Here is a 281396-nt window from a genome sequence, read left to right as displayed (position 1 = left end):
CCCAAGCAAAATTGTCCGAGAAGATTCTCTTTCTTCAAAGGAGTCCAACATTTTCTGACTCCGGAGTTCACGCACTTCATCCTGGAACCGCAAAATCGTCAAACCCTTCAACATTCCCTGCAGGGATAATTCTTTCCTAATGTAGCAAAGCTTCCAAACTGGAGGCTTCCTGGGGTTCGTGTTTGAAGCTGGAGATAAGTCGTTTAGCACAGGACATGCATGAAACCTCCTCTGCTCCACAGTAAATTAAGACATTTGAAAAAGTCTCTCAGAATGTTTAGCACAAGTCTACTGAGAGCGAAGAGACAGTGCTCTCAGATTATTGGCCTATGGGAAGAAGGGAACCTGAAATTAATTCCCCTGTAAAACGGGTAATGGGGAAAACACCTGTAAGGAACAGATCAGTGAAACTTCCCAGAAGCATCTGGAACTGAAACCCAAAGAAGGATGTCTGAGATTAAAGAATTTCTTTCTAATTTAAAACTTCCTGTGTCCTGCAATCAGGACAGAGAAGCACTCGCTAAAGATTTATCTCATCTAGAGTCTAAGAAAAATATACCAGCTTGGTATGAACAAAACTCGAGGTGCGCGAGATTATTCTGTTAAATTTTCTGCCTATTAAGGCTTAACTGAATAGGCTCCTTTCATTTAAAAAGGCACCTCTTTAGTCTGCAGAAGAGAAGAGTGAGGCAGGATTTGATAGCAGCCTTCAACTACCTGAAAGGGGGTTCCAAAGAGGATGGATCTAGACTGTTCTCAGAGGTACAGATGACCGAACAAGGAGTAATGGTCTCAAGTTGCAGTGGGGGAGGTCCAGGTTGGATATTAGGAAACACTATTTCACTAGGAGGGTGGTGAAGCACTGGAATGGGTTCCCTAGGGAGGTGGTGGAACCTCCTTCCTTAGAGGTTTTTAAGGTCAGGCTTGACAAAGCCCTGGCTGGGATGATTTAGTTGGGGATTGGTCCTGCTTTGAGCAGGGGGTTGGACTAGATACCTCCTGAGGTCCCTTCCAACCCTGCTATTCTATGATTCTATGATAACAGAACAGGGAATCATCAAGTGATCCATCCCCTGTCCCCCTTTCCCAGCTTCTGGCAAACAGAGGCTATGGACACCATCCCTTGCCCATCCTGGCTAATAGCCATTGGTGGACCATCCTCCATGAACTTGGTTGGGGTTGGTCCTGCTTTGAGCAGGGGGTTGGACTAGATACCTCCTGAGGTCTCTTCCAACCCTAATATTCTATGATTCTATGATTCTATGGGGTAACTGGGCTAGATGTCCTGATAGGGGATGTCCACCAAGGCTACGGAATTTGGGAAAGGGCCCTTGCTGCTGGCACCACTCCTCATCTTTAGCGCTTGTGGGGTGGAGGCTGAGGTGAAATAATAGCTGCTCTTTTGTGCATTGCTGTCCCGGAAGCGACTGCTCCATAAGAAGAGAGTTGCAGAAATTAAAGATTGAAAAAACCCTAATAAGTCATTTAGGCCCCAGATTGCTCCACATGGAACGTTTTCTAAGGCTTTGCCCAGTTCCATTTAAAGTGTCCCTAGCAAAGAAATGTCCTACCTGTCCTGTGTGTGTGTGTGTGCGTGCGCGCGCAATTCTACACTGTCAGGATGTTTTCAAATATATACACTCAGTTTTCCATTTAACACCTTCATACCATCACTCCTAGTCTCACCCCTTTGCGTAATCCTGGTTAACTCCTCACCACCGAGGATGTTTAAAAAGTTTGTAGGCAATTATCATGCCCCCCCACTCTTTTAATCTCTCCTCTTAAATAAATCCCTCTAGCTTCTTAACCATGTTTGTGCTTCTCCGAACTCTCTCCAAGTTGCAGTGCAGGGACCGAAGATTGACTGGTGTCAAGTTGTCACTGCTGCCCAGTCCCTCTTATGGAGACAGGAAGCTACAGCCCAGCAGGGTGAGGCAGCTCAACCAGCAAAGGGAGCAGCTGTAGGGACCTGACCGTAATCTCTGCGTATCCCCCATGCCTAGCACCTTCCTTATAGTAGTGAATCATTTTTGGTGCTCCCAAAGTTCACTCTGTCCTAAGGGATAATGCTGCTAATTACCACAGGGATATAAATGTGAGATTTTTTGGAGTAAAACTCATTGAAGCAAGAAATTCAGAATGAAAGTTCAAACTGTGGTAATGACTCTCAGTTACTGACTGCACCATCTCTTGGTCTCACATCAGAATCCTCCTTTCCCTTCCTCACGGCCATGGAACCATGCTCAAGGACCCTTGCTTTGTTCTCTTGTCTTTCTGCGTGGCATTATCATTTGCATTGCTTGACTGTGCAGGTCCCTCCCCATCTCTCATGAATGCTGAATTCCAGCCCTGTCAGGTGGAGAGATGAATTACACAAAACAAATGAAACTGGATTGATTGTCAAACTAAAGCAGTCTGCAAATTCACTATAAGTGCAGCCATGCCTCTGTGCCAGGTCCACCCACAGAAAACACCCTTCTGGTAGGAGAAATTGTCCCACCACATAAATCCAGAGTCCCTGCTACAGCATTTCCCCTTGTGGAGAAACCCAAAAGAAGGTGACACGCTGTCAGAGCCAACAGAAGCGAGTAGCCATGAAGCAAAGAGATTGTCATGTGGCAAAGAGAAATGTTGACAGAAACTTTCAAAGATGACTATGGATTTAGAGATTAAATTAATGGTGTTTCTAAATCCCCTAGTCACCCTGCAGTTTCCCAGCTCGCGGCTTCTAAAAACTATTAGGTTTTTAGAAAAAATGGCTACCAGGAAATAATAATAATAAAAGAAATGGAGATATATCTATCTCATTAGAACTGGAAGGGACCCTGAAAGGTCATTGAGTCCAGCCCCCTGCCTTCACTAGCAGGACCAAGTACTGATTTTGTCCCAGATCCCTAAGTGGCCCCCTCAAGGATTAAACTTACAACCCTGGGTTTAGCAGGCCAATGCGCAAACCCCTAAGCTATCCTTCCCCGCTCTCTTTAAAATGGAACAGAAACACTGTGAGATTTATGTAGTGAGGGAACCTTAAAATACTTCAGGAATCTGATCAGTTCAGAGTGTTGTGAGGATCGAGAGAGCTTCTGTTAGATAAATGCTTAACAGTATTGTTAATGAGCCCCAGCCAGGAACCTGTGGCCAGCACCATATCCAGCAACAGTCAGATACCATTTCCGATCCAAAACTGGATTCTTTGGCAGGGAACTGTTGAACATTTGCTGGGAGTTTCAGATGAACGTCGGTATCCACTGGAGGAGTGACCTGCTCACCCGCCTCAATCCTCAGGCTTTCTGCATCCAGCCATTCCAAGGATGGAGTGTGGGAGATGTGTTTGACATAATATACTTCTAGAATATCAGGGTTGAAAGGGACCTCAGGAGGTCATCTAGTCCAACCCCCTGCTCAAAGCAGGACCAATCCCCAGATTTTTACCCCAGTTCCCTAAATGGCCCCCTCAAGGATTGAACTCACAACCCTGGGTTTAGCAGGCCAATGCTCAAACCACTGAGCTATCCCTCCCCCAGGCATTTGACTTGGTATTACACAACATTTTGATAAAAAAAGATATTAAATTAACATAGTACACATTAAAAGAATTAAAAACTGGCTGATAGGTCTCAAAATGTAACTGTAAATGGGGAATCATCATCAAGGGGGTCTGTTTCCAATGGGGTCCTGCAAGGATTGGTTCTTGGCCCTACATTATTTAATTTGACCTGAAAGAAAACAAAATAATCACTGATAAAGTTTGCAGATGATCCAAAAGTTGGGGGAGTGGTAAATAATGAAGAGGTCAGGTCACTGATTCAGGGTGATTTAGATCATTTGGTAAACTGTATGCAAACAATGTTTCCACTGAACAGCAGCTCAGAACCTCCTGTTTCCACCCAGGGTTATTTTTCAAAGCCTTATAACTTCTTGTTCTGTTTTTCTCTGAAGGTGACATGCCCCTGAGGAGGCTGGGAGCAAAGAGGCCAAGGCTCTTTGGAGCCTTTAGGAGTTATTTTCAAATGTGGGAAGGATCTCATAGAATTGGGGATGAGACAACTCCCCAGGCCTGGGAGTTAATGCATTTAGGGAAGAGCAGGCCCTGCTCAATTTTGCAGGACTGAGCTGGTGTGAAAAGGGCTGGCAGATTTTTCTGAGGCAATAGATTGGAAAGTCTTCTTGTTTGTATATAAAACAAGGAGCATGAATATCATACAGGCCTTTTAGTGTCTCCTCACCACATGAAGAATTGTCCTTTCCATGTAATTTTCAGATTGTTTCCTTAGTATTTTGATTTTTTTTTTAAATTGTACTCCGTTTATTTGAACAGAATGGAGCTGCATCTCAGGACCTTTATCCAGAAGCCTGAAATGTGGAGCAGTCCCTGAAACTGGTAGCTATTCCCTGAGCTGTTTCATTGAGCAGGTCCAAGGCTGGTTGTCTGAAGGGAGCACTGTGAGGCTTTTGAAATGCCATCCATTTCAGCAGGATAATGACTGAGTTCCTGTTTCTATACTATTCATTCAGCTTTGGAAAGCAGATTTTCAAGTCTCTGGGAGAGACAATGTGCACGAGGGAATATCTTTTATTGGACCAACTTCTGTTGATGAAAGAGAGAAGCATTCGAGCTACACAGAGCTCTTCCCCATGTCTTTGAGAGCACTTCCTACAGCAGCTAGTGCATGGCATTTTGGAGCAAGCGAAGCCTTGGGAAAATGAAAGCGGACACTCAGCTGATACTTTGGGAGTTTGCACCTGAGAAGAATGGCTTTTCTGCAATGTGGAAAAAGGGAGAAAATCTGACCCAAAGTCAACACATTTTTCACAGCTCCATCAAATGGGGCTTTATAGTGGTTCTGCACAGCGCTGCGGATAGGGTTAATTTAATGTGGCAGAATATCGAGTACTCACCTGGTTCAAACACAATTAGGACTTTACAGCACGGCACAAAAAGAGTTAAATGGTGATTGAAAATATTTAAATTGAATCTGGGGCATTTTTTAATCCACATCTGGTGTCAAGACAGCTGGGCCTCCAGGCTCCATTGTCCGGTGCCATTCAAGTCAATAGGAATTCTGTAAAAAGTGAATTTCCATGTTTGCAGCAAATCTTTTTTAGCAAGAAGAAATGACTTTAGCATACGGTGCAAAAAGGGCTAACCGTGAAGTAAACTCCAGCGGGGACATCCTGTGGTAGGAAACGGAACTGCGAGGAATGGTTTCCAATAGGTACGGCCGCCAGGAACAATGCCTGTGTTGTCCCAGCAGAGGAGTGGAAGCCAGTGGTGAGTCGGAGTTGCATTACAATTTGCTCACTGCTGCAACCCCTTTCCCTATCAAAGGCAGGGTTTTGTAATGATCACTGTTGCCCTTTAGACCTCACAGCTTCTCAGAGACACTTTGCTCATTCTAGAAGCCCCTCATACCTTCCCCCACCAGTGGTCCTCTCTCTCCAAGTCAACTCACCTTCCCTAACCCTAAGCACAGCTTATTTCTTGGCCCAGAGGCTGTTGCATAGATACTGGAAAAGTCCAGAGTGATACAGCTATTTGAGAGTTTACAGTTTAACCCACTGAAAAGCGTATAAATTAGGGGATGTTCTAGAGGTTTGATATTAATCTCGAAGCAGACGAGGATTCCCTCAGGCAATAGGAAATTCTCTAGCTAAAACTTTACTCTAGTGACAGACACAGAAAAGTCCTAGGCAGGGTTTCCATAATTCCTTTCTCCAAATAAAACCCCTCGCTCCAGTTCACCTCTATTCTGCAGGAATAATACTAGTTCGCTCTTCTGTGGAATTTTTTGTATCTGAGGAGCTCACAGCGCTGTACAAACACTGAATGAATTAAAACTCCAAACACGGTAAAACAGTATTTACAGGTAGGGAAACTGAGACACAGAGAGACTAAGTAGCTCATTCAAGGTCATGCAGTGAGTCATAGATGGGGGGGGGGGGAAAAACAGGAATCCTGATGCCTGGTAGCATGCGCTAATCACCAATCACACACCTTTCTCCAATAGACCAAAAAGCATTTATTTCAGTGTTAAGGAACAAAACCACCCTAAGCAGTTATAAAAATTTAAGAATAATTTATAAGTGGATAATTCAGGGTCTTCACGGAGTGTCTGCAGTTTACCATGATATCCCCAGAGGGAGGGTGGATTGTCACAGCCTTGCATTGCCCTTGCATGGTATGTGATCAGTCAAGCCTCTCGGATGGCTGACATGCTGCATAACCTGGCATTTTTTTAAATTTGTCAAGTTTATTATGGTAGCGCGTAGTGGTCAACCAACAACGGGGACCCATTGCATAGGCCCTGCACAAACAGAGAATGAAAGACAGTTCTCTGCCCTGAAGGGTTTACAGTCAAAATAGATAAGCCAAACAAAAGATCAGGGAAAGAGACTGAACACACAGGCAGAGTGAGTCGTGCTCGAGAAGATGGGGGAAGTAAGTCACAGATTCAGCAAATCTCTTAAGCCTGGAGTTAAATTCCATTGAAGTGAATGAGACTAGGGAAACCAAGTGGGGCCATTGTAGGGAAGGTCCCCTGCAGAACAGTAGATAAAAGGAACTGTCTGAGGGAGAGAAACAGAGAGCACAGCCTGCACGGAAGAGCGGGCCGGGCCATAGAGAAGAGATGGCGTGGGGTAAGGGAGCTTTAAAGAGGAAATACCAAGGCCAAAGATGGGCTCTTTGGATCTATCTATCATTTTAATAGTTATCTCAGCATCCTTGAGGAATATAAGGAGAGAGAAAAGTGTAAAGCTGGGACTAATAGAGGCAATGTACATGGAAGGGGAAAATGATCTCTTAGCAATGAAAGTTAAATAGCTGTGTGGTTAAAGAGCAATGTAAAAAGACATTAGATATTGGGCAAAATGTCAGGAAACATTAACTCGCCTTTCGCTGTAATCCCATGTGGCAAATTAGTCCAATTTCAAAGCCTGATATTTGCAGCAAATTAATGGGGAATATTAGGTTTTGAAGGGAAGAGAATGTGAGTGTAGGTAGTAAGATAAATGTACAAAGACAATGACAGCTATTTTGTAATATTGGTATCATATCATCAAGATGCATCTCATCACCACCTCATGCCTCCCCAAACGCCCAAGAACAGAATTTTCTAATCAGTTCATAGATATGTTTCCAGCAGAGATGAATGAGGGATGTGTAACTTCAGTGACATTAAGCTGCTGAGAAGATCCCAGGGTACAGGACTTTAAAAGTCTGATGTGGCGCAATGACTGTCTATGGTTTAAAGGGTCATTTAATGCTTTTAGTCTCAGAGAGTTTTGTCAAACGAACACATTACAGCTTAAAGCAAATCTTTCTATTCCCCATTATCCGTTGTTGACTGTATTTTCCATATATAAAATTCAGCAGGATTTATTTATTCTTGTGTTTAGAATCATTTAGTTTGTTCCAGTTTGGGATTAAAAGGATATTTGTTACTGGGAGCAGATGAGGATTTGTCCTTGTTCAAGAGATACCCTATGAAATAATTCTTATGCTGCAGCCACAGAGCTCAGAAATAGATTAAGCCACACTTCTGCCTTATCACTAACTATTCAGGCTAGAGATTTGCCCCTGCTTTGTCGCACACTGCAGCACTCTTGATCCCTTTCTCATCCCATGGTGAGCAGCAGGGATCCCTGGAGCTGGGAATATCCACACTGCTAGTGCTTCCTGAGCACATTGCACAATCAGAAGCAAGAAGAAACTGAAGGGGCAGAACATAGATAATTGATCAAAGGAAATATTTTTGTAAGCAGTAAATAAAATAATTAATCTGTGGAATTCACTGCCTCATAGGTAAATATTGTGGCTGCATTTTTAAAAAAGATCTGGATTCATAGATTCTAGGACTGGAAGGGACCTCGAGAGGTCATCGAGTCCAGTCCCCTGCCCGCATGGCAGGACCAAATACCATCTAGACCATCCCTGATAGACATTTATCTAACCTAATTTAATGAAAATTAACACTGGAATACCATCCAGCTGCACTCAGATGTACACCTCTCATTCCTACCTGGTCAGTTCCTTCTGTTAATATTGTATTCTGCAATGCTGTATACTGAGTGTTTTAAGGAAAATATCTGCTTCGTAACAGACTATTTGAAAGAACTGGTTTGATAGTCTGTGGGAATTTTGTGCTGCCCCACTCATCATTTTTGTTACACTGTCTTATTTCATACAAATGATTTGTTTGTAAAAAAAAAAAAAAAGACAATGTTAATGTAGCACCTGGCATTACTGGAAGTGGCATCGTTCAGCAAATTCTCATGGCTATGGACTTACTGGGAACTGGACACTGTAACAAGAACCATTGGTGTTGGTGGGTTCAGACACCTGTCACCTTACTGTGGCACTGGGCTTTGGAACCCTGATCTAGTTCAGATGATTGAAGCTGGGCAGTAAATTTCCTCTCCTCCCAATGCCACAGAGTGTTACATCTTTCTTAGATACACTGAGAGGGTTTGCCTTATTGGTCAGCTGGCCTAAATTGCTTTTTTTAATTGTTATGGAATAAGAATCTTAAATCCCCTTTCCTCTTTGTCCTCCTCTAGAGTTGGGCATGGTGTTTATTAATGAATGATATTTGTTACACATTAGCCCCTTTCTGGGTAGTGAATCATTTACAAACCAAGCCTGCCTTTCTCCTGATGTATTTGTAATTCATTTGCAGTTTCTGTACAGTTTGAACAAATAGTTTTCAGATTAGGGGGTTGTTTGCTTTGCTGTTTTACTATTTGTGTGAAGTTATTGCTCACCTAAGTCACAGGGTATAGTCTGCTGCCTGATTTGATGGTGAAATATTTAAATTGCAGAACAACAAATAATGAATTATGCTCCTCCCTAGACACATTTTTAAAAAAGAAATATGCTCCATTTTGTGAAACTTTGAGGCTTCTCAGACATTCCCCCCATTTTCCCTGGATGTCTGAATCTGTAAATAATAAATAGGTCTCCTGAAATCACAGTCAGCAAAACTCAGCACTTTTATTTATGAAAACAAGCACAAATCGGTTCATTTGCTATTTGACCAGTTTTACACGGGCCTTTGTTAAACAGAGTGAGGAGTCCTGTTTTAGGAGTGAAATAGAAAAGGGTGCTTTTTTAAAGTGAATAGGTAGCAGATCCCTTTGAATTCCTCAGTTTCTGCAATTAAAACATTAGTTCTTGAAAACACTTTCTTTCCCTTGGTTAACCAGAAGATGCAGCACTATTAGCACAGAGAGAGCTGGAGCCCCTTTGAAATGTCACAGCACAGATTCTGGGGCAGCATTGAGGGAAACACAAAATGTCATATTCTGAGACACTTGTAATAGAATTTCACTTTTCCCAATCTTCATTTCATTTTCTAAACTACAACTGAACAGTGTAGCTGGGAGATCAGACTCACTCTTGACAATAACTTTGAAGAGGGGGAAGAGGTAATGATCCCCCCTTATTCTCTGCTCGTGTTCTCAGTATAACAATCCAAAGTAGAATATTTAAATAGCTTCTCTTGCTCGCTGCTTCTCTCACATTCTCCCTTCATCCCCAACTTCACTGCCATCCATCCAATTTATTCTTCTATCTTCTACTTTTATCCCTCTTCTCCTGCTTGGATTTCCACTCTTTAAATTTCTTCAGTTCCCCACTACATTTTCAAAGCATTGTGTGTGGTTTTAGCCACACAACTCCCATTAAAGTCAGTGGGAGTCATTAAAGTCCACAGGCTCTGTATTAAAGTCAGTGGGAGCTGTGCATTTAAATCCCTCTGCAGAGCCATGGAGCTTTTTCCTTCGCCATGGTCTTTATTCAGTAGCAACAAGGAGTCTGGTGGCACCTTAAAGACTAACAGATTTATTTGGGCATAAGCTTTCGTGGGTAAAAACCTCACTTCTTCAGATGCATAGAGTGAAAGTTACAGATGCAGGCATTAAATACTGACACATGGAGAGCAGGGAGTATTCAGTAGGTTCATTTGAGACTTTACTGAGGTTTAGTGTCTGACTCGCTCTGCAGCTGGGAGCTGACATCACTATCTTAAGAACTCTAATTTAATGATAATATTTCTCTTAGAACTAAGTCAATATTTCCGGTATTAATTAGGTTTGATGGCTTTATAGTAGTGGGAAAACAGTTTCAGGTACAGGAAACACCAAAATGTGTTCAGAGCAACTGATATCATAATTTATCTTAAGGACAGATAGGATCAGCAGCGGAAAAGAGGGGGACTGTAAATATAGTTTGTTTTAACTTCGGGGAAATATTAAAAGGAAAATAATTCTGTATGGGGGACAAAAGAAACATTAGTTGGAAGCTTCACAATCACATTACACAGTGAAAGTGCTCCAAGATTTTAACTCTCTGAGAGAGACATGGGCATCATATTGCTGTTTTTATTACTATTAGATTTTCAGCATAAAGAATTGGGAGTTTTGGGTAATGGTGGGATAGACACTACTGGTAAAATTAATCCTTGCTATAATTTTACTGGACTCAATGGAATCACACCAGACATGAGTTAGGTCCCATCTGTAAGAATGAGTGCTTCATTATTACACTAATTAAATTTTATTAATTGTTATATGGAGTAAATTACCAAATATTTGCAAAGTCACCTCCATTTGGTCATTCTCTGGTACTTCTGGAGAAGAACCAGAGAATGTCATTAAAAAGAGGAACAAAGAGGCAGTATAGACCAGACAGCCTAACTTCAATCCATGGAAAGATACTCGAACAAATTATTAAATAATCAATTTGTAAGCACCTGGAGAATGAATAGCCAACATGGGTTTGTCAAGAACAAATCAGGTCAAACAACTTAAATTTCCTTCTTTGACAGGGTTACTGGCCTGGTGGATGGGGGGAAGCACCAGATGTGATGTATGTTGATTTTAGTAAGGCTTTTGAAACAGTCCCACATGACATTCTCATAAGCAAACTAGGGACCTGTGCTCTAGATGAAATTATTATAAAATCAAATGCACAACCACAAAATGGGGGATAGCTGGCTAGGTGATAGTACTGCTAAAAGGGATCTGGGGGTTATAATGGATCACAAACTGAATATGAGTTAAGAATGTGATGCAGCTGCAAAAAAGATACTAATATCATTCGGGGGGGGGAGGGGAGGATTAACAGGAGCGTCATATGTAAGGCACAGGAGGTAATTCTCCCACTCTACTCGGCACTGGTGAGGCCTCTGCTGGAGTTCTATGTCCAATTTTGGCCCCACACTTTAAGAAAGATGTGGACAAATTGGAGAGAGTACAGAAGAGAGTAACAGAATGATAAAATGGTTAGAAAACCAGACCTACGAGGAAAGGTTAAAAAACTGGGCATGTTTAGTCTTGAGAAAAGAAGACTGGGGGGTGGGGCTGCTAACACCCTTCAGATATGTTCAGGGCTCTTATAAGGAGGACAGTTCTCCATGTCCAATGAAGGTAGGCATAATCTGCAGGAAGGGTGATTTAGGTGAGATATTAAGAAAATCTTTGTAACTCTAATGATAGTTAAGCTCTGGAACAGGCTTCCAAGGAAAGTGGTGGAATCCCCATCACTGGAGATTGTTAAGAACAGGTTGGATGAACACACCTGTCAGGGATAGTTTAGGTTTATTTGGCCCTGTCATGGTGCAGAGGGCTGGACTTGATGTCTTGAAGTCCCTTTTAGCCCTCTGTTTCTATGATTCTGTGTTACAAATATTTTTGTGTTGTGGCAAGAATTACCCCAGCTCCTCCTAACAAAAACCATTTAATAAGGGATGGAATATGGTGATGACAGAAAAGCTCATGGCTCTGGCAGATGGATAAGTGAATTATGCTATTTGGGCTGTGAAGAGGGAGCTTATAGCAGAGAAGCTGGCATCCATGCATTCTTTTTTCCATAATAAAAGTCATTAAGCCAAATTCCCTACACTTACAAATTGACAAAACTCCCGTAAAGTCAGTGGAGCTGCACTAATTTACACCAGGAGAAGATCTGATCCATTACCTGCAAGGCTGGATATGGGTCATTTGGTTAAATTGTGTTTACTGCAGTGTAATTATTCTTAGACTTGTGCAATATGCTAGCTGGATCTGCATGCCCTCTGTGCCCTTTCCTTGGCTCTGCTTAGAACCACCTGGAGTTGGACCTGTGCTTTCTTTGCCTTTAAAGCTTGCCATTTTCTTCTGTAGTTAAGAGACTAATAGGAACACAAGAGAGAAAGTACGTACCCCTGGCTTCAGATCCAGCGATTGCAGGAAGCAAAGTGTGTTCAGCAGCATCAGTGACTGGAAGCTAAGGGAGCAAAGATCTCCGCTTACAAGTCTAGACACCATTTCTCACATTTTAACTTCGTCTCTAGTCTTTCAATTTCCTTTTGGATTTAAGGCCTACTACCTTGTAAAGATTAGGAATCCCCTTCCCCTGGAAGGCCATAATAGCAAGCCAAGTCTTGGTTTCACCTTTATTCTTAGATGCAGGAGACCATTTGACAAACACATTTTATTGCAGCATATTGCAATCTACATTTCCATTGCTCATGCCACTAGAGACTGGCATTAAGAACTGAACATCACTGGATATGGGTCCTGGTCACGAGGCGCCTGAGTCTGTGTAGAAACAGGCACATTTTTAGGATCAGCAGCTGAGGAGTTAAGCATTTATGGTGGGCAAATTTATTAAAAAATACAAAATTAGCTCAGCTTTTGGCAGATTTTAGCACTCATCTGCTGTTTGCATCAGACCACACTAAAGAAACAGGAACCACAGCATCCCCAAGGAGAAGCTAGGAACAGAATGTTCAACCTCTTCAAGCCACTTTTTGTAGATATAGATTAACAAATCCACCTCTATTTACACACATACAATGCACACATATTTTGGGAAGGGGGGCGGTCATGCATTGCATGTGCATTTTGTGTGTATGTTCATGCAAAGAGAATGTAGCATCTTGGGGAAAACAAAAAAAAAATCGGTTTAGAGAAAAGTCTGCCAACTGATGATCTCCTTGCCCTGTTTCATCCCCTCTTTTTTTAGTGCTATAAATAGTTGCATTTAATCAGGATCTGTATTTAAGAGCTCATCTGCTGCCATTATCCAACATAATCCTATCTGCAGGAACTGGCTGAACTAAATGTAAATAAACATACATCCAGTAGGGATTTCCAGAGGAACTAAAATTCAGCCTTTGCTGAGGGCTAAGAGAAGGAATATACACCACTGAAGTCCCTTAGACTGTGCTGCCCGTCTGTATAATGGTGAATTTCACTCAAAATAATTCGTATATATTATTTCTCCAGAGTCACAAATGTGCCCCCAGGATCTTACATTTGAAGTAGAGATAAGAGGCACAAGGACTGTGGATAGCCACTGGAGCAGTGTTGCCAGTTCATCTTATCATGAGTCTCACAATATTTGGTGTTTTTCTTAAAGCCCAACCTCCTGGAGTCATAGTAAATGATAATCTTGGCTTTCATTAAAAAAGTGTCTAGCCTTCATGGTTTGGAAAAAGTGACCCCCTAAAAGCTCAACAACCAGAAGGCAAATTAAAAGAACTAAAAATGAATTATTTTAAAAATCTCATGATTTTTGTACTGTTGGGGTTGGCACTAGTGCTGGGGTTAGCAGTACGCCACTGAACCCAAGCTCTGAGGCCAGCCCATATTCTGTATGCGTCATTGCTGTAAGAAACTGCTGAGAACACAAAGCGCATTTAATCCAAGAGCCACAGAGCCAGAGCAATAAGGATATGGTTCCGTTCTATTACACCCAGTTCTCTGCCTTGAACTATTGCTGTAAAGGAATTATGGTTTGTTAATAGAGAAGTTACTCCCTCTACTGGCAGCATGTAGGAGTATCAGCGCTGTCCACACTGGTGGGCTCCATTCGACTAAAAATCAGAGAAACAATTTTATCGGTAAAGTTGTAAAATGTCTCCCAACAAAACCAAACTAGCACTTGTGGCATAAGGGCTTTAATGCTGCTGTTGCTAAAGGATTTTATTCAAATAAAAAGGAGTAAAAACTCTGTTAGTTCTGTGTTTTAAAATTGAAGGTCTTTGTTGTAATTTATAAACAGCTGAGGCTCACATTCACAGCAGATGGAGCCAATTCAGGGATATTTGAGCTCATGACATACAACTTTTGTGATGTAGCGTATAGGAATTTGGCTGAGACCTCCTGACCGATCTCTCTCTATCTGACACTCACGTTCATACTCTTTCTCACACATTTCACACACAAGGGTTCACTGAATGGACTCAACGGGGCACCTGGGGAATTCTCCCAGCCTCTTGGATTGAATTGCAAGGCCCTTGTTAGCAACAATAGCAGCAATGCAGCAAGTCAAAGGCTCGGAGGTGAGTTAAAGACTTGGTGCTGCCAGAGAAGAAGAATGACTTTTGCCTGTCAGTGCCCCTCAGGCACAGCTCTCCTAGATAATATTTAGTCCTGCCTTGAGTGCAGAGTTCTGGACTAGAAGACCTCTAGAGGTCCCTTCCAGTTCTATGATTCTATGAATCTGTTGGCTGTGAACATTATTCCATTACTGTAAGAGCAGATGTTATTATGCACTGGTATCATGCTTGGATTGTTTTTTCATGGGGCATAAGGCCACATTGTCACTAGTATTATTAGCTATTATTGTGCCCTCAGTGAGGCTAGGTTCACTTCTAAACGAGCGAATTCTGGAGGAAACTTCCCAATTAGAAATTGTTCTTTTTTTTTTTAAAGGGGTTAGGAGTTGGATGAAAGTAGGGGAGATATTGTTATGGGCCCTCTTTTCCCCATCCCATTGGTACATGGTGAGTTTATACTACAAAAGGACAGAAGCTTGAGCAAGGTGGATTGAAAGAAATATGGAAACTTGAACTTTAAAGTCTTAGGTGTGAAATGGATCTTAATCTGAGGAAAAAAAATCCTCGGGCACAAGGAGACAAGGCCAGGTGAAATGAAGAAGGAATCTTTACACCATAAAACTAAATCTGATTAATGAGACATACGGGTCACTTACATTAAAGCTGTAACTGGCGATAAATCATTTTTGAAATGAAGATCTGAAATATTCGTGTATTTCTGGCAAAATAGGCAGATGGAATGAAATGTATAATACTAACCCATGAAGATTATTTATACAGCCACCTCTCATATAAATCTGCTTCACCTTGGCCCTCAACCCCACTGAAAATTATAACTATTATCAAGGGCCTCATTAGAACACAGCAGAAAGTGGCCGGAGGATGAGTGGATTTGAAAGACTCTTTGCTCTTGTACGTGCTATAGGAGCCTTGCTATAGCAAGGGTTATGGATTCAGTATTTAACAGAGCAGATTCTAGGGGTAGGGTGTGCCCAGGAAATGCCAACAGTCTTGCTGGTAGTCCCCCACCCAAGCATTCCCTTTGCGGGGTTAAATGCCGCTGTGCTTTTTAACTCAAAACAAAGTTTGTCGTTAGAGCCAGGCCAGAATTTGAGTTATGGTGGCATCTTGCTAAGTGGCAAATTGGATTTTTTTCAACTTTTTATTGGAAAAACAACAAACAGAAACTGACAAATTTTTAACTGACATTTTTCAGTTGCTGAAAAAAATTTGCTTTTTGATGAAAACTTGAAAATTCTGGTGGAAAATTTTGTTGAAAACATTTTTATTGAAATTTTCTATAGAAACAAAAGCCATTATGCAAGCAGCTCTAATAACTAGTACAGAAACTTCATACTGATGGTAAGGTATGAACCAAACAGTACAGGGGCATGGTCAGATCAGCGAGCAAGGAAGGTAATTTTGTCAGGGTGTCTCTGGATGGACTAGAAGGGGAGGAATAACGGATTTCAGAGAAGCCAAACTGGTCGCAAACAAAGAGAGTTTGATGTTCTCAGTATACCATCATGGAGGTTTATTCACAACACAAACATAGGGAATAGCAGGAGAGGCTGTGGGTTGGGATTAAGGGGCATCAGCAGAGCTGAATGTGGGACCCCAAGGACTAAATAGCAGTACCTAGCACAATGGGGCCCTGATCTTGGTTCAGCTACCTAAACTTTCCCCTGCTAGTTCAACCAGATACAGGATTCTTCTTCACTTTCCCTTCTAAATGATTGTGAGGTGTTACTATGCAGTATGCATTATATAACAGCTGCTATGTTCTACCACAGAGGTGGCTGCATTTCAGCAGTTAGACACGTAATTCCTACATATACATGCCCTGCTCCTAATGGTTTTGTGCAGGGATACCCTAGTGTCTGTATGGAGCCCCCAGTTCAGCACTGGGGCCAAAATTTGTAAATCAGTTGGTAAAGTGCTTTGTGTCCTTCTGGATGCTGTAGCAGGGCTGGAAGTGGGGATTGAGCAGCATTGGCAGAGCCATATTTGGGACGCATGTGTGGCATCATGCTGAGTCTTTCTAGTGCTGCTAGTCTCCTAACATGTGAACGGTTCAGAATTGTGCAAGGAAAATCCTGTGGTGTTAGATTTTCCTAACGTTGGGCCAGTGATGTCTGTATTTTTGTTAAGGGTTAAAAAGCTCACATGGATCAATAAAAGCCATTAATAAATGTTGGTACCTAGAGGATTACAGATAAATCCATCCTATTCAATAAGTTCAGTGCCATAAAACAGCTTTTCTCTTTTAATTCTAGAGTTAGTTTGATAGAAAATGTGAAGAAATTAAAAAAAGGTGACTTACTAATTGCCTGTAAAATAAAAAGCAGATGGATTCTTTATTGCAGTTGAAGGAAGTTGGTAATATTAAGGTAAAATGTCAAATAACAATTGATTTTTCTCACACATAAAGGGGCGATTTATAGCTTCCGAGTTACTACAGGAGAAATTATCTGAAGTTCTAAAAAGTGTAAGGCTAAATAAAGATGAAATCATAGGAATTTTTCTTCTGCAACTACAGGATGTGACTTACATACCATCAGGAACAGTCTGTGCTCTACACTAGGACCCTCTGGATATGTCCACAAGCATTTTGCAGTGAGAGGGAATGAGTGTCCCAGCCCGGGTCAACAGACTTGGGGTAGTGGGCTCATGCTAGTGCTCTAAAAATAGCTGTATAGACAGCGGTTAGAAGTTGTGGTTCAGGCTTGGACTCTGAAGCCTACGGCACGAGGGTGGGTTTACATAGTAGGATACATAAAACCAGCAATTAAACAGTAAAAACAGTATAAAAGAGAAGTTACATATTCATTTGTGTATTAATTCCCCACCATCTCCGGAAGTTTTGATACTTTACCAGCCAAATTCCAGTATCATAAGGTTAGCACTCAAATAGATCCTAGGGTTGCCAGGCATCTGGTTTTCTAGGTACATGGGCAGCCAGGGAGGCTCCGCGCGCTCCCTGCACCCTGAGTGCCAGCTAAGTAGCTCCCACTGGCCAGGAACCGCGACCAATGGGAGCTGCGGGGGCGGCGCTGGGTGCGAGGGCAGCACATACAGCCTCCCTGGCCTCCCATGTTCCTAGGGGCTGCAGGGACCTGGCAGCCGCCTCCTGGGAGTTGCGGTAAGCGCTGCCGGGACCCTGTACCCACTCCCGCACCCCAACCCCTGCCGCAGCCCAGAGTTCCCTCCCACACTCCAACCCCTGCCTCAGCCCGGAGTCCCCTTCTGCACCCAAACTCTCTCCCAGAGCCCGCACCCTGCAACCCCCTTCACACCCCAACCCCCTGCCCCAGCCCTGAGCCCCCTCCTGCACCCCAAACCCCTTATCCCTAGCCTCACCCCAGAGCCCTCACCACCAGCTGGAGCCCTCATCCACCTCCTGCACTCCAACCCCCTGCCTGAGCCCGGTGAAAGTGAGTGAGTGTGGGGGAGAGCAAGCAATGGAGGGAGGTGGGATGGAGCGAGCGGTGGCCAGGGTATCAGAGAAGGGGCGGGGCAGAAGTGGGGTCTTGGGGAAAGGGTGGGGAAGAGGTGTTTGATTTTTTGCAATAGAAAATTGGCAACCCTAATAGAGCCCTATGTAAGCTCAAAAGCTTGTCTCTTTCACGAACAGAAGTTGGTCCAATAAAAGATATTATCTCACCCACCTTGTCTCACTTAGATACTGTGGTAGAGGTCTTAGAGGCAGCCCTTGGAAGGGTGATGCTAGCCTGTCTTGTCCTGTGGCCACTTTCAGGAACAAATCTGACTAACAAGAAAGAGATTCAAATACATCATCATTCTAACGCACTTGATAGCATTTTGTATACACAAACCTTATCCTGAGCAAAATACTGTATTTGGCATCTACAATTTCACTTAACAAAACTGACAGTAATATTTACTACACAAAATAGATAGTAAATAGCAAGGAGTGTACAAAAAAAAGGATGTTGTCCTGGAAATGATACATTTGAAACATTAATGATAAATGCACACAAAAAGAGAAACGGAGCTTCCCTGTTCATACACTGGCAGGGAGCGAGCTCCTGGGGGTGGGGTGGGGATTGCACTCTGATTTGCATTTGATTAAAAAGCTCTGTTGTATATTGTCAGAGTCAGATTTATGATTCCATTTTTCTACATTTTCAGGGTTTGTCTGAGCAGAATTTTCAGTTAGGCCACAAGGTTCAGCTGACCTTTTCTGTGCCCGTCAAGTGAATCATGTTTTTCTAGTTAAAATTACAGTAAAGTTAAACTCCTGGCTCTTTTCTAAATAAGTGAGCAACGGGTATATGTCTAATGTACTGAGGATGGAATACTATGCTCTCAGTAGTTTTATGAGTAGGTATCTAGTAAATTCAGTGGAGATGTCCCAGGGGCTGGGAGTTCTGTATGGTTCTGACTGGCTAATCTAGTGAGGTGGAGGCAAGAGATAAAAGCTCACAGGAACACGGAGACCTGGGTGAAGGGTCAGAATGTGGAGGGAACAAATCGGCAATCAAAGAAAGTATAACCCTTCTGCCAGGCAGAGCCAGCAGCAACCAGGGTCAGGTTCAATATCTAGTGGTTCCTTTCCATCTATACAACACAGACCCAGCCCGAGCCCACACCCAGTACCCTGGAAAAATTACACATCACCCCAGGCGCCTCTAAGAGGCATTACTTCCCTGCTCGCAAGCGCAGAGTCCGAGTGTAGAAAAGAAACTTTTAATAAAAGGAGGGAAGTAACTTGGTGTTAATTTGGGAAAACACCGCAAACAGAATTTATAAACATAAATCATGAGCAAAAGACCCACCCCCAAGTAAGTTGGGCAGTGTCCTTTTCCCCTCAGGTTCTTAAGTTAGCAACCCAAAAGTCCCTTTAACATGCCCGTCCCTCCTCTGCACCCCACTCCCAGTTGCTTTCCTTGGTCAGTGCAGACCCAGAGTTCAGAAGTGCATCTGCAGAGTTCACCTCCCACCCTGGGTGGAGGTAAGGAGGCACCTTACTCACTCCGCGGCCCCTCTCTGCCAGCTGGCCGCTCGCTGCGCCTCTCCGCCAGCCGCCCCACTAGCCGCTCACTCGCTGCGCCTCTCCACCAGCCGCCCCACTAGCCGCTCACTCGCTGCGCCTCTCCGCCAGCCGCCCCACTAGCCGCTCACTCGCTGCGCCTCTCCGCCAGCCGCCCCACTAGCCGCTCACTCGCTGCGCCTCTCCGCCAGCCGCCCCACTAGCCGCTCACTCGCTGCGCCTCTCCGCCAGCCGCCCCACTAGCCGCTCACTCGCTGCGCCTCTCCGCCAGCCGCCCCACTAGCCGCTCACTCGCTGCGCCTCTCCGCCAGCCGCCCCACTAGCCGCTCACTCGCTGCGCCTCTCCGCCAGCCGCCCCACTAGCCGCTCACTCGCTGCGCCTCTCCGCCAGCCGCCGCACTAGCCGCTCACTCGCTGCGCCTCTCCGCCAGCCGCCCCACTAGCCGCTCACTCGCTGCGCCTCTCCGCCAGCCGCCCCACTAGCCGCTCACTCGCTGCGCCTCTCCGCCAGCCGCCCCACTAGCCGCTCGCTGCGCCTCTCCACCAGCCGCCCCGCTGGGCACTCGCTGCGCCTCTCTGCCAGCCGCCCCACTAGCCGCTCACTCACTGCGCCTCTCTACCAGCCGCCCCACTAGCCGCTCACTCGCTGCGCCTCTCTGCCAGCCGCCCCACTAGCCGCTCACTCGCTGCGCCTCTCTGCCAGCCGCCCCACTAGCCGCTCACTCGCTGCGCCTCTCTGCCAGCCGCCCCACTAGCCGCTCACTCGCTGCGCCTCTCTGCCAGCCGCCCCACTAGCCGCTCACTCGCTGCGCCTCTCTGCCAGCCGCCCCACTAGCCGCTCACTCGCTGCGCCTCTCTGCCAGCCGCCCCACTAGCCGCTCACTCGCTGCGCCTCTCTGCCAGCCGCCCCACTAGCCGCTCACTCGCTGCGCCTCTCTGCCAGCCGCCCCACTAGCCGCTCACTCGCTGCGCCACCTGGCCACCCAGCCACCTCACCAACTGCTCATTTGCCAGCCGACTGTCAGTCACCTTCTGCTGCCACCTGCCTCTCTGCTGTGACCTCTGCACATCAGTCTCTTAGGGTACATCCCTAAGACGTAATCGATCTATCGGGGATCAATATATCGATCCCCGAACATGCTCCCGTCAACTCTGGGACTCCACCAGGGCGAGCGGCAGTAGTGGAGTCGACGGGGGAGCCGCGGCTGTCGATCCTGCACCATGAGGACCCCGTAGCTGAAGTTGCATATCTTACATCGACACACCCCCCCCCCCCCCCAGTGTAGACCAGCCCTTAGTGATTTTCAGCTCTTTGCAGGCTGGGCAGAAACACTGCCCCATCTCGAGTGATTTCAGCTCTCAATGACTGTCAGCTCTGGGCAGAACACAGTCCCACCCACAGCTGATTTTTAGCTCTCATTGAGCATTTAAAATAACAAAGAGGCTCCTAATGAAGCCCATTTACCTCTTTCTTTAAACAGTGTGAAGGAACAAGTTAAACCAATCCAGGGAGGACCCTTGGTGAGGGTATGCAGCCTCCTAGCTGGGACACCTATCCCCACCCCTCTACTTTCACAGGGCTGAGTGACCAGAGAGGTTGAAGTGTTCTCCTACTGGTTTTTGAATGTTATGATTCCTGATGTTAGATTTGTGTCCATTTATTCTTCTGTGTAGAGACTGTCCAGTTTGGCCAATGTACATGGCAGACGGGCATTGCTGGCGCATGATGGTATATATCACATTGGTAGATGTGCAGGTGAACGAGCCCCTGATGGTGTGACTGATGTGATTAGGTCCTATGATGGTGTCACTTGAATAGATATGTGGACAGAGTTGGCATCGGGCTTTGTTTGTTGCAAGGATAGGTTCCTGGGTTAGTGTTTTTGTTGTGTGGTATATGGTTGCTAGTGAGTATTTGCTTCAGGTTGGGGGGCTGGTCAGATATTTTGCTCAGATTTCCAAAGGAGATTTATTTAGAGCTGGGGACTTTGCATAAAGCTAGAAGAAATCAGGCTGTATAAAAGTGTGAAGTTCAGTTCAAAGAGCTACAAGAATGATTAAAGAATTGGAAAAGATGTCTTATAGTGAAAGACCCAAGGAGCTCAGTCCAGTTAGCTTAACGAAAACAAGGCTGAGGGGTGACTTGATCAGTCTATAACTAGAAACAGAGATTTGTTAATAGAGGGCTCTTCAAGCTAACTGACAAAGGTGTAAAAAGATCCAGTGGCTGGAAGCTGAAGCTAGGCACATATAGCCTAGAAAGAAGTACAATTTTTTAACAGCGAGGGTAATGAATCATTGGAACACTTTATTAAGGTTTATGGTGGATTCACCACCACTGGACATTTTTACATCAAGATTGGATACTTTTCTAAAAGATCTGTCCTAGTTCAAAAGGAAATAATTTAGGCAAGTCCGATGTCCTGTGTTACACAGGAGGTCAGACTAAATGTTCACAATGGTTCCTTCTGGCCTTATAATCTATTGATCTCAATGGTCAGAAGAGACCAAATTATAACTCGCATTCATTTGACATTTGATGAACAGAGAACAATTTTTCCAAATCCCATCTCTGTTATATCACAGAATGTTGAAGACTTGATGTTTAGTTAGGATTTCATGTGGAGTAGCATGGTAGGCATAGTGGCTGCATGCTCAACACCAAGACTGCCTTAATTTTTTTAGTATTTCTTTGCCATTAGTTCTCCATGTTCATGGCAACAAGTGACAGAACAATCTTGTTATTTCAAGCCCCCCCTTATCCAAAGTCTGGTTCTGTCACTCTGTCAGTGTGCACCACTTACCGCAATGGCATTCATCCCACACTCCATCTATTCAAAGGTTTGATCCTGGCTATGTGTATCTCAGATGGATGCTTACCTCTGTGTGCATGTTTTTCAAAGTTTTTTGTCAATAAAATTTTTTTTGTCTGAGATATTGTCTGCGACTAGTGTTCATTCCCTGCCCTCATGACCATGGAGAGAACAGAAGTTCTGCATTGCCCCCAGCATGCTCATAACACTTGTAGCTCTGCATTCAGACAATGACTATAATCAAATCTCAGCTGGTCACCTGCTGGGGTCAGGAAGGAATTTTTTTACTCAGTGCACAATTGGCCGGATGTATTCTGGGTTTCTTTCACATTCCTCTGATGTATCAGTCATTGATGAGAACTGGAGGTAGGACACTAGACAGGGATATATCTCACCTAAGCAATCCCCTGTCATTGCATGGGGCTTAGGCATTGGTGACACCTCAGTCTCTCCTGTTCTCTGCCTGTAACACACAACAGTTTAGCTTCATCACGGGTAGTGTGGTGAAATTTAATGGTCTGTGATGCACAGGAGTTCAGACTAGATGATCTAATGGTCCTTCTGGCCTTAAATTCTATGAAACCTATGGAAAAGGGACAGAAGGTGGCTGCAATTTGAGAGGTGAATAGTTGAAAATGGCAGAATTTTGTGTGACCTGAAAGTTATCTTTGAAATGAAAGGGCCTGTGACTATTGGGCTATCCGTCTAAAGGAGATTCCATGAGGAAGCGGTACTTCCCTGCTGTGATACTAAAGGAGAGCACTTCACTCACCACCCTATGCTAGAAATAAAAATGAACTTTTCTTGTCTTTGTGTATTGCAAGTACTTAAGGCAGAAAAGCCCCTCCACTAGTATGTAGCTTGGAATAGAATAGAAAGATGCTAGACATTATTTATTGTCTCAAATTACATAGAATTATCCTAAATGCTTATTGCTAAAGAAATAAAGTCGTTAAAGTACAGAAATGTTTTAAACCAGTTTCTTTATGTTTGGTGTTATGAGGATATGGAGCATGGGAGACTGGGCTTTGTGACAAACTATTTTTTGAAAATTTCCTTTTCCTCACAATATCTTCCTCCAGGTGTGAACAAAGATCCACCCCCTACAGTTCACTGGAAAATAATTGTAAATAAGATAATAATGTGTTGCTGCTCTTGCAATTAATGGTTTCAGAGTAGTCTGTATCCGCAAAATCTTGCAATGAATGTTACCTTTAGGCACTCCTACTCATCACCACTAGATGGCAATATACAGCAACAATTCCTGGTTAGAAGACTTGAACAGTGACATTAGCAGCAGGGATTTATATACATAAAGGGCCAGATTTTAAAAAGCGGGCCTTCCGTTTTTTGCACTTGCATATAATTGTGGGTACAATCATTTTCAAAGAGCTTTAAACTTCTTGTGTTGTGTTTCACACTAAAAGCAATTTTTGGGGTCCCCTAGCCTGGTGCCCAGGATTTTTGTGCATGTCTCCCTCAAAGAGCACCAGCCGAACCTTCCTGATCTGTCTCGGGTAATACTTCCATAAACCAGAAGTGAGCTCCCCTTGGCCAAACTGTGCTAAGCAGAGTTCAGCTGACAATTGTGCTTTGCACCTTACCTGGGGAACCCGACCAGTCTGCAGGCCTAAGACACACCTTGGGTGAGCTGGCACCTCAGCTGTTAATATAGTGCCAACTCTTCTCTCTTATCTGTTGGGGACTGGAGCTGAGCAGAGAGCCCCAGTGCAGACTCTCAAAGGAAGAAGAGTCAACCCCCAATAATGACAATCTGAAGCTCCCCTCAGTGAAAGGGGCTGACCTCAGGAGCTGCCCTGAGGAAAGACCAAGGCATGAGTTTGAAATGGATAGTAATAAATTCCTCGTGGTCTAATCACTGTTAAGGGTAAAGCACTGGCCTTTACTAAGCCAGCAAGGGAAAATATGAAACTCTATCAAGACTCCCTGCACTGGATCTAATCCCCAAGTTCTGAGGGGAACTATGAACCCAAACAGCCACAGCAACGTGGTGTCCATCAGCCTGAAAATTGTCCTGAGCTGCTTGAAAGAGGAGGGAGAAAAAATCATTTCAAATAGATAATACTTGGGCTACTCCAGCAAGCTGTGACCTTCTTGGTAACAAGATGGCTCAGTTTTAACCCTCTTAGGGCCGAGAAGGATGAGGGTCACCCAGGAGCAGGCAAAGGGCGCAAAGATTTCCTCAAGACAATCTCTCTTCCTGTCACATTTACCTGAAAGACAGCGTGGGCCCCTCCACAGGACCAGTTACAGGGCCCTCTGCAGGCCCGTCAGCCATTGCTTCTAGAACACCAGACTGTCCACAGATCTGCGAAGTGCAGAGCTCCTCCCCTCCCCTCAAGGCTGCAGCCTCATTTGTTTTTGATTTCATGTTTACAGCTTATACATTCCAAGCTCCTTTCAGCAAATTACAAGTGTGTTCGCCAGCTTGTTGTCTGGGCCCAAGGGAAGAAGCTATTTATTCTCATTGCTGGACCATTGCCATCATGGGACCAGCATGTCTGAAGGGCAGAAGCCTTCACAAGAAGCTGACAGGGACAGTCACTCCTGTGGTTCATGGCTCGAGGACAGCAAGGCACCACGGTTCCTGCTGTGACTCAGGAGTCATTTGAAAATAGCGGAGATGCAAAGGTTAAGGTAGAAAAATGGAGCCATCTCATTCTCACGCCCAATCTCACTTGCCATTTTTGTTTCCATAAAAAAATAAAGGATTGTAATGGATCCCTGCATGTCAGGGTACTGGGCAACTGGTTACCAAAGAGTCTTGTGGCTTTTAAGGTCAGGGCAACAGCATATGTTAACTGGTTTTACCTCAATCTAAACTCTCACGCACAGGGACTAGTGGGCCCTTCCCTCAGTGTTTGGAACCAGCTTCCATGCCGTGCGAGGACTGTTGGTGGCTGGGAGAGGCACATTCAGTGCTGCTGCTCAGGGAAGCCAAGCTAAGGCCTAGTCAGGAGCAATGACTGGGCATGTGCAGGTTTTGAGAGGCCGGGAATAGATAGAAGAACCAGTACTAGGCCAATGTAGGGCCTCCCTGCAATAGTGGTCTTTGGGACAGAACAAAGAGGGACCTATGAGTAAGAGAGAATGGGACAATCAGCCATCAGTGCAAGGAGCCAGGAACCAAGCATTAGCTGTGACAGAGCGAGGAGAGGCCCAGCTGGTAGCACAGGGATCGGGTTCAAAATAATTCAGCAATTCCCAAACTTCTGAAGGTGTGAGCCTCACGTCAGGAAAGTGAAACTAGTCACTGCCCCTCCTAAAAAGGCCTTGTTATCCTAATGTATACACCTTCACGCTCCTTGGCTAGTCCTACGCACACCGCACCCTGTGTGGGGGAAGTTCTGATTTAGGCTTTGGGGCCGGGGAAGGCTGCTGGAGGGATGGAGAGGTGGGTGAAGAAAGTTAAAAGAGCCAAGGTCCTAGTTTCTTATTGCTTGGGTAACATGGCAGCCGTTGCATCACGCTTTTGCAAGCAGATTTCATTGGCTGCTCCCAGGAAAGCGCTGTGCGGGGCAGGTTTACAATGAGACGTCAGGCTTAGCCAGAGGCTAGAAATCATTCAGGCGGTGGTAACTCAGTTTGTGTTTGTGGGAAGACTTGTGTCCTCTCCTGCCCACCTTCCCTGCACTGTCCCCTGGAGTTTGCAGAGTTTTGTTCTGTGATCAAATCCCCGGTGGACTTCCCCCTCCTGATTTAATCAGTTATGACTGTGCCAATGCTCACCACCTGGACAGTGGTGAGGGGAACTCCCGCCAGCCTCATCACAGTCTCCAGGCGACTGTGTCCCCCCACTCCCGGAAATGCAGGTGCTAGGGGAATACATGTAGTTTGCCCACCCGGCCTGGCAGAAAGTTAATGATGCAGACTCACCTTCCCCATGTTTCATCTGCATCTGAGAGAGAAATAACTTTACCTAATTTGAGGGAAGTTGGTGCATCAGAAGGAAGCAAATGCTTTCTGTTTGTGAGTGAAAAATGGGTGTTTTTCCATTCCAAAATGGCCTCATTTGAAGAGCTGAGGAGGGGCCTTGTCAAGAGGCCTCGTTGCTTGCTCCACCCTCTAGGACGATATGCTTGGAATTTGGAGGAGCTATATACAGAGCAATCAGAGTTAGGGTTTTTCCCACAGTGTCACTGACATTTGTTTTCAGCCAAAGTACGAAAATCACAGGGGCTGCAGAACTTTCCCCCTGGTGCACAGGCCCTGTCAGTGGTAGTGAAGCCTGCCAGCCTCTATGAGCCTTAACCTGTCTTTTGTGGAGACCGTTACCTCTTGGCTGAGACTGCCAACAAGAGGGCTAATCGCAGTATTTATAGTGTTGTGATGTTAACAGCTTCCCACAAGGAACCAGATTGAGACCAACCTACTCATTTCCCACAGGTTGCTCAACAGCCATTAGACAATAATCAGATCAGCTGCTACCAGCAGCAGCACTGAACCAGGTATCAATCCCATGAACCATCCACTTCACTGACACCGAGCTTAGCGGCTCCCAGTGTTTAAACTTAATTTTCTGTGCAGCATGAACCTGCTGTGCAGCATGATGGGGGTCATGGGATGACAGCCACAACTAGAAATCCCAGCAACAAAAGGTTACACAACCCAGGCTGGTGCACTCATGCACTAATGCAATGTGACGGATTCATGGGCAGGTCCCTTTCCCTCCATCCAGGAGGTTGAACCAGCAGCACTAACAATTAAAATCTGCAGGAAGGAAATCTGGGATGATAACAAGACGTGCATGCAGCCTGTACTAGTGGAGAATGAAAATGCATCTGGAAGAAGGAGCCGAAGAGGGAACTTTTTGGAAATCTTACAGTGGAAATGGCTTGGTTTTATTTCCTTTAGAATTTTCCACAAACTGCATCAGATGTTGACGGAGTGCTCTCACTTTAATACCAAATGTAATGGTCCCTCTTATAAGATGTGTCTTTGTTGGCAGCTTTACACTTCTTGGGAAATCTCAGTTTGTTCTAATGCCAACTGCGCTAGCTTGGCCTTAAAGAGATGCGAAGTTAATGGCAGGGCCGTGCCTTTTGCCAGCAGGAGTTCTTGTAAACCAATAACAGGCAAAAGACAGTCAATCTGCTTCAAAAAGATGAGGTGATCTTCATCCATGTGGAACTGGGGGGCTTATTTGTTCTTTGCCAGTTGTTGGCAGCAGTCCTTTTCAGTCTCTATGACATGATCAGATATCAAGGAGATGGACATTAACATAAACAAATGAAATACCTTCTAAGGGGCAAGGGGAAAAAATCTCACTTTGCAGCCTTTTCAGGGCAACAAGGGATTCGCAGGAAGTCCATTCTCCGACATACCGTCTTCTGAAAATGGGTCTCTGCCATTTACTCTGCTGCTGTGTGAAGACAACATGGGCCCTTTAGCCATGTCTGTACTGGGCCTCGGCTAGTGTTAGGCAGCCATGTTAAAACCCAGTTTCTAATGCTGTTAGGCTAGCCAGTGTAGATGGAGATAAATTATCTTAAAACTGTTCAAAAACCATGCTCTATACCAAATCCCTAGATAAAAGCGATGCTTTCCTGAGAGTCCTGCTAGGCAACATCATGATACCTGTTCACAATCAACACTTTCAATTCCATTACCAAATCTGATCTCATATTCAAACAGTTTCCAAGCCTCCAAAAAGGCTTGCGTGCCCAGGTGATCCATGGCTTTTACATTCAGATTATGGGACATTCATCAGCCTGGTTTGTTTGATGCTTCAGAAATATGTTTTGGAATTTGACCATCGACTGAGCAGCTTTTTCCTGAAGGACCAAGAGCAGAATCTGACCCCATGTCTCTTTTTTTTTTAAAGTGTCCTGAAGGCAGTGATGCAGCCAGTGGGCACATGCCCACAGAACTCTGCTTATGGTTTGTTTGTGCAGGAGGTAGTGTCTGAAGTGGCCTCAGCATGACAAACGTCTCCAAAACAGGGGAATTTCTCAGCATTGGTTCATGAAGAAGTGGTGGCTGATTTGTCTTGTACACACACCTCACTCTGGGCCCCTGCAGTGTGTGTCAGAGCAGTTCCAGAAAAAGGCTTTTCAAGGGGCACATCATCCATGAGCTTAAATGAACTTTGACCTCTGTATTTCAGGGGATAATTTTTATAATAGTCACAAACGAGTTGGGAGGGAGATATGGTCTCAGAAGTGATGAGCAGGAGATGGGAAGTGGGGCTTTTCATCTGGTGAAGACATAAGAAACCTGAGTGCGCACACACAAAGCCAGTGGTCAGAAGCTGATTTGATAAGACTCTAACTCAGATCAGACCCCGGGGTACATTTTCAGTGAGGTACATGACATTCTGTGAATGCTAGCAAGGCATTGGCTAAAACCACCACACATTGTGCACCTCGTTGCCGTTAGAGGAGCGTAGCAAGGCGCGCTCATCCCTTTGAGGGCTTCTCCTTCCCAAAGGACACACCCAGGATGGGATGGGGCTGACCTGCTATATACACATATGTTAGCAGAGGCACTAAGAAAACAGTTTGTGGGAGAATTAATGAAGGCATTTCCAGGTAAAGGTCAAGGAGAAGAGCAGATAGAGTGACTCCAGAAAGGACCATTCCCAGCACTACCAGCCAGTAGTGACATCTGTACCCAGATTGCTTTTTCAGGAAATCTTCTCTTGCCCAGGTGCTTCTCTTCCAGCGAATGAATAGCTACAGTTGTCACTGCCTGCCTGTTGCCCTTGCCCTAGAATTCCCTCCAGTAGACTGCAACTCCTACAGTCTTCAGCACAATGGAAATGGGACCAGTGGACATAGTGTACTTAGATTTCCAGAAAGCCTTTGACAAGGTCCCTCACCAAAGGCTCTTACGTAAGTTAAGTTCATGGGATAAGAGGGAAGATCCCTTTATGGATTGAGAACTGGTTAAAAGACAGGGAACAAAGGGTAGGAATAAATAGTAAATTTTCAGAATAGAGAGGGGTAACTAGTGGTGTTCCCCAAAGGTCAGTCCTAGGACCGATCCTATTCAACTTATTCAGAAATGATCTGGAGAAAGGGGTAAATAGTGAGGTGGCAAAATTTGCAGATGATACGAAACTGCTCAAGACAGTTAAGACCAAAGCAGACTGTGAAGAACTTCAAAAAGATCTCACAAAACTAAGTGATTGGGCAACAAAATGGCAAATGAAATTTAATGTGGATAAATGTAAAGTAATGCACATTGGAAAAAATAACCCCAACTATACATACAATATGATGGGGGCTAATTTAGCTACAACTAATCAGGAAAGAGACCTTGGAGTCATCGTGGATAGTTCTCTGAAGACGTCCACACAGTGTGCAGTGGCAGTCAAAAAAGCAAACATTAAAAAATGGATAGAGAATAAGATGGAGAATATCTTATTGCCCTTATATAAATCCATGGTACGCCCACATCTTGAATACTGCGTACAGATGTGGTCTCCTCATCTCAAAAAAGATATACTGGCATTAGAAAAGGTTCAGAGAAGGGCAACTAAAATGATTAGGGGTTTTGAACAGGTCCCATATGAGGAGAGATTAAAGAGGCTAGGACTTTTCAGCTTGGAAAAGAGGAGACTAAGGGGGGATATGATAGAGGTATATAAAATCATGTGTGGTGTGGAGAAAGTGAATAAGGAAAAGTTATTTACTTGTTCCTGTAATATAAGAACTAGGGGCCACCATATGAAATTAATGGGCAGCAGGTTTAAAACAAATGAAAGGAAGTTCTTCACACAGCACACAGTCAACCTGTGGAACTCCTTGCCTGAGAAGGTTGTGAAGGCTAGGACTATAACAGGGTTTAAAAGAGAACTGGATAAATTCATGGAGGTTAAGTCCATTAATGACTATTAGCTAGGCTGGGTAAGGAATGGTGTCCCTAGCCTCTGTTTGTCAGAGGTTGGAGATGGATGGCAGGAGAGAGATCACTTGATCATTACCTGTTAGGTTCACTCCCTCTGGGACACCTGGCATTGGTCACTGTCAGTAGACAGGATACTGGTCTGGATGGACCTTTGGTCTGACCCAGTTTGGCCATTCCTATGTTCTTATGACCAGGCACGCTCAGTCAACAGGCTTTCTCTTACTCTGAAGCAGTTTTCTCCTTTTGGAATGGCCTCTGTGGTTGCCATGAGAGTGGCCAGCTGGGTAGTAAGACAAAGGTGAGGAGCCTGTAGGTTTAAGGGAGACCCCTTGTGATGTTTGATTGAATCAGTGATTTTTTTCTGGGTAAGAAAGTATGGGAGCAGACCCCCTTTCTTCCCCTCACTGGGTTCCCAGGGCCCTGAGCCCTTCTGTAAATAAGGGAAGCATTTGCCCTGGAACTATGGATACAGACACTCACGTAAAAAGGGAGATTCCTTGGTTTTATTTGTTAGATCTCGAATGGTGGAACAAAATAACTTAAAATGGGCCTAACTGGAGCTGCCAATCTGCCCACTCCAAATCATTCATTATATTGAGAATATTCGCAGCTTGGAGTAAATATCATCACTGGCCACTGTGCCCTCCCTCTAGCCCACGGTGACACCTGACATTCCCTGTTCTTGCCACCTGCTTTAAGAAGCTCATGATGCAGAGGACAGTCTTAAACAGCTGCCTGAGGAGTGTGCTCGTAAGTTACAGTAGGCTCCAGAGCCGATCAAGAACACACTTACTGAGCTGTGGTGGGAAGGGTGACTGTCCATGGTCAGGGGAAGGGAGTCTTATAGTTAAATGTCACTCTCCTTATTCACCCTAAGAGCAAATGGAGCTTCCAGTTTGACGCCACAAGATAAAACTTTATCTGTAGCCTTTTAATTACTTAAATACTGGTGGTTATTTCCATGCCTTGCATTGCTTCCTCGCTCACTCTGTTCTTCAGGAAACGGCGGAAATTTAAAGGTAATGGGGAATTTGCTGTAATTAGCAGTACTGTCTCCCAGTCATACATTGCACCTGAAAGGAAAAGCAAGTTCTACTAATTAAAAACAAAACTTTTAAATTAATCTGTTGTAATCTTGATAATGCAGTATACATCTCAAATTAACTGAACAAATATGTCATCCAAAAGTGACCCCTCTAGTGCCTATTTCTAATGTACAATTCCCATACCAAATGATTGGAGTTTCTGGGCAAAAAGCAGGAAGAAAAGTTGGAAGAAAATGTTTATATAGCTTTCTTCAGTGCTTGCTAGAATATAGTTTTATCCTTGCAAATGGACTGTCTAGAATTTAGGCCAGCAAACAGTGAGGAAGGAGGATTGTGGGAAATGGTTGAATATCATGTCTCTGATTAAATACATACAGTGTATACAACTGCACTCATGGTATTAGCATCACCAGCACAGCACCTCTGTTGTACTTCATGTCAATCACAAATCATGGCTTCATAGCCCTGAATGGATGCACAAACAATGAAACCTGCAATCTTTGGTTTGGGAGGGAGTGTGGTTTGGTCATGAATGAGTAGAGCAGGGGACTGGATGTCAGGAGTCTATTTCCAGCTCTGCTGTGGACTAGCTGTGTGGCCTTGGAAAATTCATTTAAGGCCAGATTTTCAAATGCTCAGTATCCACAATTGGGGCCAGATTTTCAAAAGAACTCAGCACCCAATGTGCTGAGCTTTTTTGAAAATTCTGGACTAGGAGTTACTGAGTCTCATCTGAGACTGTTTTTTCCACAGGCTAATAGGAGAAGAATGCCTGGGGCCTGGCATGGAATGGAATAGCATAGACAAACTTTCACATTTAAAATAGTTTCCATCTTAAAATAATGTTAACCAGACCCAATTAGCAATTATCCTTTATTTATTATGAGCAAACAGAATTCTAATTAGCCTGATTCGTGCCTCAAACACCTCCTCAGATTGGCTTGGAAATTAAGATATCAGTTGTACTAGTAATTATGGTTTACCATCAAATTACCTCCCCCCAAAAAACTGTTAAATTGACCATGGCTGGGTTTATATTTGTCTCAAAACCATGTCCAATGAGGACTGTGCAAGTAAATACAAACAACCAGGAAACAACTCAGAATCCTGTGCCAAGACAGCAATTAGGGTTTGAGAGCTAAGAAGTTTTAGCTGGAGCTGAAGGGACCAGCTCACTGTGCAGGTGAAGTTTAATGTGCATTGAGTCAACACCTTGAAGTCGATGGGCATAATTCACTGTTCTGTGGCACAGCTGGTGCAAATGGACCATGAAGGCAGGGGATATGTCCCCCTTGGAGATGATTCCGATATAAGGGTTTCCCTGGCCAAGGCATGACTGATACAGCAACCCTATTCCATCCCCTGCAGGAAACACTGTCCGGGCGTGAGGGACTAGGGGGTGTGCATGGAACACTGCAATGGCGCCTTGGGGCATAGGCTATTGGGCACTGTTCCAGGGGACAAAGTGGGCCCAGCTGGACCAGGGAAGCAGAGAGGAGGTTAAGGATAACAAATAGATGTCATTCCTAAATCAGTCCCTCCAATGGCTCTACCTCGTCCATTGTATGACATATAAACTTCTGTCCTCGCTTTCAACTCCCTGCCACTACAGCCCCAATCTCAGTCAGTCTAGTGACTATCCAAAGCTAATATTGATGCCTCCTGTTTATTAGTTACTAACTTCCACCCCTTTTTGCTTTCTTTCCTTTCAGAACTGTGTAAGTGCAACCAGTTCTTGGTCTAACAACACAGACTGAGCACCATGGTACAATTAAACAGTGATCTATTCTTCAAAATATTCTCCGAATTGCAGCACACTGATCCCTTCAGGCACCTGCACAGGAGGAATAAATTGTTAAGATAAGACCAACACAATCCAGAATTCATAGTTCCTTCACTGAAGCATAATTACCTTTTCCCATAACTCGATTCTGTCTCAGTTTAGGTGGGCCTTTCCCAACAGAACTGCCTAGCCAAGATAGCCATTCCCTTTGTGTTAGGGATACAAATACTACAAAGGAGGGAGAATGTAACTTCCTTGAGACGCTATGTACAAACAAGCATGCGTAATGCCCTATGAAAATGTATGCTATAAAAACCCTTTAAAGGCTGTCCTGATGAGCGTGCAAAGACAAGAAATACAAAAATAAAACTCCCCCCCCACCCTTAGCTCTGCCCCTTGTGTGTATGAATCATTACAATATAGACTTTAAGGCTGTAGTTACATAAATTATTTGCATAATATATATGAGGTAATATAACTGCTCAGACATACAGATCAACTTTCTTAGGTGTAATCCAGGGGCTGTTACAGTTAATTACAAAGTTAATTTAATTGCTGTGTATATGGGAAAGCTAGCCAATTTCAGTATTTTACTTAATGTTCAGCTGCTGTTCCAGTACAGTTTACTTCATGTACAATTAGTATAGAATTATGTCATTCTGTACGGTATTGTAGTGCACACATACACACAGGGAGCACACAATTCTACATTTGCTTGACTTTTGAATCAGCAGCCCGGCCTCATCCAGTGCACAAAGTCACTAAATATTTTATTATGTAGCTGATTTAGCCATCCATGCATGCACAGTGCAGATGAATTTCCTTTGGGAGAGCATAGTTAAAGAGCAATGTGTTTTGTTGCTGTCTTTTGCAGGGAGGCTGTGATAAAATGTAACATTATTTGTGGTGCAGTTAGTAAGCAATTGCTGTGAGGTGATGACTTATCAGGATATACAGTTAGATATTGTTTGCAAAGTAAAGCAACCCAAAAAAGTAAAAGAAAACACTGCAGAGACATTCTCCCCTGGCTGGCTGTCACCAGAACATGCTTCCTTCCTGCTGAGGATTAGAAATTCACTAGCGAGCACATCTAATATTGCACACAAATGTTTAGCTCTCACAGTGGGATAAGCAGGTTCTGTGTGTGTCAAATAGACACCACACAATTGTGTCTTTAGATCCAGCATGCAGACTGATTCAGACGTCACAATCCTACAGTTTCAGAGGTTTGAAAAACAAACAAAATACTGGAAAAATAAAATTCTTCTCTGCCTTTTCTGACTCTGAATTAAAATCAGTCTGTAACAGGCTGCTGGCCTAAGAGGCACTGAAGCAGCCCCTGTTAGCTCAGAACCTACTAGCGTAGCTCCTATAAAGGGGGACTGATTAGAGCTGGTAGGGTGTGGCTCATTAAAGGTGCCTAAGAGCAATCACCTGTGAGCCTGCTGAGAGGAAGGCCTATAAAGCTGTCAGGAAGGAAGGGAAAGGGAAAGGGGGAGGGAACAGGAGAAGTAAGGAACTTCTCCTTGCTAGCAACAGGTACTAGCTGTCCCCTGGCTGGCTACCTAACTGCAATTGAGTTGTACTTAGAGTTGTATATAGATGGTGGTGGAAATGAACACAGGGAAATAAAAGGAGACTGGGTTGCAAACTAAGAGGTCTCCAGCTAATTTGAGGTCTCATCTACACAGCCCCAGCAAGAGAAGGGCCAGCGGTCACTAGGCTGATCCGTTTCCTTTCTTTGTGCTAGCTGTGGAGCCTGCGGCATAGCTCAGGAGGGGAAGGGGGGGTGCAAAGGAAGCCTCTGTATCCCCCTGAGGCTGAGACAGTCATGTGCCTGTCTGGTTCCTTGGCATAATTTAGATCTACATTTTGGAAAATTAACATTTTTTTTAAAAGGAAAAAAATGGCATTTTGTTGTATGTGTGCTTGAATGTTAAAGAATTATCTGGGTGAATTTCTAGAGTGGAATCTTCCTAACCCTGATAGTTCTCAACACTCCAAATCCCCCTATACACAGATACACTGTTGGTCTCTCTACCTCTTTCCCAGCAAAGATTTAATAGTAAGGACAGTGCTATAGGGAAGAATCATAATACGAGATTCAATACCATTAAAGGATTGCTTGCAGAACATGTACTAGTACATTCTGAAGAGGTATCATCAATAATTAAAATTAAACTATAATTGTTAATAAGTATGACCACCATAAAACAGGAAGAGATTAAAGACAATAATAAATCTGCTTTCAGAATACATAATCCAAAATGTAATAGCCCAAAGGAAATTGTCAGTATAATAGCTTGTCCCACTGTCTGTAAAATGCATTGTGGTATCTCTTCCATGTCAGTAAGAAGAATCTAGGACACAGACAGCACAGAATAGAACATTTGTATTATAATAATTCAAACTACCTGTTTAAGTCTGACACATGAAAAAATAGCTCTCCAGCCCCCACATTGTGGCCTGGCACAGGCCAGCAGCCAAAGCAGCATTCAGTTGATGAGATTAAGTTGTTAGGCCCTCACTTATCACCTGCAGACTGAGGCTTTGTATATTATGAGATCATTTCCTGGTGTGTGTACAACATGCTATTTCAGCTTGGCTCCATTCAAACAGGACAATTTACCGAGACCAAAAGGGGCCACAGTTACAATCATATCATAGAAAAATACCCGACTAGCCAGGTCACCCATCTGACCCTTTGTATTGGCTCTTTCAAAGGAACCAGTCAGAGAAGGTTGTAGCAGATATACGGGGTGGCTTTTTTGTTCAATTTCTATCCCATGCCCATGGTCTGCAAGCTACGCTTTAATGGTATTGATGGGCTCAGTATAAGAACCTGCAAGGTCACAGGATCAGCATTTTCTTGTTCGCACTTACCCATGCGTTGGAGCCTGCTCAGCCTCGCTCTGCTCTTTATGTGGCCACACGACACAGTTTGGCTGTGGAAAAAAGTTACTGCTTTGCTAGAGAGCACAACTAGTGCTCAGATCACTCACTGAGCCCATCACAAAATCACCCCTCCCTCCTCCAAGGGCAACACCCCCACTGAAATACTGGAAGAAGGAGCAAAGCTTGGCCATTGGATATGGCCCCATTGTTTCTCCATGGCCTTCTCAAACACATTTCCCAAGGAGAGGGAGGCTTGGTTCCTTAAAGATAACCAGACCCCTACTTGAAGGAGAACCCTGACAGTCTTCACTGGGAACTGATCCAGTCCTTTCTGTTCCCTCCAGGAAGGATACAGAAACTTCTCCAGAAACTTAATGAAGGACACCAGCCAAAACTGAAGCAGAGAAGCCCTGTTATTTGTCTCCTGCAGACACTTCTCTGCTATCATAGGCATAGACAACACTTTAACAACAAATTAACACGAAAATTCCTCACTCAAAAAAACTTGGCTGTTCGAGGGCGGAGACAGCCTGCATTACCCAAAGTGGCCGCCGCTGTGAGGGTATTCACGCAGATTATGACAGAAGTGACAGAAAGTTTCACTTAGACCCAATCCAAACCCCATCAAGATCAGTAAAAGTTTCTCCACTGAGCATAATAGACTTTGGATCAGGTCTTTGTACAATGTGTGCTGAGACCACTGCCCTATCATGCCCCCTAGTCTGTCTATTGCCACCTGTTAGCTCTAGTCTTTTACTTGGATTGTAAACTCTTTGGGGCAGGAACTGTCTTTTTGAATGTATTTATACAATGCCTAGCACAATAGGGCCATGACCTCTGACTGGGGTTCCTAGGTAATACTGAAATATAACTAATAACAACAATAATTAAATTAATTAATAATGAAGAGCTTAAGCACTTCTGGCAAAGTCAATCTGATTTGGAAAGAGACTTCTGTCACTGTTGCTCTAGCCTATCCCCTCTCATGTCATTAGGTATTGGCCTTTTCTATAAAATATTCCTGCAAACCAGAGTTCAGAAGTTATGAGGGGAGTTTTACTTCTCAGTCGTTAAAAAGTGAAAGTCATATAGGTATCCCAATTCCTTGGGGATTTTCTGATGGAAAAGTCAAAAGGGGATCTCCGGTTCAAACAAAGATGAAAAACATCATGTACCATGAGCCACTGACATATACAGATAGAAGATATGAACTAAGGGATTGACCTAAATCCATTAAAATCAATGGAAAGGCTCCCATCTACTTGACTTCAATGACCATTGGATTGGTCCTTTGTTGTTCAAGCAGCATTTTCCTGATATCTCAAGGATCTGTTCCTATACATTTCTAAGCCCCAGAAACCCTCTTCCTTGATGGCTCATCAATACATTTAAAATTTGACAGTAAATGGGCTTATGAAGTTGGTGAATATTATTACAGGGAGGCTTCATTTTAAATAACTATGCACCATGCTTTTATGGGGTTTTTTATTTCACATTATACAAATAGCCCTGAGAAAGAGATAAGATCAGAGACTTTGAATTGCAGGAAGAGCAAAGCTGGCTGATCGACAACAGCGAACCTGTAAGATTGATTGAGACAACTTTAATTTATTTGTACAGCATGCATTTGGAAGGGTCCCCACCTCCTGTTTTGCTAATGATAGATGATGAGATGTAGACAGTTATTAATTAAATTGCCTGCAGTAGCAATGTACCCAGCAATAAGGCCTAAGGAAGCAAAATGTGTAGCATTCCTTCTACCCCGTTATGGGAATGGGGCCCCTACTCTGTTCTCTGGCACAGTGGGGATTAGACTAAAAGCATCAATATTCCTGCACAAGCTGGCTACCTAGTAACTGTCTGAACACAGGGCCCTAAAAATTGAAACCCTCCCTCATGGGATGTGCAGTAATTAAACTTCAGCATTCTTTCTGCAGGAAATGTTTCTCTTGTGTTGTTCCCACAGATTGTGCTACAACAACAGTTTTAACCCCATGAACTAGTAGCCGATTATGAAGGGATTTTCACAGTCAGCTTTAACTGTGGATCAAAAGCAAAAATGTCTCTGCATTGCCAGATATTTATAATTTAGGATGCAAAATATCAAGTGTACACAGGCTTGAGAAACTCTGGGCAAGCAAAGCAGAAATCAGAACCAAACTGGGCCTGTAGTGCACTTTCCATTTCTTTCACTTGTCTCACCAATAACCCCTCTGCTTTTCCTACTTGTAAATCTCCTCACCCCACAAATGATGTGCAGTTATCTTAATCCACTTTCTCTTGTATTTTTCATGTCTTTATTTTCTTGCCTGGCGCCACCATCATTCCTTGATTATTCAAAATCCACCACTTCCCATAATCTACACATGGATGGCCCACCACCTGCCCATACCATCTTCAAAATCTAAACACATTTTTAAAAAGAGAGCGCACTTGCATGGTGTGAAAAGATACAGCCTCCTGTTCTTACTTTATGTAAATCTCCCTCATGCCTTGCTTGTTGTCATCTCCCCCTATGATTTCTCACATAGATTGTAATGATTTTGTCTCCCCTTGCTGTACAAGGCACTATGCACGCTGATGGTGCCCCACATATTTGTTAACAATAAACTGCTGTTCTCCTTACAATTATATAATATTGTAATCACAAGCTGCTGTTCCAAGCTGAGCACTGTGGCCACTTGGAATTTCATGGGAACTTCTGGGAGGTGACTCAGGTCTTTCTGCTCCTGGTCACTTGAGAATGGAGAGTCTCCATTAGCTGTTTACAGGATGGGCGAACACACAGGTACACAATTCTGATTCCATCCAAGAGATAACAGTGATGACACAGACATGCCAGCCAGTAAATTACGAAGTATTGACCCCAGGATAACTAACATCTAAAGTCATTTTTCCCAGGTGGTTGGAGAGCATGTGGCAACAGGAGCAGGACCTTTGGCATTCAGGCCTGTGACCATCCCCTCTGGAGAGCAGGGAGTGGCATGGCTCTTGAAACTTGGATACAGGATTGGTATCCATCACTACCAAGAGCAGTTGCCTGGCAAGAGATGACCTGATTGGACTCATGCCCATCTCTACTGAAGGGCAGGGCAGAGAGGGTCACAGCTTCTGGGCTTAGGGTCTGTGTTTATCTTTGAGAAACGAGACTGGAGGGGCAGAGTTCTTTGCATTTGGTCCTGGTAGGTCTCTCCATTGCCAGAGCAGGTGACTTCTAGCACTTGAATCTACACCCATCCCAGCCAGAGAGCTAGTGGCTGGAGATGAGGTCAGGGATGCCCAGCTCCTGACACTCACAGCTTCATCTATCCCTGCTAGAGAGGGACTCTTAAATACCATGGGGTGCATTAGTAATACAGAAACAGGTGACACTCCTTTCAGATGGTCAAAAAAAATTAGCAAAACATTTTTTCAATTAAAAATAGGGGCACACTGTTAGCATTTTCAAGCAGGATGCATGCCTCACCATACGCTTCTCCAGGTGTAGCAAATGCTGTGAATTCTTGTCATGCCAAGGAAATATTTTCCCCTAACTGATTTGTTTTGGGGGGACCACACATGCACAGAGCTGCCCTTGGCCTGGCTTTTGTGGCCACAAAGAAATATTCCAAACTAGAGGCATGTACATTTTAAATTGTTACATAACTAATTTTAGGCTTTCTGCAAACTATATGTTGAACCCAATTTTAGCTTATGAGAACTTTTTTTTATATAAACTGAAGTTATAGGTAGAAAATGCTGGCTGGTTCATTAGCTTTGTGGAGCATACAATTTGCAGTCTCCTGGGATATTATTTAAACTTATTTTTACATTCAAAGCTCTGTCACCAGCCATTTACTGGGTTTGTTTTTAAGGCATGGGTGGGATTCAGAAAGCCATTGAACCTGTTACCACGGGGAGTGAGGGTGGGTGGTGGGGGAGTCTCCTTCAAAGCATGTGATTAGAGGCTTTAATATTGTAAGCCTTCGGGGACTAAGAATGTCCCTGATGATAAAGCACCCTAACAGCCAAGCTGCCTTTTCGGAAGATTTGGTAAAGGAGCCTCTTTCTGGATTTATCCAGATCAACTCCCATGGAGTCTAAAACAAACCCAGGTCACAAGCATTATTCAGCATTGTGCAGCTCCTGCCCAGGTGTTTGGCACTGGCAGCAGCCCCCTAGCCAGTGCTAAACCTGGTGTGGTTCTCAGACAGACTCCTTTGAGAGAGGGTTGATATCCCCTTACAATGACAGATCCCCATCTCTGCCTGTCACCCTGAGTGGAAACACACATTTCCCAGCCTGCATTCTGGGAAACACCCTTCTTTCTGGGTGTCCAAAATAAACTAAACTAAAAACTTAATAGTACATGCCCACACACACAGGTGCACACACACAAAGTGTGTCATGTGTGTTTGATGACTTTCACCTTTGGAGAGGGGTACCTCACTGAGAGCAGTGTTAATGGTCATTAACTTACTCTGAATGTGCACTGCCAGAATGAAGAGGAGAATTTGGGCTGTAAAGCTTAGGAAACATTCTAACCAATGACCTGGCACTTGGAAACGGGATTGTATTGGGTGCCAGCAGAGGTAGTGTGAGGCAGTTCCTAGAAGTTAGTTTGTACGTCCTATTCCCTAGGCACTTCCTCCTGCAGCACTTGGGCTTGGTGGTGTGTTTTCCTGCATGATGCAGGCCACACGGAGTGTTTGCTCTTCTTCCTCCCCTAGTAAGGCAGGCTCTGCCAGCAGAAAATATTTTCCAAATTAACATTGGCAGCTGCATAGACTCTTCTTTTCCATAAACATATAGCAGCTATGAAATAAACCACATAGTTCGCTGCGGTCTGAGGCAGCAGCCAGGAAACACAGGAGGAGCCACTTGTGGGGAAGCCTCAAAGCAGTTACCAAGAAGTTTCAAAGAGCCACGATGGAGTTAGCACCTCGAAGCACGCATTTCCAGTAGGAATAACGCACTGATTGTGAATGGAGGTTTGGAATCACTGTCACTGTACAGGGCGGGCTGTAAAATAAAACAAGATCTGCTATAAATAGTACACAAAAATGTGGCACTAATGTCAGGACAGCTAAGGCGCAGAGCAAGAAGAGAGTGGCAGCTAAGAAATAAAGGGTGATTGTCTTCCCAGGCAGTCATAATCTTTCCAAACCCACCATGCCTTTTGTCTCAGTGGACTATGGGATGCATTAGAAATACAGAAGCAGATGACTCATCCTTTCAGATGATCGAAAATGTTATCAAAATCATTTTTTCAATGAACATTTTTTGGATTTTTGGATGAAAAACTAGAAGCTGAAATTCATGGGAAATTTAAAAACACCCCAAAACAAACACAAAATAATTTGATGTTTGCCAATCATTTTTTTGCTGGATTGTCCAGCCAGCTCTACTCTCCCACCAGTCACAGTCTCCTGGTTTGTAACTCACGCTACAATTAAAAGTGATAAAGCCTGAGGGCTGCAGTCAGCACTTGAATAGCCTCAGTAAGGACCTTAGGTGCCTTTCGTATTCTGAGACTATTTAACCTGCTTTATTATTATTTTATTGTGGTGGTGCCTAAACACCCTTAACCGGGTCGGGGGCCCATTGTGCAGGCACTATACTAACATATAGCGAATGACAGGCCCTGCCTCCGAAAGTTTACAGTCTAAAAGGTTGTAGCTCTAACCTGCCCTTACCTGTCTTTATTTATTTTCTCCAAAACTTCCTCCTGGCTTTTAACTTCCTCTTTCGCTGGGATTTTCCTTCAAGGTAGAAAGAAGAACTTTGCAAAGAGGAAAGGGAATGAGGAACAGCCATATGTTACCTCCCCACCACCACAAAAAGAGGGGACTCCCAGCAGGTGGGGAATCTGGGGAGAGAACTTAATGTAAAAACTGTGTTGGTTTTAGAACCTTAATTCTTGCTTCTGTTTGTTTATTTCTTTATTGTAATTTTAACTGTGCAACTTCAATGTTTCCTTCACCGAGGGGTTTTGCCTTTAATGTGAGGTATTTACTGAGAAGTTAAAGCTCTGCAAAGCTACAGTTCTCTACAGACGAATGCTGTGGAATCCATGATTAATAATCCGCAATATGTCACAAATGGCTTCAGGTCTATCAGATGTATTTTTCTTCTCAGAGTTAAAATGAACATGTTGGCAGAAAGCAACATTTTGGTGGCCTGAATTACAAGAAGAGATTGCAAAAAAGTGAGGAACAAACGATTCTAAATTTGTATATACATATGCCCTAGTCTGCAGGTAACTCCTGTTGCTGTAGTTGTTTATTCATTAAAGCGCATTTATTCAGGAAAATGGAGTGAGACCTAAATTCTTGTTCACACAAGCTCCCTGAAAGCAGTAGCAGAATATATGCATCTCAACCAAAACATTACCAAGTGACATGACCTAATGCTTGGAAATAGCCAAGTGAACCGAGCCAGTGAGTTCAAACAGATTTCTGCAATAAGAAAACACAGCTCTATTTTATGGTTGTTGATACACAGCCTAACTTCCCCACATCCTCCCTGATTCTGACTGCAGGCACGAGAAGGTGCTATAAATTCCTTCCTGTGGGTTACAAGCGGAGAATGTGTCAGACAGCGGTCTGCAATTTTTTTCTCTAGCAGAAAATGTAAAGTGCTATATAAGTGTTAAGTGTTATACAATTATTAGTAAATAGGAAGATCAAACAGTTCCTGCCTTGTGCCTACACATTAACATACACATTGAGAAATGCTATTAATGGCACAGTCCCCTGAAAGGGGTACAGTAGTCTGGAAAGGTTGAGCGCCACTGATGCAGAGAGTGGCCAAAAGGATGGCTGCATCTTCTCTTTTACTATATCCTGGGTCAAATGTTCATCTGGTATGACTCCACTGAAGTCAAAGGAGCTTCATTGATTTAAACCAGCTGACGAGCTCAAGAGCTGACGTCTTCTCAGGTGACCCATGTACAGGTTTCTACAGAGAGAACGAAATACATTCAGGTTTAATGCTTAACCGCGGCTCCTACTTGTCTGTCAACGTTTTTTAAGACAAGAAATGTCACTGAGAACTCTCCCTTCTGGGCTCTTGGGAGAGACTGACAGTGTTCTTGGAAAAGTGATGGAATGAAAGTGACTCTGATGTTTCAGGATGGGGGAAAGAATTAGTAATTCCGTGTCCACTGAAATAGATATGCAGATCTTTCCAAAGAGAACCCGCACAGCCCGGCCCACCTGACTCTAATGAAGACTTTCCTGTGTCCTTGAAATAATGGACATTGTAGACTTAATCCAGGTATTTTACTTTGGGGACCGGGCCATTATTAGCATTTCTCAATGCCCTGTACAAGCTATACACATGCAAGAATCACTCCACTAAAAAGCAGTCACCTGCAGAGGGAAGGGCAGCAGCTAGTAAGACAATCAGAAACAGGAGGAAGGCAGGACATTTTAGGCAAGGGAAACCCCAGCCTTGTGAAAAGTGCCACGTCATCTTTAATGTCCGCAGAAAACAGATAGGACCTTGGATTTTAAATTCTCACCATAAAGATCCACACACTGCACAGAATTCCATCTACCTGACTTGGAAGGCTAGACAGCTGAGTGGAGAGGGCTGTGATGGAAGGACAGAAGAGCTTAGGAAAGCTGAGTTTAAAATGTGATTCCACATCACAATTCTCGTGTAGGTGGGGAAGGGATCATACTGCTGAGAATCACTGTGAGAGAATAAAAAGGGTTAAATCCGGTTGCAATAGGAAACTGTTCTTTCTGACAACACCAACATAGTAATGGCTCAGGAAGTTCCTCATTTCCTAAGTATGCTGCAGGATTTGGGAATTTTCCTTGGGAACCTGTGATAATTACATGGGTTTGATTCCCATGGGACACTCCAGAAGCTTCTAGTTGAACATATGTGTTTGGTATTTATGCTTCTAACCAGGGCTGCTTGTAGCAGCCTTATAGCCAATGCTCATAGTTTATGCTGAAGTGGCAAGAGCTGCAGAGGTGAAGAATCACTTGTGTTTATCACTATGGGCCACTGTCTTTTAATATTTCATCTGATTGGCTACTCCCTCCTGCAGTGTCTCCTCCTTTAGAATGAGACGCTGAAGCTGCAGAAATGGAGTACTAGACAATGCTTCTGCAAAATAAGTTGCTAGGGTTCCGACGTCAAGCTCTGGGATAGTTTTATCCATAAATCTCATGCCCTCTCTGCACTCCAGCCTCCTCTCAGTGTCTTGGGAACTCTTTTGGAGCCACATGTGGGTCAGAATCAGCTCCTCTGACTCCAGCTTGGCTACAGTTTTCTCCTGGACGTAATTTTCATTTACAGTACTTACATTTGGTTCCAGAGAATCTGTTTCCTGGACCAGTTCCTCATGAGACCCATGTGTGAGGTCTCTCCGAAGAGGCTGCTTCAAATATGTTTTAGTATAATCCTTAATGTTGCCCCAACGACCACCCACAAACATCCCATCCAAAGTCATGGGCCTCTTACATTAACTTTATTAGTCAAATATTGTCTCTACAGTTCTTAGGCTTTTATGCATCTTCCAAATCTGGTAACATTTTACATATAGTAAATCTTAGACATTTTCATTGTTGTTTGCAGCTACAAACAAATCGATACAGTGATTAAGATAATTTCTCTATATAGTGTGAACTAAAATAGTGTATTTCTGTAAATACATATATGGAGCACAAATCTCAAATGACTCCTGCCTGTTTCAGTGAGGATTTTCATACAAGGTACCATACCTGAATAACTTCTGCCAGTAAACTTTACCCCGTGAAATCTGTTTTCATCAACCTGTACTGTTTACTCTACAAAGCTCTGTGCTTCTGGCACACACACTAGAAGTGCAAATCTAAAGAGGGGTGAAGGATGAGGAAATGAGAATGGAATGAGCAAAGAAATCACAGTTCACGTTTGGAAAACTTAGAGCAGATGATGGGTGACAGCTTCAACACTGAATAAGAAACTGACCCTTTCCTACTATAATATCTTGACAGGCGGAATCTCCACAGAAAGTTCAGCTCTTCTTAAGTATTTTCTCCAATGTAATAAGTACACAGATATTTTAAGACCAAACATGCTGTTTCTTCCACCTGTTTTCTCTGAACGAACATACTTATTACAAGTGGCATTTGTTTTTGATTTGTAGCAGGTTAACATGGAAATTAGGTCAGACCTTCTGCTACGCTTACAACATCTCTTGCATTTATTATTTCAGATACTTAGAGCAGCTGGTTATGGTTAGTGACCTTATTAATGACTTTATGTTAGGAGCTAAAAATCTAGGGCATCTCTTGTCCCAGAGCAGAAGAGGCTGTAAAGGAAGCATGAACTTTAGTGACATCAACAAGAGCAGACACTGCTGGGGTTGCTCATCCATTGGTTCTTGCCCATATGCAGTGATGAGCCTCTAAGCTTTGTTTCCACAATGAGTGTCTAAAGACATGGGGACACCACACAGAAAGCATTCTATTCACAAGCAATTCTCCTGCAGGGTTCTGACATGTCAAAGAAGCTGCCGATGAGCTAAGGAACAAGGACTCTGTAATCCCTGTTGCTTAAATAATCACAGACAGAGAAATGCAGAAAATATATTTCAATAGAGGCATGGTTCCTTCTGAACTGGTTTAATTTTTTTGCACCGGTTATGCCAGGTGCATATTTGCCTCTGCCTTTTTTTTAGGGTGATTGCACTAGTATGCGGCCAATGCTGGGAAGCAGCACATGTGCAGTGGATGAGCCTTGTTAGGAGGTGCAGAGAAAGGAGGTGGCTCTAGGGGAGTTGATGAAGATGAGTGAGCGAACAGCACTCCTCCCCATTCAGCTTTGCTGGAATACTTCACTGCTAATTAATCTTCACGGCTCTTTCAAAGTAATGGATGCAACAAAATGCTGCCTGTTCTGCAGCATCTTTCAAAGTATTCTGTGATTCAGTGGAAATATAAATCTTGGGTTGACCCTTTGTATTATTAAAGGGAAGTTATTCCTCCTGTTCATATATAAAATCCATATATGTGGTTGGCCAAACACATGGACATGGATTTTTGGAGGTTGCTTTTGTTGACTACCATGCACCTGGTGCTCCTGCCTTGTGCTGTGCAAGGAGAACACACATGGGCACAAGTCCAGAAGATAGACCTGCCTTAGGTGTGAGTGCAGAACTGTATCCAGAAAAGCAAGTGTACGTGCCCTTTTACTAGTGCGGGATGGTCAGCTGGGAGGAAAGTGGGTCCTTTTCTGATCTTCAAAGCTTGGGTTCAGGAACTGGGTGAGATTTGTCACAGTTCTTCTTCCCCTTAGATTAGGGCAGAAAATAACAGGTGGCTGAAACAAAGGGGTGTGAGGTGGAGGATGAGATAGCAGTAAAACAAGCATGGTTTCAAACTGGTTCTACACCATGCCTGGTGAGGTGAGTGGTGAAGGGCTAAGCATGCAGGTGACACTTCTGGGTGATGGGGGCACCTGGCACAGGTGAGCAAAAGGTAGCATGTACCAGGATACCTTGAAAACAATCAGATATGAAAGATGGAGAGAATAAAAGTGATAAACAGAGGCCAACAACTGAAGTCCTCAAATGGGGGAAAGGACTGTCACTGAATGAGCTCACCCTGTGAGAGCCATGGCACCAGGGAGCCAGGTTACCATTTTCACGAGAGTTTGTGTAACTCTGTCTTTCTGGTGCTTCAACTGAAAAGGCAAGATTGAAAATCTGCCTTTACACTAGTCTTAGACAAATATTGCTATGCAAAAAATAAGGATAATGCTGCTCCTAGTTCTGCTAAATCTGGAACAAAACAGCCGGCCAGAGTGCAATAGCATAAACCTGCTTTATTATTGATAACCCTGTTGGCTCCTGGAGCTGGATGCCACGTTAGGGACATTCACACAACAAACATTGAGCCTAGAAAATGTAGCTTTTAAAAACATTCTGGCCTGCATTAAGCTCCCGGGAGGACCCTTGAAGCCTGTGAGTTAAAGATGAACTAACTCACAGCACCAGTTTAACCCATAGGCAGCCTGAGACTGTCTGCAGAGACCTAGCTACATTAGAAGCCTCTGTACTGACTCTGATCTGTCCCCAAACAACTGACTTCCTGAGAGGAAAGTGCTGTCTGCTCGGCCAGTTATATATCTTGAGCCTAATCCCTGTTCTGTGTTGCACATGGGAAAGGGGCACCAGGAGGCTCATGCAGCAACAAGGTTAGTCCACCCTTGCTGTGTCGAAGGCTCTGTGAGCACCAGCCACAGGGCGCAGCTAACATGTCCCTGGTATTCCAGCATCCTTGGGAGCGTTTTGTTGTCTTGGGGTGTAGCTAGAAGCTGGGGTACTGCAGCCAGCAGCATGGCCCACAGGGATATACTCTGTTCCTTTTGAAAGCGCAGTTAGACATGCTACAGAGGCGCTTCTCCCCTGTGCTAGTAGGGTTTCTCTAGGACTCACCATCTGGCCAGCTCACTGCTTCCGCCCCACCTTTTCAGAGTCACACAGAGCCAGGACAGGATTCGGAATAGGTCAGACCATCAGCAAGAAGGAGAAGAGAGAACATGTACTTTGCATAAATGTCGCTCTCATTTATTGGGACCTATTCCAATGGGTGAAGCTAATTTTGGAGAAGCCCCCAAAAGCTGATTGCCTGAGTTTCCCTTCTTACATTTGTTTTTCTCCATCCCACACTGCTCCTTCTCATGGCATCCTAGTTTTCCAGGGCAGAAGAAGCCATTATCATAATTTAGTCTGACCTCCTCCATGTCCTAGAATTTCACTGAGCAGTTCCCACATCAAGCTCATAACACATTACTCATCCTCCTCCATCTCCCCCCCAAAAAAACTGATGGGGGAGGCAAGTTATAGGGCTGTCACTATTGGGGACACTTGTATGGATGTAGCTACACCAGTGCCAACTCCTAGGGTAAGTGCATCTACAAGCCCGAGTCCCATGTAATACATCAGTGTAGCTAAATCAGTACAGGTGTCCCTTGTACAGACTGGTCCATAGTTTCCCTGTTCCATTTAGTATTTGAACTATGATGTGTGCATGAACTCGCCCTCTTGTAGTGGCGAAACTAACAAAATCAGTATTGCTCCTAGATACCTAGAGAATTATTTCTGAAAAGCTTCAGACTTTGAGCACCTCCCTGTCTCTGAAGAATAATTTTAGAACAAAACTGTCACTTTTAGAACCAACTTTTCCTGCTAATTTGACTAGGAAAAAAAAAGTCCCTGCAAATAGCAAACCCCTCCAAATGGGAGAGTAATTATCTTAAATTGAGCTTTATTTCTGGTTTAAAAAAATACCCACCCAACCTGTAGAGCATGTGATGCAGGCTGGAAGCATTAGAGTTAAATACTGGCCTGTTTTACAGTGAAAGGGAAGGAAATAGACCAGAGGAAGGAAGGAAGGAAGAAGAGATTAGAGCATGTGACAGATGTAAATAGTCTCAGAGGAGCCACTGTGTCCCAGGGCCTCTCCCCAGGGGAGTTTTCACACCAAAGAATCTGGTAGCATGAATGAAGAACGACATCATTTATTTATTCAGCCAGCATCGAGCTGTTTTCTTAAGACATCGAAATAACCTCACACCACAAGCATTAAATTGTTGGCAACATGATAAAGATGTTTGTTTAATTTAGAGGCCTGATAACCCGCTAAGTAAATAAACTTTTATTCCCTGGTTTGCGAGTAGGCCTGAAAGTGCATGGAAGAGTTTGAATAAAAGGGTTTTGCGAGGGTTAGCCCTACAAGCTGGGCCTGACAGACGTGGGAGTCTTTGAGAGAGGAGGTATATGACTTCTAGGTTTGGCGCTCAGTTGACTATCTGGGAAGCAAATAGCTGGGGCCACTTCACTCTGAGATGATTATCCATAGCCCGGGCTCAGGGCTCCATTGTTCTAGATGTGGTAACAAACCCAACAAAGCCTCAGAGAGAGTTCCTGGCCCAAAGAATCTGCAACCTAAGAATAAGATGAGAGACAACTGGTGGCTGCACCAAACAGACAAGGGGGAGCACGTGGAAACAGTGAGCTGCTACTGGTCAGCATGACCTACAGCAGAGACAGCAAACAGGCTGCCTACGCATTGTCGAGATTTTTGTTGACAGTTTTGGCACCCTGGCAGAGCAGCGTTCCAACTGGAATCTGATGCCTTCACTGAATAGCTAATCGAGAGTGACCGTCATTCACATTACAAAAGTGACCCTCTCGTTGTCAGTAGAGCAGAAGACCGTTGTACCCATGGAGACGTGTTAGCACATTCTAGCACCAGGGAAAAGGAAGGGCAGGGATGGATTAGAGAGCTAGACACAAATGCCTGAAGCAAGCAAATTTTGCCCACTATCTGAACAAGAGCCATATGAGATGTATTTCTCATGCCAAGCCTGCAGATTTCTTCTTTCTTTCCATCTGCAACTCCCTGACCATGCCCAGCCCCAGCCCAGTCATGGCCAATACTTTCAAAAGGGGCTGGAGCGTTGAGTGCCTCTGTTCTTGGGAGCTCTGTTTGGGAGAGCTTAAAGGGGCCTGATTTTCGTGACCGGCTGAGCACCCACAATTGTAGCTGAGCGCGATGGGAATTGCCAGGAGTCTCTACAGTAACCCAGCCTGAAGATGACAAAGGCATCAAGCCACAATCTTCTTCTGTCCAGCTACAGGTGGGAAAAGACACTAGCGCTACAACAACTGGAGTAGCAAAGGAGCCATTAGGGCTCTGAGTCCATGAAACGGGTAGGACTGCCCTTCCCCATCCCCACCCTATACCCCCCATTCCTTACAGGGAGACACAGTCTAGTGGTCTGAGCACAGGACTGGGAGTCAGAAACAATTTAGCTTTAATCCTGTCTCAGTGCCGTCCCCTCTCCCCTGTGACCTTGGGCAAAGTCACCTGACCTCTTAGTGCCTTGGTTATCCCAGCTATAAAATAGGGACCTTAATCATATCCCACCTCCCTGAGGGACTGTGAAAAATAAGTAAAATGTTTTGGTGATTAAAAGAGCTACAAATCCTGGACATTATTATTCTGCTAGATGAATCCTTCTGACCCGCCAGTCTGCTTTAATGGTAATGCAGCACCACAGGAGTGCCTGCCACTTTACAGACAAATTACCAACACTGTCTTTTCCTATAGGGTTTACAATGTAATTTACCCATGACATAGAGAGAGACAACATGAGACAGTGGAAAAGGCAAGTTTAACACTCTGACATTCCTATAGTGGTAATAATTCATATTGTTATTTTAATATGTAGCATGTTTTCTGCATATGCGTTTTATCTTCACCCTGATTTTATTTTTTTAGTTTTGTTTTTTTCCTCATTTTAAATGTAATTTTATTATCGTTAATTGGCAATGGAGTGGAGTCATAGTGCACAAGATCAGGGCAGGTCATTCCAGGCATAGAGGGGCCGCATTACTTCCTTCCCATGGGGGCTCAATTCCAGACCATTCACTCCTGTTCCTTGCTGAACCCAAACCAAAGCTTGGCTCCAAGAATGCAGAGAAACAGCAGACTCTAGGATCAGTGAAAAGGAGACAGAGCAGAGTGTCAGACCAAGCCATGGCACACACTCCCCCAGCAGCTGCACAAAAGGGGGGACAAGACTGAATCGTGCGGCTTGCTGCATTTGCGAGCTCTTGGCCAGGAATTATGTTGCTCAACATTGCCATCTGGAATTGCTGAGAGACGAGCAGGGCCACCACTCGGTTGTGTCTGTGCACTGTGTACCTGGATAACATCGGAAGGCTGTATATGCTGTGACGACAGCAACATGGGCCAACCTTATTTTAAACTGTGGTTTAGTTTTAAAGTAGGATGCATTACTTGCCTATTAAGGAGAGCCTCCGTTTTTTCAAATTTCAGGTTACAGCTGTGCAATATACTTTATTTAAATTCAAACGACATATAAATATATTCTATGTTAATTTAAGCCTACTGAGCATGTTTACCATAGAAAAGCTGTTCTAGATTCCTCTATACTGTACTACTTTGAGTGCAACAAGCTAATTATAAGTTGACATCATATTGCTAAAAACAAAATGCATGTTTGTTTCTTCTGCACTTCATGAGTTTTGCAACCTGGTTTGCAGAAGTTATGAACGTTGAGCCCACTAGGCTGGATAGAAACTATGTACTAAAGAGGACAATTTTAAAAAGGTGAATCATGCAAGACTCCTGGTCCTGCCAGCAGAATGTTTGTGCTGTGTGAATGTTCTTCTTTCACTGTACAATATAGTTACTGGAAAAATCTCACTTTTATCAGCGCAAGAAATAAACCAGCAATAGTAATAAATGAATGTCAGGCAGAAAAGAGGAATCCAGGACTTTCCAGTGCTGGTGTGTGGGAGAATTCCCTTTGCTTCCTCGCTGCTGTGGATCAGTATTTTCACACAAGGGAAAAAAAAATGGGGAAAGTACAAAGTCTCAGGACTAACTTCCCTGAAGGGTAACTGCTGCCTGAGTTGGGATTTTCAGTGGCAATGATGTTTCTGTGAATTAGAACATTTAAGTCTTTTTCTCAAGACCCTTCCCTGTGGTAGTTCTCTCCTGCACACACACCCTCCTGATGAGCTTGCCCTCGTAAGGAGATATCATTTAATATTTGTATTACAGCAGCACCCAGAAGCCCCAATCAGGATCAGGGCCCATTGTACTCGGTGCTATGTAAACATATCTGAAAAAACAGTCCTTGCCCCAAGGAGTTTATAGTTGTGAAGCAATAGGTAATGCAAGAAAGGGGAGAAAATGGGGATGAGGGTACAATCAAATGTCATGTGGCTATTCAGGTTTCTCGTGCAAAGCAGTGCTTCAGCAATTTAAATAAAAGAAAGAAAATAGATCTTTTTTACTGTTGTGTTTGACCTTTCACGCCTGTATTCAGAGTTTAGCAATGCTCTTGCTTTTGGCAATAAGAGGAGGTCATTAGATAGTGACATGAGACGAGAACTGAAATGTACTCCTGCTCTACAACAAGCAATTCTTCCAACCCAAGACAAACCCCAAATCCATGAGTGGGGGGAGGGGGGAAAGGGGGCTCTTTTTACTTAGTGTGCCCCTTTGCACTGCTGGGCTTATCCTGATCTGGGCAAACCCTGGCATAGTGGGGGACTCTGTTAGGATAGGAAGCCTCCATAAATCCTCCTTCCTGTTCCAGAGGAGTAGGACAGATATATTTCTTCATTCTGCTGCTTAAGCAAGAGATTAGGATATAATTCTTATAAGAGCAATGGCAGGAGAGGGGTCCCCTGCAAGCAGCTCACCAGGTGAGGTTGGGGAGGGGGGAGGGTTTGTCACAGGAATCTGCATCAGAAGCATCTCTGTCAAGGTCTCCTCCAGTTTCATCTTTTCCCAGCTGTTCACAAAAACGGTGCCAGGTCCTACCCCCTGTCCTTGTAACATGACAGATGCCAGTTCCAAAAATGCACACAGGACTCGACAAATAAATGGGCCCGGACACACAATTACAATACACTGGACAACAGCTCAGCTGCAGAAAGCCCTGGAGGCATCCGAGCTGAAGAGCTCCATGTGGAAAGTTTTATGAAAGGAGAAGAAAGTTTGGAACACAGACAGTGAAGAGGCTAGCCCAGGCACTAGATTTTATTTTGTTTCAGCTTTTATTTGGTCCCGTACTTTTAAGATGCATCTTCTGGGTTTGAATTAGAGATGATGTTTCAGAAGAAATATCATGCAGCCCCTGGGAGGCAAGTCTCTTTGCAACAGACTGGCAGGGCAAACATGTTTTTTTTAAATGTCCACTACTTTTGGATGCCTCAGTGTTTGGGTGCCCAGCTTGAGACACCGTGGGTCTGATCTTCATAAGTGCTTAACACCTGCAAGCTCCCATTGATTTCAGTAGCAATTGTGGGTGCTCATCCCTTCATAAAATTAGGCCCGAAGGGTCTCACGATGGACACACAACAAATGAGGGACCTAAAATCAAAGATCACTTTAGAAAAATTTGGCTCAAGTATCCAGCAAAATCTGTGTCCAGTTTCCACACCGAGGCTTTGAATTAGCAATAAGGAGCAGTATTCACGGGTTACTGTGAAGGGCTGCCTTACCGGCTGGCTGCTCTAGTCCTGCCCAGCACTATCTACTACATTGAAATTCACAGTGAATGGACATGCAAATCGGATGTACTCTAGGACTTCAGTTACATGGATGCAAGCAGCAACTCCCATATTCTTTAAGGGCGGCTGACGTGCAGAAGTGAGGGCAGACGCGAGTACACCGTATCCAGAAATACTGGAAAGCCAATTGCTGCTTGGTTATTTAAGCAAAGGGATTTCCCCATTTTCACAATGAGAGAGTTTGGAACAACTTGAAAGCTCATGGCCTAACTGTTTTTTTGGTGGCTCTATCAGCTGGTGAATGTTTGAGCCAGGAGGCACCATCCAGTTGGAGGGCGGTTGAATTCTGCAGAGCCTTTCCTTCCCTGAGGAGGAAGAGAATTAAAGTAGATTGAAACACCACTGAACTACTTCACTGCCCAGGTTGTGCTTCTCCACGAGATGTATGGTGTACTGGAGACAGCAGCTCAAGGCCTGCATTTCTGTAGTGACCTAGGTCATAATGTGTGAAACTAGATTCAAGACCTTGATGCTCTAGGGCAGAGAAGTGTGGTTCACTGGCTGGAGCCAGACCCTGTTCTGTGCTGTGAATTGTTAGAGGGAGCTGACTGAGGACTACAATGATAGAGAACTGTGCTGCACTAAATGGAGCACACATAGGCTTTGACACTCTTGGGAACTGAAGAATTTGCTTCTTAGATTGCAGGGTATGTTGAACTGATTGTTCGTAATTGACTTCACTGCAGCTATGAGAACCAGATCCCAGTAGCTTTGCATCAGGCTTTCTTTGCACTGTGACTTAAAAATTAACACAAGTCTTTCCTGTAATTACTCATTGTCACTACTTTATTAACAATATATTTAAAATCTGAAATAACAGACTAACATTTTGCAAGCAGTATTACTTCTCATTCTCTACAAGAAAAAACTTTGCATAAATAATTTACATGAGAAAATAAATATGTAACTTACTCTTTGAAACAATAGCTTTCACATTTAGATTCTGGTTCCACTTAAAATAGTTGCAAAATCTACCAAAGTTTTAAACTCACATCTTAGAAGATTTTTACGTCAACTCTACACAGAAAATAAGAACAGCAAGGAATTATTTTCCATCCAAATTTTGTATTATGTGATACTACGGTTTGCAGTCCTAAAGCATATGTACAGCATTTGAATATTAACTTTCCAATAATACCCTTTAATGTAAAAACACAAACACATGTATGAATGGTGTGAAGCTATTTAAAAGGAAAGACATTGTCAAACTGAACTGCACATAGCCAAGACTTCTCCGAAGGAGTTCACTGGTTTTCAAATTAGCATAGGCTCACGCTAATATGGAACCAGCACCTTACCCTCAGAACCTGCCATGCCCAGTCCAGCAAAACAGAGCATATGGTCAGATGATCCAAACTTTGCAGAACAGAGAACATAAAAAGCTGACATCTCAGCTCTGATGCTAACGTTAATTTGCTTTTGGAGGAGTAAGGCAAATACTCAGTATCCTTCCTATTGGCCCTCACTGTAAATTACTCAGCTGTGTTAGAAGTAGTTTGAAAAACTCTAGGAAAAATATGTTTGGCCCTCCGTATATCTGTTTAAAAGATGAACATCATAGAATTATGGGGTTTGGGAGGGGCCTCCATGTGGCCATCTGCCTCATTCTCCAGCAACTGAGCAGGATTGGTTTCAATATCCCAAAGTCATTTCTGATGGTGTCAAATCTCAACCTTAAATCTGTTGAGTCTTGTACTATAAGAGTAAAGATATGGAATGGCTCAGATTCACATTTATACTTGCACTTTGGGATCACAAATTTCATGTTTGACTCCTGTTTCTCCTCATTTAAGGAAATTACTTGGGCATGCAGAAATCTGGCAGGACTTTATTCTCTTTCACTAAAACATTTGAATTTCCTTAGTCTGCTATTGCTACTTCCTAAAACTCAGTTCAAGCTTGCTGACTTTTCTCCTGTTGTTTCCCTGCTCTAGTTCTTGTCCTGCCTGAAGTGGTTTTGAGAGGGCTTTGAAGGCTCTGTTTGGACAAAGTAAGGATAATGACCTCTTGCAAAGTGTTATATATGGAACAGTCACCATAATACCTTTGCTTCCTCTGCCTTCCTCAGTGTGCACACCACAAAACCCCATGCAAATTCCCAGGCTAACTCTCCTTTCAGATTGAATTTAGGTGCTGCTCCCACCAGCTCAATTTCTCTCTTTCATCAGACCACAGCTGTTAGAATCTGATAGGTTTTGACTATGCGAGCCCTTGTCCTAGCATTGCAGGAGGAATGGGATTCCACTGCATTCAGAACCTTACTCTGTGGCCTGTCTGTCTCTGCCATTTGATGAAATGCAAAATATCCAGAGCTGTTGGGCGGTACCCCTCAGAAGGGACCTTCTAATAGGCATTTTCTAGTTCAGGCTGGTTGGATTTGCTGCCCCTTGCTCTGGAGAGACGAGGCTTCTTGTTTTTCTGAGGCCTGATGGTTTCCTTCCCGAAGTCCTTCAGCTCAGACTGGTTGTGGTAGCGAGTGTAGCGCTTGCATTTACATGCGGTGACAGCTCGGATTTTGTAAGTCCGAGTCTCTTCTTGGGGGCAGGCCAACTGGATGCGCTGAGTGCGAGCGTGCGCGGGAATGCAGCGGTAATCCAGGGCATTCTGGCGCCACCACTTTCCTCTGCCAATAGAGTTAGGGAGGAGGTGGGAGGGGAAACACTGGCCTGAGCAGACCAGCTCCTTTATGGGCTTGAAGCTGCGGCAGGGCCCATCAATGACATACCGTGTGTAGCGCAGCTCCCTGCAGCTGAAATCTGAGGCATCTGCAAAGAAAAAACAAACTAGTTACAGGCATCTCCATCCCTTCATGTTCATCGTGCCTCTAGCCTCATGCTGCAGCTGAAATCCAGCTCCAGGACCTTTAAACCAGCACATTTTTATCCAAAATTGTACTCATAAAGCCCCCAAGGAGATGATTAGAGTCAATTGAGCACCACCTGGAAATGTCAGGTAAAGTTCTCTCCTACCCAGGAAGCTGCACACCAGGCAGGAGAGAGGCTGGTATTGGCATAAAGAAGCATCTGTTTCTCTCTCATTCAGAAATTGAACAATAAGAGCTGGCTCTGCACCAAACCCTGCATCCAAACACCCCAGTACTACAGGGGATATTGCAGCTCAGTGTTGTATAAACAAGAGATTAAAACCTGCAGGGCCATGTAGGAAAAAGGCATATCAGGTGCTGCATGGGAAATCACGTGAGTTAAAAAGGAAGCAAAGAGGATGTGCAGGAAGTGAGGCAGGAATCAGAACAGCCCTAAGCATTGACCTCTCTGGGCAGAAATAAAGATGTTTAAGGGTTAAATTTTGCTCATTTCCACCTGCGCGGTTCTGGAGTAACACCACTGGAGTCACTGGGGGTGAGCTGCAGGAGGGCAATAGAGGACCAACAGCCCCAGATTCTGCCCCTTCAAGCCACCTGTGGGCTAAAAACCTTCTCTCATTTATATTAGTTTAACTCCATTGATCTCAGTTGCTCACTTTGGATTTACACTGGAGTAAGCAAGAGCAAAACCTGGTCCAAAGTTTTGGTGAAAATCGAAATAAAAATTCTTATAGCCAAATTCTGCCTGCACTTCTGCCACTCCACCCTCACTTAGCCGGCCTGCACAGGTGTGAACAAGTGCAGACTTTGTCCCCTCTATTTTCTGTAAAGGGCCATGGATCCTTGCAAAGGTTTCGGACCAGCATCAGACATGTTACAGGTCTCCTTGTTCTGGTCTCCAGAGTCCCTTGTAGTGTCACATGACTAATAACAAGAACAATAAGGAAACTAGCAGATGGGAACTGTGACTAAGGATGGAGTTCCCACCTCTTGGAAAACCCATTAATTCACCACTCATTTGGCATTCCTGACCTCCCACTCTCTGTTCTAATCCCACATCATCCATGTCATTTCCTTCAGTCAGACAGAGGCATCTTCTGCCAAATTAGAAACCTTACCAGGCTTTTGCTTGTGCTTTAATAGATTGCCAGAGGCAAGGGACAAAGTAGAAAATATGAGATTTTCGCTCTAAGGATTTAGAAAAGCTCCTTTCATAGGCAAAGAACTTTCCAGTTAAATAATTGATGCTGCAGATGCATTTATCATCAGAACAGGAAAGAGCACTGTCTCCATGAGCAGGGCCGGCACCAGCTTAACAAGCAGGTGCTTGGGGCGGCCAAGGGGGAGGGGCGGCACCTGCGGCAATTCGGGGGCGGCAGGTCCCTCACTCCCTCTAGGAGCGAAGGACCTACCACTGAACTGCCGCTGCCGATTGCGGCTTTTTTTTTTTTTTTTTTTTTGTTTTTTTTTTTGTTTGGGGCGGCAGAAATGCTGGAGCCGGCCCTGTCCATGAGGGTTTCTTTCTGTCTTTGTTCAACCAATGTGCTTAGCTACACATGTTTGGAATGTATGCAGATTGATTGTGAAGACTGTTTAGCAAATAAGGTATTGAACTTCATCTATCTGAACACATTTTATTCCTCTCGTCTAAGCAAAAGAAATGCATGGAGCACAAACGAGAATTTAATTGTGACAAAAACCTACAAAGGTGGAAAACCAAAGAGAAGGCAGTTGTCATCCATTCTCCTTGCTGTGAAAAAGGCACATCTCTGCTAAGGCCACCAAAGGAGACTAGTAGCTTTAATTCTGAATTTCTTAGTGGTGTAATGTTTTTTAGACTCATGTTTCTCTCAGTGAATTTTTAAGGATTTCCCCCTATGCTACAGAACGAGCATTTTTTTTTAACCCAGCAGAGATCTGCTTTCTGGATATACTGTATGTCTATTCATTCAGTCTTAGGCCCCAACCCTGTAAACACTTTGCACAAGCTTAACTTTACACACAGGAGTAGTCGGGAGGGGGCTATAGTCATGCAAATATAGATTTTGCAGCTTCATATTTTAGCAATTCTAAAGACTGCATTTACCAGATTAAACATTTTTTGGTCTAGTATTGTGATTAACATGCTGATACTGAGACCCTGTATGATTTAGTGAGACAGGTTAATCAGATCTTTTATACTCGCACACTTCCTGAGCATTTAAGAAATTGAGTTTTGACTCGGGTAGTCTTAATGTTTTGGACTCTGGCCTTTTATGCCAGCTCAGCAGTGGGGCACATACATACTGCTATATTAGACACCTTGGCACATGCCTCAGACATGTCGCTGCATCTGTCGACACACATCCGTCCATGTTACATGCACGCTGATCCCACATGATGCCACATCAGTGCTAGTCTCAGGTAGCCTCATTTCTGGTAGGGACACCATCTATTGCACTGTGGCTCTGATACCTACCCGCACCCTACTCCACTAAAGACACTAATGCAGCTATACAAGTGCATGGCATTCCTCGAGAGAACCCCAAGTCTCTTTGAGGGGTCATGAAATAAAAATCCCCCCTCAGAGTCTTAAGTGTTCCCATAGGTGGCAGGGAGGCAGACTGCACAATTCTAAGGCAGTGAGAGACACTCCCAAAAGTCAAACTTTCTTCCCAACAGCAAGACAAATTCCTCCCTTGAAGATATGGGATCTGCTACGTGGTCTGCTGCTAAGGAGGGCAGCCAATGCTGGACCTGGGCAGGGCCATTCCATGGGACTGTGGCAGGGAGGGGCTGGGAGGAGGGAATTGTGCCCTGTCATGATGCTGGGATGTTATAAAACCTCTGAATTTGACCCCATTCAGAAAAAGAAAAGGGGTGCTTGTGTTTTTAAAAATATTTTTCTGGCCCCATGTTTGTGATAAGTTTGGGGGTCTCAGTCCAGTTCCCAAACCAGCACATACCACCATCCTAGAGAACCCTCAGAGACAGCATGATTTAGTTCTCTTCCTGATAGCCTCAGCACAGAGGCCAGGGACTGAATGGACCCTGACTGGAGACTTAATTCCCTTCTCACCTTTAATCTCCCCTTAATCACACAGTGGGTGTGGGAATTCTGCCCTCCATCTGCTCTGGGACTAAACACATTTCAGTCTGTAGGGATCAATCTGGCACCTTTTGCCAGCATGGAATTCACTTTTAAACTCTTTTTTTCTTGGCAATGCTGGTGGCAACTCCCCTGACCATTCTCTTCCCCTTCCCCAGCCCAAGCACTTGCATTTCTGAGCCATTGGTGCTGTCGGATCTTTAGCCAAATGCCCTGGTACCATGCTGAGTTTCTTTCGGGATGCCTCCTGATGTTGTTGGTTCTATTTAAAGTATCAGTCCAAGTTGCAGCTCTGCAGAACAGAGAGCCCCCAGAAGAATAAATGCTCCTCCCACTGATCACATTCAGTTGTGGATTCCCTCTGTGAAAGCTTTAAACTGCTAATAACAGGCTTATGTTGCCTACTGGAGTCTGCCCATGAGACACTAAGAGCAGCACCTTTCTCTATCACAGCTCAGCGCAATCAAACATCTGAGCTAACAACCATAATTGGGGTGTTCCTCTAAGAATATTTAACAATGCTCTCATTATCACCTCTTTCCCCAGCCCTTGCCCTGTTCTGTTCTCAAAGGAAGACGGGTTCCCCCGGATACCTGCTCGCCGTGTTTACAGCATGAGGACAGCAGTAAATCATGTCAGTCACTAATATTACTGGCCAGTCCTGCTATGGTAAAAATATCTTTTGCCCAGGCCAGTTCAGTGTCGCACACTGCCACATTGCAGCTGCTCTCATTATAGCTCCTTAGCTATTTAGATGGATTTATTTCTGATCATTTTTCAGTGCTAAACTCCACCTGCAGTGGTAAAAAAGCCACTAGAACTTCTGTAACAGAACAGACATTGAGATACTACTATGCAGTGGGCCACATAAGTACCAATAGATAATTAAGTAGATGTGAAACTGTTAGATCTAGATAACATCTTATTTCCCTGATGGATAATAACCACTATTACTTGTCTCTGTTTAAGAAACGACATGGCAAACACTGGGAAGGGCAAACAGGAGATTGAATTTGTTATCACTACAGCATTAGCTCTACAGCACTTTATCCAGTGTTAGTTCATCACTCTATGCTCATGCATGGCAACAGAAAACCCCACAGGAAGTTGTTAGGTTGTTAGGTTCTGAGGCTGTAATATAACATTTCTTTTTCTTACCGTTCGGATCCAGAGACGGCTGTGGCTGTCTTCCCCCGTGTTTTGCCTGGTTCATTGTGTTGTTGTTGTTGCTGTTAGTCTGCTCCACTGGTGTTTCTGTATTTTCAGGTAGCTCAGGGATGATTTCTGTGGCATCATTTTTAAACACTTGCCACCCTTCTACTGAGCGTACAGCAATTTGGATCAGGACACAGATAGAGCACACAGCCCAAGAGATCTGCATAGTGGCAGCCCAGAGATTCACCTTTCAGCACTCTCACAGTCTCAAATCCCAGGCAAAGGCAAATTATTCTCCTTTTTTAAATCCCTCTTAGAACCAAGCAGCCAATGACTTCACAAAGTGGGAAGGGCCAGACAACTCATTCATCCCAGATCTGTCTTTGTGACATGGGGAGGCGGGGTGGTTTCTCCAAAACATTCTACAACTTTTATCCACACACTTGAAAACTTGTCCCTTGCTTCATTCTTCTGCCAGGCACCAGTGTCGACTGATAGCCATATCTGCAGGGAGACTCATCAGTCTGCAGCTCATCCCAGGCCGAACAAATATTTTCACAATTAAAAAATGCTTCTCCTTCCATATTTGTTTCTTTGGCTCCTGGTTTTCCCACCATTTTAAGACGAGGATTCCTAATAACTTCTCCTAGAATAGTCTGTCTGTGCTTTTTCTATTTTTTAAGCTATACAATAAACAAACAGCAGGGAAGGAGCCAGAATCTACACACTGTACAGCTTGATGGGATGTTTCTCTCTTGTTGCATTTGCCTTTGGGTTGATTACACATTTTTAGACACACTGCCCTTTGTTACTGGCACTTATCACCATGAGAGGGTTGCTGACTTTTAGATACAAGAGTGTGGGTAAACTGTTGTTTAAAAGCCATGGTTGCTCTGCGTATAAGAGATGACGAATGATCTTCTGGTTAAGGCACAGGACTGAGACGCAGGACAACTGTGTTCAAACCCCAGGTCTGGTACAGATTTCTTGTGTGATGTTACGTGTGTCACATCATCTCTATGCCTCAGTTCTCCATCTGCAAGCTGCGGACAATCATACTTCCCTATCGTATGGGGTGTTGTAAGAAGACATATGTTAATGTCTGAGAGGTGCTTAGCTACGGTAATGGGGCACCATGAGCATTTAGAAAGAGCTGTTTGCTTCAAGAGGGCAGCTGTGTGTGGAAGCCTGGTTGTGTTGCATACTGCACTGTTTGTTGCAGAATTTGTTCCTGGACCAACTCAGCCTTATGAAACTATTTCATTTATAACAGATGCAAAGGGTATAACTGAACTCCACTCTTTAAATTGTTGTTCAGAGTGTCAACAGCAACCTTCATTATCCAACTGCATTGCTTTTTGTCCTACCTACTCAACAGCCAAAACAGGTGGGTCTGTCTGTCTCTCCCTACCTACTTAGGACGCATCACTTAAGACATGAATTCCATTCTGACAGTCCTACTAGCCTAACAAGGAAAACAGGTGTTGCTGAAGTTAATACATCAAATATTTGGGACAAATTCATCCCTGGTGTAACCTCACTGAAAGGAATGGAGTCATGACAGAATGAATTGGAAAGGACACACACACTCACACATATGTATGTGTATAGTTCAGGTTTCACCGTGGTAATAAGGTGGATGGGTTTTAAACAATGTGCCCCTGGTACATGATGGTCCATTTCTGATTCAGTGGCACCTGCCATATATTGTGGAAATATCTCTTTAATCTTTTTCTCACCCAAAGTTATGCAGTTTTACAAGTCTCACTCAGAGAATCTTCCCTTCCCAACTATCCCATTGAGAATCTAAGAGCAGTAGTTTCTGATGTTGCATGTAATCACTCTTCCTTAATATCTCCTTCCCCCTTCCACCACCTCTCTGTTTCCCTTCTATTTATGTGGAAGGATGCCACATAGTTTTCCTTGTTTCCTTCATGCATGAAACTTTTTGTGCAGAGTTTATCAGAAAACCATTCATTGATAAGAAGTGTCGCCAACCAATTCTATTTGGATGGTTACATAAACATTCCTGCACTATTGTTTCCTTTCCCTCTATAAACACACAATCTGCTCTGATTCACTTTCATTAATAACTTTCTCTAATATTCAAAGCAATGACTGCTAAACCCTGAGTTTCACATCCACTCCAAGCACTGAGCCATTTCAAAGGCAGGTGTTTTTCCAGAAATCATTTTTCTTCAGGACAATGCAGTTTGTAGACGTGCAGGTGCAGATGGATTCTGCACAACAGACAAGTTGGCTACAACTTACTTTAGACATCATAATACCTCCCATTTGTATAGCCCATTGAGTTCTGAAGGATCCCAAAGCACTGCAGACACACTGTGTGATGAGTTACTTCATCTACCATCACTAGACTGGAATGTTGCAAAAGAATCAGGTAAATGCATGGATAGGTGCATCAGTGGCTATTAGCCAAGTTGACCCAGGACACAACCCCATGTTCCAGGAGTCCCTAAACCACTGACTGCCAGAAACTGTGAGTGGAGGACAGGAGATGGATCACTCGATAAATTACTCTGTTCTGTTCATTCCCTCTGAAGCATCTGGCACCAGCCATTGTCTGAAGACCGGATACAGGGCTAGATGGATCATTGGTCTGACCCAGTCTAGCCATTCTCATGTTTGAGTGCACTGCCCAGCCATGTTACACACTAGATTAGACATAACTCTGGGGCCATGGCAAGATACATTCTACATAACAGCCTACTCTTGCCAAAAGAACCATGTGATTTTTTGAATGAGCCGTGCGAGAGCAAAATTTTGGCTTCATATTTCATCTGAAAACTGCCACCTTCAGCAGCAAAGTGCCCTATAGCCCCAGGCTGGGACACTAATTCAGTATCTACTTAGAGGAAAGAGTGCCACTTAGTTAATTCCCAGCCATACTTTCAGCAGTCCCCAGGACGTCTCTGACCCGAGTACTAACCCAGTCCACCTATACTTGGCTTAGGCGCTCTGATTGGATCCCAGTCGTGGCAGCATGCACAGAAGATGGATGGACTGGGCAGGAAGTGTGCAGAACCCCAAAGAGAGTTAATACTGATAATCACGGAGGAGTTTCCACACACTCACCACTCTATTTAACTGTCTCCAGAATTGCACATTTCTATAGAATGAGGTTGCCTGCCTGATAGCATGTAGCATGGCAAAGTGTCTGCACAGAGAATATTTCACAGGATGGTACTATCATTGTCAATGTCAGATCTTTAGTACAAACATCACGTTTAAGGAACCTACTCTTAGGGATGCACAAAGCACAAAACTTTCTTTTCTCATATATGTGTAACTGAAGGAAGAAATATGTTTAAAAGTGTTGTGCTAATGTTTATCTGCTTTGCTCGTTGGGGTCCTGGGAGGAATAAAGCAAAAATTGGGACATCCAAAATCAGAGACCACACTTGAAAACTTTGGCTTAAACAACTTGCCCAAGGGCTCAGCATCTCTGGATGAGGCAGGAAAAGAGCCTAAATCCCAGTCTTGAGTCTAGTGCCTTAACTACAAGCAAACCTGCCTCTTTTGGCAGCCCCTTACCTCAGTCCATTCACATCATCTGGCTTCTGCAATGAGTGAAACAGGTGTGCTCTGGGATCCAGCCTCATCCACTGTTCATCCTGCACACCAAATGAAGCAGGGTGGGTCTCTGAAAAGGATAGGTTGTGACTCTGCCTGTCAGTAGACTGTATCATAATGCATACATACTAAAGGGCAGTATTAAGTATACAAGAGAACCATCTTCAGCACTACAACTCTCTACTCTGTGAGCTGAAAGAGCAGCCCTGCTAACTCAGCCATAGGGGATATGTGTGATGGTACAAACAAACTGGCATTCCATTCCCTGGGTTTCCGGGTGCTGCTGTCTAGACCTACCACCACATTCTCTGTTATCCCGAGGTCCCTGATGCTGTTGTCTAGAGGCCCAGTGCTGCATTATGCAGGCACACACATGTAAAAATAGCTTCTGAAAGCAAGCCTGTCATGTGAAACATCTGGTGCTCAGTGGAACCGTTGGAGCGGGAGAAATACCTGGGCGAGGGCAGGCATTCTGGCTATGTGTGCGTTTGAGCTCTGCAGTGAATTATGGCTCACAATTTACAAGCTGTCCAGGCTTTCAATTCCACAGAAGATCAAGGGGCAGAATTTCCCGGCTTCTTGAGCCGTTCTTTGCACCTCTGTGGATGCAGCTAAACCAACCTGCTGGGGCAGCTTTTATTTCTGGTTCAGAAAGCTTCTGCCGAACTGCAATGTATTGCCTTTTGAATGCATCAGGCTGCACCCAATGACTTGCACTTGTATTTTCAAAACATCCCAGCAGAAGGGAGGGGCTGTAGGTAGGAGATTAGAGTGATCAGCTGTCCCGATTTTATAGGGACAGTCCCAATATTTGTGGCTTTGTCTTATTTAGGCATCTATTACCCCTCATTCCCGTCCCGATTTTTCACACTTGCTGTCTGGTCATCCTAGAGGAGAGACTCCCTAGCTTCCTACTAGGACATCTCTGCCCCTTCTCTTTAATTAATCTCTCAGTTCAGACACTGGGCCTTTCACTCCTGCAACCAGAAGAGAGTCATGCTACATAGCACCCATTAGAAAAACTCCAACTTTCCGCTGTAGGAGCCCCTGGGGATGCTGCATGACGGGGACAGTCTGGAGGCGATCAGGGCAGGCATCACTGTGAGTGTGATGGTAACTTTGAGGTGGGGAGTGTCCCACCTCATAGTACATTCAGCACAACAAAGGAACCTCAAACTATGTCAATAGCTACATGTCCTGGAACCAAGACTAGCTTTAAAAAGAGGCTTTTAAGTGTGTTCATTGGAAGCGTCACTGGGCAAGCGTGCCAAAGTAGATTGTCTTTATAGCAGGGTAAAATATAACAGATTCATACAACAGCATCATCTGGTGACAAGGGATGGAATTATGGCGCCACCTGGTGAAGAATGATAGGGTTATAGCACCATCTGGTGGGCGTTGCAGGGCTAGCTCCCACAGAGTAATGGGATTACAAACAAATCCTTACTCACCCGTTTGTTCCCTTTCACAATAAGCCCATAGGTACAGGATGTTCCTCAGGTATTTGAATTGTTAGAAAGAATAAGCACTTGAGTCAATTGCTGCTCATTCAAGAATTATAGCTAAATAAAATCTAACAATTTACAGGCAATACAGAGCTGCTGCATTTAAAACTAAAATTAGAACAGATATATTGGTGTAACCACTGTGCTCTTGACAAGGATTGTTTCATTTTGCCAGTGTTGTACCCACTAAAACTGTGGCATATTCTCTGGAAGAGGTGCATTAAATCTTTGCCGATGTAATGTTTGGTATTGCAAACCCATAGGGCTTTAGCCATGTATGCTATATTTGTTTTAGAGTAGTGTACATAGGAGGATGCTTGGGTAAATTGATGCTATAGAAATAAAATTTTATGATTACTAATCATCTTTGTTAATGGGGTCCATTATTCCTTCAGTTTGTGCAGTCTTTCTTAGCTGCTCATTATTCTTTAAGATAGGGGTACTTGCTATATAGCCAATTCTCCATCTGACAATCGTCTGCTGTGTCTGATTTTGCCATGTACATTTCAAAAATAATTTCATGTTTTGGAAGGGAATAGCTGTTGCCAAATCCTTTGAAACCTCACTATCGTGATTCTTGAACGTGTCACTATGCAACCTTTATTCCTCTGTCAAAAGAGAGCCATCCTAGCTAATTAAAATAATTCTCTGTGCAACCAACTTAAATTGCAATGAGACAATGTGGATGAGGTACTGTCTTTTATTGGCTCAACTTTAAAGAGACACACTTTTGAGCTTATACAGAGCTCTTCTTCAGGTGTGGCACAGCTAACTATATGGTGGAACAGACTGAATTGCAATGGGCAATCCTAAATGGAATGAGTTTAGATACATGAGTAAGTCAAGTCAAGAGCCTACTTCCACAATAAGGGCCAAACTTTGCCCTCATTTACATCCATGTAACTCCAGTGATTGAAAGAAAAACAGAGCTATAGATGGTGGCACAACATGGGAACAACCTAAAGGTGTAAGACAGTAGAGACAGTGAATGTTATGTCCATAAATCAGGAATAATCTCACTGAGAGGAAATAGACAAACTCATTGTGATTGGCTAAAAGATTATGTAATGCCATCAAACATCAATCACTTTCAATTAAATTCTTCAATGAAACATCAAAAACCCAATCCATAGTTACTTAAGTCATTGATTTCTCTCATAGTAAAGTGAATTCTCCATATCCCTGTACAGATAATTGACATTTAATGCACCCTGGGTTTTGGGGCCGTATTGATCTGAAAAAAGAAATCCAGTAAATGTTTCTTTTCTAAGAATGGGGAAAAGGAGAAGCAGATTAGAATTCTTGTTGCCTGGATTTGTGTCTTGTGCTAATATTGCAGTGCACTCAAAACTCTTTTTCTTGGTGTGGATATGCCAAATAAGATAAATCTTGGTCTAAGGCTAAGGCATCTCCACTACAATAGACAGCCACCTCATAACACTAACTGGGGTCTGCTGTTTGAAAAAAACATTACCTTACTCCCTCTCAATTCACCCCAAGGCAAGGCAGTGGCGCGTGCCCACACACACAAACAAATCAGACACACAAGAAAAGGTTGCGCTCTGTGTTTAGAGAAATATCCATAAATGTTGGTGGTAGGAAGAATATGCATCAGTGCTAAGCGATCTACAATAGTCTGCTGTGCCTGTCAGTTCTCCCACAATGTGCCGCCAATGTCCCATGCTAGATGAAAGTCAGACCTGCTAAAGTGTTTGCAATCATGTCACCTACTAGTGGCTTCTAGCTCACAGAGGGTAGACTCAATACACCGCACAAGCAACAGCATTTCAAAGATTATTGCTTGTCAATGTTCATTTCCATAAAAGATTCAGAGTGAAATTCACCCATGTGCACAGGTCCAATGCACCACTTAAGCCCTGAGATAGCACCCATTCATGCAGTGTTCTGGAAACACTAAGAATCAAAACAGCAGGGGATTTGCCCTTGTGGTTAGGAATGGGAAAAACTTGATGACATAAAATGTGTCTGCTTCTGGGAAATGGTTTCATTAATGGGGGATGGCTTGAAGCACTCAGGGCTAAAAGAGGTCACAGAGTAACATCCATGGGAGTTCTGTGCTCATCACTTTTGCCATTGTTCTTCCAAACAGAATAAATATGCATTATTAATTATCCCACATCTATCTGCATACAGCTGTGATAGCCAGGAGAGAGAGACTGTTTGTTCAGCCATTATGGATACAACTTTGAGAGATCATTTCTGAATTGCAAGCAGTGAGGAGACAGGATTTGTGGGAGGAGTAAGAAATGAGCAAGCCAAGGCCCTAAACAAGATGTCATGACACAGGTGAGATTCAACAGTGAGGGAAGGGGTTATAGCAACTCCATGAAAGGGCTCCCTGTGCCACAAAAATGTTCCATCCTTGGTTCTCTCTTCTCGCTTTCTCACACACACACAAAAAAGAAAAAAAAACACTTTTGGGGGGGGGGTAAGATTTGTAGATTTTATTTACTTGGGGGATTTCTATAGTAACACCAAGGGAAACCACTGCTTACATTGAGCGCTTTCTACACCGGCTGTGAGGTGCCCACAGGTGTATTCTCAGTGTAGATTTAAACCACGACAGCAATGAGACAATGCTTAGTCTTGCAGAATAAAATATCTCAAATGGTTAACCCAAATGCACAACCCAGCCCCATCCAGCTGCTTGAAGTTCTGCAGTTTAATCTGCTTGGTGGGCAAAGTCTCATTTTTCAGGTTCTCTCTTCCCTTTCCTCCAGTAGAAGCAAAGCCTAAATCCGGTGCTGCAGAAGATATCAATACTGTCCATTAACACTCTTGGTGTTGCTATTCACAGTCTTAATAAACTATGTGCAAAAACTCAGCTGCCAGCACACGTACCCACTTAAAGAGGCATGGCCTACTCTTCTGAGATTAAGGGTGCTCAGTATTTTTATGAAGTCAGTGGCAGCTGGAGGTGCTCAGTGCCTCTGAAAATCAGCTCACTGCAATTCAGCTCTCAAAAATCCATATCAGCTCAGCTGTATTTTTTCTCCTTTGATTTTTGTTAAGTGGTAGTTACAGCACATAATGTAACAAGAACTACTTGGAAAGCATTATTTGTGGCCAGCATCTCAGATGGAAGAAAAGGACTGGCTCATCACAGAAAAGGGGGCAGATAGAGGGAGTCCCCTTTTCATGAAATTATAAACATCTTAGCAGTGCCTAAACACTGACTTTGTGTTTAATAAAGTAGAATATTGTTCAGTGTTTTGAAAATGTAAGCGACAATTGATGTGGATTTGGGTAATTAACTTTGAAACATTTAATTGCAATTGACAGGTGCTGACATCTTATAGCAACTGGCATAATTTGAGACACTAGCAGGACACACTACGCTCAGTCCCAAAGGCTGTGGCTTTTCAGCAAGGTGGGAGGCTTGTAATGAAATTTTTAAAAGTCTTATATTTGAACAGTTGATTCCTGGAGAGAACATTTCTGCCCAGACTGCAACAAGGGGACGTTGAGGGAGCTTTAACAGATAACTGCAAATCAGGGCTGCTCCAGCATCTCCAAAATGATCTATTTTTTTATTTAAAAAAAAAATTTCATTTTGTGTTTAGGACAAATCCTTCCCTTTTCTGCCCTTCTGCATTTGTACAGAATGTGCCCATAAGCAGCAGGTAACTTGTGGGGACCGAACCCAGACTGTGTGTACACAGAACCCAGGTAACTGTGCAAAGTGTTTGAGTGTTCTCTTAATGGCCATAGAAGCCATATTCTATTGAGAATCTCTCTTCAGGTGTGAGGAAGCTCCTCTTATTTGCTGTAATTATGGCCATCTGTGACATTCCCTTTGAGAACTGCTGCAATTCCATGCAGATTACACCTTAACGTTCATCATGCCAACTGCACCATACATACTTTATTGCACATTGCTAAAACATATTTGGGTTTTTTTTGCAAAACACCACAACACACTGTACAAAACAAACAATTTAACTCTGGTAATTTATTTTGTCACATCACAAAACATGAGCATTGTATATTTGATTTTTCTAATTGGAGTGATCTCCACCTAATGGAATAAAACTCCTCTTACTGAACACCAGGAGCTCCAACCTTCCAACCAAGATAAAGGAAAAGAACCTGCTCAGTAAATAACTTTGTGCCCTGTACATTTTCCTCTCTAGTATCCTGTACAGAAAGCTGTTTAGCTGTAACCCTTTTTTCCAACTCCAGTAGTACAGGAGCCTTAAAGTGTACATCAAAGGAGATAAGAATGGCTCGTTGACAAACCTGTAAAATTGCTAATCCCAGTGGATGGAAACAGAGAGCTGAGATTTTTAACAGAAAGCCAGTGCAGGTTGTGTTTGTATAGATCAGTGCCATATACGTAGATCTATAGGTATAGATCTGGATTTCTTTTTAAAGTGTGTGGGTTGTACTAAGCTTCAAAGTTACATTTTAGACTTTCAATTCCAAATTCCCATAGAAAACACTGTAGGGGGAAGCTGCCCATTTATGTTTAGGTTTGGGATATCTCAGAACAGGAGGTTACCAATTTCCAATAATAAACACAGAACAGACCTGGATGGTAACTTCCATATTTTCAGTTTTACACATTGGCAGAGCCCATGACATGGATGCAATAACAAAATTATTTGAGCACAGTCAAACTAGTAAAACTAATTTTAATAAAACTGGAGAAAGTAAAATTCCTGCTGTTTGTACTCACTCCTGCATCAGGGATTTTAACTGGCCCTGACAAGGGAGAGTTCATTGTAAATATTTAAATAACTATAAAGCATTGCCACTCTCACATCTATTGCAATGATTCCTTCTTGTCAGAAGAAACATACATGTGACAGAAGATTTTCAAGTCAAAGATTACATAATACTCAGCATTTATATAGTGCTTTTAATCTTCAAAGCACTTTCTAACCATTAATTAATCCTCAACATCCCTGTGAGGTAGGTAAGTATTGTTTCCATTTTATAGGAGAAAGGTGACCAGCCCAGTGTCATACAATGAGTCAAAATGGAACTGGAACACAGTAGTTACTGGCTACTAGTTCTGCATTCAGATCCTACCTCTCAAACTCTGAACTAGTTTTGCAAAATGTTTGCCATTTACAGGAAACCACTTGTTCACCGTATGCAGTTGCAATGGCACCCATTCATGAACGAATTTCTGGCTGTACTATGTGTTGCTGTAGTGTGACATGCAGAACTGTTGCAGTTCTGTTGTAAACAACTGTGTCTTAGTTGCATGGACAAAAGATGATGACAACAAAAAAGTACAAAAAGGTTTGTGAATATTAAAGCAAAGTCCCAAACATCATACTCTTCTCTAAATTATAAACCCTGCCCCTGTAGTAGTGAAATGGCTGGGACATTTTTGGTTCAGTCTGAAGCATGAGAACAGTGTCTGCAAACAACAATGATATTTTAGAGGACTCATTACCTACTGGAGTTGCTTTTTTAGTAAACAATCAAACAAACCCAAAACATTCCTGCAAAGCAAAAAGCAATTGCTTTTTTTCTTGTTGTATTGGGTCTGGCATGGTAGATTTACTTGCTCTGTGACAGGTTTGTATCCTAAAGAGAAATATATCTTCTCCAAAGCTCTAACTGGATCTACTCTGACAAAAAGCAAAGTGCTGTTATTTAGAGATAAAACTTTTATCAGCAAATCCAGAAGAGGCATTCTTGGTTACAGCTAAAACAGTTTAATCACTGGTACTGCACCAGGTTCCTACTTACCTATTCTTCTGTGCTTAAAAATATTTCTCAATGGTCACGCCAGTAATAATAAAATAATATATGGAGATATACCTGTCTCATAGAACTGGAAGGGACCTTGAAATGTCATTGAGTCCAGCCCCCTGCCTTCACTAGCAGGACCAAGTCCTGATTTTGCCCCAGATCCCTAAATGGCCCCCTCAAGGATTGAGCTCACAACTCTGGGTTTAGCAGGCCAATGCTCAAACCACTGAGCTATCCCTCCCCCCACAGCAGCAGTGGGCAGCTCCACTCCAGTTTCAGTAAAAATGCACATTATTTTTTGGTACTTTGTCAATTTCATCTTATGATGGACGAAATCTCTCTTTTTTTTTTTTTCCTTTCAATAAGATCTGGCACCTACAGTCAAAGAGATGCACTGAGAAGCATAACATGATTATGGAATTAAATTTAGAACTAAGAGCTCTTCTCAGACAGCTGCAATCTGCAGAATACTGTGCAACATTAAAGGACTTAAACTGAAAGAACAGATGAAAGACTGGAGGAGCACGTGACATCACAAGTTATACTCTAACTATACTTTTCAAGAGTATGAGCAGAACAAAGAGAATGGATAGGAAACAAGGAATCAGTTTCATGTATGACTCAAACTACTCAGTAACTCACTATAGGATATAATGTTTCAGAGCTTGCTTTTGGGTTAATTCATTTCCCACAGGCATCTGCTATTCATCCTCAATAGACACCAGATCTGCCAAGTTTGAACACTGAAGACCTGGTTCTGATCTCACTGACACTGGGGTAAATCAGATGTTATGCCACTGAAGTTAGTGATGTTACATCATTGCAAATGAACTCTGAAAAGGTCCTATAAACAGATGAAAAATATCTCCATATTTTTCTTATCTTTCTTGATTTCCAGTTCATTTTAGTCATATGCCAATAGCGAGCAGCAATTTCTCCACCTGCTTTTAGGTGGTTCAATAACACAATACAGAGCTGTGCAAATCCTATCATCACCACAAAGCAGATGGACTCTACTATTCCAACAAAAAACACTGAGATCCTTCCTGGATGTTTCTGATCACAGTCCCACTAACTAAACAGATCAATCTAGGAGCATCTGTGGAATAAAAAAATCTAATGCCTAATAATAATTTATTTTTAGATCACTCATTGGGTTGGAGCCCTACCTTCTAAATGCCAAATTAAAGCCAAAGAGTGTGTGTGTGTGTGTGTACATATTTTCTATATTATTTGGATTCATATTTGCAATACACTGATGTAGGTAAAGAGATAAAAGCTCTATTCCATCAATAGAAGTAGAAAAACAGCTTTATCTGTAAACAAGATTGTATTATGCAAAATGGAGAATGAGTAATGAAGAAAAGATAAGGCAGGTGCTCCTTTTCACCATCTTTCATAATACCAGAAAAATGGGCAACCAAGGAAATTAAAGGCAATAGATTTAAAAATCTGATCAACAGGAAAGACTTTTACACAAACATAATTAACCTGTGACACTCACTACCACAATATATGAAAGTCAGGTTTTTTTAAAAAGCAACAGAGGGTCCTGTGGCACCTTTGAGACTAACAGAAGTACTGGGAGCATAAGCTTTCGTGGGTAAGAACCTCACTTCTTCAGATGCAAGTGAGGTTCTTACCCACGAAAGCTTATGCTCCCAGTACTTCTGTTAGTCTCAAAGGTGCCACAGGACCCTCTGTTGCTTTTTACAGATTCAGACTAACACGGCTACCCCTCTGAGGTTTTTTTAAAAATCAGACATTTATACTGATAGTGAAAAGTATCCCCAAATGCGTTAGATATGATAAAATTCTATAAAGGATGTAAACCCTCCTGCTTCAGGACAAATGCCAATCACTAAATGCACAGGATTCAGTAGACAGGGTAAGTATGTACTGAATTCCATGTGCTGATTCTTCCATAATTATCCATTGAGGCCATTTTTCTGTGGAAGCATCTGGTTCTAGCTGCTGACAGAGACAGGGTACGGGGCTAGCTGGACTATTTGTTTGGCTATCCCTATCCTATGCAAAGAAACTGAAGCAAGCCCTGTTTTTGACTAAAGAAGTCACATATGGAGTCATAGGACGAGTGACCCAACCCACAACTTTCTTGAAACCAAACTAAGTGTAAGAAATATTAAAATAAAAATAGATCAGGAAATGAGACACAGTTAAAAAAAAATCGAATACACAAAAAGAACAACCTAGTGCTGGGCACTGTGTGCATCAATAATACAAGAGCTTTTTTTGTTAAAATGTTATCCTTTAAATACATAAAATCACACAGAAAAACTGAACAAGTATATGCAGGGTTCTGACAGCATTACCAACAACTCTGGGGGTGCACCGGGGAGGCCCTGAGCACATGTACAGCACTTTGCTAGCCTTTAAAGTTATGTTTGCACACTCAGCCAACATACAAACTGTAAACGAAGCAGCTCCCACTCCAGATACTGCAGTGACTCAATGGGGCAGCGTCTAAGAGAGGCCAAAGATATCAACCACTTGGAAGTAAATGTTTGCCATGCCCATGTGATGGACAACAGGGTCTCATTTCTGTTTAAACATAAACAGTGCAATCCTATTTCAAGCCAGAATGTGCTGTCCCTCACAATGGGCATCTTACAATAAGCAATCAGTGTGTGTGCTTCTTGAAGGGAAAAGATTTCAGTGAGGAGAAAGATTTCAGGTTCAAGCTTTCCAGGGTCAATATAAATAATAGTGAGGTTAAAGAAAAAAGAACCTGAAATTCACTAAAATCCCTCATGAGCAGCCAGTTCACAAGGTGTGTGTCTTCTGTTCAGGTTCTTATACCACACCAAGTATCAACATACCTAAGCACTCCCATTCTCTGCTCCTCACTTTCGATTCTTTCCTTTGATACTGGCTCTCTATATTTTACTTTTCTCTCTGAATTTTAAGATGAAAAAATACAGCATTTTTGTTTCTACTTAATAATAAACACAAACAACAGATACACAAACTCTATTTACAAGGGTACTTGTATTAATATCAGACTCTGGATGGCTTTACTGCCACACTCAAGCCCTGTATGTATATTGTATTGTATATATCCATACCACACACAAAGCTATACACACTAATAGGGGTGAGTGCATCTGTGTATTTGCATATATACTTCTCTATCTTTGCAAGCTCCTACACTCAGACTTTAGGCACCTGTGAGTGTGTGAGATACACTTTTAAAAATACAGTACTTCAATTAAAAGCAAGTGAAGGGAGGCGCGTTTCTGCTCTTGGGCACCCATGCGGCTGAGCTGCACTGATGGGATTCAAGAACATGAAGCTTAAATAAATGACATCCAAAGTCAATGCAAAGCACGTATGTCATGGGACCTCCAGTGGGCTCTGAAACAAACACGTGATGACAGCTGATACGGTGTTGGAATTATCCCTCTAAAGAGCTTCCTTTAGTGCAACAACTCCTAGGAGTGATGGAGCTTTGTGCTGTTTTAAAGGACAGACCCAGACATGTGGGAAGATACTTTCACTAGACAAGAAGGGACTCTGCCTCCGTCACACCGCATGACCTAGCCTAGCAGTTTAAATTTGGGTATCTAAAGCACCTAACGTGCACCCTTTGACAGTCCGGAGAGCCCCTCTGAGAAAATGCAGCTCCTCTGTTTAGGGCTTCAGTTTGCCCTCCTTCACTAATCTCTCATTGAGTTGGCAGAGCTGCTTCAGGAAGCCATCATTGGGCCCAATCTCCCGCTTCTGCCGGACAGCGCTCACTGCGGACTTGACATTCATGTTCTGGCGAAGCATCAGATAAGCAATGACCAGTGTCGGGGAGCGGCTGTAGCCTTCGCGGCAGTGCACAAACACCCGGCCTGTACAGGGAGAACATACAGAAAACAACAGATTATAACAGACTATCGTGGGAAGCACTACAGAAACACCTTTGATGGAAGAATGAATGAACAGAGTAACATTGGTCCTTCAGCAGCCCAATGACTGAATTTTGAATGGTCTCAGCTAGAAGACAGGTACTGTGTCTCTGTTAGCAGCCACGCCATCATCCAGCAGACTGCAAAACAATGACACATAATAAATACCTGTACAAATTAAAGCAGAAAATATCATATTTGTTTCCAAAGAGAGAAGAATTGGACTCCTTCCATTTGGTAAGCTCCTGCAATCTTTCGGCCTAGAATAAGGTTAGCAGCCTGCAGGACTCCCTAACTTCATCTTCTGCAGAAGGACCAATGTGGTAGAGAAATTAAAAACACAGAATTAAAAGTATGCAAGACTGCAGATGCATGGGATAAACAGAGACTCGGTTGTTGTTTGGATACAACACATTTCACAAAGCAAGATACACATCCTTTATGCTGTAATCCTAGCACTTCCTATGTCTCTACCTCAGTTACACCTTCCTCTGCTACTGCCGGTCTCTGCTTCTGAAGTCACATTAGCATGTAAGCGCTCTCATTTTAGAGAAGCTGCCCATTCAGCAAACAGGATACAAATGAAAGTGCTGACTACACAGCACCACTAGCCAGCAGAACCCAGTTACAAAACATACCTGCACCAAGAGCAAACAGAATGCGGCCAGCTGACTGATACAGGATTCTGAATGCTATTACTCCAGCTATTTGTGGTGAATGTGCTGTAAATAAATAACCAATAAGAAATGAAATAAAATATCACCTCCATTCTCCCTGTTTGAAATCTGGCCCAAGTTGGTTTGCTCTCAGGTTGCTACTCACTGGCCCATGTTTCCAAAGACAGAACCTCTTCCTAGACACAGGGAAGACGGGAGATGCTGACCCTAACAAACCCATTGCTGAAGCAAGAGGACAGAGGAGTCACACATTTCTCTCATGAAAGCCAGTTTACTGTGAACTGCGGCAGAGAAAAGGCTCTTAGCATATTTGCCTTGGGCTATTGAGATCCTTGAGAGACTTTTTTAGGAACAAGAACAGGAGTACTTGTGGCACCTTAGAGACTAACAAATTTATTAGAGCATAAGCTTTCGTGGACTACAGCCCACTTCATCGGATGTCCACGAAAGCTTATGCTCTAATAAATTTGTTAGTCTCTAAGGTGCCACAAGTACTCCTGTTCTTTTTGCGGATACAGACTAACACGGCTGCTACTCTGAAACCTGTCATTTTTTAGGAACATCAGCATTGCAACCTTTGTGTTAGTTTAAAGGCTGATCTCCTAACCACTCTCAATTTATTTATTAATGGAACTTGGTGCCACTTCTCTTTCCACCTTTGCTCATCATTGCAGTATTCGAGAAAAGTTATCACTATCACTACAGGAACGAAGGAGAGGCTGGTGACCTGTCTGAAAAAGGAAGGGGAGTGAAGCCAATGAACTCCCTGCACTACCATACATTACAAATAATTTTAACAATGGATTCATTTAATAACTGGAATGGACCTTTAGCCTAGCTAAAAGTCTATTACTTTTTGCATAATAACTAGACAGGTAGGCATAACAGCAGCACCTGAGACTTAAGGAGCCCTATCAGAATTAACAAGGGCACTGAAAATTCAGAGTAATTTTGTCACTATTATCCACATTTCTGTGAGCACCATCCAAATTGAGCAGGTGTAGCAGGACTTCCGTGCCTCTGCTACAGTTCACCCCAACTGTCTGGACCTCCTAAACTCTCCTTCCCAGTGCAGGCCTGTTTCCCTGGCTCACAAAGCTACTAGGAAGAGGTAAGTTCTTGCTTTTGGAATTCATCAGATTGACCAAACTGTAGGTTGTCAATCCCCTAAACCCCTCTCCCAAAAAAATAAAAATATGCCAAAGGCAGATCCCCCTGGACTTCCTAGAAAGAGTTCTCTCCCCCTCTGCAAAAGACTCTTCAGCTGTTCAGATGTGGGCTGAGAAAATCATTGGGAGCGTGTGAAGAAATATGAAGTAAGTAGAAATAATGACCTGACGAGAAGCACAAGCTGACCTACTGTCCTCTGGACGTCTAAGATTTCAGTACAGAGGAGACCCATGTTACAAGCTTTGCTTTGCAGCATTGCAGCAAGTTTTCCTGGGACTCTGGGGAGCAGCAAGGTATCTAAGATTATACCAGAACTTCCATTTGAAAATGTTTAAGATAATTTGGTGCAGCAGAAATTCCAGGGGGCACATACCATAACCAGATAATCCATCTGAAGTGAGAGTTCTCAGAGCTAAAAATCTCATGACTCAGACGTTGTTTCTTTTAACCAAGCTGCAGTTAGTTTATTCAAACCAGAGACAGCTTTTATCAACTGTTCTGATCTTCTGACCAGTGACAGTGTTTGGAACCAGCATGGGAGTGTCACCCTCTCTCTCTCTCTAACAGAGAAATGTTTAATCAGAGGAGCTGCTACACCAATTCCCAGTTACCATTTCTTCTTGTTCGAATACACTGGCACTACTATAATACCTTCTGCAGACTCTTTTGGATTACTCATCACTCAACTTGCTTTATACCTTCAAAGCACTGAACAAACATTAATTAATGCCCTTACAATTTCACTCATATTAAGAACTGTCACATTCAACTCTAGAGTAGATTAACCCTGCCCTCTGTACAAGCACTGGGCCTTGGTAAAGTCTATAAACTTCTCCTGATGAGGAAATTGTACAGATGGCCCAAATTCAAGTCTGTCTAGAGGCCGTCTCAATTGGTGTAATTTATACCTTCTTCTGTACCACTCCCTTATGTGTATATTACAGAATCTTAGACTGTGTAATTTACACCCAATCCTACATGCCATCTCCAAATTTAGCCCACTAAGAATAAAAGAGTAAGTTGATACATCTCACTTCACATCTGGCCCCATGATGAGTAAAGCAATGAGCAGGGCGTTCTAAGAGCATGTACAGTCAAGACAGCTACCCTCCCTCCTTCTTCTCCTTAGTTACGAACTCGCTTTCCTTGCACAGTTCACCTAGGAGCCAACTGGGTCATTGTTGGCTTTTTATTACTGTTAAAATGAGGGCTCTGAATAAAAAAAAACAACAACCCAAACCTTGAATTCCCCAAGATTTCTGCCTGTCGTGTAACCTCTTCAGACTCCCTTGCTATGGTTTCCACCTCAGTTACATGTGAAGGAGACCCCAGGGGAGAAAGAAGCAGCACTGAGTCAGTTGTGTTAAAATATCTGAAAATGTCAGTGATTCCCCTGACATGCATAAAACCTGCTTCCTTTGAGCTGGAGTTTTTGGTCCTTATCTGCTGTCCTACTTTCTGAGCATTCATGCTACATCTAAAGATGACCAAGTAAACAGAGGAACAATTAATCAAATCCTAAAAGGTTTGCCTGTTTTTGGTGAATGGGGTGCAGATAGCAAATGCTGTTCAATGTAGAAAACTGTTAATTAATCTGTGAGAAAGGACCCGATTGGGAAAATACTGGTATGACTCCTCATTTCCAGCTGCGGGAAACAGAACAGAATTTGCAGGGGGGAAAGAGATTAAATGAAAAGCACTAAACACAGCAGAACTAGCTTTTTTCAAAAAACAACAACTTTTATTGCACAAAAGTCAGCAAAATAAATGGAATACCTTCCTAATATCACTATTCAATGTAGGCAACTGCTGTAGCTGCCACATGGACGTTGTGTGACCATGAATGGGAGAGGAGATGCTTTATATGATGTGAATGGGAGAGGAGCTGCCCCCAAAACACTCTTTCAAGAGGTTGACAATATATTGAAGGTGTTTCTAAACCTCTGTTTCAAAGGAACAATCACACAGTGCATGGTCAAAGAAAGATTTGTGAAAACATAGTGGTACCCCATCAGTCCAGGACAGATGAGTGAACACATGGCATAACAAGTTCCTGAGGCTAAAGGGGCGGGGCTGATATATTGGGCTGGGGATGTTATCTTATTCCTAGAATTCCTTGCTTCTGGGAAGGACAAAGGGGTAAAAAAAAAAAAAAAAAAAAAAAAAACCACCAAGGATATTCCCTCTGAGCCTTGTGCAAATAGAGCTGTTGACAGAGGAAACAGCTCCTCAGAATGGATTGATGGATGAAACCTATGGATCATAATTTAACTGATTTTAGTTGCATTTGTTTCAGGAGTGTGAAAACTTATGCCCACGGTCAGGATATCGGATAAAGAAAAGGCCATGCTCAAATGCATGGGGGCTTATGATGCAATAATAAAATGCCCTTTTTAAAAAAGGGAGAATTTCTTCACAGTCATATAAAATATAATATACCCACTACCCCTGCTACCAGAAAGAAGAAAAGAAATAGGTAAGTGAGCTCCTAACATAAGAACAGCCATACTGGGTCAGACCAAAGGTCCATCCAGCCCAGTATCCTGTCTACCAACAGTGACCAATGTCAGGTGCTCCAGAGGGAGTGAATCTAATAGGTAATGATCAAGTGATCTCTCTCCTGCCATCCATCTCCCCCTCTGACAAATAGACAAACCCTAACCCTAACCACTGAGAAAGTGGGGTTTAGATACTCACAAACAATAGGGGCCAGGTATTTAAAGATATTTAGATGCCTAGTGGGATTTTCAAAAATACATCGGTGCCCTATGCCAGGGGTAATCAATTATTTTTTGTCAAGATCCAAATTTCTTGGTCAAGGTATACTCAATGTCCAGACTCCAGAGAAAATAATATAAAAATAACAACAGTAATGATAACAAGTAAATAAAAAGATTTTGTGGTCCTTTCCAAAGCATCTTGTGGTCCGGATTTGGCCCGCAGTCCACCTATTGACTACCTCTGCCCTATGCTAAGAAATTATCCACTCTTGCATGTGTTATTTGCATTTAATCTGCATCTCTAATATTAGCTTGTGTTGCAAGCTGAGTGTTGCATTTTACAATGCCCTTCCTGACTCTGATTTACGATTTTTACCGTCTTGAATTAGTGTTTGGGTCCTGCGTTACTTTCCAGATTTTCCATTCTGATCCACTACTATGTTCAGGAAATATTAAAGCCTCTCTTCCTAGCATAGCATTTCCAATATGATTTTTCCTTGCTAAGACTTTCATTGCTAAGATGCACCAGCTGTTTTACTCTCCCCAAATCACACACTGCTGTGGCAGTTTTCCATTGTTTCATACATTGAGGGGCTCTGTTCACAGACAGCAAATTCTACATCGTATATTCAAGTGCCCTAAACTCCTCAGCAAGAAGTCTAAGTCCTGATCTGAATGCTTTGGTTTCTGTTCCACTGAAAAACTGAGGAAAGAAAAAAGGAGTATTTCAAACAATGAAACAAATGGCCAGTAAATTCACATACTGGCTAGAAAACAGGGCAGAGAGACTCTTGGAGATGCCTTACCATCCTTCTGGGACAGCGCACTGTCAATAAAGTCAGCTGCCTCCTCAAAATAGCGACTGAGGTTAAATTCTTGGGTGTCATTAGCTTTAATGCCATGGTAGGTGATGCCTGTGCCTTCGTAGAACTCTGCATTGGTGTTCACATGCATGAAGGATTTTCCCTCTGCCGCATTCAGGACGTGGGTTATGCCCAGGCGCTGCAACCTCATGGTATTCTTGGCTATGAACCTGGAAAGTAAGAAGTATCAAGAAAACAAGTGGGGCTTAGCAAATCCCATAAACAGAGGCCAAACTCTCAGTATTTTCAAGTGCCCTCTGAATCTCTAACAAAGCCCCCTGCTGCCCACAGAATTACAGAAATGTAGGACTGAATGGATCATCTAGTTCAGTCCCCTGCACTGAGGCAGAACTCAGCATTATCAAGACCATCCCCAACAGGTGTTTGTGGAATCTCCATCATTGAAAATTTTTAAGAACAGGTTAGACAACCTCCCTTGGTAATTTGTCCAGTGCTTAACTACTCAAGTTAGAAAGTTTTTCCTAATGTCCAATCTAAATCTCCTTTGCTGCAATTTAAGATTACTTTGTGTCCTGTCCTCAGCGAAAGAGAATTAATTTATCACCCTCCTCTTTATAACATGTTGATTGCTATCACCTTTTTATCTTCTAGGTGCTTACAAACTGATTGTTTATTTGCTCCATTATCTTTCCAGATACCGAAGTTAAGCTGACTGGTCTATAATTCCCTGGGTTGTCCTGATTCCCCATTTTTATAGATAGGGACTATATTTGCCCCTTCCCATCCTCCACAAGTTCTCGAGGATATCGCTACTCCTGTCCCTGTTATTTCATTAGTTGTCCCCTAGAATCACTTGGCTTCCAGGTCCTGTGGATCCTCCCCTTAGGCTGGGGGGAGGTCCTTTAGCAGTTCCCCCTGCCCACTTCCTGGATCCCAACAGGGTAGTTACTCAACAGTCTGCACTCACCAGTGAGTCTCCTACAGATTTTTATCTCAAAAGTTGATCATATTTTTAGCCTGTTCACACAGGCTGTAGTCACATATGTACTGCGAGCTACCACGGTCACCACCTGTGACTGAGCCCTGCCTTCCTTGGCAGTGGGTGAGTGGAGAATATCTGGGACCCCCGAGACTGTCAATACCTCCTGTGACAAGAGGAATCCACCACTCCCTCTAAAATATGCAAGTCTGAGCAGTACTAAGAAACCATCATGGATGTTATGAAGGAGGCCTTGCAAGTCACTGCTCCTTGTTTAGCCTTTTTCTACACAAGGTAATCGAGAAACAGCTAAAAACAGCCAACAGCACCAGCATCCTGGACCCCCCGGCCAGGCTTCAGGCCAGGACACAGTACAGAAATCGAACATGTTGCTCTAGTGCAAAGATGGGGAACCTACGGCCCACCGGCTGGATCCAGCCTGTTGCTTAATTTCATGCGGCCTGGGGCAAGTCTCAGGGCCCTCCCCTCATACCCTCTGCGGGGCTGGAGTCACGAGCGCTGGCTCGCCCCACTGCGGGGGGAAGCCTCGGGCAGGTAAGTTGAACGTTTTATATTTTTCTCTCTAAAAAAACCCCTAAATTAAGTTGCTTTTTACTTGCATGTGGTCCACGATTGATTTTTTTATGTGGGTCAATGGCCCGTGATAGAAAAAAGGTTCCCCACCCCTGCTCTAGTGGATGGCCCACAGGCAAGGGAATTCCATTCACACTCATCCTCTCTGTGGCATCTGATACTGTTGATGGCCAAATACCCTCGACCTACCTCCAAGAACATGCAGGGGTGAATGAAAACACCTTGAAATGGCTTAGGTCCTTCCTCTCAGACTGAACAAACTCAGGGGGTTGTTCTGGGTAATTGTTCCTCCACCTCCAAAGGCCTCACCTACAGAATCACAAGTTCAATCCTTGCTCCGTATTATTCAATATCCATGAAGCTACTGAGAGCTGGTGTGACAGTATTACACAGCCATCTCCCTGCTCTGTCTCAGCTGAAATCAGCATCTGGCAAAAGATGAACCCAAGGAAAAGGGAGGCTATAATTTTAGGAAAATGGAAACATTTTGAAGTATTTGCCTCATTGTTCATACATTGTAAAAGTTGACCCACAGCTTATAGGTCCCTTCAGATTCCTCAGTTCTATCAGATACCAAAAAACCCATGGTGGCCAAAAAGAAAACCCAACAACCCCCAAAACAAAACAAAAAACATTTCCATCTGCAACTGGCCAGAAGACTGCACTCCTCCTATTGGGTACAGACCTGGGCATGATGATAAATGTGTTCATGCCCTCCAGGCTTGATTATCACAATGCATTAAATGTAGGAATGAAGACACATGACCTAAAAAACCTCCAGTTGGTACAAATGGCAAAAGCCGATCTGCATACCAACACAGGCAACCCTGAATCTATCACGACAGTGCTCTGCTCTCTGCATTAGAATTTGTATTAGGGATAGGCAAAGTAGTTCAAAGGAAATAGAAACCACCAGCATCCTCCATCCCAAATCTTCACCTCCTTTTGGAAACAAAATCAAACCAAACTTTCAGGGGTCTGAACCTTTCAGAGAACTCCCCTACTCACCTGCCCCATTTGTGTACTGGAACCAGAAGAGCTGAACTATGGTGAAAAATCAGCTTTCACCATGTTTCCAGCTGGGTCTGGAAGCACAAATGTTATGGGAAAGCTGCTTCTCTCAAGAGCTCCAGCCCCATTTAGCAGGCTCAAGAGATTTTAATAGTCGCTGAGCTTTAGATAAGCATATGTGCTGTATATTTTTGGATGGGTTTCTAAGTTTTGGGAAGGTGCCCACAGCTTTTGGATGGACGCCTTTTTATTAGAAATCTAAATAGATAAATAAAATCTGAATTAGTAAATTGTACCCAAACTGAACCCACAATCTGGACTTTGAGGTTCTGCAGAAATTAGCTCACAGTTACCACATAATAAAATGTTAGATAATGAACATACAAACCTTCTCCATTTCCCCTGTGACTGTTCCCCTTTTTCAGTATGAGTGCACACTGCAGACAAATCCTCATGTGTGAGCAAATTTTCTACATGTTCTGCCATGCGTACCCAATAATCATGGCAATGGGCCAAATCATTTAAGGACTTTCATCTATTAGCCAAACAAAAGTTGCCTAATTTTCTGTCTGGCAGGATAACAGCTGTGCCAGGGGATGAGTCTCAGTGCCAGGGGAATTCTACTTGGAACAGAATAGTAAATGCTATAAAAACAAGGCCAAAAGGAAAAACGTTCATTCTGTAGTGTATGCCTTGTCCTTTCTTTTCATATCTGACATTTGTACTGATGGAAGTCCTTTGGGTTTGAAGGAATAGAATTGAAGAGAGCTTTAAGGACAGTAGGAACTTCTGTGTCTGGGAACCACAGACTAGGTCATCAATAACACTAGAGACTGGTCTCTATTCCTTACACAGTAAATGAATTGCATAGAGTTATACCTAAGGTTCTGATCAGTACACTTAGTGGAAGCACAGAGCAAAGCTTGGCCTCTGCTTATTGTAAGAACAAATAATTCCATTTTCAAACACTCCCAGAAAATCCCACTTCTTACATTTCAGTTTCATTGCATCACCCTCAAACATTGGCTCCTGAGAAACAGGGCAAGGAGGTGGTCTCTGGGAAAGGAAAGCAGGATTAGCATCTTTTCCCCTAAGAAGCTCATGGAATCTTATCTGCTCTGAATATAGAACTCTCCCCATTCTGGCCCTGTAATATTAGCTGGTACCTGAGTGTGTCTTTCTTCCTACCATAGATCACTTTTACCTTCCACAAAATTCCAGTCCTAAAGGCACATATGGCACCAGTTAATGGTAAATAGTCCTAAGTAAGACTGTAATGCAACATCACTCATGCAGCCGGCCAACCCAACAAATAAAGATTTATAGTCTAAGCCTGGCTACAAGACAGAATTCACTAATAATTTCTCCATTCTGCCTACCAGTATCCCCACTGACAGCACAACTCAATTCTTATTGGGATATTCATACATGTCAATTTTCTTCTCAACGCCTCTACCGACAGCTTAATCATGTGAGCAAAAGATTAACTGCCCTATAATTAGTGGGCAGCCATTAGCAACTCATTTATCTTAGCCTGCCTATTGCCCTGGGATGACAGGCCCAAATACATACACTTCCTACATACGATAAATGCAGGATAAACTGAAGTGTACTTCCAGTTCCTCATGAAGGAACAAGTACTTTCTAAAATTCCCCCACTCAGATGGGCACCATGAACCAGACTCAGACTTCCTTAGCAAGATCTTGTTACCAAATACATATTCTGGAGATGTGGCTTGAGGTGCTTATAGGTTTCCAAAACACAGTTTGAAATACAACAGAGTTTCTCTACCAGCAGTGCAGAAGTGATGCTGTTACATATGCAAAATTTGCTTGCTTTTTGACAGAACAGCAATTTTCACAGGACACAGATTTCTGCAGTAAAAAAGGAAAGAAAAAAAAAAAAAAAAAAAAAGATAAATGGTCCATGTCAGCACAGGGCCAGATGTGGGGGAAATGCAAACACACAAACCAATAGGCTGAAGAGCGTTCTGTGCATTTACTTTTTTATGCCATAACATCGCAGTGTCTGCTCTCAGCCTGACTCTGAGTGTATTACTCTTTAAAATGCTTTGGACACATTTGAGAATTGTGTATTAAGATTATCAACTGCAGCTCACTGCAAGTAAAAAAAAAAACCCTAACATCTAGAGCCCTGCAAAGCTGCGGATATCTGCTTTATATCCATTCGTGGACCATGTTTGTAGATCTCAGATGGATGCAGATACAAATTTTGTATCTGCGCAGGGCTCTAATCACATCCACATTAATATCTTGTAGCCCTAAGATACAGGAAGTCTGGTTCTCAGACATTAATACATGCATTGGGAAAGCCTTAAACATGCCCTGTTCTTTTGAATTGCTATTCAGATAGGAATTTATGATTCATTGGTACTAGATAGTCAGAAACAATTATTTTCTGTGAAGTACTTCCTGGAGATGCAATTCAAAACAGTGTTAACATGAGGAAAATGTTGACATTTGTTCAGTGGATTGAGGATGAGCTAGAAAAATTCCATAATCACAGAAACTGGTTTAGATTTCATGCTGTATTTTGAATTATTCTGCTGCATTATTATCTGAAAAATATATAACTGTACTGGTCAGTAACCTGTGAATAGTGTTTACCCTTTGCTTTGAGCCTCTGTTTTGAGGAACTGGTCTTGTCTGAACGGTTAGGACTGTCTGGACGTGCTTTTTAGTTATTATCCTCTGCTGTTTTATCTTTGCGTTTTCATCGTTTCCTTCATCTATTACATTCGAGGTCTGTTCAGACCTAATTTTAAAGCCCGACCTGAACTCAACTAGACGCACAGCCCACCCAAACACAACCCAAGCCTGAGACCCTGCTCAATACTTCCCCCGAACCTGTATTAGCACTGCCACTTGGAGCTCGGTCTGGTGGGGTGCTTTCCGCTCGCATGCCTGCAATCTGTCTTCGGCAACCTCATGCCCATGAGATCAGTGCAGCCGCAGATGTGTGACCCCTCCAACTGGCCGCTGTCGCCTCACTGGACTGTGTGTGCTGCAGAGGGAATGGCACTGCAACTTGTCAGCCCACTCACACCACAGTGCAGCAAAGAGGTGGTGGGTTGTTTTCAGACCCAACCAGACCTGAACGCAACATTTGCTGGGTTCAGATCAAGTTGCAAGACTCCATATTATATGGAAAATTTAGTGCTTTGGCACTAAGTCACTCAACAGAGGGATTGTTCATATTGCACTATCTACGTTCCAATTTAATCTCCCCTTTCTGAATTTCTGAGCTAAGTGAGATCCCTGAATATTCTAACACCACTCCCATTTTTAGCTCTGGATGATTCATTCACAAGAAAAAACAGCCATACCAGGATGTGAAATAGTCCAGTAGCTTTCAATCAAAAGTTTATTCTGAATCCAGCTCAGACATTCTCATTCATCTATTTGAATCCAGTTGCCCACATGCCAGTCACTGGGCTTGTGATTTCCCTGTGTCTGAAACCCTGCAGGGATGTGTCTGCTCTAAGAAAAAATATTTTTGTAAGTGCTTCCACTGGGCAGTGATAAATCAGGCACTCTATCCCAAAAAGGAAGTGATCCATCCAGATCAGAGTTGATGTTTCAGTGTCAAAGCAAATAATCAAGTCACTTCATTCTTTTTGGCAGGACATTTGCCATACTGCTGTCCAGCACTATCTTGCTGCAATGTTTGCAAAGTACCTTTGACAACAACTCAGGAGGAAATCAGAGACAAGGATTACATGAGGGCCAAAAACAAGATGTGAACCATTCAAGCTATCTCAATTCATACAGATTATCAGTGTACCACCACTTAGCTAGATTTTTTTTTTACATTTGTTACTTAGTAAGAATGAAGACTCAAATGGTTCTATTGTAATGTAAGATATGACTCAAAATTTCTTCATACAGACTTGCTACACCACCTGAATTGTAAGAATTAGAACAATTGTATAACAGCACATTTTTGCAAGACATAGTTTGTATGAGCTATTATGGTTGACTTAATAAGTTAAATAGACACTAGACCAGAAAGTTACTTTGGGATAAGATTTTATCAAATTAATTGGAGATCTGACCTTTCAGTTCCACAACCAAAATAAATAACTGTTTTCATTTGTCAACACATTCACACCGTTCTGACATTCTGTACTGCCACATAAGAGCAATACAAAACGTACACAAAAATCACGCTATACCATAGTCCTCCACAGTTACTTTGCTGAATGATTTAATGGATTTTGAACAGAGACTTTAATGATAAGGCAGACATTATAAAAAGAGAATGTCTGTACAAATGCAATGTCATTAGCTTGTACTAACTCCCAGAATCCCCATTTCTACCGTGAAGATTCACGTGTTTGGATAAGGGCTTGTGCCATCCTCAACCGAGCATTACCTTTTGTTTGAACCTGCAGTGAAGTCATAATCCTAGCTTTGTGAAATCACAACATGTTGCTATGGAAATTATGAAATCCCCATTTAAAGGGAAGTATCTTCAGTCCCCGCTCCCCCCATTTCTGATCTGCATTATCCACAGGTCCAGGTGTACATACAGCACAGATTTAAAAATGCAAACAAAATTTTTACATTTTAAAACGCTTCCCAGAGAGACAAGGTGTGTGAGGTAGTATCTTTTACTGGACCGACTTCTGTTGGTAAGAGAGACAAGCTTTTGAGCTACACAGAGCTCTTCATCTGTCTGGGAAAGGGCTCTGGGTGTCACAGCTAAATACAAGATCAAACAGCATATATTCTAACCACTTATGCTAAACTACAGGACCATTCAAGGTGAAGTGGTCCGTTAGCACCCTGTAGTCAAAGGACAAAAAGAAGGGGGGCTAGTGGGTTGCAGATTGTTGAAATAAGCCATATTTCATTTAATAAAGACACTGCATTTATTGCTTATTTCAACAATCTGTAACCCACTAACCCCCCTCCTTTTTGTTCTATGACTACAGGGGTGTTAATGGGTCACTTCCCCTAGAATGTGTGCTAAGGGACTATCCAATCTGTTTGATCTTGTATTTAGCTGTGACGCTCGGAGGGCTTGTCTTCATGTACAGTTCTGATACAACTGCACCACTGTAAAAATCACTCACTTAGTCACTCTGTAAAACCACCACCACAAGCTGCGGTAGCTATGTCGGCCCGTTGACATAGGGCTGTCTACGCGGTGTGTCGCTCAAGGCATGGATTTCACCCCCATGAGCGACGTCGTTATACCAATATGGGTCTGTAGCACAGACCTGGCCTGAGAACCTTTCCCAGACTTGAAGAAGAGCTCTGCGTAGCTCAAAAGCTTGTCTCTCTCACTAACAGACATTGGTCCACGATATTACCTCACCCACCTTGTCTCTGTAATATCCTGGGACTGACACATCTACAACAACTAGGCTCTTACCAGCCTCCCAAAACAAGATCCTCCTCTCCCACACACACTCACCCACCAAAGGGAAGATGTATATTCTTTTGCAACATACAAAACACAGGAAATTAGGGTGTCAAGTGGAATTATACCAAACTGTTCTGCTATCAGTCCCTGCTGCTGTTGTGGGACACTGTTCATATACCTTCTACACAGCTGACCTGCTTTTCAATGTTACTTATCAGGAGCATGTGCCAAACAGACAACTCCAAATCGGTACCAAATTTCCTGTTCTGTCCAGGTGCTAGAGCAAAGTGGACTAATTACATGTCATGTCAGAACCTTGGTAGGGCTGTGGTTTATTTCTTGCATATACTAACAGAGATTTTCTTGCTGCCTTGCCTGCTGAAGGCTCTATGCCCATACAATAGAGGGAGATGAAACCAGATGGGCTTGGGAATAGATACATGAGAGGGATTCACACATCGAGGGGAGGCAGGTTTGTATAATTTTTGCTTGTGCCCAGAATGGGTCCAAGTCCTGCCCCGCCCCACCTGCCTAAGGCTCTGGGAGGGAGTTTGGGTGCAGGAGGGGATGTGGGAGGGGGTGCGGGAGGCAGGCTCTCTGAGGGAGTTGGGGTGTGGGCTCTGGGTTGGGCCAGGGGGTTGAGGTGCAGGAGAGGATGAGGGGTGCGGCGCTTATCTTGGGCGGTTCCCAAAAGCGACCTACACACCCCTCTGGCAGCAGCTCCTAGGCGGGGGGGGGAGGGGCTCGGTGCACCGCTGCCCACAGGCACCGCCCCTGCAGCTCCCATTGGCCGCAGTTCCCGGCCAATGGGAGCTGCGGAGTCGGCGCTCAGGGTGGGAGCAGTGCACAGACATACACATCCTTCCCTCCCCCCGCCCCCGGGGCCACAGGGGTATGTCAGCTGCTTCCTGGAGCGGTGTGGAGCGAGGGCAGGCAGGAAGCCGCCTTAGCCCCACTGCGCTGCCTATGGTGGCAGCCGGGGGCCCCTGGACCCTTTTAAATTGCCTGGGGGTGGCAGGCGGGGCCAGGAGATACTCCAGGGGAGGTGCGTGGGGGCAGCAGGCAGGGCCAGGGGAGAAACCCGGACCCAAACATTGGTGGAGCCGGGCCTCCAGGTCCTGAATATTCCTGGAGCATGGGCACCAGGACCCATATAACTCGCCACCCCTGCACACATCAGCAGGCAGTGTGAGGAGTGAGGTCAGGCAGACAGGGTAAAGGCAGAGAGAACTACAGAAGCAGGGAAGGAAGCTAATGTTGGGACAGGGTGGAAGAGGGACAAGGAGCTGGAGAAGGCATAGAAAGGAGGGAAAGACTTCAAGGAGAGGCCAGGACAAGTTCACATCCTTATCAGGATGACAATCAATACAAGTACTGTCAAAATAAAAATCCAATACATCAGTTTAGGATAGAGATTCACAGCAATACAGAGGTCTGGGGACAGAGTGGGACATCAAGAAACCAGTCAACAGGAAAACGACACAGATTTTAGAACCAGAAGAAACCTTTACAATCATCTAGCCCGACCTCCTCTAATATAGCCACAGAATTTCACCCAATGATTCCTGCATCTAGCCCAATGACTTGTGTTTGAACTAGAGCCCATAATTTAGAAAGCCATTCATTCTTGATTTACAGACTCCAAGGGATGGAAAGTCTACCATATCTCATGGTAATCTGTGCCAATGATTGATTGCCTTCATTGTTAAAAATGTGAATCTTATTTCCAGTTTGAACTTTGGTGGATTCAGTTTCCAACCACTGGATTTTGTTATACTTTTGTCTGCTAGAATAAAGAGTCCATTATTACCTGTGGGTGCTGGCCCAGGCCCCACCACACCACCCCGGACGTTCTTTCACGCCCCCTAGGAGGGCACACCCCACAGTTTGGAGACCACTGATCTATACCAAATGAAATTAGTGGGCAGCAGGTTTAAAACAAATAAAAGGAAGTTCTTCTTCACAGTGCCCAGTCAACCTGTGGAACTCCTTGGCTGAAGAGGTTGTGAAGGCTAGGACTATAACAGAGTTTAAAAGAGAACTAGATAAATTCATCGCGGTTAAGTCCATTAATGGCTATTAGCCAGGATGGATGAGGAATGGTATCCCTAGCCTCTGTTTGTCAGAGGGTGGAGATTGATGGCAGCAGAGAGATCACTTGATCATTACCTGTTAGGTTCACTCCCTCTGGGGCACCTGGCATTGGCCACTGTCGGTAGACAGGATACTGGGCTAGATGGACCTTTGGTTTGACCCAGTATGGCCGTTCTTACATTCTTATGACTATCTCTGACAGGTGTTTGTCTAACCTGCTCTTTTGTAGTAAATCCAAAGCTGACTCCAAAGAATAACAAAGGGATCTCACAAAACTGGGCAACAAAATGGCAGATGAAATTCAATACTGATAAATGCAAAGTAATGCACATTGGAAAAATATAATCCCAACTATACACACATCTTGGAGTCAGTGCGGCTATTTCCCTGAAAACAGCTGCTCGATGTGCAGCAGCAGTAAAAAAGCTAACAGAATGTTGGGAACCAATAGGAAAGGTAAGAAGATAAGATAATAAGACAGCAAATATCATAGTATCACAATATAAATCTATGGTATGCCAACAGCTTGAGTACTGCCCCATCTCAAAAAAGATATATTAATATTGGAAAAAGAACAGAGACAGGCAACAAAACTTAGAGGTATGGAACAGCTTCCATATTAGAAGAGATTAAAAAGACTGGGACTGTTCATCTTAGAAAAGAGACAACTAAGATGCGATATGTTAAAGGTGTATAAAATTATGAATGGTGTGAAGAAAAAGTGTTATTTACCCCCTTCACCTAACAAAAGAACCAGGGGGCACCCTATGAAATTAATAGGCAGCAGTTTTTAAAACTAACATACAGAGGTATTTCACATAGCGCACAGTCAACCCATGGAACACACTTCAAACTGTTGTGAAGGCCAAAAGTGTAACTAGGTTAAAAAAAGACTTTGATAAATTCGTGGAGGATATGTCCAGCAATGGTTATTAGCTAGGATGGACAGGGACACAATCCCATGTTCTTGGTGTTCCTAAGCCTCTGATTGCTAGAAACTAGGACTTGACAACAGTGGATGGGGCACTTGAAATTGCCCTGTTCTGTTCATTCCCCCTGGAGCATCTGCCACCGGCCACTGTCGGAATATAGGATAGTGGGCTAGATGGACCATTGGTCTGATCCAGTATGGCTGTTCTTATGGACCAAGGCAGAGCTTATTTTGTGTTTAGGATAAAGGTAGAGGTCCTAATTTTATTTTTATTTGTATTATGTTAGCACCCACAGGTCCACATTTTGCTACCAAGAGACAGTCCACTCCCCCAAAATCTTAAGTCTAAACAGACAAGACAAAGTTTGAGATGGGAAACCGAGACACAGAGCAATGTAGTGACTTGCCCAAGGTCTCTCAGTAGGTCAGAAGCAGAGCAGAGAGTAGAACCCACAGTCTGGGTGGAGTGAATGTAAATACCTTACAACTGAGAACAGGAACAACCCCAGGCATTTTGCCAGATGGGTGGAGAATGTTGTTGGCAACCTAACCCACCCCCAAACAACTGAGAGAATTACCATCTCCTGGGTAAATAACACATGTTCTTGAATATTTGCTCCCATTTCTGTGGGGTGTCTATTGTGGAGTATGGGAGTGTAGAACTTGGACTGCAACCCCCAGGACAGCTGTCCAGGGGGGAAAGGCTAGTGCTGACAGTCACATTCAGGTCTGAGCCTGGTGAGCAAAATTTCTCATCCATTTTTAGCCCACTCTTGAATTAGCTTTGACAGCTTTTATTTTAACATCCCTCAGTTCTAGGACTTCAGTGGGCTACCAAAACCCTTTAGCAAATACCACAGGGCCCTGCAGCTCTAAACTCACACACACACACGACCCTAACTTCAACCTAAGCACTCCTAGGGTCCTTTACCATGAATGTCCAAGGGCCACATAATCCTAACCCCCAGACCTTTTCTACCCACGACCTCCTAGGCCCCTGGCCCCAGCCAAGTTCTCACACCAATATTCGGACAGTGGATTGGGAACCGGACTCCCTGGGTCCCCAGCAACCCAGCTTCCCCCATACCCTCGGCTCACGCAGCCCCCACCTCCGCCCCCGCTCTCAAATCAGGCCGGGGTGAGCCGTTCACAGCTGTGCTGGCTCGGGAGGTCACTGCCCGGGCCTCAGCCCCCCACCCCCCGGCCTCCCCCGCACTCACGCGTTCCCCACGTGGATGCGGGGGGCCACCTCGTTGCTGTGCGCGCTGGGGAGGCTGTAGCAGCCGCTCCCGTTAGCCAGCAGGTCGTTCAGCTCCTCCACTGAGATCTGATAGTCGGACATGGCCACTCCCTGCAGCCCCCACTCTTACTCCGCAGCTCTCGGCAGGGCCTTGCTTCTCCCCCCCCCCCCACGAGCGCGGGGCTGAGCCTGATAGGAGGGGCGGGGATCAGCTGGTTCTGCCAGCAGCCGGGCACACACGGGTCACGGTGAGCAGGAAAGCTGCACGCCCCGCCGGGCAGGGGGGTTTCCTTGTCCCGCTGCCCCCCCCCACCCCATCCTGACCCCTCCTCCCGGAGAATCGCGCCTCCAGTCTGTCCCTCCCCTCAGCCCCCGGACAGGACCCCGCCGCCCCGGGAACAGGCAGCAGGTGTCGAGTTCGCCTCCCGCTGCGGGCCCCGCGCCGGCCCCATGGAACGTTGTGTATCAAACGCTGTATCGCGCTGCCGGCGTGCTGATACACCGGCCGGGCCGGGCCGACTGGGCGTGTGTGGCTGTCTCCGGCCCTTTCACAACAGGCCCAGGGAGGAGGCGGTGGGACGGGACTCTAGGGCGGAGCTGGGGCACCGGGCGCCTCTCCCTGCCCGTGCGGAGGCAGCTGCGCGGGGCCCGGCCATGGCCACGGCCACGCTGAAGCTGCTGGTGGTTGGGGACAGCGCGGTGGGGAAGTCCAGGTGCGGGAAGCGCTCCGGGAGCGGAGGGGCCGGTTTCTGGGGCGGGCCGGGGGGTTGGTGTCCTGGGAGGCTGCAGGGCGTGAGCGGCCCGCTCACCCTGTCTCTCCTTTCCCCGCAGTCTCTTGCTGAGATTCACCGATGACACGTTTGAGCCGCACTTGAACCCCACGATAGGTGAGTGCTGCGAGCTTCCCCGGCCCGGCCTCCGCTCCCGGGGATCTCTTAGCACTCGGGGATCCGTGCGCGGGCTCCAGGCCGCCCCGGGGTGAGCCCCCCAACCCTGCAGCGTTACAGATGGATAATAGGAGACTGAAATAGGGCAGACTTGTAAGGAGCCGGGACCCCCGGTGATACCGGCTGTAGGGATTTGGGAGTGGGAGGAGCGCGGCAGAGGCCTCCTAAAGGGCTCGAGAGGCTTTCATAACTGGCTGTTATGAACACACACCGCCTGTGTTTGTGTTCATGCCTCTTCACAGCTGCACGGGGCTGCACACAGCACCTCACACGGAGAAGTGACTGTACCCCCGCCTGTCGGGAGGTAGCAAATGTTGGCGAACTTCATAGCAACTCAACTAAACGCAGAGAGTAGCAAAGCCTCTTGCTGTGTTTGTCCTGACATTGCTTCCCTCTCTTTTGCATACCAGGTGTTGATTTTAAAGTGAAGAAAATGGTGGTTGACGGCAAACCAGTGCAACTTGCAATATGGGTAAGTTTTGCCCAGGACAGATGAAGACAAAACGCCTGCCCTTTTACATTACTAAAGTTTGCTGTACTTTAGAACAGCGTTTAGTAGTGAATGGGTATGCAGCAGGTCTTTGCATACACAGTATCTCGAGTATTTAAGTGCCATGGTTCTGTTAGTGTAAAATTGTGTGAAGTGGGCAAGGTGCCTAAATAAGGCAAAGTCTCAAATATCAGGACTGTCACTATAAAATCCGGACATCTAGTGAAGCTAAGCTGCCCAGTTCTCCTGGATTCCTCTGCTGTGCATTAATGGACTTGACAAGACACAGCCACCCATGAAAGAGGATTGTTGAGCCCCAGGTATTCTCCAGGTAGACAGCCCTTGAACAGCCAAGACCTAATGGGGATGAAATGCCCAAAACAGCTACTGTATGGATTTGGCTGTATTATTTCTATGCGCTGTTTTGCATTGAACTCCCGGCGCACCATGCTGAAAACAAACTCTAGACTTGCCATGCACTGCCCCATTCCTTCAATTAATGGGAAAGGGGAATTCAGTGTTGTAATCCCTATTTAAGGCTAAAGACTTATTTTCAGAGGGTCTGAGCCTTCACCCACAACTGTTGGCTTCAGTGGAGGAATTCAGAACCTCTGAAAATTAGGACACCAGACTGCAACTGCATGGGAAGTATAATTATAATATTTCTAAAGCTTCCTCTCCACACCCACAACCACGGGGCTTGGTGCTCAGTGCATTAGCATGATCATGATCTAAAATACCCCAAAATAAAAATCTATTTAAAATGCCCCACTTAAAATTAAAAGAAAAACTTGAAACTTTCTCTCTCTCCCAAAAATATATTTCTACATGATGCCTGTTATTCTCCTCTCTGTTTGCTTTCCGCCCCCTCCTCTCTCAGATCCTCAACTTTTCTTATTTAAGTGAGGTGAGGGAGACTGAAATTAAACTCGGAAGGAGCAGGTTCCATATACGTGAGGGCACAATTGTCTGTCAGCCTCAGATCTAAAAGGTGGATTGTGTGAGGGTAGATGCTCATATGCATGAGGCCTCATATACATTATCTTGGACCAATACTATTAAGGCTTTAAAATAAAAACAAAACAAAAAATGCTGCCAATTTGCATCATTTACATTGATTGTCTATATAGCAGGAGTAATACAATCATGGTTGCTCAAACCAGGGAGGAAGTATGCTTCTTACATTCTGAACAAGTTGCAAGCAAAGAAGCAGCTCTTCCAAGAGGGAATTCAAATAACCAAGCTTCAGTCACAAGGGTGTGTCTTGCTGTTCTGAGATCAAAATCAAGGGCAGAGCCTGTGCAAATTGTGCTGCTGAAAAAGATACCTTTGCAGCAGTATGTTAACAGCATCAGGAGAAATCACTCATTACTGACGTGCAGCTGTATTATAACAAAAAATAAAATCCATAAACAAGCTGCCAACCCCCAGAAAGATGTGCAGAGTCCATCTTTGTTTAAGGTTTATGCCAGCTTACTGTGTTCTGTGCATAGGTACTCTGATGACTGGTGCTCTGTGAAAATAAAAATCATAGATAAGGTTGAAAATAATAAATTTGTTTTTTCCAGCTGTTCTGGATTTAGTATTTGGAAAGCAAATAAGATTTCAAAAGCTTGGTGGGGAAATTGGTCTCTAGAATAGCAAACAGACTTGGAACATAGCACTTGCCCTGCATTCTGTGTACTTTACATTTCATAAAGGCTCAGCAGGGAATGTTCTGAAATTCCCTGTGGCTGGATGTAATCTGCCCTAGCATGCCAGATGTTAAAGCAGAACTGCTTATTTCTGAGAATATCACTTGTGTAGTGGCTTTAAAATCCTTCCTCTTCTTTTCGATTAGTCAGGTATCCAGGAGAAATTTTGAAAATGTTTATTTTACTAAGATTGTATCAGACATTGCAGGATTTTCATTATTATTAAAACTGGGTATAACATTTAGGAACCATTTCTTTTTTGTTCTTTCATATTGCCAGTTGCACTGGTACTAAGGAGTGCTCTGCTGTTGTATCCTTGTGTACTTGGAGGCTTAAGGATATAATAACAAACTGCTTAATAAAAACTCCACAGGTCAGCCCTTGTAAGGGAATACCATGCCAAACCTATGATTGAATATTTGCTGAACAAAGTAGAGAAATTACATGATGGTGTAGATGTCCACCATGTCTAGGTTTTGTAATCCTTACATATATTTAAATAAAAGGGCAATTTCTGAAGTAGACTCATAGACCTTCAGGCCAGAAGGCACCACTGTGATTATCTAGTCTGACCTCATTGCAGGCCACAGAACCTATCCACCCACTCCTATAATAGACCCATAATCTCTGGCTGAGTTACTGAAGTCCTCAAATAATGATTTAAAGACTTCACGTTACAGAGAAATCCACCATTTACCCTAGTTCAAACCAGCAAGGTCCCGGCTCTCATGCTGCAGAGGAAGGCAAAACTCCCGCAGAGTCTCTGCCAATCTGGCCCTGGGGAAAAATTCCTTCCTGACCCCAAATATGGTGATCAGTTAGACCCTGAGCATGTGGACAAAATCCACTAGCCAGATATCTGAGAGAGAATTCTCTGTAGTAACTAAGAGTGCTTCCCAAGTAGTGTCCTATCACGGGCTGTTGGAGACATTTGCTATTTACAGGCGCAGATTGACTATATGCCACTGTAGGCAGTCTCATCACACCATCCCCTCCCTAAACTTAACAAGCTCAGTCTTGAAGCCAATTAGGTTTTTTGCCCCCATTACTCCCCTTGGAAGGCTGTTCCAGAACTTCACTTTCACTCCTCTGATGGTTAGAAACCTTCGCCTAATTTCAAGCCTTAAACTTATTGATGGCCAGTTTATAGCCATTTGCTCTTGTGTCAACATTGGTGCTTAATTTAAATAAAAGAAATCATAGTGGGTAAAATTTCATATTCCTTTGCCCCTTTATAGTCCTTGCTGTGGGGGGTTGGACTTCATAATGCACTCTGGAGATGTTTGAAGTCTTTCTGGAGGGAAATATAGGGCAGGGATCGGCAACCTTTGGCCCGCGGCCCGCCAGGGTAAGCACCCTGGCGGGCCGAGGGATGTGCTGGCCGCTGCTTCCCACAGCCCCTGTTGGCCTGGAGCGGTGAACTGCGGCCAGTGGGAGATGTGATTGGCCAAACGTGCGGACTCGGCAGGTAAACAAACCGGCCCGGCCCGCCATGGCGCTTACCCTGGCGGACCGTGTGCCAAAGGTTGCCAATCCCTGATATAGGGTATTGCACTAATAATTTAATTGACCTGTGAATAACTTTTAATCTAATTTCTCATCTGCTTGGGATCCTGCTAGCCTCAAAATGATTTACACGTACTGGGCCCTCTTCTTCTACTGCAGGATAAGCCAACGGGAGAATCAAACCCACTGTCTGCTCTTCCTGCCTGCAGTGTCTTGCACTGGATGAATATTTATTCCCATTTCCTCACCTCTTCCACTTCCAACCCTGCTCATTGTGTATATATATATATAGTATTGTTTTGTTTGCAGTATTATTCCCTTATTTATTTTTAAATGGCCTTCCAGATCTGAGTCTCATTGGCTTTCTTCACCTCTTTACTCCTGTTCAGAGGCTGACATCCTCTTTAATTTTAACCTTCAATTATAACCTCTCCTTTTTCACGGTTTTTCTTTTCATCGCATCACTTTTCCTAATATTTGTTGCTTGTTTCCCTGACTCTGCATCTTCTATGCTTTATGTATCCTAATGTCAAGATTCCTGGTCGAAGCATTGTTAACTTTTTCTGTTTATGCCACATACTGCAAATTACCCTTTAATTCTAAATCTTTTTGGTTTTTCCTCTGTAGGATACAGCGGGACAGGAACGGTTTAGAACACTGACCCCCAGTTATTACCGAGGCGCTCAAGGTGTTATTTTAGGTAGGAGGACTATGATTAGCACAACTGTGAAATCATTATCACTAACTAAATGTTAATACCTCTTTACCAAAAGAATACCAAAAGAAGTGGTATTCACCAAAAAGGCAAGAGAAGCAATTAACACAGGCCTGCTCCACTAGGCTGAATTTTGGCTCCTAATCTTTATCAGCAGGAAATGAGTCTTCTGAATATTTTAAATTAAAAAGCTGTAGACTTTATATTACAGACAGCTCAACCATTGAGCAGATGCATTCTCAACTTTATAGTAATTTCTGTTTGGAGCGTTTCTGGTTACAAAGCAAATTATTTTTCAAGTCTGCTCTTCCTGAGACATTTTTATTTCCCTCTTCAGAAACAATATCAAATCTGCCTGGTGAAAAGCACAGATAACTTATGGCAGTTCCCATTCTTTGTGATCGCATCAGTTGAAAAAATCTGATTCCTATTGTCAAGGGATTATGAAAGCCAAATAACCTGCTATACAGAATATACATTCCTTCTGTGGTACAGTCTGCCACTCTGTTCAACTAATTAGCAATAAGTAAGCACAGTTGTGGAGTTACCAATAACCAAAAGTCTCTTTTTAAAAGGGTACTGAAAATTCCAAATTTCTGTTGCTAACCCACACTCCGCTGCCCCCTTAAATACGTAACTTTCTATTTTAAAATGTCCTGCAGTTCTACTCTCAGCTCTTGAATTCAAAGCCAGTAACAGCATAAAGCCCCAGCTGTTAGGTTGGGTTCCCCAACCTTAAATATTACTGGAACAGGTGTTTGTTTCCTATCATCATTATACTTATTCTGAGTCATCAGGGATTAGAATTGACATTCCTACTCAGTGGGATCACATCTACTACTCCTAAAATTATTTGAAAGTAACCTCAAATGAATAAATACATAAGAAATGAGTGCAGCACTAATGCATTAAAAATAGCCTAGGAATCTGCAGTTGACAGTGTCCCTTTCTTTTGTTGTTAGTGTATGATGTCACGAGAAAAGACACTTTCACAAACCTAATGACCTGGCTGAACGAGCTGGAGGCATATGCTACGCGGAGCAACATTGTAAAAATGTTAGTTGGCAATAAAATTGACAAGGTCAGTTTAGAGCTGTGTCATCTTATGCTCATACACTTGGTTCTCATTCATGGTCAGTAGGTGTTTCCTGTGCACCAGGAGGCTCACAGCCTTGCATGCAGCATACCTGGTTTGTGCCGCTTTGACTGAAAAACCTGAATGAGGCAGGCTGGAGACCTCCTTTCCTTGCTGCTTCCTCTTAGAGGCAGAAGGTTGTTTGGGAATTTTGTGCAAACTGTCCCAGAGAGGTGACATGATCTAAATCAGGTGAGATGTTGTAAACAAGATTAAGAATTGAAAGAGCAAATAATATTTAATGAAAAGAAACTACGCTGGAACTCTTTCTGAGCATCTCCAGTGAAGTGCCATCTGAGTTAGAAGATTCCACCCTCTCTCCCCAGCTGTCCCTTTCTCCTGACCCTTTGGCCAAGCAGTGTGTCTTAGACTCAGCCTCTGGGTCTCCTGGTAGGTATTACCTCTGGGTTTCAGATCTGCTGTCATTCTCCCTCCTTGTCTGACTCACAGCACTATTAAACTGTTCAGGTTTCTTCAATGGGCCTCATTTCCCATCTTAACTACTGCAGCCTCCTCCTCGCTGGCCTCCCTAATACATACTTCGTCCCCTCCAATCTGTTCAGAAGGCAGTGACTCGAATCATATTTCTTGCTCGTCGCTCTGACAGCATCACTCTCTCTGAATGCCTCCACTGGCTCACTCTATATCAGTGGTCCCCAACGGGGTGCTGGCGCCCGCCGGGGCATCTTATGTGCACCCGTGTACTGGCCGGCGGACGAGCATCTGCCAAAATGCCACCGACAAGCAGCGTCATCCAGAGGCCTATTGACGTTGCCGCTTCTCGGCGGCATTTCAGGGGATGCTCGTCCGCCGGCCATGATCCATGTTGGCTCGTCGTCTGGCACCCGCCAGACGAAAAAGGTTGGGGACCACTGCTCTGTATCATCACCCTGAGTTCAAGCTTCTTGTGCTTGTCTTCAAGGCCCTTTACAGCTCTGCTCCTTCCTCCTTGTCCATTCTTGTCATGTTATCTCCTGCAGACGCTGCCAGCCTCGTCCACCCATTTGTCAGCCTCACACACTAACATCTCCACTCTTTCTCGTACACTGATCTTTTTGAACAACTCCTCCTTTAGTTTCATACAATCCAGTCAGTGATTTAACCGCTCTGCGGGTGAAAACTTAGTGTCTGAATCTGTAAGTGTTTCCTCAGTGAGTCAAATATTTCTTTAGTCGCTTTTTCAACTACCCAAAGCTTTTGTGAATCTCACCCTGTTCTTCAGAATTAATCAGAGGTAACAGACAAAGGTCACTTGACTCAAAATTCTGTATCTGCCCAGTTATTACCTTCCTGTTTTTTACCATTTTTTAGAACCCTTAATTTTTTCTCTGGCTATTTTGAAATGCTGTACTGGATCCAGGGATCTTTCTATGGTTCTACTGCTCTCAGTATCAGTACAACTGTGATTTTTTTTTTAAACCAGTGTTACAGTGGTTGTGAAGCCTAATGGAACCATTCAATCATTTATGATCACCATATAGACTTATGGATTTGCAGCAACAATTCGATATGTCTGGAGGAGTTTTAGAAAATGTGCCCACAATGACACTTTTCCTTGGAGTTCCCAAGACCTGGCAAGTATAGCGTATTTTACTTTTATTCTTTTCTTTTCTCTGCAGCCAGATCGTGAGATAAACAAAAGGGAGGGACTCCAGTTCGCTAGGAAACACTCAATGCTCTTTATAGGTATGCAGTTCTTTTCCAATAAAGATATAAAAATAGGATAGTTATTTTTTTACAGCTGAGCATGAATGAACAGAATGCAGCTCTCCTCCAGGCCATTATTCTTTGTTACTCTTGGGCTCCTGCAGCTACAGATGGCTGAAGGCAGTGAGTACTTTTCAGATCCACCTATAGTTAAATTAACATGACTCCTTTATTGCCTTTGGTGCCCTATATGTGCACAAAGAGCCTTATTTTCTGGGGGCTACATTTAAATCTGACTTAAAAGTAGATGTGTTGTATTGTGTTCCCAAACCTCCAAGCCTTACTCTGCTCAGATTGGAATCTTTATTTGGGGCTGATACCCAGAATTTTGACCAGTTCCTATTTTCCAACTTTGAGTTTTTTGAAGAGTTATGGAGGTGAATTTATAGCCAACTGTAGAATGCAGTCTGTCTTGGGGAGATGATATCATGGTGAAGATGAGTGAAGGTGCAATGAAATGAGAACCTACAAGTGGTGAAGCCTCTTGAAATGTAGGGTTGGAAGGACTTAAAGGGGTCATCTAGTCCATTGTCCCACAGTAAGGCAGAATTAAGTATGAAGCAGAACAAATAAATAAAGGGAGAACTTTCCTTTGTTTGCTGATGAAATTCTAGAGCCATCCTTTTTCTAAACATATATGTGCAGGATTGGTCACAACCTGAGGAGAAGTTTCAATTTAAAAATGCAAAAAGGAAGGGGAAACAATGGAGTTTCCTTCAGAGGAAATTAGACTCTTCAGGCTGCTGTGGGATGATTTGTCAGTAAACTCGAGATCTGAGGAGGAAAAAAGTTCAGCTGCAAATAACAAAATAGCATCCCCTCCCCTCCAAAGATAATTGTTTTATAAAGCGGAAAATTCTGTGCAAAAAAGGAAATTATTGGTTTTACCCTCTCTCTAGAGACCAGTGCTAAAACACGGGATGGAGTACAATGTGCCTTTGAGGAAGTGGTTATAAAGATCCTACAGACTCCAGGACTTTGGATAAAGACAAACAAAAGTTTGGAGTCCAGTTGGAGACTGCAACACACACCGAGGAAGACTTTTGTGGTGGATACTGTACACTTACTTAAATTCACAGGTGCCTATTCCATCCGACCAGCTGGACTTTCAGGCATGTTGCTAAGAGCTTACAAAGAGACAATCCAACTTCCATTCTGGACACATGTGATTCATGCTATGGGACCAACCCAGATGGGTTCATTTCAGCACACCTGCCTGGTTTTAAAATAATAGATTTGATGGTTACTATGTTGGCAAAAATGGAATGGATATTTATTTGTATGAAGCATGGTACCTCTTGCTCTGACATTCTTTGCTCAAAAAATAAGATTGGAGTGTCAGATAGCAGCAGAATGTTATTCGTCATAGGCTAATAATAGAGCCAAGCTGTCCAACCCTCAGGCTTTATTGAAAAGCTTTTAATCTCTACAGTAAGCGTGCAAGGTCCTCAGGCAGCCAAGTTCCCTTGAAGTGTTGAAAAGACACTTCCCATGCCACAATCTGGGATAATCACTGATTCTACCTCCCTGTTTCAGGTGCTTTTATGTGCTGGAACTCCCTCTGAGACCTTTTCCATTCGACTTATCCAGAACATTTCATCCAGTTCTCTCGGATCCAAAAACTCAGTTCAACTCCAGCTCATCACTCGGTTACTTCATTAGGCATGGAACAGCTCTGTGCCCACACTTGCCAGGCCTAGACGCAGGTGGGTTAGATACAGGGTGACACACATTTTTCCAGCTACTACCATCTATACTTTTTAAATATAATTGGTTTGGACATCATATGGATCATGTAAGGACCAGTTGCTTTGCAGATTGCGTAGGGCCCAATCACTTCTGTCTTCACCTTAGGTACATTTCAAGCTTATCAGTTCAAAGTGTCCCCACTTACCTCAGCTAGTTCAAAAACACTGTCTCCAGGAGACTAGGGTGACCAGATTACATGAACAAAATATTGGGACACATGGGGGGGGGGCAGGTCCGGAGTGCCGCCGAAGCAAAAAAAACAAACACACCCGAGCTTGAGTGCCGCCAAAGCACAAAAAAAAAAAAAAAAAACCCGAGCCAGAATATCGGGACAAATGGCGTCCTGACCATACATTTGTCGGGACGCGGGCCAAACGACTAAATATCAGGACGGTCCCGATTTTATCGGGACGTCTGGTCACCCTACAGAAGACAGCCTGTCATACCCTTGTTTTACGGTTTAACCTTGCACTCAACGTGAGCTATATGCAAGTTGATTCATGACCAGCGAGCTCTAGGCCTACGTTATGTAGTATATGTTGCTGCTGAATGTTCCCAAGTCAGATGTAATCCAGCTGCCTATCCAAAATACTCTGGGTGAGGACAGTCGTCATCTCAGGGTCACACTCGTGGGAGGTAGGCTTTTTCCACTGACTTTTCTGTTGCAAACCCAGGCATTTACATGCAGCTCTGTGTAGATTTACTCCTCACTGTTTCTTACGTAATTTCTACCAACAGCTAGGATCAGTGACTATTAGAACTGTATTGTTTTAGGCTCTAATTCCACAAGCTACTTCTGTAATGCAGATCCCCATTGCAATTAACAGGGCTGTGTGTGGGCACAGTGGTCTGCCCGGATGGAGCATCTTGCAGGATCAGGAATGTAATCAGTGTTCCTTCAAACTGTGAATGTGATCAATAAAAAATCTGGTTTAAAGCTACGTGACAGCAAGTGAGGCTCTAGAGGATTTTCCACTGAAAACCAGATCCTTCTCCATTTTCTTACAATTTCCATAGTGGAGTTCTGGTAATTAGTTGCCACTTATCTTTATTATTTCCCACTACACTGAATCACTTCTCTTGACATTAGAGTTTGAGTTTATGGATGCAGCTGTGGCTCTTCTAAAAACTTTGAAATTACTGGGCCAGATTCTGACCCTAGGTATGTTGCCTTCTGTAGAATTACTGCCAGGTTTCAGCAGCAACTGAGACAAGAACCTGGCTGGTTGTTTTAACACGGCCAATCTCAGCCAGCAGAAGAGACACTATGACAGCAATAAGAACAGGAGTACTTGTGGCACCTTAGAGACTAACAAATTTATTAGAGCATAAGCTTTCGTGGACTACAGCCCACTTCTTCGGATGCATATAGAATGGAACATATATTGAGGAGATATATATACACACATACAGAGAGCATGAACAGGTGGGAGTTGTCTTACCAACTCTGAGAGGCCAATTAAGTAAGAGAAAAAAAACTTTTGAAGTGATAATCAAGCTAGCCCAGTACAGACAGGTTGATAAGAGGTGTGAGAATACTTACAAGGGGAGATAGATTCAATGTTTGTAATGGCTCAGTCATTCCCAGTCCTTATTCAATCCTTTGTTGATTGTGTCTAGTTTGCATATCAATTCCAGCTCAGCAGTCTCTCCTTGGAGTCTGTTTTTGAAGTTTTTCTGTTGTAATATAGCCACCCGCAGGTCTGTCATAGAATGACCAGACAGGTTAAAGTGTTCTCCCACTGGTTTTTGAGTATTATGATTCCTGATGTCAGATTTGTGTCCATTAATTCTTTTGCGTAGAGACTGTCATTGTATGACAGCAATAAATAAGTTGGATGCAGCAGGTTTTGCAAGACGGTCCTCATGATTAGGGCTGCTTTAAAGAGGACCTGGTGCACTGTGGGAACTGTCTCCTTTTATGGTTCTCTTTAGCTAAGCTACAAATGAAAATCCAAAGGTTTCATGCTAGTTATGGTGTTTAAATTAGTCTCAAAAGTCTCTTAGCCTGCTCTACCCAGCATGTGAGTGGAAGAGGGTGACCACTAACGTGACCCTCAGGAAAGTTCAGACTAAACAACTAAAGCAGTGAAGTCAGCATGCCTGAATTAAAGCACATTCAATCCCTGTGTGGATGCTCTCATTCAGAAGTAAAGTGGCCTTAGTTCACTGTAGCTTATTTCTACTTGTCCCATGCAGACAAGCCCTGACATTCATCTCTTGAATAACATAAAGGTCCAAAGCTTCTGTTGAATGAATAAGAGAGAGAACACAAGGGAATTTAAGGGTGACAGTAGGTGGCGGGGGGTTGGCTGGGATGAAGAGGAAATCTGAATTCATGGAATCAGAAATAGAAGAGACTGAGAAGGGCATCCTAGAGTTGCAACTATAATACTTATCTCTAAGATTGGCTTACCTTTCAGCCCTTAATAACTACAGGCAGTGTTCCCTATGTGCATAGCTGTTTCTAAACTACTAGCACAAGTTCCAGGACTGCAGTATATGCACGGGTGAGAGAGCGAGTGTGTATGCACACAGCACGTGTACAGTCATTGCTTCATGCAGCAGTGACCGCTGTGCAGCTGCTTCCATTCTGTGACTGTAATGGTGCCATGCCTAGATACTATGCTAATTGGTGCTATGTAAATACCATAGATACAATAATTGGAGTCTACCACCCTCTCAGTAGGAGTTTGCTACTCATCAGCTATTGGACTAAATGTAACAAACTGCCTCTCCTACCTTACATACAAGTAATATGCCCCAGCCTCCTTGTCTGTAATACTGAATGTCATTTCACAGTATTTGTATCTTCTCTCTACATCTGTCAGCACGGGCTCTAAGCTCTGTAGTAGCTATATGGCTGTAAACTATTTAATGATTCCTAAAATATGCTGTTGCTTTAAAATAATGCCTGTTTAATAGTTCCCTCCTGTTAGTCTACTTTTGCACTTTAATTAATTAATTGCCCTGGCAAGACCCTGCTACTCCACCCCCCACATATGGGTAAGTGGTATCAGTAACTAAGTAGTGTGTAGGTCTCTAGCTATGCATTCTCATTAGCGCTAATGAGAATTAGACCACGCACGTGCAGACATTGAGAATGTACCCCGCCATGAAAAATGCACACCTTTATGTGCGTGGAATAGTACCGTAATAGAAAATAGTTTAATTGGTCTTTTTAATACAGTATTTTTAGAGCTTCAAAGGGACACTCATATCAAACATAACCCCATCTTAGGTTCGATAAAATTAAACTTTCAAAAAAAAGAAACATCATAGAAATGTCTCCATGAATGTTATGCATTTCAGTGGAAACAGCTTACTTTAAAAAAAAAATTCTGTGTTTGCTGTTCAATTATTTTATGTTTGAACTAGTGCAAGAAATCCTAAAAGTGAAATTTCTAGAAGCCAACTGTAAAGAAAAACAAAACTCTTCAAGATGAGAGGTGCAAACAGTGACCAAACAGCATAAACAGGAAAAATCAGATAATTAAAACTGGAAGAATTTTAAAATTAAAACTAAGGTGTATGTAACATATGAAGAAAATAATAATAAAAATCCTCTACTCTGTCTCACTATTAAAGGACACTGTCAAGTTAGAAATAATTATTGAATTTTAACTTTTATTGTATAATAAAGCATTTGATGATAATACCGATCAAGTCCATAAAAATAATTAGCAAGTTTTCCTTCTTAGCTAGTATGATCGTGTGTTACGTGCATTAGTGTAATACAACAGATGTCATATAAAACTATTTATTTATAAATATAAACATTCTGACACTTGCCAGATTTGTCCTAACTTATTTTGAAGTCGTTATGGGCCTGATTCTGAACTGTCTTGTTCCTTGTAGAGTCATTTACATTTGTGTAAAATGAGTGTGTAAAACTGCCACTGGTGTAAGTGAGTGGAGAGTTCCGATTTGCCTGCGTGTAAATGATGGTGTAAGGTGCAAAGCAGTTGGAGAATCAGCCCTGGCATGTTTTCCTGTACTGAAATCTGAGTCTGAAAAACATGCTACAAAGTCAGCGGACACCTGATGAGCTCAATCAAGCACAGACCAATGAGAAAATGTTTAACTCCTAAAGCAGCTTTTAAATATTCTTAGCAACTGCTGTAGAGCCACAGCCACTTAGATAACCAGCCTGAAGAATAACATCTCACTTCACCTTACTGGTTGCAATGTATAAAATGTGACTATTGGAAACATGGTGATTCAGGTCAATTCATCACAAAGTAGAAGAGAATGCTGGTTTGCTGGTGGGTATGCCCCAGCACAAATTCACACGCACAGTGTGTCACATCTCACAAAAGGGACAACTGTTTCAGCCCTCAGCAGTTGGTTTGCAGAACGTAAATGTTACATAATTCAGTGCTGTTCATATCTACCTTATATCACCACAAACAGGAGTCCAGACAGAGGCAGTGAAACTGAGATTGGGAGCTCTGTCTGTGAGCTAGTGAAGCAAGGAGGCTGAGTGGGTAAGCTTAGATGGGTATTTTTGGGGAGTCTGGAGGAAGAAGTGAGATATCACAAGAGAGGGGGGTGCATCTGAAAATTGGCTGGAACATGGAAATATGGTATTATGATGCAGGAGGCAGGAGAGCCCTCTTAATGTGGGATGGGTGAGTGAACAGAAGCTGAGAAGTAGGGTGTGGGTGCTACCTCAAGGGATGGTGTTGAGAAGTGAGAGGAGCTACAGACAATGCACTGTTCTAGCTGAAGTGCTTATAGCACAGTGTAATTCCTGATTCTCAAGGGGTTGGTGTTGGTCTTATCGCCCATCTTAAGAAGCAGGGGAGCTCATCTCCAACAGGCCCTGGTATCATTCCAATATATCATAAGAACGGCCGTACTGAGTCAGACCAAAGGTCCATCTAGCCCAGTATCCTGTCTACCGACAGTGGCCAATGCCAGGTGCCCCAGAGGGAGTGGACCAACAGGCAATGATCAAGTGATCTCTCTCCTGTCATCCATCTCCATCCTCTGACAAACAGAGGCTAGGGACACCATTCCTTACCCATCCTGGCTAATAGCCATTAATGGACTTAACCACCATGAATTTATCTAGTTCTCTTTTAAATGCTATTATAGTCCTAGCCTTCACAACCTCCTCAGGTAAGGAGTTCCACAAGTTGACTGCGCTGCGTGAAAAAGAACTTCCTTGTATTTGTTTTAAACCTGCTGCCTGTTAATTTCATTTGGTGACCCCTAGTTCTTGTATTATGGGAATAAGTAAATAACTTTTCCTTATCCACTTTCTCCACATCACTCATGATTTTATATACCTCTATCATATCCCCCCTTAGACTCCTTTTTTCCAAACTGAAGAGTCCTAGCCTCTTTAATCTCTCCTCATATGGGATCCGTTTCAAACCCCTAATCATTTTAGTTGCCCTTTTTTGAACCTTTTCTAATGCCAGTATATCTTTTTTTAGATGAGGAGACCACATCTGTACGCAGTATTCAGTTCTGAGGACAGACATTACTCCTGTGCAGTGCCCTGATTCCATTTTTCCTCCATAAGGAAGATGGCTTTATGGGTAAAGCATAGAGCTGAGAAGAGATCTGTGTGCGCTGCTGCTGCCCTGCTATGGGCAAGTCTCTTATCTGGTCAGTGCCACAGTTCTTATCTGTCAGGTTGGAATGGCATTTGCTTCCCTCATAAGCGTGCAGCGAAGCCTGATTCACTAATGTCAGAAAGTGATTTGTCCTTTTCTGTCACCTCCTAGCCACAGATCTTCCCAAATGGGGCTTCCATTGTTTTAATTCCACAAGGCTCCCTTGTCTCGTGTCTGGGGGAAAACCTGTTTCTCCCTGTATTTGGTCACAGACTTTAAAGCATAATATCAGTGAGTACCATTAAGGCCTCAGCTGGTGTTAATACAGATATTTCACAATGATATTAATCACCAATGTGGCACTAGCTTTCATAAAAGACCTTACCCCCAATTTTATAATACAGTAATATTGTATACAATCAGTTGACTCAATTACTTATCATTTGAGGTTCAGACCCATGGAAGAGCCTATCTCCCTCACTCACTAAGTTGATGGCTTTGTTTGCCTTAACATACATGTACCTTTGTTGTCTCTGCCTGGTTGGTCAGACAAACAAATACACTTCTGTTGTTTAGGGCACAATGAGCTTATGCATTGCTTGCCAAACACATTTTAATAACATAATTCTAGCACATATCCATAACTCTTTGTACACCTCCCGTACATACAACATGCAATAATTTTAAGTATCAGTGTGGTATTAGTTTTCCAATTATAGCTTACATGAGACCTTTTACATCCAGATTATGATTATTGTTAGCTGTAGTATGTCAGGCCTGATGGGAGCTGCTAACAGAGCACTGAACCACAAATGGGCATCTGTGTCACACCAAGCACTAAAGGGAGCATTTCCCATGCAGTGTTTCTCTTTTCTCCTCCTTTTTCATCTCTGTTGTTGGGCTATTTAAATTTTGAAAGAAAGGTTTAATGATTTAGATTTAACTTTTATTTCAAACTTAAATTGTCAGGTCATCAGTGTATTATATTGTTGCCTAATTATCAAAAGGAAAATCTACTGAATTAGTGCTCTTGAGGCAAGCGACAGAAGGGGGGCCTGCGAGACTCTCACTTATTCAGAGGAGTGAGCCTCTGCAATGGGCTACTGTTTTATCAATGCCCTGCAGATGCTGTACCCTAGGGCCACCTACACTTTTGAGAAATAGCCCAGTGTCTTATGTTTCTGAGATATTTATATCCCTTAAACATGTTTGTTCTACCAACCTCCTGCTGAGCTGCCATGGGGCAGAGACAGGTACAGCATTACTGTCTGTGCAAAAGAATTATAAACTTTCTGCTTGTAACGCCCATGTTCAGTTTGGGGCTGTGTGAGCAAGCTATTTTTAAGAAATATTTATCTGCCATGAGAAGCTGCTTGCTGATTGGTTAATTTCACCAAAATTATTTGTTATGCTTACAGTGCTTTCTCCTATAGCAAATGCTGGCCTCTGATGTCATAAGTGGAGTATCTATGGCAACTTTCAGTGGTACAACTCATTTTACACTAGGGCTTTACCTCCTTACTTGGTACCTAGGATTAGAACAGCAAAGATGAGCAGTTTAGAGTACTTAGCATATCCAGTGATTATTGCCAATCACAGGCAGAGTACCACCATGAAGAAAAAACTGGACATTGGTGACTATCTCTCTCACAAGAACAAACTAGAACTCGGTATGTTTTCTTAAATATTTCTCCTCCACATTTCTGAAGTCACAGTTAAAAGGTTTTAAAACCAGATGAGATGTTTTCCTGAAGGATAGCTAGCCATACAACTCAGAAAGTGTAAATTATATACACCAGAAAAATGGGAATTTCAGTCAGGACTCTGTATAAGTAAAGAAGGCTTGAGGAAATCCTGCTGGGAAATATGGGTACTTTCTCTTTTTAAGATAAGACCAGACACATGTTTTAAGATGACATATACTCCTGTTAGTTTGTAGTTTCCATGATGAGAGCCAGTGGATTCACAGAATGACACAGGGTTTCATGAGGATTTGAAACTTTTGCAGAATTTTATAATTTTACATACAGATTTATACCGAAACAGTTTCTTTTGATGTTGAAGGATAGGTGAGAAGAGTTTATTAAATTGGCATTGCTAGTGATCAGATAGATTTATTGATAAGAATATCATACATATATACATATATTGAAAAATCTTGTATCTGACCTGCAAGCGCTGATGGAAAAATTATTAGGACAATTGGGTTTTTTATTAATTTGAAGTTAAGATTTTCTAATTTCTGTTTATTCTGATTCAGAAATAAAATGAAGAGATTAAAAATATGAGGTACTCTCTGATAATTAACCAATGAGATTCAAAAGGTTTGCAGATATAGTTCTGATAATCATCAAGGTTTAATTGCTTAGCAGAACCCATTTAGTCTGTAAATTGGACTAGAAGTCTCATGATAATTGGGTTTCTTGTTTCATCTGGGCTGAAAACCAGGAAATGCAGCCATCTGAGAAAAATTTTTTTGACATATTTACCTGGTTGAACACTTTGCAAAATGCTGCCAACTTCCCCAAATTCCTCAGCACTAGGGAACATTTTTCCTTAAAAATTCAAAATGCTGCTTAGAAGATTCTGATAAATGAATACTGGAGGTTTCAGCCAGTTGTAAATCTGTCAAATGCCACCCAATGTAATAATATCACCACAGTTGCATTTAACTTCAGAAAGAGGAACTACACAAAAATGACAAAACTAGTTAAATGGAAGTTAAAAGATACAGACACAAAAGTGAAATGCCTGCAAGCTGCAAGGAAACTTTTAAAAACATTATAACAGAGGCTCAAATTAAATGTATACCCCAAATTAAAAAACATAGCAAGAGGACTTTAAAAGTGCCACCGTGGCTAAACAACAATGTAAAAGAAGTGGTTAGAGGCAAAAAGGCATCCTTGGAAAACTGGAAGTTAAATCCTACTAAGGAAAATAGAAAGGAGCATAAACTCTGGCAAGTCAAATATAATTAGGCAGACCAAAAAAAAATATGAAGAGCAATTAGCCAAAGACTGAAAAACCAACAGCAAAAAATGTTTTAAGTACATCAGAAGGAGGAAGCCTGCCAAAAAATCGGTGGGGCCACTGGACGATCAAAGTGCTTCAGGAGCACTCAAGGAAGATAAAGCTATTGTAGAGAAGCTAAATGAATTTTTTGCATCAGTCTTCATTGCAGAGGATGTGAGGAAAGTTCCCACACATGAGCCATTCTTATTAAATGACAAACTGTCCCAGAGATTTTTGGAACAAACTGATAAATTAAACAGTAATAAGTCACTAGGACCAGATGGTATTCACCCAAGAGTTCTGAAGGAACTCAAAAATAAAAATTGCAGAATTACTAACTGTGGTGTGTAACCTATCACCTAAATCAGCTTCTGTACCAGTTGACAGGAGGATAGCTAATGTGACACCAATTTTTTAAAAAGGCTCCAGAAGTTATGCTGGCAATTACAGGCCAGTCAGCCTAACTTCAGTATCAGGCAAATTAGTTGAAACTATAGTAAAGAACAGAATTATCTGACACATAAATGATCACAGTTTGTTGGGGAAGAGTTTGTTCGATGCAAAATAATGCATATTGGAAAACATAATCACATTTATACATACAAAATTATGGTGTCTAAATTAGCTGTTACCACTCAAGAAAGAGATCTTGGAGTTATTGTAGATAGTTCTCTGAAACCATCTGGTCAATGTGCGGTCAATGTGCAGCAGCAGCCAAAAAAGCTAACAGCATGTTAGGAACCATTAGGAGAAGGATAGATAATAAGACAGAAAATATCTTAATGCCTCTATATAAATCCAGGGTACACCCACACCTTGAATACTGCATGCAACTTTGGTCATGCCTCCCATATCAAAAAAGATATATTAGAATTTGAAAAGGTACAGAGAAGACCAAAAATGGTTAAGGGTATAGAACAGCTTCTGTATGAGGAGAGATTAAAAAGATGGGGACGTTTCAGCTTGGAAAAGAGATGACTAAGAGTGGATGTTATAATGGTCTACAAAATCATGAATGTTGTGGAGAAAGTGAATAAGGAAGTATTTACCCCTTCACATAACACAAGAACGAGGGGTCACAATGAAATTAATAAGCAGCATGTTTAAAACAAAAAAAATAAGTACTTCTTCACACAATGCACGGTCAACCTGTGGAACTTGTGGCCAGGAGAATGTTATGAAAGCCAAACTATAATGGAGGTTCAAAAAGAATGTGGTTCAACCTTTCCAGAGTACTGTACCCCTTGCAGGAGTCTGATTTGTCTTGCTTACCCCCAAGTTTCACCTCACTTAAAAACTACTTGCTTACAAAATCCGATATAAAAATACAGCAATGTCACAGCACACTATTACTGAAAAATTGCTTATGTTCTAATTTTTACCATATAATTATAAAATAAATCAATTGGAATATAAATATTGTACTTACATGTAAGTGTATGGTATATACTGCAGTATAAACAAATCATTGTATGAAATTTTAGTTTGTACTGACTTCGCTAGTGCTTTTTATGTTGTAAAACGAGGCAAATATCTAGATGAGTTGATGTATCCCCTGGAAGACCTCTGCGTACCCCTAAGTTCATGATGGATAGGTCCATCAATGGCTGTTAGCCAAGATGGTCAGGGATGCAACCCCATACTCTGGGTGTTCCTAGCTTATTGCCAGAAGTTGAGAGTGGATGACAGGATGGATTGATTGATGGATGATTACCTGTTGTGTTCATTTCCTCTGAAGCACTTGCCATTGGCCACTGTCAGAAAACAGGATACTGGGCTAGATGGATCATTGGTCTGACCCAGTATGGCCAGTTTTATGTTCTTATGATGCTGTGCTAAGTAACAAAAGCCTGGGGAAAGGGAGCGAGGTGTCAGCAGCTCTTAAAGACTCATCATAGCATAACGTTCATTTTGATTTTGTCTTTTTCCTCCAGCAAGACCTCGTGTTGATAATAAACCCCCACGTGCACAAACTCACCATCACTTTAAAATGAGCAAGATTCAGGTACTCTTCTTTCCATGTGGGTTCAGTTCTCTCCTGTAGTACCTGAGATTTATTCATCATGCTTTACACAGTGCCATAAAGATCAGGCAGTGCTTCAGATAAGTAAAGAGAGGGGGTGTATAGTTTACTTTGGGTGTGGCACAGCAAGGGTTCACACCTAGGAAAGGGGGTGGGGAGAGTGAGAGGATGCAGAAACCATAGTAAAAGGATCAAAGATGCTCCTGGCCTCTGCATGTCTTGTTAGTTTCTTTGAAATACATATATTTATTCTGATGAAAAATAGTGGGGAAGGCAGTAGTGATGGACAAGCAAAGAGCATGGCAATTATGGACATGGATGACAGGAGTGGGCATGGGGGGCTGGCTGGCAGATATGGCATGCAATGGACTATGGGAGTGGAGGTTGATGGGACGCTAACCCAATAAAGTGCCTCTTGAGGAAGGATTTGAAGCAGGAGAGTGATATCACAAAACTGGGTCTCTTGCACAGGAGGACCAGAAGAGAATTGGTAGAATCGAAAGAGAAAACAAGCAGCTGGCAGAGAGGTTAGCTACCATTCAGCGTGGGACCGGGATGGTGGATTGCTGGAATCAATACTTTCAGAGGAGGTAGATAGTATTATTTGGATTACAGGAGCAGCCCAAAGCCTCACTCAGGATCAGATTCCCCATTGTGCTGGGCATAGCACAAACGTACAGCAGACAGTCTAGCAGACAGTGAGAAGAACTCACGCTTCACAAAAGGCAGAGCTATCTCAGTTATCATCCTTTCAGGTTCACTCCTTTGTTCTCAGAAGTTGCACTGGTGCATTTGGGGACGTGGTACCATCTGAGGCCAGATGATGCCTTCGTGAGCTGACCAAGATGTGTATTTTCTTTTTGTATATTTAAAACTATAGACAAGATTCCACTCATGTGGTGCACGTGTCCAGCAGCGGCATAACTTTATATTACTGTCTTCCCTTCTACACCCTTCATTTCTGTTCTGTTGCTTCTTTCCTGCAGCACGTGTGATATAATGTAAGCTGTTTGGGGCAGGGCTCTACATATGCACTGGGAGACACCTGCTACAGTTTGGGGTGCTGCGAAGTAACCAACAATAATAAATCTAGAAATCAGCCTGGAGGGGACACTTAGGCCAAAAAATATGATTTCACAACTCTGGGTTTCAGGCAGCATCTGCTATTGAGCCTTTATTGGAGAGCTGTGGCCTGGAGTCAATCATCAGTGAGCAGACTCAGCGAAATACATCAGTTATGCCCCTTAGTAGAGGACAGATAAAAGTATTTTGACTGAGTATATGCCACCAGTTACCATCAACTCATGCCTCATTAGTGTCAGCCATTCAGCACGAAGATTCTGAGAATTCTATGGCTTTACAAATAAGGTTTTCATTCCGATTTGTTTTTTGCAGTTCAAATAGGGAGAAGCAGAACAGGGAGATGGTGAGGATCACTGTTGAAAATCAGGGGATTCTGAAGCGACTTGGTGACCCTAAACCTACATATGATCGTAGGAAGTCTGAGATTGATTGGCAGGCATGTATAATCATTTTATTCTTGGAAACACTGTTTGCAGCTATAGTCAGACTAATCAAGTCTCAGGAGAAGAATTGGCTGATCTTAAAGTTTTCCAAACCAAAATGTGCACAATCAGCTGTTGGCTAGTTTATCTGGATCCCGTAGTTCTCGGCATATACATCCTTTATTAAAGCAAACCAAAACAGTCTTACATTGGATATACGTGTATCTAGAACATAAGAACATAAGAATGGCCCTACTGGGTCAGACCAAGGGTCCATCTAGCCCAGTGTCCTGTCTTCTGACAGTGGCCAGTGCCAGGTGCCCCAGAGGGAATGAACAGAACAGGGAATCATCAAGTGATCCATCGCCTGTCGCTCATTTCCAGCTTCTGGCAAACAGAGGCTAGGGACACCACTCCTGCCCGTCCTGGCTAATAGCCATTGATGGACCTATCCTCCATGAATTTATCTAGTTCTTTTTTGAACTCTGTTATGGTCTTGGTCTTCACAACATCCTCTGGCAAGGAGTTCCACAGGTTGACTGTGTGTGGTGTGAAGAAATACTTCCTTTTATTTGTTTTAAACCTGCTGCCTATTAATTTCATTTGGTGACCCCTAGTTCCTGTGTTATGAGAAGTAGTAAACAACACTTCCTTATCTACTTTCTTTATACCAGTTATGATTTTATAGATCTCAATCATCTCTCTCCATAGTATGTCTCTTTGCTAAGATGAAAAGTCCCAGTCTTATTAATGTCTCCTCATACGGAAGCCCTAGTCATTTTTGTTGCCCTTTTCTAAACCTTTTCCAATTCCAATATATCTTTTTTGAGATGGGAAGACCACATCTGCACACTGTATTCAAGATGTAGGTGTATGAATTTATAAAGAGGCAACATGATATTTTCTGTCCTATTATCTATCCCTTTCTTAATTATTCCCAGCATTCTGTTCACTTTTTTGACTGCTGCTGCACATTGAGTGGATGTTTTCAGAGAACTATCCACAATGACTCCAAGATCTCTTTCTTGAGTGGTAACAGCTAATTTAAACCCCATCATTTTATATGTATAGTTGGGATGATGTTTTCCAATGTGCATTACTTTGCATTTATCAACATTAAATTTAATCTGCCATGTTGTTGCCCAGTCACCCAGTTTTGAGAGATCCTTTTGTAGCTCTTCACAGTCTGCCTGAGTCTTAACTATCTTTAGTAATTTTGTATCATCTGCAAATTTTGCCACCCGTTTACCCCTTTTTCCAGATCATTTATGAATATGTTGAATAGGACTGGTCCCAGACCAAACCCCTGGGGGACGCTACTATTTACCTCTCTCCATTCTGAAAACTGACCATTTATACCTACACTTTGTTGCCTATCTTTTAACCAGTTACCAATCCATGAGAGCACCTTCCCTCTTATCCCGTGGCAGCTTACTTTGCGTAAGAGCCTTTGGTGAGGGACCTTGTCAAAGGCTTTCTGAAAATCTAAGAACACTGGATCCTCTTGGTCCACATGCTTGTTGACCCCCTCAAAGAATTCTAGAATATTGGTAAGGCATGATTTCCCTTTACTAAAACCATGTTGTTTCTTTCTCAACAAAGAATTCATTTAGTTTCTCCACAATGGCCTTATCATCCTTGAGTACTCCTTTAGCACCTCGATCGTCCAGTGGCCCCACTGGTTGTTTAGCAGGCTTCCTGCTTCTGATGTACTTACAAAAAATGTTGCTATTACTTTTTGAGTCTTTGGCTAACTGTTCCTCAAATTCTTTTTTGGCCTTCCTCATTATATTTTTACATGTCACTTGCCAGTGTTTATGCTCCTTTCTATTTCCCTCACTAGGATTTAACTTCCACTTTTTAAAGGATGCCCTTTTGCCTCTCACTGCTTCTTTTACGTTGTTGTATAGGTGTATCTGTATATATGTATCTAGGTATAAGCAAGCCCAGTACCATTGCACAGTAATATGGAGGGGATCTTGTTAAATCAAATGCTACTTAGTTAATCATATATTGGACTAGATATAATTGCTCCCTAAAGCTACCCATTGTGGTAATCAGCAAGACTTGGGTAATGGGAAAGGGAAGAATTCACTAGAATTAGATTAATTCCTTGTCAAGTATTTATTAAATGAAAAACATCTCCCTGTTTATCAGGCTGAAGGGCTGGCTCCCTTAAGGGATGGCGTCTCAGCGTAATAAGGGTTCTCTCATTGGGGTGTGAGCTTCGTTGACCTTTTATTCTGACAGTCTCAATTAATATGACCTTTTAGTACAAAGAAAAGAAAACTATACCTGTTGTGCTGCATTTATAACTTAAATATGAGCATCACCCTGTAGTCACATGCATGATTTCAGATATAAAATCCATTTGTGGCTGAACAAGATTTTAGGCTCTGGCTTTTTCTGGTTTGCTACAAACTGCAATAAGTGACAAAACCATTAAAGAAGAGTCTGAGCCTTAATTTCTGGCCAGGGTCCCTAATTTGACTGACAGCAGCAACTGATTTCTCACTGAAACTTTGTGAAGTCACTGGAGTCTGAACTGGAAACATGTTGTTACATTTCTCTAATTTTATGGTCACCCTCAGTCTGTTAGAGGCTCATGTTGTGTTCACATCTGCAGGCTGTAAATTACTGACTTTCCCCACAACCAGTTCCATTTATTAGGAGGTTTCATTCAGTTTGCAATGGGATGGAGATAATGAAAAGAAAGTTATAAAAAAATCAGGTGCCTGTATCTATGCTAGTTCTCTCCTCATAGCTCCTCCATTCTGCAAGAATTTCTCCAAGGACTCCATCTGCTTCCTGCATCATATCGTAAGAGGAAGAAGAGCCGCCTCATGTTGCAGTCTTAGCAACACCTGAAACATGATTTACCTGAGTGAGCGTCTCAGCCCAGACAGCGGGTTATAGGCATTATTCCCTTCTTTGTGGCATAATCTATGTGCCACTCTCCAAAGTAAAAAGAACAGGAGTACTTGTGGCACCTTAGAGACTAACAAATTTATTAGAGCATAAGCTTTCGTGGGCTACTGCCCACTTCTTCGGATGCATATAGAGTGGAACATATATTGAGGAGATATATATACACACATACAGAGAGCATGAACAGGTGGGAGTTGTCTTACCAATTCTGAGAGGCCAATTAATAAGAGAAAAATTTTTTTTGAAGTGATAATCAAGCTAGCCCAGTACAGACAGTTTGATAAGAAGTGTGAGAATACTTACAAGGGGAGATAGATTCAATGTTTGTAATGGCTCCGCCATTCCCAGTCCTTATTCAATCCTGAGTTGATTGTATCTAGTTTGCATATCAATTCCTGCTACTCTGAAAACTCTCCAGAGTGGAACTAAGACTTTACATTTTATAGTCAAAGCAACTACTGACTTTCAGTTAATTAATTGTTTTCAGCATTGGAAGAATTTCAGAATCTGGGGTAAATTCTTAAGCAGAGTGTGGGAGAAGAGTGTATAAACCCTGTTATTAGTGAATTGGGGTTGTATATGCATTTTCTCCCACACACTGCTTTGAAAGCATAGTCCTCTCTCATAATTGTGAAAAGTTGCCAACCCCAATTTCTCTGTCACAGAATTAAATGTCTCCCTTAAGTCACTGCTTATGCATGCAATAAAAATCACAATGCCACAAAGCTCCCTACAAAGAAGGAAACAAAGCTATGGAACAGCTGCAGCTCATTGTTGAAGGAGGGCTGTTGAGTTTACACAGTAATTGCCGTGTCTCTGTCTCTCATTTTAAAATGAAGTTGCTGAACCCATTTTGGATACCTCAGTTACTGAAGATGATTCAGAGGCCCATTACATCCTCCTGTATGCTGCATTCCTGTCAAAAGGGTTAAGCAAGACCTGGGTTTCCAGATACCCTTAGTGTCCTGGTACTTCAGCGCTAGGAAATTCAAAAGACTAATAGAATTCTGTATCAAGGTTTTAGGCAGGAAGGAAGTAAAACACATGATTTAGAATGTGGGCTTTCTGTGGCAGGGTCTACGTCTTTCCTTGTTTTGTGAGAGGTGGGGCACATTTTTGGTAGCTCAGAAATACATATTTTAATAGCTTGATTGCAATCAGGATTAAAAATGTTACATTTTCAAAAGTGGCTTCGGCTATTCGATGGCCAACTCGAGCACCTTCAGCTCCCCACGGCTTTAACTAGAATTATGGGAGACAGCACATGTGAAAATCAGACCCAAGACACCTCATGTTGAGATGTCCAAATCAGAAGAATCCAAAATCAGGGTCTACTTTTGGCCTCAGGCATTTACACTAACTACTAATAAAACAGAAAACATGGATGAGCGATCCGCAAGAGACTAAGCCCATTAATGACTCATCACTGCACTGCAGAAACGTAAGTACTGAAGGAACAGGATGCAGAAGTGTAAGGGGAAAAAAAGCATCATGATCAGACAGTGTACATGTTTTAATTACAATCCTAATAGTCACTTTAATAGATAATCAGTGTCACTGACAAATCTATACTCTTCCCTTCTCGTTGGCAGAATTCACGGCACTATATCCGGAATACCACGCGGTATCTCATTGCTTCTCGGGATAGCTAGGTATACAGTTGTGCCTTGGCTTTATTCATTTTCTAAAACTGTATGTGGCTGTCACAAAGTGTTGTTAGTGAAGTGGCCTGATTTGTGTGTGTATTTTACCCCTCCTGCAGTCAGTGCATGTGCATAATACCTAGGAGAGACTGGTCCAAATCCTGCCAGGTGCCTGCCCACCCATGAAATGCAGGACTGCTGAGTGACCTGGTAGCTTGCATTTAAACATGGCATCTGCTGAAATAACTGATGTCTGTATGTATGGGGAAAGAGATAGGGTATGTGTGTGTGTTTTGGGGTGGGGGGTGATTCACAATCCTTTCCTCTCTCAACTTACCTGCTGCTCCTACAGGGCCTGCAAATCAGCACTGCGTGCTCCTCCAGCTGGAATTTGTTCCAGCAACGTGTCTGAAGCCTGGACATTGCCACCTTCTTCCATTTGCTCCTATTCCAGGCAGCTGAGATCTTTGCCCCGCAAGCCCCTTCAGCTGGTGCCAGTACAAACACCTCCCAACTCCCCTCTGTACCCATTCAGTTGGGGCCCTGCCTATCATCATTCAGTTCCCCACACCCCCTCTCCACAGGCCCTGGCTGTGGCAGAAATGCTTGAGCTCTAAATAGTAAATGAAATTTTAAATTAGGCTAGTTGCTGAATAGTTGGTTTATTAGGGGCAGAATTTGGCCTTTATATGATGATTGACAACATGGGGCTGGTGAGTAAACAAGGGGCCTTGGCAAGATGAGGCAAAATTTCATTTCATATCCACTCAAAATGCAAAAAGGATGAAATTGCTGTTTGCCAAAGGACAAAATTGGCAAAAAGATTAAAGAAATGTCCTAAAAGGTTTGTAAAGTCTGAGATATTAAAAGGATAAAGAAAGTATTTGTGAATGTCCCAGGATGCCCAATCTGTAGACCTCACACTTGGGCCCTGATTCAGCAAAATATTTAAACGTCTTTAGGTTTTGCTGAAGTCAATGTGCTAATGTACTTTGCTGAATTGGAGCCTCAGGCATAACTCCTCATGGAGTCAAGACTTTGAGTTGTAATTCCATTATGAACTGATTTTTTTCAATTCCCCTCCCTCCCTTTTCTTTCCTAATTGCAGGAGAATACACCAGGCATGGATAATACAGCAGAGACTTAGCACATCTTGAAAGTCTGATGGCCTGTTAAGGATACATATTACAACTGGCTGATGTTTTCTTAGGATTGTAAAATAAAATGGAGCATTGAATGAATGCAGTTTTCCTATAAAAGTGCAACTCTCCACTCCAGCCCCCAAATCTTCACCACATACGTCTACTTTTGCCATAATTTATTTTGAATTTACAAACAAAACTGCACCTAAAAAACTCACACCACAATTCTCCCAAATTAATAAAAAGGCAGTTGTGTTTAACTACAGGTTTGATGCCTGCACAGGATAAAAATGGAGGCAAAGATCATTTATTACATGAACCAGACTGCAAAAGACATTTTAGCTCAGTGTTCGATACCAATTTAGACATGAGACGTTTTCAGTTATTGTAATTTTAAATATTTTACAAAATCTGCACATTTCCATTTGTCTTGGTTCTTTTAGCAATTATTTCCTCTATTGGGATCTACTGGACAATGAAGCAAACTGAAACTATGTTGTACTTTCACTGCTATCATTTTGTAAGTGGTTTGATAGTAATTCCTGCATTGAGTAGATTTCTGATGATATTATTTTACAGCACAGAGAATGCTGTTTCATCTAACCTACAGCCTTGTTCATGGTGATACACAGTATATATATTTATCATGTCTAGCTGGATTTATTAAAGCTGTTAGTAATCTGCAATAAATCTACAGAGGCATTGATTATTTTACACAAAGGCACCATCTTTCCATCTGATATTCTCACAAAGTCACTTAGTGTGAAATTTTGCTCTTTAGTTTAAAATTGCTTTCAAAGAGTTATGCTCAGCGATTATAAAATAGAGATGGTGCCTCAGCTACCAGCTACGCTTATCCAGCAGCACTACCCGCGAGCTGCCCCCTCTGGGATGTGGTGGGCGAGGCAGAGTGTGGACAGACTTGCAGGTAAAGCAGCTGGACACTCAGGCGTTGTGGTTCTGGCATGGAGGAGTAGCTGTTTCTCTCTGGCAAACCACCTGTGGCTTTTCAGAGAGGAACCCCATCTGGCAGTCCAGAGCTTCTCGCTGGCAGGCCACTGCAGTACAGCAGCCTGAGAAAGTGTCTTCCTCAAAGAGGGTACAAGGTGGAGTTTTCCTCTACACCTAAGGCCAGGTCTCCACTAGACACTTTTGCCAGTATAATGTCAGTTAGAACTGCCACTTTTGGCAACGTCTGTATTGCCAAGAACCTAATGTAAATGCAGTTACACTGGCATGGGATTGGGGGGAGGAGGAAGCACCTTTTCCCTAGTATAAGCTGTGTCTATACAACTTGAGTTTGCCATTCTAGCTATACCAGCAAACCTTTTCTAGCATACCTCTGGCCTGAGTGATTTAGGCACACAACTCCCACTGATTTTCAAGGGGACTTGTACCCTATAGTCACTTTTGAAAATTCAACCCACAATCTACATTTTTGTTGTAAGACTTCCATTATCCCTCCCCTCTGTTGAAGCTAACGAGGTAAGGAGGACAGTGAGAGGAGCAGACTTCAAACAAAACTTGCTTTGGCCGTGGAGACTATGTCCACTAGGGGAGAGATTTGTCAGCTGGACCTGACAACCTCACTTCTGAGCCCTGGCTCAGGTGCTAGGGCTCCCACCCAGATCCTTGCCTGAATTTTCTGCATATCCACAAAGGCCCCAGCTACCCTTCCATGCTCATCCAGTCCCAGGTCCCCTTGCCTCTGCAAAGTATTTATATAGCTATTATAAGTGTAATACATTCCCTATAGATGTAAAAATGATATTTTTTTCCATTCAGCGGTGGAGGGTGGGGCAGGAGAACATAGGATGGGGGCACATCTATGTAGAAAGCCAAGCCTGCCTCCCTGCTTCCAAATCATACACAACCATAACTTCAGTTTTATTACTAAGTAAAATTATCAGTAAGAAGATGATTGTTGCTAATGCTGGATAGTGTCTTTTTAGAGACTTTTTAACATTTTCAGGAACTGGGTGTGTGCAATCTGGGTCACTGACTATTGGAAGCGAAAGGGAGTGGTAAAGTACATGAACCGAGATGGGTCTGATATAAATGTAGTTGTGAGTTTCAGTAGCTGTAGTGATAGGAAATGGATTTGAGCAACAATAATTCTCAAAAAGAACAGGAGTACTTGTGGCATCTTAGAGACTAACAAATTTATTTGAGCGTAAGCTTTCGTGGGCTACATCCGAAGAAGTGGGATGTAGCCCACGAAAGCTTATGCTCAAATAAATTTGTTAGTCTCTAAGGTGCCACAAGTACTCCTGTTCTTTTAGCGGATACAGACTAACATGGCTGCTACTCTGAAACCAATAATTCTCAAGTTATGTCTAACAACATTCTTTGTGTGGTATGCACAGTGGGGCCGGGGGGGACTTTCATTTCTGTTTCTTTACTTGTCTCAGACATTGTAGTTCTACATTTCTGTTGGGAGTTTGTGTTTTTGGTCTACCTCCAGACTATAAGCTCCTTTGGCCAGGTCATTTTACTTTTGCCTATAAAACATACTGTACTAAATCAATAATATGGAAAACAGCAGGATTTCTTCATGACACATAGTTTCTGCTGGGTTCAAACCTACTTTACAACAGAAACAAGATGCAAAAGATGTTTATGCATTTAGTGAGCTGGTATAAAGACCCAGTAAAATGTTAATATATCAAATTCAGGCCTGGGCTCCACTGAATGGACTGAACCTTTAACATGCAGGGATGGTGGAAAGCCCTGCTTTTGGTCATATAAGGCATATCTGGCTCCATCCAGGTGATATGACTCTTTTCAAATATAATAATGACCCATCTCCTCAGAGTCACACATTAGAAATTCTCCTCCACTCTATAATTCATTGAAGTCTCTATAATGTTACCGGGGTTCATTTGTTTTACCATAGGTTGTCGACTTATGTGAGAGACTTGATACTTGCAATAACATACGCTTGTAGTAATTGCTCACTTAATCAACTCCTATGCCAAGACTTATTTGATCACAGTGCTCTCCCCTTTACCATATGGGTAAGTTGACCATATTTTCAAAATCAAAACCCAAATGTTTTTTGTGGTAACCTTCTTAAGGTCAGGAAAAAACTGAATTTCTTGGCATTGACTCGCTTTTCGTAGCTCTATGCTGCCTGGGTCAGAAAATCACAGAAGAGCCGAGTGCCACCACTTCCTTCCAATGACAATAGCAAGGAGGGAGCAGAAGAACCACCGGCACTTCCTCCTGGGGCCAGAGCAGGGGTTTTGCACTGACCAGACTGAGTCAGTCTTAGACTTGTATTGCAATGTGGTCATAAGACAAGCACTGACCCTGCCCAATGATTGTCACAAAGCACATGCTCACTTCTTGATCCGAATGAAACAGTGTGCAAAACACTAAGAGTGGAACTGATCTTGGACAAACATTTTGTAGTGATTAAAAACCTGAACATTTTGATAGATGAAATGAAAAACTGGAACATTTCATGTGTCCCATAAGAAGTTCCAAGGACTTCATTAAAAAAAACTGGGATGCATGGTCTCTTTACATAATGGCAAGATCACACGAATAGGGTGGGGTCTAGTAACCACACAGAGCCACTGGTGATTTGAGTAGATTAGGGCCAATTAGACCCTGAATGAATAATGTGATTGAATACTGTTGTGAATCTAGACAAGAGAAACATTTTACTTATTGTTTTTTGGAGAGGGAATGTAACAGGGTGGCTTGCTGTGTGGGCTGGAGAGCCAGGGGCTGATCCAGCCCTGAGTACAGAATGGGCTTCACCTGAGAGGAATGAGGTGATTCCTGTATAAAAGGACCCAGGTTTGATCCCTGAAAGGATCCAACTGGGGAAAGAGATGGTAGGGAGCAAGATGGTTCCTGCAGAGCCCTGAGTGAGGAAAGCTCTCTAGGCAGAGAGTGGCCTGGGAGGGACCTGAGTAACTGGGGAAGAAACTGGTTGAAGAAAAGCACCAGAGAGGGTGGAAAGTTTGATTCTATTAAAAACAGTTTTGAAGCCTAGTTTGGACAACTATGACCCAGGAGGGGTGGACTAAAAGATTGTGACCCAGCCAGAGGGCCAAGTTACCTGACAGAGAAATGGTCTCCTCACCCAGTGAGGGAGATGCTATCCTGGTTTGAGAGCTGCAACACTATGCCTGGCATGAGGAGCACATAATGGTGAGTGGATTCCATTACAGAAAAGCTGTGACTTTATATGAAATGCTGTTACAATATTTTCTGTGGGAAGTCCCAGTGATTTTGCTTAACAATAACTTCATATTTTTAAGACAAAAATAAGTATGGGCTTACATTTGGAGCCATTGCTAAAGGATTTGATATATAGGAAAGATCATAAGTGGCAGGCAAATGGAAAGCAGGAATTCCTAGGTACATAATGTACTATTTATCAATAGCAGATTTAGCAAATTATGAACTGTCATTGATTTCCAAAATCCTAATACATCTGCATTTTCATCTATACACTACAAAATTCTGTATATCCAAACTTCCTGAAGTATTTGGAAAAAAGTCTCGCAGCCATGTAGATTTAATCTTCAAGGCCCACTTTGTCCCTTACACTCTCTGGGACCATTTGTCTGAGTTAAGCTACTTGTTTCCATAGCCACTGGCAGGATGGAACCTTAGACAGTAGGTGAAGTTTCACTCTACATCACAAAGTATTTACAAAGCTTAAAAATCACTAAATGTTTACCCATCAATCTACAGTGAGCACTCAACATTTTAAATGACACTACTAAAAACTGTGGTTCAGGAATCCCATGTCCGCTTCTGACTGATGGGTCTGTCTAGTTTAACTGATACGACATTTTCATATTATTTTCTAGACAAGCTGGCGGTTTTGGAGTGCAGCTGACATGTTCCCTCTTTTAATCCTTATATTTACAACACATTTTGACATGTGAGAGCAGGCTATGATCTAACCCAACTCACTGGCACCCAAAATGAGTCCTCCTTCAGCTTCTCTAGCAGAGTTTTCAACTGATTATAGGCACTCTGGAGGTCTTCTTTCAGCAGCACAGTGTCAATTAAATGGCCATACTGCTCTTCAATAAATGCTGCTGAATTAATAATGTCCTGCTGTTCTTCATCCTGCAGGCCAATATGTGAGAAGATATTAAACTTGCAATAGTCGTTCTAGCCTTCTAATGACTTTTTTAGTCTCCTTGTATCCTCCCCAATCTTCTATCAATTACTTTGAAAGGAAATAAAATAAAAAAACCTATTGCCAATGTGAAAGGATAAAATGAATTCTTGCTATCAAGTTTGATGAGCAAGGTACTAGTGCTAGGAATGATATGGCCTCAGGGATGGAAGGAGTGAATGAGGGATTTTGAAATGGTTACAAAAGTAAAATGGCATTGCACTCAAAGTAACAAAAGTGTGCCTAGTCAAACTCAGGTGCCAACCATACTCCCTTCAAAAGTAAAACAATGACAGTGGAACAGATGTGCCCAAGTTCAACAACACTGAGCGCTTCACTGGAAACGTTGCAGGATCCCACAGGCAGTGTGCATGTGAACTCACACACTTTATTACCAAAATAAATGAACAATAATGAGTTGGTACTTCTCTAAAGAAAATACCAACCAGCTTAGTTTCCTCTTCCTTGCAAGATTAAACTGCTTGTTATGTAAGGACCACCTAATCAGCTTGGGCTTCACTCTGCAGTTACGAGGCAAAAGTGGCCTTCTGGGCTCTCAGGGAGGCTGCTCTGTGGCAGAATAACAAGGTTATTAACTAATCTGACTAAACTAGTCGTTTCCACTGGTGTGACCCTGAATTATTTTGTACGACTACAAAGAGTAGATTTATTCCTCCTCCTACATTCCTGACATGGTTAGATTTTAGGGGGCAGAATCTCCCTCTGAAGTTCTAACTCTGTTCAAGTCATGGTGGATGTTTTTAAATTGAAAACAAGCCTGTTTCTCAACTCCCCTCCCCCCAAGAGGATTTGCATGGTAAGAGCCAAACACAAAGTACAGTCTTCCTAAGAAGAAACTACACCTCTGGACCAAAACACAGTCAGGATTGCTAGTGACTCTCCCTCAGATTTCCACCTCGCCCAGATACAAGTTGTCTTTGCAACTTGTATGTTTTATGCCTCCCATACTATCCCAAACCTTCTCTAGAAAAAAAGTGCAAGAAACATGAGATCACCTTGAATAATTTGCCTACTCTTCTTGGATTATCTGCCTGCCCTTTTTTCATACTGCAGAAACAAATCCTAAATGAATTCAAGAAACATTCAGCTTTCTCCTACAACCGCCTCCCTTGGTAGCTTATTTCATATCTCTAATACTCAGTGAAACAACTGTCAGCAACTGTGTTTATTGTTTTACGTGTGCTTGAGGAAAAGTAATGCAGCATGAATACACTTGTAATATTAAAAGGCACAACACGCTTCAGGAAAATTAGGTCAATTAATATATGGGATGAAGGTATGGCAGCTGAAGGAATGGTAGTTGTATTCGCCTTAGCATGGGGGCTCTGAAAACTGTGTAGCAGCTTATAAAATCTGAATCTCAAATCAGAGTTTTGTTGGATATCATTATCTCGCAGAGCATCTCAGGCATGTCCTGTAGGCGGATGCTTTGCTGTCCATACTGACCCATCAGCAAGGAGACATAACAGAGGAAGGCAAAAAGTTCCCAGGTAATTGCCACATTAATGTAGCTACTTAAAACTCTCAACCTGATTTGCCATCATAAGACTAGAGCCAGTTATGTTATCTCACTCAGCTGGAGGGACAGGTTTCTCTTATGGGGGGGGAAAAAAATCCAAATAGTTTCTTCAGTATCTTAAGAACTGAAGTTAAAATACTTACAAGTGGGGCTGAGACTTCTTCTGAAGTTGGAGATGTTGGTGCATTTTTTTTCTTTTCTGGAACAAGAGGCTTCACAAATATAACATATGGTTTAAACTCTGGTGTTCTCAGGTGCTTTACTGCCTGTGAGTAAAAATATACATGAGCTTTTTATGTATGTTAAGGAAAACTTTTAGATGATAAATTAATGTATGGAACTTCAATTATCTGTTCCAACTGTTCTTAGTAATTTCAACTGTAAATGTCTCATTTAAACCCTGTGTAAAATACTGTAAGTCTGAGCATTATATCTGTAATTCTTCAAAAAAGGAGACTAACATAATGTCAGTGTCATTGCACACATCTTGCTGTGCATTAAATCTACAGAAAGGGGAAGGTGATACAAGAGAAAAGGGTATAACTTGCCTATTAGCCCAAATTATCCTTCCTTTCCATTCATAACAAGGGGACAAAACCCAAGAAATTGAACTCTGCTTGCTTTGACAAGAGTATTTAAAGTTATTTCCTAATCCCAGACACATGGCCTGGGCCAGCCACTAGCATAAGAGAGGAGTCAGTACCCAGTGACAGGTACAGCTAGAATCTCACTTTTTTTTGTGTGGCCAGAAGGACTGAGAATGCAGAGCCTGTTTATGGTGGGAAAAGTTCCACGTGGGCTTACGCAGGAAAGGAGGAGGTGCTTGCATCTCTCATACTGCAAGGGCAAGCTCCTTAAACAATAACTATGTAATACACTGGGGCTTTTAGGGCACACTTTGCTTTTTGTTCATCAAGGTTCAGCACTGTGAACAGTCCAGTTCTGCTGAGCCAGCACTCGGACCAGCTGCTAGAGTCACAAGACAGGCAAGCATCATTGCTTTCTGTAGAGCAATTAACCAGGGACTGTAAATAGCATTATTCATCCTAGGAGAAGGCAAAGATATTTACTTTGCTTAGGAACAATCCAGCAGAAACCTCTTTCCATAAAGAGGACAAAATATGAGGAAAAGACACCGCATAATTCTTCATTTACACCTTTCTGTGACCTCCACAGTATAATCATCCCAGGATACACTCTTACAGCTGTCATCAGGATGAGTTTGTTTTTCTATTAACTTTAAACATTTTTTTTTTATAAGCCATCACACAGGGACAAGTTGTAAAATTGAGGAGGCTGGTGTTTGAGCATAGCTCAACCTACAGAAAGGTATGTGGTCTTTAGAGAGTGCATGAACTAGATACATATAATGACAAAAAATGTCTGTTCCAGCCATCTGCTATCTCAGACCCCTGATATCAGAATCCTTGTGGATTAATTAAATCGGAGAAATGTGAGGTTAGCCTGCTGGCACCTGATGCTGCAGCAGCTATACTATGTAACAGGAAATTGGTGCTTCCATGGCACTGGTGAGATGAGAGTTTTATTGTAATAATGTCCTAATACACGGCCTTCCAGCTGAAGATCCCAAAGCCCTTTACAAACATTAATGAGGTAGTGTCTCAGGGTATGTCTACACTACCCACTGGATCAGTGATTGATCCAGCAGGGGTCAATTTATTGCATCTAGTCTTAGATGCGATAAATCAACCCCCGAGTGCTCTCCCATCGACTCCTGTACTCCAGCGCCACGAGAGGCACAGGCAGTCGATGGGGGAGCGGCAGCAGTTAACTCACCGTAGTGAAGACACCGCGGTGAGTAGGTCTAAGTACATCGACTTCAGCTACGTTATTCACGTAGCTGAAGTTGCATAACTTAGATTGTGGGGTTTTTTGTTTTGTTTTCCCTCCCCCCTCCCCCCCAGTGTAGACTAAGCCTCAGTTTCTCCATCTTTGAAATAAGGGTAATAAAAATCCTCCTTATACCACCCACATGAGAGAGATGATTAAGAGCACTAATGATTTGCCTAAGGGTACACTGGAAGTTAGTGCACAGCCAGGAATATAACCCAGATAATTCAAATCCTATTCTTGTGCTTTTGCCACTAGGCAATTCTTAGTCTCCAAAAATCTTAGGTGAGGAATCCTTCAAGTTCTGAAAACCAGAACAACAGCAATATCCTCTCAGATATGGATAAGGTGCAAGGTAGCATCTAATTAATGTGCATAGGATCTCAGAGACAAATGGGTGCAAATTTTTATTTAATTTATTTATTTTAAACTAAGAAAAGAGGAGTCTGGTACCTGATTATGTCCTTAGCAGGTATATTGGAAAGGGAAAGCCTCAAATTTAGAGCCTGTCTACATGGTGCCTTAATCCACATTAGCTGGGGCGTAAATTCTAATCTATGCCAGCGTGTTGCCCACTAACTGGCCCGTGGACACTGTTCATGCACACTAAAAGTTTTCTAGTGCACATTAATGTAGGACTGTTTGAAACAAGAGCTTCACACAGGCCAAGCCAAGTCTAAGGTTTGAAAACAAAGCCATGTTGGAATAACCCAAGTGTTCAAAGCAAGACTTTACAATTGTTCTTACCTGAAGGAAAATGTTTTCGATTTTTCCTATGCTTAGCTAACCTGAAAGCAGCCCAAATATGTGGGTTGTTTTTGGTTGTTGGTTTTTGGTGACTACACACATGCCCCACCTTTACCTCCTCCCTCCCACCAGACACAATTCTTGGGCTGGCATTCAGTATGAGAACACTAAGCATAAACAGTGGTTTGCTTTAGTTTAAAAAGTTGAGAGATTGAACAGGGTGTAAAACATAAGATACCATAAAGCCATATTGTGTTTTCCATACTTGTGTATGGCTTGTAAATTAATAATGCAATGCAGAAAGCTGAAATCTGTGCAGAGGGAATTAATAGTTCTCTAGTAAAGATTTAAAAAAAAGAGTGATACATTTTCATCTACAAAGCTTTGGGAGAATGTTTTTATTTGCTCCCTCTAGTAATTTTTTTACAATGTTCATGTTTGTTTGAACACAGTATATTTGACTTTTTTAGTGTTAAATTTGATTTGCAGTATAACAGATCAAACAAGTTTCAAAGCAAATCAGATTATGCTGTTTTTTCTCTGTCCTACTCATGGCCGTATGTAACCCCAACAGGAAAAGACTCCATCTTCTATTACTTCTTCTCATGGGAAACAGATTGTTTTCCATGTTTAAAGCTGGTTGAATATTGCAAAGCCATGTCCCTGAACATTCCTTCACATTCTGAATGGCTATACACCAACATTTTTCTTCACATGAATGTTTAGGGAATGCCAATTCTTCATAGAGAAACCCATAATTTGCCTACAAACAAGGGTACTTTCTATCATCCTTTAATCGCTATTCTCATTGTTAGGTTTTTATTCTGTTTTAAAAGTTTGTCATCCAATCAGGGAGCAGGAATAATATCTGACTCTGGCCAATCACATGCTGCAAATAGCACTTGATCCTGTTATCTGAAGTCAACGGATTTCAAAAGGAGTTGGATAAGGTCCTTGATAATGAAAAGTCAAAGTGAAAAATTTGCAAAACAGCTCAGAGGCTGAATTTCTTCAACTAAGGTGTTTGGTGACTACCGAAAAATGAGACTAAAAAATCTAGATTGGGTCACAAACAGAGGAAGGGGCTAAACTAGTTACTTGCAACAATGTCTTTCCTTGATTTTGTGCTACAAACACTTTAACTTACTGAGGTGGCTGGCTACAGCGGCATGCTTATTTTATTTCTGATCGCTGCTGCCACGCCCTCCCAGAATCAGATGACTTTATAAAAGCAGCTATACTTACTTCGGGTACCACATCCACCAAACAAACTTTATTTTTGGCCATAACAGACTGGATTGCCTCGAGACTTGTTCCATACAGATTCTCTTTGTATTCTCCATGTTCAACAAATCTAAAAAGTTAATGTATTTATACTCCATGAATATATGCCACAAAGAAAAGGAAATTTAAGAACTTTGACCGTTGTTTTCCCCCAAACAGATTACATTTGTTAATTCCAGGGAGTCCTGACAAGTTGTCTTCAGGGATGCTGTAACAATTCGTACAGTGGGGGTGCTGAGAGCCATTGAACCAACCTGTAAACCACGTATATGATGGAAATCACTTCAAGCCAGGGGGTGCAGTAGCACCCCTAGTTCCAGCACCTATGGGTGTCTCCCTTTACAAAACTAGTGTCTGGGGTTCAGAAAACTGAGACAATGCAATCAGAAGTCTCCTTCTGTTTGAGGCTCTCAATATGTTTTAGGATTTTGAAGGAATTAATATGTACATCCCCTCTCTCCATGGAGAAAGCTGAGGCAAAGGGAAGTTCAGTGACTTGCCAAGGGTCACAAAAGTCTTAACAGAACTCTGCTTCCCTGACTTAATTACAAGTCAACCCCTTTCTCTTTCACAAAATCACAGTAACAAATACAAAAGTACCACTGAATAAGCATGGGCCCTGTGGAGTATATTGAGCAAATGGAACGTCCTAAAAGAAAAATTTATCTTGGACTATGTATCCTTATTTGGATGTTCTCAAAGGGAGGTGGAAATGTTATAAATATTGCAGAAAACCACATCCAAGCAGTTTAGGACCAAAATCTGACCTACCTTGAAACTATTAGTTTATGATGGGGAAAGCAAACAGAAACCAAACCAATGCATAGAGCTCAATCTGTTACCATCACAATTTCAACAAAAACTCCACTCTTTTAGGGCACCTACAAGACTCTGCATGTTTTGTGACCCTTCTGGGGGCTTAATAGCAACAGTTTCCCCAGGGCATCAGTGATAATCAGTGAGGCTGACAAATAAAGAACTAAAGGAAAACTGACATGGTAATTACAGCTGAATTCTAAAAATAGAGAAGGGGGAAACCTCATGTTTTCCTCAGAGAACAGTACAAAGCTAGCCAGGAAAGAAATGTTCAGGCTTTGGGGGGAGGGGAGGGATTTAAATTCTATAGCAAAACCTTGCACTAGCAGGAAATGGACTGGATAATCCAATAGGTCCCTTACATTCCCAAATTCAGAGTCTAAGATGATTACAATGAATAAGTAAATTAAAACTTGCCAGCATACATGTACCAGAAAATAGCAGTAAAAGTAGTTAATGGGACTGCCACTAATTAGGTAGCAGGGTTAGATTCTGCCTCCTGCGCCTCTTTCCAACCCTTTACTGTTCCTGACTTGCCTTTCAGTCAGGCTTTGAGTGAATCATTACTCAAACTGAAAACAAAAGTTTACTGGAAAAATTGCCCCATCCCCTTATTACACTAAACTAGATAGATATATACTATACATCTTGACAAGCAACATGTTGAAAATGTAGCCACACTATTTCTGTATGTTAAAACAAACCTACTTGTTATGCTGTACATCTATCTCAAATGATTGCTTAGAGACAAAATTGTATTCCACTCCCTCTTTTTCATGACTTTTCTTTGACCTTGTTGTATCTGGAAGAGTGGAAACAGTACCATGAACATCAAACATGGGGTAGCAGTTAGCAGAGGTTGGATGCTGACTTGCCTTTGTTTAGTCTTAGATTTTCATGCCTCCAAAACTAAATGGACACACACCATCAAGTGAAAAACAAAACTGAAAACAAAAATCCATTTACCTGTATAAAAACAAAACCTTACAGTAGATTAAAATTGAAATAACTCAATTAATTTACTTCATCTTTTATATTATAACACCCAAAAGGCTACCAATCAAGGTCAGGGTCCCACTGTGCTGGACACTGTACAAATATAGATTTGAAGTCTGGGGCCCTGATCCTGGTGGAACCCTGCATCGTTGTAGAATCAGTGGACTTGCTTATCTGGAGCAGTTGGTGGAATTATAGCTCAATTTAAGACAAGATGAAACAAGTGAGTCAGACAAGAGGAGGGAAGGAGGAAAAGCATGTAACCTGCAGTCAAACAGTGCACCTCTGCAAACAGCTTGGTGAGTACTTTATTTAGCTTTTTAATTCATCTCTGCTTGGGCAATGAAAACAGACTCCATTTCAGTTATGGTCTGGGTCTATCACAAGACATGGGCTTGATGCAGGAATTATGGAGAGAAGCTCTTTGAGGTTCAGTGTTGTGCACTACTCCACTGGTCCCTTCCAGCCTTAAACTATGAAGTTTTTGTTTGTCAATTTTGCATTTATGTTGTGTCCTTGGCACAAAGATGCTGTGTTTTGGGTTGTAAAATATGCAAACGTTGTTTATTTGACTTCATTTTTTTTTAAATGTTTCCATTGGAATTTTAGAGGGACACTGAAACATATCTCTTTTTAAATCTGTAAAACCCTGTTTTTCCAAAAATAGAGTTGAAGGCCAAATTCAGCCTTTAAGATAGTATAGCATACATATGTTTTTACACTTTTTTCCTAGGGAAAATGGTATCACTTCTAGTAAACAGGCTACAAATCTCTTGTATCACTACAGCCTTTAAGAAAATTACTCTCTCAAAAGATGCCCAAAACCCCAATCACAATTTTAGAACATGTAATTCATCACAAAACAACCTGGAAACAGTATAAAGGCCTTATCCTGGTCCTGTCTAAGTTAATGACAGAATTCCTATGGCTTTCTATGGGAGCAGAAGCAGGTCCTAAAAGAGTAAAAGGAAATCAGATGTGACTCACTGGAGATAATCATTAGAAAATAAAATCAGCTTTTTTTTTTTTATCATTTTTTCCACCCAAAACTTCAAAAAACCACAACAGGTTTGTTTGAGTAATTTCTTTTTTTCTCCCCCACACTAACTAAATTAGTGATATAACTCTGACTTTGAATTCTTGCCTTTATATTTTTTTTTAAGTAATAGTTTCTTCCCTATACCTTTTTTGATTGCCATAATGTCTTTCAGTGCAGTGAATATTTTAAATCTGGTCTGACATGTATGGTGTTAAGCTCATCATTTAGTCCTTGAGACATGCATTCTATTTCTATACATACACTATGTTTTAGATATTGTTCACATTTTAAAATATTAGTAGTTCGCTATCACAAGCTTCTTTCAGTGTTCTTGCTTTTGAACCCAGTAACTTTAAAATTGCATCATGTAGCTCTCTATTCTTGCACAACTGTTGAAATCAAATTTTATTTTTTCCTTAATCCAGTTACAGTAGGGCAGTAAGTTATTTTCCAAGGTGACATATGACACTGTAAAACTGTTACCTTTAGTATATTCTGTTTCATTATTTTAAGTTTTTATATTGCAATAAAATACCAATATAAAGCACAGGAAAACAAACCTGTTTGCTATCAGAATTTGAGCTCTTGCCTGTTGTACAATTAATCTCAACATTAACACTGTAATTGATGTTTTTTGCTTTTATTTGTCTGGTTTAAATCAATAGTACTCAGACCTCAGTGGTTCAGGAGCCAAATTAGCAGTCAACATTACCCAGAAGAGCCACAGTAGTGTGAATTCATTGGTACTATAGAAAAATGAAACAATCATATTTAAACAGTATATGATGGGAAATGTTTAGTTAACTTATTTGTGTGATAATATATCAACTTGCACTAAGTTATTAACTTAACTGGTTAATAACATAGTAAAAGCATCCTAACTGGTTAATAATTAAATCAGTGTTTAATATCATGTGCTACAAAGAGCCACAGGAGACACCATTAAACAGCCATTTGCAGCTCGAAAGCCACAGTCTGGGTATCACTGTTTTGTTTATTGATTCTCATGATTAGCTTAAATCTCCTGATCCTTGGGATCTAACCTGTGGTTTTTGAATGCATGCGGTTGGCAACACCTGTATATTTGTGCTTTTAAGTCTAGTGCACTCAAATGCCCGTCCACTAGCGTAAAACCCATTACTTTAAATTAGGATAAAGTATAGAAATGATAGATTTGGTGGCAAATATTTATGGGAATGAATCCTGCTCTGCTGAGAAACACACTGCACATGGACAAGCACAGCAGAGGTGAATTAAGAAAAAAATCTAGAGCACTTGATAGGTAAAGATTCAGAATGTTAACTGTTAAGCCTAAAAATTATTGGTTTTCTTTGTGTTCTCAACTCTCACCAAGACCAACACCATATTAATGTTCAATCATGGATTCACATTCAAGATGTTAAGCAAAAGTCACTATATGTAGATAATTTCATTTCACCTCAGTTATTTTGTCTGTTACCTCTTCCTCCTCCTGTGGAATTGTTCTCTCTGCTTTCTCATTACCGCACTGTTCATTCCTCACTAATGCTAAAGTATCTACCTGCTCTCCTCCTGCAACACTGATTTTTTTTCATGCCATATATACCATCTATATAAGTATAGCTCTTCTTTCCTTAGCTTTGAAGTTGTCAGTCATTTCTTTTAAGGAAATTAAAAGAAATAGATTAGTCATCCCTCTACTCTAACAGTACACTTCGGTGACCCTTTGCAAATATACAAGCTGACCATGAAGGTGTAATCACAAAACTTTCTGATGTTACAAGTAAATCACATTCAGATTTTTAAAATTAATACAAATTATGAGTGTGTGATGCACATCTTTAACAAAGGGCTATTGGAAGAGAAACATGTCAAAGCCAGCAATCTAAATCAGATGTGTGTAAAATGTTTGAAATTAGCAGTTTGTTTAGAACTTTGCAATAATATCATGATGTATCTTATCTGAGTGCCCCAAAAACTGATTTAGAGTTATTCCGATCAATTTGTCTTCCAATCTGTATTCCATCAGCCATCATCTCTGTATAACTGATAGACCATAAATTCATACATCAGCAGAGCACAACCACAGTTTGGAATATGTTTTTAAATTCCAATCTTGCATATCACTGTGGTTCTGTGTGTATGAAGAGAATTAACATGTTAATCAAGGCTTCAAAATATGAGTCTTCCGTTTTAAGGAGTTTGCCCGCTTTATTGCTATTTCTTAAGATCAATATTTTTCTCTAATTAAATTGATTAATTAAAACTCTGTAGATAATCCAGCACCATCATCTTTAAATAGGAACAAAGAAGCCTACATTTTTCTTCACTGAATCACAAAAAAGTCTCATTTTAATTCTAATTTTAGAGGTTTACAGTTTAACTTTCCCCCCTGTAGTCAGTCTGCTTTTCTCAATATCCATTTTTAAAAAATGAATCTGTTCATTTGGGAAAGTGTCATTAAAAAAAAATTGAAGGAGCTGACAAGATTCCAGATTCTGTGCATACCAGAGAGATGTGATATGCTGAATCAATAAGAGACAAATGCAGACCCTCAAAAGAAGGGGGAAGAACGAGGGGTGGCTCCAGGCACCAGCACACCAAGCGCATGCCTGGGGTGGCAAGCTGTGGGGGGTGGCCTGCCGGTCGCCATGAGGGCGGCAGTCAGGCTGCCTTCGGCGGCATGCCTGTGGGAGGTCTGCTGGTCCCACGGCTTCGGCGGCAATTCGGCGGCGGGTATGCCGAAGGCACGGGACCGGTGGACCTCCCACAGGCATGCCGCCGAATCCACTTTACCAGCAGACCTCCCGCAGGCGCGCCGCCCAAGGCAGCCTGACTGCCCTGCTTGGGGCGGCAAAATACATAGAGCCGCCCCTGGGAAGAACTTGAGCTACTTCTGAAAATGCACGTAAATAGTGTGGAACAGGAACAGACTGGACAGTGGTGCAATCAATCCCTAAACTACTGCATGCAGTATACAGTCAAAGGTGGGGACAAACAGATTCCTGTAACAGCTACTTACGTGGAACTGCAACACCATACTCCTGTGGATTCTCCGACACAACTTTCTGTTTGAGCTCATTTAGTCTGGCTCCCAAAGAACCTAAGCAATAAGGAAATGAAAACTGACGTGTTTTGGATGCTGAAAGAAATATTGCGAACAGAATGAAGGAATTTATTCAATCTCACAAATGGGATGCATGCTGTAGGAGAGGGCTTAAAGAAATCTGTACACAAAACAGCAAGAACTCATGCCCCACCCCCATTCTACCTTAAAGAGCATCACTAGCAGCAGCTTGAGTCTTAAATGGCAGGAGACCAGATATTTATCCAGTCACTCTAACAGAAACTCTATGTTCATAGCTTTTCGTTTTTCTGGATACCCCCCAGACTCTAAGCCACGCTGGAAAAATACCTAGACTCAAAGTTGCTAGGCTTACTGAACTGCAGAAAATCTTACTAAGCCTCCTTTTCTCTGACATCCAGTTTTTTATAAATTATTCTAACAGGTAAACATGCCTAGGTCTGCTTGGCAGGAAATCAGGCTAAAACTACAGGACCTTGCCAAGACCCAGAGTGCTGCCTTATAGCTTCTGGAAGGGAATTTTTTCAGCTTTTCATTTTAAAATGTCTTTTTAAAAAAAAAAAAGTTGATTGGAAAACGTCGGACCAGTTTTGTGACATACCAATCAAAACTACCAGTCTCTGCTTTTCTCCCGGCTGCTGCTGATATTTAGTGACTTCTTCATATGTTAGGAATTCAGATATGTCTGCTTGCTTTGCTTGATTCTGATTGTTGTGTTTCTCCTTTCGGCTTAACCTAAAGCTCCTCCGCAAACCAGCTAAAGAGCAAAATATAACAAACATTAAACAAAGTATCTTCCTAGCCAACTGTCCAAGCTGCTTGTCTTTCAATAAGAACTAGTATGGTGAAGACTGGCTTGCTGTTACGCACCACATGCACCAGTTTGTTTATAATGATGGGGAAGGTTGGGAATAGTAGAATTCTTAACTCCATAAAGAGATACAATTAACCCCCTACTGTAGCATAAATACATCTATTCCATGGGAAGATCATGACAACTATCTGCATTTGCTTATCAGGTGGAAAACTGTGCAGAGGAAAGAGGTATTTGAGTCTCCACAACAAAGGAGCTGTCTTGGGATGAATTCTTCTTGAATCTTCTGGATTGGTGCCAAGCTTGGGCTTTGCCAGTGGCCTGTTGTATCCTTGCATGCACTTTTTGAGTTAACAACTCACATGAAAAATTCAGCTGAAAAGCAACTATTGATTTAAAGAGAAGCACATTATTATACACACTATATTTTACAGGAAAGAGTACTGGGAATTAGGTTCCTCACCTATATATTGTCCATTGAAATATCCCTCACAGTCACAATCTTCTGTTAATAAAAATGAGAGAAAGGGAAGCAAGATGTTACAATACCTATGTTATCTGGTTTGGGGGGAAGGCTTTGCATCCTGTATTATCAATATAAATAAGTATCAATGACACAACTAGTTTAGCCTATGGCTAATGGTTTATATTAAACTGCCATTTAATGTCCCAGAATACATCTCTCAGAATTTTTTTTTTCATCACACCTGCTCAGAGTTGCTGTTAGTGAACATTTAAGCAATATAAATACTATATGCCCATAAAAACAAAGCAACTCAGAGGAAGGGCTGGTATTCATTCTCTAACTTCCCTGGTACATAGGACTGCAAGTGGATCTAATAATCCAGGACACTTCTTCTTGTTGGACTCCAGCACCATTCAGTGCAATAGTGAGAACTATAGACCAAGCATTACTCTGAACTCAAACTGAGAGTCAACAAATTTAATGTTAATGTTGTTTCTGTGCTAATCTCTTGTTACAAAGATGGATAAAAAGCATATCATAAGAATAACACTGGCTTTTTATCAGATCTCTGGGTCATTCGTATACAATAAAATATACAAACCAAGAGCATGCACAGTAAAAATGTAATCACTAGAATCTGCAGAATGTAATAGGGGTGTGTGTGTGTGTGTGTGTGTGTGTGTGTGTATATATAGTAATACTAAAAAAAGTTGTCATACTTGCTCACTTACTGAAAGAAAACCGCTTAGCTTTTTATACATTAAGGGCACTCCTGAAAAAACGTTACACACATTAAAGGCAACATGCCAACTTTACTTAAGTGAGTAAACACAGTGTTTTACATGATCGAGTCCTTAAATAGCAGAAGATGCCAGTCCAAAGTAAGGGCTTTTTTTTTCTTTTTTTTTTTTTCTGTCCCTGATATTTGCATGTCAGTCCAGTAACATCAATGGAGTCTTTTCTTTCAATGCAGGTGCATAACAGTGAATTGTATGTCTACTGAAACAGAAAATATTTGTAGTAACTTTAAGTGTAAGATGCACTGTTAAAGGACCTTTTTTTGCCTCCTCACTGTAACTAGCTGTTTCCTTCTCTTCCTCCCTCCTAGACTTTCTCCCCCAAAAGCTAAGTCACTGGCCATCTGATGACAGAAGGCAATTTGTACCATGAACAAAGTCAGTGGAATTAAATTTCAACACCTGAGAGATCCTTTTCTAAAGGAGCACATTGAATGTGCGAGACTATCAGCAGGAACAGCAGTTAATTAAGAAAACACCTGCTGTTAAAAAGACACAAGGAAGTAATACAATGGCTATTATAAACAACATGAACTTAATCCAGTTGACTAGAATGAAAGTAACATAGTAAAATGCAGTCCAAATTAATAGCCAAGAAAATTAAACAAGATTGATACTGGTATCCCAGAAGGTGTCAAGGACACTTTTTTTTTTTCCTTTTGTATAACTCCAAACATAGCAAGTTCTGCATTGATTTATAATTCCTGTTCACCATATGGCCCTGAGCAAGCTGCAGAACATGTAAATTAACACAGGATTTGGCCCACAGCAGCTAACAAGAAGCACTTATCCTAAATTTGGAGTAAATTGGAAACAGTATTTTTGTAGATACCTTCAGGTTAATTCTAATTCAAAAAAATGGCTGTAGGAGCAAATTGTCTTTAGCATTTCCCTTTGCTTTGGGAGTTCCTGTCTGTTTGGGAAAAGGCATTGCTTGTTCATACCAGGATAGGCAGAGTACCTACCTTTCTCAGAAGACTGATCATCTGCAGTTAGCGTAAAAGATAGAAGTGAGACAGTTAAACGATGGGCAGACAAATGAGTGATAATCACAATGGAATGAAGGGAAGAATCTTCCTGGCTGTGAGACTACTCAGTAAATTATACTAAAAGAACCTATGAAGCAATGTCTCCCCTTAATATCTCCACACCAGCTCAGGAACCTTTGCAATCTGAGCTGAGGGGTGAAAACATTATTTAAATCCAGCAGCTCTGGTTAATTGGCTTCCTTGAGAGTGTCTTATTAAAAGCAGTAGGAGGCAATCTGCATTATATGCATCCTAACAAAGGCTAATTGAAACCATTTTATTTGGAAATACTTTGATTTATAAACTTATCTGACAACTGTCTTGTGTGTACACTCTTCCCTCTCTGTAGCGTGCGTGTGTGTGTGTGTGTGTGTGTATATATATGTGTGTGTGTGTGTGTATATATGTGTGTGTGTGTGTGTGTGTGTGTGTGTGTGTATATGTGTGTGTGTGTGTGTGTGTGTGTATATATATATATATATATGAAAGGAAAGCAGATGGTGGGTGTGAGAGACCAGAAGCTCACTTGTTGCAAGGGGGAAGCACATTCATTTCCAAAAACGGAGCCGTTTGATACCTAGCTTTATTTACTTGATTTCTGAAAACCTACACTTTGGTTCTTCTTCGAGTGATTGCTCCTGTGTATTCCACAGTAGGTGTGCGTGCTCGCCACATGCACCGGTGCTGGAAGTTTTTCCCTTAGCAGTACCCGTAGCGGGGGAGCACCGCTGCGTCCCCTAGAGTGGTGCCGCTATAGTGCACTATAAGGGGAGCTGCGCTCTCCCCCCGCCTCAGTTCCTTCTTGCCGCCAGTGAAGGTAGTTGGAACTTGTGCTGCAGCAAAGCTGGAGCACCTTATCTTCTCTAGCAGTACCGTTCATCGGATCGTTTCTCAACATCAGCTTAGAACCGGGGCATGCCCCGCGCTCCAGGCTTCAAGTCGTGTGACTCCTGTCGCCGCTCTATGCCCAGGAGCGACCCCCATGCTAAGTGTCTTCACTGCCTGGGTGAGACTCATATTAGCGACCGTTGCAAAATCTGTAGGTCGTTCAAACCAAGGACTAAAAAGGAGAGGGACTTCGGACTTAGCTCTCCTGATGGAGTCGGCGTCAGCTCCGACCCCGGTGCGCAGATCGGACTTGGCACCGTCCGCCGCGTTGTCGGTACGCAGCGAGGCCACTTTGACCAGCAGGCACTGCTGTGGAATAGACAGGAGCAACACATCTCGAAGAACGCCAGTTACGGAACAGGTAACTGTCCTTTTCTAGCTGGCTTGGCTAGTGCACAGCAGCATCTTTATTTTCTACATCAAGGTGGCAATACTGGGGCAAATTCTAGCCTCACCCATCCACATGGCATTCTTATTCCAATAAGAACTGAATGTAAGCATTCACGGGCAGCATTTAACCAGTTACGCTGAGTGGTATCCCAGAACTGCCACCCAAACTTCCATCCCACATTCTATGATCCCAGGATGAGTATCATTTTCTTCTTCTTTGAGACGGTTTACCCACCCCCCTCCATCATTAGCAGCAGCTGCTGCTGCCGCTAATAAACATCCAACAGCTGTTTCCTTTCACATGCTAAAGCTTTCTTATGGCATAGACTCTAAGGAATGGGATAGTGATGTTGAATTCTCCTTTCAGCCTGAAGCACAGAAGTCCAGAGGTGGGAAGTGTTCCCAACTCTTGTTTGTTTATCATGAATCTTGGATTATTTTGTGAGGGCCTTTAAAACCCCATCTTTTGAAATAAGATTATGTGATAATCTCCGTTTCCCCCTCACCCCCTCTTTTCTTAGTTATAAGTACATTTCCAGCCCTTGAGCTTGCGAAGAAAAGCTTGAAAATGTGACACCCCCCCCCATCCCCACCCACAGACACCCCTAAAGCTCAAAGCCCAGCTGGTAAATAACAAGTCTAAACTTTATTATGTTTAACATCTCATGATTTTAAAATTTCATTATTTTTAAATCAATCTTATGACTTTGGGGGCTCATTCATTGGTTTTCTTTTTTGTTTTTTGTTTTTGAATGCCTGGGACTGGCAATACTGGGCAAAACTTAAACCCAAATCCTTCCATGTGACAGCTAATAATCATTACCATCTATGACATCAGAGTAACAAATATTTAAGCACATGATTAAAATCATGTCAACCTACTGGAAAGTTGATATATCAACAGTGAATTCATTGAAGAAATAAAGATCTGTTGAAACTTACATAATGGCTTCTTTACAGTTTTGGAGTTTTGCAGAGTGCCTATAGTTCTTCTATAATTCAAACGCCTAAATATTAAATAGTTATACATGAGTGACTTATAAAGAGAAATTTAATATAGACAGTTTATACATATGATGGTATGGCGGATGAAGAATTAAAGCTTTTTGCAAAAGGCAAATTTCTGATTCTGGCTTAGATGCATGTTTTAAATATTAAATTTAATGACATCAAATTGTCATTGCTGGGTAACAGGTGGAAAAAAGATGCTGAAAGATTAATATACCAGGGAAAGACTATCACAGAAATACAGATGCAAGTATGAAAAGTGTGGTTGTTTCCAAAGTACATTTGTTTCTATTCCCACTGTTTTTTTTTCCATCTCAGTTTTTTGTTTTATCTTTGGTACAAAGTCCTAATTTCATTCTCACTTATGAAAAATTAGCCAAATTCTACCATCAGAGTCTCCCACTTACTGAATTCAATGGGTAGTCAAAGGTATGAGATCAATCTCTAGTCCAAAATACATAATTTGAAGATATGATATTCAGAAATTATTCAGGGCCTGCCGGATGATCTTGGAGCTTCATGCTTATTCCATAAAAATCTAACAAACCAACTGAGCTAGCTGGAAAAGCATCTTGGATGGAGATGAAGTGAGACCGCCATGAACGACTCTAGAATATTTGAGTGCTCAAATTATTAGACCAGCTTCTAAACTTTGTTTTATACTCAAAATTTAGCTACCTGCTTGAAAACTACTTTTAACAAAAGCGATTAACTTTTCTTCAGACAACTGCACTTTGCACTGATCACTGGAGAACCTTCCTTAAAGACAGTTATTTATACTACATACCAGTACACAACTCCATAATGGGGGCTAAAACAAGATGCCCAGGGTTTTACATTATGTATATTCATGAGTGGGGGAGGGGGAGTTTAATCCCTTACACAAGTCCAGAGCAGCCCCAGATCTGAGAAAGAGGAGTGCCAGAATATTCATTTTTATCCCCAGGAAGGGGAATAATAGCTTTCCCGAGATCAATATTTGCAGAATTCCTAATATTCTAGAACACATTAGAGGAATACCAGCCACACTTAACTGATGTCTCTGTACAATACAGCCAGGTTAGGACAGCTACTGACAAAAATATGCTGGCTGTGCGTGAGCTGCTTTGAAAATTGGCTCTGTGGCCATGGTTTTCTGTTCACGCCCCCAGGGAGTGCTCACTAATAAGATTACAGCCTGAAGTACAGCCAAAACATTTTAATTAAAAAGATGAACTTTGGTAAACAGCTGAACCCAGCTCTTTGGAAACCGTGGCAGCCAAACTGAGTTACAAGTACATACAAACAACACTACCCCAGAAATTCACTTTAATGGTGACCATGGTATTAACCTTCCCCTTGTACATAATCCAGTGCAAACACTGGAACTACCAATTAGTTCCAATGGGTGCCAGCGGAAGGAGTGTAGGTAGCATCTTTCCCCTCTTCCCCTGTAGCCTCACAGCAGTGGGACAGGATTCACTACTTGTTCTCTTGAGCACTAGGCTGTGCCCTCCTAATTTGCTTGATGTGTTCCATAGCCACGAAGATGGGTCGGACCCATGACCGCCCTGCCTATTGTGCTTTGGACAGCAGCACATTAGAGAGTGGTGAATGCTACAGTAAGGTGCCTATTAAGCACCGTTCTCGCCAGCCTCTGGGTCAACCTGACCAGATGTAGAAAGATGCATTGGGATTAAGGTTCAGATATGTGTGGGAGTGGAGGTTATTACAGACTAATTTTTTAATTAAAATGCCAGTGCTTTATAGAGTTCAGATGCTTGGCAAGTAGCAGCAGTATACACTTCTAAATAATAGCACCAATTTAGTGCTATTCGTTATCAGCAGTTTCCATGTTATAGTCTATTACTTGTTTTCCCTTATTCTTGAAAAAATAATTGTTCAGGATCTTCTCTCCATATCCTTGACAATTCCAGACAACGTTTTGCTTTCTCCATCTATTATGCCTCTTGGCAGCTTCTTAATTTATCATCATGCCAAAAATATTTTTCATGTGCTTAAATTTTATATGCTGTGGTCTGAAACTCTCATTTCCATATCTGTATTACATATTGCAGATTTGGATTATGAACTACAATCTGCTAAATCTACTTGCTGCAGCTCAATCATTTATATATGGCTTAACCAATTTACATCATTTTTAATTAGGAAATTGTGGCAACCTTTCTTCCAGATTTCATCTCAAGTCTGTTTTGGAAATGGCCAAAATGCTAAGTGGTAAAATCAACCTAAACTATACAGTCGTCTTGCATAATAAAAAGGAAGGGTACCTTGTTTCTCCACTTTGGCAGCTGCATTGTGTAACATTTTCCATTCATATAGCCCCTTCTACACAAGCATTTCACATTAACAAAATTAATTCAGCCTCAAAACCCTCACTCTGGAGAAGATATAGGACGTATTATCTCCATTTTGTAGAGGAGAAAAGTGAAGCACAGAGAGAAAATTACTTGGTAATCACAAAATATCTTCCAGTGTAAAGTATTTCCAATACTGAAACAAATTTAACAATGAGAATATTTGTTATGCAATGTATAAAGCACCTGTGGAACTCATTACCACATGGTATCCATAAGGTTAAGAACTTACAAAAGTTCAAGGGAGAGACACTTACACTAGGTTTTAAAAAAAAAAAAAAAAAAAAAAAAAGGAGAAACTGTGTCAGCCTTCATGCTTCAGGACAAAAACTAACAATTTACCACCTGAGCTAGGAAGGCTATTTGCATAATTTGTACATTTTGAGGATTTTTAGTACCTTTCTCTGGAGCTTTTGGTATTGGCCACTGTCAGACAGGATGCCGGAGTAGATAGCCTCCTGGTCTGATCCAGTGTGGCATTTCCTATACTTCCTGTCATAAAATAAGTAATGTCCCCAAACAAAGCATGAAAGCACCACAAAAATAATATAACATTATGGTTATGATTAATGAATGTATCATCCTATAACTTTCACTGACAAACCTTTCTTGGAACTGTTTTGAAGGGATCAATCCTGCCCTGAGGTTGGTATCACCAACACGCTTTGCCTGCCACCATGTTGGATCATCCTGGCTCACAACTTCTAAGATGTGTCTCCTCTTAAACGGCAACCCTGCCTCCTGACAGGGAATGGCTTTGTCCTCTTTTGGATTATAGCAGAAGAGTGCCCTCATAAATACCTTTAAGAAAAAATAACATACTCTTTGCTGCTTGTCCCACGTAGAATTTTAAAGCACTTTTAGAATGGCATTTCCACATCCCTAAATATTATATGGATTATACGTGGTTTCATACTGAAGTGGAAGCGTATCAAGCTACACTTACATACAAGTTTGATTTGCTCACTACTGTAGAAAATGTGACTTTTTCTAGGTTGTGTCAAAAGAAATAGTGTGGTAGCAAAGCGAGGCCCAAAGAAAGACCAAGGCCTCACTGCACTGGGCACTGCACAAGCATCTACACAGACAGTCCTAGCTGAAACCAGCTTTGTCTAAATAAGGACAAAATGCAACAACTGGATAGAGGGAAAAATAAGGAGAGGGGCTAGGAAGGGGGCAATATGGTAACAGTAATAGAAACACAAGTTTGTGTAGATTAGCTATTTATTTATAAAAGTTACAGGATTCAGTATCTACAAAACATTTTTTGCAGGGCTGCCCAGAGGGAGGGGAGCAAGTGGGGCAATTTGCCCCGGGCCCCGCGAGCCCTGGCCCTGCAGCAGTCCGGGTCTTCGGCGGTGGGGGGCCCCTTCAGTGCTGCCGAAGATGCAGAGCGACTGAAGGGGCCCCCCGCGGCCGAAATGCCGCCGAAGATTCAAACCGCCGCCTGGTGAGTACAAGCGCCGCAGTTCCCCCGCTTTGCCCCAGGCCCCCTGAATCCTCTGGGCGGGCCTGGTTTTTTGTACTACACAAATGGACACCAGATTTAGAAGAATCTGTAACAAGCAAACTGCCAATCATTATTAGGCATCTTACTATGGTCGTAAGAGAAATGGAGCTCGAAAAATATTTGAAAGGATCTAAAGTGGATTTGTGAATTGATTATGGGAGGGTACTTCATGCATGTGGAGCTGCCAGGAAGGAGTCCTTGAAAAGGATTAGCAGACACTGGAGGCTGCAATTGTTGGGCTGGTTCATGACCAATATAGTACACAGGAGGTTTAGTCATGAAGAGTCTTGAAGGAGAGGACCTGAAGTTTGCATTTATGCAGTGAAGAAGTTGGAGCCAGTGGAGGGACTTCAAAGTGAGTGGGGTAACACTGTCAAAGCTATGTGCCAGGAAGATGGCAGCAGCTTTTTGACTTGAGTGGATTTCAAGAAGGCCAGAGAGGAGGTTAGAGATAGTGCAGGCCTGGACAAGAGTTTTGGTTTTATGGAGCAAGAGAACATGCTAGATATTGGAAATGCTACGAGGGAAGATGCATCAAGAGTTAAGGCTAACCTTAGTTCGTGGTAAGCTAAAGTGTAAATCTACCTACTCTAGCCTGCTGTGTACTACATGTTCCATAGTGCACTTTGAAATGGGTGTAGATTAAAGTGCACAAAGAAACTTAGAGTGCACGGCAGCAGGGTCCACATGGGCACTTCATGTGCGACAGGCTAGCGCGGAGTAGATTTGTACCCTAGCTTGTCACAAAATTAGTGTTCATATGCAGCCTGGTATCATCCAAATTATTTCTGTTTAGCAGAACTTATTTTTCTGAGAATACCTTATTATTCTTTTAGATACAAATCAATTTGGGGTCTCATTTTGCAGGTGGGATTTCCCACTGAAATCAGCAACGAACTGCAGAACTATGCACTAGATTTATTAAAAAAAAAAAAAAAAGAGAGAGATGGGTTGCATACCTTGCTGTCCTTCAGACGATCTTCTTCTTTGATGGCTGGAATTATTTTTAATGTTATTGATCCCTGAGATTGAGCCTGAGAAAAAGAGAGAAATACATTTCTTTCCATTGAAATAGTACAAAGAAACGCTGCAGCACACTCCAATTCAGTTTCTGGTACTAGTGAATTGTCTGATCATCTCAGCCTTCACATGCCAAACCAAGGCTTTCAACTTGGAAAAGATACTTTTTTAGCTTTAAGGTGGTTACCATGATGCCCCAAAGATGTCAAGTGTATATTCTGTTCCTTTTTATCCCTTGTATGCATTACCCTGTGCAATATCCTCTTTATTATGGAGACATGTATAGTGACTTTCAAGCTAAGCCTATATTGAGGCTTGCACTAAAAATCTCTCTTCACGTTTAATTATTACACTTAGTTTCCAATTTAGACACAACTCACAGAATAATAGAACTGTGTCTTTTTTAAGTACAATATTGACTAATTTTTGCATATAAAATTTAGAAAGAAGCATTTTAAAAAGTTTTTTCATGTTTTCTACATATTTTTTCAGGTCCGTCTAGTTAAATAACTATAGTCCCCAGAAACTCTACACTTCACACACATTCTAACTTCATCTCACATATAGGCCCCTTTTGAAACTTTAAAGTTAAACACAGCTATTCCCTTTAGTCAGCATAACAGTTTTGATCTAAAACAAAATTTAGCTGATTGACTGAACAAAGCAGTTCCATCTGCCTCCCTGACCCATCAGCTTCATTCCTCAGAGAACATGGTGAGCCAAGGCACAAGAGGGGAGGTGAGCAGTGGGAGAGAAGGTTCTTTTGGGGCTGTGGCCCTGTTGGTATGAGCAAGTATGTGAAGGGGTAGAAATAAGCAGGGCTTGAGAACAGGAGGGTCTGAGTGGGGCTTTAAGGGGGTGAGGAGAGAGGTTTGCAGCTGTGCAAGAAGCCTATGAGAGACCCATGCCTCTGAGATGAGGCTTCCTTCCGCTCCCTAGCACACCACATTATGAATACACTGTATATATTTTAATGATATTTTTTTTTAATCTGCAATTCTCATGTCATGAACCAATCATGAAAGTGAAGCTCTTGGTCAGAGCCATAGATAACCTATGTGTATCATATTTGTCATGTTCAGAATCAAACTCAAAGTTTCATGCAACTTTCTTAACTTTAAAACTGAAAGCTATTTATTAGATTATAAACAGTTGGAATAAATTCATAAGGACATTGTAAAGACAGCCCAATTCTGTCCTCAGTTATACCTGTGTAATATTATTAACTGAGGGACAAGGGTCACCTATCTACTGCTTTAACAAGCCTACTTGGTAATAATAGATCTCGAAGTAAAAATAAGAGCAGACCAAAATCTGACTAATTTCTTCTGGTCGTTTGTGAAGCACAGCAATCCCATTGACTTCTTTTAGCTCATCTCCAACATGGACAAGACCTAAAAACAAGATAACTATATTAGAACTAATACTCAGCCTGCTAAGCTGCTGCTCACCTATTTACCCACACCCATGTTATCCATATGTACCTAATGACTTTCCATACTAGTCCTGTACTCCTCTGCCAACATTGCACCTTACAGTCTCCTGCCCTCACACCACCTGGCACTCTTCAACTATGACCCATAATCACCTAAAATGGCAATAGGGAGAGAGAGGACACTTTGCAAACCATGTGTCCCATTGTAATGATCAGGAGGAAGTTTAGTGTCTAACCACACTGTCTGTGTACTGGACCTGCAGTGAGGGACCATTTTTACCGCGCTGTTTTCGTACACTAGATCTGAATCCCCTGTCTGCACTTCGGACATTATACCGGAATGTACTTGCAAAGATGGACAACTTTTATAGAATTAGAAGATAAGCTGCTAATTCTTCATGCTGAAAGGCCTCTGCTGCTGTGAGCTATTTACAGACAGCTCTACACAGCATGGCCTCAGAACGTCTGATGGGCTAAATTTTGAAACTATAACCTAGAGCAAACCATAAAGGGTTTAGCTTTGCTCATGCAGTCCAGTTTTGTACTCCTAGTAATGTCAGCACTAGTTACTGACCATATTAGAACTTCACAATAAAATGGCCAGCCAGCAGCTCACAATCATACCAGAGGAACATCTCTCTCCATCTGTTTTAAAGTGGAATTCCCAATTACATCAGTGGGAAGTTCTGCATAGAACTGGACAGAATGATATGGCTCACAATCACTATGGGTCCACACACAAAACATTTACTATGTCTTATTGATTTATGTAAAATACAAATGACCTTATTTATTCGCTGACATCTACCTTTTACAGAAAGACTTAGTACTAACAATAGGATAACTGGGTAGACACTCTTATTTCAGACTAATATTTCTACAAAAGAATATGTAGAAGACCTTTGAAAAGGGTCAGTACAGTAGCCTTGGTGTGTTACATCAACAGTATTCAGAGCTGTTCTGAATACTGGGTTCTGGGTTAAAAGTAAAAAAAAAAAAAAAAAAAAAAAAAAAAAAAAAGCCACCTTGCAATTTTGTTTAAGTCAAAATTTAAGACTAGTCTTCCTCATTCTATTGGCAGTTTTTATCCTATTAACCATATTACCAGAGAATCGGATTTAAAAGGTGCATTATTGATGTGAAGCGGAAATGCTAATGGCACTGTTTTAGCCCCTTCACAATAAACGTCTTATCAGATTATTTTAATATGAAAAATGCTAATAAGAGACTAGAAGAAAGCTATAATGTACTAATATTTCTTCATCATAGTAATACATTAGCATTGGGATTGTATTACTATTGGATTAAAAAGGACAAATTATAACAAAAATTAATGACACTTCAATACTTTATTTGCTATGTATAAAATCTCCATGCAAGCCCAATTCAGCTCGTTTAATAAATTCTAATAGAGCTGCCTCTAAGTGGTGCAAGGTCAAATATATTAGGAATTAACCCTTTGGAGACTGGAGACGTGCTGTATAGCATTTATTTGGATATCTGTAGGGTAAACATCAGTATTCAAAGAGCTAGCTTTGCTGGTGAGTAACCATAGGATTTCATTAGAAATTATTAGAACTTTTTACAAGTTATAAAATGTAGTTTATAAATTGTATTTTGAAACTGCTTTTATTCAGAAACCTACCACTGCGGTCAGCTGCACCACCTCTCATGATTCTCGCTACAATCACAGCTCCTGTATGCTCATCCCTTCTGATGGTGGCACCCTGAAACATAAATAAAAAAACAAGCTAAAGCACTTATTTAGAGTACATTTAATGGCAAAATAATGAAAAATCTGATTAAATTTTGAAAATTTGAATTTGTTCTTTTCCTAAGGGGAAGACAATAAGTACATTTTGTCTTCTTCTGTAACTAATTTTGCCATCAACCCAACTTGTGTTTGGACACTGCTTTTATGTGATAATCAGATGGGTGAGTACGTCTGCAATCCCTTCTACCACTCTATTCTGTGCTGATTAGGCCTCAACTGGAGTATTGTGTCCAGTTCTGGGCACCACATTTCAGGAAAGATGTGGCTGAATTGGAAGAGTCCAGAGAAGAGCAATACAAATGGTTAAAGGTCTAGAAAACATGACCTATGAGGAAAGTTTGAAAAAATTTGGGCTTGTTTAATCTGGACGAGATAAGACGAAGGTGGGACAATTCTCATGTACATAAAAGGTTGTTAAAAGGAGGAGGGAGAAAAAATGGTTCTCCTTAATCTGAGACTAGGACAAGAAGCAATGGTCTTTAAATTGCAGCAAGGCGGTTTAGGTTGGACATTAGGAAAAACTTCCTGTCAGGGTGGTTAAGCACTGGAATAAATTGCCTAGGGAGGTTGTGGAACCTCCATCATGGGAGATTTTTAAGAGCAGGTTAGACAACACCTGTCAGAAATGGTGTAGATAATACTTAGTCCTGCCTTGAGTGCTGGGGACTGGACTAGATGACCTCTCAAGGTCCCTTCCGCTCCTATGATTCTAGGAGTCTTACTTATCGTACAGTAAAAAAGTCACTGTTTAAAAAAATTAAATAAAACAACATACAGAAGAGACAATGTTATTCTGAGTATTTTACTGCAGGTTTGTACAGATTATGGAGGATATTTACTTATTTTATGGGATTTGCTTATCCCTAAAAAAGCCAAAGTAATTTGGAAATCTTTAAAAACTGTACAATACATTTTCTTTCTTAAATTTAAGATAGGGCCCTGTCTCAATCAATGCGCACCTTACAAGGTGTGTCCCCTACGACAGTAGAAAATTGTATTTATATTGTATTTGGGAAATAGTATATAATTGACTGTTTTGTAATCCAGAAGCACAAGGAGAAGAATTGAGGTTGAATGCATAACCTTAACTTTGGCTTTTGAACTTTTTAATATAGCTTTTTAAAAAAAAAAAAACATTGGAATTTCCTGGTTTGTGTTTTTTTAAGAAAAAATTTAAATTTGAAATATTTAGTCAGACCCTGTACTACACAGTGTAAACTCCAGGATACAAGGACTTACTGAATGAACTTTATAGAAATGAAGAAAGAGCTTAGTGTGTTATGCTGTGTACGTTTTCAGTTGCCAAAGTACACTGAATGAGACAGTTTCATATGAGCATTGCTTCATGCACACCTTAGGAGATGGCCAAATTCAATAGCTGCATAAGCCATGTAAACATGTATGGAACAGCCTTTATTTGCTTAGAATGAAATTCACTCCTGTTTTCTCACCTCAGAGAAAAACTCCTGCTGCAGAAAGATACTGGACAGCAGTAGGAAGCTACCAGAGCCTTCCCCTTCCCCAAGGAAAGGCTCCTGCAACAGGGCGCTGCTTGAGCAGAGTCTTTCCCTGTGGCAGGAAAAGGCCCCAGCAGCTCCCTGTTGCAGAAGTCTTTCCCTGTGCTGGGGAAAGACTTCAGCAGTGGGTCACTACAATGCTAAAAATAGCAGTGTAGATGGGGAGACAGAAAGAATAGAAAGCCCTGTAGGGCTGTACCCAGGTACGTACCCACAGGGTTCAGGAGCGTCTTTACCCTACTAGCTTAAGCAGTGCCTCACTGTCTATACTGCTATTTATACTCATGTTAAGGGTGTGTGTAGTTTATGTACTCTACACGCTGCAGAAAGGAGCGTGCAGTGTAGATGTACCCTAAGGGTGAGACCACTCTTTGACTAGAGACGGAGTCTCTTATACATACCAAAGGCTCTTTATTCTTCACTAGACGAACAATTTTAACTGATTCTTCATCAAAATCATCATCAATATTGTCTGGCAGAGGGGGAAGGACCGGGTCAAAGTTCTTCTGGGCAACAGTATCATGTACTACAAGCATTGCCTGTACAATAAGAAAAAATTAAAAGATTAAAATAGTTCAGGCAAAATTGAGAAGGATGCCATTTCTCTTCTTCCAGACATAAGAGCCAGTGCAAAAAGAGCCTATCTACTCTGGTGAAAATCCATATCCTGTTTTCTTGGCAAGCATCAACTATTTCTTGTCTAAAACAGTGCAAAGGTTCACAGCTAATGTAATGAGTTTCTGCTCTGCCTGCGTTAGTGAAAAAGGAAGCTAAAGATCCAATTGATGTTAAAAAGACACCTGCATACTCAAAGAGAGAATCCTGAATATTTCCTCTTTCCTTCATCTTTAAGGGCCTGATCCTGTACCTCTGACGTCAATGGGAGTTTTATTATGGACATCAGTAGGAACAGGATCATGCACTAATTGAAAGTGAGGAATGATAAAGAAAGCACTTAACTGTTTCTTCAAGTCACCCTTTAAAATGATCTTGCTTGTGCAGATTTTTGTGTAGAATAATGCTTTGCCTTTTTTGCAGGCAAATCCTTTACACTTTTCATCTGCACCAGTCATTTGCTCTTCCCTGGAATGATCTAGCCACAGAGGCATTTAGCATTAGAGAAAATAAATTGGAAAGACTGCATTGCAGTGTTTGTCTTACATCAATAAATATTTCACATAATGGGTATTTGGAAGCTTAGATGACAACCAACCATAAAACTTCATGGAGAGTCTACTGGTATATTATATCACGTTCTATGGCTACATTTTCTTCTTCTTTTTGTTTTTTAAATAGCATATGAAACAACAAAATTGTCTGGAACAAGGGCTTTAGTTTGATTTTTGGGTTCCCTTTGTTCTATAACATGTTTTTAGCCTAGTTGTTTAGTTAAAAGGTTTAAATATAGTTTGCTATATTTTGATTCATGGCCAAAATGTCTCAACTAGCTCCCAAAGAAGTCCAATTGAGTTAACATTTGTCAAATATTTTGCAATCTTGAAAGGGAAGGAAGGTGCTTTGTAAGTGCAAAATCTATATTTATAATATTTAATTACTGCTGTCCTATGATTATCGAGCAGCCAAATAAAATCCATCAGCCCCCGCCCCCCAAATTAATAGGTTACAGCTGGGCCTGTAACATAACTTTTCAACAAATTGAAGTAAATTGGAGAAGGGATTCTTGAATAATAGCAACCCAAATAGAAAAATCTGTGGAGCCTCATGGTCATGTCTCTAACTTATTTTTGCAACTCTGTCAAAAACAAAACAAATGGTAGAAGAGCCCAGTAAACTATGCTATTTCTCATCTACTCAAGAGCTAATGCATAGAACCAAAGTTTTGTTGCTCACAGTCCAATTTTTAAAGTAACTAAGATTTTAAACTGACTCTCCCAAATTGCGCATGGGCTCTGGTGATCTAATTGATCCTCTCCCGCAGCTCCAGGGATCCTGCACTGACTGAAACAAATAAGTTAAAATAAGTTCTTCAGAACAGTCATGAGCCATAATTAATTCCATGGATTAACAAAGCGAGGCCAAACAGGCTTCATATTTAAGAGGTCTGCAGTGTGGTGGTGGGGATGGATTATAGTGAGCAGCGGGCCGGTGGGGGCAGTAAGATGGAGACAATGGTCTCTTCTCCCACCTTAGAAAATATGTAGGAGGAAAGGATAATGCCCCTTTCTGCATTAGGAGCCTGTAGCTAAGAAGGGGTTAAAAGCCAGCCCTTGGAGAGGGCAGGGGCTGAGAGAAAAGGCTAGGCTGATTGGGGAAACAGCCACAGCTGGGGCCACGCCCGGCTCTATAAAAGAGAGAAGGACCTGGCTGCCTGGGAGCTGAGAAGGGTACCTGAGGTGGAGCAGTGCTGGGGAAGGGCAGAGGGAGCTGGGGAGCTCCAGCCTGGTAAAACTGCAGGCCTTGCTAAAAGGCCAAAATAGGTACTGGGGCTGCAAAGAGGCAGCCCAGAGATAGGCAAAGGCAGCAGGTCCTAACCCCCTTGCCGATGATGAGTGGTTTACAGATTGCATCTGCCCCAATAAGTGGGGGCTAGATGATGACTGGCAGTAGCCACTAAGGCAAGGTGGGGATAGAGGGTTGGGGTGACCCAGATTGTGGGTTACTGCTGGGGGCAGAACCCCAGTGTAAAAGGACACGGGGGCCAGTGGCAGGCGGGACGCTGGCCTGCAGAGGGTGCTCTAGGCTGGAAGAGCTAATTCATCAGATGGCGCCGTGCCGGTGCCCTGCCACAGAGCCCCACATGCCACAAACCCCTGGTCAACTTGATCTGCAGGAGGAGACAGATTCTGCACACCTCTTAAAATGTGTAGGAATAGAACCCCTGTCCTGCAATCCTTAGGAAGCATATTTGGGGTCTCCCCCTCCTCTTAGGTAATCTTAGTTGTAACTTGCTCTTAACAATGTTTTCTGTCAGGGAATCATGCTGAGACTTGCATTGCTTAGGAGTATGGGTTTTACCCTAAGGTGTGGTGTTGACAATAGCTGAAGCAGCTCTTTTTCTTCATTATTCACTGGTGTAGTCTGCAACTCTTCAATTACCTTAAAAAGTATTAACAAAAGAACGTAAGGCAATATATTTGCAACTGGATTTCTGGTCAATGTTTGTTAATTTCTGTGTCCTATTTCAAAGAAGCAACAGTAACTGAAATATGCATTTAAAGGCAATCTCAATAAAATATGCATGTATCCTGAAGGAGATGTATGTCTCTAACCTGCTTTATTATGTGTATATTATAGTAGTGCCTGAATGCGGACAGAAATTGAGGCCTTTAGATGCAAACCCTAAACAAATACACCAACACTAAACTCTAAGTTGATTAACTAGCCTTGACTAGTACATTCTCATGGGGATCTGATAAACAATTTCAAATATTCCAAATACTTCCAGGCTTTCCAATACATGATGACATCCCCTAGAGCAGTGGTTCTCAACCAGGAGCCTGGGGCCCGCTGGGGGGGCCATGAGCAGGTTTCAGTGGGGCCACCAAGCATGGCCAGCATGGCCAGCATTAGACTCGCAGGGGCCCAGGGCAGAAAGCCAAAGCCCCATCGCACAGGACTGCAGCCCAGGGCCCTGAATCCCACCACCCAGGGCTAGGGCTGAAGCCAAAGCCTGAGCAACTTAGCTTCACGGTGCCCCCTGTGGTTTGGGGCCTCGAACAGCTGCCCTGCTTGCTACTTCCTAATGCCGGCCCTGGCTTTTATATGCAGAAAAACAGTTGTTGTGGCACAGGTGGGCTGTGGAGTTTTTATTGCATGTTGGAGGGAGGGGTTCAGAACTCCTGCCCTAGAGATCAACTTCATGTATCACTGAAGAGTGACATTCCTGATCAATTATAAATGGGTACAGATGCGTTCTATCACATTCTCCTAAGCCAGAAAGATGTAGGCTATGATGTTTCTCCATTCTCTTCAGCGTTTATACCCTTACCTCACAGTTGGTAAGGCAACTCCCATCCTTTCATGTATTTATACCTGCTCCTGTATTTTCCACTCCATGCATCTGAGGGAGTGGGTTCTAGCTTTTTTTTTTAAATATGTGAGCTGTGTTTTAGTTTAGTCCACGCAAGAGTAACTTCAGTTGGAGACTTTCCGTTCTTTAGTATGTAACTTACAAATCTGACATCAAAAAGAATTTACTGGACAAACATACTTACGTCCTCGGCTAAAGCTGCTGCACTATGTAAAACAGGGGTTGGACTCTGTCTTTCATAATGGCGGAGCTTTTCATGAATCTGAAACACAGGTGTTTTCAGGTAAGTGACTACAAAGGTCAAGAATTCCTGATTTTTTTGATACTGCAATGTATTGAAGGTCATTAGCTGAAAGTCCTATTGCTGAAACCAGAAGGCTCTATGTCCAAAGGAAATATCATCAAGGCAACTAATGCATGGGAGATTTTCAAAGGTGCCAGAGGGTTTTAGGAGCACAAAGCCCAACTTGTGCTCCTAAATCCCTTATGCCTCTGAAAGAATCTTCCCCGCAGTGTAGCTTGGAGGAAGAAAAAGAAGACTTGATTAATGTCTTTGATCTTTTGCGTTAAATAATCATCTAATACCTGAGTGTTAGTACTCTGCCCATATTCAGACCTCACTGATCAGACTTACACAGGATCAAATCACTACTTTGGTGGATATACTCATCAGTGATGATGCCAAATCAGCAAAGAAAAGGATTTAAATGAACATTCTAATATTACTAGTGTGTTAACTGTCATTACTAATTCTATAGTGGTACTCTCCAAATTAGTCTTCTGGACACTTTTTATTAGTCCTTGTCGGAGAAAAACAGAGTTCTCCATAGGGCAGGGGTGGAGTCGGGCCGGGGGTGGTCTCTGCCTCCACATCCATGAGACATATTTTTATATCAAAAGGGCACATTCTTTTGTCAAATATTGTAAGTGTTAATGCAGTGGTCTTGCCCCCATTAGCCCTGTCCACCACCTCCCCAGGAGCCGGGGCTGCAGCTCCCAAGGAGGGGGCCATGGACAGGGGTAAGGGGGCAAAGGCTTGGGCCACAGTAGGGAGCGGGGCTGGGGCTGAGAACGGAGACATGCCCAGGGGCCAAGGCTGGGGACGAGGCCAGGAGCCAGAGCCGTAACTGGGGTGGAATTCCCTCCCCGTCCCCCATGGGGGCTGGCCCATGCCCCCTAAGGGGGGCACACCCCACAGTGTGGGGACCTCTGTGTTAATAAATGATCCATGTCAAGAGCAGAATAGTCCTGCTCATATTTTTGCTGCTGTTGGTTCTGTAGATGGGAGAATATCTTGTGAAATTGATGTCATAGGCACTGACTCCATAAGTGCTCCGGGGCTGGAGCACTCACAGGGAAAAACTGGTGGGTGCTCTGCATCCACCAGCAGCCAAGCTCCCCACCCCAGTTCACCTCCGCCTCCACCCCTGAGCGCACTGTGTCCCTGCTTCTCCTCCCAGCCCTTGCTGCCATGAAACAGCTGTTTCGCGACCTAACAAGCTGTGGGAGGGAGGAGGGAGGAGTGGGAACATGGCAGGCTCAGGGAAGGAGGCAGGGAAAAGGTGGGGCCGGGGCGGGGATTTGGGGAAGGAGTCCAATGGGGCAGGGAGGGGGCAGAGTTGGGGCAGGAACTTTGGGGAAGGGGTTGGAATGGAGGCAGGGCAGGGGTGGAGTCGGGCCGGGGGTGGTCCAGCACCCACCGGCGCCAGGAGAAGTTGACGCCTATGATTGAGGTTCCGTGGTTTAAAGGAAAATTCTGATTATTGCACTCTAAAATGTTTTCATTACTGGGCACTGATACTTGCATTTATCAATTAGTTAATTGACAGTAAAAAATTCTCCAAATAGAGAAAATTATTATTTTATCAATTATGTAACAAGAGAATCCCCCCTTCTGATTCTTAGTGATGGCAGCTTTCTCCAGCTTCAAAATGACATTCACTCAAAACTAGGCAGAAATTTCATTTCAGAGCAAGCAAAAAAGTAATTTTCATAGGATACTGTTCATGTTTGTTGTTTTCAAGTAACTTTAATATATGTATTTTCTCTGTTCAGTTTTCTCTTCTACATAAAAACAAGTAAGCCTTAGTAACACAATGTGGCAAAGAAATTAAGAATACTGAAAAATACAGAACACAAAGAAAAGGAAATTTTGTGAAATAAACATTTACCTTCATTAGATAACTTAGACTTTTTTCACTGAAGACATCTCTAAGGAATCCCATTTCTTCTTTGTGATTTGAATCAGGTCTTAGTTGAGATGTCAACAGGGCCAAAGTCTCATGCAATCCTAAATTAATTGCAAAATGTAGAGAACAAAAGCTTTGTGGATAACTAACATCTCTTATCTGCGCTCTGTTACTGCATTGTTTATAATTTTATTTGACCAGTACAATAAAATTGTGCTCCTGATAATTAAGGTTATACTGAGAGTTGAAGCTTATTTCCAATCATTGCTCTTGATTTTCAACTCCCTTCTTAAACAGCAGATCTCACATGAATTTTCTACATGTGCCAAAACCAGCAAAGGCAGAATCCACTTACTCTAAGACTGTAAAAAATCACAATTAGTGAAATTTTGCACCCTGTGTCTGATGTTTCCCTGGGTTCCTATAACATTGGGATCTCTTTGAAATGCCCAATCGCTCATCTACATTATATCTTGGACCTAAGCTAGAGTAACCCGCTTGCTTGCATTGCGGCATTGAGAGGTTTAAATAAGGAAAGAAATAGTATGACGGATCCATATTTTGTTGATGTGGACACAGCTGCAAAAAGACAGACACATACATGGAATTAAGAGGAAAGTCACAACTTTTATTAAACTTTAACACAGGGGAGGGGGACACTAATCACCCATTACCCATGCTGTCCTGTACCAGGCATTTAATTTGTTCCAGTGTAGGGGTTACAGGACTTGTTACCATATAAACCTACCCCAAGTTACGGGTTTCCTCTACCTATCTGGCAGGATTCAGCTGTCTCTGAGTCCTAGACCCTCCCCCTACCCCATGAAGGAGACGGAGGGTGCAGAAGAGTGGGGACCTCAGCTTGCAAAGGGCACAGGGTCTCACCCCATCCCATGAGCCCAAGGCCCATCACCAGGTCTTTTACCTCTGGGAACCATTCATTTTATTCTCTTAACCGCACTGGAAACTGGCTGCAAGTTGCAACAAATAAACAACTCAACCCAAGTACCTCAGTTAGGTATTGAGCACATTCCTACTGAACCACTGTGGCTTGAAGGTGCTGCGAGGAAAGCAAAAAGCTCCCGCCTGGAATGGAGCCAAAAGAAGTGCCACAGCCCCCCTTCCTCGCTGGTGGGCCTGTCCCCTTTCACCGATGGCCCATCAAGATCCCCCTCTGTTGAGGCAGGTGGGTGGCATTTTTTGTGTGGAGGTGTCACCCATAGAGCTAGCTTAGGATTCAAGTTAGCAGTAACACAAGGAACCTACAGGCCTATATCCTGTAAGGCATTCGCTTAAGCAATTAGCATAACGCTTTGAGGCCTATGATCCTTAGCAAAAGTAAGTGGCCCAACAGTGATCCTGGGTTTTGGGGAACTGGGAACATTGTGCTGGAGGGGGCAGTTTGTACAAAACGATACCAGGAACACTGAACTGATGCTAGGCTTGGGTATTTTAGGATAAAAATGCTGACAGATGCTTAACCATGAACTTGCCTTGGCAACAAATTGACGTACATGATAAGTTAAAATCATTAATATACTAACCAATATAGGATAAGGATACCCCAACATTATTAGGGTGAGGAAGTTCAATATGGGCAAAGGAAGATGAGCATTTGTATGAATATTCATGGCAAATATCAGGCCCTATAATAGGCCAGACCACCATGGCAAAGAGATCTGGACCATCGAACTTATTTGGCATGCCAGGGACAGAGGAGAGGACCGCTTGTCTCTTACCACCAGATTCCTAAGGGTGTGAGTAAGGAATGGTATAAAATATCAGCTTAACTTTATATTCCTACTATCTTTGTATGTGGTTTGGAACAGTTGTGTTTTTAATGCGTTATATCGGGGTAGAGGTGTAGTTTTATTAGCCCAATGAGTAAAGTTTTGCTTTGCCCTCAGAGTGAGTGTCATTGTTGTGCACATCAGTGTCTGGTTGGGAAACCCAAACTTGATAACTTTGCTTCTGTTGTGCCTGATTCTGGGACTGGAAACCTATAATCCCCAACTCTTTAAATTAGTAATTCAAGGGAAATCAATAATAATTAATAACCACTAAAGAATCGAGCAATGGGGGGACTCTTTGGGAATGATTACACTGCAGCTGGCAGCATGACTCCCCGCCCAGGCAGACTTGTGCTAACTCTGCTTGAGAGCATGCTAAAAATAGCATTGTGGAGGTTGCAGCGGGGTGGCAGCTTGAGCTAGAACCTGAGTCCAAGCCCACCCAGCCCTCTAGGTTTGAGCTCAGGTGACTAGTCTGAGCTGCCACCAATGCTGCAACAACCATACTGCCAGGTTTAGCACACGAGCTCAAGTAAAGCTAGCAGAGGTCTGCCAACCTAGGCTGGGAGGCATGCTTCCACTTGCAGTATAGACATACCCCGGGGGCCAGAATCATCAAGAAATTGGTTGTGGTGGGCATTAGGTGTACCCATTAGCTGTTTGAATGTTAATCCCATTGTAGGCAAGCAGGCTGGCAGGACACGCCCAGAGTCACTCTCTGAGGCCTGGTCTACACTACGGGTTTAGGTCGACTTTAGCGGCGTTAAACCGAATTAAGCCTGGACACGTCCACACAACGAAGCCCTTTCTTTCGACTTAAAGGGTCCTTTAAACCGGTTTCTTTACACCACCTCTGACGAGGGGATTAGCGATAAAACCGGTCTTTGCGGGTCGGAATTGGGGTAGTGTGGACGGAATTCGACGTTATTGGCCTCCGGGAGCTATCCCACAGTGCTTCATTGTGACCGCTCTGGACAGCACTCTCAACTCAGATGCACTGACCAGGTAGACAGGAAAAGACCCGCGAAGGTTTGAATTTCATTTCCTGTTTGCCCAGCGTGGAGAGCACAGGTGACCCCGCAGAGCTCATCAGCACAGGTAACCGTGATGGAGTCCTCCCAGGATCGCAAAAGAGCTCCAGCATGGACCGAACGGGAGGTACGAGATCTGCTCGCCATATGGGGAGATGAAGCAGTGATAGCTGAACTCCGTAGCAGTAAAAGAAATGGAAAAGTATTAGAAAAGATCTCCAAGGCCATGAAGGACCGAGGCCATAACAGGGACACACAGCAGTGCCGCGTGAAAATTAAGGAGCTACGGCAAGCTTACCACAAAGCCAGAGAAGCAAACGGAAGGTCCGGGGCAGAGCCGCAAACTTGCCGCTACTACGCGGAGCTGCATGCGATCCTAGGGGGTGCAGCCACCACTACCCCAACCGTGTGCTATGACTCTCTCACTGGAGAAACACACAGGGAAGACGGTTCGGGGAACGAGGAGGATGATGACGATGGAGGTACTGTAGGTAGCTCACAGCAGCAAGGAAGCGGAGAAACCGGTTTCCCCAACAGCCAGGATATGTTTGTGACCCTGGACCTGGAACCAGTAACCCCCGAACTCACCCAAGACCCTCAGGGCACACAGGAGACCTCTGGTGAGTGTAACTTTGTAACTATTTGTAAACATTACAAAAAAAAAGCAAGCGTGTTTAATGATTACTTTGCCCTGGCAATCGCGGCCAGTACATCTACTGGAAAAGTCTGTTAACGTGTATGGGGATGGAGCGGAAATCCTCCAGGGACATCTCCAGAAAGCTCTCCTGGTTGAAATGGGGTGATTTTATTAAGGGGACATTCAGAGGCGCCCGTTCCTGCTCTTCTGACCAGAAATGTTCCCCGCTGTTAACCACGCGGTGGGGGGAGGGGTGAAGTGATCATCCCAGAGAATCGTGTGTGTGTGTGGGGCGGGGGGGTTTACTTGTGTTTGTGCCGCATGTTAACCGGGAAACCGCAGCCACTCCTTTTACATTGAAACCCCATTTTAAATGGACAACCCAATTCATCCTTGATATGGGAAATGCGCTGCTGTTTGCAACCTTTCCCGCATGTTAAGAAGGTTAAAAAAGCCAAAACACTGTGGCCTACGATGGCTGCCTGCAAGCCGAAATATGCGACCTTGTAATGAAAGAGTGTACCCATTGTTCTCTAAAATGTGTCTTTTTTAACCACCTCTCCCTTCTCCTCCGCCAGCTGCAAATGTTTCTCCTTCGCAGAGGCTCGTGAACATTAGAAAGAGAAAACGTAGGACGAGGGACGAGATGTTCACGGAGCTGCAGATGTCCGCCCAGGCTGATAGAGCACAGCAGAATGCGTGGAGGCAGTCAATGACGGAGATGAGAAAAGCCCAATATGAACGAGAGGAGAGGTGGCGGGCTGAATCGCGGGAAGAACAGAGCAAGTGGCGGGCTGAAGACGATAGGTGGCGTCAGCTTGCAGACAGACGGCAAGAGGCAATGCTCCGTCTGCTGGAGCATCAAACTGATATGCTCGAGCGTATGGTTGAGTTGCAGGAAAGGCAGCAGGAGCAGAGACCGCCGCTACAGCCCCTGTGTAACCAACAGCCCTCCTCCCCAAGTTCCATAGCCTCCTCACCCAGACGCCCAAGAACACGGTGGGGGGGCCTCCGTCCACCCAGTCACTCCACCCCAGATGATCGCCCAAGCATCAGAAGGCTGGCCTTCAATAAGAGTTAAAGTTTTAAAATGCAGTGTGTCCTTTTCCATCCCTCCTCCCCCACCCATCCCAGGCTACCTTGGCAATTATCCCCCTACCTCTGTAAGGAACTAATAAAGAATGCATGAATGTTAAAAAAAAATGACTTTATTGCCTCTGCAAGCGGGAGGGGAGGGTGGGGTGGGGTGGTTGGTTTACAGGGAAGTAGAGTGAACCGGGTCGGTGGGGGGGGTTTGGAGGGTTCATCAAGGAGAAACAAACAGAAGTTTCACACAGTAGCCTGGCCAGTCACAAAACTCGTTTTCAAAGCTTCTCTGATGCGCACCGCGCCCTGCTGTGCTCCTCTAACCGCCCTGGTGTCTGGCTGCGCGTAATCAGCGGCCAGGCGAGTTGCCTCAACCTCCCACCCCGCCATAAAGGTCTCCCCCTTACTCTCACAGATATTGTGGAGCGCACAGCAAGTAGCAATAACAATGGGGATATTCTTTTCGCTGAGGTCTGAGCGAGTCAGTAAGCTGCGCCAGCGCGCTTTTAAACGTCCAAATGCACATTCCACCACCATTCGGCACTTGCTCAGCCTGTAGTTGAACAGGTCCTGACTCCTGTCCAGGCTGCCTGTGTACGGCTTCATGAGCCATGGCATTAAGGGGTAGGCTGGGTCCCCAAGGATCACGATAGGCATTTCAACATCCCCAATGGTCACTTTCTGGTCCGGGAAGAAAGTCCCTTCCTCCAGCTTTCGAAACAGAGCAGAGTTCCTGAAGACGCGAGCATCATGTACCTTTCCCGGCCATCCCACGTTGATGTTGGTGAAACGTCCCTTGTGATCCACCAGGGCTTGCAGCAGCATTGAAAAGTACCCCTTGCGGTTTATGTAGTCGGTGGCTTGGTGCTCCGGTGACAAGATAGGGATATGGGTTCCGTCTATGGCCCCGCCACAGTTTGGGAATCCCATTTCAGCAAAACCATCCACTATTGACTGCACGTTGCCCAGAGTCACTACCCTTGCTATCACCAGGTCTTTCATTGCCCTGGCAAATTGGATCACAGCAGCCCCCACTGTAGATTTGCCCACTCCAAATTGATTCCCGACTGACCGGTAGCTGTCTGGCGTTGCAAGCTTCCACAGGGCTATCGCCACTCGCTTCTCAACTGTGAGGGCTGCTCTCATCTTGGTATCCTGGCGTTTCAGGGCAGGGGACAGCAAGTCACAAAGTTCCATGAAAGTGCCCTTACGCATGCGAAAGTTTCGCAGCCACTGGGAATCGTCCCATACCTGCAGCACGATGCGGTCCCACCAGTCTGTGCTTGTTTCCCGGGCCCAGAATCGGCGTTCCACGGCATCAACCTGCCCCAGTGACACCATGATTTCCACATTGCTGGTGCCTGTGCCTTGTGAGAGGTCTATGTCCATGTCAATTTCCTCATCACTCTCGTCGCCGCGCTGCAATCGCCTCCTCGCCTGGTCCGGGTTTCGCCTTGGCATGTCCTGGCTCTGCATATACTCCAGGACAATGCGCGTGGTGTTCATAGTGCTCATAATTGCCGCGGTGATCTGAGCGGGCTCCATGATCCCAGTGCTAGCTATGGCGCCTGGTCAGAAAAAAGGCGCGAAAGTAGTATCTGATGGACCAGGAGAAGGAGGGAGGGCGGGAGGGAGGGAGGGCCGAGTGACGACATGGCGTACAGGTACAGGAACAGGGAGAAACACAAACAACTGTCACACAGAATGGTCCCCCCAAAGATTAAAATGAAAACCCTGGGCTTAGCAGGCCATTGATTTCACGGAGGAAGGGGAAGCATATGAATACAGAACAAATCTATTTTTTACATCTTAAGGTGGCAGCCGACGGTGCAGCATGAGTGACAGCCATACCAGTACGACGATGACGGATACCAATCATAAAATACCATCATCTGCCAAAAGGCAAGGGGCTGCTGCTGTGTAGCAATGCAGCCCCACGTCTGCCAGCCCCACGTCCGCCAGCACCCAGCATCGCCCTCGGCCTCTTCTGGGTGCTTAGCAGACAATACTGGGCAATTGGCAGAAAATAGTATATTACGACTGGTAGCCATCATCATCGAAACAGTAGCATGTCTGCCCAGGTGGCCATGATTGACAGCCACACCAATACGATGACGACGGATACCAGTCATAATATACCATCGCCTGGCAAGGGGCTGGTGCAATGCAGCCCTACGGCTGCCAGCCCCATGGCTATCACTCATGCTACACCGTCTACCGCCAAAAGGCAGTTAGCAGCTGCTGCTGTGTAGCAATGCAGTCCCACGTCTGCCAGCACCCAGAGGACATATGGTGACGGTGAGCTCAGCTGAGCTGAGCGGGCTCCATGCTTGCCGTGATATGTTGTCTGCACAGGTAACCCAGGTAAAAAGGCGCGAATCTATTGTCTGCGTTGCTGTGACGAGGGGGGAGGGGCCTGACGACATGTACCCAGAACCGCCCGCGACACTGTTTTGCATCATCCGGGCATTGGGATCTCAACCCAGAATTCAAAGAAAAGGCGCGAACCGCTTCTCGGCTCTCTGAGCTGTGGCGCAAACGTAGTATCTGACGGACTAGGGGAAGGAGGGAGGGGGGCCGAGTGACGACATGGCGTACAGGCACAGGGAATTAAAATCAAGAACGGTGGCTGTGCATCAGGGAGAAACACAAACAACTGTCACACAGAATGTTCCCCCCAAAGATTAAACTGAAAACCCTGGGCTTAGCAGGCCGTTGATTTGACGGAGGGAGGGGGAAGCAAATGAATACAGAGCAAATCTATTTTTTACATCTTAAGACGACGGTGCAGCGTGACTGATAGCCCTCGGCATCTTTCTGGGTGCTTGGCAGCAAATACGGGGCGGCGTATGACGATGGTCTTCAGGCCTATTGCACAATCGGCTGCTCGGGGAAGACTCTGCTAATGTGCGATGACCCGACTTGTAATAGGACGGCTAATAGTCGTAATACACCATTTACTGCCAAAAGGCAAGCCCCACGGCTGCCAGCACCCAGATCGCCGATGAAGGCTACCAGTCTACTGCACCGTCTACCGCCAAAAGGCAGTTAGCAGCTGCTGCTGTGCAGCAATGCAGTCCCACGTCTGCCGACACCCAGAGGACATATGGTGACGGTGAGCTCAGCTGAGCGGGCTCCATGTTGTCTGCACAGGTAACTCAGGTAACCCAGGTAAAGAGGCGCGAATCTATTGTCTGCCGTTGCTGTGACGGGGGAGGGAGGGGCCTGACGACATGTACCCAGAACCGCCCGCGACACTGTTTTGCATCATCCGGGCATTGGGATCTCAACCCAGAATTCAAAGGGGCGGCGGAGACTGCGGGAACTGTGGGATAGCTGTGGGATAGCTACCCATAGTGCAATGCTCTGGAAGTCGACGCTAGCCTTGTACTGTGGACGCGGTCCGCCGACTAGAGCACCTAGAGCATTTTATTGTGTGGACACACACAATCGGCTGTATACAACCGATTTCAATAAAACCGGCTTCTATAAATTCGAACTAATTTCGTAGTGTAGACGTACCCTGAGAGTGGAACTAATTGGGAGGGGGAGGAGTTTATAAAGAGGAGGAATGGGAACCATGGAAAACTCAGTGGTGAAACAGTGCAAACGCAAGGCTGGCTTGCTGTAAGGACTAAAGTCCAGGGATTTTTGCCAGTTTTAGATTCAGACTGCAGGCTTCTTTACTTCACTGGAGGAGAACATTAGAATTTCTGCAGGGTGTGCAAATTGCAGACGTTGTTGCAGAGATTCAAAGGGAGTTTGAAAGAGACTGTGGAGCTATCACTTGTTTCCCAGACTTTGAGGAGCTTGTGTGTCCTACAAAGGGTTTGGACACCACTCCACAGACAGAAAGGTAAATCCTCCTAGAAAAGTGTACATAGATATGTGCTTTTCAATTTGTGATCGTATCAAGTATTAAACTTAGGGGGAAAACCCTGCGAGTGTTTATCTTTAAAGGAGTTGACGTTCACAGTTGTTTCAAGGGTAATAAGTAAACACTTATGCATTCATATATTCAGAGATTCAGTAACAATTTTCCTTTAGAGATTGTCACTCTCCTTCTATCTGATTTAACTCTGTACAATGGATGTAGACAGATTTCTGAAGATTAAACTCTGGTCTGTACCATAGCAGAAAGGTAAGCTGAGACACAGGAAGGGGAAAGAAATATCATACCGGACATTTGCATGTTGCCTTCCTGAAACCCATTATGCTAGTTAATGAAATAATGCTTTTAGAAGTCTGCACCAACTGAGCTGATGGATGGATATGCCATGATCTGTCAGCTCCTATTAGCTGACGCTGCTAATATTGTCCTAACAGGTGCTATTTATCTGGGTAGCAAGAAGTGACATAAAAAGTATTAGAACTGTACGAAAATGATCTTTATTGTGCATGCATAGAGAACAGTGCTACATGCGGACAGGCCTATATTTGTCCAATAGGAGCCTGGCCACCAGCTTACATTACTGAACTCCAGGTGTGTCACCAAACTATGTTCCTCCTGAAATCCGTCTCTTTATCCAGTCCCACTCATACTGGGATATCCTTGATTTTTAGTACTTGCATTGATGGGAAATGAATTTGTACAATCTCAACTCTAATTTAACAAATTAAATTACAGATAGTCTTTTGTGTGAGAACATTCTAGGATTTCAGCCATTCTTAAATTGAAAGCATGCAGACCAATTACCTGAATCTTCTGATAGCACTGGCATAGCTGTTGTCTTAATGCTAGAGACAAATGTTCAACTTAAACCAAAATGATTTTCTTCTTGCAGGACTGCGCTTCAGAAACAGTCCTGAAATAAGCAAAGATAATGTCTGAGGTCGAGTATCTCTGACATACAGATATTTTATTATCCTGTGTAATGCTAGCATTTTCATCTTAGTGCATCCTTCTTTAGTAGGTTGTTCAGGCTAACTATGTTCAGGGTCCAATGCACAATGCCGTTATGTGGCTGTACAAATGGTAACATAACATTGTTTTGCCAAGGTGCTGCACAGCTCTTGATGCTGCATAATCCAGAAAATAGCCATTTCCATGCCTGTTCGAGCTCCTCTGCTTATTAGTCCACAATTTTAGGCACTTCAGGAAAACCACAGGAGGGGAAAACTGATAACTGGCTAGGAGGTGATGGGGCAACAGGAGCATGATATAGGAGGGGAGGACCAGAAGGGACTTAAACACTCGGTGGGAGCAGGAGGAGGGAGCTGCCATCATATATCAGTTTTGCATTCTGTAGGAACAGTGTTGGGTCCAGGCATAACCAGGTGCAACTCTTATTAAAGTCAATTATTTCTAGCTCTTAGATGAGAAGGTAGCATAAGTTAGAGCAGTGCGACTTCATTGTACACCCATTATTTCTTTTCTCTATTATGCTTCCCCTTTTACTAGTGAACAATTTCTCAATTTCAAATAGCAACAAACAGTTACTCTGCCCCTCGAGATCACACATTCAAGACAAAACACCCATTATTGAGAGTTGAAAATGGATTGGGGGTTCCAAAACAATCTTTGTACTTTACTCTTGTAAATTAATTGAAATATGCTTTGCAGAGAAATATGCAACAGCACACAAAGGTTGCTAAGAAAAAAGCCCTGTATCCTTTACTATTTGCACACTACGTGTCTTATTTGGCAAAGTCATTATAGACAGGTCACAAAGTTTCATTCCAGTATGCAGCTGGAAAGCTTGTCTCTCTCACCAACAGAAGTTAGTCCAATAAAAGATATTACCTCCCCCAACTTGCCTCTTTCATTCCAGTGTCATGTGAAAGTAGTTTCAACCTGTTGCCTCTCATCTTAATTTTATTTATGAAGAGTGCATCCTCAAATACACCTCTACCCCGATATAACACTGTCCTCGGGAGCCAAAAAAATCTTACTGTGTTATAGGTGAAACCGCGTTATATCGAACTTGCTTTGATCCGCTGAAGTGCGCAGCCCTGCCCTCCCACCCCCCTGCCGGAGCACTGCTTTACCGCGTTATATCAGGTTGCGTTATATCAGGGTAGAGGTCTAGTTCATTTTCTTATTGCTTGGTGGCATTTGTCAGTTTAGTGAAGTCCAGCTCCCCCAGGATTTTACAGAAGTGACTTTACTCTCTGTGATACTAATCTCAGAATAGTATTTGCATTTGCATTCCTTTCTGCTTTGAAATGTCTAATTAGTCCACCTGGGTATTACCGTTCAAAGAAAACTTATCTCAGTTCTCTCAAGCTCATGAATACAGACAGGGCTAAAACTTCATTCAACTTCACTTGCATGTAGTTAGTGGATTCAGTTAGTGTCACACTAATGAACAATGGGTGAACTGTGGGTCAGAGTTACGAATTTAGCAAAGGGAGAAAAAAAAGAAAGTCATGAAACTACTACAACTATAGAAAAATAAGATCCCCTAGGAAGCATGTTAGTTTTGCAAAATTCCAACAGTAGCTCAATAAAATAGAAATAAGTCTCTCCCACCCCCATGACCTGGGAGTTCCTTGCTGCTGTTGCTTTGGTCTGCATTGTCTGAACAAACCTAATCTACACTCAAGTATCAGAGGGGTAGCCGTGTTAGTCTGAATCTGTAAAAAGCAACAGAGGGTCCTGTGGCACCTTTGAGACTAACAGAAGTACTGGGAGCATAAGCTTTCGTGGGTAAGAACCTCACTTCTCCCTTGCATCTGAAGAAGTGAGGTTCTTACCCAGGAAAGCTTATGCTCCCAGTACTTCTGTTAGTCTCAAAGGTGCCACAGGACCCTCTGTTGCTAATCTACACTGTAAACTCTCTTGGGTAGAGACTGGTCTCAATATCTGTGCCTTGCACAGGGCTGAGCACATTGTCACAAATAATCATAACGAAAATGTATGACATAACTTGCAAAAAATCTCATTTCTTCAGTGCACTGAATCTGGTTATTTTATTAAAACAAACTAGATATACCCCCTACTAACCTGGGGGAAAGCACTAGGGCTTTTTTATACCTACATTTGTTTTTATGCTCTGCAGATTAATTACCGGTATATAATGCCCTGCAGAGGGTGAATTACTGTACGAGGAAAATGTTCCTTATAATTAAGTTTGTCATGCTATGTTAAGCCAATTTATTTTATTTAAATCCCTAGAAAATATTGTATTTAATCCTTTTTTAAACTTTCCTTTTTCTACATAGCTCCAATAACAAGCCATCAAAGTACAATCATTTGAATAACCTTCCTCATTTTCCAATATCAAATTAAGCATTAATGCAGGCAAAGGTTATGTATTAGATAAAACCAAGTGGTCTCATTAATGTCAATGGGACTATTCATGTGCTTGAGGCTTAACATACAGTATGCTTTAAGCACTTTGCTGGATCACGCCCAGAGCGCTCAGCACCTTGCAGGATTGAGCTCTAATGTTGTCCAGTAGTCCGCCTGGCCCAATATCCTGCCTCTTACAGTATCAATAGTGAATGCTAAGAGTTTCCTCCAAGTTATGTTTTGTTTATTGGGATGCAGACTTTCATTGTTACAATTGGGTACGATGCATGATCTTGGTCCAAATGATATAGGTATTACCTTAGCAAGTTTTAAATTTAACCTTCTCTTTCACTTGCAGTAATGATACCCTGTTTGGCATTCTCATTATAGTATTTCTTCTGTTTTAGTTTGCTGGCATATTGCTGCTTGTAACGACTTAAGGCTTAACTGTCTGGTTCAAGAGGTTGGTACCAAGTTTTTTGCCCTACCCATAATTTTCAGAACTGGTGATTTAATAAAGAATTGTGATACGCATTGTGGTATTCTTACAATGCTAAATATTGATTCTAGCCTTCTGCTGTAAGTATTATGAAATGTCATCTGTAGAGAAATCCATCAAATGCAACAATTTAATCTCTACAGTACCCACAGAAAAGTATGATTGGAGGTGACTGCGCTTTTTCTGTAGGTCATCAATCTAAATTTATTCTCTGAGGTTGTTGTAAGGCTCAGCTGAGGCATTTTGTGTTTCTTGTTTTAGCTTCTCAAATACTGTTCTGGAAATGGGTTGTGTGAGTTTTTACTTCAAATTCCTTTAAAAACATGTCTCATTTAAGAAGGCCTTTCCAGTCCCACATTTCAGATTGGACAAGGAGTTTAGTGATAATTGTTTTAAGTCTAGGCAGCGTTTTGTGCAATAATTTCTGTATTGTGATTTATAATGGCTTATGATCGGTTTCTACCTAGCCTTATTTTTCCCATAAACATTCATGAAACAGCTCACTACCTAAAAAAATTGCTAGCTTTTCTTTTCAATCTGGGCACAGTTCTATTTTAGGTGAGCCAGTGCATTAGAAGCAAGTGCTTGATCTTGCAGGCAGGGCCGGCTCTAGTGTTTTTGCCGCCCCAAGCAAGAAAAAAAAAAAGCCGCAATCGGCGGCAGTTCTACCGCCGCTTCATTCTACAGCAGCAGTTCGGCGGCAGGTCCTTCGCTCCGAGAGGGAGTGACAGCCCCGCCGCCGAATTGCCGCCAAACGGCCGGACGTGCCGCCCCCCTCTTCATTGTCCGCTCCAGGCACCTGCTTGCTACGCTGCTTGCAGGACAGGCCCCTTACCCATGTCAGTTTAAATCAACTGAGACCATAGGTTCTTTGCTGATCTCAGAGTATTTGAGTGAAGATGTGACTGTAACAAGTTATTTTCATTCCCAAAAGCTCTTGTTTTGCCAATCATCTTTTTGTCATTCTGAACTATCCTCACTCGGCATTGTGAGTGGAGCACTTAGCTGTAACAAATTTGGGATCAATATGCTTAGATTAACATGCCCATGAATCTTTGAGGTTTCTTTGTTTTGGAGTCTTCATTTGTACAGTTGCTGAGTGTGTGTTCTACTCATTCCGTGAAATCTGGAATTTATTTCCTGTTGAGTTTCAGATTCTTCTCTTTGGCATGCTGCAGAACATTTTGAGCCTGTGGTTGAGGTGCTAATCAATTTCACTCCAAATCAGTAAAGTGTCACATACTGTATAAAAATTAGCATGTTAAAATATATACTGTATTTTGTACATATCTATCCAAGAGTACTTTACAAATTAAAATTATCAATGAGACAAAGTGTGTAAAGTAATATATTTTATTGGACCAACTTCTGTTGGTGAGAGAGACGAGCTTTCCAGCTTATACAGAGCTCACCTGTGTAAACTGGAAAGCTCATCTCTCTCACCAACAGAAGTTGGTCCAATAAAAGATATTATCTCACCTGCTTTGTCCCTCTACTCTCCTGGGACCCACACAGCTACAACAGTACTGCATACAACTGATTTCAATAACACTTTAGTAAATATTAGCTATAAAATCAGTTAAAATACGGAGTGCCTATTAAGAACCACCACACAAACTACATGAAAAAAAGAACTTCTAACCTCCACATTAGAAAATGGATGTTTTGAGCATTACCCTAACTACTGACTCAAAATGTTTTATATAAAGATCATGAAGGTACACTTGTTTGCTTTTGCTGTAATCCGGAACCTAAAAATTTACAAGATCTTTTGAATTTTGAGGGCTGAACAAAATAAAATCAGTTCAATTCAACTCTGATTATTGTAGGAACTGGTAATATAGCAAATCACTTTTTCTGCTCAAGCAATATTGAACATATGGAGTTAAATTCTATATTTGTGTACACTAGTGTAATTCATTGACTGAGCAATTTTCATAGTCCATGGTTTGAGGTTCTGTCAGTTGCCATTGTTAATTACTGGGCAGTGTTTACATTTTAGCCAGAGTCTGCTGACTTTCAGGTTGGGTTTTTTTTAATAGTAAGGAAGTTGTTTGTTTGGGATGTCCAGTTTAGGCAGCAGGGTATGTGGCTATTGTTACTCACGGATATTGCCAGTATAATTAGATTTAGACGACTAAACTTTATAACACTCAAAGATTTTTGAGAAACACCAATAATGACTGCTCTTCTTGGAGCAGACAGTCCTGGAACCCACAAAGGGGAGAGGCAATTCATGATGTAGTCCTAAGTGGAGCACAGGATCTAGTCCAAAAGGTGAATACAGCTGAACCACTCAGTAATAATGACCATAATAAAATTAAATTTAACAGCTGGAGAGGAGGGTGAAAACCACCACAGTGGCATTTAACCTCAGAAAGGTGAATTACACAAAAATGAAGACGCTAACTAAATGGAAATTAAAGGGAACACAAGAGTGAAAAGCTTGCAAGCGGCAGGGAAACTTTTTTAAAGCATCATAATAGAGGCTCAAATTAAATGTACACCCCAAATTAAAAACAATAGTAAGAGGACAAAGGCCGCCATGGCTGAACAACAGAGTAAAAGAAGCCATTAGCAGCAAAAAGGCATCCTTTAAAAATTGGAAGGCAAATCCTACTGAGGAAAATAGAAAGGAGCATAAACTCTGACAAGTCAAGTATAATTATACAGGCCACAAAATAATTTGAAGAGCAAAAGTCTCAAAAACTAACAGCAAATTTTTGTTAAGTACATCAGAAGCAGAAAGCCTGCCAAACAATCACTGGGGCCAATGGATGATCAAAGTACTAAAGGAGCACTCAAGGAAGACAAGGCCATTGCAGAGAAGCTAAACAAATTCTTTGCATCGGTCGTCACTGCAGACGATGGGAGGAGGATTCCCACACCTGAGTCATTCTTTTTAGGTGACGAATCTGAGGAATTGTCCCAGATTTAGGTGTCAACAGAGGAGGTTTCGGAACAAACTGATAAATTTATCAGCAAGTTAAAGAAGTATGGATTGGCTGAATGGACTATAAGGTGAATAGAAAGCTGGCTAGATGGTCGAGCTCAACAGGTAGTGATAAACGGCTCAATGTCTAGTTGGCAGCCAGTATCAAGCAGAGTGTCCCAGGGGTTGGTCCTGGGGCCGGTTTTGTTCAACATCTTCATTAATGATCTGGATGATGGGATGGATTGCACCCTCAGCAAGTTCGCGGATGACACTAACCTGGGGGGAGAGGTAGATATGCTGGAGGGTAGGGTTAGGGTCCAGAGTGACCTAGACAAATTAGAGGATTGGGCCAAAAGAAATCTGATGAGGTTCAATAAGGACAAGTGCAGAGTCCTGTACTTAGGATGGAAGAATCCCATGCACTACTACAGGCTGGGGACCGACTGGCTAAGCAGCAGTTCTGCAGAAAAGGACCTGGGGATTACAGTGGATGAGAAACTAGATATGAGTCAGCAGTGTGCCCTTGTTGCCAAGAAGGCTAATGGCATATTGGGCTGTATTAATAGGAGCATTGCCAGCAGATCGAGGGAAGTGATTATTCCCCTCTATTCGGCACTGGTGAGGCCACATCTGGAGTATTGCGTCCAGTTTTGGGTCTCCCACTACAGAAAGGATGTGGACAAATTGGAGAGAGTCCAGCAGAGGGCAAAGAAAATGATTAGGGGGCTGGGGCACATGATTTGAGGAGAAGCTGAGGGAACTGGGCTTATTTAGTCTGCAGAAAAGAAGAGTGGGGGGGGGGGAATTTGATTGCAGCCTTCAAACTACCTGAAGGGGGGTTCCAAAGAGGATGGAGCTCGGCTGTTCTCAGTGGTGGCAGATAACAGAACAAGGAGCAATGGTCTTAAATTGCAGTGGGGGAGGTCTAGGTTGGATATTAGGAAAAACTATTTCACTAGGAGGGTGGTGAAGCACTGGAATGGATTACCGAGGGAGGTGGTGGAATCTCCATCCTTAGAGGTTTTTAAGGCCCGGCTTGACAAAGCCCTGGCTGGGATGATTTAGTTGGGGTTGGTCTTGCTTTGAGCAAGGGGTTGGACTAGATGACCTCCTGAGGTCCCTTCCAACCCTGATATTCTATGATTCTATTAACTAAACAGTAATAAGTCACCAGGACTAGATGGTATTTGCACAAATATGAAATTGCAGAACTACTAACTGTGGCATGTAACCTATCACCTAAATCAGCTTCTGTACCAGTTGACTGAAGGATAGCTAATGTGATGCCAATTTAAAAAAAAACTCCAGAGGTCAACCTGGCAATTGCAGACTGGTAAGCCTAACTTCAGTATCAGACAAATTGATTTAAACTATAGTAAAGAACGGAATGATTGACACATAGATGAACACAGTTTGTTGGGGGAAGAGTCAACACAGCTCTTGTAAAGAGAAATCATGCCTTACCAATTTATTGGAATTCGTTGAGGGGGTCAACAAGCATGTGGACAAGGATGATCCAGTGGATATAGTGCACTTGGATTTTCAGAAAGCCTTTGACAAGGTCCCTAACCAAAGGCTATTAAAGGAAACTGTCATGGGATGAAAGGGAAGGTCTTCTCATGGATTGGTAACTGGTTAAATGATAGGAAACAAAGGGTGGGAATAAATGGTCAGTTTTCAGAATGGAGAGAAGTAAATAGGGGTGTCCTCCAGAGATTTGTACTGAGACTTGTGGTGTCCAACATATTCATAACTGATCTAGAAAAAGGGGTATACAGTGAGGTGGCAAAGTTTGCAGACAATATAAAATTACTGAAGAGAGTTAAGTCCTAACTGACTGCAAAGAGTTACAAAGGGATCTCACAAAACTGAGTAACTGGGCAACAAAATGGCTGATGACATTCAATGTCAATAAATGCAAAGTAATGCATATTGGAAAACATAATCCCAACTATACATACAAAATGATGGGTCTAAATTAGCTATTACCACTCAAGGAAGAGATCTTGGAGCCATTGTGGATCACTCTGAGAACATCTGCTCAATGTGCAGTAGCAGTCAATAAAACTAACAGAATGTTAGGAACAATTAGGAAAGGGACAGATAATAAATAAATCCATGGTACGCCCACCTGACATGGGAGGCTGAGGTTCAAGTCTATGGTCTGAATCAGACAGAGACAGAATCAGGAGCTCCCACATCCCATGTGAGTACCCTAACCCCTGGGCAATTAGCTGCAGTATTCCGGTGTGGGTGGGTCTCACTTGTTCTGATCAGAAATTTCAGCCTGGACCTGGGAAACCAGGTCTGGCAGAAATAGCAAGGTCTCCCAACTACAGTTCAATAACCTAACAATCCAACTTCACTCCCCCAGGGCTTTGCTGGTGAGCCCTTCTTGTCCTAACACTGGCTTCCAGCTAATAGGTTCAGTCCTATGCCTATTAGGTGACTAATAAATTTAGGCAAAACTTAGTGTTGAGCATGCAAATTACAATACAGAGTGTATCATTTCAACACTGAAGGCATAAACTCACTGAGATGCACTCTTCCGCTCAGACTGGGCACTCTCCAAAACCCTAATTCATTTTTAAGCTTATTCCTGCTCAGTTATTATTAGGGTAGAGGGTTTGACCAGCTTCATGGCCTCTAATCTTTAAATAGGATTCCAACATTGTTTGGTCTGTCCACATTGGATGGCTGAGCTGTATTAGAAATTGGTTTAGCTCTAGTAATTGAATTGTCTAGTTAGAATGACCTCACACTTGGTAAGGCAACTCACATCTTTTCATGTATTTATATCTGCTCCTGTATTTTCCACTCCATGCGTCTGATGAAGTGGGTTCTAACCCATGAAAGCTTATGCCCAAATAAATGTGTTAGGATCGGCGGGTAGAAATCGATCTCTCAGGGATCGAATGATCGCGTCTCGTCAGGACGCGACATCGATCCCCGAATTGACGCGCATAGTCCACCAGCGCAGGTAGGAGTAAGCGCCGTCAACGGGGGAGCCACGGCGGTCGATTTGCCACCGTCCTCGCAGTGGGGTAAGTCGGCTCGGATACATCGAATTCAGCTACGCTATTCGCGTAGCTGAATTTGCGTATCTTAAATCGATCCCCCCCAGTGTAGATCTAGCCTCAGTCTCTAAGGTGCCAAAAGGACTCCTTGTTGTTTTTGTTGATACAGACTAACATGGCTACCATGCTGAAATATGTTTATATAGTTTCCAAACTTGGTTTGTGGCTTAACATGGAATGAAGCATCAGTATAGTGGGCATATTTTCCAAGATAGACTGTTTTTAAAAAACAATTGCATTTACACATCTTTCCAGAAATCATTACCTATAACAGGTCAGGAAAGGCATATGAATTATAACATTTTGGGTGTTGGAAACTTCATTGCTGTCTGCTGTTAAGCAGGACTTCAGTTTCTTGGAGACATTATACTTTTGTCTACCTAGAAAATTCAAAGCATGGCTTACATAACCTTTTACTTAATTATGGGATTTAAGTATAGTATTTTACAGTGTAATGAAATCAAAAAAAATTTGTGTCTGAGTTACTGTTATATTAAGCAAGAAGTCCGTTGAGCACTGAAAAAAAATGTAACTATTCAAAACCCCAGAGTGCAGTTATATAATGTGATGCCTTGTTTGGTGCTTAAATACCACAGTGACAGGTGTCTTAAAATAGCCAATAAACCAGATAACTCAAAAGATATATAAACACATAAAAGAAGTGAAATTGCAAGAAACCAAGCACCTAGTGTTATAAAATCTGACACCTGTCAAACAGGGCTTGAGTCTTTAAGATCGTCTAACACTAACCTGAACTGCTCAGTTTATGTTTAGCAGAATCTAAATAATTTCCCCTTAATGCAGGCACCCTCTATAATTTTAACCCTTCAATTATATTGTAATTAGCTCAGCCTCTTGCAGTCTCTGTGGAAAGCGGATTATGAATTAAACGGACTGGTATTGCCACTTCTTTCCTTTCATCTCAGCACAAGCACGTTTCTGCTGCCTCCTTGTAGCTGAGGATGTCCACCGGCTGGTTTAAAATAAACAAGAGTAAAAAATCCAGCCCACTTGGCCTGGACGCTCCATCTTTGTTTTCACTTGCTGAATTCCTCAGCTCTTTGGGCAGATTAAGTCGGCCCTCGGTATGGAGAGCTGCTCGCTGCATTCATACCAGACCCTGTTTACCAATCTGAGTGAGGGTGAGCTTTGCACTGGCCTCGCCTGGCCCGATGTCATGCTCCTGCCCTGAGGCAGCAGAAATGCCCCCAAGACGTGGCATAGGCGAGAACCATCACAACCCTCCCCCAGCGAGAAGCCAGAGCCCCTCCGTGCAATCGCTCAGGTCCAGGGATGTCCCCCCGCCACGTGCCCATCCTCCCTCCGAGCTCCCCGGCATCTGTCCTTGCAGCATCCGGAGCTTGCAGGTGGAGCGAGGGCCAAGCGGGAGCCAGCCTCCCCGAGCGGGGCATAGGGAGCGGCCCGGCCCAGCCCCACGGAATTCCTCCCCCGATGCCTTTGCTGGGGACTGGCGGAGCGGAGCGGAGCGCGCTACTGCCGCGGTCACAGGGACATGCAGCCGCAGCCGCACCGCCCGGGGTTGTTACCTGCGGGACCCGGAGCTGCCTGGCGGCGGGGGCCGGGACTCCGTGCTCAGGCGGCGGGCTGCCTCCCGCGGCGAGAGGAGCAGATCCCCGGTGTCTGCGTCCCTCTAGCCCGGTGCGCGCCGCGCTCATGCGCCCCTAGAGCCCCGGAGCTGCACGCACCGCCTCCATCCCTGCCCTGGCTCCGGGGGGGTGGGCTGGGAAGCTGGCTTCCCCCAGTCCCTTTGTGTGGCTGCGCGGGTTAAAGGAGAACACAAGCCGCAGCGGGGGAGAAGGGGGGCGCCAGCCCCGCCCAGATGTGCGGCCTCAGGGCATGCCCCGGGGTTCCTGTAGGAAATGGTGCCAGCCCACAGCGCCATCCGGCGGGCACAGAACCCGCCGCCTCCCTTCCCCAGGGAAACAGGGCAGAGCTAAGAACCTGGGTCTGTGAGTGAACTACCCGGCTTTCACCTCTTGGAGCCATGGGTGAATGTAGGCCACTAACAATGCAGGCTTTCAGTCTGTTCAGTGTTCAGATATAAGGGATCCCTTCAGCATGGAGTCCCTGGGGGTACAATGGGATTATAATAATGTTTACATTTCTCTCTGGTTTTCCCTTGGAATTGTTGTTTGGTGGTTCAAAACTTCCCAAAACATTCAGCTTTCTGCAGGAAATTTTCCAGGCCTAGGCTCTTTCTGAAGGTGACTGTGGAAAACATGAATGGAGACAATATGCACTTTTCTCATTAGAAAATTTTGACTTAAAATTATTTTTGTTGTGGTTACACTTTAGAAGGCAATGGGTGTGGGAGGGGGTGAGCCCAGGGTCAGAGCCCAAAGCCCCATGGCCGGAGCCTGCCACCCACCACCCCAGGGCTGAAGCCAGAAGTCTGAGCCCTACTGCCCCTGGAAAGGTGGGGAACTCACACTGGCTGCCTGCTCCTCTGGGTTTGGAGAGTCACCATGTTAGAGAAGCCTCCAGGGCTGTTCTTATTTAAATTGGGAACTGCATCAACTCATAAGCCTGCCCAGAATCCTGGAGCTGGAAATGTGACAAAGCCTTGTTTGGTCCTTTCATCCCCAGCTGCAAAATCTAGTCTCACTCCTTCCAAAATTTAGTCTGAGTTCAGGGGAATGATTTTCTGTTGAGGTAATACAGAAAGGCTAGCTATTTGCTCCTTTGAAATATTCAAGATACCTGTATATTTATGGCAGTGTTCTAGGTGTGAAGGACTCTGCCATTATACTTGTTTTCCTCTTTACATAGTTTTACTATTGAAACCATTTAAAAATACCATGGGCAAAATCCTGCTTGCCTTATCCACACAAAGTGACCCAATAAAGTTAATGGGACTACTGGTGAGAGAAAAGCAAGCAAGATTTTGGCCCTGATATTAGTTTTTAAAGAGATTTGGGAACAATTATCCAATTTGAATTTCTTGCAACACTGGGTGGCTTGCACTTTTTCTACCCTTGTTTTTGTATATTTGTTTTAAAGACTTCATAATTTTCTATAGCTATCAGTCATTCATCTCTGGGTAATATCTGGCATCATTTTAAAGTGGCTCTTGTTAATGTATATTGTTCACGTCTGGGTAGATGTAAAATAAGCCACGAGTCAACAAGATTCACAGACTTAGAACGTTTTATGTGGTCAGCACACTTTCGCAATAAAATAGCCCAACAACTTAAAGAATTTGAAGGGACAAAAGATCATTCCATTAATTAGTTCTGGTTTTATTAAAATAAATAAGTCTGACATTGTTTCTGTGAGCCCCTCACTCAGAAGAACAGTCTATTTCTGTACATAAAGAGGGAATCTCCACCATATGAGCTGAGCTGGTTTCCCTTTTATAGGCCATTTAGTCTTCCATAAATATCCTTCTTCATCCGAGAGTAAATAGTGGGTTTTCCTTTTACCAAAAAGAAATGATAGCTTTCTGGAAAGTGCTCCAGTCCTCCATAGTCCCCCAAATGGGGAGGGAAATTAAGAATTTCAGTTTCTGGGAGGAAACCTCCCTATAAAACCAAACCAGTCAAAGGCCTTGTGCCACATCCTCAATTGGGTTGGTTCTGTTATAAAGACTAATGTGATTTAAAGCAGTGGTGGCCAATCTTACAGCCTGAAAAGGTTAAAGAGTATCAGGGGCCAGCCTGCAGTAAAGCCAGCCTCCTGACAACCCAATAAGTGCAGCTGGCCCTGATAGAAGCAATCTAATTTATTGCACCGTCTGATTGGCTGCAGGAGTCTGCAGCCTGATACTTAAACTCAGTAGCAGCTACAGCCTAGTGCAGGGGCTGGCAACTTTTCAGAAGTGCTGTGCCTGCATTGAATCACTCTAATTTAAGGTTTTGTATGCCAGTAATACATTTTAATGTTTTTAGAAGGTCTCTTTCTGTAAGTCTATAATATATAATTAAACTATTGTTGTATGTAAAGTAATGTTTTTTTAATGTTTAAGAAGCTTCATTTAAAATTAAATTTAAATGCAGAATCCCCCTGACCAGGACCCAGACAGTGTGAGTACCACTGAAGCCTTTGGCATATGTGCTAGTAGGTTGCCTACTCCTTGTCTAGTGACTACTTAATGTATTCAAAACTACAGCTGTGTTTGGTCTTTTCCCTATGCTACTGTCTCTAGCCCGCAGTGCCTTCCTGATGTCTGGCTCAGAGTGTGGCTCTACTTTCTGACTGTGACTGCAGGTAACCCTTTGGCTTAGGCTTGTGTTTCTGTCTCGGACCCCCAGCTATGCCTCCTGTGAGTCAGGCTAACCCTTCAGATTAGGCTTTGGTCTCTAAGGCTAGGTCTATGCTATGGGGGGTTGACCTAAGATACGCAACTCCAGCTATGTGAATAGCGTAGCTGAAGCTGCGTATTTTAGGTCAGCTTACCTGGCTGTGAGGAGGGCGGTGAGTCGACCGCTGCCGTCGACTCCGCTTCCACCTCTTGCTGTGGTGGATTTCCGGAGTTGATGGCAGAGCGATCAGGGATCGATTTTTATCGCGTCTTCACTAGATTGTGATTGCTACCCGCCGATCCGGCGGGTAGTGAAGACATGCCCTATCTCCTGACTATAACTTCTAGTTTCAGAGGGGTAGCCATGTTAGTCTGAATCTGTAAAAAGCAACAGAGGATCCTATGGCACCTTTAAGACTAACAGATGGACAAATACATTTATATTCAGTGTGTTAGTCTTAAAGGTGCCACAGGACCCTCTGTTGCTTTTTAATTTTTAGTTGTGCTCCTGAACCAGTTCTAACTAGCAGCCTAAATTCTTGCACCAACCATTAGGCAAGACTGCCCATAACTTGGCCACTGACAAAGCACTAAAATCTGCCTTTGCTGATTACATTGTGTGTGTGCCCTTTTTGCTCCTCTTACAAGATACAAAGACTCTTCTGGAAATGTGCTGAGGAGTCCTTGGTGGATATACAACCACCATAGCTGACCCCTACATCTCTAGGGCTTCTGATACAGGGGGCATATTGGAGGGGGGCATAAATAAAACAGCTAGAGTGTAATGCTTCCAGTTCTCCTTGACTAGTGTATGCTATGAAGGGAATGGTCGCTATCTGGCTCATGTCAGAGCAGTCTGGAGGCAGCTCTAAGTTGGCCTGGGACAGAGAACGGGGGAGCTGTAAATGGTGGTTAGTTCTCCAGTTATCCTCTGCTGGGTTACCCTGAAGCGCTGTGCGGAAGAGAATGAGGAGTCTTTTGCTAGGAGGTCCTCTAGGTTCAGCACCCATCCATCAGCTCCGCAAGGAACCAGGCAATGGTTTAACCAGACTAGAGCTACTCTCCTCCCTGCCTTGCAATGCCCCAGGTGGCCAGTAGGGCGCTACTGAGCTCCTGGAAAGAACTGAGAGCAGCAGCCGAGAGCTCCTAACTCTGCTGCCGGAGACGGCAGACCCTGCTGGGGCTGATTTAAACACTTTAGGGTTAAAAATCACAAGGTGCAGCTATGGGAGGCCAATTCCAGTTCACAACCGAATACCGGTTTTCTACAGTCAAAAGTTATCCCATCATTGCATAGGTTGGACACCACTGAATAAAGTCTTTACATGGAGTGTCTGACACTCTCTTGGTTGGGTAGCAATTAGTAACCAAAAATCAAACACGTCTATGGTAGTGTGTTCGCTATCTCTAAGTTTGATCATCCCTTTCATTCCTTACGAAGCCATCCTCTGTCAAAGAACCCACCCTCATGCTTGTATGTAAGTACAATCGTTTACTAAATATGTCAAAATTCTTAAATAGTTTGAAACATACCTCTAAGACTACTGCATTTGTCAACTCTGTTCTAGGTAAATGTTTAAATGTGTTGGGTTTGCATTTGCTGTTAACTAGGGTAGAACTAAAATAACTTTGTTCTTACTGATAAGGTTAGGGATGCCTTTCCCACTCCTCAAATAAAAGCCCCCAACGGGACTTCCTGGTTACATCCATCCCCTTTAAGACTTCAGAAATAGATTGATTGACTCGCAACAGAACAGTAATTAGGAAATGTGTTCTGTGCCTGTTAGATAGTTTGCACGTTTTCCCCTTGCAGACGAGAAATGTCTCTAGGCAATGAGACTCCCCTCGATTAGATGCCGCTCAGAGAACTAGTGTTACTAGGGAGGACAGGACAGAGCTGTTCCCTTTGTGGAAACCGGATGTATTTCTAATGATAGGCGTCACCATTGGCACGTGTTACAATAATGCTAGTAGCTGTAGTAATAAGAGGCTTGTGCATACTATTCTGTTAATTTGAAGTTCTGCTAAAACAGTACCAGATTAACATCCCTTGATACTGACACCTGCAGGGCATGGAGAGAACGTGCGCCGTGCCGGACTCCTGCCTTCACCTCAGCAGGATTCACGAACGAGGTGTTCCCCAGTCCCGACTCTGGTGAAAAGAGAGGTGGTGATAATGCTGCTGCCCCCCCTAAACTCAGTAACCCATGGTTAGAGCATCACCTGGCATGTGGGAGACCCAGGTTCAAATTCTCTCTCTGCTTAATGTGGAGCAGTGATTTGGACCCAGGTCTCCTATAGTCCATGAGAATGACCGCTATAATGTATTCTAGGGTGGGTTTCTCTCGTTCCTTCCTGTTGGAACCGTTCCGCGGTGTATACATTAAATATTCGTTGGAGAAGGGAGGGGGAGCTGGTGAAAGAATGTAAACACTTTCCCTCTGCTAGAAATGTCATTTGACAAAAGCTGCTGAGTTCCTGTTAGCTGTTAATTATTTTTGGTCACCATCTGTTTGACTTGAAGTATCTATAGTCAGAGTCCTGGGTAAAAGGCTGCCTATACTAGATTTAAACTTCTGGGTCTTCCAATGATGGACAAATACATTTATATTCAGTGTGTTGTTTTATATTCAAATCACAGATAAAGCCACGAAAATTTATCATTTTCCATACAGTAAGATCAGAAAGGGGGAAGTTCTTGCTTCTGTTACAGCCTCCCTGTTCTAGTATTCAGACTCTGTTTGGAGGGGTGATACATTTGCCTGAAGAGACAGGAAAATGTTTTCTGTCAAATAAATACTGCTAGAAAAGCAATAATTAGAGAGATAAAGGAGAAGGCTTTATTATCGGAGATGTTGACAAAGCTATTAAAGGTGCTATTGCTGTATTCAGAATGTCTAATTTCTATTCTCAAGGAAAAGCCGTTCTTTTCCCAAGCTCACAGAGATCCCTGGAGAAGGAAAATATTTGTATGAAGCAGGTTATTCCAGTTGCTGGGGGAATGTTGTTACTCAGAATTAAAATTGATTATTCAGCTAATATTTGCCGCTCATATTTACTCCAAAAACTAATAGCTTAATTTGGATTGAAAGGAATCTCTGTTGTGCCTAGGTCAGAAATAGAAGTAACAGAAAAATACTTGGATCCCCATCAGGATGGGGTGAAAATACTGATATTTAACTCCAAGCAGATTAAAATAGCCACTTTATTTCCCATTCTGAATATTCAACAAAAAGCAGCTATTAATTATAATTAAAAATTAATTTGTCAGTAACTGATTTAGAAAATATTTGCTGAAAATTAGATATTGAAATTATTCATCCAATCAAGTGTTACTAATCTTAGTATTTGAATCGGGCTCTTGGTAATATAATATTTCTGACAAACAGTATCTATATTCATCAAAAGTGAGATGGAAAATAGCTAAGCTACATTGTGATAGCTTGTAATTGATTTAGGCCCAGTTGTTTCTGATCTCAGATCTTTTCATCCTTGAGGAAGGTAGTGAAGGTGTTTTGAAACCATTTGAAGCTGCTTGGGAGTTCTTTTCTGCACACTTCAGTCTTACCTCCTGAACAGTCACTTTTCCACTTGAGCCATAAGCAGGAGCCTCTAACGCCTGATGTGCTGAACTTTGCCTTGTAAAAAAATTTAAATGTTGGCTGAGAGGATTCGCTTGTTCAGATTCCTTTCTTGTGTAAGAGCCCAGCCATCTTATTTTGTTCCCTGTAAAGTCCCTTGTGCTGAGGGCAGGACTAGTTTTCAGTGGATGACTCATTGCACTCTGCTAGCGGGTTGTTACAGCGATATGAGATGAGGTAGGTAATAATTCATTTTGGTTAAAGATGTTCAGAGCTAGACTTTGACTGGAGCCGCTTTGAAACCTAAAGACAGATTTGGATGCCGGTGTCGCGAGTTAGCGCCCTGCCTACAATAAGAGCAGGAAAGGCTACACTGTGTCCCTGGCGCTTAGCCTGATGTTTGCCGTGTTTTGTACAATGTGTAATTGCAAAAAACATCGCCCCTTGGTGTGGGTTTCGCCGCCAGATTGGATTGTACTTTTCGTCTCTGGCAGTGCCTATTCCTCCATCCCAACCAGAATGGATTCACACCCCACAGACTAAATCCCCGAGAATCAACCCAGCCAATGGGGGGTCAGAAATTCTTCTCTGCCCCTACCCCACGTTACTGCCCCCGCGTCTCCCTGTGAGAACCAGCGTGGGGGAAGCCCCGGCTCAACCCTACCCGGATTCTCTGCTGCTGGCGCTCTCTTCCCTGGTCCTGGCTTCATGAATCTGGACTTGCCTCCTCCGCAGGGGACCAGACAGCAGGAGCTGCGCTCGCTGATAGGTGCAGAGGCTTGGGGGGTGGGGGGGGGCGACAGCCCGTCCCCGCCCCCCAACGTTCACAGCTCAGCCACTTCCCTGCGGGCTCCACAACCCGCCGAGCCCCAGGAGCAGGGGCTGAGCCGCTCTCCGCTCCGCTCCGCTCCTGGGCTGAAAACGCCGACGGGAGGCAGCGCTCCCGGAGCGGAGCCCGGCTCCGAGGCGTACCAGACAAAGGGAAGCCGGAGCCCCGTCGGGGAGAGATCCGCTGCTGCCGGCCGGCCGGCAGCCCTGCGCGGGGCGCCCCAGACAAAGGGCCTATCTAGCCGGGGAGCGCTCTGCCGGCTCGGCCCCGGGTCTCCCGCCCTCGGCCCGGCATGTCGGCCGTGCGCAGGCACCTCTGGGACGAGTACCAGGCGGTGGGCTCCGGCCGGGGCAGCGCCCGCAGGAAGCGGCAGCGCTTCGTGGACAAGAACGGGCGCTGCAACGTGCAGCACGGGAACCTGGGCGGCGAGAGCAGCCGCTACCTCTCCGACCTCTTCACCACGCTGGTGGACCTCAAGTGGCGCTGGAACCTGCTCATCTTCCTGCTGACCTACACGGTGGCCTGGCTGGTCATGGCCTCCATGTGGTGGGGCATCGCCTACCTGCGGGGCGACCTGCACCGCGCGCACGACCAGAGCTACCACCCCTGCGTGGCCAACGTGTACAACTTCCCGTCCGCCTTCCTCTTCTTCATCGAGACCGAGGCCACCATCGGCTACGGGCACCGCTACATCACCGAGCGCTGCCCCGAGGGCATCGTGCTCTTCCTCTTCCAGTCCCTGCTCGGCTCCATCGTGGACGCCTTCCTCATCGGCTGCATGTTCATCAAGATGTCCCAGCCCAAGAAGCGAGCCGAGACCCTCATGTTCAGCCGGGCCGCCGTCATTTCCCAGCGGGACGGCAAGTTGTGCCTCATGTTCCGGGTGGGCAACCTGCGCAACAGCCACATGGTCTCCGCTCAGATCCGCTGCAAGCTCATCAAGGTGTGCCGGGGGGGGGGGGGGCGAACGGGCCGGGGAACGGGGGTGGCTTTGGCACTGGGTTAGCCTGCATGGGGACCAGACTGGAAAAGAGCCCCCCGGAGGGTCAAATCACAACAGCCCGGGAGGCTTCTGCAGCCTGTCTGATTCTGTGAGCCGCTTTCTAAGGGGATTCACCCTTTAACCACCCTCCAGTGACACCCAGTGAGGCAAAACCCAGGGGGCGACCGTCCCCCGGGCGTCCTTTGCCCCTTTGGGGTAGTGCCGAATTTTCACGAGGGCGCTGACACTTAGAAACCCTCCCTCGCTACTGATTGATGCAGCTGGAAACTCGGTTCTGTTCACTCGACTCTGAGACTGAATGCTTGTTTGTTTGGCGAGCCAGGGAGAAGGATGTGGCACCTGTAGAATACTCCGAAGCAGCTAAGCGGGAATCTTTTTCAGGGTGCTCAGAAAATGAGGCGTGAGAGAGTTGAATATGGGAGGAAGTGAAAATGGAAGTCTGAGGGAAAGATGAAAACCTTATTTTGGTCCAAGAAATTAGGAGAGGGGACAATTAGGAGAGGGGTGGCTTCAGAGGTGGTTGTTTTGGTTTTTTGAAATCAGAAACACAAAGCAATGCAACTTTATAAAACCTTCCAGGGAGCACTTCTGTTTTCAGCTTATTGTTGTGAAACTGAGAAATAAAGTAGTTTAAGTAAGGAAACAACAAGAAGTCCAGTGGCACCTTAAAGACTAACAGATTTATTTGGGCATAAGCTTTCGTAGGTAAAAAAAACACTTCTTCACATGCATGGAGTGAAAATTACAGATGCAGGCATTATATACTGACACACGAAGAGAAGGGAGTTACCTTACAAGTGGAGAACCAGTGTTGACAGCGCCAATTCAATCAGGGTGGATGTCACTACAAAAGCAGCTTTGCCTCTCCTGGAATTGATACCTCCTCATCAATTATTGGGAGTGGACTACATCCACCCTGATCGAATTGGTCCTGTCAACACTGGTTCTCCACTTGTGAGGTAACTCCCTTCTCTTAACTTGGGGAAACTGATTTGGGGGGACTCAGGATCAGAAGGGCTAGTGAGGTCACCCTGCAAGAAGTAAAAGGGTGGGTGGAAGCCAGAGTTGAGATCTTTGTACTTGTAGGCTGGCTACTGGTGTCAGAACTCTAAGCCATAACAGGATAGCATTAAGGCATCCAAAGCTTCAAGGCAGGTGCTGACAGAACCCCTTACTGCGTGATCCCCACAAATGTCACAGAAATGTACTACACCTCTACCCCGATATAACATGACCCAATATAACATGAATTCGGATATAATGCGGCAAAGCAGTGCTCTGGGGGGGCGGGGCTGCGCACTCCAGCAGATCAAAGCAAGTTCCATACAACACGGTTTCACCTATAACCCAGTAAGATTTTTTTGGCTCCCGAGGACAGCGTTATATCGGGGTAGAGGTGTATTTGTTACTTGCAGGTGTTTGGAAATATAAAAATGATTAAAAACTGATATTATAGTATTAATCATAGAAGTAATATGAACCATTACAGAGAATAAACCCCAAAGCTTCTCTGCTTTACACTTGAATGCAAGTTTCTTTAGGAGTGTTAGCCTGTTTTTTGACCCATTCTGTAAGGATTTTCCGATCACTGTTAGAGATTTGCACATTGGCAAGCTTTGTTCTGTTTTCTCATGTAAGAGTGTTTTCTTAAAACACACCAATAACATGGAAGGATAAAACACTAAAGAAAGAGTCCATCTCTGAAGAGCAGAGACAAACAATTTCTGCAGATGAGTTGGATGGGATTTTCCATTTTTAAAGTTATGCTGAAATTCACAAATAGATTCCTTTAGGATGGTTTTATCAGTAAACAAGTATAAAACTAAGCATTATTGAGGAGGGAAATCTCTTGATTCCAACTAAAAGATGAACCAGTACTCTTCTATGAATACCAGCTACATTAAGCGTGTTTTATACCATTAATTTGACAGGAGATAAAACAAAAAACTTACTGTTCCATCCAGCATTTCTATTATTTGAGGGAATTCTCTAACTAGTTTGGTCAAATAAAAGAAGGAAAATTGCTGCAGGCATTTTGATTATCAAAATGTGGAATTGTTGGATGGGGTAGTAGTTAGTAACCAAGGGGGAGTATTATACAGTAACTCCTCACTTAACATTGTAGTTATGTTTCTGAAAAATGCGACTTTAAGCGAAACGATGTTAAGCGAATCCAATTTCCCCATAAGAATTAATGTAAATAGGAGGGGTTAGGTTCCAGGGAATTTTTTTTTCACCAGACAAAACTATATATTATATAGATATATACACACAGTATAAGTTTTAAACAATTTAATACTTTTGCACAGCTATGATGATTGTGAAGCTTGGTTGAGGTGGTGAAGTTAGAGAGTGGAAGAGGGAGGGATATTTCCCAGGGAATGCCTTGCTGCTAAATGATGAACTAGCATTCGGCTGAGCCCTCAAGGGTTAACACATTGTTGTTAATGTAGCCTCTCATCAAGGCAGCACGAACAAGAGGGAGGGGAGACAGCATAGCAGATCAGAGACAGACCCACACCTTGTGTGTGGGGGAGAGAGAGAGAGATGCACACTGCCCCTTTAAGTAAGCTGACCCACTCTTAAGTGCATTGTCTTTTTAAGTGGATCAGGAAGTTGAGACAGCAGCTGCTGCCCCCAAGCTCTCTCTGTCTCTCTCCGTCCGTGTCCCCTCCCTGCTCTATATGGAGAAGGGGTAAGTGGGGTGCAGGAGCAGGGGGGACACCCTGACATTATCCCCCCCCTTCCCCTCCCTACACAGTAAGCAGGAATCTCTGGGAGCAGGTCCAAAGCAGAGGGCAGGAGCAGCACATGGCAGGGGAGGGAGGGACAGCTGAACTGCCGATTGATAGCCTGCTGGGCGGCTGCAGCACAGGGAACTTAGGGGAACTGATAGGGGGGCTGCCGGTCCACCCTGGTTACAAGCCCCCACCAGCTAGCTGCAACAGGCTGCTCTTCCTGCAAGCGGTGGACAAAGCAGGCGGCTGCCAAATGACGTTAGAAGGGAGCATTGCACAACTTTAAATGAGCATGCTCCCTAATTGATCAGCAACATAACGTTAACCAGGACGACTTTAAGTGAGGAGTTACTGTATTAACTAGACCCTAGTCTATGGTAACATTAGATTCAGCAGTTTCCTGATCTTACACCCTCAAGAAATCTTTGAATCAAACTCATCTTTGGACAAATCCTCTAGTTTGGCACTCAGACCAGCAATTTATATATCAACAAAAAAGGTAGATTTCTATGTTTGTGCCATTTCAAAGCACTCTGCGCTTAAATCCAGATAAATGAATTCATTCTGCAAATTCAGTCAAAGGTCTGAATATAGCTGTTTGGAAACAGTGTTTAGGAAACTTTCTTTGGAACTTAATGTCCAATTGTTTTACAGCCCAAGCTACAGTAGCAGACAGCTGGAAATCTCCTGACTTCTAAGGATTGCTAATGAAGTATGTGTAGACTTGGTAGAATTTAAGTTTTGTCTTTTTACCATTTTTATTGATATTATTGTTCATTTCAAGCTTTTTTTCTATCAGTATCTAAATTTTCACAGTTGTAGGAAGTTAGAAGTAGCTCAGACAATTATTTAATGACAGACATTGAGATGCAAAAAGGTAAAGCTTTATAAGCTGGCTGTTTTAGCAGAGTATAAACGTATGCTTTATACAACATTCATTACAACGTGTTGTGTACACATTAAGGTGGGACTCTAATAAATTCTCAAGCAGCATTTTTCTTTGCTTATCTGTAAATTTCTATAATTTATGGAAATATTTTTCATCAATTTGTGCATTTGCTGAAATGACATTTAAGGACATTTATTGATAAAAATCTAATCCTTCCAAGCCTAAGTATGAGAGAGCTTCCTTTCTTACACCATCCCTCTGCAATTCCTTTTCCAGAAAAAGGGATTCCCATGATTCCTGTTGACATAAACAGAATTATATTTTGATTAAATAATCTGTATATTTAAAATGAGGAATTGTATTATGGAAACAGTCTGCATGGCAGACAGTTTTATTTATCAGGATGGGATCCCATTGTGCTGGGTGCTGTACCGAGTAAGAACAGTGTCCCTGCACCAAAGAGTTCATAGTCTAAAAAGTTAAAAAAACAGACAATGGTTATTTGGGAAGGGATACAATCTACCTGTAAATAGCCAGGATGAAGGCTAGCGTTGCTTAGTTATTCAGAGGATTTTTTTTTCAAGGGGAAGAAGTAGGAAATGGGATTAAAAGAAGAAGGGAGAGAAGAGAAGGGATGGGATGAGGATGACAGAGGAGAAGGTGGAGAGTAGAGCAGAGGGGGCAATGATCGATTTAATGATTCTAAGGAAAGGAAGGAGTGAGAGCAGCAGAATAAGGACAATTGACTTAAAAAAAAATCAGACTTTAACAATTTCAGAGAAGTGGTAGGTAGGTCTTCCCATGGGAAACAATATAAGGGGAAAGGGTGTTCAAGAGAGCTGGCAGTTTCTTTTGGAGACAATATTAAAGGCACAACTCCAAACTATCCTGATGGGAAGGAAAGATGGGAAGAATGTTAAGAAGCCAATATGGCTCCATTAGGAGCTCTTTAGTGACCTAATAATCAAAAAAGAATCCTACAAAAGGTGGAGATATGGACAAATTGCTGAGGAGGAGTACAAAAGAATAGCACAAGTGTGTAGGGACAAAATCAGAGACACTAAGGCACAAAATGAGTTGCACCTAACAAGGGACATAAAAGGTAATAAGAAGGGGATCTTTGCATATATTAGGAACAAGAGAAAGACAAAAGAAAGTGTAGGTCCTCCACTTAGTGGGAAAGGAGAGCTAATTGATGACGTTAAGAAGGCTGAGGTGTTTAATGCCTATTTTGCTTCAGTCTTTATTTAAAAAGTTGATGGTAACCAGATACGCAACATAATTAATATTAATAACAAGGGGAAAGGAGTGCAAGCCAAAATAGGGAAAGAACAAATTAAAGAATATTTAGATAAATTAAATGTATTCAAGTTGTCAGGGCCTGATTAAATTAATCCTAGTGTATTTAGGGAATTAGCTGAAGCAATCTTAGAACTGTTAGCAATTATCTTTGAGAACTACTGAAGGATGGGTGAGGTCCCAAAGGACTAGAGAAGGGCAAACATAGTACCTGTTTTTAAAAAGAGGAACAAAGAGTCCCCAGGGAATTATAGACCAATCAGCCTAACTTTGATACCTGGACCTGGAAAGATATTGGAACAAATTACTAAACAATCAGTTTGTAAGCACCTCGAGGATAATAAGGTTCTAAGGAATAGTCAGCATGAATTTGTGAATAACAAATCATGCCAAACCGGCCTAACTTCCTTCTTTGACTGTTTTACTGGCCTAGTGGATAGGGGGAGCAGTGGGTGATACATATATCATGATTTTAGTAAGCTTTTTGATATAGTCCCACATGACAAACTCATAAGCAAACAGAGGAAATGGTGATCTAGATGAAATTACTATATGGTGGGTGCACAACTGTTTGAAAGACCATACTCAAAGAACAGCTTATAAGTGGTTCATTGCCAAACTGGAAGGTTGTATCTAGAGGGGTGCCACAGGGGTCAGTCCTAGGTTCAGTATTATTCAATATTTTCATTAATGACTTGAATAATGGAGTGGAGAGTATGCTTATTGAATATGTAGATGACACCAAGCTGGGAGGGGTTGAAAGCACTTTGGAGTACAGGATTAGAATTCAAAACTACCTTGACAAATTGAAGAATTGATCTGAATTCAACAAGATGAAATTCAATAAACATAAGTGCAAAGTACTTCATTTAGGAAGGGAAAAAATCAAATGCACAATTACAAAATGGTGAATAACTGACGAGATGGTAGTACTTTTGAAAAGAGTCTGGGGGTTTATAGTGGATCACAAACTGAATATGAATTAACAATGGGATGCAATTGTGGAAAAAAAACTAATTCTGGGGTGTTGTGACGGGTTGGATCACAGAAACTCCCTCAAGACTGTCACTAGATGTGCTGGGATACCACTGAGAGTCCCCCCCACCCGCACGTCCCCCACTGCCAGACAAGGCTTCCCTCCACTCCTGTTTTGCTGAGCTAGATACACCAGTCTGCTCCAGCACAGACCAAGAGGCTGGGCCATGCGCCCCTGCAGTTCACAGAAATTAAGATTCACTTAGCCCAGGGGTTTCCTCAGTTAACAGGGACTTTCCCAGCACCCAATATTCAGTCTTTCTGGGAGCCTAAACCCTGTACTGGGGGCACATGTTAGGAAAGATGTGGACAAATTAGAAAGAATAGAGAGAAGAGCAACAAAATGATAAGCGTTACTAAACTTGACCTATGACGAAGGGTTTTAAAAAAGGGAGCATGTTTAGTCTTGGGAAAAGAAGACAGGGGGAACCTAACAGTCTTCAAATATGGTAAGGGCTGTTCTAAAGAGGATGGTGATCAATTGTTCACTGAAGGTAGAACAAGAAGTAATGGGCTTAATCTGCAGCAAGCAATTTTTAGGTTAGACATTATGAAAAACTTTCTAATTATAAGAGTGATTAGGCTCTAGAACCAGCTTCCAAGGGAGATTGTGGAATCCCCATCATTGGAGGCTTTTAGAGACAGGTTGGATAAACACCTGTCTGGGATGGTCCAGATTTACTTGGTCTTGCATCAGAGCAGGGGGTTGGACTTGATGACTTCTTGATGTCCCTTCCAGCCCTCTGTTTCTATGATTCTGTAATGTGAAAGTAAAACATGTAATTGGAGCAGAGTTTACAGTCCAAAGAAGTCTAAGTGTAGCTGTCCATTGTGAAGTCAGGGTTTAGCAGCTATTAGGTAATGTATGCATTGTAGGTACCTGCATTAATTCCAAACTAAGGGTGCATCATTGTGTCTGGCAATCTCCAAAAGCAGAAAATTCTGGAATTATGTTGTTGTCAGACTATGCTAGTAGGCTGATAAGGGCCCAGATCCTCAACTGTGGCTAAAGTGTGCTTGATGCAACTCTGAAGAAAGAGTGCTTAGCAGCCCTTTGCGTTCCCCTCCATATTATCTTGGCTGAGCACTTCACGAGTCTCCTAACGTATGTTTAGAGTAGCCTGAAGGTATCTTTAAGTTTTCCAGCTATCCCTTGCTCCAGATGGCAGCTGGGGCACACAAGTACCTGGGGCACACCCTCATCCCAAGCCATACCCCCTGCTCCAGTTGTGGGGTGGGTGGAGGATTGGCGTGGACCCTGCAGTGCTCTACACCATCTGAGGTCCCCCATGTGCTGGGGGACCCTCTTGTGGCTAGTAAGTCAGCTTTTGGGCAGCTTTGCATTAGTGGAGCGATACATATATAATAGGTATAATATACCACTCATAACTTATGGACACTCCAAGATGGTGAGTTTACCCACATCCTCAGTGCCATGTTACACTCTCATCATACCAGAAAATGACTACGTTACCAAGAAGGTCCTGTGTTTCTTGCAATTTTTGCTCTTCCAATTGTGCTTTGTCCAGTCATGCTGACAGCTGATCTTGCTTCACTTCTCTTGCACATGATTAGACGGAGCTTTAATTCTATCAGAGTTAAGCAATGCTAAGAGATATCCTTTATCACACTTTTATACTTTTAAGGGGACCCATATTTAGCCAATGAACACAATGTTTCCACAAACAGTTTCAGTGAGGGACAGGGAGTTCTGAAAGCTTTGCTGTTTTAAAAAGGTATGTCTATCGAAAGTGTGATATCTTATTGGATGTGTGCTGTTTGTCCCAGGGCACTCGGATTACAAAGATGCCATCATATAGTGGTGGCAGATTACCCTTCTGTGGTATGTGAAGCTGCCTAGCAACATTGCCCAATAGTACAATGTTGCAATAGAGATGCCAAAATCAGCTTTGGAGTGGATTGTAGACAACTGTACTGTGATGGGTTGCAGTCACCTCTATGAGCGCCACTTTACATGCTAGCCTGGTGTTGCTGCTGTCTGCAGCTCCCAGCACCCCCTGCATGCTGTCTGTCAGCCTCTGTGAGTCTTCTGTGGCTCAGCCCTCCAGCCAGGTGTCACAGTTCAAAAGCCTTCTAGGGTATAACAGACTCAAAATAGAAGCAATTCCTTGTCCTTTAGGGCCAATTATAACCAAAATAGTTTCTCGCCCTTCTGGGCAAAATTCCCTCTCTGAAATTGAATCTTGAACTCCTGCCCCCAATTGTGGCCAGTAATGGGCACTGGATCTGCACTGGTTCCTCTGGCTGTGACCTTGGCAATGTCCTTCCTTGCTCCTCTGGCTCCAGCCAGGAACTGCCTTGCTGACACTGACAGCAGGCAGATCCTTTTATTTTGGCCTTCTGGGCCTTGATTGACTGTTGCTGGTCTCCAGCCCTTCTGGTTGCTGGAGAGCCAGATCTCACTGGTTCCCAACATGGCTGCTCTCTTTCTCACAGAGAACTGTTTCATGGGGAGGAGTCCAGTAGGGGACCCCAAAGGCTGGTACACCCCATCAAACATAGGCAAAATAGGGTTACAAAAACCAAGTCAGTTTGTTTCAGCTTGCACTTTTTCAGATTGTGACAGGGTCAGGCCAGACGGCTACAGAAGAGTGCAGGAAGGAAGGTATATTAGCCTCAGGATAAGCAGGTCCCTCTTCCCCTAGTAACTGAGCAGGGGTTACTCCAGGTTAATTAGGACACCTGGAACCAATTAAGAACCTGCCAGAATGGGTTAAAAGCCTTACCCTCCAGCCAATCAGTGTGGGTGGTAGGTGTTGTGAGAGCTGAGTGGTGTGGAAGCTGACAAGGGCCAGGGGAGAAGCCCGCAGGTATACAGATTGGGGAGAAACCCTACCCTAAACAGGAGCTAAGGACCCTTCTAGGTCCAAAGATCTGAAGAAAAGGACCCTGCCAGAAGGGGAGAGACTGAGCCGTGCATTTGGTGTGGTGCTGCCACGCCCAGAAGGGCCACCAGAGACATGGGGTTCTCCCCGGCAGGAGGAATCCTGCCCAAGCAAAGTGGGGACAATAAGCCAAGGGGTGTGAGGAAGTAACCCAGGGAAGCTAGCAGCTTTCCTGGGAACTGGCAGCATGAGGCTGCTACTTGGAGGATCCCTGCATTGGGGCCCAAAGTAGAGGGCAGGACTGGGCCCCCCACGCCCCTTTTTCTCTCACTGGATGGCCACCGAGGAGGCCAGAAGCCCCAGTGAAGCAGTAAGTGCCTAGCAGACCCAGAAATGGGAGGGCCACTTGGAGACAGAATTTCCCCATCCACTATAAGCGGGGGGGAATTCTGGGAGATGAGATGCTATCCTGACCCACCACTAGAAGGAAGTGCGGGACCCACCGAGGTAGAGAAGAAGCCCTGTTACAAGATATTGAAGTCAGTTTTATAGATTCCAAGGCCAGAAGGGACCATTGTGATCACTGTATCTCCTGTATAACACAGACCATAGAACTTCCCCCTCAAAAATTCCTCTTTCAACTAGACCTTTTTTTTTTAATCCAGTTTTGATTTAAAAATTGCAGGTGATGGAGAATCCACCAGAACCTCTAGTAAGTTGTTCCAGTGGTTAAGTACCCTCTGTGTTAAAAATTTACACCTTATTTCTAGTCTTGAAGTTGTCTAGCTTCAACTTCAAACCACTGGATCTTGTTATACCTTTGTCTGCTGGATTGAAGAGCCCATTATCCAATATTTCTTCCCCATGTAGGTACTTGTAGACTATGATCAAGTCACGTCTTACCCTTCTCTCTGTTAAGCTAAAGAAACTGAAATCTTCGAGTCTATCACTATAAAGCAGGTTTTATATCCTTTAATCATTCTAATGGCTCTTCTCTGAACTCTGTCCAATTTATCAACATCTTTTTTTTAATTGTGGAGACCAGAATTCAGTATTTCAATAGCAGTTGCACCAGTGCCAAATACAGAAGTAACGTAACCTCCCTACTCCTACTCGATATTCCCCTGGCAATCCATCCAAGGATTGCAATAGCTCTTTTTGCTACAGCATCACTCTGGGAACTCGTGTTCAGCTGATGATGCACCATGACCTCCAAATCTTTTAAAAAGTAACTGCTTCCCAGGGAAGAGTCCTTCATTTTCGAAGTATGGCTTATATTTTTTGTTCCTAGATGTCTGACTTCTTATTTGGCCATATTAAAACACATAGTTTGCCTGCACTCCACTTACCAAGCAGTTCAGATCACTCTGTATCAGAGACCTGTCCTCTTAATTATTTATCATTTCCCCCAATATTTGTGCCATCTGAAAACTTTCAGTGATTTTATGTTTTCATCCTGATCATTGATAAAAATGTTAAATAGCACAGGGCCAAAAACTGATCCCTGCAGGACCCCATTAGAAACACACCTGCTCAATGGTGATTCCTCATCTATTATTACATTTTGAGACCTATCAGTTAGCCAGTTTTTAATCCATTTAATGTGTGCCATGATAATTTTATTATATTCTAGTTTTTTAAGCAAAATTATGTGTGGTACCAAGTCACATGCCTTACAGAAGTCTAAGTATATTATATCAACACTAGTACCTTTATCAACCAAATTTGTCATCTCATAAAAAAAATCAAGTTAATTTGACAGGATCTATTTTCCATAAATCCACATTGATTGGCACTTATTATATTACCCTCCTTTAATTTTTTATTGAGTCCTGTATCAGCTGCTTCATTATCTTGCTTGTGAGCAGTGTCAGCCTGATAGGCCTATAATTAGCTTGATTGGCCCATTCAGTCTTTTAAAATATTGGTACAACAGTACCTTTCTTCCAGTCTTCTGGAACTTCTTTGGTGTACCAAGAGTTACTGAAAATCAACATTAATGGTCCAGCAAGCTCAATCAGCTCTTTTAAGACTCTTGATAGCAAGTTATCCAGAACTGCTAATTTAAAAATGTCTAACTTTAGTAGCTGCTGGATAATCAACTGAAAATGAGCTCCCTGTGAGAGACTGTGGCCAAAAGCAGTAATGCAATACTTGGATGTATTAATAGGAGACAATTGAATAGGAGTTGGGAGGTTATATTTCCTCTATATTTGGCACTTCTGTGACCTCTCCTAGAATACTGTGTCCAGTTCTGGTCTACACCAGAAGGATTTTGATAAATTGGGGAGTGCTTCAGAGAAAAAAACATCGAAAACAGGCCTAACAGAGAGAGAATTAAGCTAAACAGACTGAGCTCCTTAACAAAGAGGAGGTTAACTTGCTCAGTTAAATCTCTGTTCCCCATGTAGATAAGAGGTCTCTTCATTCTAGCAGACAAAGGTATAATAAGATCTAAAGGCTGGAAGATGACGCTAGACTAAATCAGACTAGAAATTAGGCAAATTTTTAACAGTGAGGGTCATAAAACAGTGGAACAATTTTACAAAGGTTCTGTGGATTCTCAATCACTGGAAATTTTAAAATCAAGATTGGATGTTTTTCTAAGGAATACATATTCTAATTCAAACAAGAATTACGGAAAGACCTATGGCCTGTGTTATACAGGAGGTCAGACGTAGATGATCAGAATGGTTCCTTCTGGCCTTATAATCTATAAATCTGGCCTTGTCTCTCTCACGTTACTGCTGATTTACAGTCTCATGACCTCTGTAGTGGTTCTTAATTCTTATGGGTAGAGTTGCAGACAAACCATTTTAATTAAAGGCAAAGTTTAGACAATAGAAATGTAGCACTGGAAGGGACATGGATATATTATCTAGTCCAGCCCTCTGCACAGAGGCAGGACTAAGTATAGCCAGACTTTCTCTAACAGATGTTTATCTAATCTGCTCTTAAAAACCTCCAGTGATAGAAATTCCACAACCTAAAGTGAGATTTTTATTAACTTTTTTCCAAATCTTGAGAAAACTTGGAACTTGGGTGAGATGGATGAAGGTTTGAGACCATTCTTATTTTTTATAAACCTGTTTGGTGTTTAAAAAAAGTGGAAAATATGATCTCTCAACTTTTAAATACAGTATCTATTTATTTCGCATTAAATTGTATGTTCTAGCTAATTTTTCAAGTCATTGTTTCAACTGGAATAATCGGATGAAGTTTAGTTGATAACTTAGAATTTTAAGATGTTATTTTTTTCCTAGGGTTGCCAATTAATTGCAGTTAACTCACGCGATTAAAAATATTAATCGTGATTAATTGCAGTTTTAATCGCACTGTTAAACAATAGAATACCAATTGAAATGTATTAAATATTTTGGATGTTTTTCTACATTTTCAAATAGATTGATTTACAACAATTACAACACAGAATACAAAGTGTACAGTGCTCACTTTATATTATTTTTTATTAAATATATGCATTGTAAAAATCATAAAAGAAATAGCATTTTTCAATTCACCTCATACAAGTACTGTAGTGCAATATCTTTATCATGAAAATACGGCTTACAAATGTAGAATTTTTGTTACATAACTTCACTCAAAAGCAAAACAATGTAAAACTTTAGTGTCTACAAGTCCACACGGTCCTACTTCTTGTTCAGCCAATTGCTAAGACAAACGAGTTTGTGTATATGTATGGGAGATAATGCTGCTCGCTTCTTATTTACAATGTCACCTGAAAGTGAGAAAAGGCATTTGCATGGCACTTTTATAACTGTCATTGCAAGGTATTTACATGCCAGATATGCTAAACATTTGTATGCCCGTTCATGCTTTGGACACCATTCCAGAGGACATGCTTCCATGCTGGTGACGCTCATTAAAAAAATAATGCATTAATTAAATTTGTGACTGAACTCCTTTGGGGAGAATTGTATGTCTTCTGCTCTGTTTTACCCACATTCTGCCATATATTTCATGTTACAGCAGTCTTGGATGATGACCCAGCACATGTTCGTTTTAAGAACACTTTCACTGCAGATTTGACAAAACACAAAGAAGATACCAATGTGAGATTTCTAAAGATAGCTACAGTACTCACCCAAGGTTTAAGAATCTGAAGTGCCTTCCAAAATCTGAAAGGGACGAGGTATGGAGCATGCTTTCAGAAGTCTTAAAAGAGCAACACTCCGATGCCGAAATTACAGAACCTGAACCACCAAAAAAGAAAACAAACTTTCTGCTGGTGGCTCCAGACTCAGATGATGAAAGTGAATGTGTCAGTCCACTCTGCTTTGGATCGTTATCGAGCAGAACCCATCATCAGCATGGACACACGTCCTGTGGAATGGTGGTTGAAGCATGAAGGGACATAAGAATCTTTATCTGCATCTGAAGAAGTGAGGTTTTTACCCACGAAAGCTTATGCCCAAATAAATCTGTTAGTCTTTAAGGTGCCACCAGACTCCTTGTTGTTTTTATGAATCTTTAGCGCATCTGGCACGTAAATACCTTGTGATGCCAGCTACAGCAGAGTCATGCGAACACCTGTCCTCACTTTCAGGTCACATTGTAAACAAGAAGCGGAAAGAATTATCTCCTGCAAATGTAAACAAGCTTGTTTGTCTGAGTGATTGGCTGTAAAAGAAGTAGGACTGAGTGGACTAGTAGGCTCTAAAGTTTTAAATTGTTTTATTTTTGAATGCAGGTTTTTTTGTACATAATTCTACATTTGTAAGCTCAACTTTCATGATAAAGAGTTTGCACTACAGTACTTGTACTAGGTGAATTTAAAAATATCATTTATTTTGTTTTTTACAGTGCAAATATTTGTAATAAAAATAAAGTGAGCACTGTATTGCGTTGTAATTGAAATAAATATATTTGAAAAGGTAGAAAACATCCAAAAAATATTTAAATAAATGGTATTCTATTGTGATTAATCATGCTGTTAAACAATCATTACCATATATACTCATTTATAAGCCGAATATTTTTGGTAAAAAAGTGACGCATCAAAGAGCAAGGATCAGCTTATAAACGGGTCTACACCAAAATCTGATGATTTTAAACTCTATGGAATCATTGAATTGAATATCTAATACAGGGATCATCAACCTTTGTCACGCGGCCCACCAGGGTAAGCACTCTGGCGGGGCGGACCGGTTTGTTTACCTGCCGCGTCTGCAGGTTCGGCCGATCGCGGCTCCCGCTGGCCGCGGTTCACCACTCCAGGCCAATGGGGGTGGCAGGAAGCGGCAGCCAGCACATCCCTCGGCCCGCGCCACTTTCCTCCATCCCCATTGGTCTGGAGCAGCGAACTGCGGCCAGTGGGAGCTGCGATCGGCCGAACCTGCAGACACGGCAGGTAAACAAACCGGCCCGGCCCGCCAGGGTGCTTACCCTGGCGGGCCGTGTGCCAAAGGTTGCCAATCCCTGATCTAATACATTGTAGTTTTGTTTACTTGGAGCATCTGCAGGCATGGAGACCCTCAGCTCCCTGTGGCCACGGTTCACCATTCCCATTGGCTGGGAACGGTGAACTGCGGCCACAGGGAGCTGAGGGGCTCCATGCCTGCAGATGCTCTAAGTAAACAAAATGTGCTGATCCGCCAGTGGCTTACCCTGACGGGCCAGGAGCCAAAGTTTTCCAACCCCTGAAATATAAGAAGTGGGCTGTAGTCCACGAAAGCTTATGGTCTAATAAATTGGTTAGTCTCTAAGGTGCCACAAGTACTCCTGTTCTTTTTGCGGATACAGACTAACATGGCTGCTACTCTGAAACCTGAAATATAGGGTTGGCTTATGAAAGGGTCATACAGTTTTTGCTACTTTTACCTATCCATTTTGGAGGGTCGACTTATAAACGAACGGGCTAATGAATGAGTATATACGGTAATTTTTTTTTATCGCTTGACAGCCCTATTTTTTTTCTAAATCAGTGGTTCAAATATTTTCTTTAAAACATGGTAAACCATGCAGCTCATGCTCAGACTTATTAGTTTTCATGATAGATCAGATGTCTGCTACCAGTTAATGCTCATCCTGAGAGAACAGTAGCCAGCCAACTTAACTAAAGCTATGCACTCTACTGTTTGATACTGTAACTTTTCCTGAAAGGACCTAAAGTACTTTTTTCAGTAGTCTGACAAAACCTTCACACTTAGTCCAGGTTCTTGTGATTACCATGGGGCAGAATTCTTGTTTGCTTTTAGTTTCTAGTGCTGTCAGTCTTTTAACCTTCACCCAGAATGTTTTAAAAGTCATGCAGCTGACATTCTTATTGATCTCATCAGCCATGGAGAAACTGATTCCTGTCAGAGTGAAAGCCTTGTTATTTGGGATAAGAAGACATCACAACTTCTTAGCAGGGAAATAGACAAAAAACACACGAATATCTGAAGAACTAAAACAGACATTTAATACCCCTCTACCCCAATATGATGCTGTTCTCGGGAGCCAAAAATCTTACTTTGTTATAGGTGAAACCGCGTTATATTGAACTTGCTTTGATCCACCGGAGCGCGCAGCCCCGTCCCCCTGGAGCACTGCTTTACCACGTTATAGCCGAATTTGTGTTATATTGGGTTGCGTTATACCGGGGTAGAGGTGTATAGCTGAAATACCCCACCAGCTAATTGTCTGGTATAGATTGGCAATTATATAACCAGCTAATCAGGCATTCTAGCTTTTTGTGGTATTAGTGGTGAGAAGAGGGAATTTGGAGATGCAGTAGTCACTTGTGGAAATTTAAGATGGAAAACTCCTGCTAGGGCATCTAGTCCATCACATAGGGTGAAAGCTTCCATTGACTTCAGTGGGGCTATGACTTCACCCTAGGTCTAACACAGGATCTAAAGAACAGGATGTCTTGTGATGGCGATAGTAAACTTATAATAATACAGCAAAGGCAGAAATGTGTATTAAATATTTGTTCTGTAGTTAGGAAGAAGCTGGATAATTAATCATATCATAACAATAATAATGAAATTTCCAACCAGAAGTAACTAGGGAGGATGTTAAATAGCATTGGCAAAGTTTCTGAACATTTAAAATCTGCAAGATCCAAATAACTTGCACCCAAGAACTTTAAAGCAATTGGCTGAGGAACTCTAACCAACTGATGTTGATTTTTTTTTTTTTTTTTTTAATAAATATACCTCTACCCTGATATAACGCTGTCCTCGGGAGCCAAAACATCTTACTGTGTTATAGGTGAAACCACGTTATATCGAATTTGCTTTGATCCGCCAGCGTGCGCAGCCCCGCCTCCCCGTAGCGCTGTTTTACTGCGTTATATCTGAATTCATGTTCTATTGGGTCGTGTTTTATCGAGGTAGAGGTGTATTGGCATATTGTGGAAGTTCCAGATGACTGAAAAAAGGTAATATTGTGACAATATTTTAAAAGGGTAAATGAAATGACCTGTGTAACAATAGGACAGTTACTAGAATACCAATTCTGGGCAAATTCTTGAAATGCTTGATACAGGCTGCAAGCAGTGAAATATGCCAGTCAACATGGTTTTATGGAATAGGTCTTGTCAACTCTTTTTTTTTTTTTTTTTTTTTTTTTTAATATTACAAGTTTGGTTGATAAATTGACATGAGTTCTGTAAGGCCTTTGAGCTAATACGACATGACTTTTTAACTTAAAAAAAAAAAGCAATATTCAAAACTAATGTATCACATATTAAATGGGTTAAAATTGATAACTGGTAGATCTCAAAGTAATTGTTAATGAAGCCTCATCATTCAGTCAGGTTGTTTCTTGTGGGGTCCCACTGGGATCTGTTCTAGGCCCAATGCTAATCGATATCTCTATCAATGGTCTGGACGAAAATATAAAATCACTGTTAGCAAAGTTTGTAGTGACAAAGTCGGGAAGAGTAGTAAATAATGACAGGATCAGTTATACAGAGTGATCTAGGAGTGTCTAGATCAATATACTAGTACCTCCATATGATGACACAGAGAACTGCTGTTTAAATAGTAATGTTATCAGAGATCTACATTTATACCCAGTCACAACTTCATATACTGCCTGGGGCCTAACTATCTTTTTGTCTTTAGTCCCGACAGACACCAGAAGGGGAATTCCTGCCATTAGATCAATGTGAGTTGGATGTTGGATTTGGAACTGGAGCTGACCAGCTGTTTTTAGTTTCTCCTTTAACCATCTGTCATGAAATCAACCCCAAAAGCCCCTTTTTTTGTCTCTCTCAAAGATCGCTAAGAAGTGAGCAGTTTGAGATCGTTGTCATCCTGGAAGGAATTGTTGAAACTACTGGTAAGATATATATATATATATTTTTTTTAACAAAGTGAATGGTCTATGTCAGCGTTTCTCAAACTGGAGTCTCTGAGGGTACTCCAGGGGGTCCGCGAGTCATGTCTGGCTCCAAGGAGTCTGCGAGTCATGACTCGCGGACCCCCTGGAACCAGACTTGTCCAGGGCCGCCAGGCCCACTGATCAACTCTTCCCCCCCCTCCCCAGTGCTTCCTTCACGCCACAAAACAGCTGTTAAGCAGCGTGCAGGAGGGAGGGGGAGGAATGGGACGAGGCACGCTCGGGGGAGGGGGCAGAAAGAGGCGGGGAAGAGGAGGGGCACAGGTGGAGCAGGGGTGGGAAGAGGTGGGTGGAGGAAGGGGTGGAGTGGGTATGGTAACCAGACATCCCTCTGGCTCCTAGGTGCGGGGATGGCCGGGGGGGGCTCTGCATGCTGCCCCTGCCACGAGTGCTGGCTCCGCAGCTCCCATTGGCCGGGAACTGTGGCCAATGGGAGCTGCGGGGGCAGCGCCTGCGGACGGAGGCAGCAGCAGCATGCAGAGCTGCCTGCCTGTGCCTCTGCCTAGGACCCAGAGGGACATGTCGCCGCTTCTGGGGAGCTGCCCGAGGTAAACGCCGCCCAGAGCCCTCTCCTGAACCCAAACTCCTTCTCGGAGCCCACATCCCTCCTGCACCCAAACCCCCATCCCTGAGCCCTCCTGCACCCAAACTCCCTCCAGGAGCCTGCTCCCCACCCGCCAGCCCTGAGCTCCTCCCGTATCCAAATTCCCTCCCAGAGCCCGCACCCCAGGCCTGAGCCCCCTCCCGCACCCAAACTTCCTCCCAGAGCCAGCATCCTGAACCCCCTCCCATGTCCCAACCCCCTGCTCCAGCCCTGAACCCCCTCCTGCACCCAAACTTCCTCCCAGAGCCAGCACCCCACACCCCCTCCCATGCCCCAACCCCCCGCTCTAGCCCTGAGCCCCCTCCTTGCCGTGGGGCTGGAGCCAGGGCAGTGTGCCCCCAACCAGGGGCTGGGACTGCTCAATCTGGCTGTCCGGCATGGCTGGGGCTGCTCGGGTTTGGGGGTCCTCGAAAAATGTTTAAATCAAAATGGGGGTGATCGGGTGGCTAAAGTTTGAGAACAGCTGGTCTACATATTGTATTATTTTAATGTTGACACTTCCAGTTTGTCTTTAGTCCTAATATTTCTCTTAATCAGTGGTATAATATTGTATCAAGGCAGTCATTCAAAATTATATTCTCCTGGAAAATTCATATTGGCTGTTTCCATCAGACTAACAACTTGGTAAGCTTGGAATAGATTTTGTGCCTGAGCTAAAATGTTTTCATGATCAATTTACAAATCTTTATTAAAATATAGTAATCTATGAATCTGTGCCTTAAGTGAGGCAAAAAATCTCTCAACTTTTACAATATAGCGTATGTAACAATATGAGAAACTGTTGTAATATGATGTCGGCAGTGATGTTTTTAGGTGTGTGTTGGTGAGAAAGGAGCTCAGCATGCTATGGTGCAGTGTGTTAAAGAAATAAAAAGTTATTCATCTAGCTCTAGTTCCTGGCACTCCTTATCTTTGCTGGAGAACTCTCTCTAAATTCAAGCCGAGAGTACAATCCTTAACCCTCACACCCAGATGAGTAGTGGGCCTTTCGGACCACTTCTAAGAGAACTTCCCAGACACTAGTACAGCTAAAGTAGCACCCCAATAGTAAGAGAATACTCCCTGAAGTATATGTTACCTCACTTTTATTATTTTATTTGTAATTACATCTCCCTGCTATTCAAAATAAATTGGTTTGGTACAATGACAAGACAGAGTTAATCAAATATTTGTATAAGCAAATCTGACTAAGTACTTAGAAACACTATCTCAACTGTTAGGAGACTGGCGATCACCAGATGGAGCAACACATTATCTCAATATTGTTAGATGTAGAATAGGATTGATTTTTATTATGCAATCTTACCATATATTCTCCTCCTACCTTATGTTGATCTGTTCTTTCATTTTATAAGGTTAACGTTCCTGTCTGTTTATGTAGGAATGACGTGTCAGGCTAGGACCTCCTACACAGAAGATGAAGTTCTTTGGGGCCACAGATTCCTCCCAGTAATGTCCCTAGAGGATGGCTTTTTTCGTGTGGATTACTCTCAGTTTCATGCCACCTTTGAAGTCCCCACACCTCCTTATAGTGTTAAACAGGAGGAAAGCCTGTCTCTTCCATCTCCTTTCAATACTCCTATTGGTAACAACCGAAACAGAAGGGAACACATCTGCTCACTTGACTGTATTGATATTTTAGAAGAGAAAACAAACAAGTTTCCTAGTAAACTGCAAAAAATTAGCTCCAGAAAGGAAGGCCTTCAGAGAAGAGTCCTGAGACTGAGTCCCAGCAATGTGGAGAAAGCTTGCAGTACTGGAGATCTCTTGAGAATTCAGCAGATAAGTTCTGTTCCCAGCAATGAAGATGGTGATGAAAGGATACAACTGAAGGCCTTCAGAATCAAATCTGAGTCTTTGACTCAGTCTACTGGAGATCTTGAGTTACAGAAAAAGCCTCAAGGTATGCTCACCTTAGGGACAAGACTAGAGGATAATTTGCCTGCCAAACTTCGAAAAATGAATTCTGATCGCCTCTCCTAAATAACAGATGCAACAGGAGTTATTGTTAATAAACTGCATTTTAGACTTCTGTCCTTCAGGATTATTTTGGAATACTACTGTGATAATTTGGTTTTGCCAAGGGATTCTTCATAAATAACCATTTTCAAAATTAATTAGCATTTTTCTATAATATTCAATACAAATCTGATTTATGTAGCATGGTAACTGTACAGGGTGCTATACTGTAAATTCATTGTGCCAAATACACAAGTCCCTGCTTTAAAGCTGTCTATCAGCACTACTGTAACAGATTGGTCTGGTCTTCCATCCTTTCAGAAGCCAGATTCTCAGCTATGACTAAAGTGCACATAGTGCAGGTTGGGTGGGGGAGGGTTCAATGGCAGCATAAACCTCACCTTTACACTCCCCTGATCCTAGGGCTGCTGTGTATAATGTGGGTATTCTCCCTGTCACCCCCTCCCCCCACATCATATATTAGAGTAGCCCTATGTGTGGTCTAATCTATGCCATCTCTTAACACCCTTAAGGGACTAAAGCCATCACTGGGGAACTGTGTACCATAAAGATGCCCAGCCGCATCTCCTGTGCCAGCAACGGGGTGGGTGGAGAGTAGCAGCAGGGGCTATATGAGCTGCTGTGCCACTGGAGGATCCTTTACACTTATGTGAGCCCCCCAGGGCTGGATGCACGTTCTAATGGCCAGCAGCCAGATTGATAAAAGGATTTGGCCAAAGAAGTAGATTAAGAAAAAGTACAAAACTTTTTTCTCCTACCACTAAAAGAATTAAATCTGAAATTAGTACATTTTATCAAAAATAGTTGGTGAGACAATAGAGGCACAGAAATGAGTATGGCCCTGAATACTACAGTCCTATGATGTGAAAAGATAAGGATTTTTTCAGAAGGTAGGTGACCAGCAGTGTCTCAAACGACTAAGTAAAAATTATATTTTGACTTATTGAATTTTAGACAATAGTAAGAACTGGACTCATATTTTATTTTCTTAACATTATTAGTTCCATAGTTATCAAATAATCAAATGTTTGTTTCAGTTTCTATTCCAGAACTGTTATTCATCTTTTCCCTGTGGAAAAATGACTTGTTTACAGCCTATAGTGAGCAAACAAAATCATATCTAACTATTTAATAAAATAATATTTAGTACTTGCTGTATATGATGCTTTGCTTCTTCAAACCATTCCACAAGAAGATGAAATTCTACTCTGGTATATTGATGCAATTTCACTGAAGTCAGTGGGACTGCACTGGCATAACAGAGCAGAACTTGGACTATTAACTAATCATCACAGCACACTTGTGATAGAGAAACTCAAGCAGAGATTAAGTGATTTGTCCATTGTTACAAAAGCAGATGGATCTCCAGTCAGGGTTAGAATTCAGAAGTTCCTGATTCCCACTCCTGTGCTAATACCCCTAAACCAATATGCTGCCCACATAGAATGGAATGGACAAGGGCAACACATCTCGAAGAACAACAGTTACGAAAGGTAGGTAACCGTTTATGTTATGCTAGCACAATATTCCTTATTTCTAAAGGATGGTTAAGTTACAGGCACTATGGGATTGATAATGTCCTTATTTGGATTTCCCTTCAACTATTAGGCGTCAGTTATGTACAGAGACCAGAGCCAGTCCTAGGGCAGTACAGTGTATTTGGAATCTCTTTGGTAATCCAAGGTCTGAGGCTGGGAATTGTGGCAGTAAAGTCACTTTCTATTTTTAGACAAGAGGAAGACATGTGAACAGTTGGGACTCCCCGGGGGTGGGGGAAGAAATATTGATACGCCTTTGCTGAAGAAAGGGGAGGGAAAACATCTCCAAGTTCTTCAGGAATTTGAACTTAACTTCTAGCAAATTTGCATCTTTAGGAAACAAAAACTAATGAAAACTGGAAACATGTTAATAGATGGCTTAGCCTGTGTCTGTTTTTGAACTGCTTGTACACACGAGAGCTACAATGCTATACTGTACATTGGATGGAGGGAAAAAATGATATTATAGGCCATGTGTTAACTGAAATTAATTACATCAAAGTATTCGTTTTCCTTGCATTGTATGGCCATTAGATCAGGTATTTGGACTCCATTTTATGCAGTCTGGGGATACACTTCAGCTAGAGAGTGGGCAAAATTTGAAATAAATATAATAATTGAGAGAATCAGAAAAAAAAAACAAAAAAAAAACCACCACAAGAGCTGCGTCTTTTCAGATGCCTTTTAAGAGACCAGAAGAGTTTTACCAAGCCTTCCTTACCATGGGCATAGGTCCTTAATTTTCTTTAAAAACTCAAGAGCATAGCCACATAAATGCACAAGTCCTCCTTTTCATTTTCCCCATATTCTTACAAAAGAAATCAAATGTCAAACTACAATTCTGTTAGTTGATGCTGTGTAAAAAATGTGATTTTAAATATTGAAACATAAGGAAATTCTAAAAATGAAGACACATTAACTTGGACACATACATAGTGACACGTACGTTTAACAACATAGGCAGCTGACCTGCCAAAGTATACACCGCTATGGAAACCATTACTTTTGAATGTACACACTTTGCTCATTTAAATTCTCTGGCTTAAAAGTTGCCTGCAGAAGATTTTAAAAATGAGGCTTGTGCCCTCCTTTTGCTTCTTTAGGGTGAGGCAGAGTGACCGGAGGAGACAATTATCTTTTCCTTAAATAATTGTCTGTTAGTGATGGGAATTTATTATTAATGAGCTCTGGCAGATGTAAATATTGAAAGGCAGCAGAAAATGGAGCAGCTAGAGCTTCTAGTCTCCCGTCCCTGTGATGAAAAAAGACATTTTATATGACTAAAATTGTCTGAAAAGTACCCGAGTGAACACAAATCCTGCACATTTAAAACCAGAAGGGATTATGGTAATAGTACTCATCCAAAAGGGCTTGAAAAACTCCTGGCCTACATTTGGCTTTCCAGTTCTAGCCCTGCATGCACCAAGTCATTGGTTCAATAAGTAAAGGGCCCACGCTGCTGCAATTTTATCTCTAGTATTGTGAAGAACACAAACAAGCTTGTCTGTACTACTGTTCTATGTTAGCTTTATCTTATTGTGTACAATAATTAGTGCCCTATTAAATGAATTGATGTTTGCAATATGCTTTAAAAATGTGTTCTATAAATGCTGTACTTACTGTAATAAGCAGGATAGCAGACTGAGATACTGTAGTGCAGATTGGTTTCAGCTGCCTAGTCTCCCTTCTTTATCATCAGATTCTAAAAGTGTACAGACTCTGCTGTTTGTATTTTGCCCCCCCTTCCCACCACCGCCCCCACGACTAGTGTAACTATACAGATGTAGTTAAACTGATAGGGATTTTGCACCAGTGTAAAACAGGAGTACTGTGGTAACACCTGTGCAAGTTTTCCTAATCTAAACAATCCCTTAGAGCCAATATTTCACCAATAAGCATTAGGAAAAGGACAAAGAAAATTTCAAGCGGTGTAACTTCACCAAAATTATAGAGTATTTTTTTTAATTGTTTATTAGGTGGGGTTTTAAATGTATGTTATCCAATACAGTGATCCAGCAACTAAAAAATTGGAGTGAGTTCGTTCATGGATTAGACCACTGAATGGTCTGACAACAGTTTTCAAGTATATAAAAGTTATGAGCAGGGAGAAAAATTGTTGTGCTTAATCTCTGAGGATAGGACAAGAAGCAATGGGCTTAAATTGCAGCAAGGGTGGTTTAGGTTGGACATTAGGAAAAACTTCCTAACTGTCAGAGTGATTAAGCACTGGAATAAATTGCCTAGGGAGGTTGTGGAATCTCCATCATTGGGGATTTTTCAGAGCAGGTTGGACAAACACCTGTCAGGGCTGGTCTAGATAATACTTAGTCCTGCCTTGAGAGCAGGGGACTAGACTAGATAACCTCTCAAGGTCCCTTCCAGTTCTATAATTCTATGTTTGCTGTGCTCCTATTGGCTAGAAGGGACTAGGACCAGAAAAAGATAACTGTTGAAACTAATGTTGTAGCTGTACCCTGTGCTTAGTCTGGAAACAGATTCTTGGCTGAGGAGGTGTCAGAATTTAGAAACTGGTTGAATTATTGTAACCTCACTGCTTCAGAACTGTATTTGTTTTAATAAAAGTTCAACATTTTGTTAAGGAAATTGTATGGGTTCTTTGATTCTTCTACATGCAGCTGATATTGGGGCGCACTTTTTGCCAGTGGTAGATGGGTCAGGGTGGCTCCCCTCTCTGGCATGGCTAATACTTTCAACTACAACCCAGTTCCCACGCTGCAGTGGCTTCCTGTAACTGCCAAGCTCTGGCAGCCCCAAGCCTCTTTCTTTGTGGCCTCACAGGAGAGGGAAAGAGAACAAATGTGTGCATGTGAGAGGAGAATGTTGGGCTGATTGGGGAAGAGAGGGAATGGACTCACAGCAGTGCCGTTTCTGTGAGACCGCGCAACTTGAAATAGTCCACATTCATTGACTTCTAAGTGTATTGTAAAGCCAGTCTTTCCAAACAGGTGTTGAAGAGGACTGTGGTGTTTGGGACTCTTAAGGTAGGCCACTGAGTGTTTTTTAGATTTTCTTGCAGCCTGGCTGCTTTGATTTTTGGAGGTGACAGAAGAGGGGGGGGGAAGGATGTATTTGCTGTTTTCCTTTTGTGTTTAAAGACATGGATTGCAATTTGTAATGGCGTTGGGGCTAAGAACTTGTGAAAACATTGTATAGCTTACAATAGTGATATCCAACCTCTTTAGCCTCAGGGTCAAACATCATCTCAAAAGTCAAGAAGGGCCACACTACACATTGAGGTAGATTCTCTGCCTCCTTTTGGCAACTGAAGAGAGAACCTAATTACCCTGCTGGGGATTACCTGGGAATCTCCAGTGGGTGTAGAGTTGGCATTTCCGATTCCTGCACCACTTCTCCTAAAACCTCTAGCACAGGGGGCATGTTAGGTTGGCAAAAGGCATGTTGGAGACTGGGAGGGGCAAGTGGTTGGCATTTGCTGCATTCTGGCTATTCTCCATCTAATTTATGATACTTTGGGGACAACAGCGAGCTGGTTTATGTTAGAACTGACTCCTGGCTGCTCAAACATGGATGGGGTCACGGAATCAAGGAGTCATAACTGGTTCTCTTCCCCTCTTCTGGGATGCCCTGAGTAGAGCCTACAAGTCCACTCAGTCCTACTTCTTATTCTGTCAATCGCTAAGACAAACAAGTTTGTTTATATTGATGGGAGATGATACTGCCTGCTCCTTATTTACAATGTCACCTGAAAGTGAGAGCAGGTGTTCGCATGGCACTTTTGAAGCCAGCGTTGCAAAGTATTTACATGTAAGATATGATAAAATTCATATGCCCCTTCATGCTTCAGCCACCATTCCAGAGGACATGCTTCCATGCTGATGATGCTCGTTAAAAAAATAATGCATCAATTACATTTGTGACTGAACTCCTTAGGGGGAGAATTGTATGTCTCCTGCTCTGTTTTACCCGTATTCTGCATATATTTCATGTTATAGCAGTCTCAGATGATGACCCAGCACATGTTCATTTTAAGAACACTTTCACTGCAGATTTGACAAAATGCAAAGAAGGTACTGATGTGAGATTTTCAAAAATAGCTACAGCACTCGACCCAAGGTTTAAGAATCTGAAGTGCTGTCCTAAATCTGAGAGCAACGAGGCGTGGAGCATGCTTTTAGAAGTCTTAAAAGAGCAACACGCTGATGCGGAAACTTCAGAACCCAAACCACCAAAAAAGAAAATCAGCCTTCTGCTGGTGGCATCTGACTCGGCTGATGAAAATGAACATGTCAGTCCACACTACTTTGGGTCGTTATCAAGCAGAAACCATCATCAGCATGGAAGCATGTCCTCTGGAATGGTGGTTGAAGCATGAAGGGACATATGAATCTTTAGCGCATCTGGCACGTAAACATCTTGCAACGTCAGCTACAACAGTGCCAGGCGAACGCCTGTTCTCACTTTCAGGTGACATTGTAAACAAGCAGCAGGCAGCATTATCTCCTGCAAATTGTAACCAATCTTGTTTGTCTGAGAGACTGGCGGACCAAGAAGTAGGCTCTAAAGTTTTACATTGTTTTATTTTTGAATGCAGTTTTTTTGTACATAGTTCTACATTTGTAAGTTCAACTTTAATGATAAAGAGCTTGACCTACAGTACTTGTATAAGGTGAATTGAAAAATACAATTTTGTTTTTTACAGTGCAAATATTTGTAAACAAAAATAAATATAAAGTGAGCACTGTACTCTTTATATTCTGTTGTAATTGAAATTAATATTTTAAAATGTAGTAAACATCCAAAAATATTTAAAATAAATGGTATTCTAGTGTTAACAGCACGATTAATCGTGATTAATTTTTTAATCACAATTTTTTTTTTTTTAATTGCTTGGCAGCCCTAGTTTATATTGATTGCCATTATGTGCACTTCACTCAGAGTACAATCACCTACTTGTTACAACAGTAATGCAACTTCGTTCTCTGAAAAACTACATTAAGATTGCAGCTTATAAAATCTTTAGTTGCTACTTCATTGCAAATATACACTATTCGTTGGCAAAAATTTGTTACCATCAGGCAACCTTAATTCTGTGTTATCTGATGCCCTTCCAGAATGCCAAGTTCAGCAAAACTCAAACCTCTGAATACCAGGAATTACAGAGTTAAGATACACAACAATGCAATCTTAACTTTGTCCTCTTTGAGTGATGATCTAATGTGCCCATAGCACACATACTTGCCTTTACAGATAGCGGATGTCACTCAGCGAATAGAGCTCATGACAGCCCATGTGCCCTGCCACTAACACAACCTAATGAATGCAATGCTGAAATTATGCATGTTAGATCTAGCAAGATACACATACACTTCTTTCCTTTTATCAAACATATGCGGAGGAGGAGAGAGGGGAAGGCGGGCGCCTCAGACCCAGATGTTATATTAAAATTTAGTTCTGAGACACTCTTCAGACTAATCCCCAGATCACCATATCACAATCAAACCTCTACCTAGCTGTTCCAACTAATGCCTCCAATATTTAGTACCGCTACATCTAATATACTGAATACAGCCGGAATGCATGCAGATAATTACCAGTGGCTATTGCCAGCTCAAGGGAGGAAGAGTTAAGATTGCATTCGTATGAACATTAACGCTGTAGTTCCTGACTTTCAAGCGTTGATTTTTTTGCTTAGCATGACATTCTGGAAGGGCACAAGCCACTTCTGGGCAACCTTAACGCTGTGTTAATGAAGTTTTTTTGTCAGTAAATCAAAGTTGACACTTTGTTAGCATCTATGCAATTCAGTATTAACATAAACTGCAATGGTTACTGGACTTTGCAAACACTCTTCCACCAATTGTGGAACAGGAAGACAAAACAGGAAGACAAGAGTCTTCAAAAATATTGCAGCTGCTAATTTACTCTGTAATCTTTGGGCACATCATTTAATCTTAAGAACATAAGAACAGCCGTACCAGGTCAGACCAAAGGTCCATCTAGCCCAGTATCCTGTCTACCGACAGTGGCCAATGCCAGGTGCCCCAGAGGGAGTGAACCTAACATGCAATGATCAAGTGATCTTTCTCCTGCCATCCATCTCCATCCTCTGTCAAACAGAGACTAGGGACACCATTCCTTATCCATCTTGGCTAATAGCCATTAATGGACTTAACCACCATGAATTTATCCAGTTCTCTTTTAAATGCTGTTATAGTCCTAGCCTTCACAACCTCCTCAGGTAAGGAGTTCCACAAGTTGACTGTGCGCTGCGTGAAGAACTTCCTTTTATTTGTTTCAAACCAATCTTGGTGTGTCTCAATAACCCAGCTGTAAAATGGAGGTAATTATGCTTTCCTACCTAAGACTGTTAGTGAATGATCTTTCATATTTCCTATGGGATATGCTGGATATCCTTTTCTCACAATCAGTAGTATGTTACACCACATGTAATATCATGCAAGTCAATGGGTCTATTTGGTGTAGGCTACTAATTGATATGAGTCACAGGGCACAGCTCTCACCACTCTTGACACAGTACTATGTCACAGATTCCTTTCCTGTGCCCAGAGCTATTCAGCCATTGCACAATAGGCGATTCAGTTAATGTTTCCCCTCTTGGGGTTTGCTTTGTTTAGCCCAAACCAACCTTTTTACTGGCCCACCCACAGCACAGTCAGTCCTTCTCTAGCTAGCAGGGTTTCACAAATCAGTCCATCTCCCAAGGCTCCCACTGTCCTTCTAGCCCTCAGAAAATCTCCCAGCATTTTCTGTTCTTTTTAGGGTTCTCTCGCAGACTTTCCATCTGGCTATGGGGAGAACTCCCCTCCAGATCATATCCTGACCTTGAATCTCACCTAAACTAAGACTAGGCAAACCCGCCCCCCCCCCCCTTTTTAAAAAGCAGGTGAACTTCAATCTGTATTCATCTGATCACAGGTCTGTGATCTCACCTTGTTTACATGCTTCCCATGGTCAAGGTTTCATCTACCATTTCTGTCCCATGCATCAGGGGAAAACCAGGCACAGGTGGTGCTCTGTCCATACTCTCTTAAAGGGGCCTTCCCATCCTGTGACATTGAGTAAGGGTAATCTAGCCTTGTATACTTTTTGGTTACTCACATGCTTGGCTTTCCAAGCACACTTTGGGACAGCTTTCCTATATGCTCAGTCCCATTAAATAAGAGAATTAATCTATACATCACTTATTACAAATAGAAATAGTCCAACATAAAATCTTTCAAATTAAGTGCTATTCATGATACTAATTCCTCTCAAATAATCTCTTAAAGCCCAATTCTGCCAACTTTTTTCAAACTGAGGAGTGATAGCACCTTACCCCACAAGAGGTGCCACTGATTTCAACAGGACTACTTGCAAAGTAAGGCATTACTCAGCATGAAGAAAGATGGTGGAATCTGGCCCTTATTTATCAATCATTTCTCCACTAAAGATCTTACATTTCATTTATAGTCCTGTTAAAGTTGTATCCATAAACCACAGATTAATAATAGACAGGGTTCAGAAAACATGGGCCTATACACCTTAAAAGCCTTAATGTGGGTAAAGGAAAGATAGGCCATTCTTCAGTTCATAATTACCTTCTTAACATGCTCTGTGTGAAAGGTCTTATTCTGCATGACTTGAAAAGCTGACAGTACCAGGAGCTGATCACTCCAGCCTTATACAGTATCACATATGCTAACTTTACAAGTATTTGCATTAAAGTAGACTTCAAAACAATTGGCAAAAATAAAAATTATGACATCAGATTAAGAAAAATAAATATAATATCTCACAAGTTCCCTTTATTGTTTGTGGAAAGTTATCTCCCATAATTAAATAAACCAATAATTCTAATGCTTTGAGAAGGTTAAAGACCAGGGCAACTGGGGTGTAGTCACAACAGAAAGTTAAAAAAAGAAACAGCATCTGTTTATATATTTCTGTGCAATTTATTCTCTTAAATTCTATTTTACAGCCGCACTAGAAAAGCTGGAAGAATACTTCTGTATTCACACCCTGTATTTCATAGCATACCTTGCTTTTGGAGTTGGTACAGGCCTGGCTACACTCTCCAGAAATATCTATGTGGTTTTATCTCTATGTATAACTTATGGTATTCTATTTTCAACACTCTGCACACTCCCTTATTCTCTGTTGTGTGATTACTACCAAAGTAAAAAGGTAAGTTTCCTACTACTACATGTTTTTAAACCATAAAGTGCAGAAGATTCTACACTACCCACAGCTAAGACAACCTTCTGCCAAGACAGATCATGTTAAACTAGACATTTTTGCTCCTTTTCTTTTTCTGCTGCACATACAATCAGTTAGAATTAACTTGTTTAAAAATCTCTTTCTACTACGTGGCGAGCCATGGGTAGAAAGGGAACTGAATCTTCTTCATCTCTATTTATTTTCCTTTGCCCTTCTCCCCTTCCCAGCCTCTTTATTGCTTACTTCTTTTTCCTTCTCCCTTGCCCTCTGCTGCATATTGCTGAGAAGCTGAAGATTTTTTTTTTTTTTGTTATTTTTTCATAGCTCAGTCTGTGCTGGCCAGGACACTATTAATGCTCCTTTACTGGTGTTTGGCAGAATCTGATCAGGAAGCATAAGAATAGCCATACTGGGTCAGACCAATGGACCATCTAGCCCAGTATCCTGTCTTTCGACAGTGGCCGAAGCCAGATGCTGCAGAGGGAATGAACAGAACAGGGCAATCATTGAGTGATCTAACCCCTGTTGTCCAGTCCCAGTTTCTGGCAGTCAGAGAATTTGGGACCCCCAGAGCATGGGGTTGCATCCATGACCATCTTGGCTAGCAACTGTTGATGGACCTATCCTCCATGAACTTATCTAATACTTTTTTTTAATGTTTTCAGAACATTGCTTGGCACTGAGTTCCACAAGTTGATTTGTTGTGTGAAGTACTTCCTTATGTTTGTTTTAAACCTGATGCCTATTAATTTCATTGGGTAACCCTGGTTCTTGTGTTATGTGAAGGGGTAAATAACACTTCCTTATTCATTTTCTCCTCGCCACTTATGATTTTATAGACCTCTATCATATCCCTGCCTTAGTTGTCTCTTTTCTATGCTGAACAGTCCCAGACTTTCCTAATCTCTCCTCTTAGGAAAGCTATTCTATACCCCTAATAATTTTGGTTACTTTTTCCAGCTATAATACATCTTTTTTGGGATGGGGCAACCAGAACTGCACACAGTATTCAAGGTGTGGGCGTACCATGGATTTATATAGTGCCATTAAGATTTTTTTTTGTCTTATTAGCTATCCCTTTCCTAACGGTTCCTAATATTGTTAGCTTTTTTAACTGCCATTGCACCTTGAGCAGATGTTTTCAGAGAACTATCCATGATGACTTCAAGATCTCCCTCTTGAGCAGTAACAGCTAATTTATATCCCATCATTTTGTATGTATAGTTGGGATTATTTTTCTAATATGCATTCATTAGTTATCAACATTGAATTTCCAAAGCCACACTGAGCACAACAGAATGGATGAGCTAGAAATACCACAAGCAGTCAAGACTGAGGTGAGAACTAAGGATGGGATCAAAAAGATACATATGCACCTAGATCCTGTTTTTAGGTGCCTGAGTCCCTTTTTTAGAATCATAGATTATCAGGGTTGCAAGAGACCTCAGGAGGTATCTAGTCCAATCCCCTGCTCAAAGCAGAACCAACTCCAACTAAATCATCCCAGCCAGGGCTTTGTCAAATCGGGCCTTAAAAACCTCTAAGGATGGAGATTCCACCCCAATTTATCAGGGGGTAGCCGTGTTAGTCTTCAAGGTGCCACCAGACTCCTTGTTGTTTTCACCACAATTTAGGCACAATTGCGATTCACAACCTCCTACTCCGCTGCCGCCTAACTCTGTAGGTACCTAAACTTGCTCTTTACTAAACTTTACCGTTACACTTTGCGTATTTTGCTCTGGTTTGCTAAACTCTCTCGTTCTCCTCGGGTTTTCCTTCCCTTTGAACAGTTCGCGGGCTCGACCGCCGCTGGTACCAAGCGGGGGATGGGCGCGGCTCTCTCTCCTGAGCTGCCGGTATTTCCGAGCTCAGCTTCTCGCGTCCCTCGGGCTGGGACCCGCCACTCCCAGGGCGGGCAGCGCTAACGGGGGCGGATTTTGCCAGGCTCGTGTCTTTCAGGGGCTGTTTGTTTTCCTCCCTGTGTGTCACAGACGAGATCCCAGCCACGGAGGAGCGGGCGGAGGAGCAGCAGCCGTTGGTGCGGAGCGCGCGAAGGGCGGGATCGGCCGGCGGCGAAGGGCGGGATCGGCCGGCGGCGAGGGGGCGGGGCCAGGCCGGGGCCGGGCGGGGAAGCGGCACTAATCGTACGAGACGCGTTACAATAAAAGCAACTCGGACGAACGGTGCTTGTGCCTCCGTTTCCCTCCGGGCGCCAGGTGCCGCGGGCCCCGGGGCGCTGCGCAGGCGGGCGGGGGAGGCGGGGCGGGGCTGTCCCGGAAGCCGCCCGGTGTCGGGGGAGAGGGGAACCCCCCCCCCCATCGGCCACGTCGGACCCGACTGATTAGCACCGCCTATTACTCGTTGGTAGCCAATGGACTCCGAGAGTGTTGTGACGTCACCTCTGATTGGCTCCTGAGATTGCCATCCCTCCCTCAAAGGGGGCGGGGCGCCGGACTTGACTGACTGTAGTGCTCCGTCTATCCGCCCCCCCCTTCCCGTTGTCCTGTTCGGCAGCGCCCCGCCCCCGGCCCCGCCCCCATAGTCCGTGTCCGGGCTCCTCTCGCAGGCCCCGGTGTCCAGTGCGTCTGCGGGAGCCCGGGGAGCGGGGCTGAGCGCCCGACGCTGCCCGGCCCGAACCGCACCGCCGCTGGGTGACCGGTTCCCTCCGCCGGCTCCGGGCGTGTGGCACTGGGCGCCCTGCCCCGGGGCGGGGGTCTGCAGAATTCATGCCATGAACCCAGGAGCTTCGGTCCGCCAAGGATATGGGGGATCGCGACGGAAAACCTGCTGTCAACCGATCCAGTGTTCGAGTCTCTCCGTGTTCAAAGCAACCCGCTTTTCCTTGCGGCTGATCGGGAGGGGTCATGGCAGCCCACTTGCGCTAAATACCTGCTGTCCCCTGCTCGTTTGTTCTGTGCAGCCACTACACAAAAGGAGGGTTTGTGGCACAGCCACCAAAGGCAAACCAGATCACTTCATGCCCTCCGTGATCATTGTTCATGAGCAGATGTGCTGAAGGAAAGAGCATATACCGTCCTGTCATTATAGATTTCAGGTGTGCTTAGACGTCTAGCCAAATACTCCAAAGGCATCAGGGAAAAGTTTGGGTTTCACTTAATAAAACTGCAGTGACCTGCTCTTACACAGCGACAATAGATGATTCTTTATGATGGAATCGAAGTCTGTACTCTGCCATGACATGACTGTAAGACCTTCTCAATGTATTTATATTATTTAAGTCGGTTTTGCTCTACCACTAATAAGGGTCTTCAGTAAAGAAGGCTATGCATTCTGCGCTAGCTGTGATTGAGGGATGCAGAAACTAGGGGTTTGTTAGTGCAACATGGTGTATGGGCAACACTTAACCAGCCCTGTCTGCACTTACCGAGGTGTACCATGGTATCCTCTTCAGCACCTGAAGGGGGCAAAAGACCATCAATAAATCCCCTGCTACTCCCAGCAACAGAGCAAGGGGCCACCCCATTGCAACAAGTCCCTGAAATATTGCATGGAGTAGGCCGTGGAGGGGGCTGGGATCTTGTGAACAGAGCCTCTTGTGCTGGTGGAGACACCTTACAGCAGCCCCAGGCAGAGGGTAGTTTATCGAGGCCATATGCCCATAACTCTAGCTTCAAAACTCCAGAGCATGTGGAAGAAGTTGCGGCATTGACTTAGTTGACAGAGATGAGAATCTAAAAGTTGTAGTTTGAAAACCCCAAGGGAATCACCGGAGCTTACTTGCAAGACCTGCCTCACCTCTTCCACCACCCCCCGCCCCAAATCAAAAGAGATGTAGATTATTTCCCTCTCATGAGCCTCTGCACACCTCCCCCATCCCCACTGGCCAAGGGGATCCTGGGACCTGAAGTTTCAAAGCATATTTCCCCCGCACCCCCAAAAACCAAAACACTTCCCATGGGATCGGGAGCTAGGGTCTGGAATTTAGGTAACATTCAACCTCCTAGAACCACAGGTAAGATCACCTGTGTAAATTATTTCCAGTCACTGTTCCCCATGGGATGCTGTTAGCATACTGGGGCAAGTAGCTTCCAGTCACTGTTTCTGGTCAGACACTATTACAGTGAGTACCAGGACAAATAACTTCTAGTTCAGGGGTCGGCAACCTTTCAGAAGTGGTGTGTCTGTGGGGCACCCTGAACCCTCTGCCTGCTCTGGGCAGCGCATAGTTAAGTGAGGACTTCTGCGCTGCTGGTGGTAGCGGCACTGTTGTTCAGAGCTGGGCGGCCAGGGAGCTAGCCAGGTTGGCTAATGAAAAGTGTGTCTCTCCCATGGAGGAGTAGTGACACCCGGCGGCCAGCTGGGGTAGTGCACAGAGTGCGTTTCGGTTGCAGCAATAGTGACACATGGTGGTCACTCAGGGTAAAGCACAGAAGGTGTTCCATTGGACCAGCAGTGACACCTAGTGGCCAGTCGGGATGATGCACAGAGAGTGGTTCCCATGGAGCAGCAGTGACACCCAGTGGTGAATCGGGGTAATGCACAGAGCATGTTTCCCTTGGCACAGCAGTGACACCCAGTGGCCAGTCAGGGAAATGCATAGAGTGTATCTCCCATGAAGCAGCAGTGACACCCGGTGGCCAGTCAGGGTAATGCACAGAGCATGTTTCCCTTGGCACAGCAGTGACACCCGGTGGCCAGTCAGGGTAATGCAGAGAGTATGTCTCCCTTGGCACAGCAGTGACACCCAATGGCCAGTCAGGGAAATGTACAGAGCATGTTTCCCTTGGCACAGCAGTGACACCTGGTGGCCAGTTGGGGTAATGCAAAGAAGATGTTTCTCTTGGCGCAGCAGTGACACCCAGTGGCCAGTCAGGGAAATGCACAGAGCGTATCGCCGATGAAGCAGCAGTGACACCCGGTGGCCAGTCAGGGAAAGGTACAGAATGTGTTTCTCTTGGAGCAGCAGTGACACCCAGTGGACAGTTAGGGAAATGCACAGAGTGTATCGCCCATGAAGCAGCAGTGACACCCAGTGGCCAGTCAGGGAAAGGTACAGAATGTGTTTCTCTTGGAGCAGCAGTGACACCCAGTGGACAGTTAGGGAAATGCACAGAGTGAATCTCCCATGAAGCAGCAGTGACACCCGGTGGCCTGTGAGGATAATGCAGAGAGTATATCTCCCTTGGAGCCGCAGTGACACCCAGTAGCCTGTCAGGGTAATGCAGAGAGTATGGGTAGGTCTACACTTACCTCCGGGTCCGGCGGTAAGCAAGCGATCTTCTGGGATCGATCCCGGAAGTGCTCGCCGTCGACTCCGGTACTCCAGCTCGGCAAGAGGAGTATGCGGCATCGACAGGGGAACCCGCCTGCCGCGTCTGCACCCGCGGTAAGTTCGAACTAAGTAAGGTACTTTGAATTCAGCTACGTTATTAACGTAGCTGAATTTGCCTACCTTAGTTCGAAATGGGGGGTTAGTGTGGACCAGGCTTAAGTCTCCTTTGGAGCAGCAGTGACACCTGGTGGCCAGTTGGGGTAATGCACAGAAGATGTTTCTCTTGTAGCAGCAGTGACACCCAGTGGCCAGTCAGGGATATGCACAGAGTGAATCTCCCATGAAGCAGCAGTGACACCCGGTGGCCTGTGAGGGTAATGCAGAGAGTAAGTCTCCCTTGGAGCAGCAGTGACACCTGGTGGCCAGTTGGGGTAATGCACAGAAAGTGTTTCTCTTGGAGCAGCAGTGACACCCGGTGGCCAGTCAGGGAAATGCACACAGCATGTTTCCCTTGGCATAGCATTGACTCCTGGTGGCCAGTTGGGGTAATGCACAGAAGATGTTTCTCTTGGAGCAGCAGTGACACCCGGTGGCCTGTGATTGTAATGCAGAGAGTATGTCTCCTTGGAGCAGCAGTGACACCTGGTGGCCAGTTAGGGTAATGCACAGAAGGTGTTTCTCTTGGAGCAGCAGGGTTTACCCTGCCAGGGTTTACAGGAATATCACTTTTATCAAAATAAAATAGTAAACAGGATTTAGTCCAAGTCCATCTAAAGCTGTCCAAATTTTAGTATTAAATCCAAAATCCTCTTAAATATCCCATCAGAAACCAAAAATCTAAAGCAAAATTTGAAACTGCAACCAATGCTTAATTTAACACCCAAACATTAAGAAAAGCTGATTTTGTTTAAAAAAAAAACAAAAAATAACAAATGCCATAAAGTATCAAAAAAGAGTGCTACAGCAGGATGATAAAATAACAAGATAAATAAGCCCTACTATTAAAACCACCTATAAAGCAATTGAATAGTTGAATATTGGCCAAATCTGTATAAAAATATGCAGAACTATGTGAAAACTGGTATTGCATGTCAGACATTCCAATCCTGCAAACGTCAATTAAAAGCTCCACTTCAACTAAAAAAAAAACCCCCAAAAAACAATAAACCAAAACAGTCAGTCTTAAACAAACCTGCACATAAGCGAAATTAATTTGGAACAAACTATTCACCCAGGAGGGAAAGTGTTTTGTAGCCCCAGTAACCACTAAATAAGGTTTTTACCAAATATAAATTGCCCTTAAAATTGTCTAACAGAAATTCTAATTGTATCTTTGCAATAATATCCCAAGTATGCAAGTACATCCCCTCAGAGCAGCACCACATTCTTCAACTGCTAACCCAAGTGAGTAAGTGATATTCTGCTAGAATCCCGCATGATTTATGCATTTGTGAACCCTGGGGCCTAAGCTGACACAAGAAAGGTAAGTGAGAAAGCTCGGAGCTCTCTGATGTCACCTGCTGGAGAGCAGAGAGACTTGACTGAGCGATGTACTAGCTAATTTAAATATCAACATTGTTCTCTGGCGGCAGGCTTCTGCTGGAAAGCAAAGGGAGTTGACTGAGCGCGGCAGTATCTTATATACATATTAAAAGTCGGCAGTTTGGGGACATTGGGGTAAAATTTGAGTAAGTTTTGGGGTTGGGACCCATATTTTTAGTATAGCTTATTGGGAGCCTGCCCCTGACTGAGTGTCTGGTCACCCTGACCTGAAAACCTGTCGCCCGACATGGAGAAGGAGCGCTGAGCTCTTCAACTCCACACGAAGGGAGAGTTTTTACAAGACTGGGTCTATTTTAAAACTGTGTCTCTAGAAGGTTTTGCCAGTAGAGTGCTGATGTGTGTCTTAAATGAGCTGTTGAGGGGTGTTATTGCCCCCATCGGAGGCGCGCTGTCATGATGGCGGCTCTGCGTGTTTGCAGGATGGGAGAGTGGGGGGGAGCGGTTGAGGCGCGCGGCAGTGCCTGGATTGGAAGGCAGCGTGGGGCCAGTTAGTGCCCGCTGGTGAGTGCAAGAAGAGCGGCTACATGGTGGGAGCGGGGTGGGGCGGGGCGCTCGCTGTCTGGCGACTTGAGAAGAGCTGCGATGCCGCCGGCCTGCCCGGCGTTTTCTGACAGCTGATCTCCCATTGGGCCTAGTGACGTGCCGCTTTCTAAAAGAGCTGATCTCCCATTGGGCCTAGCGAGGTGAGGTTTTTCTGAACGCTGATCTCCCATTGGGCCTAGCGAGGTGAGGTTTTTCTGAACGCTGATCTCCCATTGGGCCGAGCAGCACCGATTCCGGCTGTCCGGGTGGGGGAACGGAGACCCCCAGCAGCGGGCGCTGCTGTCCTGCCTGGCGAAAAGCCGCAGGGGGGTGTTCACAGGTCGCGCCCGCTTGCGCGCGCTGGTGTTTTTTGGCAGCCAATGGGCTGTCGCTAGGTGACGTTTTCTGACCGAGCTGGCAGCCAATGGGCTGTCGCTAGGTGACGTTTTCTGACTGGGGTGGCAGCCAATGGGTTGTCACTGCCTAGGGGCTGAGATCGCTGCAGGTGCCCCGGCTTAGAAACATCTCGAAGCCCCGGGACCATTTGGAGTCGCTGAAGGGAGGCGGGGAATCGCCAGGCTGGAGCGCGAGGCTCCTGCGGGCAGCGAGCCAGCCACAGGCTCGTGGCGGTGCCGCGGGGGTTGGACCGAACTCCCTGCCCTGGCGGGCGCGCGCAGTGTTTGTAGCCGCAGAATCCGTTTCTGTGCGTGTGAGCGAAGTCCCTGTAGCCGGGCGGCCTGTACGGAGCAGGATTCCTGGGGGGTTGCACAGTGTGGGAGTGGGGAACTGGGCTCCGGTGTCTGGCGTAGAGGGGTTGGGTTCAGAGCTAGAGGTCTGGGCTACAGATGTGCTTAAGGGCTTTAGGGTTGGGGACCAGGTTATAGGGTAAGGGTGAACAATTTTTGGTTCAAGTTGAGTTCCGGGTAAGGGGTGGTGTTTAAAATTTGGGGTTGGGGTTTAGATTTTGGGGAGAGGGTTTGTCCAGCAGCAGCATAGAAGTACGGGTGGCAATGGGGTGCCAACCACTAGTGATTTATAAGTAGGGGTATTTAGGTCGTTTTAGTGTCAGTAGCACCCTAGGGAGAGGGGTAGGGTCATGTTTGCTACAGGGGGCTAAAATGTTGGGAAAGGGGGTTGCAAGTTGACCCATCATTGTTAAGGCTAAGATTTTTGTCATGTTATTTTTATTAAAAGTCATGGACAGGTCAGGGCATTAAATAAAAATTGATGGAAGCCCTGACCTGTCTCCAGGGCTGTCCATACCCATATGCAAAGTATGCAGCTGTGTAGGGCAATAGGAAATTTGCATACTGCTCCAACCCCGGCTCTTCCCTGCCCCTGCCCCAGCCCCACCTCTTCCTGCCCCTACTCTGCCCCGCCCCTTTCCTGCCCCAGCCCCACCCCCACTCCTCTGAGCTCTGCAGCAGGGCCGGGCCTGTACTCACCAGCGTCAGGAAGTGCAGATACGGCACCAGCCACACTGTCGGTGAGTGCTGAGGGGTGATTACCCCCTACCCCCCAAGCCAGCCCCTCTTCCCCCCCGTGGAGGCCTGGGGCCTGCTTCCCCCCCCCCAATGGAGGCCTGGGGACAGCCCCCCCGTAGGGCCCCAGAATAGCTAGGGACGGCCCTGCCTGTCCCTGACTTTTACTAAAAATAACTGACAAAATGGGGAAGCAGGGGGCATCTACCAACTGCTCCCATGGCTCCTGGGCTCCCCCCATCAGCTGTGGGTGCGGCTCCAGAGTCCTCTGGGAGCTGCAGGGTCTGCCCGTGATGGCTGGAAGGTGTAGGGTCCCCCTGCTGCCCATGGTGGCTGGGAGCTCCTGGGTTCCTAAGAACATAGGAATGGACATACTGGGTCAGACCAAAGGTCCATCTAGCCCAGTATCCTGTCTTCTGACAGTGGCCAATGACTAGTGCCCCAAAGGGAATGAACAGAACAGCTAATCATAAAGCAATGGTTCTCAAACTTTTGTTCTGGTGACCCCTTTCACATAGCAAGCCTCTGAGTGTGACCCCCTTATAAATATATTTTAAAGTGTTTTTAATTTAACACCATTATAAATGCTGGAGGCAAAGCAGGGTTTGGGGTGGAGACTGACAGCTCACAACCCCCCATGTAATAACCTTGTGACCTCCTGAGGGTCTTGACCCCCAGTTTGAGAACCCCTGTCATAAAGTGATCCATTCCCTGTCACTCATTCCCAGCTTTTGGCAAACTGGTTAGGGACAGCATCCCTGCCCATCCTGGCTTATAGCCATTGATGGACTTATCCTCCATTAATTTATCGAGTTCTTTTTTGAACCCTGTTATAGGCTTGGCCTTCACAACATTCTGACGCCACATGTGGCAGCTGGGAGCTCTGACGTCCGCCCGTGGCGGCTGGGAGCTACGGGGTCTGCTTGCAGCAGTGGGGAGCTGCGGGGTCGATCCGCAGTGGCATGGCCCTGTGGGGGCTCCCAAGCCACCCATGGCTGCTGGGAGCTCCAGGGTCTGAAAAGCTGCGGGGTGCCCAAACCATCAATGGCTGTTTGGAACTCCTGGGTCCATCCGCAGCGGCTGTGAGCTCTGGGGTCCACTTGCAGCAGCTGGGAGCTGCAGGGTTCATACGCAGTGGTGTGGGCCTGTGGGGGCTCCCCCATCACCCATGGCTGCTGGGAGCTCCAGGGTCTTGCTGTGGGAGCTGTGGGGTTCCCCTGCTGTCTGCAGCAGCTGAGGGCCATGGCAGCTGGGAGCTCCAGGGTCCCCCTGTCACATGTGGTGGCTGGGAGCTCTGGGGTCGGCCTGTGATGGCTAGGAGGTATGGGGTCCATCTGCAATGGCATTGGGCTGCGGAACTCTAGAGTCTGCCCGTGGTGCCTGGGAGCTACAGGGTTCCCCTGCTGTGGCAGCTGGGAGCTGCACCCCACCCCAGCATTTGGGGTCCCTCTACCACATGCAGTGGCTGGAGCTACGGGGGTGCATCTGCAATGGCATGGGTCTACTACGGGATCCTCCCGCCACCCGTGGCTGCTGGGAATTCCAGGGTCTTCCTGTCCCCCAGCTGCCTGCACCGGCTGAGGGCTGCCTGTGGCAGCTGGGAGCTCCAGGGTCCCCCTGTCACATGTGGTGGCTGGGAGCTCTGGGGGGCCCCAAGTGCTCACAGTAGCTGGGAGATATGGGTTCCATCTTTTGTGGCATAGGCCTGTGGGAGCTCCCCCATCACCCATGGCTGCTGGAGGCTTCAGGGGGCTCCTGCTGCCACCGGTGGCTGATAGCTACGGGGTCCCCACTGGCTGACAGTTCTGGTCTCACTGCCCCAGGGCTGAGGCAGAAAACTTCACTGAGATCTCTGGAAGTCATGAATTCTGTGACATAATCTTAGCCTTAATCATTGTTGACTCTCTCTTAATCTAGGTCTGCTCTAGCATGGATGAGACAGGGAAGAGGAAGCTCAGACCCCAGCACAGGTTTGGGCAGCAATGGCTCTTGGGTTATTTGCTGTGCTTGCAGAGGACTTGTCAGGCCAATGGAGCAGCCCAGCCAGATGAGGAGCTGAAAGAAGAGGACTTGAGCAGCCCAGACATCCAACTTGGCAGGAGCTGAGGAGCCCAAGAGTTCTATCTGGTGATGGAGGAGGAGCAGCTGTGTATTTTGCTGAAATGATGTCTCTCTATCCAGTGTCTGAGTAGCAAGGTGCCTCCCTGAGAGCAGAGAGATGATTCTTGTTTGCATGGGATGGGTCCTGGGGAGATTGGAGCCCTGCATTTGGCTCTTAATGGGCTAGGAGCATCACCTTGCTCCCCAAGACTGAATGTGAAGGAGGAAAACCTGCCTGCAACTCGGGACCCTCTGTTATTCCTGGTCTGTCCTTCCAAGTCACTGGGTGTGAGTCACTGGACACAATATCGAGTACTGCCAAAGAAAACCATCTTCTGGTCCTTCAGAGGACCTGAGCATCCTGGCCAGGCATGGGATGGGATGTGGGGAGGGAGAGACCTGCAGGACTATAGTCCCTTACCAGAGCTGATCACTTCAAGCACTGGCTGGGCTGGAGGGGACTAGGGAAGGGGGCTCCAGGAAGCAGAAGCCAGGTGACCTGATTGCCCATGTCTGTCCTCCAGACGCCAGTACTGGCCTACGTCCTCTTTTCAGTTCCTAATGACATTGGGCAGATGAGAGAATGGCCAACCTGGAGGAGAGACCAGGAGAAGGAGCAGCCACCCTGAGCCCATTCAGCAGGATAGAAACCAGACAGCGAGCTGTGGAGTAGGTGCAAATGGAAATTTGCTTAAGCTAAGTATTGAAAGAGTGCTGCAAACGCTCTTGTCTATGGAGAGAAACGTGTTATGTTAGCATGGGGTGGGTCCATGAGAAAAAAGTCGTTGAATATAACTGGGGCATGTGAAGGTTGGGGGAGCCCTGGCTTCCCACTCAGGGAGTTGTCATGGCCCAGGGAAGGGAAAGTATTAGTTTTCCTGAATTATGGTTATCTTCCAGGAAGGCAAATAGCCTGTAATCAGAGATGCTCAAGCCTCAGCTCTCTGCCTTCCACATCACTGGGTGTGAATAATTGGTCATTGCACTCTGCTCCTTGTCTGTACTGCCTCTAGCTTCCTTCAGAGGATGTGAGCATTCTGGTTAGGTACAGACTTCTTTGGGATAAATGCAAGGGGAAGGGACAACCACGGAGCTATCCCGCTGCTGGCCCTGTCACCTCCGGGCCCCTGTTTCCTGCACCATCCACCCAGCAGAACCTGCCCCCGCACCACTTCACTGGTGCTACGCGACCTGCTGCTCAGGGATGTACAAGCATGCGGTCTTCTGGCTGCTGAACCACCTGCTCCAAAGCCTGCCACAGATCTCACCTTCCTTGGGCAGCAAGACTCTGGCCAGGGGGGTCCCTCAAACCTCCTCACATCCTGTACCCAGAGCAGCCTACTAAGCACAGAGACTGAGGCTAACAAACCCTGCCCGCCTCCAGCTGGAGCTGCAGCCCAGGGCCCAGCTGAGCCAGGCAGCCAGCGACCCAAACAGGTGGGGCCCCTGGTGTCTCAGGAGTAGGTATTGCCACCATCTTCTCTGTAGTACCATAGCAACGTTACACCATAGTGACTACCTGCAGGGCACAAAACTGGCTCAACGGGGTGGGCAAAGCTGGGCCGGGGCTGAAGCATCACAAACTGCTCAGTGTCCCAATTTCCTACTACTAGGAGTTACTGACACCTAGATTTTTTTTTGGCTGTCCTGCCACATTTGCTACACCCACAATTTCCCATTCCTGGGTCTAGGGAGTTGAGACAGGTGGGTTGGACCATGTCAGAGTTTTGATTTCTGTGAAATCTTTATTTTAAATTGGGACACTCATAAAATGAGATTGTTCTAATACGTATGTGTTCTAAATTAGCAAAATTTTGATTTACTTGTGTCCAGATTTTAAAGAGATTTCACAGGAGTAGCAAACTGTGACAGGAGGAACAGCTGTCTGCCCCTCCCCTGGTTCAGAGGTAGCCATTTCTGACAACCAGCAATTCAGGCACCAGTGAAGGCATAGGATCATAAATAATTTCCTTAAGATTTGTTTTTAATAATGTATTAAATATGGTAAATACAACATCACAATAAAAACATAAGAAGGGTTAAGGTTAAAGTTTGGGCAGTGGGCTGGGTTCCCCCCCCCCTTGGGGAATGACCCCAGGTGGGGCAGGGGATGACCTGTGTGTAGACCTCCCCCACACCATTTGGGCAGTGACTTCTGGTGGCTAGCTGTGGCACTGCCCTGTGTGTAACCACCAATTGAAGCACTGACCCCCCCCCCCCCCCACACACACACACCATTTTGTCAGTGGCCCCTCTGCAGGGCTGGGCTGGGGACAGTGGGTCTCTGTGGAGCTGGGCTGGGGGGGTCCCAAGAAGCTGTGTGAAGGGAGGAGTCCCAGGGACCTGGTCTCTCTTTCTCCAGGGATCAGCAACGTGTCCATGGTAAAAATTTTGAGGCCCGTGGTAATTTGACAAGAAATGTTGAATGACTGACTGACATAACACCCCCAATCTCCATCACTAAGTACAGTAATTTTGTCAAGTGTCCGTTGCACAGCATGGTGGTGCCGACCCTGTCTCTCTCCCCACTGGCCAAGTCTCTGTCAGCACTAGAAGCAGCCGGGCCTGGCCCGGCCCTGCCTCCAGCCTGGGAGAGGGACCCACTGCCAAGATGCTGGGGCTTGTGTCATTATAGACCCCTTCCAAGTGTGGGTCCAGGTCCTAGGCCTGGAAACACCCACTGACTGCATGAGTGTGTAGCCCTGCTCGAGTGCACCAGTATTTGATTGAGCCAGGGCCAAAACCTTTATGGGGCCAGTCATGTAAAGGACAAATTTCTGCCTATGTAGATCAGAGCTCTTTGGAATCACTGAACAGAAAGTCTGCAGCAGAATCAAGTTTTACAGTAACTGTTAATTAGTATTTAATGCTTCTAACTGCACCACGGCAGCTAGCCTTCAAAGGTGTGTGTGAGGGAATTGGGGTCATGTGCTAGCATAATCAAAATGGCTGCCCCTGTGGAGGGCTTTTCATGAACAGATTCAAAGGAAAGTGTGTTGTCATCCCCATATTACAAATTAGGAAAAAGAGAATCTTTTCCACTAGCTATCTACTAGTAGGTTGTGTGTGAGATGGAGGTTTTACGGAGCAGGTAGCTACTTCACTGCCTCATGCTGTTTGCTTTTCTTTTTCAATAGCCTTATTCCTGTGGCAAAGCTTACAACTGCTCTATAAGAACATACAGTCACTTGTTTCATAGTGAATATATAAATATGCAGCGAAAAATCCTCATTATTCAGGATAATGTAGAAAGTGAAGACGCTGGCTTTGATTGTTAATTATTCATGCCCTAATTAATAAAACTTTCAGGGAAGCTCCAAGTTATTAATCAATTGTTTATAAAATGCATGTCAAATGTAACTTGTTTTCAAGCAATAACCAAAGCTCTTTAATGTTTGTAAATCTCAAACAGTAATTATTCTATATTTAACTGGCATCCAATGTGGAGCTTTGTGGTGGGGTGTCTACCCCACCTAGGACTGGGAGGGGTTTAGATTAACTCCACAGGTTGCACCTGGAGGAAGAGCCAGAGAGCAGAGAATTGACTGCAAGCAGGCTCAGCTGGGCAGGACCTATAAAGCTGGCAACAGGAAGTGGGAGGAGTGTTTGGAGGCTGCTCCTGGGTGAGGAGAGTTGTTATTAGGGAGGAGAACTTGGAACTGGCACTCCCAGGGTGGGGGGCAGGAATTGTAGAAAGCAGTCTAGGGAAAGAGCAGTGAGGAGTGGGAGAGTAAAGCCCAGAACTGCTGGGTTGAGGGTCCCTGGACTGGAACCTGGACTAGAGGGTAGACCCAGGTTCCCCTACTGTCTGCTGGGGAAGTGGCACTATCAGGGCAGTACAGGAGATGACGTCCTGAGACTGTTTGTATAGAAGGACTTTGGGTAACCCTGGGAGGGGGAAACATGGATGATGACCTGGATGGAGAGCCTGGTCATGAAGGGACAGCTGCAGTTCCTGGAGTGAGACCGGTCTCCAGGGCGAGAGAGACCTACTAGGTGAGGAGGACATGGCAACTGTAGAGCTAATCTCTCAGAGTGGTCAGGAAGAGGCACCACTAGCAGTGAGTGCACCTTGTCTGTGATGGGATCCCCAGGGGTGCAGCCTGGGACTGTGCCCCCTGAACTCTCACCAGTCTGGGCTGCCTCTCACAATGCCTTGCTAGTGACCAGCAGCAAGCTCTACAGGAGTTGTGATCACTCAGCACAACTGCATGTGGAGCCCCACACCCAGCTAGATTGCATGGATGCTCCCAGAGCCATGCATGAATGCTCCCAGAGAAAGGCACTAGCCATATGCCCTGCAGTTCCCAGCACTGTACCCCAGGAATATATCATCTTGCCCTGCTCAAGAGGGGCAGTGCAAATGTATTAATTGGTTCACCACTTCAACAATGGAAAGTGGACCTACACCAACCTTTGCAAACCTCAGCAGATTTACCCCACACTTTGTACAAACTCACTGGTAAAGATAAACAATCAAACAAGTTTGTCTATAAAAGGTAGATTTTTAAGTGAGAAGCAGAAAGTCAGTTAGTTACCAAAAGAAATAAAATATAAGCATGCAGTCTAAACTCTCAACTCCACTAGACCGGGCAGCAACTAGATTAAGCAGTTTTTCTCACCCCACTGGATATTGCAATCCTTAATATACAGGTTTGTTCCTTAAACCTGGGCCAATCTCCTGTATTGGAGTCTTGTCATCTTCTTGGTGTTTTGGTTGCTTGCAGCATAGGTGGGGGCAGGAGAAGGGCCCAGTATGTGTGCACTCTGCCTGTTTTATACCCCCAGCACAAATCCAGGCATGTCTGGGGGGCATTGCTGAGTCTCTCCAAGCAAGGTTGAGTAATTCCTCTGGTGTGGCCTCATGCAGGTGAGTCATTACATTGTAGCTCCCTTGCTGGATGATGGGTTGTTTGACACCCTGCCTGGGCATTGATTACTTTCCTTGCCTCTGGGGAGCTACTATCTAGTTGATTTCCCCAACTTACAGCATGTTTTAGTGACCACCATACAACAAGATTCTCATAACTTCATATGCATTAATGATACACATGTATGGATAGAGAAATGTCTTCCAGCAGATCATAACCTTTCCCCTGATACCTTACAAGGAATGCTTTATATGTAAGATCATGATTATATGATAATGAGAAATATGGGGGTTACAGTATGCTCCCCAAGGTATAGAATGTCTCACTGTCTCAGGCTTAAAATATGTGAATTAAAAAGCTTGTCTAATATGTAACTATAAAATATTTTTCTCTTCAGACAAGATTAAACATTTTTATCTAGGAAGATGACAAGCTGGTCATTGCAGAGCTACATTTACTGTCTGTTGTTTACCTTGCACAACACGATTGCTTTGTTACTATTAGGCCCATCCCTGGAGATGGTTACATGTGGAAGTGCTGTTACCCACATGTTGGATCAGACCCATAGCTGGAAAAATTAAGGTTCGTGTGAGACAAGTTAAGCTTTCCTCTCCAGATGGGGAGGGCAAATAAGAATTGAGGAGGTCGTGTGATTAACTCAGGAGACACTTGGGGAAATAAGGGAGGAAGGGACAGGTTCCTGGGATAGTCCCTGGGGAAGGGAGCTCTGGTGGGAGCCTGGGCTCATGGAGGGCAGATGGCTGAGAACCTGTAGCAGGAGTGAGGAAGTAGCTGCAAGTGTCTGCTGCAAGGAGCAAGACTGGCTCTTGCAGGGAGGAAAGGAACAGAACCTATTTCTGGGAATGAGAGCTGGGAGCTCCAGATACTGGGAGGGAGAGTTCACTGAACCCAGCTCTGGCAAGGAGGGCTGGGGACTCTTGATTCAAGGAGAGAGGAGTATTACTCCTAGGGGAATTCTGTGCCAACAAAATAAAAATTCTGCAATAAAAAATTCTGCACACAATATTTTAAAATTCTGCATATTTTGTTTGTCAAAATAACACAATATAATCACACCAGTTTCAATTTTTTGGTCATTTATTTAAAAATACCTGTTGGCAAGTATGTCTAATGCAGACAAAAAGATTCAGAATTTTTTTTTGACAAATAATTCCTTACTAGGCATATTAATACAGAACTGTGAGTAATTGATATAAACTTGTGAGGATGCTGCCCGTGGGAGCCAGCTGAGGTCACTTAATCAGGGTGAACTGCAAACAAAACGGGACAGACAAACCCCAAACGCTGGTGGATATTTTAATACTTAGATTTACCAAACCAGCACAGAACAGCTTTTATAGTACTTCACTGGTTACTTAGAAGTTCAAACAACACAGTTTCCTTAAAGTGCCCAGCCTCAGGCCTCTGTCCAGACACACATGTCAGATATGGTGATGATTACTGAAAATCTTATCATATAAAAGAAAAGGTTCTTCCAATTCCAAAGGATCAGCCACACACCCAGGTTTAATTATAACTTAGATCTTACCCAAAATACACGCTTATAGCCAATTTTTATTAACTAAATTAAAAAATTTTTTAAAAAAGGAGAGAGTTGGTTAAAAGATTAATATACATACAGACTTGAATTTAATTCGTGAGGTTCAGATACATAGCAGAGGTGAGCTTGTAGTTGCCAAAAGTTCTTTTAGATATAGTCCATAGGTTATAATTTAATGTTTATATTCAGGATGACTCCAGTCAGTGACTGGGGATCTAAATCCTTGTGGATTAAGGTTTCCCCTTCTTGAAACCCAAAGCAGATCTGAGATGCAGAAGGATCGTGTCCCAAGGTTTTTATACATTTCCAGCAGCCTTTTGGCCTGAGAAAACAATAGGCTCAACTTTCCTTCTTCTAAACATCATGGCAATTAGCACAGGATCATTTATCCATTAAACAGTTTAGATATAGGTTACCACAACCTTCAAAGAGACATCTAGCCAATAATACTATTTCACTTAAGTATCATTATAAATGTTAATATTTCCTTTTTGATCTTTGAATTAAAACTCTAGCAATAGACAAGACTTGTTTGCCTACATCACAAGCCCTGAGCAAACATCTACCCTTTTACCTCTAACAATACAGACTTACATTTCAAAGCTCTATTCATTTACCTATCTTCCTAGCCAGTCTCTAAAGTTCACCCATGGGTCAGCTCAGCCGGTGAGTTAATTAACTTTTTCTGGCCCTGTCATCTTTCAATCAGATATATTACACTCATAACATCACAAAACTACAATATGGAACCGTATTTCCCGCATCCCTCAGAAGCAGTGCAAAGGCATGGGGAAGTCAGGAGTAATGGAGGAGCTCAGGGAGAGGGAAATAATTGCTGGGAAGGAGTGAACGTGGAGGGATGTTGAGTATGTGTGGAAAAAGTATGGAACAGGGTGTGTTTGGTTTTTTTGGGGGGGGGGGGGGGGACTGTTAGGGCTTCCCCCATGCAGACTGTGGCTGACCCCTAGCCTCTCCCATTCAGTGAGGCAGATCTGCCCCTGTACCCCCATGTTTCTGTGCACCCCCACTTAGACACCCACTCCCCCATCCCCATGTGTCCTTGCACCCCCTGTCCACATGTCACTCACCCCCACTCTCACATCCACTCCCCCCTCGGCCCTGCACCTCCTCCCCCTGTCCCCATGTGTGTCTGTGCACCCGGTCAGCCACCCCCTTTCCCCTGTAGCTCAGCTCTGCGCTTCACTCCCCCTCTGCCCCTATGCATCCGAAGAAGTGGGCTGCAGTTCACGAAAGCTTATGCTCTAATAAATTTGTTAGTCTCTAAGGTGCCACAAGTACTCCTGTTCCCTCTGCCCATGTGGCCCTGCACCTCCACTCCCATTCAGCCCCTGCCCCCACCTCTCCTCCCCCACTAGCCCTTATGAGACCCTGTCTGTCTCCCCATAGCCTGTCTCCTGATCTGGCCCAACAGGTGCTGTGAAAAAGGCTGGCTGGGAGCGGCTATTGTGTTCTAGCGCCACAGTGCCCTCTGGTGGGCAAAAGGCAGAGCTGCAGAAGTTTTCTCCTGGGAGCTGCTGCTCTGATCTAGTGCCACAGAGCCCTCTGGTGGGGTGTGGAGGGGGGCGGGGAAAGGTGGAACTGCAGCAACTTTCTAGCAGAAGTCTTTTTTCTGAGCAACAAATTAAAAATATGTGCAGCTCATTAATTATGAACATGTACAGTGGCACAGAATTCCTCCAGGAGTAACATAGCATCCTCAAGGCAACCAAACCATGTCACCTTCAGCCAAAGACCACACTCCACCCCAAGGGAGCAAAAAACCTGTGTGAACTCAACACACCCAAGACAGGAAGAGATTCATTCCCGCTCATTGATGGAGAAGTTTGATAGGCAGTGGGGGGCCCATGAAGCACTTGCTCAGGTGTGCTTTCCATTTCACAACAGGGCTGGACTCTGATCCTCAAACTTCTTTTCCCTTGGTTCTAAACACAACCCAAGAAGAAATATGAAAGTTATCATTGGAGTTTGAATGCTGTGAAGGCTCTCAACCACAATCCCCTTTCCCATTACACCGTTAGGTACACCACAGGTGCAAGGCCTCTGTCACCTCCCCCTGCAAGGGCCTGCACACAGGGATCAGCTCCCTGTGAATGGCCTCTCACCCCTCTCTCAGAGGGCTCTGACTACCCAAGCACTTAAAACATAATTTCAGGGAAGCAGACAGGTCTCCCGTCAGCTCTAGATCGCATCCACTAGACTAGAGACAGCAGCAACAATAAGTCACTTCCATTCATGCCTCTCCACCTGTAAATCTATACCTAACATGACCCATCTAGGCACAGAGCTATTGACACCCAAATCTGCATCCCCCACGGGTTTCTACACCTGCCCATATCCAATGACAGGAGATAGTAGAAGTGTCTTTGGCTGGTAATTGTCTGGAAGTGTCCCCCTCGTCCCCATAACTAAATGTGAAGGAGGGTGACCTGCGTGCAAGTAGAGATGCTCTGTAGTTTCTGGTCTGTCCTTCCATGTCATCTGGTGAGAGTCACTGGAGACCACATTGTTCTCCAGTTCCATACTCAACCGTTCCTTTCTTCAGAGAACCAGAGCATCCTGGGCAGGCCTGGGTGTCGTGGACTGAGGGTGTGGAGAGACCTGGTTGGTTATAGTTCCTTATGAGTGATGAGCATTTTAGGCCCTGGGTAGGCTGGAGAGGTATAGGGAAGGGGATCCAATGAGTAGCAGCCAGGTGACGTGTGTGTGTGTGTCTGTCTGTCTGTCTGTCTGTCTAAGTCTTCCATGCACCAGTGCTTGCTTAACTTACAAGTGTTTTCTCTCTCTCTCTTTTCAGTTCCTATTGATTTTGAGTAGATGAGAGAATGACCAACCTGTGGCAGAGACCAAAAGGAGCAGCCACCCTGAGACCATCCAGGGAGATGGAAACCAGACAGTGATCTGTGGAGTCAGAACAAATAGAAATGTGCTTAAGTTAAGTATTGAGGGAGGACTGCAAGAACTCTTGTCAGCATGGGGTGGGTCTCTGAGAAAATGCCTTTGCATCTATGTGAGGTACGATAAGCTTGGGGGAGTCGTTTGTCCCCTCTCAAGGACTTGTCTGGTGCTATGGAGTCTTCCTGAAGTATGGTAACTATGTGGAGAGCAACTTCCCTGTAACCAGAGATGCTCAGTCCTCAACTCTCTTCCTTCTACATCACTTGGGTGAGCTTCCCTGGTCACGCCACTCTAGTCCTCCTCCCTACCAACTCTGGCTTGCTTCAGAGGATGTGAGCGGGGGGACCAAGAGTTGCCCTTGGCCCGCGTGTCCGCTCACAAAGGTGCATCACCCAGGGCAGGTGGAGGGTCCAAGGCTTAGCACAGCATCCCAGACTGATGTGTTCTGGCCTGGGTTCCTGAATCCTGCTCCCAGAGGGCTGTGCTGGCTCCGTAGCTGGACCCCGCACCAGGGAGGCTCTTATGGGCGGTGAGCAGTCAAAGGGCAGTAGGGAGCTGAAGAGCAGCCACAGCCCTGCAGTCCCAAGGAGGACAAGATGGGGAAGCTCTGCGGCTGCCTGCACTCTGACATCAGCTAGCGCGGCAGCCGCCTCACCCTGCCCGACTCTGGCTTCTGACCTCTGACATGGCCATGGGCCAGGGCCTTGGAGGAGAGGAGGCGGGGCTGGCACTTCACTGAGGAGGAGCAGGGGGTGGAGCCACAGGAGGGGCAGGGCCTCATGGCAAAGAAGATTGCAGCTGCCACCAGAAGAGGCTGGCGCTGCCCACGGCTGGCCACGGGGTGTTACTGTTTGTTTCTGAGAAACACTCTGCGCATTACTTTGAGTTGCCACTGGGTGTCACCACTGCTCCATGGAAGAGAGAGTCCATGCATTACCCCTGACTAGCCAGCGGTGTCACTGCTGCTCCTGAATAAACAGTTTGTGCATTACTCTGTTTGTCCACTGGGTGTCACTGCTGCTCCAGGGCAGATGCATTATCCTGACTGCCCACCCACCGGGTGTCACTGCTGCTCTGGGAACATCATCCGTGCATTACACTGACTGGCTTCTAAGATAAATGTGTGGTAAAGGCTGAGTACAGACTCCTGCTCCCTCTAGCTGCAGCTTAGCTTCTAATAAAAGGTTTCCTGCTCATTCTGGGTGCAGGGGGAGAATTTCACCATCTTGGGAGTTTCTGATCTCCCAGGGCAGGGAGAAGCATGTCCTCCTGAGCAGAGGCCTGGAACCAGGAAGGTGACTACAGGTGTTCTCTGTTCTTCCTTCATTACTTCTCTCTAAGGTATTGGCCAACGTGCTCTCTCTCCTTGTCTGTTGGTCTACAGCCTCCCAACATAGACATGTTCACCTGCATGTGTCCAGTAGTGATTGAGACATAGACGTCTATAGCTCTCTGTGCAGATCTATTCAGTGTGTGTGTGTGTGTGGGGGGAAACAAGGACATAAAGCTGCTGCTGCTTCTCACATGTGCTTCTAGTGCAGTGTGTCTTGATGCAGCAGGGGAATTGTAGTCTCTTACATTTGTTTGCAGAATGTGCTGCCCTATGTGCTATTTCGTGCAGCTGGGGGTGTGATTAAAAATACATAAATACATCATATTGACAAGTTTGCAAAGACCCACTTGGGCATTGAAAATGTATTCCCCAGAATGCCTCCCTTCCCGTTTCTTCCAGTATCCCACCCCTACTGTGTTATGCTTATAAGAAGCACACAGGATCTTTTTCAGGGGAAAAGGCAATACGCTGCGTTTATTGGAGATACAACACTTAGCATATGCATTCAATCACACTCACACTGTCCCACCAGTAGATGTAGTTACCAGTACAGAGTCCGGAGCAACCTAGTGGCCAGCTAGGTTGATCACAGGTAGGGAGGAGCCAGGTTCTGTCGGTTCTGACACGATGCTCCGGGGAAGTCTTGGCAAGACAAACCCAAAATTTCATGGCAAAGCACCCTGTTTATATAGTGATCTTAACTTCATTGGGACCAATGAGTTTTGTATAGTCAATTGCCGTTTGACGAGCACTTGTTTTCTAAAATTATTCTTATTTTATTCCTTCATCAGTCTCTCGGGGACTTACCCCATGCTGGTTTTGATCACAGCTATCTTGTCCCAGTTGATAGGTGCTTGCCTTATTTTTTCAATTTGTCAATCTGCGCCCCTTTGACATCTCAATAGGGGCATGTTGTAATCTCCTGGCGCCTTTGTCTGTCCTCCCTAGAACATTTGGTCTGGTGATTGCCTTCACACTTATCTTCTAACACACACACTCCTCATTCATGCACAAAACAGGATTGATTTACACACAATATTTGAACAGGAACATCAAATTGCAATGCAAGAGAAAACAATTATTTCATTCTTTTACTTTTCAAAATGCTAATTTTATACCTACAACAAAGCGGTGACCCTAAAGGTCTATTTCTGCCTTGAAATCTGCTTCAGACACAAGATTCTGGCTGGCAGGAGGAGGAGGATGTAATCCTGAACCTTCTACAGATGGGGAAACAAGCACGTTTGAGGCTGAACCATCACACCACGGAACAATACAGACAATTTTAACTACATATAACTGAGTTCTTTAGTATCTCAGTCATGCTTATCACACTGGCAGCCTACTCTAAGGAGTAAGGATGTATTCTGTTAGGTTGGTAGTGTTTTTTTAAATAAAAATGTGTGGTGGTGGACTATGCATTCTAGCATCTCTAACTCCAACGCACCTTTGCATAACAGTGCCACTTAATCTCTGTAATAATGTATAGAAAGATCTGTTTCTCCATTTGTACCGTCACAGCAGTTTTTTTTACATCACAAATTACTAAACATGTGGGAAGAGGGGGCAGGCTACTCCCCTTTCCCTTCACTCTGGACCACATGTACCATGCTGGAGGGGAGCTATCCCAGGATTTTTGCAGGTACCCTTTTGCCCCATCTCTATGTTGAGACGTCACAGCACGGTCAAGGCACTGAGCAGGGGCTTGGATCGAGGAGAAAAAGGTTTGGAGGTGGCAGGGGCGATGGGAGTGTCTTGTGCTTTCTCCCACCATGAAGGGAGGAGCCAGAAACTTCTGGCTGCCAGGGGGTGGTGAGAAGCACAAGCTGCTATGAGACGTGCCCTCTATATGTGCAACAGCAAGTCACAGAGGGAGCATCCCTGAGCTGTGCTGCCAGTGGGAGCAGCCAACTTCACAGTGGAGGGGATGGGTGACCCCTCCCATGACTGGGGACAGTAGGCAACAGTGGGGCACCCTTAGCCACCCCCCCCCCATCAACTATGCTTTCCCTCCTTGGCTTATGTGCCTCAGTTTCCTCCTCTGAAACCACTTCAGCTCTTGCTCCTACCACCACCACCCCCGGCACTCACCCTCCTCCACTCACCTAGATAAAGCCTCCTAATCCCTCTCATTTCCTCCCCCTGGGGCATCTGCACCCCCATCCTCCTCATCCAAAATCTTCTACTCTCCCCTATCCCCTGCATCCCTCCTGCTCCTGCCCATTCCCATGCCCCCTGAGCAGGTCCTAAAGCAACCTGTCCCTACTTCAACTCAGATGGGCCTAGCCACAACCCAACACTCCAAAACTGCCGGAAGCCTGGAATCCCTCTGTTTATTCCCCATCTCCCACCTGCCCCCCATTGCCCCTCAGCCTCAATCCTCCTCAGGACACACACACACACCCCGTAAGACCCCCCACCCTCTGCGCCCATCCACAGCCCCCACTATTACCATGTGCCCAGCTAAGCCCCGCTAGCGGGGGAGGGGCAGGGGCAAGGAATGAAGCAGATGCTTGTGGGAGATGTAGTACACCCCGGCCTACAACTCCCATCAGCCACCGCAGATCTAGCGGCACCGTGACAGAGGCGGGGTCCGGTGCCCCCTTCTCGCAGCGGCCGGGTCGGGGCCCAGCGCCCTCTGTTTGGGCGGGAGGCGCTTTTGGCATTACACCTTCCGTTTACAAAGCGGGGCCGGAAACGGAAGTTGTTGGAAGAGGAAGTGATATCAGCGTTCTGGACGCCAATCGCGGTACGCCAGGGAACCCGGCTTCCGTTCTGCGCCAGTCGCTTCCGTCATGAGCGACGCAACCTGGGAGTTGTAGTTTTTAGAGTGCTGCTTTCTCGGATATGTTTGGTACCGGCACGTCTCAGCCACTGACCCCAGCGCGCCACAGTCTTGTCTAACCCGCCCCAACCTTCCTCGTCACCCCGCCCCCCCAGCCCGCCCCCCCGTCCCCCCACACCCCCAGCCCGCCGCGACCTTCCTCGCCCCCCGCACTCCCAGCGGGCCGCAACCTTCACTAACCCGGCCGCCCAGCTCGCCCCAGTCCCCACCGCACCCCCAGCCTGCTACAACCCCCTGTCCCCCCACACCCCCAGCCTTCCGCAACCTTCCTCGGCCCCCGCGCACCCTCAGCCCGCTGCAACCCTCCGTCCCCCGACACTCCCAGCCTGCAGCGACCTTCCTCGTCCCTCCCGCACCCCCAGCCCGCCGCAACCTTCCTCGCATCTCTAGCCTGATGCGCCCTTCCTCGTCCCCCCGTCTCCCCCGCCCCCCCAGTCCGCTGCGACCTTCTCTAACCCGCCCCCCCAGCCCACCTCCCGTCCCCCCGCATCCCCAGCCCGCCACGACTTTTTCTAACCTGCCCGCCCCCCATACCCCCACACTCCCAGCCCGCTACGACCTTCTTGCCCCCCGTTCCCCCGCACCCCCAGCCCGCCGCAACCTTCTCTAATCCGCACCCTCAGCCTGCCGTGACATTCTCTAACCCGCACCCCCAGCGCGCCCCCGTCCCCCCGCAGCCTGCCACGACCTTCCTCGCCCCCCCTGCACCCTCAGCGTGCCCCCACACCCCCAGCCCGCTGTAACCTTCTCTAATCCACACCCCTAGCCTGCCGCAACCTTCTCTAACCCGCACCTCCCAGCCCGCCGTGACTTTCCTCGTCCCCCGCGCACCCCAGCCCGCCCCAACCTGGTCCCCAACCCATTCGCGCACCCCCCCCCACGCCTGCAACCTTCTCCAACCCGCACCCCTGTTCCTCTAGCCCAAACCAACCCGCTCCCGTCTATCCCCCCCACCCCATCCATTGGGCCCCTCAGTCCTCCTTTCTTCTCCCTCCAACACCTCCTAGGCCACCCCAAACTGCATCCCATCCCTACCTTCCCCCATCCATGCCTCCTCCCATAGTGCCCTCAGCCCCTCTCCCTCCCCAACACCACCCAGCCTGCAACAACTTTCCCCAACCCACAGGCATGGATCCCTCAGTTCATTCCTCCACTCATGGGACTCCTCAGCCCCCATTTCTCTCCAACATTCTCCCAGCTCACCACAACCTGCACCTCCATCCATGCCTCCACCTGTAGGGACTGCTCAGCCCCACTTCCTCCCCAACAGCCCCCCCAGTTCATCCCCCCATCTGTTGGGCCCCTCAGCCCCCTTTTCTTCTCCCTCCCAACACCCCCAGCCAAACGCAACCTACACCCCACTCTGTCCCTAGATCTGTGGGCCCCCCAGTGACCTTTTCTCCTTTCTCCAACATTCCCAAACCTGCAGAGCCATCCCTACCCTTCCCCCCAGTCCCACCCCCCACCCATGGGGCCCCTCAGCCCTTCTCTCTTCTTCCTCCCCAACATGAACCCTTTGTAGGACACGGTCAGGCGCGCTAGGTGTGCATCCCCACAGGCCAGGTCTTGGGAGCCATGGAGAAGTAGGAGCGAACAAAAACCATGCGGAGCAGTGGGCGCTAAAGTGGAGCATTGTTGATGCCACGCAAAAGCCGTCCAACTGGGAGGGGAACGGCCGCCGCTCTCAGTGAGATAAGTGTCTGGTTTGGTGAGGGCTCTGCTCACGCCCAACCTGAGTGCAGGTTGGGAAACCCACTAAGTTAGGGCCGGTTTTGTATGAAAAGGTTCCTGACTAGCTGTGGTGAGGAGGGAGAAAAGGTCCCTATTTTCAGAGGTTGCTCATTTCTCTGGTCAGGAACGGTGTCTCCTGCGCAGCGGAAGGTTGGATTCAGGAGGATGACTCCAGGTGGTCAGTTGCTTGCTTTCCTCCCATTTTCTCTCTCTCTCTCTCTCTCCTCTTGTGTGTTGGCCAACTTTCTCACTCTCTTTCCTCTCCCTGTCCTCATGCCTTCTCCCTTTCTAGGACACGGGCATGCGTGCTAGGTGTGCATCCCCACAGGCCAGGTCTTGGGAGCCATGGAGAAGTAGGAGGGGACGAAAACCATGCAGGGCTGTGACTGTCGGTGTTAACTCGGTCTCTGTTCATTGAGCGGGGCCGATGTAGATGGGATTGGAGAGGGAGGCAGCGATGAGGGCAAGATTTCCAGCACCAATAGAGCTCTGTGTAGTGATAGTTCTTGCTTGGCTTTATTAGTTTGCAGGGGAATCGTCCAGGAGCCCTAGCCGCACAAGAATATGGCGGAAGTGGACCTGAGCAGCATGAACATCCTTCTAAGGAGACATGAATAGTCGTCATGTTTCTGTCTTCTGCATCGCTGGCTGTGAGTAAGAGGACAGTGCTTTGAATTCCTCAACTGTACTCGCTGTAGTTTTCTTCACAGGCCGTGTGCTTCCTCGTTAGTTACGAGGCTCTGGGATTAAGGCTGGGGAAGGGACAAGAGTCTCCTGGGCAAAGTGAGTATTTTGGGTGCCGTTACAACGGGTGCCTTCTAGTTGCAGTTGTAACGTTTTAATGGGAGATGGGTTGAGGGTGGAACCGTGGGATATGGGAGATGTGAAATGAAGGAGACCACGCGACATTGCAGATGAAGATGCTAATTTTTTTCGTTCCCTCCTCCCGCTGGGTTTAGTACCAAGGGGAAACGAAGTCACGCGGCAGAGTCTACTGCCCTCACGCGATGGAGAGCGTCGAGACTCTGAGCATTGTTGATGCCACGCAAAAGCCGTCCATCTGGGAGCCGAGGAGACGCCGCTGTCAGTGAGATAAGTGTCTGGTGTCAGGAGGGCTCTGCTCACGCCCAACCTGAGTCCAGGTAGGGAAGCCCAGTACTGTAGGGCTGGGTTTGTAGGAAAAGGTTCCTGACTAGCTGTGGTCACGAGGGAGAAAAGGTCCCTATTTTGAGAGGTTGCTCATTTCTCTGGTCAGGAACGGCGTCTCCTCTGCAGCAGAAAGTTGCATCCAGGAGGATGACTCCAGGTGGTGACTGCTTGCTTTTCTCTGATGTTTTCCTCTCTCTCTCTCTCTCTCTCTCTCTCTCTCTCTCTTCTCTAGTACGTTGGCCAACACACACCCTCTAGCTCTCTCTGTCTGTCCTTGCCTTTCCCCGTGTTGTCTCCCTTCGTAAGACACGGGCAGGCGTGCTACGTGTGCGTCCCCACAGATTTTGTCTCGGGAGCCATGGAGAAGTAGGAGGGGACGAAAATCATGCATGGGAGTGGGTGCGAGAGTGGAGCGGTGACTGTCGGTGTTAACTCGATCTCCGTTCATCGAGTGGGGCTGATGTAGATGGGATTGGAGAGGGAGGCCAGGACGAGGGCAAGGCTGGAAGCAACAAATAGAGCTTTAAGTAGTGATGGCTCATGCTTGGCTTTTGCAGCTGCGCTTCCAGAGGAATTTCCAAGAGCCCCAGCCCGGGGAGAAAGTGACAGAAGTGGACATGAGCAGACTGGACATCCTTGTCAGCAGACATGAAGAGTCCTCCGCTTTCTGACTCCCGCATAACTGGCTGTGAGTAAGCCGTCAATGGTCTGAATTCCTCATCTGTGCTCGCTGTAATATTCTTCACAGGCCGTGTGCTTTCTCGTTGGGTATGGGGCTCTGTGAGATTACGGCTGGGGAGGGGCCAGATTCTGCTGTGCAGAGTGACTGTCGGGTGCCGTTGCAAGGGGTGCTTTTTGATTCTAATGCTAAAGGTGTAATGGGAAGATGTTTGAGGGAGGGGCCCCGCCGTGAGGGAGAGGCCAAAGGGAGAGCCTACGAGAAGTTGCCGACTGAGATGGTAACGGATTTGTTTTTTCCCCTTGTGCTGGGTTTAGGACCGAGAGAAAAGAAGTCACGCGTCAGAGTCTCAAGTCCTCATGCGATGGAAAGCGAGCCAGAGCGACGAGACCGCGAGCATTGTTGATGCCACGCAAAAGCCGTCCAACTGGGAGGGGAACGGCCGCCGCTCTCAGTGAGATAAGTGTCTGGTTTGGTGAGGGCTCTGCTCACGCCCAACCTGAGTCCAGGTTGGGAAGCCCACTAAGTTAGGGCCGGTTTTGTATGAAAAGGTTCCTGACTAGCTGTGGTGAGGAGGGAGAAAAGGTCCCTATTTTCAGAGGTTGCTCATTTCTCTGGTCAGGAACGGTGTCTCCTCCGCAGCGGAAGGTTGGATTCAGGAGGATGACTCCAGGTGGTCAGTTGCTTGCTTTCCTCCCATTTTCTCTCTCTCTCTCTCTCTCTCCTCTTGTGTGTTGGCCAACTTTCTCACTCTCTTTCCTCTCCCTGTCCTCATGCCTTCTCCCTTTCTAGGACACGGGCATGCGTGCTAGGTGTGCATCCCCACAGGCCAGGTCTTGGGAGCCATGGAGAAGTAGGAGGGGACGAAAACCATGCAGGGCTGTGACTGTCGGTGTTAACTCGGTCTCTGTTCGTTGAGCGGGGCCGATGTAGATGGGATTGGAGAGGGAGGCAGCGATGAGGGCAAGATTTCCAGCACCAATAGAGCTCTGTGTAGTGATAGTTCTTGCTTGGCTTTATTAGTTTGCAGGGGAATCGTCCAGGAGCCCTAGCCGCACAAGAATATGGCGGAAGTGGACCTGAGCAGCATGAACATCCTTCTAAGGAGACATGAATAGTCGTCATGTTTCTGTCTTCTGCATCGCTGGCTGTGAGTAAGAGGACAGTGCTTTGAATTCCTCAACTGTACTCGCTGTAGTTTTCTTCACAGGCCGTGTGCTTCCTCGTTAGTTACGAGGCTCTGGGATTAAGGCTGGGGAAGGGACAAGAGTCTCCTGGGCAAAGTGAGTATTTTGGGTGCCGTTACAATGGGTGCCTTCTAGTTGCAGTTGTAACGTTTTAATGGGAGATGGGTTGAGGGTGGAACCGTGGGATATGGGAGATGTGAAATGAAGGAGACCACGCGACATTGCAGATGAAGATGCTAATTTTTTTCGTTCCCTCCTCCCGCTGGGTTTAGTACCAAGGGGAAACGAAGTCACGCGGCAGAGTCTACTGCCCTCACGCGATGGAGAGCGTCGAGACTCTGAGCATTGTTGATGCCACGCAAAAGCCGTCCATCTGGGAGCCGAGGAGACGCCGCTGTCAGTGAGATAAGTGTCTGGTGTCAGGAGGGCTCTGCTCACGCCCAACCTGAGTCCAGGTAGGGAAGCCCAGTACTGTAGGGCTGGGTTTGTAGGAAAAGGTTCCTGACTAGCTGTGGTCACGAGGGAGAAAAGGTCCCTATTTTGAGAGGTTGCTCATTTCTCTGGTCAGGAACGGCGTCTCCTCTGCAGCAGAAAGTTGCATCCAGGAGGATGACTCCAGGTGGTGACTGCTTGCTTTCCTCTGATGTTTTCCTCTCTCTCTCTCTCTCTCTCTCTCTCTCTCTCTTCTCTAGTACGTTGGCCAACACACACCCTCTAGCTCTCTCTGTCTGTCCTTGCCTTTCCCCGTGTTGTCTCCCTTCGTAAGACACGGGCAGGCGTGCTACGTGTGCGTCCCCACAGATTTTGTCTCGGGAGCCATGGAGAAGTAGGAGGGGACGAAAATCATGCATGGGAGTGGGTGCGAGAGTGGAGCGGTGACTGTCGGTGTTAACTCGATCTCCGTTCATCGAGTGGGGCTGATGTAGATGGGATTGGAGAGGGAGGCCAGGACGAGGGCAAGGCTGGAAGCAACAAATAGAGCTTTAAGTAGTGATGGCTCATGCTTGGCTTTTGCAGCTGCGCTTCCAGAGGAATTTCCAAGAGCCCCAGCCCGGGGAGAAAGTGACAGAAGTGGACATGAGCAGACTGGACATCCTTGTCAGCAGACATGAAGAGTCCTCCGCTTTCTGACTCCCGCATAACTGGCTGTGAGTAAGCCGTCAATGGTCTGAATTCCTCATCTGTGCTCGCTGTAATATTCTTCACAGGCCGTGTGCTTTCTCGTTGGGTATGGGGCTCTGTGAGATTACGGCTGGGGAGGGGCCAGATTCTGCTGTGCAGAGTGACTGTCGGGTGCCGTTGCAAGGGGTGCTTTTTGATTCTAATGCTAAAGGTGTAATGGGAAGATGTTTGAGGGAGGGGCCCCGCCGTGAGGGAGAGGCCAAAGGGAGAGCCTACGAGAAGTTGCCGACTGAGATGGTAACGGATTTGTTTTTTCCCCTTGTGCTGGGTTTAGGACCGAGAGAAAAGAAGTCACGCGTCAGAGTCTCAAGTCCTCATGCGATGGAAAGCGAGCCAGAGCGACGAGACCGCAAGCATTGTTGATGCCACGCAAAAGCCGTCCAACTGGGAGGGGAACGGCCGCCGCTCTCAGTGAGATAAGTGTCTGGTTTGGTGAGGGCTCTGCTCACGCCCAACCTGAGTCCAGGTTGGGAAGCCCACTAAGTTAGGGCCGGTTTTGTATGAAAAGGTTCCTGACTAGCTGTGGTGAGGAGGGAGAAAAGGTCCCTATTTTCAGAGGTTGCTCATTTCTCTGGTCAGGAACGGTGTCTCCTCCGCAGCGGAAGGTTGGATTCAGGAGGATGACTCCAGGTGGTCAGTTGCTTGCTTTCCTCCCATTTTCTCTCTCTCTCTCCTCTTGTGTGTTGGCCAACTTTCTCACTCTCTTTCCTCTCCCTGTCCTCATGCCTTCTCCCTTTCTAGGACACGGGCATGCGTGCTAGGTGTGCATCCCCACAGGCCAGGTCTTGGGAGCCATGGAGAAGTAGGAGGGGACGAAAACCATGCAGGGCTGTGACTGTCGGTGTTAACTCGGTCTCTGTTCGTTGAGCGGGGCCGATGTAGATGGGATTGGAGAGGGAGGCAGCGATGAGGGCAAGATTTCCAGCACCAATAGAGCTCTGTGTAGTGATAGTTCTTGCTTGGCTTTATTAGTTTGCAGGGGAATCGTCCAGGAGCCCTAGCCGCACAAGAATATGGCGGAAGTGGACCTGAGCAGCATGAACATCCTTCTAAGGAGACATGAATAGTCGTCATGTTTCTGTCTTCTGCATCGCTGGCTGTGAGTAAGAGGACAGTGCTTTGAATTCCTCAACTGTACTCGCTGTAGTTTTCTTCACAGGCCGTGTGCTTCCTCGTTAGTTACGAGGCTCTGGGATTAAGGCTGGGGAAGGGACAAGAGTCTCCTGGGCAAAGTGAGTATTTTGGGTGCCGTTACAATGGGTGCCTTCTAGTTGCAGTTGTAACGTTTTAATGGGAGATGGGTTGAGGGTGGAACCGTGGGATATGGGAGATGTGAAATGAAGGAGACCACGCGACATTGCAGATGAAGATGCTAATTTTTTTCGTTCCCTCCTCCCGCTGGGTTTAGTACCAAGGGGAAACGAAGTCACGCGGCAGAGTCTACTGCCCTCACGCGATGGAGAGCGTCGAGACTCTGAGCATTGTTGATGCCACGCAAAAGCCGTCCATCTGGGAGCCGAGGAGACGCCGCTGTCAGTGAGATAAGTGTCTGGTGTCACGAGGGCTCTGCTCACGCCCAACCTGAGTCCAGGTAGGGAAGCCCAGTACTGTAGGGCTGGGTTTGTAGGAAAAGGTTCCTGACTAGCTGTGGTCACGAGGGAGAAAAGGTCCCTATTTTGAGAGGTTGCTCATTTCTCTGGTCAGGAACGGCGTCTCCTCTGCAGCAGAAAGTTGCATCCAGGAGGATGACTCCAGGTGGTGACTGCTTGCTTTCCTCTGATGTTTTCCTCTCTCTCTCTCTCTCTCTCTCTCTTCTCTAGTACGTTGGCCAACACACACCCTCTAGCTCTCTCTGTCTGTCCTTGCCTTTCCCCGTGTTGTCTCCCTTCGTAAGACACGGGCAGGCGTGCTACGTGTGCGTCCCCACAGATTTTGTCTCGGGAGCCATGGAGAAGTAGGAGGGGACGAAAATCATGCATGGGAGTGGGTGCGAGAGTGGAGCGGTGACTGTCGGTGTTAACTCGGTCTCCGTTCATCGAGTGGGGCTGATGTAGATGGGATTGGAGAGGGAGGCCAGGATGAGGGCAAGGTTGGAAGCAACAAATAGAGCTTTAAGTAGTGATGGCTCATGCTTGGCTTTTGCAGCTGCGCTTCCAGAGGAATTTCCAAGAGCCCCAGCCCGGGGAGAAAGTGGCAGAAGTGGACATGAGCAGACTGGACATCCTTGTCAGCAGACATGAACAGTCCTCCGCTTTCTGACTCCCGCATAACTGGCTGTGAGTAAGCCGTCAATGGTCTGAATTCCTCATCTGTGCTCGCTGTAGTATTCTTCACAGGCCGTGTGCTTTCTCGTTGGGTATGGGGCTCTGTGAGATTACGGCTGGGGAGGGGCCAGATTCTGCTGTGCAGAGTGACTGTCGGGTGCCGTTGCAAGGGGTGCTTTTTGATTCTAATGCTAAAGGTGTAATGGGAAGATGTTTGAGGGAGGGGCCCCGCCGTGAGGGAGAGGCCAAAGGGAGAGCCTACGAGAAGTTGCCGACTGAGATGGTAACGGATTTGTTTTTTCCCCTTGTGCTGGGTTTAGGACCGAGAGAAAAGAAGTCACGCGTCAGAGTCTCAAGTCCTCATGCGATGGAAAGCGAGCCAGAGCGACGAGACCGCGAGCATTGTTGATGCCACGCAAAAGCCGTCCAACTGGGAGGGGAACGGCCGCCGCTCTCAGTGAGATAAGTGTCTGGTTTGGTGAGGGCTCTGCTCACGCCCAACCTGAGTGCAGGTTGGGAAGCCCACTAAGTTAGGGCCGGTTTTGTATGAAAAGGTTCCTGACTAGCTGTGGTGAGGAGGGAGAAAAGGTCCCTATTTTCAGAGGTTGCTCATTTCTCTGGTCAGGAACGGTGTCTCCTCCGCAGCGGAAGGTTGGATTCAGGAGGATGACTCCAGGTGGTCAGTTGCTTGCTTTCCTCCCATTTTCTCTCTCTCTCTCTCTCTCTCTCCTCTTGTGTGTTGGCCAACTTTCTCACTCTCTTTCCTCTCCCTGTCCTCATGCCTTCTCCCTTTCTAGGACACGGGCATGCGTGCTAGGTGTGCATCCCCACAGGCCAGGTCTTGGGAGCCATGGAGAAGTAGGAGGGGACGAAAACCATGCAGGGCTGTGACTGTCGGTGTTAACTCGGTCTCTGTTCGTTGAGCGGGGCCGATGTAGATGGGATTGGAGAGGGAGGCAGCGATGAGGGCAAGATTTCCAGCACCAATAGTGCTCTGTGTAGTGATAGTTCTTGCTTGGCTTTATTAGTTTGCAGGGGAATCGTCCAGGAGCCCTAGCCGCACAAGAATATGGCGGAAGTGGACCTGAGCAGCATGAACATCCTTCTAAGGAGACATGAATAGTCGTCATGTTTCTGTCTTCTGCATCGCTGGCTGTGAGTAAGAGGACAGTGCTTTGAATTCCTCAACTGTACTCGCTGTAGTTTTCTTCACAGGCCGTGTGCTTCCTCGTTAGTTACGAGGCTCTGGGATTAAGGCTGGGGAAGGGACAAGAGTCTCCTGGGCAAAGTGAGTATTTTGGGTGCCGTTACAACGGGTGCCTTCTAGTTGCAGTTGTAACGTTTTAATGGGAGATGGGTTGAGGGTGGAACCGTGGGATATGGGAGATGTGAAATGAAGGAGACCACGCGACATTGCAGATGAAGATGCTAATTTTTTTCGTTCCCTCCTCCCGCTGGGTTTAGTACCAAGGGGAAACGAAGTCACGCGGCAGAGTCTACTGCCCTCACGCGATGGAGAGCGTCGAGACTCTGAGCATTGTTGATGCCACGCAAAAGCCGTCCATCTGGGAGCCGAGGAGACGCCGCTGTCAGTGAGATAAGTGTCTGGTGTCATGAGGGCTCTGCTCACGCCCAACCTGAGTCCAGGTAGGGAAGCCCAGTACTGTAGGGCTGGGTTTGTAGGAAAAGGTTCCTGACTAGCTGTGGTCACGAGGGAGAAAAGGTCCTTATTTTGAGAGGTTGCTCATTTCTCTGGTCAGGAACGGCGTCTCCTCTGCAGCAGAAAGTTGCATCCAGGAGGATGACTCCAGGTGGTGACTGCTTGCTTTCCTCTGATGTTTTCCTCTCTCTCTCTCTCTCTCTCTCTCTCTCTTCTCTAGTACGTTGGCCAACACACACCCTCTAGCTCTCTCTGTCTGTCCTTGCCTTTCCCCGTGTTGTCTCCCTTCGTAAGACACGGGCAGGCGTGCTACGTGTGCGTCCCCACAGATTTTGTCTCGGGAGCCATGGAGAAGTAGGAGGGGACGAAAATCATGCATGGGAGTGGGTGCGAGAGTGGAGCGGTGACTGTCGGTGTTAACTCGATCTCCGTTCATCGAGTGGGGCTGATGTAGATGGGATTGGAGAGGGAGGCCAGGACGAGGGCAAGGCTGGAAGCAACAAATAGAGCTTTAAGTAGTGATGGCTCATGCTTGGCTTTTGCAGCTGCGCTTCCAGAGGAATTTCCAAGAGCCCCAGCCCGGGGAGAAAGTGACAGAAGTGGACATGAGCAGACTGGACATCCTTGTCAGCAGACATGAACAGTCCTCCGCTTTCTGACTCCCGCATAACTGGCTGTGAGTAAGCCGTCAATGGTCTGAATTCCTCATCTGTGCTCGCTGTAATATTCTTCACAGGCCGTGTGCTTTCTCGTTGGGTATGGGGCTCTGTGAGATTACGGCTGGGGAGGGGCCAGATTCTGCTGTGCAGAGTGACTGTCGGGTGCCGTTGCAAGGGGTGCTTTTTGATTCTAATGCTAAAGGTGTAATGGGAAGATGTTTGAGGGAGGGGCCCCGCCGTGAGGGAGAGGCCAAAGGGAGAGCCTACGAGAAGTTGCCGACTGAGATGGTAACGGATTTGTTTTTTCCCCTTGTGCTGGGTTTAGGACCGAGAGAAAAGAAGTCACGCGTCAGAGTCTCAAGTCCTCATGCGATGGAAAGCGAGCCAGAGCGACGAGACCGCGAGCATTGTTGATGCCACGCAAAAGCCGTCCAACTGGGAGGGGAACGGCCGCCGCTCTCAGTGAGATAAGTGTCTGGTTTGGTGAGGGCTCTGCTCACGCCCAACCTGAGTCCAGGTTGGGAAGCCCACTAAGTTAGGGCCGGTTTTGTATGAAAAGGTTCCTGACTAGCTGTGGTGAGGAGGGAGAAAAGGTCCCTATTTTCAGAGGTTGCTCATTTCTCTGGTCAGGAACGGTGTCTCCTGCGCAGCGGAAGGTTGGATTCAGGAGGATGACTCCAGGTGGTCAGTTGCTTGCTTTCCTCCCATTTTCTCTCTCTCTCTCCTCTTGTGTGTTGGCCAACTTTCTCACTCTCTTTCCTCTCCCTGTCCTCATGCCTTCTCCCTTTCTAGGACACGGGCATGCGTGCTAGGTGTGCATCCCCACAGGCCAGGTCTTGGGAGCCATGGAGAAGTAGGAGGGGACGAAAACCATGCAGGGCTGTGACTGTCGGTGTTAACTCGGTCTCTGTTCGTTGAGCGGGGCCGATGTAGATGGGATTGGAGAGGGAGGCAGCGATGAGGGCAAGATTTCCAGCACCAATAGAGCTCTGTGTAGTGATAGTTCTTGCTTGGCTTTATTAGTTTGCAGGGGAATCGTCCAGGAGCCCTAGCCGCACAAGAATATGGCGGAAGTGGACCTGAGCAGCATGAACATCCTTCTAAGGAGACATGAATAGTCGTCATGTTTCTGTCTTCTGCATCGCTGGCTGTGAGTAAGAGGACAGTGCTTTGAATTCCTCAACTGTACTCGCTGTAGTTTTCTTCACAGGCCGTGTGCTTCCTCGTTAGTTACGAGGCTCTGGGATTAAGGCTGGGGAAGGGACAAGAGTCTCCTGGGCAAAGTGAGTATTTTGGGTGCCGTTACAATGGGTGCCTTCTAGTTGCAGTTGTAACGTTTTAATGGGAGATGGGTTGAGGGTGGAACCGTGGGATATGGGAGATGTGAAATGAAGGAGACCACGCGACATTGCAGATGAAGATGCTAATTTTTTTCGTTCCCTCCTCCCGCTGGGTTTAGTACCAAGGGGAAACGAAGTCACGCGGCAGAGTCTACTGCCCTCACGCGATGGAGAGCGTCGAGACTCTGAGCATTGTTGATGCCACGCAAAAGCCGTCCATCTGGGAGCCGAGGAGACGCCGCTGTCAGTGAGATAAGTGTCTGGTGTCACGAGGGCTCTGCTCACGCCCAACCTGAGTCTAGGTAGGGAAGCCCAGTACTGTAGGGCTGGGTTTGTAGGAAAAGGTTCCTGATTAGCTGTGGTCACGAGGGAGAAAAGGTCCCTATTTTGAGAGGTTGCTCATTTCTCTGGTCAGGAACGGCGTCTCCTCTGCAGCAGAAAGTTGCATCCAGGAGGATGACTCCAGGTGGTGAGTGCTTGCTTTCCTCCGATGTTTTCCTTTCTCTCTCTCTCTCTCTCTCTCTCTCTCTTCTCTAGTACGTTGGCCAACACACACCCTCTAGCTCTCTCTGTCTGTCCTTGCCTTTCCCCGTGTTGTCTCCCTTCGTAAGACACGGGCAGGCGTGCTACGTGTGCGTCCCCACAGATTTTGTCTCGGGAGCCATGGAGAAGTAGGAGGGGACGAAAATCATGCATGGGAGTGGGTGCGAGAGTGGAGCGGTGACTGTCGGTGTTAACTCGGTCTCCGTTCATCGAGTGGGGCTGATGTAGATGGGATTGGAGAGGGAGGCCAGGACGAGGGCAAGGTTGGAAGCAACAAATAGAGCTTTAAGTAGTGATGGCTCATGCTTGGCTTTTGCAGCTGCGCTTCCAGAGGAATTTCCAAGAACCCCAGCCCGGGGAGAAAGTGGCAGAAGTGGACATGAGCAGACTGGACATCCTTGTCAGCAGACATGAAGAGTCCTCCGCTTTCTGACTCCCGCATAACTGGCTGTGAGTAAGCCGTCAATGGTCTGAATTCCTCATCTGTGCTCGCTGTAGTATTCTTCACAGGCCGTGTGCTTTGTCGTTGGGTATGGGCCTCTGTGAGATTACGGCTGGGGAGGGGCCAGAGTCTGCTGTGCAGAGTGACTGTCGGGTGCCGTTGCAAGGGGTGCTTTTTGATTCTAATGCTAAAGGTGTAATGGGAAGATGTTTGAGGGAGGGGCCCCGCCGTGAGGGAGAGGCCAAAGGGAGAGCCTACGAGAAGTTGCCGACTGAAATGGTAACGGATTTGTTTTTTCCCCTTGTGCTGGGTTTAGGACCGAGAGAAAAGAAGTCACGCGTCAGAGTCTCAAGTCCTCATGCGATGGAAAGCGAGCCAGAGCGACGAGACCGCGAGCATTGTTGATGCCACGCAAAAGCCGTCCAACTGGGAGGGGAACGGCCGCCGCTCTCAGTGAGATAAGTGTCTGGTTTGGTGAGGGCTCTGCTCACGCCCAACCTGAGTCCAGGTTGGGAAGCCCACTAAGTTAGGGCCGGTTTTGTATGAAAAGGTTCCTGACTAGCTGTGGTGAGGAGGGAGAAAAGGTCCCTATTTTCAGAGGTTGCTCATTTCTCTGGTCAGGAACGCTGTCTCCTCCGCAGCGGAAGGTTGGATTCAGGAGGATGACTCCAGGTGGTCAGTTGCTTGCTTTCCTCCCATTTTCTCTCTCTCTCTCTCTCTCCTCTTGTGTGTTGGCCAACTTTCTCACTCTCTTTCCTCTCCCTGTCCTCATGCCTTCTCCCTTTCTAGGACACGGGCATGCGTGCTAGGTGTGCATCCCCACAGGCCAGGTCTTGGGAGCCATGGAGAAGTAGGAGGGGACGAAAACCATGCAGGGCTGTGACTGTCGGTGTTAACTCGGTCTCTGTTCATTGAGCGGGGCCGATGTAGATGGGATTGGAGAGGGAGGCAGCGATGAGGGCAAGATTTCCAGCACCAATAGAGCTCTGTGTAGTGATAGTTCTTGCTTGGCTTTATTAGTTTGCAGGGGAATCGTCCAGGAGCCCTAGCCGCACAAGAATATGGCGGAAGTGGACCTGAGCAGCATGAACATCCTTCTAAGGAGACATGAATAGTCGTCATGTTTCTGTCTTCTGCATCGCTGGCTGTGAGTAAGAGGACAGTGCTTTGAATTCCTCAACTGTACTCGCTGTAGTTTTCTTCACAGGCCGTGTGCTTCCTCGTTAGTTACGAGGCTCTGGGATTAAGGCTGGGGAAGGGACAAGAGTCTCCTGGGCAAAGTGAGTATTTTGGGTGCCGTTACAACGGGTGCCTTCTAGTTGCAGTTGTAACGTTTTAATGGGAGATGGGTTGAGGGTGGAACCGTGGGATATGGGAGATGTGAAATGAAGGAGACCACGCGACATTGCAGATGAAGATGCTAATTTTTTTCGTTCCCTCCTCCCGCTGGGTTTAGTACCAAGGGGAAACGAAGTCACGCGGCAGAGTCTACTGCCCTCACGCGATGGAGAGCGTCGAGACTCTGAGCATTGTTGATGCCACGCAAAAGCCGTCCATCTGGGAGCCGAGGAGACGCCGCTGTCAGTGAGATAAGTGTCTGGTGTCACGAGGGCTCTGCTCACGCCCAACCTGAGTCCAGGTAGGGAAGCCCAGTACTGTAGGGCTGGGTTTGTAGGAAAAGGTTCCTGACTAGCTGTGGTCACGAGGGAGAAAAGGTCCCTATTTTGAGAGGTTGCTCATTTCTCTGGTCAGGAACGGCGTCTCCTCTGCAGCAGAAAGTTGCATCCAGGAGGATGACTCCAGGTGGTGACTGCTTGCTTTCCTCTGATGTTTTCCTCTCTCTCTCTCTCTCTCTCTCTCTCTCTCTCTTCTCTAGTACGTTGGCCAACACACACCCTCTAGCTCTCTCTGTCTGTCCTTGCCTTTCCCCGTGTTGTCTCCCTTCGTAAGACACGGGCAGGCGTGCTACGTGTGCGTCCCCACAGATTTTGTCTCGGGAGCCATGGAGAAGTAGGAGGGGACGAAAATCATGCATGGGAGTGGGTGCGAGAGTGGAGCGGTGACTGTCGGTGTTAACTCGATCTCCGTTCATCGAGTGGGGCTGATGTAGATGGGATTGGAGAGGGAGGCCAGGACGAGGGCAAGGCTGGAAGCAACAAATAGAGCTTTAAGTAGTGATGGCTCATGCTTGGCTTTTGCAGCTGCGCTTCCAGAGGAATTTCCAAGAGCCCCAGCCCGGGGAGAAAGTGACAGAAGTGGACATGAGCAGACTGGACATCCTTGTCAGCAGACATGAACAGTCCTCCGCTTTCTGACTCCCGCATAACTGGCTGTGAGTAAGCCGTCAATGGTCTGAATTCCTCATCTGTGCTCGCTGTAATATTCTTCACAGGCCGTGTGCTTTCTCGTTGGGTATGGGGCTCTGTGAGATTACGGCTGGGGAGGGGCCAGATTCTGCTGTGCAGAGTGACTGTCGGGTGCCGTTGCAAGGGGTGCTTTTTGATTCTAATGCTAAAGGTGTAATGGGAAGATGTTTGAGGGAGGGGCCCCGCCGTGAGGGAGAGGCCAAAGGGAGAGCCTACGAGAAGTTGCCGACTGAGATGGTAACGGATTTGTTTTTTCCCCTTGTGCTGGGTTTAGGACCGAGAGAAAAGAAGTCACGCGTCAGAGTCTCAAGTCCTCATGCGATGGAAAGCGAGCCAGAGCGACGAGACCGCGAGCATTGTTGATGCCACGCAAAAGCCGTCCAACTGGGAGGGGAACGGCCGCCGCTCTCAGTGAGATAAGTGTCTGGTTTGGTGAGGGCTCTGCTCACGCCCAACCTGAGTCCAGGTTGGGAAGCCCACTAAGTTAGGGCCGGTTTTGTATGAAAAGGTTCCTGACTAGCTGTGGTGAGGAGGGAGAAAAGGTCCCTATTTTCAGAGGTTGCTCATTTCTCTGGTCAGGAACGGTGTCTCCTGCGCAGCGGAAGGTTGGATTCAGGAGGATGACTCCAGGTGGTCAGTTGCTTGCTTTCCTCCCATTTTCTCTCTCTCTCTCCTCTTGTGTGTTGGCCAACTTTCTCACTCTCTTTCCTCTCCCTGTCCTCATGCCTTCTCCCTTTCTAGGACACGGGCATGCGTGCTAGGTGTGCATCCCCACAGGCCAGGTCTTGGGAGCCATGGAGAAGTAGGAGGGGACGAAAACCATGCAGGGCTGTGACTGTCGGTGTTAACTCGGTCTCTGTTCGTTGAGCGGGGCCGATGTAGATGGGATTGGAGAGGGAGGCAGCGATGAGGGCAAGATTTCCAGCACCAATAGAGCTCTGTGTAGTGATAGTTCTTGCTTGGCTTTATTAGTTTGCAGGGGAATCGTCCAGGAGCCCTAGCCGCACAAGAATATGGCGGAAGTGGACCTGAGCAGCATGAACATCCTTCTAAGGAGACATGAATAGTCGTCATGTTTCTGTCTTCTGCATCGCTGGCTGTGAGTAAGAGGACAGTGCTTTGAATTCCTCAACTGTACTCGCTGTAGTTTTCTTCACAGGCCGTGTGCTTCCTCGTTAGTTACGAGGCTCTGGGATTAAGGCTGGGGAAGGGACAAGAGTCTCCTGGGCAAAGTGAGTATTTTGGGTGCCGTTACAATGGGTGCCTTCTAGTTGCAGTTGTAACGTTTTAATGGGAGATGGGTTGAGGGTGGAACCGTGGGATATGGGAGATGTGAAATGAAGGAGACCACGCGACATTGCAGATGAAGATGCTAATTTTTTTCGTTCCCTCCTCCCGCTGGGTTTAGTACCAAGGGGAAACGAAGTCACGCGGCAGAGTCTACTGCCCTCACGCGATGGAGAGCGTCGAGACTCTGAGCATTGTTGATGCCACGCAAAAGCCGTCCATCTGGGAGCCGAGGAGACGCCGCTGTCAGTGAGATAAGTGTCTGGTGTCACGAGGGCTCTGCTCACGCCCAACCTGAGTCTAGGTAGGGAAGCCCAGTACTGTAGGGCTGGGTTTGTAGGAAAAGGTTCCTGATTAGCTGTGGTCACGAGGGAGAAAAGGTCCCTATTTTGAGAGGTTGCTCATTTCTCTGGTCAGGAACGGCGTCTCCTCTGCAGCAGAAAGTTGCATCCAGGAGGATGACTCCAGGTGGTGAGTGCTTGCTTTCCTCCGATGTTTTCCTTTCTCTCTCTCTCTCTCTCTCTCTCTCTTCTCTAGTACGTTGGCCAACACACACCCTCTAGCTGTCTCTGTCTGTCCTTGCCTTTCCCCGTGTTGTCTCCCTTCGTAAGACACGGGCAGGCGTGCTACGTGTGCGTCCCCACAGATTTTGTCTCGGGAGCCATGGAGAAGTAGGAGGGGACGAAAATCATGCATGGGAGTGGGTGCGAGAGTGGAGCGGTGACTGTCGGTGTTAACTCGGTCTCCGTTCATCGAGTGGGGCTGATGTAGATGGGATTGGAGAGGGAGGCCAGGACGAGGGCAAGGTTGGAAGCAACAAATAGAGCTTTAAGTAGTGATGGCTCATGCTTGGCTTTTGCAGCTGCGCTTCCAGAGGAATTTCCAAGAGCCCCAGCCCGGGGAGAAAGTGGCAGAAGTGGACATGAGCAGACTGGACATCCTTGTCAGCAGACATGAAGAGTCCTCCGCTTTCTGACTCCCGCATAACTGGCTGTGAGTAAGCCGTCAATGGTCTGAATTCCTCATCTGTGCTCGCTGTAGTATTCTTCACAGGCCGTGTGCTTTGTCGTTGGGTATGGGCCTCTGTGAGATTACGGCTGGGGAGGGGCCAGAGTCTGCTGTGCAGAGTGACTGTCGGGTGCCGTTGCAAGGGGTGCTTTTTGATTCTAATGCTAAAGGTGTAATGGGAAGATGTTTGAGGGAGGGGCCCCGCCGTGAGGGAGAGGCCAAAGGGAGAGCCTACGAGAAGTTGCCGACTGAAATGGTAACGGATTTGTTTTTTCCCCTTGTGCTGGGTTTAGGACCGAGAGAAAAGAAGTCACGCGTCAGAGTCTCAAGTCCTCATGCGATGGAAAGCGAGCCAGAGCGACGAGACCGCGAGCATTGTTGATGCCACGCAAAAGCCGTCCAACTGGGAGGGGAACGGCCGCCGCTCTCAGTGAGATAAGTGTCTGGTTTGGTGAGGGCTCTGCTCACGCCCAACCTGAGTCCAGGTTGGGAAGCCCACTAAGTTAGGGCCGGTTTTGTATGAAAAGGTTCCTGACTAGCTGTGGTGAGGAGGGAGAAAAGGTCCCTATTTTCAGAGGTTGCTCATTTCTCTGGTCAGGAACGGTGTCTCCTCCGCAGCGGAAGGTTGGATTCAGGAGGATGACTCCAGGTGGTCAGTTGCTTGCTTTCCTCCCATTTTCTCTCTCTCTCTCTCTCTCTCCTCTTGTGTGTTGGCCAACTTTCTCACTCTCTTTCCTCTCCCTGTCCTAATGCCTTCTCCCTTTCTAGGACATGGGCATGCGTGCTAGGTGTGCATCCCCACAGGCCAGGTCTTGGGAGCCATGGAGAAGTAGGAGGGGACGAAAACCATGCAGGGCTGTGACTGTCGGTGTTAACTCGGTCTCTGTTCGTTGAGCGGGGCCGATGTAGATGGGATTGGAGAGGGAGGCAGCGATGAGGGCAAGATTTCCAGCACCAATAGAGCTCTGTGTAGTGATAGTTCTTGCTTGGCTTTATTAGTTTGCAGGGGAATCGTCCAGGAGCCCTAGCCGCACAAGAATATGGCGGAAGTGGACCTGAGCAGCATGAACATCCTTCTAAGGAGACATGAATAGTCGTCATGTTTCTGTCTTCTGCATCGCTGGCTGTGAGTAAGAGGACAGTGCTTTGAATTCCTCAACTGTACTCGCTGTAGTTTTCTTCACAGGCCGTGTGCTTCCTCGTTAGTTACGAGGCTCTGGGATTAAGGCTGGGGAAGGGACAAGAGTCTCCTGGGCAAAGTGAGTATTTTGGGTGCCGTTACAATGGGTGCCTTCTAGTTGCAGTTGTAACGTTTTAATGGGAGATGGGTTGAGGGTGGAACCGTGGGATATGGGAGATGTGAAATGAAGGAGACCACGCGACATTGCAGATGAAGATGCTAATTTTTTTCGTTCCCTCCTCCCGCTGGGTTTAGTACCAAGGGGAAACGAAGTCACGCGGCAGAGTCTACTGCCCTCACGCGATGGAGAGCGTCGAGACTCTGAGCATTGTTGATGCCACGCAAAAGCCGTCCATCTGGGAGCCGAGGAGACGCCGCTGTCAGTGAGATAAGTGTCTGGTGTCACGAGGGCTCTGCTCACGCCCAACCTGAGTCCAGGTAGGGAAGCCCAGTACTGTAGGGCTGGGTTTGTAGGAAAAGGTTCCTGACTAGCTGTGGTCACGAGGGAGAAAAGGTCCCTATTTTGAGAGGTTGCTCATTTCTCTGGTCAGGAACGGCGTCTCCTCTGCAGCAGAAAGTTGCATCCAGGAGGATGACTCCAGGTGGTGAGTGCTTGCTTTCCTCCGATGTTTTCCTTTCTCTCTCTCTCTCTCTCTCTCTCTCTTCTCTAGTACGTTGGCCAACACACACCCTCTAGCTGTCTCTGTCTGTCCTTGCCTTTCCCCGTGTTGTCTCCCTTCGTAAGACACGGGCAGGCGTGCTACGTGTGCGTCCCCACAGATTTTGTCTCGGGAGCCATGGAGAAGTAGGAGGGGACGAAAATCATGCATGGGAGTGGGTGCGAGAGTGGAGCGGTGACTGTCGGTGTTAACTCGGTCTCCGTTCATCGAGTGGGGCTGATGTAGATGGGATTGGAGAGGGAGGCCAGGACGAGGGCAAGGTTGGAAGCAACAAATAGAGCTTTAAGTAGTGATGGCTCATGCTTGGCTTTTGCAGCTGCGCTTCCAGAGGAATTTCCAAGAGCCCCAGCCCGGGGAGAAAGTGGCAGAAGTGGACATGAGCAGACTGGACATCCTTGTCAGCAGACATGAACAGTCCTCCGCTTTCTGACTCCCGCATAACTGGCTGTGAGTAAGCCGTCAATGGTCTGAATTCCTCATCTGTGCTCGCTGTAGTATTCTTCACAGGCCGTGTGCTTTCTCGTTGGGTATGGGCCTCTGTGAGATTACGGCTGGGGAGGGGCCAGAGTCTGCTGTGCAGAGTGACTGTCGGGTGCCGTTGCAAGGGGTGCTTTTTGATTCTAATGCTAAAGGTGTAATGGGAAGATGTTTGAGGGAGGGGCCCCGCCGTGAGGGAGAGGCCAAAGGGAGAGCCTACGAGAAGTTGCCGACTGAGATGGTAACGGATTTGTTTTTTCCCCTTGTGCTGGGTTTAGGACCGAGAGAAAAGAAGTCACGCGTCAGAGTCTCAAGTCCTCATGCGATGGAAAGCGAGCCAGAGCGACGAGACCGCGAGCATTGTTGATGCCACGCAAAAGCCGTCCAACTGGGAGGGGAACGGCCGCCGCTCTCAGTGAGATAAGTGTCTGGTTTGGTGAGGGCTCTGCTCACGCCCAACCTGAGTCCAGGTTGGGAAGCCCACTAAGTTAGGGCCGGTTTTGTATGAAAAGGTTCCTGACTAGCTGTGGTGAGGAGGGAGAAAAGGTCCCTATTTTCAGAGGTTGCTCATTTCTCTGGTCAGGAACGGTGTCTCCTCCGCAGCGGAAGGTTGGATTCAGGAGGATGACTCCAGGTGGTCAGTTGCTTGCTTTCCTCCCATTTTCTCTCTCTCTCTCTCTCTCTCTCCTCTTGTGTGTTGGCCAACTTTCTCACTCTCTTTCCTCTCCCTGTCCTCATGCCTTCTCCCTTTCTAGGACACGGGCATGCGTGCTAGGTGTGCATCCCCACAGGCCAGGTCTTGGGAGCCATGGAGAAGTAGGAGGGGACGAAAACCATGCAGGGCTGTGACTGTCGGTGTTAACTCGGTCTCTGTTCGTTGAGCGGGGCCGATGTAGATGGGATTGGAGAGGGAGGCAGCGATGAGGGCAAGATTTCCAGCACCAATAGAGCTCTGTGTAGTGATAGTTCTTGCTTGGCTTTATTAGTTTGCAGGGGAATCGTCCAGGAGCCCTAGCCGCACAAGAATATGGCGGAAGTGGACCTGAGCAGCATGAACATCCTTCTAAGGAGACATGAATAGTCGTCATGTTTCTGCCTTCTGCATCGCTGGCTGTGAGTAAGAGGACAGTGCTTTGAATTCCTCAACTGTACTCGCTGTAGTTTTCTTCACAGGCCGTGTGCTTCCTCGTTAGTTACGAGGCTCTGGGATTAAGGCTGGGGAAGGGACAAGAGTCTCCTGGGCAAAGTGAGTATTTTGGGTGCCGTTACAATGGGTGCCTTCTAGTTGCAGTTGTAACGTTTTAATGGGAGATGGGTTGAGGGTGGAACCGTGGGATATGGGAGATGTGAAATGAAGGAGACCACGCGACATTGCAGATGAAGATGCTAATTTTTTTCGTTCCCTCCTCCCGCTGGATTTAGTACCAAGGGGAAACGAAGTCACGCGGCAGAGTCTACTGCCCTCACGCGATGGAGAGCGTCGAGACTCTGAGCATTGTTGATGCCACGCAAAAGCCGTCCATCTGGGAGCCGAGGAGACGCCGCTGTCAGTGAGATAAGTGTCTGGTGTCAGGAAGGCTCTGCTCACGCCCAACCTGAGTCCAGGTAGGGAAGCCCAGTACTGTAGGGCTGGGTTTGTAGGAAAAGGTTCCTGACTAGCTGTGGTCACGAGGGAGAAAAGGTCCCTATTTTGAGAGGTTGCTCATTTCTCTGGTCAGGAACGGCGTCTCCTCTGCAGCAGAAAGTTGCATCCAGGAGGATGACTCCAGGTGGTGAGTGCTTGCTTTCCTCCGATGTTTTCCTTTCTCTCTCTCTCTCTCTCTCTCTCTCTCTTCTCTAGTACGTTGGCCAACACACACCCTCTAGCTCTCTCTATCTGTCCTTGCCTTTCCCCGTGTTGTCTCCCTTCGTAAGACACGGGCAGGCGTGCTACGTGTGCGTCCCCACAGATTTTGTCTCGGGAGCCATGGAGAAGTAGGAGGGGACGAAAATCATGCATGGGAGTGGGTGCGAGAGTGGAGCGGTGACTGTCGGTGTTAACTCGGTCTCCGTTCATCGAGTGGGGCTGATGTAGATGGGATTGGAGAGGGAGGCCAGGACGAGGGCAAGGCTGGAAGCAACAAATAGAGCTTTAAGTAGTGATGGCTCATGCTTGGCTTTTGCAGCTGCGCTTCCAGAGGAATTTCCAAGAGCCCCAGCCCGGGGAGAAAGTGGCAGAAGTGGACATGAGCAGACTGGACATCCTTGTCAGCAGACATGAACAGTCCTCCGCTTTCTGACTCCCGCATAACTGGCTGTGAGTAAGCTGTCAATGGTCTGAATTCCTCATCTGTGCTCGCTGTAGTATTCTTCACAGGCCGTGTGCTTTCTCGTTGGGTATGGGGCTCTGTGAGATTACGGCTGGGGAGGGGCCAGAGTCTGCTGTGCAGAGTGACTGTCGGGTGCCGTTGCAAGGGGTGCTTTTTGATTCTAATGCTAAAGGTGTAATGGGAAGATGTTTGAGGGAGGGGCCCCGCCGTGAGGGAGAGGCCAAAGGGAGAGCCTACGAGAAGTTGCCGACTGAGATGGTAACGGATTTGTTTTTTCCCCTTGTGCTGGGTTTAGGACCGAGAGAAAAGAAGTCACGCGTCAGAGTCTCAAGTCCTCATGCGATGGAAAGCGAGCCAGAGCGACGAGACCGCGAGCATTGTTGATGCCACGCAAAAGCCGCCCAACTGGGAGGGGAACGGCCGCCGCTCTCAGTGAGATAAGTGTCTGGTTTGGTGAGGGCTCTGCTCACGCCCAACCTGAGTCCAGGTTGGGAAGCCCACTAAGTTAGGGCCGGTTTTGTATGAAAAGGTTCCTGACTAGCTGTGGTGAGGAGGGAGAAAAGGTCCCTATTTTCAGAGGTTGCTCATTTCTCTGGTCAGGAACGGTGTCTCCTCCGCAGCGGAAGGTTGGATTCAGGAGGATGACTCCAGGTGGTCAGTTGCTTGCTTTCCTCCCATTTTCTCTCTCTCTCTCTCTCTCCTCTTGTGTGTTGGCCAACTTTCTCACTCTCTTTCCTCTCCCTGTCCTCATGCCTTCTCCCTTTCTAGGACACGGGCATGCGTGCTAGGTGTGCATCCCCACAGGCCAGGTCTTGGGAGCCATGGAGAAGTAGGAGGGGACGAAAACCATGCAGGGCTGTGACTGTCGGTGTTAACTCGGTCTCTGTTCGTTGAGCGGGGCCGATGTAGATGGGATTGGAGAGGGAGGCAGCGATGAGGGCAAGATTTCCAGCACCAATAGAGCTCTGTGTAGTGATAGTTCTTGCTTGGCTTTATTAGTTTGCAGGGGAATCGTCCAGGAGCCCTAGCCGCACAAGAATATGGCGGAAGTGGACCTGAGCAGCATGAACATCCTTCTAAGGAGACATGAATAGTCGTCATGTTTCTGTCTTCTGCATCGCTGGCTGTGAGTAAGAGGACAGTGCTTTGAATTCCTCAACTGTACTCGCTGTAGTTTTCTTCACAGGCCGTGTGCTTCCTCGTTAGTTACGAGGCTCTGGGATTAAGGCTGGGGAAGGGACAAGAGTCTCCTGGGCAAAGTGAGTATTTTGGGTGCCGTTACAACGGGTGCCTTCTAGTTGCAGTTGTAACGTTTTAATGGGAGATGGGTTGAGGGTGGAACCGTGGGATATGGGAGATGTGAAATGAAGGAGACCACGCGACATTGCAGATGAAGATGCTAATTTTTTTCGTTCCCTCCTCCCGCTGGGTTTAGTATCAAGGGGAAACGAAGTCACGCGGCAGAGTCTACTGCCCTCACGCGATGGAGAGCGTCGAGACTCTGAGCATTGTTGATGCCACGCAAAAGCCGTCCATCTGGGAGCCGAGGAGACGCCGCTGTCAGTGAGATAAGTGTCTGGTGTCAGGAGGGCTCTGCTCACGCCCAACCTGAGTCCAGGTAGGGAAGCCCAGTACTATAGGGCTGGGTTTGTAGGAAAAGGTTCCTGACTAGCTGTGGTCACGAGGGAGAAAAGGTCCCTATTTTGAGAGGTTGCTCATTTCTCTGGTCAGGAACGGCGTCTCCTCTGCAGCAGAAAGTTGCATCCAGGAGGATGACTCCAGGTGGTGAGTGCTTGCTTTCCTCTGATGTTTTCCTCTCTCTCTCTCTCTCTCTCTCTCTCTCTCTCTCTTCTCTAGTACGTTGGCCAACACACACCCTCTAGCTCTCTCTGTCTGTCCTTGCCTTTCCCCGTGTTGTCTCCCTTCGTAAGACACGGGCAGGCGTGCTACGTGTGCGTCCCCACAGATTTTGTCTCGGGAGCCATGGAGAAGTAGGAGGGGACGAAAATCATGCATGGGAGTGGGTGCGAGAGTGGAGCGGTGACTGTCGGTGTTAACTCTGTCTCCGTTCATCGAGTGGGGCTGATGTAGATGGGATTGGAGAGGGAGGCCAGGACGAGGGCAAGGCTGGAAGCAACAAATAGAGCTTTAAGTAGTGATGGCTCATGCTTGGCTTTTGCAGCTGCGCTTCCAGAGGAATTTCCAAGAGCCCCAGCCCGGGGAGAAAGTGACAGAAGTGGACATGAGCAGACTGGACATCCTTGTCAGCAGACATGAACAGTCCTCCGCTTTCTGACTCCCGCATAACTGGCTGTGAGTAAGCCGTCAATGGTCTGAATTCCTCATCTGTGCTCGCTGTAATATTCTTCACAGGCCGTGTGCTTTCTCGTTGGGTATGGGCCTCTGTGAGATTACGGCTGGGGAGGGGCCAGAGTCTGCTGTGCAGAGTGACTGTCGGGTGCCGTTGCAAGGGGTGCTTTTTGATTCTAATGCTAAAGGTGTAATGGGAAGATGTTTGAGGGAGGGGCCCCGCCGTGAGGGAGAGGCCAAAGGGAGAGCCTACGAGAAGTTGCCGACTGAAATGGTAACGGATTTGTTTTTTCCCCTTGTGCTGGGTTTAGGACCGAGAGAAAAGAAGTCACGCGTCAGAGTCTCAAGTCCTCATGCGATGGAAAGCGAGCCAGAGCGACGAGACCGCGAGCATTGTTGATGCCACGCAAAAGCCGTCCAACTGGGAGGGGAACGGCCGCCGCTCTCAGTGAGATAAGTGTCTGGTTTGGTGAGGGCTCTGCTCACGCCCAACCTGAGTGCAGGTTGGGAAGCCCACTAAGTTAGGGCCGGTTTTGTATGAAAAGGTTCCTGACTAGCTGTGGTGAGGAGGGAGAAAAGGTCCCTATTTTCAGAGGTTGCTCATTTCTCTGGTCAGGAACGGTGTCTCCTCCGCAGCGGAAGGTTGGATTCAGGAGGATGACTCCAGGTGGTCAGTTGCTTGCTTTCCTCCCATTTTCTCTCTCTCTCTCTCTCTCTCTCTCCTCTTGTGTGTTGGCCAACTTTCTCACTCTCTTTCCTCTCCCTGTCCTCATGCCTTCTCCCTTTCTAGGACACGGGCATGCGTGCTAGGTGTGCATCCCCACAGGCCAGGTCTTGGGAGCCATGGAGAAGTAGGAGGGGACGAAAACCATGCAGGGCTGTGACTGTCGGTGTTAACTCGGTCTCTGTTCGTTGAGCGGGGCCGATGTAGATGGGATTGGAGAGGGAGGCAGCGATGAGGGCAAGATTTCCAGCACCAATAGAGCTCTGTGTAGTGATAGTTCTTGCTTGGCTTTATTAGTTTGCAGGGGAATCGTCCAGGAGCCCTAGCCGCACAAGAATATGGCGGAAGTGGACCTGAGCAGCATGAACATCCTTCTAAGGAGACATGAATAGTCGTCATGTTTCTGCCTTCTGCATCGCTGGCTGTGAGTAAGAGGACAGTGCTTTGAATTCCTCAACTGTACTCGCTGTAGTTTTCTTCACAGGCCGTGTGCTTCCTCGTTAGTTACGAGGCTCTGGGATTAAGGCTGGGGAAGGGACAAGAGTCTCCTGGGCAAAGTGAGTATTTTGGGTGCCGTTACAATGGGTGCCTTCTAGTTGCAGTTGTAACGTTTTAATGGGAGATGGGTTGAGGGTGGAACCGTGGGATATGGGAGATGTGAAATGAAGGAGACCACGCGACATTGCAGATGAAGATGCTAATTTTTTTTGTTTTCCCCCCCTTCGTTAGGTTTAGTACCAAGGAAAACGAAGTCACGCGTCAGAGTAATAAGGCATTAAAGAAGAAATGGTTATAAGAAAAAATAAAGATAAAATGCTTTCTAAACTTAACAAACTAGGCTTGTGAAGTCCCTTCCCACAGGTTCCAGTAATATTGCTGCCCAAACTCTCAGGCCAGGATCTGCTTCCAGAGTACAGCAGCTGTTTCTCTGATCATCTTAGGAGTTGAAAGGGAGATGGGTAGGGAGAGAGAACTTGGGTGTTTTTGCCCTTCACTTTTATAGCTCGGTCACCATTTGAAAAACATTTTCCTGAGTGTTCACCTTAAGTAAAGTTCTTTCTTGTTGAGAGCAAGGAGACATGGAGTTTGGTGGAAGAAGGAGGCTTTGTGCTGTTTCTGTTCTTCTGTGTATACTACTTCTTTCTTACCCCTCTTGTCCTCTGTGGAATCTGTTTACAGCTGAAATGCAAATTGAGGCAAACGCACATCTCTTTCTTTAGGACAAGTGTGCTTGACCAGTTCCACCTAATCAGGCTATGTGAATTGGAACTTGTGCTTTTAATACCCTATAGGTGGAATTTCATAACTTTACACAGACTGTTGCTACAGCCATTTCACCAAGATAGTATTGATCACAGAGTTTCAAATGCTACCCCACAAGGCATATTTTGTCCAAAGATTGTTACAATAGTGTGTAGGGTGTGAATACAGGGGTGCATTTGGTCACGGTGGGCTGGGAATTATCCATTTGTGGAGGGCTCTCTAACCTTACCCTTCCCTGGAAATTGCCAGACAATGAAGGGAAGTGGAGAATTCTTGCTCGAATCCCAAATTGCTGGAAATCTCAGACTGGCTGGAGCTGGTATGATTTCCCAGTGGAGTCAGTTTTTCTCCCTGGTGGATTATGATTTTCCCCATTGTAATTAGTTGCAATTTATCTACTTCCCCACAGCCCCTCACTAGGTTCTCTAGGCGTCATCTCATTGCTTCACATTAAAGCTGCTGCCCTTTGGGTCTGTATGTTCTGGGGTATTTGCTGTCCTGAGTGACTGCGCCGGCTTGGGCCGGTGCTGGGCAAGGTGGGGGTTGTACATTTCTGATGAAGAATGCTTTGTGTTAAATAAAATTACCCTGTGATAAACAGTGGCATTTGGCTCTTTTCTTAAAGTGTGAAATAGCAACCAGGGGTCACTGCCCAAATGGGGGGAGGGGGATGGACGGACGGACGGACACACATGGCATTGTCCCATCTGCGACATCCCAGCACCTTGAGTCCCCAAATCCTTGTACCTGCCATCACTCATTATCAGTGCCTCCCTCCACTCCTTACAGCAATCCAAGCTGCAGAAAGTTGACGTGCTGGAGACCACGGTGTAGCACATGGAGAGCCTGCAACAGAGCAACACCCTGGGTACTGATTCCCAGGCACCTTGTAGTCTCCCATGGATTGGGGAGGATCCATCTTGGGGGAGGGTCTGTCTGCCCCAATGCAACCCAGAGGGAGGGTCCACACCTCCTATCAGTCTCAGTGGGATGCATTCTCTTGCCCCCCCGTGGTCTCCTATGGGTCATATCGGATCTGTCTGCTCCAGGGATGGTCCATGCCATGCTGAGGAGAGTTCATGCTGCCTGCCAGGCTCAAGGTGTCACTCCTCCTCTTCATGGGGACATTCTTGTTGCTGTAATGGGATCACAGAGCACGAGTGGTTGGTTGAGTATCTTCGGGGTTATGGGGTCTGGGCCCGAGAGGTGTGAACTCAGAGTCATGGCTTCGGGTTCAAGAGAAAAGGGGCTGGGTCTAGAGATGCCCAGAGATGCACCCTACAGCTCCACTACTGCAGCACCCAAAAGCCTCACTCAGGTCCGGGCCTCATTGTGTTGGGTGCTGCATGGAAAATCAGTGAGATCCAGAGATGTCTGGAGTTGGATAGATGAGCGTCTCTGGCATACAGAGGAGGGATGGAGAGGTGTGTGTGGCACATGGAGGACAGATGGTGATGCTGCAGGCTGACAGGTTTGTGGGTTTGGCTGGTGGCTGATTGCCACAGCAGCTCCTGGCTCCTCATTTGCTGTGCTGTTTTTGCTGCTGATCGATCTCTTGCAGCCACCACCAAGCAGAGCCTGGCCACAGAGCAGCGCTACAGCAGGTGCATGGACCAGCTGCACACTGTGCTCCTCAGCTGCTCAGGGATGGACAAGCATGTGGGCTCCTGGCTGCTGAACAACCTGCCCCAGATCTCACCCTCTCCTGCTCCCAGAGTAGCCTGCTCATCACAGAGACCAAGACCAGCCCCCAGCTGCCCTGGCACCCACTGACCCTAATGTGGAGAGCCTGATGTCTGGTGGGGGGAAACATCCCAGCATCTCCTCTGTAGTGTCAGGACATACTGTTACAAATTGCTCCCTGTCCCAATTTTCTACCAGTTGCAGTTACTGACATCTACATAGCAAATTTTTGCTGTCCTCATGCAATTCACCAGCCCTGGGTCTAGGAGTAGCAATTTGTGGCAGATGGGGTATGCAGTGTCACAATGTGCTACTTCTGGGATAACTGTTTGAAATTGGGACACATTAAATGAGTTTTCTAACAATATATTAAATTTAGATCTCAATAAAACAAATGTTTTCTAACTTAGAAAAATGTAGAGATTTCATGGGGTAGGAAACTCTGACAGGGCAGACACCGTCCGTTACAAATTGCTACTTCTGGATCAGGGCTGAGACAACCAAGGAAATCAGGCAGCATTCAAGTGATATGATCACAAATAATAGCCTGACATTAAAAAACAAACAAAAAAACCCATGAGTATTAAAACCTGTAATTTACTATTTCACAATAAAAACATAGGTGGTGGTGTAATAATAATGAAACTAATGTTTTTGAAAAGTCAATAAAAGGAATTAAATTACATTTCCAGGAAATTGATACAGAATGCTCAATTCAAGCAATTAGAAGAGCAAAAACGACAAACCCTGAGCCTTCACCTGCTAACCCAATCCCAAACCCTAACTCCTGTTCCCCAGTACTCTAACCCAACTCCTCCCCATAACCTTTGACCCTATCCCACACCACAACCCAACCCTAAACCCTGGCCCCTCCCTTTACCCTAGGCAACCCAACTGATCCCTGCACCCTAACCCTTCAACTAACCGCGATCGTCACCCTATTATATCATAACCCCCACTCTGACCATAACCCTAACCCCTTAACTCTAACCCACCTTTGAACCCAAACTCTTACCCAACCTAATCCCTAAAGCTAATCCTAACCCTCGCATTAAACACAACCCTCTAACCCTCAACCCTGCTTCCCAGAACCTAGCCCTCCCCTCCCCTAATTTAACTCTCCTCAGGGCTGCCTAGAGGATTCAGGGGGCCCTTCCATAAAATAAAGTTGCAATACTATAGAATACTATATTCTCGTGGGGGCCCCTGCCAGGCCTGGGGCAAATTGCTCCACTTGCCCCGCCCCAGGCGGCCCTGACTCTCCCTCTCAACCCCTAGCCCTTTCCAAACCTAATCCACACCCTAAACCTAACTTCCCCTTACCCTAATCCAACCCCTAGACCCTGACCCTGTAATCCAAACCCTAAACCCTCAAACCCCAATTTCCCCCCTCCATGGGTGGCACCATCCTCTTCCCCGGGGGGTGGGGGGCGCTTAGGTAGGCTAGACAGAAAATTGGGGGGCTGCACCCCCCCTTGCTACAGGGCCCCACCCATCTCTATGGCTCTGCTCCTCTTAAGTGCCAGCACTGCCTCCTGCCCCAACTCCCCATTGCCCTCCTCCTCGCCAGGTTGATGACTGGAGCCGGCCAGTGGGGGATGACTAATGCGCTGGCTGGTGCCGTGGTATTGGCAGCTGGGGTGCTCCCCTGTCTCCTTCTCCTGCTGCTGCTCTTGGCCCTGGGGCTGCCCCTCAGCTTCCCGCCGCCCTTCAACTGCTTGCAGCCCCCAAGAGCCACCTGGGTGGGGGAACCTGGCTCTTGCAGAGCCCTCAGGGAGCATCAACCACGGGTGGCAGGCCCAGGAGCCTGGGGCAGAGTGGGTCTGTTTGGGTTGCTGTGGGGCACCCTGAACCCTCTGCCTGCTCTGGGTAGCGCATAGTTCAGTGAGGACTTCTGCGCTGCTGCTGCTGCTGGTGGCATTGTCATCAGAGCGGGGCGGCCAGAGAGCTAGCCAGGTTGGCTAATGAAAAGTCTCTCTCTCCCATGGAGGAGCAGTGACACCCAGCGGCCAGTTGGGGTAATGCACAGAGTGTGTTTCCGTTGCAGCGACAGTGACACCTGGTGGTCAGTCAGGGTAATGCACTGAGCACATTTCTTTGGCGCAGCAGTGACACCTAGTGGCCAGTCGGGATGATACAGAGACAGTGGTTCCCTTGCAGGAGCAGTGACACCCAGTGGCCAGGTGGGGTAATGCACAGAGCATGTTTCCCTTGGCACAGCAGTGACACCCAGTGGCCAGTCAGGGAAATGCACAGAGCATATCGCCCATGAAGCAGCAGTGACACACGATGGCCAGTCAGGGAAAGGCACAGAATGTTTTTCTCTTGGAGTAGCAGTGACACCCGGTGGCCAGTTAGGGAAATGCACAGAATGTGTTTCCCTTGGCACAGCAGTGACACCTGGTGGCCAGTTGGGGTATTGCACAGAAGGTGTATCCCTTAGCACAGCAGTGACACCCGGTGGCCAGTCAGGGTAATGCAGAGTGTGTCTCCCTTGGAGCAGCAGTGACATCTAGTGGCCAATCAGGGAAATGCACATAGCATGTTTCCTTTGGCACAGAATTTGCTCCAACCCCTCAGACAGAGACAAACACCTACAAGATCTTTATCAAGCATTCGTAAAACTACAATACCCACCTGGGGAAGTGAGGAAACAGATTGACAGAGCAAGACGGGTACCCAGAAATCACCTACTACAGGACAGGCCCAACAAGGACAATAACAGAACACCACTGGCCATCACATACAGCCCCCAGCTAAAACCTCTCCAGCGCATTATCCACGATCTACAACCTATTCTGGAAAATGATCCCTCACTCTCACAGACCTTGGGAGGCAGGCCAGTCCTCGCTTACAGACAACCCCCCAACCTGAAGCAAATACTCAACTACACACCACACCACAGAAACACCAACCCAGGAACCTATCCCTGTAGCAAACCTCGTTGCCTACTCTGTCCCCATATCTACTCTGGCAACAGCATCAGAGGACCCAACCACATCAGCCACACCATCAGGGGCTCATTCACCTGCACATCCACTAATGTCATATATGCCATCATGTGCCAGCAATGCCCCTCTGCCATGTACATTGGCCAAACCGGACAGTCCCTCCGCAAAAGAATAAATGGACACAAATCGGATATCAGGAATGGTAACATACACAAGCCAGTAAGTGAACACTTCAATCTCCCTGGTCATTCTATTACAGATTTAAAAGTCACTATCATTGAACAAAAAAACTTCAGAAACAGACTTCAAAGAGAAACAGCAGAACTAAAATTCATTTGCAAATTCAACACCATTAATCTGGGCTTGAATAGGGACTGGGAGTGGCTGGCTCACTACAGAAGCAGCTTTTCCTCTCCTGGAATTGACACCTCCTCATCTATTACTGGGAGTGGACTACATCCACCCTGATTGACTTGGCCCTGTCAACACTGGTTCTCCACTTGTGAAGTAACTCCCTGCTCTCCATGTGTCAGTATATAATGCCTGCATCTGTAACTTTCACTCTATGCATCCGAAGAAGTGAGGTTTTTACTCACGAAAGCTTATGCCCAAATAAATCTGTTAGTCTTTAAGGTGCCACCAGACTCCTTGTTGTTTTGGCACAGAGGTGACACCCGGTGGCCATTCAAGGTAATGCATGGGGGGGGGGTCCCATGGAGCAGCAGTGACACCCGGTGGCTAGTCAGGGAAATGCAGAGAGTATGTTTCCCTAGGCATAGCAGTGACACCTAGTGGCCAGTTGGGGCAATGCGCAGAAGGTGTTTCTCTTGGGACAGCAGTGACACCTGGTGGCCAGTTGGGGTATTGCACAGAAGGTGTTTCCCTTGGCACAGCAGTGACACCCGGTGGCCAGTCAGGGTAATGCAGAGTATGTCTCCCTTGGAGCAGCAGTGACATCTAGTGGCCAATCAGGGAAATGCACATAGCATGTTTCCCTTGGCACAGAAGTGACACCCGGTGGCCAGTCAAGGTAATGCATGAGGGGGGGGGGTCCCATGGAGCAGCAGTGACACCCGGTGGCTAATCAGGGAAATGCAGAGAGTATGTTTCCCTAGGCATAGCAGTGACACCTGATGGCCAGTCAGGGTAATGCAGAGTATGTCTCCCTTGGAGCAGCAGTGACATCTAGTGGCCAATCAGGGAAATGCACATAGCATGTTTCCCTTGTCACAGAAGTGACACCCGGTGGCCAGTCAAGGTAATGCATGGGGGGGGGGGGGTCCCATGGAGCAGCAGTGACACCCGGTGGCTAGTCAGGGAAATGCAGAGAGTATGTTTTCCTAGGCATAGCAGTGACACCTGATGGCCAGTTAGGGTAAAGCACAGAATGTGTTTCTCTTGGGACAGCAGTGACACCTGGTGGCCAGTTGGGGTATTGCACAGAATGTGTTTCCCTTGGCACAGCAGTGATACCCGCTGGCCAGTCAGGGTAATGCAGAGAGTATGTTTCCCTAGGCATAGCAGTGACACCTGGTGGCCAGTTGGGGTAATGCGCAGAAGGTGTTTCTCTTGGGACAGCAGTGACACCTGGTGGCCAGTTGGGGTATTGCACAGAATGTGTTTCCCTTGGCACAGCAGTGACACCCGGTGGCCAGTTGGGGTATTGCACAGAATGTGTTTCCCTTGGCACAGCAGTGATACCCGCTGGCCAGTCAGGGTAATGCAGAGAGTATGTTTCCCTAGGCATAGCAGTGACACCTGGTGGCCAGTTGGGGTAATGCGCAGAAGGTGTTTCTCTTGGAGCAGCAGTGACACCCGGTGGCCAGTTGGGGTATTGCACAGAAGGTGTTTCCCTTGGCACAGCAGTGATACCCGCTGGCCAGTCAGGGTAATGCAGAGAGTATGTTTTCCTAGGCATAGCAGTGACACCTGGTGGCCAGTTGGGGTAATGCGCAGAAGGTGTTTCTCTTGGAGCAGCAGTGACACCCGGTGGCCAGTTGGGGTATTGCACAGAAGGTGTTTCCCTTGGCACAGCAGTGACACCCGGTGGCCAGTCGAGGTAATGCATGGGGGGGGAGGGTCTCATGGAGCAGCAGTGACACCCGGTGGCTAGTCAGGGAAATGCAGAGAGTATGTTTTCCTAGGCATAGCAGTGACACCTGATGGCCAGTTAGGGTAAAGCACAGAATGTGTTTCTCTTGGGACAGCAGTGACACCTGGTGGCCAGTTGGGGTATTGCACAGAATGTGTTTCCCTTGGCACAGCAGTGACACCCGGTGGCCAGTTGGGGTATTGCACAGAATGTGTTTCCCTTGGCACAGCAGTGATACCCGCTGGCCAGTCAGGGTAATGCAGAGAGTATGTTTCCCTAGGCATAGCAGTGACACCTGGTGGCCAGTTGGGGTAATGCGCAGAAGGTGTTTCTCTTGGAGCAGCAGTGACACCCGGTGGCCAGTTGGGGTATTGCACAGAAGGTGTTTCCCTTGGCACAGCAGTGATACCCGCTGGCCAGTCAGGGTAATGCAGAGTATGTCTCCCTTGGAGCAGCAGTGACATCTAGTGGCCAATCAGGGAAATGCACATAGCATGTTTCCCTTGGCACAGAAGTGACACCCGGTGGCCAGTCAAGGTAATGCATGAGGGGGGGGGGTCCCATGGAGCAGCAGTGACACCCGGTGGCTAATCAGGGAAATGCAGAGAGTATGTTTCCCTAGGCATAGCAGTGACACCTGATGGCCAGTCAGGGTAATGCAGAGTATGTCTCCCTTGGAGCAGCAGTGACATCTAGTGGCCAATCAGGGAAATGCACATAGCATGTTTCCCTTGGCACAGAAGTGACACCCGGTGGCCAGTCAAGGTAATGCATGGGGGGGGGGGGGGGGTTCCATGGAGCAGCAGTGACACCCGGTGGCTAGTCAGGGAAATGCAGAGAGTATGTTTTCCTAGGCATAGCAGTGACACCTGATGGCCAGTTAGGGTAAAGCACAGAATGTGTTTCTCTTGGGACAGCAGTGACACCTGGTGGCCAGTTGGGGTATTGCACAGAATGTGTTTCCCTTGGCACAGCAGTGATACCCGCTGGCCAGTCAGGGTAATGCAGAGAGTATGTTTCCCTAGGCATAGCAGTGACACCTGGTGGCCAGTTGGGGTAATGCGCAGAAGGTGTTTCTCTTGGGACAGCAGTGACACCTGGTGGCCAGTTGGGCTATTGCACAGAATGTGTTTCCCTTGGCACAGCAGTGACACCCGGTGGCCAGTTGGGGTATTGCACAGAATGTGTTTCCCTTGGCACAGCAGTGATACCCGCTGGCCAGTCAGGGTAATGGAGAGAGTATGTTTCCCTAGGCATAGCAGTGACACCTGGTGGCCAGTTGGGGTAATGCGCAGAAGGTGTTTCTCTTGGAGCAGCAGTGACACCCGGTGGCCAGTTGGGGTATTGCACAGAAGGTGTTTCCCTTGGCACAGCAGTGATACCCGCTGGCCAGTCAGGGTAATGCAGAGAGTATGTTTTCCTAGGCATAGCAGTGACACCTGGTGGCCAGTTGGGGTAATGCGCAGAAGGTGTTTCTCTTGAAGCAGCAGTGACACCCGGTGGCCAGTTGGGGTATTGCACAGAAGGTGTTTCCCTTGGCACAGCAGTGACACCCGGTGGCCAGTCGAGGTAATGCACAGACTGTATCTCCCATGAAGCAGCAGTGATACCCGCTGGCCAGTCAGGGTAATGCAGAGAGTATGTTTCCCTAGGCATAGCAGTGACACCTGGTGGCCAGTTGGGGTAATGCGCAGAAGGTGTTTCCCTTGGCACAGCAGTGACACCCGGTGGCCAGTTGGGGTATTGCACAGAAGGTGTTTCCCTTGGCACAGCAGTGACACCCGATGGCCAGTCAGGGTAATACAGAGTATGTCTCCCTTGGAGCAGCAGTGACATCTAGTGGCCAGTCAGGGAAATGCACATAGCAAGTTTCCCTTGGCACAGAAGTGACACCCGGTGGCCAGTCAAGGTAATGCATGGGGGGGGGGGGTTCCCATGGAGCAGCAGTGACACCCAGTGGCTAGTTAGGGAAATGCAGATCCCTTGGAGGAACAGTGACACCCAGTGGCCAATCAGGGCAATGCAAAAAGTATGTTTCCCTTGGCATAGCAGTGACACCTGGTGGCCAGTTGGGGGTAATGCACAGAAGATGTTTCTCTTGGAGCAGCAGTGACAACCGGTGGCCAGTCAGGGTAATGCATAGAGCATGTTCCCCTTGGCACAGCAGTGACACCCGGTGTCTAGTCAAGGTAATGCACTGGGGGGTCTCCCATGGTGCAGCAGTGACACCCAGTGACCTGTTGGGGTAATGCAGTGTGGCCAGCAGGTGTGGCATCAGCCTCTTGCCGTTTGCTGGGGGGGGGGGCGGTGAGGTGGGCTGGAGAAAAAATTGAAGGGCTGTGCCCCCCTCATCACCTGTCTCCACCCGCATTGGGGCCATGACTCTGCTCCTCAGTTAAAGGCCAGGCTCATGTCCTCTCCCCCCTGGCCAGGGTTTACAGCAATATCACTTGGATTAAATCCTGTTTACTATTATATTAGATTAATATATATATTAAAATAAAAGTCCATATAAATAATCTAAATCCATCCAAATTTCAGTATTAAATCCCAAATCCTCTTAAATAGCCTATCAGAAACCAAAATTTGAAACTGTAAACAATGCTTAATTTAAAACACAAACATTAAGAAAAGCTGATTTTGTTTTTAAAAACAAAAATTAACAAATGTCATAAATAATCAAAAAAGAGTGCTACTACAGGATGATAAAATAACATAAAATAAATAAGCCCTACTATTAAAACCACCTATAAAGCAATTGAATCATTGAATACTGGCCAAATCTGTATAAAATATGCAGAACTATGTCAAAACTGGTATTGCATGTCAGACATTCCAATCCAGCAAAAGTCAATTAAAAGCTCCACTTCAACTAAAAAATCCCAAACCAAACCAATAAATCAAAACAGTCAGCCTTAAACAAACTTGCACATAAGCAAAATTAAACCTGTACCAACATTGGAACAAACTATGTCATTTTCTAATTCTAAATTCTTGTTTCACCCATGAGGGAAAGTGTTTTGTAGCCCCAGTAACCGTGCTGTCACGCCAGCATTTCTTTCACTAAATAAGGTTTTTACCAAATATAAATTGTCCTTAAAATTGTCTAACAGAAATTCTAATTGTATCTTTGCAATAATATCCCAAGTATGCAAGTATGTCCCCTCAGAACAGCACAACATTCCTCAACTGCTAACCCAAGTGAATAAGTGATATGCTTCTGCTAGAATAAGTGATATTCTTCTGCTAGAATCCTAGAGATGCATATGCAAACCCTGGGGCCTGAAGCTGATGGGAGAAAGGTAAGTGAGCAAGCTCAGAGCTCTCCAACGTCACCTGCTGGAGAGCAGAGGGAATTAACTGAGTGACGTACTAGCTAATTTAAATATCAATGTTGTTCTCTGGTGGCAGGCTTCCACTGGAGAGCAAGAGGAGTTGACTGAGGGTGGCATATCTTATTTGAATATTAAAAGCTGGCAGTTTGGGGACACTGGTGTTAAATTTGAGTAAGTTTTGGGGTTGGGACCCATATTTTTAGTGTAGCTTATTGGGAGCCTGCCACTGACTGGGGGTGTGGTCACCCTGAGCTGGAAGCCTGTTGCCCGACGTGATGAAGGAGCACCAGGCTCTTTGAATAAGCTAGAGAAGAGAGATTACACAAGATTACACAAATTTGGTGTTGTGCCAAAATTATGTTTCCTGGTGGTTTTGAGACTAAACCGCTGAGTTTTTTCTTCTTATCTTAACTAAGCTGTTGCCTGGCTTTGTTGTGGGGTGTTATTGCCCACATCTTAGGCGCACTATCATGACGGTGGCTCTGGGTGACTGACTGCGGAATGGAAGAGCATGGGGGAGTGGTTGAGGCGCGCGGCAGTGCCTGATTGGAAGGCAGCATGGGCCCTGCTGGTGAGCGTGGGAAGAGTTGCTACGTAACGGGGGGGCGCTCACTGTCTGGGAACCTGAGAAGAGCTGTGGTGCCAGCCTGCCCGGCATTTTCTGACAGCTGAGGTGAGGTTTTCTGAAAGCTGATCTCCCACAGGACTCTCACTAAGTGACGTTTTCTAACAGAGCTAATCTCCCATTGATGACGCTTTCTGAAAGCAATGCTGGGCGGAGCTGTCAGGGCCTTGTGCAGTCAGCGCTAAGCTAGGGTTACCATACGTCCTCTTTTTCCCGGACATGTCTGGCTTTTCGGCAGTCAAACCCCCGTCCGGGGGGAATTGCCAAAAAGCCCAACATGTCCAGGAAAATGGCGGCTCTGCTCCTCCCCGACTCTTCGGCTCTGTTTAAGAGCCGGGCTGCCCGAGCGCTACCGGCTTCGGGCAGCCCCCGTGCCTCCAGACCCTGCGCCCCCAGCCGGGCACTTCCCCTCCCGGGCTCCGGCGGCGCAGGGTCCGGAGGCACGGGGGCTGCCCGAAGCCGGTAGCGCTCGGGCAGCCCGGCTCTTAAACAGAGCCGAAGAGTCGGGGAGGAGCAGAGGAGAGGCTGGAGGCTCTGCTCCTCTTCGGCTCTGTTTAAGAGCCGGGCTGCCCGAGCGCTACCGGCTTCGGGCAGCCCCCGTGCCTCCGGACCCTGCGCCGCCGGAGCCCGGGAGGGCAAGTGCCCGGCTGGGGGCGCAGGGTCTGGAGGCACGGGGGCTGCCCGAAGCCCGAGCGCTACCGGCTTCACGGTTTGCCAGGCAGCCTCCAGACCCTGTGCCCCTGGCCGGTGCTTCCCTTCCCGGGCTCCAGCTGCTCTGGGGAAGCGCCGGCTGGGGGCGCAGGGTCTGGGGGCTGCCCAGCAAACCCTGAAGCCAGTAGCGCTGGGGCAGCCCTTTCCCCCTGGCTGGGAGTGGGAGGGAGGAGGCGGCGGAGTTAGGGCAGGGAAGGGGCGGAGTTGGGGCGGGGCTAGGGGTGGGGAAATGGGCGGGGCCAGGGCCCGTGGAGGGTCCTCTTTTTTTATTTATGAGATATGGTAACCATAGCTCAGCGAACACCCGCAAGAAACAGGTCGAGGCGGAGTGGCGCTGATTCTGGCTGCCCGGGTGGAGGAACGGAGACCCCCAGCAGCAGGCGCTGCCATCCTGCCTGGCGAAAAGCCGCAGGGGGGTGTTCACAGGTTGCGCCCGCTTGCGCGCGCCGGTGTTTTCTGGCAGCCAATGGACTGTCGCTAGGTGATATTTTCTGACCGAGCTGGCAGCCAATGGACTGTCACTGCATGGGGGTGGAGATTGCTGCTGCAGGCACTGTGGCTCAGAAACTTCCCGAAGCCCCGGGACCGTTTGGAGTCGCTGAAGAGAGGCAGGAAATTGCCAGGCTGGAGCGTGAGGATCCTGCGGGCAGCGAACCAGCCACAGGCCCGTGGGCACAGCCGTTGGTGCTGGGGGTTGGACCGAACTCCCTGCTTTGTGGTGGGCGCTGCCAGCGAACGCGCGCGATGTTTGTAGCTGCAGAATCCGTTTCTGTGCATGTGAGCGAAGTCCCTGTAGCCGGGCGGCCTGTACGAAGCAGGATTCCTGGGGGTTTGCACAGTGTGGGAGTTGGGGCGGGAGAGTGTCAGGCTTAGCGGGGTTGGGCTCAGAGCTTGCGGTTAGGGTTGGGGGGAGGATTGGGCTATGGTTTGGGTTAAGGGGTTTAGGGTTGGGGACCAGGGTGAGCAATTTTTGGTGCAATTTGGGCTCTGGTTTTGGGGGGGGGGTTAAAACTTTGGGTTGGGGGTTAGATTTTGGCAGGAGGGTTTGGCTAGGAGCAGCACAGAAGTACGGGTGGCAATGGGGTGCCAGCCAATAGTGATTCATAAGTAGTTTTTTTAGATTGTTTTTGTGTCAGTGGCACCCTAGAGAGGGGGTAGGATCATGTTTGCTACAGGGGTCTATTTGTAATGACGTGGGGCTGTGGGGTCCCCAAGCCATCAATGGCTGTTTGGAACTCCTGGGTCCACCTGCAGCGGCTGGGAGCTCTGGGTTCCATACGCAGTGGTGTAGGCCTGTGGGGTTTCCCCACTGCCTGCAGCAATTGAAGCTGTGGGGCCCTGCCCCTGCCCACAGTGGCTGGGTGCACCTGGGTCCTGATGCAACATGTGGCAAATGGGAGCTCTAGGGTCTGCCTGTGATGGCTGGGAGCTATGGGGTCCATCTGCAATGGCATGGGGCTGCGGAACTCCAGTCTGCCTGCGGCGGCTGGGAGTTCTGGGGTCCATCTGTTGTGGCATGGGCCTGTGGGAGTTCCCCCACCACCCATGGCTGCTGAGAGCTGAAGGGGGCCCCTGCCGCCACCGGTGGCTGATAACTACGGAGTCCCCACAAGCTGACAGTTCCAGTGTCGCTGCCTCAGGGCTGAGGCGGAAAATGTCACTGAGATCTCTGGAAGTCACAAATTCTGTGACCCCTGTGATATAATCTTAGCTTTAATCATTGTTGACTCTCTCTCTTAATCTAGGTCTGCTCTAGTGCGGGTGAGGCAGGGAAGATAGAAGTTCACACCCCAGCACAAGTTCAGGAAGCGATGGCTCTTGGGTTATTTGCTGTGCTTGCAGAGGACTTGTCCAGGCCAGTGGAGCAGCCCAGCCTGATGAGAGGCTGGAAGAGGACCTGAGCTGCCTAGACATCCTACTTGGCAGGAGCTGAGTAGCCAGAGAGTTCTGTCTGGTGATGGAGGAAGAGCAGCTGTGTATTTTGCTGAAATGATGTCTATCCAGTGTCTGAGTAGCAAGGTGCCTCCCTGAGAGCAGAGAGATTCTTCTTGTTTGCATGGGATGGGTCCTGAGGCAGTTGGAGCCCTGCATTTGGCTGTTAATGGGCTAGGAGCATCACCCTGCTCCCCAAAACTGCATGTGGAGGAGGAAAACCTGCCTGCAACTAGGGACGCTCTGTTATTCCTGGTCTGTCCTTCCAAGTCACTGGGTGTGAGTCACTGGACACAATATCGAGTACAGCCAAAGAAAACCATCTTCTGGTCCTTCAGAGGACCTGAGCATCCTGGCCAGGCATGGGATGGGATGGGGGTAGGGAGAGACCTGCAGGACTGTAGTCTCTTACCAGAGCTGATCACTTCAAGCGCTGGCGAGGCTGGAGGGGACTAGGGAAGGGGGCTCCAGGAAGCAGAAGCCAGGTGACCTGCCTGCCCGTGTTATGAGTACCCTGCCCTCTGGAAACAAGGGGTATGTCAGGAATACTGTCTCCTCTGGAAACAAACGTTGTCCCTGAATATTATCACCTGTAGAAATAAGGGGTGTGTCATTAAGTGTAGTCCTCCTGGAAACCAAGGGTGAGTCATGAATTGTGGTCCCCCCAGAAACAAGAAGTGTGTCTCAAATAGTATTCCCTGCAGAAAGAAGGGGTGTGTCATCAACAGTATTCCTCCTGGGAACAAGGGGTGTGCGCTCAATTCTGTCCCCTCTGGAAACAAGGGGTGTGTCCTGAATACTGTCCCCTCTGAAAACAAAAGTTGTGTCATCAATAGTACTACCCATGGGAACAAGGGGTGTGTGCTGAATAGTGTCAATTCTGGGAACACGAGATGTGTTATGAGTACCCTACGGAAACAAGCGGTGAGTCAGGAAGACTGTCCCCTCTGGAAACAAGAGGTGTCCATGAATACTGTCCCCTGCAGAAATAAGGGGTGTGTCATGAATTGTAGTCCTCCTGGAAACCAAGGGTGTGTCTTGAATTGTGGTCCCCCCAGAAACAAGAGGTGTGTTCTGCATACTGTCCCCTCTGGAAACAGCAGGTGTGACATGAATACTGTTCCCCTCCCGAAATAAGATGTGCGGTATCAATAGTAGTCCTCCGGGGAACAAGGGGTGTGCGCTGAATACTGTCCCCTCTGGAAACAAGGGGTGTATCCTGAATACTGTTCCCTTTGGAAACAAGAGCTGTGTCATCAATAGTACTGCCCCTGGGAACAAGAAGTGAGTCCTCAATACTTGTCCCCTGTGAAAAGGAGAGGTGTGTCACGAATTCTGTCCCCTCCAGAAATAAAGGGAGTCTTATCAATAGTACTTGTCATGGAAACAAAAGGTGTGTCACAAATTCTGTCCCCACTGGAAACAATAGGTGTGACACGAATACTGTCTCCCCCAGAAACAAGAGGTGCGTCATCAATAGCACTCCTCCTGGGAACAAGGGGTGTGTCCTGAATAGTGTTCCCTCCGGAAACAAGAGTTGTGTCCTGAATACTGTCCACTCCAGAAACAAGAGGTGTGTAATGAATACTGACCCTACATAAACAAGAGGTGTTATCATCAGTAGTATGCCTCATGGGAACACGAGGTGTGTCCTGAATACTGTCCTGTTAAGAAACAAGGGTGTTTCTCGCCCTTATGGCTTGTAGAAAGTAATATTAAAAGTGATGGTGCATGGCTCCCTGGTGCCCTCTGTTCCAGTGCCCCTGCTCTTGCCCCCTCCCTACACTTGGAGCAGCCCTTGGCCAAGCTGGTCCTGAGAACCTCTTGTCTGCTGTGCAGAGGGCAGGGGCTGATGTTGGGGTATCACAATCCTACTGCCTTTGTACCTGGTCTCTGCTGCGCTGGGGCTGGGGGGGGGGGCGTGACACGAGTCTGTGATGTTGCCTCTGGGTCATGAGTGGGAGATGCTGAGTGCTGCTGATGGACTGAACAAGCCTTCTGATTAGTGAGGTCTCTGCTTAAAGTGAGAGTGTGCT

General features: G+C 45.1%; 6 protein-coding genes, 4 long non-coding RNA genes and 1 pseudogene across 53 annotated transcripts; 6 read left to right on the top strand and 5 right to left on the bottom strand.

Annotated features, from left to right (window-relative positions):
* Positions 1-53611: 53611 nt before the first annotated feature.
* Positions 53612-60528, bottom strand: SOST (sclerostin). The gene is made up of 2 exons (XM_008174819.4): positions 59919-60528; positions 53612-55613 (listed from the first exon to the last, which is right to left on the bottom strand). The coding sequence occupies exons 1-2, from the start codon at positions 60139-60141 to the stop codon at positions 55192-55194; spliced, it is 645 nt and encodes a 214-aa protein (XP_008173041.1). The 5' UTR covers positions 60142-60528; the 3' UTR covers positions 53612-55191.
* Positions 60529-68868: 8340 nt separating this feature from the next.
* Positions 68869-92831, bottom strand: DUSP3 (dual specificity phosphatase 3). Its single transcript, XM_065577435.1, has 4 exons — positions 92271-92831; positions 80032-80258; positions 72509-74601; positions 68869-72296 (listed from the first exon to the last, which is right to left on the bottom strand). The coding sequence occupies exons 1-3, from the start codon at positions 92390-92392 to the stop codon at positions 74396-74398; spliced, it is 555 nt and encodes a 184-aa protein (XP_065433507.1). The 5' UTR covers positions 92393-92831; the 3' UTR covers positions 68869-72296; positions 72509-74395.
* LOC101940975 (ras-related protein Rab-18-B-like) lies at positions 92832-101745 on the top strand (annotated as a pseudogene).
* MPP3 (MAGUK p55 scaffold protein 3) lies at positions 99845-184615 on the bottom strand. Of its 10 annotated transcripts, XM_065577421.1 has the most exons (22): positions 184519-184615; positions 183842-184157; positions 182335-182425; positions 166964-167072; positions 157706-157824; positions 155719-155796; positions 154520-154600; positions 151945-152082; positions 149898-149979; positions 148126-148211; positions 146757-146831; positions 144892-145088; positions 141865-141929; positions 139582-139602; positions 137817-137858; positions 137141-137296; positions 136477-136557; positions 132149-132242; positions 130586-130694; positions 126886-127008; positions 124992-125150; positions 99845-108701 (listed from the first exon to the last, which is right to left on the bottom strand). In XM_065577421.1, exons 4-22 carry the CDS (start codon positions 166986-166988, stop codon positions 108591-108593), a joined length of 1842 nt encoding a protein of 613 aa, XP_065433493.1. In that variant the 5' UTR covers positions 166989-167072; positions 182335-182425; positions 183842-184157; positions 184519-184615; the 3' UTR covers positions 99845-108590. The 10 variants fall into 10 exon arrangements, 8 of the variants coding, with proteins under 8 accessions (XP_065433493.1, XP_065433492.1, XP_065433495.1 ...); XM_065577420.1 differs by lacking the exons at positions 182335-182425; positions 183842-184157; positions 184519-184615 and adding an exon at positions 177560-177826; XM_065577423.1 differs by lacking the exons at positions 124992-125150; positions 182335-182425; positions 183842-184157; positions 184519-184615 and adding an exon at positions 177560-177826.
* CFAP97D1 (CFAP97 domain containing 1) lies at positions 108673-120743 on the top strand. The gene is made up of 6 exons (XM_065577436.1): positions 108673-109470; positions 112747-112817; positions 113307-113425; positions 114231-114354; positions 118861-118920; positions 120020-120743. The coding sequence occupies exons 1-5, from the start codon at positions 109350-109352 to the stop codon at positions 118918-118920; spliced, it is 495 nt and encodes a 164-aa protein (XP_065433508.1). The 5' UTR covers positions 108673-109349; the 3' UTR covers positions 120020-120743.
* LOC135977297 (uncharacterized) lies at positions 160262-162262 on the top strand. The gene is made up of 2 exons (XM_065577434.1): positions 160262-161164; positions 161760-162262. The coding sequence occupies exons 1-2, from the start codon at positions 160621-160623 to the stop codon at positions 162260-162262; spliced, it is 1047 nt and encodes a 348-aa protein (XP_065433506.1). The 5' UTR covers positions 160262-160620.
* Positions 184616-184715: 100 nt separating the features above from the next.
* On the top strand, positions 184716-209571 carry LOC101940154 (G protein-activated inward rectifier potassium channel 1-like). 11 transcript variants are annotated; one of them, XR_010594736.1, is made up of 4 exons: positions 184716-185626; positions 202569-202611; positions 202724-202785; positions 204831-209571. XR_010594736.1 is itself a non-coding variant. In XM_042844024.2 (4 exons), exons 1-4 carry the CDS (start codon positions 184976-184978, stop codon positions 205430-205432), a joined length of 1275 nt encoding a protein of 424 aa, XP_042699958.1. In that variant the 5' UTR covers positions 184740-184975; the 3' UTR covers positions 205433-209571. The 11 variants fall into 11 exon arrangements, 7 of the variants coding, with proteins under 7 accessions (XP_065433501.1, XP_065433505.1, XP_065433503.1 ...); XR_010594737.1 differs by lacking the exon at positions 204831-209571 and adding an exon at positions 189079-189136 and having other exon boundaries at positions 184729-185626; positions 202724-202784; XR_010594735.1 differs by lacking the exon at positions 204831-209571 and adding an exon at positions 198484-198896 and having other exon boundaries at positions 184729-185626; positions 202724-202779.
* LOC112058672 (uncharacterized) lies at positions 185907-198008 on the bottom strand. The gene is made up of 2 exons (XR_002887808.3): positions 192306-198008; positions 185907-189610 (listed from the first exon to the last, which is right to left on the bottom strand). It is a non-coding gene; the product is annotated as an uncharacterized LOC112058672 (long non-coding RNA).
* Positions 209572-222654: 13083 nt separating the features above from the next.
* LOC122172541 (uncharacterized) lies at positions 222655-238232 on the top strand. 4 transcript variants are annotated; one of them, XR_010594725.1, is made up of 3 exons: positions 222680-223187; positions 225883-236754; positions 237919-238232. It is a non-coding gene; the product is annotated as an uncharacterized LOC122172541 (long non-coding RNA). The 4 variants fall into 4 exon arrangements; XR_006172954.2 differs by having other exon boundaries at positions 222692-223187; positions 225883-231518; positions 235313-238232; XR_010594723.1 differs by having other exon boundaries at positions 222655-223187; positions 225883-238232.
* On the bottom strand, positions 234136-239639 carry LOC122172542 (uncharacterized). 2 transcript variants are annotated; one of them, XR_006172955.2, is made up of 4 exons: positions 239199-239639; positions 237869-237966; positions 235350-235416; positions 234136-234440 (listed from the first exon to the last, which is right to left on the bottom strand). It is a non-coding gene; the product is annotated as an uncharacterized LOC122172542 (long non-coding RNA). The 2 variants fall into 2 exon arrangements; XR_010594726.1 differs by having other exon boundaries at positions 234136-235416.
* Positions 239640-240247: 608 nt separating this feature from the next.
* Positions 240248-266614, top strand: LOC112058671 (uncharacterized). 21 transcript variants are annotated; one of them, XR_010594714.1, is made up of 24 exons: positions 240249-241972; positions 242282-243159; positions 243468-244300; positions 244610-245485; positions 245794-246618; positions 246928-247110; positions 247224-247277; positions 247665-247795; positions 248104-248938; positions 249248-250119; positions 250428-251252; positions 251562-252435; positions 252744-253574; positions 253884-254759; positions 255068-255892; positions 256202-257073; positions 257382-258214; positions 258524-259395; positions 259704-260538; positions 260848-261721; positions 262030-262860; positions 263170-263352; positions 263466-264047; positions 264356-266614. It is a non-coding gene; the product is annotated as an uncharacterized LOC112058671 (long non-coding RNA). The 21 variants fall into 21 exon arrangements; XR_010594711.1 differs by having other exon boundaries at positions 242282-242464; positions 242578-243159; positions 246928-247795; XR_010594712.1 differs by having other exon boundaries at positions 244610-244792; positions 244906-245485; positions 246928-247795.
* The last annotated feature ends 14782 nt before the right edge of the window (positions 266615-281396 follow it).

Source organism: Chrysemys picta, chromosome 24 (assembly GCF_011386835.1).
Source record: "Chrysemys picta bellii isolate R12L10 chromosome 24, ASM1138683v2, whole genome shotgun sequence".
NCBI lineage: Eukaryota > Metazoa > Chordata > Testudines > Emydidae > Chrysemys > Chrysemys picta.
The sequence above is the reverse complement of the archived record's forward strand: the minus strand, read 5'-3'. Positions and strand labels throughout refer to the sequence as shown.

Bases quoted from the DNA above. Each gene is read 5' to 3' on its own strand.
- SOST (XM_008174819.4), bottom strand. From the start codon at position 60,141: ATGCAGATCTCTTGGGCTGTGTGCTCTATCTGTGTCCTGATCCAAATT. The intron at 55,614-59,918 runs GTAAGAAAAAGA...TTTTCTTTGCAG, and splicing joins GCCGTCTCTGGATCCGAACG to ATGCCTCAGATTTCAGCTGC.
- DUSP3 (XM_065577435.1), bottom strand. From the start codon at position 92,392: ATGTCCGACTATCAGATCTCAGTGGAGGAGCTGAACGACCTGCTGGCT. The intron at 80,259-92,270 runs GTGAGTGCGGGG...CTTACTTTCCAG, and splicing joins CGCATCCACGTGGGGAACGC to GTTCATAGCCAAGAATACCA. The intron at 74,602-80,031 runs GTAAGGCATCTC...CTCCCTGTACAG, and splicing joins TGCGCTGTCCCAGAAGGATG to GCCGGGTGTTTGTGCACTGC.
- CFAP97D1 (XM_065577436.1), top strand. From the start codon at position 109,350: ATGAGCAGTTTAGAGTACTTAGCATATCCAGTGATTATTGCCAATCAC. The intron at 113,426-114,230 runs GTAGATAGTATT...TGTTTTTTGCAG, and splicing joins AATCAATACTTTCAGAGGAG to TTCAAATAGGGAGAAGCAGA. The intron at 114,355-118,860 runs GCATGTATAATC...TCTCGTTGGCAG, and splicing joins AGTCTGAGATTGATTGGCAG to AATTCACGGCACTATATCCG.
- LOC135977297 (XM_065577434.1), top strand. From the start codon at position 160,621: ATGGAGTCCTCCCAGGATCGCAAAAGAGCTCCAGCATGGACCGAACGG. The intron at 161,165-161,759 runs GTGAGTGTAACT...CTCCTCCGCCAG, and splicing joins GGGCACACAGGAGACCTCTG to CTGCAAATGTTTCTCCTTCG.
- MPP3 (XM_065577421.1), bottom strand. From the start codon at position 166,988: ATGCCAGTGCTATCAGAAGATTCAG. The intron at 130,695-132,148 runs GTAGGTTTGTTT...TTAACTTTTTAG, and splicing joins ATAGATGTACAGCATAACAA to ATTTGTTGAACATGGAGAAT. The intron at 127,009-130,585 runs GTAAGTATAGCT...TTTTACTCACAG, and splicing joins TGGTGGATGTGGTACCCGAA to GCAGTAAAGCACCTGAGAAC.
- LOC101940154 (XM_065577427.1), top strand. From the start codon at position 184,976: ATGTCGGCCGTGCGCAGGCACCTCTGGGACGAGTACCAGGCGGTGGGC. The intron at 185,627-202,568 runs GTGTGCCGGGGG...TTTTGTCTTTAG, and splicing joins TCCGCTGCAAGCTCATCAAG to TCCCGACAGACACCAGAAGG. The intron at 202,786-204,830 runs GTAAGATATATA...CTGTTTATGTAG, and splicing joins AGGAATTGTTGAAACTACTG to GAATGACGTGTCAGGCTAGG.